This window comes from Lactuca virosa, chromosome 7 (assembly GCF_052849685.1).
Source record: "Lactuca virosa cultivar CGN04683 chromosome 7, Lactuca_virosa_CGN04683_v6, whole genome shotgun sequence".
Taxonomy (NCBI): Eukaryota; Viridiplantae; Streptophyta; class Magnoliopsida; order Asterales; family Asteraceae; genus Lactuca; species Lactuca virosa.
In genome coordinates, this window is record NC_136432.1 from 135,285,915 (window position 1) to 135,561,886 (window position 275,972).

Genomic DNA, 275,972 nt, shown 5'->3' on the forward strand with positions numbered 1-275,972 from the left:
ACATTATGTATTTTCATAACTTTCATATCCATATACACATTCCAACATCAATCAAATACTAACGATTACCAAAAAAAAACTAATAGAACAAACACCATTCACATTCAACTGTTTCTCAAAAACAAACAATTCTAGAACATAATAAAACACATCAACATTGTTCCCCAAGCAAAATACTTAGACCAAAACAAACCATGCTACCAAAAGTCTTACACCATAAACCATCCTACCATGATAAACTGTTACCCCAAAACACACAATACTAGACCAAAATAAAACAACATAACAAGTTCCCTAAATAAAAAACATAGACTTAAACCAAACATACTACCAAAAGTCTTTCAACACCAACCATCCTAACATCATAAAATGCCCATCTTAAAATCGACGCCTTCCACGTTTCTGCTTCTCCCTGATTTCCTTCACTTCATTCATCATAGCCAATATCTGCAACGGATCGAGCCTCTCATACGCTTCTGCATCTTTCTCCAACATACTTTTATGTTTGTTGTACTCCGATTTCATAAGCTTTGCCATGTATTTGATTCGTAGATTATTTAATGCAAGTAAATCACTATATTTTTTTCCTATAAAACCGCAATCCCAACGCCCTTCATTTTCCCCCATATATGACTCCATATGCCTCATAAGATATACTCCACAGTCTGATCCTTATTTCTCTACTTTCCATGTCATTTTCATTACACGAGCTTTAATCTTGTTGAAAGCTGTTGACTTTTGGTAATTCTCTGTTTTTAAATAGTTCCCAAGCAACTTTTTCTGCGATTCAATACAATCATTTTACAATTCAATACTAAACTCATGTTTTTTAAATCTTTCAAAAAATAAAGCTTCAACATACCACATGAACGGGTTTTATTCCATAGATTTCCTCAACATAACCATTTCGGGTCACATGGTCTATAATGTAGTATGTTGGAACCCTTAGATCAAAGCATATCAGATAATATTTGCTTTTATCAACTATTGGGAAGAAAACCTGTTACAAAACACATAGTAGTCCAATAAGCTAGTTTTGTATGTTAGGATAATAATTGATAAAAAACAATGTTTAATTAAATCACCAGTCCAATATCCTTCAGTTTTTCCTGTTTTGGTAACTTTTAAGGTGGAGTTTCAACATCGAATCAAATAATTTTTGAGTTCTTTCAGGTGACAATGATCCACCCAGTATCTCTTCTGCCTGTACAGATTAATAAACCAATCAATAAAACACATATTATTGGACTGGAACTAAATTTAATTTAAATACTTTCCAAAAAATTTGTGTCAAAGAAAACTCTAGAAACTGATCCTACATCCCTGAGTTCCTCCATTCTGTTGAGTAATGATGACCAACGATCAATGATTATCGCATGAATAAACGTGTTGCTTTTAAAAAGATATGCGAATCCTTGATGCAACACATGCCCGCTACCAATGTTCCATATTTCTTCCCTGCCCGACAATTATAAAATGATCAATTTTATAACACCACATTTTAAAAGCAAACCACTAAATTCTATTATTTAACTTACCCATAATCTCTTTTTGATGCAAAAACTGAATTGTATAACGACATTTCATCCTTGTTCACCTTGTCACTCATTCTAACAATCCTTTCAACAAAAGGTGATTTTCCATATACAGGTACCTTTTGATCTCTTTTTCCCATTTTTCCATTTTCATCATCTTCCTCACATACCTCAACTGTTTCCAAGATTTTCTTTCCTCTTTTTTTTTCTTTTTTATAACTTTCCAACACAGCCTCATCTGTCATTTTAATTGTTGTTGCCAACACTTCCGGATGCTCCAAGAATTGTGAACAGGTTAGATTATCTGTATTATCTACCTTATCCATATTAGGTGTACTGAAACCTCCACCATCATCCCTCTTTTCCCCATGAACTACCAATCCTCTAACTGGAGAGAATCCTGCTTCTTTACCAACATCTGCCTCTCCTTTGTTACTATGACCATCAACACTAGCTTCTTTATATTTCATTCCTCCAGTCTCTGCATTATTCACTTCTTTGAACAATTTTTCATTTTTTTCACACCACTCCTTCAAGATCAAGTTGTCTGGGTATTTCTCAATTCCATGTTTTAGAGCTTTTTCAATATTCTTCTTTTCGGACAATATTACTCCATAGCTATGCTCGATAACAACCACGTATGCCTGTAAGTTTTATATTAACATATCATTATTAATATTCTAAAACCATTAATGTTCCACTTTCCAAATAACTCAATAACTATAAATCAAATCATACAATTTAAATCAGCCACGTATGCATTTATGTTTCATATTAACTTATCATTTTTTACAATTCTGAAAGAAATAATGTTCCATATTCTTAGTGAATTTATAGCTTACCTCCTCGTCACCATAATCCCTCATCATCCCGTCCAACATCTCATCTTCATCAACCATTCCATCATCATCACCAATATCTTCAAAGTTTTCCGGTAACTGCCTACCAAACCCCCCAACACTAATCTCCAACTTCTCTATTTTTTCAAGTAAAGCACCCGTAACGTTTCTAACAAACAGTAACCTTTTCACTATCTTCAAACCTGTGAACTTCATACTATATACATACACCAGCTACATCAAAAAGATTAAAATTCATTAATTAATTCATTATACATATTCCTGTTGTAAAGTAAAGTAAATATTTAATATAGACAACAATATTACCGTTAAAACGAGTATAGGTCCACTGTAATAGCATGTCTTATCATCTCTTCTCCACAGTTGTTTTCTGCTTACCAAACAATCTAGAATATACTTGCACCAATCAATTTTAGAGAAGTCTTTTACCAAGACCAACTTATTCACAACATTAATTTGATTGGTACCACTCAAAGTTGATTCAACAAATGGGTTAATGAAAAGGGTAAGGAAATTCAGCCTAAACATAAGACTGTCTTGCTTTGTGTTTTTGATCCTTTTCATGTATTCTTCACCATTGAACCCTTTTTTATCATACTGGCATTTCCATTCTTGCAGAATTTCATTATCTGTATCACAACTACTGAAGCTCAGAAAGTCTTCCCACACATTTGGTAAACCCAATATGTCATGCACTGTGTCTTTCGTAATTGTTATGACCATATTTTCCAGAACTAGACGGCTACTATCTGGATCATAGTGATCTAACAGATAGTAGTTAAGTAAACCCGGAGTAGTGTCTATGTCAATATGATGAAGTGAACCAAATCCCATTGACACAATCCCATTTTTCTTTGCGGGTGACATTACTTTCACAGCTGAACTTATCCTTCCAGGAGTCATCCTAGTTGCAAGTCTTCTATAACCTTCTGGATGGTCCTTGCTTATTTTTCTAACCTTCCCCTCTATTGTTTTGATTTTATCATTTTCATGTTCTACTTTTCCTTTCTTTCTCATTGGACTTTTCTTTGAATGTCCATCTTGCGCTACCTTTTTCCTTTTTACAACTTTTTCCTTATCTTCCATATCCACACCAATTTTAGCCTTTTCATTGTCTTTCTTTGCCCCACTAATACTCTCCATAAAAATCTCATTTAAACCTCTTGGTTTTTTCCTTTCACCACTTGCCTCTGACGATTTCTTATTGTCCTTAACAAGTGTATTTCTAGCAGAACCTTTCCTTTTCAGCCTTCCTACACTTGTGCTGTCAATTTGTATTTTGTCTTTTTTATCTTTGTTAAAATCTGTTGTATCACACAAACACAATTACTAATCGTCTAATACAACTTCAATAGAATAATAAACTCTATATTAGCCATATCAGAATCATATAGTTGAACTCATTAATTACAAGCACTTATGATCTAACCTGACTTACCAGATTCTACATTGTTCTTTCCATGTTCTGATCTTGAAGTTGTTTTCCTTTGTTTCTTTGTTTTGCTTGATCCAACAATATTCATATCATTTGGTCCACTTCCGACAGCTTCTGCTTCATTAATTAATAAGAAATACATATTGGCTATCAACATTTTCTAAAATTTTTGTTATTTTCCTTCATCAACCAAAAAAAGTAAATCTACTTGTAGGTTGAGTACTGATATTCTCTTTAACGGGTGTTGATCTGGTACGGTAGTTCCTTCTCACATTTGTTTGGCTTGTAGTATCAACATTAATTGGGACTGGATCAGCTTCTGCAACAACTAATGAAATGAATGATTAAAGTCGATTAATAATAGTTTTCAAAGTAACCAGCCATACTTCATTACCTATAAAAACTAAAAGTATTATATAAGTTTTCATTCTGTAAGAATGAAACACAAATCCAAAACCTGTTTCTACAAGGATTAAAACCAAATAGTACATACAAATAAATTAAATCATCAAACATCACAGTAATAAAAACATATTCATTTACTTAATAGCAATCTCCAGATTAACCAGTCACAATCCAATCTATATGACCCCTATATACACTTACTTCTGTTACAATTCAGTAAGCATGTACACACATACCTTTACAATGATTCTATTAGAATTTTAATTCTTGGGATCAAATTCTACCAGAATGCTAATAAGTATAATGTACACGCATACACTTATGTTACAATGATTCTATTAGAATTTTACTTCTTTTCATTCTGTAAGAATGCAACACACATAAGTATAATGTTTATATTACAATTAAAGCCAAAGCTTTGCTACAAAAACACTAAATCATCAAAAATCACAGTAACAAACACAGAGAAACGAAAACATATACAAATACTCAATATTAACCCCCATATGAACATTAATTTTTAAAGATTGTGTGAGAATTAGATTTATTTAACCACTACATCCCCTTCTCATGTTCCACATTCTTTACGAATTTAACACATTTAATTAAACTAATTATGTTAGAATTACATACACACTCTACATACAACTAAACTGCAACATCAAAATAATAGGAATAAAACTACAAATTATAAAAACAAAAAAACCAAATACAATAAAACAATACAACAATACAACATTATATTACAAAATTCTATCATAACATAAAGACCTTGAAAGATTTATGCATTTTTTTTTAAAATATATCAAAATACTAAAAAAAATTTCAATAACAAACAAAACCTTCACACCCTAAATTACCACAACAGCAACTACATTGACTCCTTTTACATATTTAGTATTCTGGAAGAATGCATTTCACATAAAATCAACAAAGAACATTTTAATTCTTACAAAATATCCTCATGACTGACTTATATCACAAATACATCAACATATTTCTAAGAAAAAATCGACAGAAACAACATCGTTTTTGGCGGTTACAAGACACAACAAAATACACAATCAAAGACCCTGTTGTTGAAGAATGACATTACAATATATGTAAAGTAAAAATTTTTAATTAGTTTGTAAATCCCCAATTTCAGAAAACCCTAATGAAAAAAATACTCCATTTTTACAGACTTTTGTTTTGTGTTACTTAAACGAACTTAACAACCACATGCATCTACTTCATTGTTCAAAAATTCCAAAAGAATGTTCTGTAATGAAACGATTACCTTAGCAAAAACTAAAAAAAAAAAAATTACCTCTAGGCGAGTAACGAAATCATCATCGTCTTCATCTAGATTCAAAACCCTTGCTTGTGTGTTCTTAAATTTCGATTTGAAAGAAGTCGTCCTTGTATTCCTCATTGTACTGTAATTTCTTTTTTTCCGAACGATCATAGTGCAATTTCTTTGAACAATCTTCAATAATATAACACTTTATACTAAGAAAACAACAGAATCTACCGCTATTTTTGGTTGATTATAGAAGATATACATTGATTTCGTGTTACGATACAGAGGGTAGTGGAATCCGGATTTATGCGAAGTTGTAGGGATTATGCGGGAAGTTATGAAAATAGAGAGCAGTTTCCTATTTTAATGGAGAGGACAAATGTACACATATACCCTTCTTGATCCCTTTTCTTTAAATGCGAAGACTTTTTCATTTATTGGATATCCATTTAATGATAATCATTTTTATTTAAAAATTACATATTTCGTTGGTCCACAATTAGTAATACAATAACACAATAAATAGTGTTAACAAAATAACCTAAGCCTATATATATATATATATATATATATATATATATATATATATATAAGCAAGTGTGTATACTTTTATAAAGTATTGTTATATTTTTAAAATATATTATTATTCAGAGCACTTCGGCCCCATTGCATTTATAGTTCTATATCTTTTATAGGTTGATATACTTGGTTCACTATAAACAATGCTCTGATACCAATCTGTTAGACCCCCAAACCGGAACGGCGGAAACGTTCGGGGGCGGAGGATGTCATGTTTAGTATCACAACACATGCATCATAGTAATCAAAGTAACGAACAACCATTGCATTAATATGAAAGTGTTTACAAAGTATGTGAATCACAAATGATTAACTCCAAAAGTAAATAACAAAATAAGACATGAAGCTACTATGCTCCATCTTCTGAATCCCAGAGCGCGTACATGTCTACTATTCTCTTGAGAATACAAGTTATTTTGAAAGAGTAGATTAGCATTTAAGCTGGTGAGTTCATAAGTATTGTAGTGATGTAAAGTAAACTGAAAGATCTTTTTAGAAAAGTTCGCTTGTTCCTTCCGAAAATCCTATATCTTCTGATGTAATGAAAGATAAGTAAAAATGACTCTAAAATTCCTTCTATGAGTACTAAATGGATACAAGTTATATACAATTTAGAGTAAACAGACAATCGATTGTGTGAATCTGCCCTAGGCCCATTATTTGTTAGATCTTCATTGTATATAACCTTGACGTATTCATTTGGTACTCACGGAGTTAACTGTAATAATTCCTTTATATTTGATGAAAACATTCTTTAAGAAAAACCCTTATTTCCTTTAGTAAAAATGGTAACCACAATAGTTCCTTCTATAATCACTTAGTTTATACTAGCTATATATAATATAATATCGAACGGATAGTTAATTGTGTGAATCTGCCCTAAGCCCAAAACCAAACAAGGAACAAGAAGTAAGGCGGAAAGTGCACATCCAACTACCTATCGGATATTAATTATATATAACCCTGATGTATAAACTAAGGTATTATAGAATTAACCACTAAAGGTCCTTTAAGTTAAACTGGTTTAATAAAATAGATTAAACTCTTTTTCTGATAAGTTTCTAGTTTAGCCTACTAAATGTTCTATCTGAAAAGTATGTTTTTGTACTAGAAAATGCTATATTGAATTTGTATACTATGACCTGACCCATACTTGGTACAGCTTATGATTACTTGGTGTATACGGATTATATATATATATATATATATATATATATATATATATATATATATATATATATATATATAAGATTGAATAGATAGCAGACTGGGTGCATCTACTCTAAGCCCACAACCAAACAAGGAACATGAAGTAAAGCGGAAAGCACACATCCTACTATCTGCCGGACCCGATTAATATATATCCCTGATGTATCTACCGAGGAATCATAAAGTTAGCATTATAGGCCCCCTTATATCTAAGTGTACTAAGACTCGACTGTTTTGTTTGTCTTTTGTAATGATGTAAGTTTTCCCAAGTTTAAGACTATCTTTACTAGAAAATAGTTTGCATTTCCTTTTATGTGAGCAGATCACAATATGAATGTAATGGAAAAATGAAAGTATTTAATAATATTGTGTAAGTAATTACTGAAGCACTTACTACCTTAAAACCAGTTTGTTAATTAAGGTTAAAATGTGATGTGGTTATAACCATACTGATATGACACGTGTTTAACACAACGACGTTATGGCGCCGAAACTGATGTGACATTTGTCACCTGTAGACTTGCAAGTCCCACTGTAGCTAGCAGCAAGGTGTGGGGTGTCAATCCCGTGTAGATCTATACACAAACTCATGATCTCCCTCCAGGAGACTCTGGTTACAAAACCCGACCTAGCAAGTATATTGCTAAGCCGTGAAATATTGGCTCACATTAATGTTATAGTGTTCTTGTATTTGTATAGTATGTTCCTCCCTGTTTCTCTTAGTATGTTCCTCCCTGTTTCTCTTTATAGTATGTTTGAACTCCTAAACTATACCTATTATAGTTTACTAGTATGTTTGTTTGAACTGTCTCTTATTTGTAGAAAAGACTCGATTATCTACTGAGTTATGATTGTACTTTAAAAACAAAGTTTATAAACAACAAAGTAACATAACTTTGGAAGAGTTTTTGAAATGATTTGATCACTTATAAAAGCATAAGAAATCTTTTAATGTGATGGTTATCACAAATAACATTTACACAATTATCATTGGGTTCAACTTGTATCCCCCCTTAAAAGCATTTAAAACATTTAAAAGATTGATTATAGGAGTATGAACTCACCTTATGTCGGTGATTCAATTAAAAGGTTCGCGTAAGGATGAGAAGTTCCACGAATGAATTCTTGTGAATTTTCGGGAAATGGTAAGATCATCTTGTGAATTTTCCATTGATCTCACAATCAAGGTGCAACTGGGTAATGTTAAAGTAAAGCCTTTTAGCAATCAAACAAAAAATGTTACGTTGTTTTAAAAGCATCAAATTGTCTCGTTTCAAATAAATTAATTGATCCCTAGACTTAGACAAATCCGACTTAATCTTCTCAATCCACATTCGCCTCTCATCGCTTTTCGACGAAACCCTGCTGATTTGATCACTTAGGTTAGAGTTTGACAAACGAGTTCTTTTTAAACTGTCACTAATGTTTGAAAAAGTGAATTTTAGGTCGTTTAATTCAGTTTCGTATCTAGACACAAGTATATTGATAGATTCAAGAATTAGATTTACCTTCTTGATCAGCTGTTCACATTCGTTGATTTGTTCAGGAACTGGTCTTGCAGTGAAACAACTATCCTGTCTTCTTACACTCCTAGTAGCAAACTCCTGCATCTGTGACCCATCACTTTTTACCATCAAACACCTTCCTGCAAACTGCGAACTCTCCTCTTTCGCAACGAATGCCCTGCCATGTGTGGGCTTGCGAACCTTGTCATCTTCCGAGACAGTTGACCAAATTTCAACTCCTCCAAACTGGTTTTCTGCTATATTTTCCTAGACAATCAAAGCAGGCATAGAGTTATCACCAGTCTTCTTCTTCTTGATTTCCTCTAACTTTTGCATGTGGTAAGTATCATCATCCTCTCCATCTTTCTTCTCATTTAATCTTCTCAGCATGCACTCATTGGCTAAATGATTTTTGCCATGACAATAGTTGCAGTCATAGCCAGAGTCACCCATGAGTTTTTTCTCCTTCTTGTCTTCCTCCTTTTGAGAAGCACTTTTGTTCTCCTTTTTCACCTTTTCTGAACTGTAGCTCCCCTGCCAGTTTCGGTTTTTGTTTGATGGAAATTTCTTCCTTGCGAACCGCTTGGGATTAGATACCATTAAAGCATATTCCTCATTCGTAAGATCACATTCAGAAAGATCAGACTCAGATTCTTCCTCTACATCTGTCTTGCCCTTCGCAACAAGAGCTAAAGACTCCATACCTGAAACAACTTTAGCTTCTTTAGACACTTCACTTTCATGTGCCTTAAGAATCCCAACAAGCTTTGCTAAAGTGTAACTTTTGAATTGCTCGTGAGCTTTGATGGTAGAAACCACTGCCATCTACTCAGATCTAAGCCCATTCATGAGAGTAACCTTTTGTTCGATCACCTCATGTCCAATACCATGCTTCACCATCTTGCTAAGAAGATGATTGTAGCGATTGAATGTTTGGCTCATATTTTCTTCTGGCTTCTATGCAAAATCACCAAACTCTGAAAGCAGGAGTGTTTGGGTAGAGTGCTCTAGATCTGCATCAGTAGAGTAAAGTTCCTTGAGCCTATCCCAGATTGCTTTTGTAGTATCACATGAACTGACTAAACGAAAAGTATCGGACTGCAAAGCGAATCTAATTATCCTCATTAGTTTAACGTTGCTGATGAGTTTCTCTTTCTCGTCCTGAAGAACATCTTTCACATCAAGGAGCAGTTGGCTATATTCCTTCTGAGTTTTGATAGTTCTTTTGGTTTCAGTGTGAACAAAAGGACCTAGAGTAATAGCTTCCCAAATCAAATAACCATTATCATCTGATCTAAGAACATAATCTTCGAAATGAAGAGCCCAAACTTCATATTCATGAGGGAAGAGAATCAGGATCCTTGTTGTTGATCCTATACTGCTTGAAATATTAATGGAGTTGATGTGAGAATCGTCGTGTTGCATGATGATGTTTTCTTTGATACCTGTAGAGAATCAGACGTGTAAACTAAGATAGTTTATATGGTAATATCAAGATCACTTCGTGCCGCCAGAATGATAATGAAGACGACAAAACAAGATCCTATATTAACGAACACCCTAAAACCTTGTTAACAGAAGAGATACGTATAGATTATAAAGTCTCCTGCTCTGATACCAATTGTTAGGACTAAAATCCTTCAAGATTGATTTGATTCAGAACAATTAAAACAAGAACACACCAAAGATTCTAGAATGTCGAATGATTAAGTGTCACGCCTTAGAAGAACTCTATAAAGAATTGCTACTGTAGATGCGTGATTAGGGTTACAGAGAGATAATCAAAAGCGTACAAAATACGATGCATGGATGCATCTTAAATACTTTAACCCTAGAAATAAAGACGAGTGGACAGGCCCAACTCGTTAACAAAACAGACTATACAAAGAGCCCAATGACGCAACATATAATACCAAACATTATATAATCATAATAATACTAAGACTATTAATTAGTTACGATGAACATTAGACTAAAATCTAGTGGTAATGATATTAGGTTTTGTCAAAGGAAATTATTTTAAAGAAACGAAACGCTGTCTGAGTTCAGAATCACCACCTTAACAGGTAAGTGCATAGTTACTTTCATATATATATATATATATATATATATATATATATATATATATATATATATATATATATATATATATATGAAGTATTTTATATAAATTACGTGCTATGTGTACATATTATCTGTTTACTTGATATCTACGTTGGATGAACGTTTTTATACATGTTTTAAATGATTTAAACTGTATATGTATTTTATATCTACAAAAATGTTGGGGAAAAACAATCGTAGATGAAATAGACGATGTGTGATAAAATGATGAGAGACCTCGTTGTTGACGATGATCGAGTCATCTAGCGGAGTATAGATGACGACCACAGACTATTCTAGACAGTCTAGTGGAATGCTAGCAGGCTCGCAACCTGTAGGTGTTTGTGAATGTTGTGTTCACCGGTGTACTCCATCCCCCTCATGGTCGCCTTACAGACAATTATTGTTGAGGAACCTCCTTAGCAGTATTTTCCATCCTGATGAAAATCCTTAGCATAGGTCCCTTATGATAGATGTTTTAGGGACATAAAGTGAGGATAACGGGAAAGGGTAATCGGGTTGATTGATGTGATGAAAGTAATAAACTATTTATTGTGGGTTGAAAACCCTATGTGCTCACCAAGCTCCCAAGCCTGACCCACTCAGTTTCTTGTATTACAGGTAGTGGCACAAGAGCATAATTGGATGACTTGATGAGGGATTATGGGTTATAGGCCAATAGATATAAATAAATGTTGTAAGACCTATGTTGTTCTGTTTATGCTTTCGATCTGTATCGAACATGACATCCTGAGGTTTTAATATAATGAAATACATTTCTTCGGAAGTTCTTTGATAAATCTTTATCATATTTTTCTTTTGGGAACAAATTCCGCAACACATTTCTTTAAAAGGTTACTCTTATTTTCAAATAAAGCATAAATAAATCGGTCTTTTCTGGTCGTGAAAATTGGGATGTCATATACTGCAAAAAATTTAAGGTGTGTACAGGCCTGAATTTAAGCCAGTTTTGCAAGATTTATGGAAAAACATGGGTAAGGGGTTAATAAACAGAGGTTGGAGTTTATTTGTGGGATGAAATGTAAAAGAGGGTAGAGGATTTTTATGTTAAGTTGGATGAAACTAAATTCTCTATAGTTTCGTGTACTTTCTTAAGTTGCGAGACATGTTTTAGGAATGTCTATCTGTATCCCTGCATTAGATTCGACATTTAGTGTTGACAGAGGGTGATTAATGCAACTAGAATTGCAAGAAAAGTTGATAAGTACTTTTGCATCATTACAACTTTATAACTCAATACTAATCATGCATAATTACAACTTTATAACTCAATACTAATCATTTTTTGTTTGTAGATGAATTGAGAAATGTTGAAGCGATTGGAAGGATGAAGATTGAAGATTGGTGTTTTGACTTTTGATGTTGTTTTAATGTTTTGGACTTTTAGTTGCAATTAACTATTTCTATGTTACTTTGATTTTCACGTTTTCGTTATGAACTTCAAAACTTGATACTTTTAATATTTGTTTCAACTATGTAATTAACTTTGATGTTTTTAGTTATTTTAAATGGCTGTAAAAAATATGAATTAATTTGTTAGTTTATTTATATTTCCTAGAAAATACATTTAAACCCAAAACCCGTGAACCCATAGGTTGAACCCATAACCGATGAACCGATCTAAAACCGAAAAACCAAAATAAGTGGGTTGGGTTTGGACCATTAGGAGTGCTCAAGGCATCCTGGATGAAACCATCCATTGACTAAATTGATGAAACCATCCGTTGACTAAATTTTTGGATGAGACGGAAAAAATATGAACGTGATTAACTCGCCTAGAAATCCTCTAAACTCCTCAGTTCCTCATTCCTTCTCTCAACCGTTGACTAAATTAGGGATTGTTAAACACCAATTTAGAAGCACCGAGTGTTAGATTCAAAGATCAAGAAAGAATCAAGTACCAATTGAAGAATGTAAGAGAGAGACGTTCATGATTTTCTCTGTATTCATTACTGATAAAAAAGAACTAAACATATGCTTATGTACAGACACAAACCAGAGCAACTGATTAATTAAGCAGAAATTACTAAACTACCCTTCTAACAAACTACTAACAGAACCTCAACTAATTCTAACTGAAATGGTATGATTAACACCCCCCCGTCAAGCTGGTGAGCATTTATGTAAACCAAGCTTGGACAATGCTGTTGAATGTTGAGAACCATGAAGCTGCTTAGTAAGAATATCTGCTTTCTGATCACCAGTGACAATGTGAGACAATCGAATTAAGCCTTCTAGAACCTTTTCTCTCACAAAGTGACAATCGATTTCGATATGTTTCGTGTGTTCGTGAAAAACGGGATTGGAAGCTATGTAAATAGCAGCCATATTGTCACAATGGAGGGGTATCGGAGTGATTTCTTGGACATCTAATTCAGCAAACAATCGACTTAACCATGAAAGTTCAGCTGTCACCCTTCTCATTGAACGATATTCAGCTTGATCAGCTGAAGACAAAGAAATTGTTACTTGTTTTTTAGATTTCCAAGAAATAGGGGTTCCTCCAAACATAATGTAATAGCCACTGACTGATCTTCGAGTGATAGGGCAGGCTGCCCAATCTGAATCACAAAAAGCTTCTAGCTTGAAATCATCCTTATCATTGAAGTATAATGCCTGAGAAAGTGTCCCTTTAATGTATTTAAGGACATGTATAGCAGCTGTGTAATGAGCTTTAGAAGGCGTCTGATTGAACTGACTTAAGTATTGCACAGAAAAAGCAAGATCAGGCCTGGTGTGTAGCAAGAAATTTAGTTTCCAAATTAGTTGTCTGTATATAGTAGGATCTGGAAGAAGATCATCCATGATAGGAAGAAGTTTCAATTGGGAAGAAAGAGGAGTTGAGACAGATGGAGAATCATCCATATTATAATCATGAAGTAGTTCTTTGATAAACTTGCTTTAATGAACCACTATTCCACCTTGAACTTTGTCAAATTCAATGCCCAGAAAAAAAGAAAAAAATGCAACAGTCCCAAATCTTTTATTTTGAACTGATCATGCAAGAAGGATTTTAGACTTTGAATTTCATTAAGATCATCACCCGTAACTAAAATATCATCCACATAAATTGCCACAATTGTGATGGAAGATGCAGATTTTTTGAGAAACAAAGAGTAATCATTTGGAGAATGAGAGTAACCTTTAGATCTTAATGCAGTAAAAGCTTTGCATACCATTGCCTTGAAGCTTGTCTTAAGCCATATAGGGACTTTTTGAGGCGACATACTAAGGAAGGAGAAGTAACTTCATGTCCAGGTGGCAATCGCATATACACCTCCTCATGTAAATCGCCATGTAGGAAGGCGTTATTTACATCAAATTGATGAATATCCCACTTGCGTTTAACAGCAATAGCAACAATACTTCTGACAGTGGTAAATTTGACCACAGGAGAAAATGTTTCGTGAAAATCTATCCCCTCTTTTTGGGTAAACCCTTTAGCTACTAGGCGTGCCTTATAACGCTCAATAGAACCATCAGATCGATGTTTGATTTTGTAGACCCAACGACAAGCAATTGGCTTTTTTCCTTTAGGAAGCTTTACTATATCCCATGTTCCATTAGCATTTAAGGCATTGAGTTCATGTTGCATAGCTTCTTCCCATTCAGGGACTCCTTTTGCTTGGTGATGAAATGCAAGCTCAGTCTTAAAGCTTGCCACATTGTAAACATTAGACATGTGAAAGGCTAAATGACAAGTGGCTGGAATGGGAACAACTCCAATGCAAAAATTAGTAATAGTGTGACAACAATATGAATTGGGATCAGATGTGAATGCAGCGTTGCATACATAATCTTGTAAGTGTATTGGGGGAACATGTGAACGTGTAGATCTTCTTGGTTGAACTTGTGAAACAGATGGAATATCAGCTGTATTAGAATTGTCATTTGGAGATGCAGGTTGAGGTTCATGAAAATGCTCATTATCTGATGGAACTTTGGGAATATATGAAGGTAAAGAAGAAGATGAGGGAGCTGGATGAAGGGCATGTAAAGGAAAAAGATGTTCAAAAAAATTTAACATCTCTTGAAACATGAATCTTGTTAAGATTCAATACTTTGTAAGCCTTTTGACCGAAAGGGTATCCAATGATAGAGAGAGACGTTCATGATTTTCTCTGTATTCATTACTGATAAAAAAGAACTAAACATATACTTATGTACAGACACAAACCAGAGCAACTGATTAATTAAGCAGAAATTACTAAACTACCCTTCTAACAAACTACTAACAGAACCTCAACTAATTCTAACTGAAATGGTATGATTAACACCGAGTTATAAAACAAGGTTATTTAAACTGGTGGTTGGGATTGAAATTGGAATTGCTGCAAGTCTGGAACTCTGTTTTGGATAGAAGTGGTATCGTGAAGAATCAAAGGCTCCGTGCCTGATATCAACGATACCAACTCCTCACTTGTACTGGGAGAGCAGACATGTCAACGGTTTAATCTTGCCCAGATTCAATTATCAAGATATGAATAGATGGAGTCCTTCGTAATTTATGCTAGAATTCTATTAAAACTACTGAGCGCAATGCCGACACCCGGATGAATCCATCTGGTGACCAATTTTTGGACGGGGGAAACATATGAACAGAAAGTCAACAAGCGGCCTGGAATCATGAGGTATCGAGTTGGGTTTCCGTCGAGTTCAACCAGGTTTTGGAACATTTTTCACTCACCTCGTAATCCTCTCCTTTTTTTTTCTCCTAGTTGTCTCTACTCTCAACATGAACATTGCAAGAAGACAAACAACCTACCATTAATCCTTTCTTCGACCCTGTATATAGAACAACAAGTCATCAACAAAACCACTAGCTCTTTAATTAGGGTTCGTTAAAGACAATTTAGAAACACATGATTCTCAAAATTGGTAGTTGGGATTGGAATTTGAATTCTGTGTTTTCTGATTCTAGTACAAAAATTAGGCGTAACTAACCGCACAAGAACCACACAAAACTATCAGTTGTTCATCCGCAAATCTGGAGCTCAGTTTCAGATAGAAGTGGTATCGTGTAGAATCAAAGGCCCAGGCCCGGTGCCCGAGAATGTCAGATGTACCTATCACGAATACCAACTCCTCACTCCTACTGGGAGAGCAGACATGTCAATAGTTTACTCTTGCCGAAATTCAATTGGCAACCAACAACTTTGACGAGACTTTGGTCATAGGGCATGGAGAATTCGACAATGTGTATAAATGTCCCATCAATATGGGGTTAGTAAGTGAAGTTGCAGTTAAAAGGTTTCACTCCTTGTCCACCCAAGGGGCCCATGAATTTGAGGCGGAAGTTAAGGTTCTTTCTAAGCTGCGGCATGGTAATCTTTGTATCTCTGGTTGGTTATTGCAATGAAGGAAATGAGATGTGTTAAAGATCATCACTAGCCCAATAGAACAAATATTATCTAGAAGACTTTAGCTTGTTCTAGAACGCTCTAGAATATTCTAGAACATTATGGAAGACTATTGAAGACTCCGGAATATACCGGAAGAGTCTCGAATACTCTAGAACGACATGGAAGACCCTGGAAGGTTATGGATCATTCTAGAAGACACTGGAGCAACCTAGACCTCTCCAGAACATGGTAGAATATTCTAGAAACATATGGAAGCATATAGAGTATGTTAGATAGTTCTAGAGTTATCTAGTATGTAGTAAGTGTATACTAGTATCTAGAACCTTCGTAAGAGGCCTATAAATAGGTGTGGAGCTCATTTGCTCCAAACCATCCAAGAAAGTCTCAAAGAGAGCAAAGTGTGTAGTAGTCTCACAAAGTGTAAGGTCTTCTTAAGTGTCTTAATAAAATTCTTGTTGTCTCCCATACAAAGAGTCGTGTTCAACAATCTGGTATCAGAGCAAGGTTTCTTGATAGTGAGAACGAGTGATTCTCTTTGTATCGTGAGTAGTCTGTGACTCTGAAAGTTCGGTATCGAAACTAGCTTGTTTGGTATTACCGAGGTACTGCCAACACGATGGGTGATCTCCAAGTCGTCGGAGGAATCAAGAAACTCAACAACAACAACTACAAAACATGGGAAACATGTATGAAGTCCTACTTACAAGGACAAGATCTATGGGAGGTCATTGGTGGAATCGAAACTACGCCACCAGAGGAAGACGTTAATGGCGCCTTGCGCAAATGGAAAATCAAAGCAGGCAAAGCAATGTTTGCCTTGAAGACCACAATCGAAGAAGAGATGTTGGAGCATATTCGGGACGAGAACACACCGAAAGAAGCTTGGGACACGTTTGTGACACTTTTCTCAAAGAAGAATGATACGAGACTACAACTTTTGGAGAACGAGCTATTATCAATCTCGCAACGTGACATGACGATTGCTCAATATTTCCACAAGGTCAAGTCGATATGTCGGGAGATTACTGAACTAGATCCGCAATCCGTCATTGCAGAAGCTCGAATGAAGAGGATCATTATCCATGGACTGAGGCCGGAATATAGAAGCTTTGTTACTACTGTACAAGGATGGCCCGTTCAACCATCACTTGTAGAGTTTGAGAATTTGTTGGCCAGCCAAGAAGCTATAGCTAAGCAAATGGGAGGCATCACGCTGAAGAGTGAAGAAGAAGCACTCTGCACAAGTAAAAGTCGGAGGAATTTCAAGCCACCTTCTAAAGAAGGATACAAAAAAGCTGACAAAGGGAAGAGTCAGCCAGGAACCTCACAACCATGGAGATCTCAAAAGACCGACAATAAGAGTTCTCGGGGGAGGAGGTTCGAAGGCAACTGCAACAATTGTGGAAAGTGGGGCCACATGTCCAAGGATTGTTGGTCAAAGAAAAAGTTTGTGGAAAGCAATGTCGTAACTTCCAAAATGGAAATAGAGGATGAATGGGATGCTGAGGAATTATGTGCCATAGAAGAAAACGAGTTGGCACTCATGACAATGATGGGAGAGCGTATCAACTATGAGAATGACTGGATCATTGATTCAGGATGCTCCAATCACATGACTGGCGATCAGAACAAACTACGAGACGTGAAGGAGTACAAAGGGAGTCGCATGGTACTTACAGCCAACAATGCACGACTTCCAATTGCTCAGATTGGAAAAACGACGATCATGCCTGGTAATAAATCTGGCATGGTGTCACTACATAATGTCTATCACGTGCCAGGTATGAAGAAGAACTTGTTGTCGGTATCGCAACTAACATCGTCAGGCAACTATGTCTTGTTTGGCCCACAAGATGTGAAGGTCTATCGAGATCTTAAAATATCAGAAAAGCGAACAATGGAAGGACGGAGAGTGGAGTCCGTCTATGAGCTCTCCGCAGAGTCTGCCTATGTAGACAAGACTCGTAAGAACGAGACAGCAGATCTATGGCATGCACGGCTGGGACATGTTGGTTATCACAAGTTGAAGGTAATAATGGAGAAATCCATGCTCAGTGGCTTACCTCAACTTGAAGTTAAAACAGATGTTGTTTGTGCTGGATGTCAGTATGGTAAAGCTCATCAATTACCATACAAAGAGTCAAATTTTAGAGCAAAGAAGCCACTAGAGTTAATTCACACGGATGTGTTCGGTCCAGTCAAGCAGACATCAATTAGCGGGATGCGGTACATGGTGACGTTCATTGATGATTATTCGAGATATGTGTGGGTTTTCTTCATGAAAGAAAAATCTGAAACATTCTCAAAGTTTCTAGAATTCAAGACAACGGTCGAAGGAGAAGTGAGAAAGAAGATTCGGTGTCTACGCTCAGACAATGGACGAGAATACACCTCGGAAGAATTCAATCGCTATCTAAAAGAATGTGGTATACGTCATCAATTCACATGTGCCAACACACCTCAACAAAACGGTGTAGCTGAAAGAAAGAATCGACATCTTGCAAAAATTTGTCGAAGCATGCTACACGCGAAGAATGTCCTAGGAAGATTTTGGGCTGAAGCAATGCAAACTGCTGCCCATGTGATCAATAAACTTCCCCAACCAAGGTTAGGTTTCATCTCACCATTTGAGACACTATGGAACATGAAACCTACTGTTAGCTACTTCCGAGTATTTGGTTGCGTCTGCTACGTATTTGTACCTAGTCATCTACGTAGCAAGTTTGACAAGAAAGCAGTCAGGTGTATATTTGTTGGATATGACAATCAAAGAAAAGGATGGAGGTGTTGTGATCCAACAAGCGGAAGATGCTACACTTCAAGAGATGTAGTGTTCGATGAAGCATCTTCATGGTGGTCCTCAGAGAAGAAAGTATTACCAGACTCGGAAAATATTGAAGAAGTTTTAAAACAAAAGATGGGGGAGCAAACTGCACACATTTGGTCAAGTGTTGATACACCTGAAGATCCGAGCGACACCGATGTCATTGAGCAAGAAGTAACTCAAACAAGTGATGCCGGTGAAAGGGAGACGCCGCCACCACAACTTCGAAGGACGGAAAGAATCCGAAAGCCTAATCCCAAGTATGCTAATGCGGCCATTTTAGAAGACGGTGTTAAAGAGCCAGACATATATGAAGAAGCAATTAAGAATAAAGCTTGGCAGAAGGCAATGGAAGAACAAGTTACAGCCTTAAAGCAGAATCAAACGTGGGAACTGGTACCAAGACCAAGAGATATAAAACCCATTTCCTGCAAGTGGGTTTATAAATTAAAGCGACGCACAAATGGATCAATTGAAAGATACAAGGCTCGTTTGGTGGCTCGAGGGTTCTCACAACAATATGGACTGGACTATGATGAAACATTTAGTCCAGTGGCGAAGATAACTACTGTACGGGTGCTGCTAGCTCTTGCAGCTAGTAAAGACTGGAAATTATGGCAGATGGATGTGAAGAATGCTTTCTTGCATGGAGAATTAGATCGGGAGATCTACATGAACCAACCAAATGGATTTGAGGATGCAGTTAATCCCACTCATGTGTGCAAGCTGAGAAAAGCTCTTTACGGATTGAAGCAGGCACCAAGAGCCTGGTATGGTAAGATTGCTGAATTTCTTACCCGAAGTGGTTATTCAGTTGCACATGCAGACTCAAGCCTGTTCGTCAAAGAAAAAGAAGGGAAGTTGGCAATTGTGTTGGTTTATGTGGATGACTTGATCATCACCGGGGATGACGAAAGAGAAATCCATCAAACAAGATAAAATCTATCGGTGTGATTCCAAATGAAAGAGCTGGGGGAGCTTAAACACTTCTTGGGGTTAGAAGTTGATCGTACAAAGGAAGGGTTGTTCCTCTGCCAACAAAAGTATACAAGAGATATACTTCAAAAGTTTGGCATGTTGGAGTGCCAATATCAACACCAATAGAGCAAAATGCCAAGATATGTGCTCATGAAGGAAAAGAGTTGGACGACAGAACGATGTATCAACAACTAGTAGGTAGTCTTATCTACCTAACTTTATCTCGGCCTGACATTGCTTATGCAGTTGGAGTTATGAGTCAATACATGCAAAGTCCGAAGAAACCTCATTTGGATGCTGCCAGACGGATCTTAAGATATGTCAAAGGTACAATTGACTATGGTCTCTTGTATAAAAAAGGAGAAGACTGCAAGTTGGTTGGATATTGTGATGCTGACTATGCAGGACATCATGATACCCGAAGATCAACCACTGGGTATGTGTTCAAGCTTGGGTCGGGGCCAATATCATGGTGTAGTAAAAGACAACCAACCATATCATTGTCAACCACAGAAGCGGAGTACAAAGCAGCGGCCGTAGCAGCTCAAGAAAGTACATGGTTGGTACTCCTAATGAAGGACTTACATCAAAAAGTTTACTATGCGGTACCACTTCACTACGACAACCAATCTGCAATTCGGCTGGCAGAAAATCCAGTATTTCATGCTAGAACAAAGCATGTGGAAGTGCATTATCACTTTATCAGAGAGAAAGTCTTGATGGAAGAAATTGAGATGCGACAGATCAAGACCGATGACCAAATAGCAGACTTGTTCACCAAAGGACTGAGTATTGGAAAATGTGAAGGTTTTCGCTGTCAGCTTAACATGGTACGAAGAATGAGGGCTAGTGCTGAGGGGGAGTGTTAAAGATCATCACTAGCCCAATAGAACAAATATTATCTAGAAGACTTTAGCTTGTTCTAGAACGCTCTAGAATATTCTAGAACATTATGGAAGACTATGGAAGACTCCGGAATATACCGGAAGAGTCTAGAATACTCTAAAACGACATGGAAGACCCTGGAAGGTTATGGATCATTCTAGAAGACACTAGAGCAACCTAAACCTCTCCAGAACATGGTAGAATATTCTAGAAACATATGGAAGCATATAGAGTATGTTAGATAGTTCTAGAGTTATCTAGTATGTAGTAAGTGTATACTAGTATCTAGAACCTTCCTAAGAGGCCTATAAATAGGTGTGGAGCTCATTTGCTCCAAACCATCCAAGAAAGCCTCAAAGAAAGCAAAGTGTGTAGTAGTCTCACAAAGTGTAAGGTCTTCTTAAGTGTCTTAATAAAATTCTTGTTGTCTCCCATACAAAGATTCGTGTTCAACAAGATGTTCATAGCTTATGAGTTAATGCCCAATAGGACACTTAAAGATCATCTTTGCAAAGCTGATTCCACATTATCTTGGTTTCAACGACTCAAGATATGCGTAGGTGCAGCTCGGGGATTAGACTACCTTCACACAGGTACATCAACACAAAATGGAGTTATACATCACGATGTGAAGACGTCCAATATTTTGTTGGATGCAAACTTTGCAGCTAAAATTTCAGATTTTGATGCAAATCTGTGAAGCAGGATGGTAAATTCGTTAGCAAATCTGATTATAGTGCTCACCATATCCAGAAATCTACAACATGAAGTATCATAACATTCACATACGATGAGTTGGTAAGTATAACAAATGATTTCAAAGACATGGAGCGTTCTCCAACTTCTAATGGATCCATTTAGAAAGGTTGGGTTGATGAAAAGTCATATGGTCGTACAGAATCTGGTGTTGGTTTGGCAATATATGTTAGGAAGGAGGATATTCTAACCTGGAAGGTACTTTCAATATGTAAAATGATGACATGGGACTTATTTTGGATAGCAAAGTTAGTAGACCTTGTATTTTTCATGCTTTGTGATCTTTTGTAGCTTATATATTAAGGCACTGAAATACATTGGCAATTTGGATGTGCAGTTGGACTTGAAACTATTAGATTTTTGTCATCCCAATATTACCAGACTCTTGGGATATTGCTTGGCTAATGTAACTATGTTTTGGGTATACGAGCTTATAACAATTTTGAGGGCAATCATATATTGGTGGACAGGGTAATGTAGACTGCCTTTGACTTGCTTGCATTTTGCATGGAAGAAGTAAAACAATTTTTAGTTTTTCTTTTCTTGCTTATTTTTAAGATTTTAATGCTCGGCTTTCGGATTATGAAATAGACAATTTACTTGCCCCACCTGGCTGCTCTACTTTTGAAAAAGACAAATTGGATGGTATTTTTGGACCTGTGCCCGGAGATGGTATGTTCTTTTGTAAAAATAAAGTTTTCTGTACATTCTCAATATATATGGGAAAATGTTGAAACACTCCATTGAATTATTGGTCTAGTCTCAGTCTCATGTCAAACCTTTATTTTTTTTCCCCATTTTGAGTCATTGAAGTATTCTTTTTTGTCATTTGATAATCTGTATTTACCCGGAGATGATATGCTCTTTTTTGGACCCAACCTTCCTCCCTCCCCCCTCCTTTAAAGGTTAATCTAGACATATAACATTGCACTTATTATGACAGTTATATATAGCATATTTGGTGTTATTGAAGTTATGTACTTGATTGCTTACATTCAATTTTTCTTTTTAAATAAAATTTATAAGATTCTTCTAAAACAAACATTCCTTTAGTGTTCCCCATAGTTTCTCAAGTCCTTTTATAGTACAAGTACAAGCATCTTAGCTAATTCCCTTGTAAAAGTTGTAGACTTATAACACCATTTTATATGCATATGTATACATTCATTTTCTAAAAACAAGGGGTAGCTTTTATTTTTTTTATTTGTTTCTAAACCAAGGGCGTTACAATATATATATATATATATATATATATATATATATATACATATATATATAAACACATGCATTAAAACTTGAAGACATGAACGTTTCTAAGAACTCATTTATGAGTTATTTGTGGAAAGATTATCAACTGACCAATCAAACACCTCTCTGGCAGAAACTGGAGTGCATACTGAGATCTATGATTTCGGAGTAGTACTGCTGAAAATGCTAACAGGGATGAAGAAGTATGATGAAAGGATACCTCTTGAACAGAAAATTTTGATGGAATGGGCTACTCCATTGCTAACGAATAAGGTAAATTTGGGAACGATTATAGACCCACAACTTCAGCATAATAATCATCTTCCAAAGGGAGCATTCGAGTTGGCTCAACTTGTTTCAAAGTGTCTTCAACCAACTCGTGACAAAAACCTGTCAATTGAAGAAGTCTCGCAAGTCTTGTATCGGTGCTATCAAAATGAAATCACATCGGGTTGACTCTGAAATATCAAATACAATTGTTCTTATGTAATAAAAAAATACAATTATTCTTATGTAAATAAATATAAGAAAGTAAAGTGTACGATGCTGCAAATATTAAAAAGTGTGAAGACTTGACCTCTCACTCGTCTACTGTTGGCGATCAAGCAATGGAACAGTAAACAAGAACAAAATTCACAGGGGTAAAATTGGAAATAGGCAGCCGAATGATTCACTCTTATTGAATGAAGACTAGCAACCTAATGATTGAGTTGCTGTACAAGGAAACTTCGACTGATGATGACTTACTGAACTACAACTAATAAATAGAGCTAATTAACAGAAAAAGAGAAAAAATAGCAACGTCCTTATTCCAACGTTCCAGTCACCCACGTGTTCTTGCCAACCTGAAAACATGGTCAACCATTGACTAACATTTCTCCCCCTCAATGTTTACTTTCTTCAGCTTCAGGTCTTCCACACCGATGATTGCTCTCATCTCAGCAAACTTTACTCGAGGCATTGCCTTGGTCAACACATCAGCCTTTTGTTGATCACCACTTACATGTTCCACATGGATCTGCTCTCTTTCAACACACATACGGATGAAATGGTACTTGGTGTCTATATGCTTACTGCTCCCACGGAAGACTGGGTTTCTTATGAGGGCAATAGTGGATTGATTATTGATGAACAACTTCACCGTTTGTGCTTTCTTTCCAACCAGGTCACTGAACAAGTTTCTTAACCAGAGTCCTTGACAGGCAGCTGCGGTTGCAGCCATATATTCAGCTTCACACGAACTTAGAGCCACAATTTTCTGTTTTTGTGAGGTCCATGTGATTAAATTCCCTGAATAATAGTAAACCACTCCTGTGGTTCCTCTTCCATCCTCTCGATCATTGCTATAGCTGGTGTCACTATAGCCAATGAGCTTTCCATCACCGCCCTTGCGATACATCAGCCCATATTCGGTTGCCATCCACGTTATGCACATGCCAGTTCTCTTTCGTTGCAAACGCCAGGATCAGCCTTATGGTTTCCAAGCGGGCCACTGGTGCGAAAACTTTTTCGAAGTCGATCCCCTTTTCTTGAACGTAACCTTTAGCGACCAGTCACGCCTTGTGTTTGACTATGTTACCAGCAGCGTCCCTCTTTAGTTTGAACACCCATTTTAGCCTTATTGCCTTATGATTTGGGGCAATTTGGTCAAAGTCCAGGTGTTATTTCTTTCAATTGATTGCAATTCTGATTCCATGGCTTGCTTCCAATCCTTTTCAGCCGATGCTTCTTCGTACGACGTCGGTTCATCATCAACCAACAGTAGCTCCTGGTTTTCTTCATACAATTCTTGTATCTCTACTTCATTCAGCCTTCTTGTGTTCTCATAGACATCATTGAGGGACCGAAATCCCCTTGCTGGAGTGTCATCGAAAGAAACCACTGACTGATCTCCTTCTTGGTTTCTTGAGGATTGAGTCGTAGGAGTTGATTGCGAGCCGACTCCAGGTGTTCGTGATCGTGATGAATCTTCAGGTTGCGAGTTATCTGGTGCATAGTCACGGTAGGAGTTGTTTAACGGCGTCAAGGGTTCTTCAATTACTTCATCAGTTGACTCTTGGTCTTGGGCTGGTTGAGTTTGGGCTGTCACGTTGACCACATAATTGGTCCAGTAAGGTGTGGCAAAAGGCTCCCCCGTAAGTTCTTCCTTCCAGGCCCATCTCCTTCCCTCGTCGAATACCACATCCCTTACAATTACAATACGCCGATTAGTGGGGTCGTACATATGATACCCCTTCGTCCCTTCCTCCGTTCCAAGATACACCATGGCTTCATTTCGATCACTCAATTTGCTCAGACCTCGCAGCTTTTTCACGAATCCTACACATCCGAAAATCATCAAATGTGTAATTAAGGGCTTTGATTTCTTCCAGGCTTCGTATGGTGTTACATCCTTGAGCGCTTTTGTGCCCGTTCTGTTCAGCAAGTACACGGAGTGCCTCACCGCCTCACCCCAGAATTGATCTGGTACAACCATCGCCTTGAGTAGCGCTCTTGTCATCTCTAGGATCGTTCTATTGCGACGTTCCACAACCCCATTTTGTTGTGGGCTGGTCAATTGACGCCTGATACCTGTCTGCTCACAGAAAGCCTAGAATTGGTTCGAATTGAATTCACCTCCACGGTCAGTTCTCAACATCTTGATTTTATGGCTGCTTTCCTTCTCAACTTGTAATTTGAACTTCTGGAACATGCTAAACGCTTCATCTTTGTTCTTGATCAGGTACACCCACATATATCGTGAGTAATCATCCACGATTAAGAGGATGTATCGGTTCCCTCCCTTGGTCGCTGGTGTAATGGGTCCGCACAAATCCGCATGTAGCAACTGAAGTGGGTCCTTAGCTCCCCACTGGGCCTCTTGTGGAAAACTTTGTCTTGATTGCTTGGATATCATACATCCCTCACATACTTGGTATGGGTGAGCAATCCGAGGCATACCTGTCACCATTTCTTTACGTGCCATTTCTTCCAGTGTTCTGAAGTTCTTGTGGCCCATACGTGCATGCCACCGCCATGAGTCATCATCTATTCTCATGCATAAGCATACGACTCTTCCATGTGTCAGCTTTATCTTATATAGCCTGATTTTCGACCTCTGCACTTTCATAATCAGGCTCTCTTCTTCATCATACATGCGTAAGAATTCTCTCTTCATACCTATAGCATAACCTTCCTCTGTCATCTGACCCAGGCTTATTATGTTGTTGTGAAGGGCTGGAATGTAATAGACATCTGGAATGATGAATTGGTCACCATTTTTGCAGTCAAACAACAGAGTGCCCTTTCCTCTGATTGGGACCTTGGACCCATCTCCAAATCGTACTTGTCCCGTTATATTCTCATTGAGTTCTGCAAATAGAGCTTTGGAGCCAGTCATGTGATTACTAGCTCCATTATCTAGGTACCACACGTTCTCATCTTCACTATCTTTTAACTAACTTGGGTAGACTTTTTCTTCATTCAGGAGCACCATGCTTGATGTCACTTCCCCACATACAGTTAGTAAGAGGGCATGACCTTCTTCATCTGCAGCCAGGTTCACCTCCTGGTCGTGCTGCTTCTTTTCCTTGCATTCAGATGCAAAGTGGCCAAGTTCTTGGCACTCAAAGCACCTTATGTTACTCTTATCACGGGGCTTCTTGTTGGAGTTGTTAGCTTCCTGTCGTGAGTCACCACCCCAGCGCCCACCTCTGCCCCGAGACGACCCTCGCCCTCGTGAACTGCCTCTTCCTCCCCGGTTGTTATTTCCGCCCCTTCCTCGACCACCTGTAGAGTTTGGTTTGCTTGGACTCCGGTAGGTTGATGAGCCTTCTGCCTTGGCAAGTAGCAGAGCATATGTCTGTGTGCTTGCCTTCCGGAGCCGGAGCCTGTCCTCATAAGCCTTCAAATGCCCAATTGCTTCTTCAAATGACATTGATTCCATGTCACAACTTTGCTCAATCGATGCCACCAGGTTTATAAACCTTTCTGGGACTGTATCAAACAACTTTCTTACCAATTCTTCATCTCCCAATATTGCCCCTGCACTCCTAAATTTAGAGATCATAGTTGAGATCTTTCCTGCGTATTCATCTATGGTTTTTGTTTCCTTCATTTGGAGTGCTTCAAACTCACTTTTCAGTACCCGCAACCTTGCGTTTTGGGCCCTCTCTGCACCCACATACCATGACTTTAGAGAGTCCCAAACCTCCTTGGTTGTCTTTTTCTTGGCAGCCTGTGCAAGTATCTCCTCTGGTATAGATTGGAAGATGAAAGCTCGAGCCTACTTGCTCTTGTTCTCATCCACAACCACTCTGGTTGGTGGCTCAATGGCATCCCATAATCCATGGGCATCCATGATGGCTTCCATCTTAATTGACCAGGTGTTGTAGTTTAGTGAGGCCAGCATCGGGAATTGAAGAGTAAAGGGATTATCTTTGGGCTGATTGGATGGTGATGAGGCTGTCATATTGTTGAATCGAGGATACTTGGGCATACAATTGATTAGGATCTGTTTGCTTTGATCCCAAATGTTGGCGATCAAGCAATGGAACAATAAACAAGAACAAAATTCACAAGGGTAAAATTGGAAATAGGCAGCCGAATGATTCACTTTTATTGAATGAAGACTAGCAACCTAATGATCGAGTTGCTGTACAAGGAAATTTCAACTGATGATGACTTACTGAACTACAACTAATAAATAGAGCTAATTAACAGAAAAAGAGAAAAAATAGCAACGTCCCTGTTCCAACGTTCCAGTCACCCACGTGCTCTTGCCCTCCTGAAAACTTGGTCAACCATTGACTAACATCTACTATCTGCTTTCATGGGCCAGAGTGCCGTCTTCTGTTCTATTTTCTATTAACTTGCTAATGTGTGACATTACTTTGTAGGGATACAGTATTATTAACATCCGGACACTGTTTCTTACCAATTTAAAGTTGAAGCTTCATCTAATGAACGCACGCTCTAATGAGTTGCCCATTATCTTTATATTAGCTTAATTCACGATTCACCAAAATAAACCAGTTGTATAAATTACTTATGCTTCCATCTCTTGAAGTTGATTCTAATCCACATTTGTTACAAACCATTGGCATCGGGCAGAAAAGGTAGGAGTCGAAAACTAAAAATCATGCACATGGTTGTTAGATCTTCATTAGCCGTTTATCATTTCTAGGTCGACCCTAATTTCATGAAGCTGGAGATACGAAGTAGATAAGAAATTTCTTAATTGTATTTGATCATCGTTTTTCAAACTACAAATGTTAATGTGTGGCTAATGTTCTAGGAATGATGTAACACTTATGTTACACAGGAACTTGCAGACACAAAGTCAACCCTCTTCCCCTGAAATTACAAATGTTAAAGATTTTAGGTCTCGACAAGCTTCACGTGATGATGTTGTGGATGCATAGCGGCTGTGGTTTATGTTTTCAAATCTACAAAGGGATGGACAAGAAAAAACGGTACAGAAAAACAGTAGGGTATTGAAATTTAGGATATCCTTCTTTGTAGTGTTTATTTAAAATAGTGGTCGTATAAAGGTAAAGGAGATAGAATGTGTATCTATATATTTTTTACACATAAACAATTACAAGTATTGGATTAATATAGTCGATCAATACAATACGAAGGAATCAATCTAGGAGAGAAATTAGGGATACATATCAGTATAATTACAATGTGTATCTTTGGTCCTTAATACGCCCCCGCAAGATGGAGGATTTGTCGGATGCTCCAATCATGGAGCGAAGTCTGAGAAATTGTGCTCGATTAAGAGGCTTTGTTAAGGCATCTGCTAATGTGGAGTGCTTTGAGAGAGCTGTCTGCGACCTTTCCCTGACAAAGTGGTAGTCTAATGTAACATGTTTCATCTGAGAGTGATAAAGTGGGTTAGCACATAGGTACGTGATACCTATATTGTCACAAAAAAAAGTGTGGGCAAAGAGGTTTGAGTGATACCAAGATCATTGAGAGGATTTTCCACTCACGATACATCAGATGTTGCCTTGGCTAATTCTTTATACTAGCTTCAGTGGATCACCTTAAGACATATTTTTGTCGTGTCAATTTCCAAGAGATAATGTTTGAGCCAAGATAAAGTATGTAAGCAGTAGTTGAACGACCTCCATTCTAGACCCCTCCCCAATATGAGTCCAAAAATGATTTGAGATTAAGAGAGTTCCCCTTTTTGAGAAATAACCCATGATGAGTTGTACCCTTTAAGTAGCGGAGAACTCATTTCAAAGCTTGACAATGAATCCGAGTGGGAGCATGAGTGGGAGCATGCATAAATCGGGCAAATTGATTAATGGAAAACGATACGTCTGGCTGTGTGAAGGCCAAATACTATATTGAGCCCACTAGTTTCCGATAAGGTATAAGATCAACACTACGTGACCCGTTCATGGAGTTGAGAATGGTATAAGAGTTTAGTGGAGTCGATGTTGGGATGTTGGGACAGAAATAGGCCATGTTGGGACATGTTGGGACAGAAATAGGCCATGTTGGGACATGTTGGGACAGAAATAGGCCATGAGAAGTGGGAATAACTTCGATTCCAAAAAAATGGTGGAGAGAACCTAAATCTTTAATGGAGAAGAGATTTGCTGAGGTATGAATGAAGTTTGTAAGAAAGGCATTATTATTTTCTGTGAGTACAACGTCATCCACATAGACTATAAAGAAACAGATGATGTTGTTGTGATTATAAATTATTAGAGAGGCATATGCTTGGGATTTACGAAAACCACAAGTTTGGAGGAAGGACCTGAGTTCCATGTACCAAGCCCGTGCTGCCTACTTTAGACCATATAGAGACTTTATGAGCTTACAAACATGATTTGGGAACTCAGGATGAACAAAGCTTCGTGGTTAGGTCATATAAACCTCTTCATGTAGAGCACCATGAAGGAAAGCATAATTAAAATCAAGTTGGCCTAGTGGCCAATTTTGTGAAAGGGAAATAGATAGAATGATAAGTATGGTTATCGGTTTGGTGAATGGACTGAAGGTATCAAAGTTGTCTTGTCCATATTGTTGAAGGAATCCTTTAGCAACCAAACGATATTTGTATTTAGAGATGGTTCCATCTGGATTTCATTTGATCCAGAAGACCAATTTACAACCAATGTGGTTGTGATAAGCTTTAGGAACTTGTTCCCAAGTTCCATTTTGCATGAGGGCATTAAATTCCTGTTCATGGCTTGTCTCCAGTTTTGGTCTTTAAGAGTTTGCTTATAGGTATGGGGTTCAAGAGTGGGGGGAATAAGATGAATTGTGGTGGAGTTTATGAATGAGGGATTGAAATATTTTTTTATTTTGTTTTCTAGTTCTTGGCGGAAGTAGTGAGGGGTGGGTATGGAGGTGGTAGATACAGTAGGAGAGGTGGTGGGAGTGGGTGTAGTAAGAGTAGGAGAGGTTGGTGTGAGGTCCTCTAGTTGGATAGGAGGAGGTTGATATTTGTGAATGGTGACAAATGGGTTAATAGTGGGCTTATTAGTCTGAGTGGGGCGAGTGGGAGACGTTGGGGAAGGATGGACAAGGGGAGCATTGGATAAATGTTGAGTGGATACAGGAGAAGGTAAAGAAGTAGGATGCATATGAGATGTTTATGACTGTAAAGTGGATGAAGTATGAATTAGGAAAGAAGTGGTGGATGAATATGGGACATGAATAAAGGTATAATCAGTGGGTGATAGGAGATTTGGTGGCATGATAGGGGAAATTAGTTTCTATAAACTCAAGATGACGAGAGAGATAGAGACGTCTGGTGATTGGATCGAAGCATTTATAGGCAGACTTGGAAGTGGAATAGCCAAGAAAAATGCATGGGAGGGACCTTGGTTGAAGCATGGAGGTAGTGTATGGTCTAAGCCATAGAAAACAAAGGTAGCCAAATGATTTTAACTTATTGTAGTTTGGTGGTTGATGAAAATAAATTGAAAGGGGCTTTGCTTATTGATAATGGGTGTGGGAAGACGATTTATGAGATAGACTGCAGTTTGGAAAGCATGAGTCCAGTAGGTGAGACGAAGGTTGGCAAAATGGAATAGGGCAAGACCCATCTTGACAATATGGAGGTGACGGTGTTCAACTATATCATTATGCTCAGGGGTGTGAGGTGGGGTAGTGTAGTGAGATATGCCATTAGCTTGTAAAAAATGGTGAAGACCCTGATATTCCCCACCATTATCAGTGAAAATGGAGACTAGGGGAGTATTGAAGAATTTTTTAACGAGTAAATTAAATTGACGAAAGATGGTGGCAATATCAAACTTTTGTTTCATAGGGTAAAGCCACATGTATTTGGAAAAGTAGTCCAAAAAAATGACATAATATGTGAAATGATCTATTGAGGATTGCACATGACCCCACACATCAGAATATATGAATTGTAAAGTCTTGAGGTCGAAAGTAGTTGTGAGATGTCGAAGTTTGTCTGAGTCGTTGTTAGTGTCGAAGTGTGTTTGTATGTTTGTTTATTATAAGAACATTTTGTATCAAAGCTTTATAGTCTCAGTCCTTTATATTTTTTGTACGCTTTCTTTATCCCTATATATATCGGATGAATACTACAGTTAGAAAAGAGCTTTTGCATTCGAATTGTACTCTCTGATATTTCTTTGTATTTAGATCTTGTGTTCTTAGTTCTTTCTTAACTCTGATCTCGTATTACATACTCGATTAAATCACAATTGCATTTGGTGTCAGAGCAGGATTCATTCAGCTTTGATCTGATTTTCTTAAATTTTCAAAAGTTTTTGAGTCTCGTTCTGGATTCATAATTTTCCGCTCTTTTGATTCTAAAAATCGCAATAGATCATTTGTATTGATTCGATTCTGCGTTTTGTTTGTGTAAACTAGTGTTCGTTTTTCGATTTTTGAAAGATTTAAACATTAGATTTCAATTTTTGAAGCTTTTGTCAAAATCCTTCCGTACAACAATGGTGCATTTTAACATGAACACCATGACTTCATACTCTCATATTCTCGGTTCTTCCATAAAGATTCCTATTTTGATTCCAGAGTATTATGATCAATGGGTTGATCAGATGGAGGACTATTTGAATGGAATCGATGAGGAACTCTATAATTGCATTAGTGGTGGAACTCATTCTCCTACTGCGATGCAAAATGTTGGAACTGCTGCTAATAATCCAAATGTTGCTCAACAAGCTGAAAAACTGGTCAAAATGAGAAGAAATGTATGCGTGAACTCTGTGGTGCTCTTCCTCCTGTTGTGTACAATTATGTGCATAGCAACAAGTCTGAAAAGGATATTTGGGATACATTGAAGGAGAAATACGAAGGCAGTGAGAAGACGAAAATTAGCTAAATTAAACAATGTTTGTTGGAGTTGGGAGAGTTTAAGCAAAAGGAAGGAGAGTCCATTGAGCTCTATTATGACTGTCTGAATGAATTAATCTAGAAGTGCAACAAAAATGGAGTGACCAGGTCAACAATGGAGTTCAATCTGACTTTCATCATGGGACTTTGCAAGGAATGGCGAAACATAATCTTGTTGTTAAAAACTCAATAGAGCTTCGATTTCTTTTCTCTAAGTGATCTGTACAATGTGTTGAAGACACATGAAATTGAAGTTAATGAGATTGCTGAGGAATCAAGGATTAGTTTGGGAGGTCCTCTAGCGTTGATGTCGAAGGTTGCAAGCAAGGAGGTTGAGAAAAAGACAACTAAGAAAGAAGGTTCAAGTGATGAAGGATTAATCGTCAATTCTGATGACGAAGCAGTGGCTTTTTACTCGAACAATCGAGTGAAGAAATTCTTCAAAAAGCCATTTAATGCTAAGTCAAAAGCAAATGAGGTGAAAGGAAGTTTTGCTGGAAAGTCAGTGAGTGAGGAAAAGAAAGTGGAGAAGGAAGAAGTCAAATCTGAAGATGCGAAGGTGGAGAAAAAGCTCAAAGGTGACTCAGGATTCCACTGCCATTACTGTAATGGAGTGAATCACATGGCAAGTGATTGTATGCTTAAGAAGAGGGATGAGAAAATGAATAGAGTGAAGGACAAAATTTATTACGTAGAAAGGCTTAAAGAAGTGAGAGCAAAGGTGAAGGGAATGTCCTTGGTTGCGAAGGGGATGACAGATGAGGAAGGGACGTATCAAGTGTGGTCGTCAGGATCAGATGACGATGAGATGCGAAATCCCACTCACAGAGCGATGTTTGCAAGTTTCGAGGAAGAGGAAGAGGAGAAAGTTACAGGAAGTTGCTTTGTTTCGACTACTGCTCACAAGTCACCCATGACTTCACAGGTACGTTCTCTTTTAGAATCCTTTAATATTCCTTCTAGAGCATATATTTCAATGTTATCTGAGTTTGATGAAGTTATTACTTACGTTAATGATCTTCTTATTTCTGCTAGTAGTGATGCCAAAAAGTTCAATACTCAACTACTAGAAACTCAAAGGTGTTTGGAGTCGAAGAAGTCTAACATAGATCATTTAGACTTACAGTTAACGAATGTAATGTGTGATAGAGACAACCTTAGAACAGATAAAAGTATTTTGATTAAACAAAGAAACATCTATTGTAATATTGCTAAAAGGTTGTATGGAAAATTAACTACATTACATCATTCGTGTGACATTAGCAAAGAACAACATAGGAAGCTTTTGCCCTTTTTAGCTTTCGAAAGGGAGAAAATAGACTCAACTTCCTATGACTGTGAAAAGACAATATCTGAGTTCGATAAATTCCCAAATGATACATATGCATACTGAATAATGAAAATTGATGAATACTTAGATGCGAATGATCTTGTTGATATTGTGAATGATAGTTTGTCCAAAAACGAAAAAATCAAAATTTTGAAAACAACTAAGGCTTTGACATCCAACTCTCAAAACAATTTTGCTGATATCGAAGATGATTCGGATAATATCAGTGAAATTGAGGAGGAGGAGGTTGTTGAATGTTCAAAGTTATCTGTCATTAATGTCATTTCTACGACTAAGGGTAAATAAATCCGTAATGATTCTGCGGTTAAAATTGAAACTGACCAACCCGCTACTTCGAAAGTTAATAATCCTGACCATGTGACTGTTGAAGATAATCAGACAGATAATGATGATGATGATGATGATGAGCAAGTTGATGTTTCTATGAAAACACCAATACCCATATTTGTGGTAGATCAGGTTTATGGCGAATCTGAGAAGTTCGACAAAGTCATGAAAGAAAAAGGTTCTCACTATCTTGAGTAAAATTCGGTTGTGTATCCAAACTTCAAATGCACAGATGATGTTATCTTTCCAAATCAGGTGTTTGTTACCATAGGGAATGGTGATAAAGTTAAAGCTGAGTTCAACAAAATGGTTGAAGAGGATAACAAGAAAGCTTCGAAAGAAGGATTTTTCTCAAACAAAAGCACAGTCGAAAATAATCTCACCAAGAACTCATATACTTTTCAAAGACAATGACCACAACGAACTTGGGTAGTTAAAACTGAAAAATCAAATGTGGAAAAACAAGCAAATGATGTTGTTTCTCAAAAACTCAAATTAAATGATCAAATTTTCAAAACGCAAGTTGAAAAGATTTTAAAAGAAAATGGGATTTTAAAGTGACAAGCGAGAAAGAAGGTTTATTGGCAAAATATTGAGTCTCAAAAGAAACAAAATATTTCATTAACCAAATCGTCTGAAAAGAAAGAGTTGAAAAGATTTTAAAGGAAAGTTGAAAAGATTTTAAAAGAAAATGGGATTTTAAAGTGACAAGCGAGAAAGAAGGTTTATTGGCAAAATATTGAGTCTCAAAAGAAACAAAATATTTCATTAACCAAATCGTCTGAAAAGAAAGAGTCTAAACGAGTTCAGACATCTTCTCAAAACAACTCTCTTATTATGAAGTCACCCACTCAATAACAAAAAGTTTTATCAAACAATAAATCACAAAGAGATTTCTCAAAAAGTAAACGACGAGTTTTGAAATTTAATTCAAAACTAAATTTTCATAGGATAAACAATGAGAATTTTGTGAAATCTCATCCACCAAAAAGGTTTGTTTCAAATCATCAAAACAATATGTTTTCACAACAACATTTTTAAAGAAATGGTTTTCAATTCAATGACCAAAAGACTTTTAATCAAGTTCCAAGTCAAAAACCATTTTCGAATGCACCACAAGCTTTACGTCAACAAAATGTTGTATATAATAAAAGGTTTCAAAATCGTTTCCAATCACGAACAAAACCAATGTTCTTAAAAACACATTCTGCTAAAGTGAATGAAAATACAAAGACGAATGTGGAATTCAAACCCAAACAACCAAATTTTCCCAATCCTCCTTCGAAATATACTACAAAATCTTCGTTTGTCAAAGGTAAAACGAATGTGAAGAATATCAATCATTGGCTGGATGGTAAAGGGAAAGCTTATCAATCTGGAAAATTCTCACAAGACGAAATCAAGCATGCTTATGAGAGCTACTTAAATGCTTCGTCAAAAGGAAGTTTTTCTTCAATAGAATCAAATCCGCCAGTTCAACAGTGGAGAGTTGTGTCTAAAGTCAAAGTTGATGAAAAACGAATTGAGGAGAAAAAGGCGAAAGTCAGTGTTGATTCTAAACCAATGAATGATTTCATTTCAATACCCTTGTCTAACGAAGTTGACTTAATTGATATTTTGAAATCAAAAGTTCATAATTGGGTTTTAGGATCTTCGCTTCACAATTTAAGATGTGATTAATCCTAGCTCTAGCAATTTAATGATCATAAACTACTAGGTAATCACGTTCATGCAATTCAAATGGTCATTAAACTACACTTAACTTGAAGTAAAGCAACAAATACTAAAACTTTAACATGCTAGGTTATGATAATCAAACACAAGCTTTAACCAACTTCATAAAATCTATAGAAATCAAGAAGCTAACACATAGTATGAGGGTTCATCAACACTAAACGAAAGTCTAATGATTAGCTACTCATAGCAGAAAATAAGCACACAAAAACATAAGAATTTGACATAATTAAATCAATGCAAATCGAATGTGATGTGTAGTCTTCAAACTCTTAATCTCCAATTGATCTCCTATTCCAATAGTTGAATTTCACTCTTCTTTGGTCTCTAATTTCAACTATCCGTCCAAAAAATCCAATCCAACCCCCCCAAAATTGAATATATCATAGGATATTTATACATTCCATAAAGCTTATCTCACATCGTGAGCATTACTGTCTCGGTCGTGAGCACCGTATAATTCATGTCTGGAAAGGAAACTGCATTCTGCATAACTATCTTCTGGAAGAATCCTCCTCACGACGTGAGATTATAATTCTCACGTCATGAGCATCATTATTGTGCATATCGTAGAGATTTTTCCTTTCGCCACACCACGCTACTTTGACGCCATATCGTGGGACGTGTATTTTCATGGGTTTTCTTCCTTTTATGCTTTTTTAAGCTCCTCACTTCAACTCCAGTCCTTCCAGGTTCCAACTTTTGTCATTTTTTCCTTTTTATTCAAGAATATCTTTATATTTAACCAAATATTAGCTTACTAAGTACCAAATATGTTTGCAATGTAACATCCCAATTTTCAAGTCCAAAAATTTCTTTTTAATTAACCGACTTATAAAAACATTCATAAGAAAATATTGTGAAAACACATCATCTCATAAATAATGAATCATGTCTGAAAACCCAAGTCATAAAGTAATAACATTTCAGAGTACAATCCCAGAAAACTCCATGCGGAAATCATGCGTGTGTGTGATGCGATGCTACGCCGCCGGCTCCTTCCCCTTAGACGAAGAGGTACCTGAAACCAAAACCGAAACCGGAACCGTAAGCACAAAGCTTAGTGAGTTCCCCCATCATACCACATACCAAGCAATATCATCGGTATCTTTCAACCGGTAATCATCATCGGTATCTTTCAACTGGTAACCCTCGTCGGTATCTTTCAACCGGTAATCATCATCGGTATCTTTCAACCGGTAACCATCATCGGTATCTTTCAACCGGTAACCGTCGTCGGTATCTTTCAACCGGTAATCATCATCGGTATCTTTCAACCGGTAACCATCGTCGGTATCTTTCAACCAGTAACTGGGGACTATTCCACCCCCTACCACTAGCATACAACAGCAAGGTACAAACACGCAGTCAGGCATATCCGGGTACTGACCTACCCTACCGCCCTAAGGGCTGCTGTCAGGGAACCTAATCCCTACAATACACGTAACATATCATGCAGATAATACGCGTGACCAAAGCACATAACCAAACCAAGATAATTATCACAAAGACAATCATCTTTCGAATACTCCTCTTTGATGGGCCGGCATTGTGGCCTTAGACCCACCCCTACTGGAAGGTAACTCACCTCGTACAAGAAGCTGCTGATAATCTGTGCGGGAAACCTCCGTCCGCTGCTGCTCCGGAAATCCTCTGGCTACAATCCCCACAAACACTCAGTTAGAAACTGATAACTACTCTTAGGGTAAAATGACCATTTTACCCCCAACCAAGTCCAAGTCAAAGTCAACTTCCAGTTGACCCGACTCGCCGAGTTGGGCCGTCAACTCGTCGAGTCCCTTCCCTTTACTCGTCCTTATCCACGACTCGACTCGTCGAGTTTGGCAACGACTCGACGAGTTCCCCTTCCTTACGAACATCAATGAACCTTCATCCGACTCGCCGAGTCGGATGAACACTCGTCGAGTTCACCTTCAACTGATGAACAAGTCCTGACCTTGACTCGCTGAGTTGTATGAACAACTCGTCGAGTTCATCTTCAACCTTAAGAAGATTGCCTTGGACTCGCCGAGTCTGTTCTAGCACTCGTCGAGTCCCATGAACTCCAGGTCTAAAATTAAGTCCAATGTGTTGGGTCACTCTTTCTGTCTTGTTACAACCCTTCTAACACCCAACTGAGTCCTTTTGACCCTCAACAGATATGGGACTCAAAGCCTTGGACTCGTCGAGTCCCAAGAACGGACTCGCCGAGTCGATGACATCCACACACTAAATCCTCGATTTCTGAGGTACAACACTTGACCAAAAGGTAGATCTGGGCTCCTACAATCGTTCTAGCACGTAAAGTTACAAACTTTACGTGCATACATGGGACTTTGAGTCCAAAAGGTCCTACAACAAGCTCTTGGGTTGCATGGAGTCTTTCTTGGGCGTAAAAGCACCCACTTTCTGCCTTGTGAGCCCTTTAAGGACCTAGATCCGAAGCCTTGTCCCCAACCACACTTGCATTCATGCTTGGCTACCTAAAATGGCTAAAAAAAGCCTTAAATCTCCACAAAATGGGATCTAGCAAATGAACAAGCAAGTTAGCAACTTTATACGTTCTGATTGCTGAAGATGAAGCACAAACTCGAACCCTTCTGGTCTCCTCTTGTTTCCTCAAGCCTTTCTCCTTCCTTCTTAAGACCATCAACACCAAAATCCACCAAAATGGCTTAGATTGCTTCAACAACGGCTAGGGTTTTCTATAGAGGGTTTTTGGGAGCATAAAGGGGCGATGGAGGCTGTATAAGGTTGTTTAAATAGGGTGCAACCCTCATATTAGGGTTTTGTCCATACAGAGCCTACTCGTCGAGTCCGGGAGACGACTCGACGAGTCCATCACTTAAATCCCGCGTCCCATCCCGCTTCTACTCGGCGAGTTGGTCCTTCAACTCGCCGAGTCCAAGGCCAAAAATGCAAAAGTACTAAAATAAAATACATACCAGGAACTAGGTGCTACAAATCTCCCCCACTTATCTTAGACTTCGTCCTCGAAGTCTGCTGCTCGATCCTGGAATAGCTCTGGGTAATGCTCCATCATCTCATCCACCGGCTCCCAGGTCCATTCTGAGCCCTTCCGGTGCTGCCATTGCACCTTCACGAGCTCCACCTTTTTGTTCCTCAGATCCTTCGACTTCCGGTCGAGAATCGCTACAGGCCGCTCAATGTAATTCAGGCTGTCATCGACCTGAATATCCTCTAGGGGTACCACCGCCGAGTCGTCCACCAAACATTTCCGTAACTGGGAGACGTGAAAAGTGCTATGAATCTGACTAAGTTCGGCTGGGAGATCCAACCTATAGGCCACCCTGCCCACCCGGGCTATAACCCTGAAGGGTGTAATATACCTGCGACCCAACTTGCCCCGTTTCCTGAATCGGATGACGCCCTTCCATGGCGACACCTTCAGGAGAACCATGTCCCCGACCTGAAACTCCAGGTCCGATCGGCGCTTGTCAGCATAGCTTTTCTGCCGACTCTACGCAGTCTGAAGTCTGCTCCTGACCTGCTGAATCCGTTCGGTTGTCTTGAGCACTACATCGGTGCTCCCCATGACTCTCTGGCCAACCTCGCCCCAACATATCGGGGTCCTGCACTTCCTCCCGTACAACATCTCGAAGGGAGGTTGATCGATACTCGCATGATAGCTATTATTATACGAGAACTCCGCCAACGGAAGGTAGGTATCCCAGCTACCTCCGAAGTCTAAAACACATGCCCGCAGCATATCCTCTAGCGTCTGGATGGTCCGCTCGCTCTGACCATCCGTCTGCGGGTGAAAGGCGGTGCTAAAATGCAGACGAGTACCCAGCTCGTCATGAAACTTCTTCCAAAACCTGGAAGTAAACCGAACATCTCTGTCTGAAATCACCGACACTGGCACCCCGTGCCGCGCCACCACCTCTCTGATATAAATGTCGGCCAGCTTCTCGGCCGAGATGCTCTCCTGAATCGGAATAAAATGACCACTCTTGGTCAATTGATCGACGATGACCCAAATCGAATCCACCCCTCGCGCGGTCCTGGGAAGCTTTGTGATAAAATTCATCGTAATATCCTCCCATTTCCACAGCGGGATATCCAACGGCTGCATCTTGCTGTGTGGCCTTTGGTGCTCGGCCTTGACCTTCTTGCAGGTCAAGCACCACTCCACGTACCATGCTACGTCCCGCTTCATGCAGAGCCACCAATAATCAGGACGAAGATCTCTATACATCTTCGTCGCTCCGGGATGGATAGAAAATCTGGATTTGTGTGCCTCCTCCATCAGGATCTGGCGCACGCCTCCATGATAAGGGACCCACACCCTATGGTGAAGAGTCAATAACCCTCAGCTATCATAGTCGAAGGAGGAAACCCGCCCCACAATCCGCTCGCTCTTCCGATGTTCCTCCTTCATGGCCTCCTATTGGGCCACCCGAATCTGCTCCAACAGCGGAGTCACCACCGTCATCCTCAGACAGATATCCCTGATCGGCGCTGCCTTGCGGCTAAGCGCGTCGGCCACCACATTGGCCTTTCTCGGGTGGTAGAGGATCTCAAAATCATAATCCTTTACCACATCAAGCCACCGACGCTGCCTCATATTCAGATTTGGCTGGTCCATGAGATACCTCAGGCTCTTGTGGTCCGTGTAAATCGTACAACGAACCCCATAAAGGTAATGACGCCAAATCTTGAGGGCGAACACAACAGCCCCCAGCTCCAAATCATGCGTCGGGTAGTTCGCCTCGTGAGGCTTCAGTTGCCTCGAAGCATAACCAATAACATGCCCTCTCTGCATCAATACTACGCCCAAGCCCGAGATGGACGCATCACAGTACACGACGAGATCCTCCATGCCCTCTGGCAGGGCTAAGATTGGCGCCTCACACAATCTCTGTCTCAGTGTCTTGAATGCAGCCTGCTGCTCAGGCCCCCAACGAAAGACCACGACCTTCCTCGTTAGCCTGGTCAGGGGTAAGGCTATCTTGGAGAAATCCTGGATGAATCTCCGATAGTAGCCGGCTAATCCCAGGAAACTCCGAATCTCAGATCGAGACCTCAGAACCTCCCATCTCATCACGGACTCCACTTTGGCCGGATCTACCGAAATCCCGTTCTGGTTGACAAGGTGCCCAAGAAACTGCACCTCGCACAACCAGAACTCACACTTGGAGAACTTGGCATACAAGCTCTCCCTCCTCAAAGTCTCCAGAACCTCTCGCAGATGCTCCTCATGCTGCTCTCGCGTCTTGGAGTAAACCAAGATATCATCGATAAACACTATCACAGACCGGTCTAACATCGGTCTACACACGCGGTTCATGAGGTCCATGAATGCGGCAGGAGCGTTGGTGAGCCCGAAAGGCATCGCCATGAACTCATAGTGGCCATAACGCGTCCGAAACGCCGTCTTCTGTACATCCTCCTCTCTGACCCTCATCTGATGATACCCTGAACGCAAATCAATCTTGGAGAACCAAGATGCTCCCTGTAGCTGGTCAAAGAGGTCATCAATCCTCGGGAGTGGGTAACGGTTCTTCACCGTTACCTTATTCAGCTCCCTATAGTCTATACACATCCGATGCGACCCATCCTTTTTCTTCACGAACAGAATCGGGGCTCCCCAGGGAGAACTACTCGGTCTAATGAATCCCTTGTCTAACAGCTCCTGCAGCTGTGTAGACAACTCCTGCATCTCGGGAAGAGCCAACCGATACGGTGCCTTGGCTATCGGAGCCGCACCAGGGACTAGGTCGATCCTGAAATCCACCTGTCGCTCCGGAGGTATCCCAGGCAGCTCCTCGGGGAATACGTCCGCGAACACTCGCACCACGGGCACATCGCCCACCGTCGCCCTACCCGCCTCCTGGGTATCCATAACATATGCGACATAACCTGCGCAACCCTGCTGGAGGTAACGCCTAGCTCTTGCTGCTGAACATAAAGCTGGTCCTCGCTGTGGCCTCTCGCCCTGAATCACCAACTCTCCCCCACTTGGGGTCCTAATCCGCACCAACTGTTGTGCACAGTCAATCACTGCCCCATTGGGGCTTAGTGAATCCATACCGATAATAACCTTGTTCCCCCGCAAAGGTATTGGAACCAGATCTACCAGATAACGCTCCTCAAACAGTCGTAGGACGCAATCTCGGTAAACCTCCGATGCTCGTACCGACCGGTCGTTCACAATCTCGACCTCCAGAGGGCAATCCAGCATGTCCGAAGACTTGGGAAACTTCTTGCTAAGCAAAAGAGAGACAAACGATCGGGTGGCACCCGAATCAAACAATACCTGAACTGGGATACCGTTCACATGGAACGATCCTAAACCGTGCACATACATAACATATCAAGATCACATCGCCATAACATAAAAGCATAAGAAAGGAACCATACCCGTCACTACATCAGGTGCAGCGCGTGCCTCCTCGGCTGTCAACTGAAATGCTCGGCTCCGCACCACTGGAGCCTCTGTCTTGGCCTTCCGGCCATCTGCAACCCGCGCTGTCGCTGAGACCGGCGCCACTGCTGGCGCCGCTGCTGACGCTGCTGATAATCTCGGGCAGTTGGCCTTTTTATGGCCCCTCTGATTGCAATGGAAGCAAATCAGGTCTGTCATCTGTACCGCAGGAGTAGGGGCGGTGCAATCTCTGCCAAAATGCCCAATCTTGCCGCACTTATAGCAGCCTGAACCCGACCCAGTGCGGCAAGCTCCCTCGTGTGACCGACCGTATTTCCCACAACGGTCCCGCCCAGACTGGCCCTTCAGCCTACCATCGGATCCCTTGGGCTTCTTCCCCGAAGCTCCCGTCGTCAGCCTCTCCACTGCCTTCCTTTTCCGGATGTGCTCGAGATCAATCTCCCTCTCCCTAGCCCTGGCAATCATGGAATCCATGGTAGGGCAAGCTGAGAAACTGACATGCTCCCGGATGTCATCTCGTAACATATCATGGTAGCGGGTCCTCCTCATGTCCTCATCACCCGCATACTGGGGCACCAACAATGCCCTCTCCCGGAACTTGGCGGTGATCTCCTCCACAGTCTCCATAGTCTGTCTTATGTCCAAGAAATCCCTGGCCAGCTGCTGAAGCTCCACAGCTGGCGCAAACTCCGCCCTGAATCTGGTCACAAAGTCTGACCAGGTCATAGCCTCAACAGCCGAGGCTCCCAATGAGTCACCAACAGACTCCCACCAATCTCTAGCTCTGTCCCTCAAACACCCTGCTGCATATCTCACCTTCGACCCCTCGGGGCAGAAGCTGGTCAGCTGCGCAGACTCGGTGTCTGCGATCCATCTCCTAGCAGCAATGGGGTCTTTCACCCCATGGAAATCCGGCGCACCACTCCCACGGAAGTCCTTAAAGGACAGTGTGTGTGTACTCGTCTGGCTAGACGTCATATCACTCCTGAATGCTCGGAGGCGATCCTCCATCAGCTCAACAATCCCTTCCTTGATCGAACCGAAGATAGCCGGCGCCGCATCAAGGATACCCCTCGTGATCTCGGACACGTTGAACTCGTGTAACCCATCATCAACCTGCTCGGATCCTGCACCCGAGCCCGATCCTGATCCTGATCCGGAACCTCCTGCTCCATGTCGTGTGCTCACCATGCTGAAAATACACGCATAAATGTCAGGATGATACATACTTCCGAGAGGCCTAACACACTCTCCAAGGTTCCCGGTTCCATCTAGGCCCTCCTTGATTCGAGTACGGGTCCTCTGCTTTCGGTAGTACGGGCCCATACTACCTTCCACATCTACCCGTACTTTCCCCAAGGATTGCTTCGACTTCACCAAGTCCCTTTTACCGATACCCTTTCCACTGACCTCATCCTAGGCTTCCCTAGGGCACTCTCCGACCTACCCTCCGCCATCAGCTGCACTAGGAGTCCCCACCACTTCCCCTAACTAACTTGCGGATACTGTTACACATTCGTTCATTAGCTAGTTGAAAATGGCCAGAACCCTCATAGCACAAAGCAAGCAGCATTCGTGCATTGGGTAACCAATCAGGCATAACCTACACATGCCATCCTATTGCTGACTAAATAGTCCTAGCATACAGCTCATACAGCAGGCATATAAGGCATCCTCCTAGATCCTTAGCCCTAACTAGCATGCAATTCTCAGAATCATATATTAGGCACACAAGGCATCCTCCTAGATCCTTAGTCCTATTCTAGCATGCAGTTTTCTGAATCAAAACCATATAGCATAACATATCAAGTATGGGTATCTTGGGGAACACTTACTTGAGCCCGTTCGGTCGCATGCATCACACACTTCGTCTTTCTTAAAATCCTCTCATTTAGATTTTAGAAAACTATTTTCCTTGAAAAAACCTTTTAGCCCCTCAGTTTGAGTCCAGACACCCCGAGGGTGTGTCCGAATCCCTCAAACCAGGGCTCTGATACCAACTTGTAACATCCCAATTTTCAAGTCCAAAAATTTCTTTTTAATTAACCGACTTATAAAAACATTCATAAGAAAATACTGTGAAAACACATCATCTCATAAATAAGGAATCATATATGAAAACCCAAGTCATAAAGTAATAACATATTAGAGTACAATCCCAGAAAACTCCATGCGGAAATCATGTGTGTGTGTGTGATGCGATGCTACGCCGCCGGCTCCTTCCCCTTAGACGAAGAGGTACCTGAAACTAAATCTGAAACCGTAAGCACAAAGCTTAGTGAGTTCCCCCATCATACCACATACCAAGCAATATCATCGGTATCTTTCAACCGGCAATCATCATCGGTATCTTTCAACCGGTAACCCTCGTCGGTATCTTTCAACCGGTAATCATCATCAGTATCTTTCAACCGGTAACCGTCATCGGTATCTTTCAACCGGTAACCGTCGTTGGTATCTTTCAACCGGTAATCATCATCGGTATCTTTCAACCGGTAACCATCGTCGGTATCTTTCAACCGGTAATTGGGGACTATTCCACCCCCTACCACTAGCATACAACAGCAAGGTACAAACACGCAGTCAGGCATATCCGGGTAATGACCTACCCTACGGCCCTAAGGGCCGCTGTCAGGGAACCTAATCCCTACAATACACGTAACATATCATGCAGATAATACTCGTGACCAAAGCACATAACCAAACCAAGATAATTATCACAAAGACAATCATCTTTCGAATACTCCTCTTTGACGGGCCGACATTGTGGCCTTAGACCCACCCCTACTGGAAGGTAACTCACCTCGTACAAGAAGCTGCTGATAATCTGTGCGGGAAACCTCCGTCCGCTGCTGCTCCGGAAATCCTCCGGCTACAATCCCCACAAACACTCAGTTAGAAACTGATATCTACTCTTAGGGTAAAATGACCATTTTACCCCCAACCAAGTCCAAGTCAAAGTCAACTTCCAGTTGACCCGACTCGCCGAGTTGGGCCGTCAACTCGTCGAGTCCCTTCCCTTTACTCGTCCTTATCCACGACTCGACTCGTCGAGTTTGGCAACGACTCGACGAGTTCCCCTTCCTTACGAACATCAATGAACCTTCATCCGACTCGCCGAGTCGGATGAACACTCGTCGAGTTCACCTTCAACTGATGAACAAGTCCTGACCTTGACTCGCCGAGTTGTATGAACAACTCGTCGAGTTCATCTTCAACCTTAAGAAGATTGCCTTGGACTCGCCGAGTCTGTTCTAGCACTCGTCGAGTCCCATGAACTCCAGGTCTAAAATTAAGTCCAATGCGTTGGGTCACTCTTTCTGTCTTGTTACAACCCTTCTAACACCAAACTGAGTCCTTTTGACCCTCAACAGATATGGGACTCAAAGCCTTGGACTCGTCGAGTCCCAAGAACGTACTCGCCGAGTCGATGACATCCACGCACTAAATCCTCGATTTCTGAGGTACAACACTTGACCAAAAGGTAGATCTGGGCTCCTACAATCGTTCTAGCACGTAAAGTTACAAACTTTACGTGCATGCATGAGACTTTGAGTCCAAAAGGTCCTACAACAAGCTCTTGGGTTGCATGGAGTCTTTCTTGGGCGTAAAAGCACCCACTTTCTGCCTTGTGACCCCTTTAAGGACCTAGATCCGAAGCCTTATCCCCAACCACGCTTGCATTCATGGTTGGCTACCTAAAATGGATAAAAAAAGCCCTAAATCTCCACAAAATGGGATATAGGAAATGAACAAGCAAGTTAGCAACTTTATACCTTCTGATGGCTGAAGATGAAGCACAAACTCGAACCCTTCTGGTCTCCTCTTGTTTCCTCAAGCCTTTCTCCTTCCTTCTTAAGACTATCAACACCAAAATCCACCAAAATGGCTTAGATTTCTTCAACAACGGCTAGGGTTTTCTATAGAGGGTTTTTGGGAGCATAAAGGGGCGATGGAGGCTGTATAAGGTTGTTTAAATAGGGTGCAACCCTCATATTAGGGTTTTGTCCATACAGAGCCTACTCGTCGAGTCCGGGAGACGACTCGACGAGTCCATCACTTAAATCCCGCGTCCCATCCCGCTTCTACTCGGCGAGTTGGTCCTTCAACTCGCCGAGTCCAAGGCCAAAAATGCAAAAGTACTTAAATAAAATACATACCAGGAACTAGGTGCTACAAGCAATTAACCAAATATTAACTTAAAATGTATTTAAATATTGTCGAAACATATGTATAAATTTAGTAATATCAAAATACCCCACACTTGCCTTTTGCTTGCCCTCAAGCAAAACTTATATTTTAATACATCGAATAGAACCATACCCACCAATATCACACAAAACAATCTGAATTGAACCCACTAATTATGTCTTATTGCAATGCATGTATTTGTGTCTAAATCTTAGTTACCTCATAGCCCTAAATATTAATGATCCTAAAAAACTCTTCCCACTTATTTTGAACAACATTCATTTTATACATCCCTCCGAATCTATCCCCATAAAACTTTTTTAACCACAATGTATTTTTGGTTAAGCTCCCAAGCATACATATGGTAAAATAACCTAGAAAGAAAAATTAAAGTAATAATAACTTGGCAATTTGCCTTATTCTTGATTCTTCAATAATTTGGAAAATTTTGAACTTTTCTTCATAATAGTTCTTTGATCTTCATAAGTTTGTAGACTCTTATTCACTCAAACTTTTGCAACTTTTATTTCCTATTTTTTTCCTTTTTTTTCTCAACTTTTTCATTTTTTTTTTGCTTTTCTCACTAAAAACTAAAAATCATTTTTCGACCCTTTACCCCACACTTATTTCATACAATGCCCTCATTGTATGCATAAAATAAGTAAAGCATATAAAAAGCAGATATAAGGGAGAAAAAGGAACAGACTCCCTTGGGGTAGTGGTGGGAAAGCTTGAACATCTTGAATATGTTGCTAGAAGTGGACATTTGTAGCTACTCCTGAATGTGTCGATAAAAATGTAAACCAAAGACTTTCAACTTCAATAAGTGTGGTGCATAAAATCTTCAAAGTAATGCATCATAATGTGGGAAAGCATACACCACATTTTATGGTTGAAAGAAAGAACAGAAACATGATTGTTGATACTCACGTTGTGAGAATAGAGGGTCACAACATGAGTCTGTCATAAATTCTTAAATGTGATTAAAACCTTGCTCACGACATGAAGTAGAGAGCTCACATCGTGAGAATTAGGCCAAAACAGAATGGGTATCTTCTTCAAATTCTTCATGTGAAAAACCTCAGTTGTCTTCTTAAGTGATTAAGACACAATTTAAGACCCATGTCATTAAGTTTTCCCACCATGTCATCCACCAATGCATTCATAGCTTTTCGACTAGGCCATTATCGAGTCCAATGAGGCTAATAGTAGATGAAACAGGTTTTTCTTAGGGCCTTTAGGGTGTCTCGCATGAATAGATTCTCAAATCTTGGTTTTTCCGTCCTTCTATCCTCAAAATCTTTGGGGCGTTTCTGTCTCCACCACTATTGGCAACAGGCGGGTCAACTATCGAGATTGTATCATCCAAGGTCTAGACATTCGTTCTATTCAACTTAACTTTTTTCCAAATCACACAACCCTTCCTTGAAATAGAACAATGCATCCCTGTCAGAAAGTTCATCTTTTTCCAGTATTATAGTTGTGATCTCCTTTTTATAATCCGCAATCATACCCCCTTAGTGTAATTGCCTTAGTTTCTCCATGGCGTCCTCGGTTACATTGTGGGGGACAAAGTGTTTCCGTAGCTTAGCTTTGAACTGCTCATATGTATTAGTCGTGCATAGTCCTTTCTCCTGCTAAGTGTACTTTCTCCTCCACCACAACCGAGTTGATTCATGCAAGAATGCAAGGTAATTTCAGATTCTACTCATATTATAAAGCACTCCACTTGCTTTAAAGTACTCTTCCAGTCCAAAGAGAAAGTTTTCAATCATGGAAGCCTTGCGAGTACCATTGTATATATTTGGTTTGGAATATTGATGTTCAAGTTGGATGATCCATGTGTTCCATGGTTCCTAAAGAACGACGGTCACCTTTTGCCTTCCCGCTTCAAAAGTTCCATCTCTTCTAGGATCCAAGGATTTCGTCCTTCACAGTCTTCTTGTGAGTGAGAAGCTCCTCAGAAATAGTGTTGAATTGTTTCTTGAAACCGATGGTCAAATCCTCAATCATCGTTTTTGCTACACGCTGCATCTCGACATTTTCCTCGGTCAACATTCTAAGCATCTCATACATTTTACTCATCTGGATGTGCATTCCCTTAAATAGAAACTCAAGGTTAGCAAAACGAGAGTCCAAACTTTCACCAGAACTTTTAGGAGTAGTAGCGGCAATCGGAGGGCTCTTGACTTGCTTCGTGATTTGGTTCTCTTGGTCTTCTTTATCTTAGCTTCCCAACCACGACCATCATCACCAATCACAAAAGCAACAACTTGATCATATGCCATTGTGTTGCAATCATTGGTGAAGTACCTAAGATTGATCCTTTGCTCTAATACCACCTGAGTCGATTTTAGACCCGTGCGACCTTAGCAATATTGTTGTCCAAGATAATAAGTAAGCCAAAAATTATAAGAGAGGTTAATGCTTGAAACTCTTTGTATTGATATCGAAATTCGTGATGTACAAATACAAAGGGAGACGCCTTTATATAGAGCTCTGGAATACAAAGAGACATGGAATTCCAACAGACAAGTAAACCAACAGCCAAGGAAAATGAAAACACACAATCTAGAAGCGTTGTATCTGGTAGCTTGGATCAAACCCACGAACTACCAATGCATGAACTAGCTGGACTTGGGCTTGGGCTGTAACAATTCGTTTCAAATACATTTATAAATAGTTAGGGGTGTTAAATTGGACAATCATATTTTATTTTTATTTTAGACAATGCGACACAAAATGTTTTATATAACATGAATAGAGATGCACAAAACCCGAATCCGATCTGATCTGATCCGGATCCGAATCCGATCCGATTTCGCTTACGTCATCAAAAATACGATCCGGTCAAAATCAGATCCAGTTCCAACCAAAATCCGAATCCGATTATAATCCGATTTGAAACCGGTTTAAACCGATTTTAGTGGGTTTTAATCGGATTTTGGGGCGGATCCGATCTAGTTTACGATCCGGTATCAAATACGATTTGGAATATAGGATTACGATCCGATTGAAAATCCGGTTTTGAATCCGATCCGATCCGGTTTGGTCAAAACCGGTTTTGACCCAATCTGATTTCGGATTGGATCCGGTTTTGAATAGTGAAACTGGTTTTTGTGTGTATCTCTAAACATGAACACAAAACAATGTCGTGTTTTTTTCACTAACTCGAAAACGTATCAATTAAAACACAACAAACAAGACACGATACGACACAATAAAGATAACATAACATAACCATTAGTTTATTTAATGTTAGGATCGAGACACAAACACGAAACTCTCACTCTCAGCTCACGAATTATAGAAAAACAAGAACACAAGGATTTAAGGTGGTTCAGTCTATTTCTGACCTACGTCCACACGAGGGTAACTAGGAGTTTTTATTTCTTCTTCTTTTTGTGTGTTATGAAACTACAGATACAAATACAATCTTATATAGGATTGAATGGAGAAAAAAGGAAAGCCATAAAACATGGTCCGTAAGAACCGGATCACCATTCCTTTTTAATCAACCTTTTTTTACTAACTTTTCTGTGGACCACTTTGACGTGGATTCACACTCAACAATCTCCCACTTGAAGCCACGGAACAATCTTCACCGGTGCTTCAAATGTGCATCTGTATTTCTGTAAAACACTTTTGATCTTGACTCCATCCTAGTTACCCGGCCTTCTCTTCAATTATCCTGAAGGCCAGTTGAAGCTATGCAAAGCTTCAACTTCTCTAAGGTGACAACCTTAGTCAACATATCAGCTGGATTTTCAGTTCCTTTGATCTTATTCAACTTTAGAGTGCCATCATTAATTCTTTCTCTGATGAAGTGATATCTCAGCTGTATGTGCTTTGTCTTCGAATGGAAGACGGGATTCTTTGCAAGATGAATTGCACTTTGATTGTCACAGAATAGTTCACAATTATCTTTTTCTTTGCCAAGTTCGATGAGAAAATTCTTCAACCATATAAGTTCTTTGCTTGCTTCAGCAACTGCCATATACTCTGCTTCTGTGGTTGAAAGGGCAACACTTTTCTGTAATTTGGACATCCAACTTACCGCAATGCCTCCCACTGTAAAGACCACCAAGGTCTACATCCGCAGTGCTTCTGTGGTTGAAAGGGCAACCACCAAGGTCTACATCCGCAAAACCCTTCAGAATAACATCTTTCCCCTTAAAATATAATGCCACTTTTGAAGTCCCCTTCAAATATCTTAGCAGCCATTTAACTGCTTCCCAATGTTCTCTCCCCGGATTGGACATAAACCAACTAACAACTCCCACTGCATGAGCAATATCTGGTCTCGTGCATACCATTGCATACATGAGGCTACCAACTGCAGATGCATATGGAACTTTAGCCATTTCTGCTTTGTCTTCATCTGATTTGGGTGATTGATTTTTAGAAAGCTTAAAGTGACTTCCCAAGGGTGTGCTTCTGATCTTGGCTTCTTTAAGGCTGAATTTCTCTAACACTTTCTCAATGTACTTCTCTTGAGAGAGTGTCAAAGAGCCATCTTCTTTGTTTCTGGAAATACTCATCCCGAGTATTTGGTTTGCAGCTCCCAAGTCTTTCATCTCGAATTCTTCAGACATTTGTTTCTTTAACTTCTTGATCTCTGACATGTCTGAACCTGCAATCAACATATCATCTACATAGAGTAGTAGAATGATATAAGAACCCTTAAACTTCTTGATGTAACAACAATGATCATTGTCACATCTCTTGTAACCAACTCTTCTCATGAAGTTATCAAACTTCAAATACCATTGTCTGGGTGCTTGTTTCAGACCATACAAACTCTTCTTCAATTTACACACCAAGTTTCCTTTGCCTTTAACCTGAAAACCCTCTGGTTGTGTCATGTAAATGTCTTCATCTAGGTCACCGTGTAGAAAAGCTTTCTTGACATCTAGCTGCTCTAGATGCAAACCTTCTGCTGCTACAATACTGAGAACAAGTCTGATAGTGGTCATCTTCACTACTGGAGAGAATATTTCATTGAAATTGATTCCCTCTTTTTGTTGAAAGCCCTTGACTACTAATCTTGCTTTGTACCGTTTGGTACCATCATGTTCATCTTTGACCCTGAAAACCCATTTATTCTGAAGAGCCTTCTTCCCAACTGGAAGCTTTGTTAAGTGCCAGGTCTTGTTCTTCTCAAGCGACTTCATTTCATCTTTCATTGCTAGCTCCCACTGCAATGAATCTTTCAACCCTATAGCTTCAGAGTAACACTGGGGTTCACCGTTTTCTGTCAAAAGAATGTAGTTGACAGATGGTGAGTATTTGTTTGGTGGTCTGGTGACTCTGGAAGATCTTCTTAGTTGAACTTGAGGTGTGACTGGGGACTCTGGAGTTGGAGGACTGGTTTCTTCATCTTCAGAATCATTATTGGAATTATCCACTGAGCTCCCACTGTTAGTTGAATCATCCCTAGATTCAGGGATTTCGACTGGAGCTTCTTTCTTCTTTTCAACACCTTCAAACTCAACATACTCCTTCTGATCTTCTGGACTTTTGTTGTTTCTGTCTTTGTATAACTCGGCTTCGTTAAAGGTGACATTCTTGCTTCAGATTATCTTTCTGCTTTCACTATCCCAAAGCATGTGACCCATTTGATCTGACCCATAACCAATGAATGTGCACTTCTTGGTCTTTGAATCAAGTTTATCCCTGTCACCATCTTTTAACAAACTGTAAGCAGTACAACCAAAGACTTTCAGGTGTTTGAGACTTACTTCCTTCCCTTGCCACATTTCTTCTGGTAATTTAAAATCCAAGGGAACACACGGTGAACGGTTGATCAAGTAGGCTGCAGTATTAACTGCATCGGCCCAGAATGTCTTGGGTAGACCGGCATTCAACCTCATGCTTCTAGCCCTTTCATTCAGAGTTCTATTCATTCTTTCAGCAATACCATTCTGCTGAGGGGTTCCTGGGACCGTCTTGATCATCTTTATCCCTTGCTTGGCACAATAGTCAACAAACTCCTTGCTTATGTATTCACCACCATTATCCGACTTCAGGCATTTTACCTTCAAATCAGTTTCATTTTCAACAGCAGATTTCCATATCTTAAAAGTATCAAATACATCAGATTTATTTCTAAGAAAATAGACCCATACCTTGCGTGTTGAATCATCGATAAAGGTTACATAGTAGTTTTTGCCTCCTAGAGATGATACTGATGTTGGTCCAAATACATCCGAGTGAACAAGCTCCAACTTCTGAGATTTTGGTGTCTTCCCCGTCTTTACAAAAGTAACCCGCGTTTGTTTCCCGAGAACACAAGATTCACAAAATTCAGTTTCAACTTTCTTCAAGTCTGGAAACTTCCCTTTCTGAGCCAACATCTTCAATCCCTTATCGCTCATGTGTCCGAGTCGTTGGTGCCATAAATTAGATGGACTCGGATTGGTGGTTACGGCATGAACACCATCACCAGGTATTTCTACCATGTATAAAGTGCCTTTCTTCTTTCCTTTGGCAATTACCAAGTTGCCTTTGATCACTTTCCATTGTCCACCCCCAAAGTGAACATGAAACCCTTCATCATCCAATTTACCAACTGAAATCAACTTTCTCCTCAAGTTTGGGATAACCCTGACATCTTTCAATGTCCAGGTGGTTCCCATGGAGGTCTTCAAATCTACGTCTCCTATACCCGTAATATCAAGCACTTGATCATCGGCCAAACTAACTTTGCCAAAGTCACCTATTTGTAGGTTCTTGACCATATCTGGGCATGAGACAGCATGGAAAGAGGCACCCGAATCCATAATCCAGGATTCCATTGAATTCTCAACACAACATATGAGAAAATCTCCCGATTCTTCAGAGATACATTGTGTACTTCTTTCTTTTCAGCTTGTGGTTTTGGACATTGGTTTCTAAAGTGACCTTTTTCTTTGCAATTCCAACATTCAATATCTTTTCGGTTCTTGGACTGCCCCCTTTTTCTAGACTTTGATCTGCCTCGACTACGTCCTCTTTCGTTTCTTCTTCCTCTACTTTCTGTATGCAATAAAGAACTAGAACTAGAAGTCTCACCATTGTTTCTCCGTCTGATATCTTCATTTGCAATCAAGTCACGAATACTCTCGAAAGTGAGTTTAATAGTGCCGGATGCACTACTAACAGCTGTGACGGTGCCTGACCAACTATCGGGCAAAGATGATAAAAGGAGGAGCGTTTGTACTTCATCTTCAAACTTTATTGCAACTGAGGCTAAACGAGAGATAATCGAGTTAACCAATTGTTTGATGAGGAACACTTTGTTGGAAGCGGACGGCTTCTCGTACATGTTGGACAAAGCCTTAAATACTCCATAAGTAGTTGTTTCATTAACAATGTTATACGCAACACTCTTTGCCAATGAAAGCCTAACTACACCCAAGGCTTGTCGATCCAACAACTTCCATTCTTCATCATACATGTCATCCGGTTGTTCGCCCAACATAGGCAAATGCAAACTTTCTGATACAACATATCTTCAATTTGCATCTTCCAAAATCCATAATCGGTTCCATCAAACTTGTCAATTTTGATTTTACCATTTTCTGCCATTTTTGCAATTTTCTGAAAGAACAGGGACCTGTTTTGTAATTTTCTAGAACTTTAGGGACCAAATCTGAGTTTTTCAAATTCTGCTACAGTGACGCTACAGTGTCGGTACAGTGTCGTCTTCTCCGGCAGGTCTCCGGCGTACGGTGTCGTCTTCTCCGGCAAGGCTCCGGCGCTACAGTGTCGTCTTCTCCGGCGAACTGGTTTTCCCGGTCACTATTCCGGCGAACCTTTGACCGGCGATTTGGACGTCTTCCGGTGGTCGAAAAATTCAGAAAAAAATATTTTCGGAACGAGACCTTTCCAACGGTATACACCAAAATCGTTTTTTTTTACGAAAACAAATTTCGACCAAAAAACTGAAAATTACCTTCTGGAGCTAAACCAACGCTCTGATACCACTTGTTAGGATCGAGACACGAACACGAAATTCTCACTCTCAGCTCACGAATTATAGAAAAACAAGAACACAAGGATTTAAGGTGGTTCAGTCTATTTCTGACCTACGTCCACACGAGGGTAACTAGGAGTTTTTATTTCTTCTTCTTTTTGTGTGTTATGAAACTACAGATACAAATACAATCTTATATAGGATTGAATGGAGAAAAAAGGAAAGCCATAAAACATGGTCCGTAAGAACCGGATCACCATTCCTTTTTAATCAACCTTTTTTTACTAACTTTTCTGTGGACCACTTTGACGTGGATTCACACTCAACATTTAATTCCTAATTAATCTATATAACATGCCAAAAACGAAAAACACGAAAAAACAACAAAGGCATGCTAAATCAGGTCAATTTCGCGGTTGAATTGTGAACACAATTAACCCGACACGATACCATAACGTGTTTTTTAAACTTGACAGGAACACAAATTCAAATTGTGATTTCATCTCGATTTCGTTTTGTGACGTATATTTTTTTGTATGGTGGCATCTATTGATATCCCTTTGTATAATTTTTAAAAAATTTGCGTGCTAAAAATTTATCATGATTTGTCTTTTTCCGTCACAATTTACTTTAGAAATATGATATTAGAATTTGTGGTAGATCCATCGGTAATTTTCCAATAATTAGCGAACAATGCTGATAAATATCTATGTGGAACTCAGTTATGTTATAGTGTTTATTTGATAAAAATATAATAAAAACATAAAACAGAAGAAAATTAAAAAGATGTGACAACGTCGACGTATAGTTTTTCAAATTAATCATACTTTGGAATATGCTCCACTTGATACATTATTATATAATAAAAGGGCTGATTATGATTGAGTTGGTTTGATACTTCAATTAGAATGTCTCAAACCAAAGGGGTGCCAAAGTGGTGGAGAATCAAAGATAAAAATGTATTAGCATGTGTTTACACGTTCATATTTTATGAAAATTGCAAAAGTGTGGAGATCTTTTGTATGTTTAGTTTAAACAAAATTATTGATTTTTTTTTCTTGAAATATGATTAAATATTTACATAAAAAGTTGTAAGAAATTCTCACATTTTTAGATATATCTATGATTTACTTTTGATACAAAATACATGGTTAAAATTTGTGGGGAACAAGTTTAAAACCTGTTGAATCAATAAAATGACTAATGTTACAATTAACATCGGAAAATATTGTTTTTATAGTTAAAATTATTAATTTTTAAAATTAAATTGTATAAGTTTGATCCATCAACATTATACAAGTTAAAAAAACAGGATACATTTTGCTGATAATGTTCAGGGAGTCAACTATAGGACGGGTGGGTAGCCACCACCAATACATATCAGCATATAGAAACCATTAAATATTGTTGTTTCCATGCCTCCAGTTCTCTATAAATACCTCTACGATGTACTCATAATTCATTGCAACAAAATCATTCATCTTCTTACATATTCTCTATCTTACAAATTTATCGATAATGGCTGTTTTCACCACCGAGATTGAGGTGACTTCTTCCCTTTCCGCTACTAAACTTTTCAAGGTTTATGGAGACTTTGACACCCTCGCACCTAAGGTGGATCCTCAGACTTTCAAAGCCATTAGTATTATTGAAGGCAATGGTGGTGTTGGAAGCATCAAGAGCATTACCTTTGGAGATGGTAGTGTCATTACATAGATAACTGACATATTCATGCTGCTTAATAAGATATATATTACCTATACGAATCTTGTTAAACATATTGATAGTAGTGTCATTTATATATGGTTCCCTAATTTTTCGTCTAATGCATGTGAAGGTGTTCCATTCACAAATTCAAAGCAGAGATTCGATGCAATTGACGTAACCAATCTAAGCGTCAGCTACACAATCTTCGGAGGTGATGCCTTGTTGGATAATGTTGACTCAGCCACTCATCATGTTAAGTTTGTACCTTCTGCTGATGGTGGATCTGTATACAAGCACACGGCTTTGTTTAATTGCAAACCTAATACTCAGCTAGGAGAAGATATTCTTAACTTTACCAAAGAAGCATTCAAGAACACCTTCAAGGCAATGGAGGCCTATGCCATCGCTCATCCTGAAGCTTACTAGTTCTTCTTAAATCAACAAGCTTTTCAAAAATTGCTTTGATTATAGTGTGCTAAAAATGGAAATGATTTCGTTCTTTGTGTTTTCCACTTTTTTTTACTTAAATAAATTGATGTTTGCTTTGCTTTACTTTTTCATGTAATGATGAATGATTAATTAAGTTCATGTTCCATAATATATAATCGCTCTTATCAATAGACAAAAAAATTCTACTGTTTTTTAATATGGCACCACAAACAAAAAACAAAACTTGTATTCGTCACTCAATGCAACATGATGCGACAATTAGAATTTCCTTTCATGAAAAACAGAGAAGTAATCTCATGTGTAAGCTTTACACAACTTATACCAGTATTAGAAAAAACTGAAAATTATCTATGCATATTAAGAATGCAAAACAAACCGCTGGAAATACCTATGTGATTCGACAAAAACACTAAAAGAAATGCAGCCATTGCCGGCGACACTAATAGCGGCGACAGCACATTTAAAGATTAACTATCATTCGGAAATTGCCAACTGAATACTGATAAAAAAGTTGTTTTTTATTTTATCTCATTTTGTCGAGAGTCCATCGGTTTGTTTAAAAACTATGGAGAATATCCATAGAATCATATGTCCAAAATATGAAAACTTTCGTGGATTTTGTCTGAAACTCAAAATGACTATTATGTTTTTTTATTTTTTTTTAAACCTGCCCCTTGTTTTCAGAAAATGAATATATACATTCAACGGTGTTATAAGTCAAACTCTTATAAGGGGATTAGTATATATTCAACGGCTAAAAAGCCTGACTTAGATGAGAAGAGTGACCAATCAAACCCCATTTTGGCAGGTGCTGGAGTGAAGAATGAGATCTCTGCTTTTGGAGTGGTGCTACTCGAAATACTAACTGGGATGAAGTTGTATGATGAGAAGAGTCCCTTAGGAAAGCAAAATTTGGTGGAATGGGCTTATATATTTCTAGCAAATGAGTTTAAACTGGGATTGATTATGGACCCACAACTTCAACATAATGGTTATCCTCCAAAGGGAGTATTGAAGTTGGCTCAACTTGTTTTAAATTGTCTTCAATCAACACAAACTAGATGTCTTTCAATGGAAAAAATCGTGCAGGTCTTGTGCCAGTGCTATGAAGAAGAAATCAGATCAGTGTGTAGTCAAACATTATAGTGTTGTTTTTTTTTTGGCATAAAATCTTGGAAGTTGTACAAGTGTAAAGACTTGATCAGCTCTCACTATTTCAACAGCCTTAGGTCCCGTTTGATAGTTTCTGTCTGGGAAAGTGCTGTCTGGTAAAGTGCTATCTGAGAAAGTTTTCTGACTGGGAAAGAAACCATGCTGTTTTATTGTACATCTGATTGACTGTGCTGAATGATGAAAAAAAGTAATAATTCAATAAAAAATAAATTTAAAAAAAGTTATTGAAAAAATTAATAATCCAATAAAGAAAGAAAGAGGCGGGGTTTGGTGTATAATTGTCTTTCCAGCCCATTCAGCCAGAAAGATATGATTTTGGGGCTTTCTGGGAAAGACATATCTTACCGGGAAAGACCCCTTCTTTTGTGCAAATCAAACAGTCTTTCCGGTCCATTCAGCCAGAAAAATCTGTTTGGACCTGGAAAGATGCGTATCAAACAGGCTTCACCAAACGGACACAGTAATACTATTTGATTGGCCAATCATCTTAAGAGATTAGGTTGATTCCCTAAGATATAGGAGTCATAAATATCACATATACTTCATCTCTTTAACTCGACTCTCGTCCACAATTGTTACCAAAACCTTCAATACTTGACCAGCATAAGCCACACATCCAGTATTCGCAATCATGAGCATTATATCTGTCTTCATTAGCCATTTTTCATTTATAGATAGACTGTGCTTCTGTGAAACTCCATATAGGAAGTTTGGTAGGTTTAAGCCCTTCAAGTCTTCAACAAATGATAGAATATTTCACATTCGGTAATAATGCAAAACCAAAACAAAGACACAATCAATTTACGTATGTTGTTCACACCATCAAGATTACCGGTTATGTGCGTGGTGAACACTGGAGAAAGATTTTATTATTTTGTCGAATGACTTTCTAATAATACATTAGGTTACATGAATTCAATGGATATAAATAGGGTAGATGGCAGAAAAGTCATTAACTTTTCACTTTTTTCGATTTTGACAACACATTTTTTCTGTTACAATTAAGGCACTATGTTTTCAATTTTTGCAATTCTGACTAATATGATGAGGTGTCGGAAGCGAAAAAAAAAGTGGCGCAAAAGATACCATGTTTTCATTTTTTTTGCAATTTGACACTAAATTTTCATTATTTTCCAATTTTGACACTAAGGCCTCGTTTGTTTTTCTACAAAAGTACTTTTTGAGCACTTTTCCCTTCTGGCGGGTAGACGTTTCTCAAGTGCACGTCTTCTTCCGCAAACATGGAAAAAGACAAAAAAACATTTAACCACTTTCAAAACAAACAACACCTAAGTTTCCATTTTCTTCAATTTGCAACATAAATAAAATAAACATATGCAAAGTCATAATTGCTCCATTTACCCTATAATATAATAAAATATATGTACAATAGATTAAAAATGCATACTGAATTTAATTTCGATACACGGAACTCGATGAAATGACATTTAAAGTTTCGCGTCTAAACAGTTCTGATTCGACAGTTTCCGTGCATTTGATTTCACTTTATGTTAAAAAGATATTATAGAAAGGAAATTAAATATTAGGCCCATGCCTGAGTTAGGAATTGAGTAATCTACAAGTAATTATGGATAATACAACCTCAATTGCTTATAAAAATATAGATCAACATACAATATGTCCTATTACAGTAGGGTTCACAATGGTTTGACCAACCAAATTTGAACTATTTTTACACAGTATGACATCTAGTGTTTAGATGTGTCACTTAGGAAGGAAGTGTACTACTCATGAAGCTGGATGTACCACTATGGTGAGAGTATGTCACTTTGGTGTGTATATGTGCCATTTATGAAGGAGGTGTGCCAACTAGAAGGAATATGTGCCAACATGAAGGAAGGTGTGCCATTTGTGGAGAAGGATTGCCATCGTGTAGGAAGATGTCAGCCACCCTTGGAAAGGGTGTGACATTCCTCGCACAAGATGCTCCATCTTAGTGCATGGTGTGCCACATGTGTTTCTTGATGTGTCATGGTATCCCTGATGTCACACTTATGTTTTTATGTTCACTATGATACTGAAGATCGTCCAAGGATGCTAAAATGTTGAAGATGCTCAAGGATTATTGTATGATGTGCCACCATGATAATTGATATGCCATGGTGATCTTGATGTGCCACTTGTTGAAGCATGAAGTGACCCTCGACATCTAAAAGGATTCTTAAGAGGATGCAAAGAGTTAGTGCTTCACTGATGCAAAGAGTTGCTTTCGTTTTGTTATGCCGAATAGTTTATGAAGACCTGAGATGATGGAGACTCCGTAAAGACCTGCTGGAAATTTGTCATTTTGTGTTTCCGAGGAGATAGTACAAGGATCAGCTTTTACTGACATTAACTGTTTGATTGTATGTGTTAGTTTAGGCGTGGCAAGCATGGCTGCCTATCCTTATCTTACTTTTTGTTATGACGGGTTCAATACATGTACTTTTTGCTTCTATATATAGATGGTCATGGTGAATGATAGAAAGTGTGTCTGGATCTCACTTTCCTTGTAATATTTACAATATTGAAATACAAGTCTCCTTATCTCCAGATCAAAACTTTCCTGTTCTTGGGACTCAAATGGCACTGAGGGTGGCAACCCTAGGCCTAGAAACGAAGTTGAATCATAAAGATCCATTCTTGGACCAAAAAGGTCCCAAAATCTCACTACACTAGATCTAATCATACTTGAGGAAAGTTGTGAGCTTTATACCTCCAAAGAGTCCCAAATGATGATGCGATTTCGGATCTATGAGCTCAAGATACTCAAGTTCCTCTTCACTAGCTTCTCCTTTTCTTCCTTCAAGCTTCTAATCTCCTCCAAGAACTTTACAAAGCCAAAACACACAAGGATGAGGGATGAGAGGCTATGTAGGGTTTCTGAGGTTGAGAGGCTGGTAAGGAGGCCAGGGCTTGAGTCATATTGTTGTTTATATAGGTCTCAAACCCTAAAAATTAGGGTTTACATTCAACGTGGAAAGACAACGAGTTCCTCAGGGGAACGCCCCGCGTTTGGGCTCCGCCTCCAAAATCCAAAGTTGGTAGAAATGGTCCCTCCTTCCTCCAAATTCCATAATAACAAGGTCCAAAAGTGGTATGTTAATATATAAGGGACCGAAATGTAAATAATACATGATCTGGGTGTCACATTTCATCATCATACTGATCCAAGGATTAGGATACAATCACCGTTCCCCCTACCATACAACTATCCAGAATATAAATCCCATGACGATACATCCTTCCCTTCGTAACTACAAGAGCACCCTTGGATACTCTTAACCAGTCACTCTCTCCAGAATATTTCAATCCAACCTTCACTAAAGTGCCAAAAGAAATCAAACTCTTTCGAAGTTCCGGGACGAACCAACAATCCTGTTTCCTGACCATACCATTATGCATCTTGATCTGCACCATGCCACTGCCCTTGATACTGCTGACCCAGTCATCACACATCTTGATTGTGCCAACAATCCAGTTTCCTGACCATATATATATATATATATATATATATATATATATATATATATATATATATATATATATATATATATATATATATATATAAACACTTAACTATATGATAAAATTATAATTAAATACTTGCGTATTGTTGTTCTGCCTCGACACTAACAAATACACCATTCCTATCAACATGAGCCTTGCGAAACGTTTCGAGTCTGTTTAGGTTCAGTTTAACATTAAAAATTAGATTATATTTTTAAAAAATAATTAAAAATATCGTATGTTACCTTTTGACAACAAGTACTGCCATACGAGCTCGACCCCCCACGATTCGCAGTCGTTTGCATTTTACGGAATTTTTTGTTCCTTTCTGAAGCAGCTACGTGTTCAGCTTTTTGAAAATACTTAACTGTTTTCCTCCAATTATCAACCTCCATATCATATGGGGGGGTTGGCTATTGCTCTCAGGACATCCTCATACCCTCCGACTTGCAAAAAATATTCTTTTGCATTAGCTTTATGCTCTCGATAACCTTTTAACAAAGTCACTTCAAAACTCTTTAAAAACGTAGCAGCGTCTGGATCCTAGGACATCATATCCAAATCAAACTTTGTCTACAAAAACAAAAAAAAAGTTAGCCAAGCAAAAACAATCATAATTAACCAGATAAAATATTCTTATATAAATAATTTACCGTAAATGCTGTTTTATTGTATCCTTTATTATGGGGAAACTTTTTTCCAAGTCCATTTATCAAAAGGGAACATCCGCCATATTATTTCCCCAACTTCACGTGCAAACATGTCCTTCGGCTCTCCTACGGGATCATATGTCATATCCCTATAGTCCATGGCAGTCGGTTTGCCCTTATTCAGTAAGAGCGCTCTTTCAAGCTTAAGGTTTTTTGCTTTTCCTCAGACTCTCCTGCGTGGCATGGCTACAAATATAATTAAAATTTATTAGAAATGGTAGTTAATAATAACTTAATGAAACAAGTAAATAAAAATTGATAATAAGATTTACCATCTTGATCATGATGATCAACATCTCTACCGCCTAGGAAAGGTGTGTCCTCGGCTCCATCACCCCCTTGTCCACGGGCCATAAAAGCAGCCATGGTGTAAAAAAAACAAGAGTCATATCAACACCATTTCATGAAAAATTATAAGATATACAGATACAATTTCTATTACAAATATACATTAGACTTTAGATGACGAAATGAATTATAGCATCTTACTTTATTAATTTTTTAATTATAGTATTAAATGAGATTACGATTTATATCTTCGTACTTGTTTTTAATTATAGCATTGTAGTTTTGAGGCTTGCCTAATTAAATCTTAAAAAAATAAAACATCCTACATACATATATATAATATATGTATACATTATACAGACATAAATTTTTTATTACATACAAATACACATATACACAATACGCATACATCTATCATACGTATACAAACATACATGATTCTATACCAAGTACACATAAACATAAAAAAAATTGCTTAATACCAGCGACGCTATTAGCAGCAACAAAGTGCATACCAAATACCAAATACCATATTTTTGCATACCATCAAATAATCGTTAGATTTCTTATCATAACCTTGAATATGACCAAAATAATTCTATAATTATTTTAGCTTATAAAAGTTTGCATACAATCTGTTTTAGCTCAAATACCATTTGCTTGCATACCAAATACCATCTATTTGCATACCCAATAGAATCACTAACTTGGAATCGAAATTAGAAGCACATGTGGTGGTGTTTTCGCCGGAAAAAATTGCAATGGTGGTGGCCTCGCCGGAGCAGCAACAACAATGGTTGTTTCTGGATTTCTTGATCACAAAAAAAAATCTGAGAATGGACACTCTTCATAGTAGAAAAACCGACAGGAGGGACGACAAAATAAATTACCTTCAGCGGTTTGTGGTCGACGGGTCACCGGAACACAACTAATCACCAGTATAAACATCTCGGCGGTGTTCCTATCGGTTGGAGGTGGTAATTGGCCGGTAAAGGGCCTTAAGCTTTCCAAAGCAGAACATTAATAGGGGTTGAAATCGATGTAAGCTATTACCAACGACGGTAATAACGATGGCAGGGAGCAATAGCAGTGACACACAAAATTAAATGGAGGGTAGGTTTTGCGGTCAACATTTTTTAGGGTATTAGTGGCGACAGAGTAGCCGCTATTGTTGTCACCGGTAATAATCTTGTACGATGCATATCTTTAACTGTTGGATTCGAATTAAGATTGACGTGTAACACCCCGTTTATTAAGTAGATAAATAAATGAATTAATGGATGTATAGTAGCCCTAAAAGAAATAATTATATAGCAAGGTGTTGGTCTTGGGAAGCCAAAGGCCATAAGTTGGATATTTCGGGGGTTAAAGTATAAATTCGAGATTTATTTTGTAAAGGTTTTAGAAGACAGGAGGATATTTGGTAAGTATTAGACCTAATATGAAAGGATTTATGAAAGTGGGGCTAAAGAGTAAATAATGGACCTCATTTGTGAATAATTCTAGAGGGATGGGCTAGTTAGTAAAATATGGTACTTTATTTGTAAGAGATTTCAGAAGATGGGGTTAAAAAGGTAAAATGTGAACTTGTTTTGAAAGAGAAGGGGAAGGAGGGACCATTCATGTTATTATGGGATACATTCTTAAGGGCTCGGGGTATATATGACCCGTCACCCCATTCTAAACCCTAACCCTAAAAGAAGTTCCATCCGCCACCCTCCACCCTTATTCCTACCTTCCATTTCTGGCGCCACAAGTCATCGTCACATCAGCACCGGACGTCGTTATTATCCGAGAGAGAGAGAGAGAACCGCTGGAGTCGAAGCTTCAAAATCGGATGCATGGGTGGAGAGCAACAGGAGTGTTATGTCCACTGCTTCTGTCGCTCACGGTTCCACCATCATTTCCCCTTCGTCGGCGATTCACTTTAGCTAAAACCATCGAGACCAGTCGAGCCACCAAGGTTGTTGCTGCCTTGCGCAGTTGTTGTTGAAGACGAAGACACCGATAAACGTCGTTGCTACTCCAGTCGCCGACGAGGACGCGAGAAGGCGCCTCCTTCTCCTGCGGAGGCTGCTGTCGTCGTGGCTTACCATCGTCGTCGCCACCCTCTTCGTCTCTTCCTCGACCTCATCGTCAGCTACTACCTGCCGCTGCTGCCATCGTGAATCAGCCGCCTGCAACAGCTTCTACTCCCTACTGCCGTGTCTTGACACCACCGGCCATCGTGGAGGTGGCTGTGAGTTGTGTGGGTGTGTGATTTTGCTTTTTATGTGCATTGTGTTTCTTTTGTATAGCCGGAAAAACAAGAAAAGGCCACCGCCACCGCTGTGAGGTGGTGGCTGCCACCATCTACCACCGCCGACCATCACAAGGTGGCTGTGTGTGTGTGTTTATTTTTAATGTGTGTTTATTTTGGGTTTAAGCTTTGTAAAATGTATTAGAAAGTGGAATAATGAAAAAGAAAACCCTAACCACCACCGTGAGGTGGTGGCTGCTGCCTCCAACCGCCACCGGCCGCCATGTCGGATGGCGGTGTGCCTAGTTTGTATTGTGACTCATTTGCGATGTTTGGACAAAGGGACTAAACCCTAATGGGCCTATTAAACCCTAATGGGCCCAATGAAGCCCTAATGGACCCAAAAGCCCAAACATGTGACTAATGGGCCTGGTGAAACCCTAATGGGCCTAATGAACCTTATTTGATCAATTATTGGGCCTATTGGGCTAACATGGATTGGAAACCCTAATTAGGGTTTGGAAAACCCTAATGCCATGAAACCCTAATTTGGGATTTATCTGGACCGCATCGGAATTATTTAATGAACTTAAAATATTAACTGATAATCATTGCAAATTAACCTAAGGCCATGTGGGACTTAATGGATTAAGTCCTTAATGGGTTAAGTAGGAAACTTAACCCTAATCATCATTTTATGTGAAACCCTAATTTCACTTGGGCCTTAAGTTAGGCCTTTCTATGGGGCTTTGATGATTGGGATAATAATGGGCCATACAAGAACAAGCTAATGGGCTAAAATAATTTAATAGGCCTAGGGTAAGGCCCATGTAAGGGGTTTGGGCCCAATTTGGAAAGTTGGGCCATAGATGGGCCATAGTTTGGGCCTTAATGATTATAGAATATTGGGCCAGTAGAATTTCAAAGGTGGGACTAGAATAAATGGTTGGGCCTTAGCGTGAGACCATGTAGAGGTTTGGGCCCAATTTGGAAAATTGGGCCATATGTTGGGCTTTGATTCATAGTTTAACTTTTGGACCTTTGGATTGGGCCTTGAGTTGAATCAAGCTAAGGTAGGGGTAAAGTAGTCTTTTACCCCAAGTTTGGATTTATGATTTTTTTGTTGGAACCCAATTATTAATTGGGTGATGTTTTTATATTGACAGTTCGAGAATCTGTCATCCAGTAGCTGGGATTGGGTCTACGGGACTTCAGTAGTGTGAGGTGAGTTACCTTCCAGTAGTGGTGGGTCTACGGCCACAATGTCGGTCCACTAGTAGAAGTTGTATGTTAGATGATTGTCTTTGTGACATTCATCTAGGGTTGCTGCTACCTGTTATGTTTTATGTGCTAGCATGATATTATGTTATGTGATAGTGGTAGTAGTAAGGGGTGAAATAGTCCCCGGTTACCGGTCGTTAGGACCGAAGGGGTAGATTAGTACCCAGCTATGCTAGAAAGATTATGATATATGTGATATGATATTATGTGGTAGTAGTAGGGGTGAAATAGTCCCCAGTTACCGGTCGACATGACCGAAGGGGTAGGCCAGCACCCAGATATACTAAGGCAGTATGTGATTTATGTTTATATGCTAGGGTTTTATGTGGTAGTGGTAGGGGTGAAATAGTCCCCGGTTACCGGTTGAAAGATACTGAACGGGAGGCCAGCTCCCGGTTACCGGTTGAACGATACCGAAGTGGTAGGCCAGCACCCAGATATACTAGGCAGTTACCGGTTGAAACATACCGAAGGGGTAGGCCAGCACCCAGATATGCTAGGCGGTTACCGGTTGAAAGAGACCGAAGGGGTAGGTCGGGCACCCAGATATGCCTGACAGTATGTTATTTGTATGGTATGTGGTATGATGGGGGAACTCACTAAGCTTAGTGCTTACGGTTTTCAGTTTTGGTTTCAGGTACTTCATTTTCAAAGGAAAGGAGTCGGCTCGATCGCAGCGCATCACACTATGTTTTCCACACATGAGATATTTGGGATTACACTCTGATATTGTTTTATGATAACATGTTTTTATTATTTCTACTTTGGTCCTTGACATGAGGTGTTATTATGGATGTTTTATTACTTATGGGTTTATAATAACTTAATTAAAAACAAAATTTTTGGTCTTGAAATTTGGGATGTTACAAGTTGGTATGAGAGCCTTGGTTTGAGGAATTCGGGCACACTCTCGGGTGTGTCTAGACTCAAACTGAGGACTTGGTATGAAAATTTTCGAAAGAAAAATTATTTTATAAAAAGAATTTGAAAAGAGAAAGAACTTTGAAAAGAACAAGATGTGTGATGCATGCAATCAGCCGAGCTCGAGTAAGTTTTCCCCAAGATACCCATACACGTTATGTTAGGATATGATATGATTATGAGGACTGCATGCTACATTAAGGATGAGGATCTAGGAGGATGCCTTATATGCCTCTTGTATGTGCTTGTAGACTTGCATGCTAGTACTGATCAGTCAGTGATAGGATAGCCTGTTTAGGTTATGCCTGATTGTATGAGCCTTTGAATTGCATGTACATATTCTTGATTAGAGGATAGAATAATTTGATTTTGGATTATGATGGTTAGATTTTCCATTGTCTGAATGTTGTTTGCTTTGAGCTTTGTGGGACTCTTGGTAATGTGAGCTAGCTATTAAGTGAATATGCTAAGTCACATGTGGCACAGGCTGGATAATCTCAGAGTGATGGACTTGACCCTATTGCGCAACTTTTGTCTGAGTCCAACCGTTCTAGGGATGGGTCTCTTACTCAAAGGATTATCTAATCTCTGTTGCATGTGGCTATATTCATAAGGTAGCTAGTTGACATTACTGGGAGTCTTTCAGCAGCTGAGGACTGGGTGAGTTTGGGAACCTAGGAAAGCCTAGGATACGTATCAGTGGGTTAGTAGTGAGGCTCAGTGAGACTTGGGTGTGCCAGTTTGAGGAAGTGACTTGGAGGATTCAGGAGGATTGTTGAGGAAAGTATGGATAGGTGTGGAAGGTAGTATTGGGCCCATACTACTGAAAGCACAAGATCCATACTCGAATCAGTGAGAGTCTTGGAGAATCTGATAAGCTTCAGGGAGAAGTTTGTGAACCCGTTGGGGATAGAGGATGTTCCAGTTGTTGCAGCTTAGCCATTGGTAAGTGAGCTAGTGAGCGTGGCAGGGTGTCAGACCCTGAAGGATATGATTTCCAAGAGGTTGCAGATGCGAGATCGATTTCGACCACTTTTAGAAGAAAGGTTTGTGCTAGGTGCGTATAGTAGCGGGTCCCGGGAAGAGACCCATGACATCTGATCATTGGGTGAAAGGCCAGCAGGGTCGGAGTCAGTGCAGCACGTACAGGAAAGTACACAAGGGAGTTTGTCGCTCCAAGGGTTTAGGGTGCTACAGGTGTGGCAGGGTTGATCATTTCAGCTGAAGGTGATCAGTATTCCTCCAGATGTTGCAGGTATGTCATCTTCTTCTGCTGATAGATAAATGTTGGGGATACGTATCGCTTGGGATTGTGAATGAGTTTGGATAAGGCAGATCTCGGGTCGGTTTTCTGTTAGTGTTTGGGTTATCAAGGATCATATATGCCATCCTGCATGCCGAAAGGTCCTTGATGAACCCACAGAGGGACGCATCTTGCGGAGTGGGTTCCGCACGTACCATTATCATTCCGGATCTTTGACGGGATCTATGCAGGAGTACTATGTAGAGGATACTCGATCAGGGTTAGAGTGATAGTTCTCCAGTGAAGTCGGCGTTCAGGGGTTCTATCATAGTTCAGGTATGGTCGGCAATTGTCTATGAATGAACTTTAGAGTTCAAGGCACTATCGTTGCTAGGATAGGACTGGTAGCATGAAGAGGGTAGTGACAATTGCGGGTGTTAGATGTATAAGTGTTCGGACATTGGATGTTCAAGAGAAATGCACTTTCGCATGGGTTGTGTTCGGTCAGAGTTCAGTGGTGCTGCAAGATTTGAAGTAAGAATGAGGATTTGTTACTTAGGGTAAAGGCTAAGGTCTCTAGTTGCTACCATGGGAGATGGATTGAGGTGTCAGATTGGACCAGATTTCAAGACTACTCTTCAAGATTTCAGAGGATGGGCGATGTTAGGGTGTAACTGGTGATTGATCACCAGCATTGGTAAGCACAGGTTGTCATCAGTGGGATATTAGAAAGCGAGAAGGATTGGGAATCCTTCAATTCTCGCGTGCCGTGAAGACTTAGTTGGATCTAAGTGGGGGAGAGACATTTTATTAAGTTCTCCAAATGTGAGTTCTGGTTGCGCGAGGTGCAATCTCTTAGGCACCTTGTCAACCAGAAGGGCATTTCGGTCGATCCGGCCAAGATAGAGGTCGTGATGCAGTGGGAGATTCTGAGGTCTCCAACCGAGATTCGGAGTTTCCTGGGTCTAGCGGGTTATCACCGAAGAGTTATGCGGGACTTCTCTGAGATTGTTGTTCCTTTGACCCAACTAACCAAGAAGTTGGTGGCCTTTCACTAGGGGCCTGAGCAGCAGGCAGCCTTCGAGACTCTCAGGCATCAGGTTTCGGGAACCAGGTTAGAACTTCGGTTAGGACTCAAGTTCAGTTGAGGGTTAGGTCGAGTGCATGTTCGACCCGGTTGGGAAAGTGTTGTAAGACTGCGGGGGTAGCCATAGCATTCACTAGTGATCAGATAGTATGGAAAGTGTTGTAAGATTGCGGGGGTAGCCGTAGCATTCACTAGCGATTAGATAGTATGGAAAGTGTTGTAAGACTGTGGGGGTAGCCGTAGCATTCACTAGCAATCAGATATTATGGAAAGTGTTGTAAGTCTGCGGGTGTAGCCGTAGCATTCACAAGGGTTAGCAGATAGTGCTAGAGCGTTGTAAGTTTGCAGGTGTAGCCGTAGCATTCGCTAGGTTGGTAGATATCATGAGCGCGTTGTTAGGACACGGAAGGAACAAGAGTACCCACCAGTTCGAGTTAAGCAATGAAGATATGGACATCCACGGATTAGATTTCGGAATTACCTAGACTGATTGGATCTGGTTGAGCCAGTGATAAGACTGTAGGAATACCACTACAGTTAGGAGATCAAGGGAGAAAGGAATTGCTTAAGGTTGTTTGTGATATAAGTCTACCGTTGGTCATGCATCAATCACTTTTATCCTTGGATTTGGTGACGCCAGGATTTGATGCATGGACCCGATCATTTAGTCAGAAGATTGTTAGAGCCACCATGGCATGATAACTAGTGGCAACTAGTTCAGAGAAGGATTTCGTTCAAGAGTCGTATGAGGCGATTAAGTGGGAGTCCTTTGGCTCCGCAGCCAGGTCAGAACCCGATATTTCAAATGATTGGTGAACGAATTGAGACCAGGGAGGTCTTGTTAGATTTTGGAAAGCAGCCATATGGCAACATACTGCGTCAGGAAGTTCAATGTTCGAGCAGTTTTAGCGTTTGGGTAGTGTTAGTATTTGTGTTTTAGGTTGCAAATACGGACGGAATAGCTGGTTGATTGGGAAGTGACAAGTCACTTACAGCGGGATCAGCTGAGCCTTGACCAAGTATAAGCGATCTGCAGGGATAATTAGGTCTGTGATCCTGTTTTATAGTTGGAACCTGGAGCTATTAGAAGTTGGGTGGTCAATTGAGGGATAAACGGACCGGGCTCAACGATAATGATTCAGTATGAGTGGTCTGTTAGGGATTTAGACCATCTCGAGACAGGAGGTTTCGGACGGAGTACATGTGATCTTGTTGCGAGGAATTCGTTCACCGGCGGATTTTAGGGCTTTGCGAAGGTTGGTCACGGTTACCTTGGAAAGCTAGGGTGTGACCAGGATGGTAACCATGTTACTTGAGTAGTTGGGCGTGTAAGGAGTAGTAAGGAATGATTTCGAGGACGAAATCTAATTTAAGTGGGGGAGAGTTGTAACACCCCGTTTTTTAAGTAGATAAATAAATGAATTAATGGATGTATAGTAGCCCTAAAATAAATAATTATATAGCAAGGTGTTGGTCTTGGGAAGCCAAAGTCCATAAGTTGGATATTTCGGGGGTTAAAGTACAAATTCAAGATTTATTTTGTAAAGATTTTAGAAGACAGGGGGATATTTGGTAAGTATTAGACCTAATATGAAAGGATTTATGAAAGCGAGGGCTAAAGAGTAAATAATGGACCTTATTTGTCAATAATTCTAGAGGGAGGGGCTACTTAGTAAAATATGGGACTTTATTTGTAAGAGATTTCAAAAGATGGGGTTAAAAAGGTAAAATGTCGAGTCATTTTGAAAGAGAAGGGGAAGGAGGGACCAATCATGTTATTATGGGATACATTCTTAAGGGCTCGGGATATATAAGACCCGTCACCCCGTTCTAAACCCTAAACCTAAAAGAAATTCCATCCGCCACCCTCCACCCTTATTCCTACCTTCCATTTCTGGCGCCACAAGTCATCTTCACATCACCACCGAAAGTCGTTATTATCCGAGAGAGAGAGAACCGCTGGAGTCGAAGCTTCGAACTCGGATGAATGGGTGAAGAGCAACATGAGTGTTATGTCCACTGCTTCTGTCGCTCACGGTTCCACCATCATTTCCCCTTCGTCGGCGATTCACTTTAGCCAAAACCACCGAGACCAGTCGAGCCACCAAGGTTGTTGCTGCCTTGCGCAGTTGTTGTTCAACCCGGAGACACTGATAAGCGTCGTTGCTACTTTAGTCGCCGACGAGGACGCGAGAAGGCACCTCCTTCTCCTGTGGCGGCTGCTGTCGTCGTGGCTTACCATCGCCGTCGCCACCCTCTTCGTCTTTTCCTCGACCCCATCGTCAGCTACTACCTGTCGTCGCTGCCATCGTGAATCAGCCGCCTGCCGCAGCTTCTACTCCCTACTGCCGTGTCTTGACACCACCGGCCACTGTGGAGGTGGCTGTGAGTTGTGTGGGTGTGTGATTTTGCTTTTAATGTGCATTGTGTGTGTTTTGTATAGCCGGAAAAGCAAGAAAAGGCCACCGCCACCACCGTGAGGTGGTGGCTGCCACCATCTACCATCGCCGACCATCACAAGGTCGATGTGTGTGTGTTTATTTTGGGTTTAAGCTTTGTAAAATGTATTAGAAAGTGGAATAATGAAAAAGAAAACCCTAACCACCACCGTGAGGTGGTGGCTGCCGCCTCCTGCCGCCACTGGCCTCCGTGTCGGGTGGCGGTGTGCGTAGTTTGTATTGTGACTCATTTGGGATGTTTGGACAAAGGGACTAAACCCTAATGGGCCTATTAAACCCTGATGGGCCCAATGAAGCCCTAATGGACCCAAAAGCCCAAACATGTGACTAATGGGCCTCGTGAAACCCTAATGGGCCTAATGAACCTTATTTGATCAATTTTTGGGCCTATTGGGCTAAGATAGCTTGGAAACCCTAATTAGGGTTTAGAAAACCCTAATGCATGAAACCCTAATTTGGGATTTTTCGGGACCGCATCGGAATTATTTAATGAACTTAAAATATTAACTGATAATCATTGCAAATTAACCTAAGGCCATGTGGGACTTAATGGATTAAGTCCTTAATGGGTTAAGTAGGAAACTTAACCCTAATCATCATTTTATGTGAAACCCTAATTTCACTTGGGCCTTAAGTTGGGCGTTTCTATTGGGCCTTGATGATTGGGATAATAATGGGCCATCCAAGAACAAGCTAATGGGCTAAAATAATTTAATGGGCCTAGGGTAAGGCCCATGTAAGGGGTTTGGGCCTAATTTGGAAAGTTGGGCCATAGTTTGGCCCTTAATGATTATAGGATATTGGGCTAGTAGAATGTCAAAGGTTGGACTGGAATAAATGGTTGGGCCTTAGCATGAGACCATGTAGAGGTTTGGGCCCAATTTGGAAAATTGGGCCATATGTTGGGCTTTGATTCATAGTTTAAGTTTTGGGCCTTGAGTTGAATCAAGCTAAGGTAGGGGTAAAGTAGTCTTTTATCCCAAGTTTGGATTTATGATTTTTGTGTTGGAACCCAATTATTAATAGGGTGATGTTTTGATATTGACAGTTCGAGAATCTGTCATCCAGCAGCTGGGATTGGGTCTACGAGACTTCAGCAGTGTGAGGTGAGTTACCTTCCAGTAGCGATGGGTCTACGGACACAATGCCAGCCCACTAGTAGGAGTTGTATGTTAGATGATTATCTTTGTGATATTCATCTAGGGTTGCTGCTACCTGTTATGTTTTATGTGCTAGCATGATATGATGTTATGTGATAGTGGTAGTAGTAGGGGTGAAGTAGTCCCCGGTTACCGGTCGTCAGGACCGAAGGGGTAGATTAGTACCCAGCTATGCTAGACAGATTATGATATATGTGATATGATATTATATGGTAGTAGTAGGGGTGAAATAGTCCCCAGTTACCGGTCGACATGACCGAAGGGGTAGGCCAACACCCAGATATACTAAGGCAGTATGTGATTTATGTTTATATGCTAGGGTTTTATGTGGTAGTGGTAGGGGTGAAATAGTCCCCGGTTACCGGTTGAAAGATACCGAAGGGGAGGCCAGCTCCCGGTTACCGGTTGAACGATACCGAAGTGGTAGGCCAGCACCCAGATATGCTAGGCAGTTACCGGTTGAAAGATACCGTTGAAAGATACCGAAGGGGTAGGCCAGCACCCAGATATGCTAGGCGGTTACCGGTTGAAAGAGACCGAAGGGGTAGGTCGGGCACCCAGATATGCCTAAGAATATGTTATTTGTATGGTATGTGGTATGATGGGGGAACTCACTAAGCTTCGTGCTTACGGTTTTCGGTTGTGGTTTCAGGTACTTCGTTTTCAAAGGAAAGGAGCCGGCTCGATCGCAGTGCATCACACTATGTTTTCCGCACATGAGATCTTTGGGATTACACTCTGATATTGTTTTATGATAACATGTTTTTGATTATTTCTACTTTGGTTCTTGACATGAGGTGTTATTATGGATGTTTTATTACTTATGGTTTTATAATAACTTAATTAAAAACGAAATTTTTGGTCTTGAAATTTGGGATGTTACATGACGACTGGTGTGAAGCCTTGACATTTGACACGGATCGAGGTTTTCTATCAATATCGGAGAATGTATTAGCGGCGACATATCAAAAATATCGTCGGTAATACATTTGTTGCCGCTAATAGCGTCGCCGGTATTAAGCAAATTTCTTGTAGTGTAATGGTCTCATAAGAAAAAAAAATCCACAACATTAGGTTTACATGAAACCATTGTATTATATTAATATGTTTTTTTAAAGTTTAAGCTTTCAATCAAATATGTATAATTATATTTTAATATTATATATATATATATATATATATATATATATATATATATATATATATATATATATATATATATATATATATATATATATATATATATATATATAACTTCAAAAAGATGATAATTTTTTAAAAAAGAAAAAAAGAAAAGAAAGATAATTATGGTAGTTTATCATATTTTTAGATCGAAGATTTTTTATTACCAAATTTTCTAATATATGCCTAAGAGTACATATATGAAGTATTGGTTATTATAAATATTATCATAATTAATGTATTTTTCATTAGCAGCTTAGCCATAAAAAGAGATGAAAACACTGTGAATTTGATACGCCTTCTTCCACAATTGTCTGATCTTGTAACGACCCAATTTTCAAGTCCAAAAATTTCTTTTTAATAAATTGACTCATAAAACATTCATAATAAAATACTGTGAAAACACATCATCTCATAAAACAATGTAACATGTCTAAAAACCCAAGTCATAAAATAATAACATATCAGAGTACAATCCCAGAAAACTCCATCCGGAAATCATGTGTGTGTGTGATGCGATGCTACGCCGTTGGCTCCTTCCCCTTAGATGAAGAGGTACCTGAAACCAAAACCGAAACCGTAAGCATAAAGCTTAGTGAGTTCCCCCATCATACCACATACCATACAATATCCTCGGTATCTTTCAACCGGTAATCATCGTCGATATCTTTCAACCGGTAATCACGATCGGTATCTTTCAACCGGTAATCATCATCGGTATCTTTCAACCGGTAATCATCATCGATATCTTTCGACCGGTAATCATCAACGATATCTTTCAACCGGTAATCATCATCGGTATCTTTCAACCGGTAACTAGGGACTATTCCACCCCCTACCACTAGCATACAACAACAAGATATAAGCATACAGTCAGGTAAATCCGGGTACTGACCTACCCTTTGGTCCTAAGGACCGCTATCAGGGATACCAATCCCTATCATACACGTAACATATCACACAAATAAAGCTCATGACCAAACCATGTAACCAAACCAAGATAATTATCACAAAGACAATCATCCTCTAAATACTCCTCTTTGGTGGGCCGGCATTGTGGCTTTAGACCCACCCCTACCGGAAGGTAACTCACCTCGTACGAGAAACTGTTGATAAGCTGTGCGGGAAACTTCCGTCCGCTGCTGCTCCGGAAATCCTCCGGCTACAATCCCCACAAAACACTCAGTTAGAAATTGATATCTACTCTTAGGGTAAAATGACCATTTTACCCTTAACCAAGTCCAAGCCAAAGTCAACTTCCAGTTGACCCGACTCGCCGAGTTGGGCCGTCAACTCGTCCAGTCCCTTCCCTTTACTCGTCCTTATCCACGACTCGACTCGTCGAGTTTGGCAACGACTCGACGAGTTCCCCTTCCTTACGAACATCAATGAACCTTCATACGAATCGCCGAGTCGGATGAACACTCGCCGAGTTCACCTTCAACTGATGAACAAGTCCTGACCTTGACTCGCCGAGTTGTATGAACAACTCGTCGAGTTCATCTCCAAACATAAGGAGATTGCCTTGGACTCGCCGAGTCTGTTCTAGCACTCGTCGAGTCCCATGAACTCCAGGTCTAAAATTAAGTCCAATGCGTTGGGTCACTCTTTCTGTCCTGCTACAACCCTTCTAACACCCAACTGAGTCCTTCTGACCCTCAACAGATATGGGACTCAAAGCCTTGGACTCGTCGAGTCCCAAGAACGGACTCGTCGAGTCGATAACATCCACACCCTAAATCCTCGATTTCTGATGTACAACACTTGACCAAAAGATAGATCTAAGCTCCTTCAATCGTTCTAGCACGTAAAGTTAGAAACTTTACGTGCATGCATGTGACTTTGAGCTCAAAAGGACATAAAATAAGCTCTAGTGTTGCATGTGGCCTTCCTTGGGTGCAAAAGCAACCCAAATCTGCCTTGTGACCCCTATAAAGACCTGATTCCAAAGCCTCAACCACTAACCATGTTTGCAATCTTGGTTGGTTACCAAAAATGGCTTATAAAAGCTCTAAATCTACCCAAAGAGGGATCTATCAAATGAAAGAGCAAGGTACAGACTTTATACCTCTCAAAGACTGCAAATGATGAACCAAACTCGAATCCTTTAGTCTCCTCTTGATCCTTCTATGCTCTTCCTTCTTCCTTGAGGTCAAAACCCACAAAAATCACTCAAAAGCCTTAGATCTTGCAACAAAACACTTAGGGTTTGCTATGGAGGGTTTCTGGGAGCATAAAGGGGCGATGGAGGCTGCATAAGGTTGTTTAAATAGGGTACAAACCCTTAGATTAGGGTTTTGTCCAGTCAGAGCCTACTCGTCGAGTCCGGGACCCGACTCGACGAGTCCATCACTTAAATCCCGCGCCTCATCCCGCTTCTACTCGGCGAGTCGGTCCTTCTACTTGCCGAGTCTAAGGCCAAAAATGCAAAATACTTAAATAAAAATACATACCAAGAACCAGGTGCTACATATCTCCCCCACTTATTTTGGACTTCGTCCTCGAAGTCTGCTGCTCGATCCTGGAATAGCTCTGGGTAATGCTCCATCATCTCATCCACCGACTCCCAAGTCCATTCCGAGCCCTTCCGGTGCTGCCATTGCACCTTTACCAACTCAACCCTCTTGTTCCTCAGATCCTTCGACTTCCGGTCGAGAATCGTTACAGGCCGCTCGATGTAATTCAGGCTGTCATCGACCTGAATATCCTCTAATGGTACCACTGCCGAGTCGTCCACCAGGCACTTCCGCAACTGGGAGACGTGGAAAGTGATGTGGATCTGGCTGAGTTCTGCTGGCAGATCCAACCTATAAGCCACCTTGCCCACCCAGGCTATAACCCTGAAAGGTCCAATATACCTGGGACCCAACTTGCCCTATTTCCTGAATCGGATGACGCCCTTCCATGGCGACACCTTCATGAGAACCATATCCCCGACCTGAAACTCCAGGTCCGATCGGTGCTTGTCGGCATAACTTTTCTGCCGACTCTGAGCAGTCTGAAGTCTGCTCCGAACGTGCTGAATCCTCTCTGTCGTCTTGAGCACCACTTCGGTCCTCCCCATGACCCTCTGGCCAACCTCACCCCAAATTGGGGTTCTACACTTCCTCCCGTATAACATCTCGAAGGGAGGACGGTCAATACTCGCATGATAGCTATTATTATACGAGAACTCCGCCAACGGAAGGTAGGTATCCCAGCTACCTCCGAAGTCTAAAACACATGCTCGCAGCATATCCTCTAATGTCTAGATGGTCCGCTCGCTCTGACGATCCGTCTGCGGGTGAAAGGTGGTGCTAAAATGCAGACGAGTACCCAACTCGTCATGAAACTACTTCCAAAACCTGGAAGTGAACCGCACATCCCTGTCTGAAATCACCGATACTGGCACCCCGTGCCGCGCCACTACCTCTCTGATATAGATATCGGCCAACCTTTCGGCCGAAATACTTTCCTGAATCGGGATAAAATGGGCGCTCTTGGTCAATCGATCAACGATGACCCAAATCGAATCCACTCCCCGTGCGGTCCTGGGAAGCTTTGTGATAAAATCCATCGTAATGTCCACCCATTTCCACAGGGGAATATCCAACGGCTGCATCTTGTCGTGTGGCCTCTGGTGCTCGGCCTTGACCTTCCTACAGGTCAAACACCGCTCCACATACCATGCTACATCCCGCTTCATTCAGGGCCACCAATAGTCAGGACGAAGATCTCTATACATCTTCGTCGCTTCGGGATGGATAGAAAATCTGGATTTGTGTGCCTCCTCCATCAGGATCTGGAGCACGCCTCCATGATAAGGGACCCATACCCTACAGTGAAGAGTCAATAACCCTCGGCTATCATAGTCGAAGGAGGAAACCTGTCCCACAATCCGCTCGCTCTTCCGATGTTCCTCCTTCATGGCCTCCAGCTGGGCCTCCCAAACCTGCTCCAAAAGCGGAGTCACCACTGTCATCCTCAGACAGATATCCCTGATCGGCGCTGCCTTGCGGCTATGCGTGTCGGCCACCACATTGGCCTTCCCCGGGTGGTAGAGGATCTGACAGTCATAATCCTTTACCACATCAAGCCACCGACGCTGCCTCATATTCAGATTTGGCTGGTCCATGAGATACCTCAGGCTCTTGTGGTCCGTGTAAATTGTATAACGAACCCCATAGAGGTAATGATGCCAAATCTTGAGGGCGAACACAACAGCCCCCAGCTCCAAATCATGCGTCGGGTAGTTCGCCTCGTGAGGCTTCAGCTGCCTCGAAGCGTAAGCAATGACATGCCCTATCTGCATCAATACTGCGCCCAAACCCGAGATGGACGCATCACAGTACACGACGAAATCCTCCATGCCCTCTGGCAGGGCTAAGATTGGCGCCTCGCATAATCTCTGCCTCAATGTCTCGAATGCAGCTTGCTGCTCAGGCCCCCAACGAAAGACCACAACCTTCCTCGTTAGCCTGGTCAGGGGTACGACTATCTTGGAGAAATCCTGGATGAATCTCCGATAGTAGCCGGCTAATCCTAGGAAACTCTGAATCTCGGATGCAGACCTCAGAACCTCCCATCTCATCACGGCCTCCACTTTGGTCGGATCTACCGAAATCCCGTTCTGGTTGACAAGGTGCCCAAGAAACTGCACCTCGAGCAACCAGAACTCACACTTGGAGAACTTAGCATACAAGCTCTCCCTCCTCAAAGTCTCCAAAACCTCTCGCAGATGCTCCTCATGCTGCTCTCTCGTCTTGGAGTAAACCAAGATATCATCAATAAACACTATCACAGACCGGTCTAACATCGGTCTACACACGTGGTTCATGAGGTCCATGAACACGGCAGGAGCATTAGTGAGCCCTAAAGGCATCACCACAAACTCATAGTGGCCATAGCGCGTCCGAAACGCAGTCTTCTGCACATCCTCCTCTCTGACCCTCATCTAGTGATATCCTGAACACAGATCAATCTTGGAGAACCAAGATGCTCCCTGTAGCTGGTCAAAGAGGTCATCAATCCTTGGGAGTGGGTAACGGTTCTTCACCGTTACCTTATTCAGCTCCCGATAATCTATACACATCCGATGCGACCCGTCCTTCTTCTTCACAAACAGAATCGGGGCTCCCCAGGGAGAACTACTCGGTCTAATGAATCCCTTGTCTAACAGCTCCTGCAGCTGTGTAGACAACTTCTGCATCTCAGGAGGAGCCAACCGATACGGTGCCTTGGCTATCGGATCCGCACCAGGGACTAGGTCGATCCTGAACTCCACCTGTCGCTCCGGAGGTATCCCAGGCAACTCCTCGGGGAATACGTCCGCAAACTCTCGTACCACGGGCACATCGCCCACCGTCGCCCTACCCGCCTCTCGGGTATCCCTAACATAGGCGACAAAACCTGCGCAACCCTGCTGGAGGTAGCGCCTAGCCCTCGCTGCCGAACATATACCTGGTCCTCGCTGTGGCCCTTCGCCCTGAACCACCAGCTCTCCCCCACTAGGGGTCCTAATCCGTACTGACTGATGCGCGCAGTCAATCACTGCCCCATTGGGGCTCAGCCAATCCATACCAATAATAACCTTGTTCCCCCGCAAAGGTATGGGAACCAAGTCCACCAGGTAACATTCCTCGAACAGCCTCAAAACACAATCCCGGTAGACCTCTGACGCTCGTACCGACCGGTCGTCCGTAATCTCGACCTCTAGATGGCAATCCAACATGCCCGAAAACTACGGAAACTTCTTGCTAAGCGCAAGAGAGACAAATGATCGGGTAGCACCCGAATCAAACAATACCTGAACTGGAATACCGTTCACATGGAACGATCCTAACTAGAGCGCATACATAACATATGAACATCACAGCAGCATATCATAAAAGCATAAACAAGAAGTCATACCCGTCACCACATCGGGTGCAGCGCGTGCCTCATCAGCTGTCAGCTGAAATGCTCGGCTCCGAACCAATGGAGCCTCCAACTTGGCCTTCCGGCCATCCACAACCCGTGTTGTCGCTGGAGTTGGCGCCACTGCCGGCGCCGCTACTACTGTCAATCTGGGGCAACTGGCCTTTTTATGGCCCTTTTGATTGCAATGAAAGCAAATCAGGTCTGATATCTGAATCACAGGAGCAGGAGCAGTGCAATCTCTGCCAAAATGCCCAACCTTGCCACACTTATAGCAGCCTGAACCCGGCCCAGTGCGACAAGCTCCCTCATGTGACCGACCGCATGTCCCATAGCAGTCCCGCCCTGACTGGCCTTTCGGCCTACCATCGGATCCCTTGGACTTCTTCCCCGAAGCCCCCGTCGTCAGCCCCTCCGCTGCCTTCCTCTTCCGGATGTGCTCCAGATCAATCTCCATCTCCCTAGCCCTGGAAATCATGGAGTCCAGGGTAGGGCAAGCTGAGAAACTGACATGCTCCCTAATATCAGCTCGTAGCATGTCATGGTAGCGGGTCCTCCTCATATCCTCATCTCCCGCATACTGGGGCACCAATAATGCCCTCTCCCGGAACTTGGCGGTGATCTCCGCCACTGTCTCCGTAGTCTGTCTCATGTCCAAGAAATCCCTGGCCAGCTGCAGAAGCTCCACAGCTGGCGCAAACTCCACCGTGAATCTGGTCACAAAGTCTGACCAGGTCATAGCCTCAACAGTCGAGGCTCCCAATGAGTCACCAACAGACTCCCACCAATCTCTAGCTCTGTCTCTCAAACACCCTGCTGCATATCTCACCTTCGACCCTTCCGGGCAGAAGCTCGTCAGCTGCGCAGACTCGATGTCTGCGATCCATCTCCTAGCAGCAATGGGGTCTTTCACCCCGTGGAAATCCGGCGCACCACTCCCACGGAAGTCCTTAAAGGACAGTGTGCGCGTACTCGTCTGGCTAGACGCCATATCACTCCTGAATGCCTGGAGGTGATCCTCCATCAGCTCAACAATCCCTTCCTTAATCGACCCGAAAATGACCGGGGTCGACTCAAGAATGCCTCTCGTGATCTCAGACGCGATGAACTCGCACAGCCCGTCATCAACCTGCTCGGATCCTGCACCCGAGCCTGATCCTGATCCTGATCCGGAACCTCCTGCTCCATGACGCGTGGTCACCATGCTGAAAATACACGCATAAATGTCAGGATCATACATACTCTCGAGAGGTCTAACACACTCTCCAAGGTTCCCAGTTCTGTCTCAACCTTCCTTGATTTGAGCACGGATCCTCTGCTTCCAGTAGTACGGGCCCATACTACCTTCCACATCTATCCATGCTTTCCTCAAGGACTGCTTCGACTTCACCAAGTCCCTTTCACCGATACTCCTTTCCACTGACCTCATCCTAGGCTTTCCTAGGGCACTCTCCGACCTACCCTCCGCCATCAGATGCATTAGGAGTCCCCACCACTTCCCCTAACTATCTTGTGGATACTGTTACATATCCGTTCCTTAGCTAGTTGAAGGTGGCCAGAACCCCCATAGCACAAAGCAAGCAGCATTCGAGCATTGGGTGACCAAATCAGGCATAACCTACACATAACATCCTACTGCTGACTAAACAGTCCTAGCATACAGCTCATACATCAGGCATATAAGGCATCCTCCTAGATCCTTAGCCCTAACTAGCATGCAATTTTCTGAATCAAAACCATATAGCATAACATATCAAGTATGGGTATCTTGGGGAAAACTTACTTGAGCCTGGCCGGTCGCATGCATCACACACTTCGTCTTTCTTAAAATCCTTCCATTTAGATTTTAGAAAACCATTTTTCCTTGTAAAAACCTTTTAGCCCCTCAGTTTGAGTCCAGACACCCCCGAGGGTGCGTCCGAATCCCTCAAACCAGGGCTCTGATACCAACTTGTAACGACCTAATTTTCAAGTCCAAAAATTTCTTTTTAATAAATTGACTCATAAAACATTCATAAGAAAATACTGTGAAAACACATCATCTCATAAAACAATGTAACATGTCTAAAAACCCAAGTCATAAAATAATAACATATCAGAGTACAATCCCAGAAAACTCCATGCGGAAATCATGTGTGTGTATGATGCGATGCTACGCCGCCGGCTCCTTCCCCTTAGACGAAGAGGTACCTGAAACCATCATCGGTAATCACCATCGGTATCTTTCAACCGGTAATCATCATCGGTATCTTTCAACCGGTAATCATCATCAGTATCTTTCGACCGGTAATCATCAACGGTATCTTTCAACCGGTAATCATCATCGGTATCTTTCAACCGGTAACTGGGGACTATTCCACCCCTACCACTAGCATACAACAACAAGATATAAGCATACAGTCAGGCATATCCGGGTACTGACCTACCCTTTGGTCCTAAGGACCGCTATCAGGGATACCAATCCCTATCATACACGTAACATATCACACAAATAAAGCTCATGACCAAACCATGTAACCAAACCAAGATAATTATCACAAAGACAATCATCCTCTAAATACTCCTCTTTGGTGGGCCGGCATTGTGGCTTTAGACCCACCCCTACTGGAAGGTAACTCACCTCGTACGAGAAACTGTTGATAAGCTGTGCGGGAAACTTCCGTCCGCTGCTGCTCCGGAAATCCTCCGGCTATAATCCCCACAAAACACTCAGTTAGAAACTGATATCTACTTTTAGGGTAAAATGACCATTTTACCCTTAACCAAGTCCAAGCCAAAGTCAACTTCCAGTTGACCCGACTCGCCGAGTTGGGCCGTCAACTCGTCCAGTCCCTTCCCTTTACTCGTCCTTATCCACGACTCGACTCGTCGAGTTTGGCAACGACTCGACGAGTTCCCCTTCCTTACGAACATCAATGAACCTTCTCCGAATCGCCGAGTCGGATGAACACTCGCCGAGTTCACCTTCAACTGATGAACAAGTCCTGACCTTGACTCGCCGAGTTGTATGAACAACTCGTCGAGTTCATCTCCAAACATAAGGAGATTGCCTTGGACTCGCCGAGTCTGTTCTAGCACTCGTCGAGTCCCATGAACTCCAGGTCTAAAATTAAGTCCAATGCGTTGGGTCACTCTTTCTGTCCTGCTACAACCCTTCTAACACCCAACTGAGTCCTTCTGACCCTCAACAGATATGGGACTCAAAGCCTTGGACTCGTCGAGTCCCAAGAACGGACTCGCCGAGTCGATAACATCCACACCCTAAATCCTCGATTTCTGATGTACAACACTTGACCAAAAGATAGATCTAAGCTCCTTCAATCGTTCTAGCACGTAAAGTTACAAACTTTACGTGCATGCATGGGACTTTGAGCTCAAAAGGACATAAAATAAGCTCTAGTGTTGCATGGGGCCTTCCTTGCGTGCAAAAGCAATCCAAATCTGCCTTGTGACCCCTATAAAGACCTGATTCCAAAGCCTCAAGCCCCAACCATGTTTGCAATCATGGTTGGTTACCAAAAATGGTTTATAAAAGCCCTAAATCTCCCCAAAAAGGGATCTATCAAATGAAAGAGCAAGGTACAGACTTTATACCTCTCAAAGACTGCAAATGATGAACCAAACTCGAATCCTTTAGTCTCCTCTTGATCCTTCTATGCTCTTCCTTCTTCCTTGAGGTCAAAACCCACAAAAATCACTCAAAAGCCTTAGATCTCGCACCAAAACACTTAGGGTTTGCTATGGAGGGTTTCTGGGAGCATAAAGGGGTGATGGAGGCTGCATAAGGTTGTTTAAATAGGGTACAAACCCTCAGATTAGGGTTTTGTCCAGTCAGAGCCTACTCGTCGAGTCTGGGACCCGACTCGACGAGTCCATCACTTAAATCCCGCGCCTCATCCTGCTTCTACTCGGCGAGTCGGTCCTTCAACTCGCCGAGTCCAAGGCCAAAAATGCAAAATACTTAAATAAAAATACATACCAAGAACCAGGTGCTACAGATCCGCAGAGTGAGCTCCTTCTACTTCGGTCTTGTATGGGTATTGCTAAACTTTTCTTTGGGCTGAGGACGTATCAACCCGTTCACATGGAGGAGGCGTTGTTCTTCGATAATGGGTTGCGCGAAGCGATTGAGGACATTGTGGTTTGCGGTGGCCATTTCTTTGGCGACATACAGTGGCGACTTGCTTTCCTACCCATTCGGTTTTAGTGGTTTGGGTTTATACTCGGCAGTAGAGGCTACCTCATATGCTTTTGTTTCCTCAAGGGCCCAATATTGGGTATTGCAAGACCACATCGTACGGGATAGCGGAATTTATGGTATGGATTTTGATTATGCTTGTGACTTAGCTTCTCTTCGTAACAAGCTTTCGGACATTGACCTTAGCAGTTTTTCTACTAAGGACACCGCCCCCCCTAAATCCTAGAATACACTGGCGAATGTCCTTTTTAGTAAAATTGTCCACGATATGGAAGTGCATTTCCACATGACGTCTAGGCAAAAAGTAGTTTTCCAATGTTTACGTGCACCACATGCTCAAGATTTTCTTCTAGCTATCCCTATAGATAGGCTGGGCCAACATATGTCTCCTGTGGAGTATCGTACCATCCTTACATATCGACTCATGATTCCAATATTCCCAGCCGATGAGATATGTCCGGTGTGACAACCCGATATTTCGAGTCAATGTAATGTTCAAAAAGTCAAATATTATAAACTATTATATTGATGTAATAAAATAGCGTCGAAAATGAAGTGTTCTAAAGTCTAAATTGGGATACATAAAATGTTAGATATTGTTTCAAGGTTTTCAGAAACATAAAGAATACTCAAATCCGAGTTATAACGAATAAGTTATGACCAATCGAAAATCCGCGACACAACCAGTAAAACACTATTAAGTGTAAAAAGTAAAATTTCAATAAAATACTTTTTAGTCTTGGGTATCTAAAGCAAAGTCGTAGATTATGTTAAACCGTGAGCATACATAAAAAGAACGCCCAAATCTGACTTCGTATGAGGAAGTTATGATTTTTCAAAGTTTCGGAACAGCAGTAGACAGCTAAAAACTCGAAATAGAGATCGAGCGACTTTTAGCCAACACGACCTAAACGAGAATCGAAGATCTCGTCAATGGTAATACAATGGTAAAAAAACAGACAAAAACGGACGTCAGATGAAGAAGTTATGAATTTTTAACGGACTTTGCCAGTCTCGGCCTGTTAAAAATATATTATTAAAAATAAAGTCAAAGTTAGCCGATGAAGTTTAAACGAGAGTTGTAGAGTATATTCTCACCTTCGCGTGCATATAAATAACGTCGAAAATGGAGCTCGTACGCGAAAGTTACGGATTTTACAAGTTTTGGGCACACACTTCAAGGCGGGTCCGAAGGGAACGCCCTGCGTTCCGAGGGAACGCGCCACGTTCGTGCTTGCAGACCTGACTCTTCGCCGTCCCATTCGAGGTTCGTAAGCAATGACGTAATTCAGCTTCGGAACGCGCTGCGTTCAGGGGAACGCCCTGCGTAAGGGGAACGCCCTGCGTACCCAGCAGGAACGCCCTGCGTACCCAGCAGGAACGCCCCGCGTTCGCACCATGTCCAGCCCCTATATAAAGGGTGCGAGGGTGACAGATCTTGTTTGCAAGTTTACTACATTCTCTCCCAAATTTCTCACTTCTAACCTCTCGAGGCTATCCCGACATTCCGGTTTCATATCCAGGGCCTGAAGGAAGTTCTACGCTCCCCAGAGTCTCAAGAATTCCCGAGAGATCAGCTTTTCTAGTCGAAGTTCTGCTCGATTTTTAGTCTCAACTTCTTCAACCACCACTTCAACCAAGTGAGTTCATACCCCTATATTTTCACGTCTTTTTCATGTTTTAGGGGGGAAATACAAGCGAAACATGAGCAAAACTTAGGTTCAAATACGCACCGTTATATATGCTTTCGAATATTTTACTTACATCCTGCTGATAAATGTTAAACAACGTTAATACCCAAGTTACACCTTACATGCAAAGTTGGTATTACGTCAAGTTTTTATCACCAAATGGAACACACTTTTGAAAAACTATAATAGGTATGGTTTACGAAATATTCATGACAACTTTACATAAACACGATAAAAAGGAAATATTTTCATTCCGTAAATCTATTGATACTAAGTTTTGTGAGACATCCGGCTTCACCGTACTCTCGAGTACGCATTTCAAGTCCTGTATTATAAACCATAATCTCTTGTAGGGAGAGCGTGATACTTGTGTATAGATCTATACAGGATTCACAATCCCGCACCTAAACTGTTAGCTACAGTTAGACCGGCAGGTATGGGGTGACAAACGTCATAACACTACAACGCCTGAAGAACGTTGTTACAGGCAGTCTGGGTCAATAGCATGGTTATAAATATCACATGGAATATCGAAATATTTTGATTTACGAGACTCTTAAATGCATTCAGTGTTACATTATATATGTATAAATCCACTTTCACCATTTTAGCATGAAAGATACTATTGCATTCCAGCCTTTGGAACCTTTTCAAACTATCACACTTACATAGAAAATATTGGATTTTCTGGAAAACACGTTCAGTTATTTTACCCAAAGACATACAAATTTTATTACAAAAACACTTATGAACTCACAAACTCAATTGTTGACACTTTTTCAAAACTACTTGTATTTCTCAGGGAATCAGTAATACAGGTAACCATCAGCTTTTGGAGAAGGAACGCTAAGGCGTCTGTTATCAAAACATTCTAAATCATCATATTTGTAATATTCTTTTGAAACATGTATTACATGCAACGATGTAACTTTTATTATATTTATGATGGTTGGGTTACTTTCTTTACAAATATTCAATTGTTATGATACTACGTGAAGTCATCCACCCCCGAATGTTTCCGCCATTCTGGTTTGGAGGTGTGACAGATTGGTATCAGAGCATTGTTTATAGTGAACTAAGTATATCGAGCCACATAAGATATACAAACTATAAATGCAAAGGGACTAAAACCCTCTAACAAAACGTTTTCACAAACTATACTTTTGATGAATTAAAATGATATATATATATATATATATATATATATATATATATATATATATATATATATATATATATATATATATAAGTATAAGTACACGCATGCATCGGTCTCGTATCATAACTAAAATTTTACAAAAGTATTAAGGCAAGTTGCGACACTACGATTAGGCCTCGGGGTATGTAAGCAGATCGAGAATAAATATAGCCTGATCAACTATATTTATCCTGGATGTGACCAACGTATGTCGAGGAATGGTCGTGGTGAGCAACAAGTCGAAAACTTACCAAACGAAATACTAGAACTAAACTTACAAATTTGAAATACTATAGGAGTATTTTATAAAACCATAAGAACTATAATAATCGTGCGAACCTCGATATTTAGTTAAAATTAGGAATCGTCAAATAAATAAAAATTTTATTTGTCAAAAATTACCTTTTACTCCCAAATTTTTATATAATTCTCTTGCCTCTATTTCTCGACTAGACAAAATGGCAGGATTTCACATTCCTGGGGATCCCTACTACCCTAACCAGGTTAATGGAGGCTGGATTGAGGAGGACCCAGAGGAAGATTCCAAAGAGATCCCCGAGGAAGAGCCAGAAGAGGATTCCGAAGAGGATCCCGAGGAAGACCTAGATGAAGAGTCAGAAGAGAAAGGAGATGGTGGGAGCACTGACTCGGAACCCGAGATCTATAATCCTCCCCGAGGAGCAGCAAATCCCCAAAGGAACTTTCGGGGCCCGACGCCCCGCTGGGCTGTGGATCTGAAGCGATGGAGCAGGGAGCAAGGGCAACGCCCACCCTACGGCATGGAACGAGGCTTTTATAACCTCAATAACGGGGGTTCGGCTGACAGGGCACTCCCTATCATGGTTCGTCGCATTGCCAACCAAGGCGAGCAAGCAAGAGTGAATGCCAGCCAACTCTTGGCATTGGGGCCACCGCTGCTGTCACTGCGGTACATCTTCGTCGTCTGGACGAAGAACATGAGCGGACAATAGAGCACTCCTTTTCCCTTCAGAAGGACATTACTGCTACTAGAACTTCCACAACCACATACCATGGTCCGCAGCCCGAGCTCAGACTTCCACAACCACATACCATGGTCTGCAGCGTGCCACCCGCTTGGAGTAGAGCGCGTACTTCTGGCGCTATATATATATACTTATCGACTAAGTGTTGGTGTTACTCTTTCCTTTAAATGTAAACCCGACGGATTGTGAGTGCACAATTCGGGGGCCCGAATGCTGACAAATTTTCCTTTATCATTGATGTACCCTAGACCCATGTAAGGTCAAATTTTCCTGATCGTTGTATCAAATATTAATATCAATGAGAATGACACACATTTATTATTTCCCTGAGTATACCATTAAGTTCTTAAGATACTAAGGAAATCATACACTTATTATTGAAAGTTTCCATTTACTTACAAATTTCGGTAATGCTCGGAACGCAGAGCATATGATACTAAGACTTTCCATAATCATTTCTGAAGACTTATCAAGAATTCGTATCTTAACTTTGGCAGAATCATGCCACCAAGAAGAAATCCTCGATGCTTCAATACTACAGGAGCACCACCTCCACCTCCACCCCCGTCGATGGATGTTGCTACCTTTCAGGCTGCTGTAACAGCTGCCGTAACTGCAGCAATGGCTCAAATGAGTAACAACGGATCAGGGGGAGGAATAAATAGCTCTACTAATGGCCAAAAACAGGGACGTTCCGGGGAATGTACTTATAAGGAATTTTCCAACAGCAAACCCATCCCTTTTAATGGAACTGGGGGAGTAATGGCTCTATCCCAATGGATAGAGAAAACGGAAGCCGTGTTCGAGATATGCTCATGCCCCGAAGAGAGCAAAGTAAAATTTGCCGCCTGTACTTTCTCCGAACGAGCCCTAACGTGGTGGAATGGCCACGTCAAGTCACTAACTCTGGTAGTGGCAAACTCCATGGGTTGGGAGAACCTGAAGCAAATGCTACTGCGAGAGTACTTCCCAAGGGGCGAGATCCAGAAGCTTGAACAGGAGCTTTGGGGATTGACTATGGTGGGCTCGGACATCACAACCTATACGAATAGGTTCAGTGATTTGACAATACTTTGCCCAGGAATGATGGCCCCAGAAAGCAAGAAGGTGGAAAGGTATGTCTGGGGGCTTTCGCCCCAGCTTCGAGGAAGTGTGCTAGCTTCCAAACCCACAACGTTCGACAGTGCCAAACAACTGGCACAGTCCCTCGTCGATCATGGGGTCTGACAAGATGTCACGACCGTCGTCCCGGAACCAACCAAAGGAAGCAACAACAATAACAACAATGCCAACAACAACAACAAGAAGAAGTTTTGGAACAAGAGGAAAGGTCAAACTTCGCAAGAACCTTCAAAGAAGCAAATAGTGGCGGTCCATGCCGCTACTGCCCCCACTGTTGTCCCTGTTACCCCTACGCCGGTAAAACAATATGCTGGGAACCTACCAAAGTGCAACAAATGCAATTACCATCACAACGGGAATTGCCGGGAGATGCACTTTAAAAACTGCGACAGGAAAGGGCACACTGCCCGTTTTTGTAAGGCTCCGGCGCGACCAATCACCTAAGTTCCTGGTGCTGGATTGAGCCAGGCATGTTATGGGTGTGGGGAGACTGGGCACTACAAGAGAGATTGACCTAAGGCAAAGAATGCTGGCGGTGTAGGAAGAGTGCTGGCAATAGGGCAGAACGAGGGAATGGCCGATCCCACAGTGGTTACGGGTACGTTTCTCCTCAACAACATTTATGCATGCATACTCTTTGACTGTGGTGCGGAGAGAAGTTTCGTGAGTCATAAATTCAAACACTTACTTAATCAAAAACCCCCAAGCACTTAATAAGATATTTACAGTAGAAATGGTAAACGATAAAACAGAAAGCACAAACGATATGTACATAGGCTGCACGTTAGATTTAAATGAACACTCGTTCCAAATCGATCTAATGTCGATCACTATAAGAAGCTTTGATGTCATCATCGGTATGGATTGGTTAAGCCTTCACCATGCCGATATACTTTGTCACGAAAGGGTCGTTCGCCTTAATCTGCCAATCGGCAAAACTCTTATCATTTATGGGGACAAACCCGGTACCAATTTACAAATCATCTCTTGCGTCAAAACCCAAAAATACCTTCGCAAAGAATATCATGCCCTCCTAGACCACGTGGTAGACAAGAAACGAGAAGTGAAAGACGTTAAAGACATTCTGGAAGTCTGCAATTTCCCCGACATTTTCCCTGAAGATCTTCCAGGAGTCCCACCAGAACGTCAAGTCGAGTTCAGGATCGACTTGATTCCCGGAGCTACCCCAGTAGCAAAATCGTCGTACCGTCTAGCACCGGCAGAAATGCAAGAATTATCAAGCCAACTGAACGAGCTTCTAAGCAAAGGGTTCATCAGACCGAGCTTCTCACCTTGGGGAGCACCGGTTCTGTTCGTAAAGAAGAAGGACGGATCTTTTCGCATGTGCATCGATTACCGGGAACTGAACAAACTCACGATCAAGAACCGATACCCCTTACCGCGCATAGACGATCTGTTCGACCAACTACAAGGAGCGAGCTACTTCTCAAAGATCGATTTAAGATCTGGGTATCACCAGCTGCGAGTCCTGGGAGGAGACATTCCCAAAACGGCATTCCGAACTCGCTATGGTCACTACGAGTTTGTAGTGATGCCCTTCGGATTGACAAATGCAACGACGGTGTTCATGGACTTGATGAACCGAGTATGTCGTCCCTTCCTGGACAAATTTGTGATCGTGGTCAGCAAGGAGGGGATACACGTGGACCCTTCCAAAATCAAGGCAATCGAGAACTGGACAACTCCAAGGACTCCAACATAAATCCGACAATTCTTGGGCCTTGCCGGGTATTACCGAAGGTTCATACAAAACTTCTCGAAGATTGCTAAGCCACTTACCACCATGACTCAGAAGGGGGTAACCTTCAGCTGGGGAGAACAACAAGACGTTGCATTCCAAACACTAAAGCGAGCCCTATGCAGCGCACCTATATTATCTTTACCAGAAGGAACAGAAGACTTTGTGGTCTACTGTGATGCGTCAAACCAGGGACTTGGATGTGTCCTAATGCAACGAGGGAAGGTCATCGCATACACCTCGAGACAACTCAAGACGCACGAGGTCAACTATACCTTGCACGATCTCGAACTAGGAGCAGTCGTTTTCGCTCTAAAGATCTGGAGGCACTATCTCTACAGCACGAAATATACAATCTTCACCGATCATAAAAGCCTTCAACACATTCTCAATCAAAAGGAACTCAACATGAGACAAAGGCGGTGGGTAGAACTACTAAACGATTACGAATGCGAAATTCGTTATCATCCCGGGAAAGCTAATGTAGTAGCTGATGCCCTCAGCCGCAAGGAATACTCGGGCCGCCGAGTGAAATCTTTAACTATGACGATCCATTCACACATGTCCACGCAAATCAAGGAAGCTCAAATAGAAGCCTTGAAATCCGTAAATGCGGTGGATGAAGCCTTAAGAGGAATAGATAAGAATCTTGAAGTCAAGGATGACGGAGTTCGTTACTTCATGAATCGGATCTGGATGCCGAAGTTTGGCGGATTCAGAGATGTTGTCATGAATTAAGCCCATAAGACTCGATACTCCATACATCCTGGATCGGATAAGATGTATCTGGATCTTAAGAACCTGTATTTTGGGCTTGAGGAAGAGATTTTTATGCAACAACCTGTGAGTTTTGTAGCTCCTGGTAAGGAAGACTATGTGTGTAAATTGAATAAATTTCTTTGTGGCCTCAAGCAATCTGCTAGACAAAGGTATAAGTGGTTTAATTTGTTTATCACCACTCACGAATTCAAGGGGTGCGCTCGTGATAACTGCGTTTATTACAAAAACAATGACAATGGTTCGATGATCTACTTACTCTTATATGTGGATGATACGTTGATCACATCGAATGGTATGAAGAAGATTCAAAAAATTCAAAGACCAATTGAAAGATGACTTTTAAATGAAGGACTTACGAGCTTCCAAAATGATTTTAGGTTTGGAAGTTGCTCATGACAAGAAGTCTAGGGTCTTACTTGTTTCTCAGAAAAATTACAATAATTAGAAATTCCTTTTGTAGCTCATTTCAAATTATCATCTCGTTTGAGTCCTACTACAGACTGAGACTCTCAATCTGATATGGATTACATGACACGTGTTCTATAGTCTAGTGTTGTTGGATCCTTAATGTATTTTATGATTTTTAGGTGTCCTGATTTGGCTTATGCTATTAGCATGGTTAGTAGATGTATGGCGAACCCGGGGAAAGAACATTGGAGAGCAATGCATTCTATCTTCCATTATCTACGTCGTACGTCTTCTATGTGTCTACCCTTTGGTAAATCTAACAGTAGGATGCTTGGATATGTTGATTCAAATTACAACAAAGACTTAGATATATGAAGAGTGCTTATAGGGTATGTGTTTACTTTGAATGGTTGTGTCGTTAGTTGGAAATCCATGTTGCAGTTTATAGTTGCTTTTTTATCTACTAAGGTAGAGTATATGACGATTACAAAAGCAGATAAGGAAGATTCTGGTTGTGGGGTTTATTTAATGAACTCGATGATAGATTAAAGGTTAGAACAATATTATGTGACAATCAAAGTGCTATATGCTAGAGTAAAGATTAAATGTTTCGTGACAAAACAAAAGCTCATTGATATTCGTTTTCATTTTATGCGGGATATTATATAAAAAGGTGATTTTGTCGTGGAAAAGATTCATAGAGATTATAATCCCTCTAATTTCTTCACTAAGAGTCTTATTATAGCCATGTTTAAATTATGTGTGGACTTGGTGGGTGTTTCTGATCACAATTGAGCCTGATAGGCTCATAATGGAGGAAGTATTTTATCTTTTCGGAATCAATTTTTCTATATATGGTGATTGCAGGTTCTTACATTGTTCCGGATTTTAATAAACTGTTTGTTTTTAGCCTCATGGTTATGAAAGTTGTAGTTTTTATTTTTTCTCTTTTGAAGTCAAGGTGGAGATTGTGGAATGTATGCCTCCTAAAGTGACAAGTCTTTTAAAATTGAAGGGCCAAAGTTGTAACTTCAATTTTAAGTGTAAAGTTCGTATCATGAAGAATGCGAAGAATTAAAATAGGCACAAAGTTCAACATAAATTTCAGCGACACATGTGAACATTTGGACTTCATGTTAGTTCTTTTGTCAAGCTATGTGTGTTTATTACTTTATTTCAATGTAGCTATGCACATGACATTTTTTACATGCATGTGAAGAGTAGTGGGTAAAGATGCATTCTTTCTTATATATATATATATATATATATATATATATATATATATAGGTTCAGGTGTTTAAAGTATTTATTGTGTTATTGTATGCATAAAGGTGGTCCAATCAAAATTAAATAAAAAATTAAATAATTAAATAAATAAAGAAGGGTAATTTAGTAATATGATTAATAACTTCCAAAAATAATTCATATAATCATGGTATTATATTCTAGAGTCGTTCCCCTCTTTATCAAATTGACTTTTTCTAACCCTAAATTTATCCCCTCCATAAATCGCCTCACACCCTTACCATCGGCCTCACACCAAAGCGCCTGTCAATTATGAATTTGTGATCAGACATTATCGAGGTGATTTCAAGAGAGGCACAGAGCATCCAGTTAATGATTTATTAAAGCAGAGAAGCAATTATAATCATTAGGTATCGACCGAGAAAAGCATCAGCAATGAAAGCGCCAAGAAGAGGAAGAAGCCTCGTCGTTCCAGTCCACGTGCTGACATTCTCGGCGGCGGTGGCCGTCGATTACCCCAAGGGACCGGCCACATGATGTAAATCCACAAAACCAAAATGTTAATCTATCCAAACGAACTGTGTTTAATCGCATGCTACCTTCATTTGTGCACTTTCTATTCTTTTTTCTAATAATGTTTCAATTATTGTTCTTGGGTCCTTCGAAACCAGCCTAACTATTGAAGAACAATCTCTAAAAGTTCAAAGAAGAGATCTTTTGTTACACACTGTATTCGGCGCTTTGTCTGTACCTGCTATGGTTCCATTTGCATATGTAGAGGAAGGTAAACTTACATTCAATATCCAATACATTTATCATATCAAAATTCATGAATACATAATTTTAAAATCATTAATTTATCATGGGAAATCTTTATATATGCTTCTGCTAGTTGTGCCAGAGGGTTTCCAAATTTACTCCGATGATGTGAACAAATTCAAGATAACGATTCCTCAAGATGAACATTGATTCTATTCTATATTTGAAATGGAAGGAAAAATTAAGAGGGTAAATCTGTAAAAAAGGTCTGAAGTATTTTGAACTTGTAGATTGATTGGTGGTTGCAAAACATTAATTTCGGGTATTTTATTATATCTGAAAATCTTTGATATATATTCCAAAATTGGGCAGGAATGTATTACATAGAATACACACTTCAGAATCCAGGGGAAAGTGCAAGACATTTGATTTCTGTTCGTGGAATAGCGAATAATGGTTGGTATAATAGATTCATAGTATTCTATTAGAAAAGAATGTTTTTTATGATAATCATGAACATATTCTGTTAGAATGCACTTAATTAATATAATTATTGGTAAATGAATTCCAATTCTATCAGAATGGAATCACAAATTCCAATTATGTTGGAATGAAATATGGATATTTTCTCACTAATTTATTCATTGGATTTGTTTCCGCAGAAGCTGATGCTTGAAGAACGGACCACGAAATTTGAACGACGCCTCTTAGCAACATTATTCTCGTAAAATGTATTAGTGTCTTTGTTAGATTTTGATGTTTTTTTCCCGATTTGAAAGTTTTTAGTTTTATTCTTTAACAATAAATGTAATTCTTAGCAATTGTTACATGTATTCTATAAGAATTAATGTAATTTTTTTTTTAATTTTTTAATTGCTGGTTCGAGAATTTGTTATTCTACAAGAAATTTTTAAAGTCATGATCAAGAAATATGTTCAAGAATATTTTTATTATTTTATGGTTCTAGAATATTTTTATTTTTGAACATACTCAAACATATTCTGTCAGAATGTCCGAATTAAAAACCTTATAATTCGTAAAATCGGATTTTTAAAATTAATAGAATCTATGATTGCTTAAAATATGCAGATTTCCTTTAATAATTCTATATTAATTGACTAAAATACCCTTCTAGTTAAATTAGATGGTATTTTTCAATTATATTTAATTCAATAGTATGTATTAATCACTTTCTTAAAATAAGTAAAATGATTGGCCCACATTTATGCATACAATAACACAATAATTACTTGGAATATAATAACCTAAGCCTATATATATATATATATATATATATATATATATATATATATATATATATATATATATATATATAACCAACATGGTTTGAAGGTTAAAATAAGATATCACATCCAAAAACACATCATACGATAAATAGCACCACTCTAGCTCTCTATATTTATCTTTTTATCCAAACTTTGTAACACTGCAAAATTATAGTGTATTGTTTTCTCGGCTTCCTCCGACGTGGTTTTTTTATATTTAGGTTTTCCATGTACATCCTTGTGTCTCTTTTATTTATCGTTTTCATTGGTGGTCAATTACACTTGATATTTTAATTTCATTCCGGATCAAACTAATATTATTCTAAATTACTCGGATTCTTAGGGGTGTGTTTCACACAAGTAATTCTACAATTTTCATATATGATCTCTTACTTTTTCTTTTAACAGCAACCTGATATGTAGATAGCCTTTTCCCAAGTTAAAATTCCATAGATTTTCTTAAAAAGTCTTACTATATCATAACAGATAAATTATGAACCAAATTTTCATTGAAACTACAAGATACTAACAACAAAAAATTATACCTAATTCATACATAGAACAACTTAGGTAACCAAGTGTTTGCTTGATTATATTTCCAGATGCTTACATTCCCAGCACAAGGCTTTAAATAATACCACCACAGAGGGTTTTAAATAATAGCACCAGAGTCTAGACCTCCCAATCATAAATACAAGAAGATAAAGACTCAAAACTTTGAATAAATCAAATCCAAAAAACATCCCACTAAATTAGTGGTCCAAAAAGTAGAAAGACTAAATGATATAAAAGATAATGTAACAATACTCTCATCATCAACTTTTCCTTGACTTCAAGGATGATAGTGAGAGCAAATATTAAACTTCTGGAACCTCCTGTCTAACACTACATTTTCCTATGTGCTATCTTCTGGTTCGAAGTTGCTCCAGCGAACCAATACTTCCGAAACTGCCTTGTTTTTCTTCATCACCACTTGCTTGTCTAGTATCTTCAATGATAGCTTAATAAATTCCTCCTTTTTCGGTCACCGATGATAATGTGTTCGAGATAGGGTGAGTCCCTACCTTCTTTTTTAAAATAGAAACATGTAACACATTGTGGATCCTTGAATTAAAGGGAAGATCCAACTTATAAGTGACTTCACCCACCCGTTGTATTATCTCAAAAAACTCGTAATTTCTTGCAGCGAGCTTGTGGAAGGCCCTCATATTCACTAAATGTTTCATATAGGGCTATACTTTTAAGTAAACCTAATCGCCCACAACAAGTATCCTTTCACTTTGATGCTTGTCAGCTTGCACCTTCGTTCTCTGTTAAGCTTTGACTAGATTGGTTTTGAGGAGTTGAATAGTAGCTTACCTTCTCTTAAGATTGAATCCATAACTTGATTACGCGAGTCTTTAGGGTGATAATGAATATAATTAGGGGGCATTGACCAAAAACTACTTCATATGATACATACATATACTGGAATGGTGAGACATGTTTTACTAATATTGATCCAATGGAAGCCATTTAGCCTATGAAGTAGTACCCACCAAGGTAAAACATCTCAGATATTTTTCAAGGTATATACTTAAAAATTTAGTTTGGCAGCCCTTCAACGAAGTCCATAGAAATCACATTCCAAAACCATCCTGGAATTTCAGTAGGCCGTAATAAAATGGGAGAAACTATAGTTTCATACTTACATTGTTGGCATACATGTGAACTTTTCAATAAATCTATGACTTAAGCTTGCATTCCCTTCCAATAAACAGCCCTGGACAACCTCTGATTTGTAGCATGTATACCCGAGTAGCCCCCCATTGCACTTTCATTTAAGTATTTGATGAGATCAAGCTTAAGTTCATAATCATTTCCCATAACAATCCTTCTATTTCTCAATAACATTCCATCTTTTAGGTGGTACTTTTCAGAAATGGAAATAATTTGTTTTATAAAATCTACAAGAGCTTGAAGGTTCTCATCGTTAATAACACTAAGAGGGTATTTGGCTAAGCTTATTTAAGGATATTTTTAACTTATTTTCGGTTCCACACCGGTATAAGCCAAAACTAATGTTTGGATAGAGTTTTTTTAGAAAATAGCTTATAGTGGTTCAACACCAGAGGTAAGTCATTTTTTATAAGTCAATCCTCTATAACTTATCAAAAGTTTGCCAAACACTTTTTTTAGAAACTTCTTGTTGATACCGTTATAGGCTGTCCTAGACACCCTCTAAGAGCTATTCAGTGTTGATATTCGGAAAATATGATAGAAATTTCAAATCATGAAGTGATAGTAGCATCATTTTGCCTTTTATAACGTGCATCTACCACTTGGTTTTCACTGCCCTTATTATAAGCAAATGTATACTACAGCCCGAACAACTTAATTGATATATTTTTTAAGAGTGAGATTGTACTACTTCTGCTGCAGGACATGATTAAGAGCTTGATTGCCATTTTTAATGATGTAAGGACTTCGTAATAAGTACCATTTTCATCATTGAACGGTTATTAGAATGCATAATAATTCTCTCTCATAAGAAGCTAATTCTAAATGTTTAGGCCCTAATGACCTACTAAAACAGGTGTTGGGTGTTTTTCTAAAATGTGGACAACTCTAATGCCTACCCCTGATGTACCAGTTTCAATAATGAAGGTTTTCTCAAAATAAGAAACCCTAAGGTTTTCTCAAAATAAGAAACCCTAGGACTGAGTTTTTGTCATGGCCTCTTTTAGCTTTTCAAAAGCGACATCAACTTCATATTTCCAATGTAAGCCTCTTTTCTTGATTAAGTCGGCTAAAGGTTTTACAATTTTCCCATAATCCCTGATGAACCTCTGGTAATACCCCGTGAGACCTAAGAATCATCGAAGGTCCTTTTGGGTTTTTTGTCGAAGCCAATTAACCATATCTCCAATTTTTTTAGGGTCCACCATAACTCCTGCTCTACTGATCACATACCCAAGGTAATCTACTTGGTTGATTTCCGAACGTATATTTGGAAAACTTTACAAACGAAGATTTTATTCCAATTGTAGTTGTATACTAGTATGTCGTTAAAGAAAGTAAGAATGAATTTCCTCAAGTATGTCTTAAAGACCGAGTTCATCACATTCTGAAAAGTGGTAGGGGAATTTGATAGGCCAAAAGGCATAACAACAACTTCATACAAACCTTCATGAATCTTGAAAGCTATCTTTCTGATGTCCATTTCGTTCATTCTAATTTTTTGGTAACCACTTCTCAAATGGAGCTTAGAGAAGTAGTCGATAACATGAAAATGATCAATTAGTTTTTAGACTATAGGAATTGGAAATTGGTCACTAACTGTTAGTTGCTTAAGCTTCCTGTAATCTATACAAAATCTCTAGTTCCCATCTTTTTTCTTAACCAAAGGAAGTGCTAAAGCGAAGTTAGTACTGTCACACCCTCAAACCGGAATGACGAAAACGTTCGGGGGTGGAGGACGTCATGTATAGTATCACAACAATTGAATAATAGTAATCAAAGCAACAACGACCATTGTATTAATAGAATGAACTTTACATTGTTTTCGAAACATATATAACTGACTCCAAAAGTAAATAACAAGAAAAGACTCGAAGCTACTATGCTCCATCTTCTTGAACCCTGTGTGTGTACCTGTCTACTAGTGTCCTGAGAATACAAGTAGGTTTTGAAAGAGTATCAGCATTTAAGCTGATGAGTTCATAAGAGTTTTGTTTTAGAAAACAGGTTCTATGTTCTTGAAAAGTACGTTGTGTTTCTCCAGAAAAACCTTATAGTTTCTGATAATGAATGTTAAGTAAAAAGGATTTGTACCAGTTTCGTTCAGCGAGTATTTATTGTATACAAATCATATACAATCCAGATCGAACAAACAATCGATTGTGTGGTTCTGCCCCAAGCCCACAACCAAACAAGGAACAGGAAATGAGGCGGAAGCCACACATTCCACTGGTTGTCGGATCCTCATGTACGTAACCTTGAAGTATTCACTAGATACTTACAAAGCTGACTATATTGGTCCTTTGAAATCTTTTGAAACTGTTCCTCAAGAAAATCCAATATTTTCTTAGTAAAAGTAATATAATAACAATTCCTTCTATAACCACTTAGCTCACACTAGCTATGTATAAACCAATATCAAACAGACAGTCAATTGTATGGATCTGCCCTAAACCCACAACCAAACAAGGAACAGGGAATGAGGCGGAAACCACACATTCCACGGCCTATCGGATATTCTTCATACATAACGCGGATGCATAAATTAAGGAATTATAGAATTATTAATGAATATTCGTTAGTTGAATGATAAACCGATTGTTTGTAAAGTACTGATGTTTATCCAGGAAAATCCTATATTTTCCCTAAGTGTAAGTTATTGAATTAATTGTTCCAAAACTGAAGAGTACAATTATCTACCATAATTATGTTGTTTATGCGTTGTTCTGTTTGAAAACCCTGGCTACTGCCAGTAATGTATAGTAGTTTTATTGCTTAAAATAAGACTAGTCGAAAATGTATTGTTCTGTACACTGAAAGTGTTGTTAATACCCTCCCGTGATCACTTAGTACATACAGATTATAGAAATCTAAATCGAACAGACAGTCGATTGGGTGATTCTGCCCGAAGCCCACAACCAAACAAGGAACAGGGAATGAGGCGGAAGTCACACATCCCACTACATGTCGGATGTTAATTTCATATAACCCTGATGTATATACTAAGTAATCCCCTAGTTATTAACCCTGATGACTGATTGATAAGTATGTTATTATGTGAACGAGTCGTTGTTTCCCCAGTGAGTTCTTATAACCATGCTAATGGACGATAACCAATACGACGTACTTCGGACGTCGAAAACTGAAATGACGTTTGTCACCGTCGGTTAACTGTAGCTAATAGTCAGGGTGCGGGATTAACTTGTATTAACCCCCCCCCCCTTAAAACATTAAAAAGCTCGGAAAATATAGGGGTATGAACTCACCTGATTGTGAGTGACTTGGATGAATGACAAAGATAGGATGCTTGGTATGCTAAGTGAAATCCCGAGCACAATAAGGTCCTATTAAGCACATATTAACATGTATAGGCCTACAATTAGTGTCTATAACAACTAACAAGCATAGGAAACAACCTTAGAATGTAGGAAACACTTACAATGAAGTGTTAGAATCGAAAATGAGGGACATAAAGGAGTTCACGACCAACCACTATGGGTTTATGGCCTAAGATGTGTTAACGGCCCATTAACACATGAAGGGTTCACGGCCCTATGAAGGGTTCATGGCCGTGAACTCTTGAAGATCATGACGATGGTGATGAAAGTGATGAATCAGTGGATGAAATCTAAGCACTTCACGTGAATAAGATGAATAACAAATGAAAGGGATGGATCACTTACGTTTGTGGGGTGAAATGAGAGCTTTTGTTGGATGAGTCTTGAGAGAATCTTGAGAGGTTTTCGGCCAAGGAGGGAAGAAATGAGGAGTAAATAAAAGAAATATATATATATATATATATATATATATATATATATATATATATATATATATATATATATATATATATATATATATATATATGGAGAGGGGTTCACGGCCAAACATGGGTTCACGACCGTGAACCTAGTTTGCAGCTGTGAACACCCTTTGATGAGTTTTCTGGTTCGATTGCATTCCTCTAATCCCAAGCTAACACTTCTCAACATCCACTCTTTAAGTTTACTAGGCTTAGAGACTCTCAATCTGACCCTAATCACCGTAAAAATGATAGCAGAAACAAGTCTGACTTTTTATTGATCGAGTTGACTTACAGATAGAGATTTCGGGTTGTCACATCATCCCCCCAATAGAGCGAATTTTGTCCCCAAAATTCGGATTCCGAGTGGTTGGTTAAGGATAAGAAATAGAGATGGGTACTTCGGTTCTATTCAATCCTTGCGTTAATTTAGTGAATTCAGATCCTCGCTGGTTGTTTCAGCGGATCTTCACTGTTGGATCTGCTGTTCTGATCTGTGGAGAGTGTGTAGATTTGACTTGCTTGACTATGCTCATCCAATGGGTAGGATGTCCATTCGTAGTCTTGAACTACTTTTTTCCTGATGTTCATGGTAGGACTCATACCTGGTTCATTTATCATCGCCTTGTGTACACAGGTCGTATATAATTAAGACTGATTAGACGGTCGGATGGGTGGCTCTGCCCCAGGTCCACAACCAGACAAGGAACAGGAGATAGGGCGGAAACACACATTCTAAGTCTGTAGAATTCTTAATTATATACCACCCTCGCGTGTACACTTATCATTAATAGGCTAACCGTATCTGTCCCTAGCCTCTGTGCTTGAACTTGACTGGTTACGCGAGGGGTATTTACAAAAGGCCTGCTGGGAATACATAAGGAAGGTTACGGGAGGATACCATACTTCTAGCATAAGTACTTCGGAGGTTTGAAGTGAAAGATAATTCTGAGGTTCGTATCTAGTTTTCTGTTATGAGTGACGAGAGTTTGTTATTCGATTAGTTTAAGGCGAAGGCTCCTCTCGATGACACCTGGGTCTAGTATAGTGTGGGCTCAGCCAATCTAGGTGTGATGACGTAGTCGAAACACGTGCAAGGTTGGTTCGGAAGGAGTGTTTGTTAGAACATTAGTGCATCTGTGTGTGTACGTTTCTAGCGCTTTCTGTTTTGATCTCGATATTACTTATGCGAAAGTTTTGTATTGTATTAAGTGTGTACTAACGGGAGAATTGTTCTGATGAATGATACTTGATATTATGATCGCTATCCAGTCCCTCTATAATCACTTAGTGTCTACCAGTCATATATAATTACGACTGAGAAGACAGTCGACTGAGTGACTCCGCCCTAGATCCACAACCAGACAAGGAACAGGAATTAGGGCGGAATCATGCACTCTAAGTCTATAGGTTCTTAATTATATATGGCCCTAATGTTTACACCAAGTCATTATAGCATACCAGAAAAGGTATTGAGTTTTTATATAGACTATGTGCTTTGTTTGAACGAGGAAGAAATTTCTATAGTTAGGATCTAGTTGGAAAACATACCGCTGTCCTCAGGTGGTTCTGGGGTAGATTCTCCTGCAGTGATCATCAGTACTCTTCCCTCTTCACCGGGGTTTCTGGCCAACGGACAATCTTTCCTATAATGCCCCATTTCGCCACATTCGTAGCAGGTCTGACTTACTTCCTCAAATGGGACCTGAGAGATTGGTCGTGCCGGTGCCCTACAGAAACGGATGGTGTGTCCCCTTCTGAGACAGTTCTTGCAATACATCTTCCGACACCTTCCCGTATGATGAAAGTTGAACTTATTACATTTAGGGAGGGTTCCAGCATAGCGATTGTTGGGTGCTGGTGTGGCTGGGTCGTGGCAGCATAGGCTGCACCCCTCTGTATTCCATCGGAGGGCTCTTGTGTTGATTGTCTTTTCTTCCCGCTCTCGGACTTTTGTTTATCATTACCTCCTTTGGTTGACTCAGGAACGGGGTCCATTATGCCTTTGCGGATTCCATAGTCCACCAATGTTCGAGCCAGACGTTTGGCACTGTCAAACGTAAGAGGTTTCGCTGCAATCATGTTTCCCTGGATTGGAGAAGGTAGTCCCCAAATGTATCTCTCTACCTTGTTGCTCTCTGGGGTAACCATACCAGGGCATAGTGCAGCTAAATCGTTGTATTTATCGGTGTAGGTTACTATATCTAAGCCTGTCATGGTAAGGTTCCACAGCTCTTGCTCTAGTTTTTGTATTTCACCCCTCGGGCAATATTCTTCTAGCATCATCTCTTTTAGACTTTCCCAGCCCATTGCGTTTGCCACTGGCAGAGTCAATGACTTGACATGGCTATTCCACCATGCAAGGGCTCTGTCAGAGAAGGTGCAGGTAGCAAACTTCACTTTGCTCCCTTCTGGGCACGTACATAACTCAAACATCGACTCTGTCTTCTTGAACCATCGCATTAGGGCGATGACCCCCCCACTTCCATCAAAGGATTTGGGTCCACAAGTCAAGAAGTCTTTGTATGAGCACTCCTTTGTGTATCCGTGGTTGGAGCTGTTGGTGTGACTACTCGATCCATCGGTACCACTTGACTGTATTTGAGTCATGACAGCTGTCACTGCGGCTGTTACTGCCGCCTGAAAGACAATCGGGTCATACTGTGGAGGTGGTGGCGGTGCGTTGTTTTTGTTTTTGTTCGACTTCTTCGGTGGCATCTTTCTGCTGTAAGGTTTAAAAGACGAAATAAGGTTAAGTCCCTAGTGGTTACAATTCGAGTGTTATCTGAATCGAAGTTATCTTAATTCTGAGTGCATCATGTTCTGACTATTGAAGCAATTCATAACAGAGGTCTATGCAACATAGACTTATGAAATTTTAATGTTTTAAGGGGGGTAACCCTAAAGTATTCACTAGATACTTACAAATTTGACTATATTGGTCCTTTGAAATCTATTGAAAGTGTTCCTCAAGAAAATCCAATATTTTCTTAGTAAAAGTATGATAATAACAATTCCTTCTATAACCACTTAGCTCACACTAGCTATGTATAAACCAATATCTAACAAACAGTCAATTGTATGGATCTGCCCTAAACCCACAACCAAACAAGGAATAGGGAATGAGGCGGAAACCACACATTCCACGGCCTATCGGATATTCTTCATACATAACTCGAATGCATAAACTAAGGAATTATAGAATTATTAATGAATATTTGTTAGTTGAATGATAAACCGATTGTTTGTAAAGTACTGATGTTTATCCTGGAAAATCCTATATTTTTCCTAAGTGTAAGTTATTGAATTAAATGTTCCAAAACCAAAAACTACAAGTATCTACCATACTTATGTTGTTTATGCATTGGTCTGTAAGAAAACCCTGGCTATCGCCAGTAATGTATAGTAGTTTTATTGCTTAAAATAAGACTAGTCCAAAATGTATTGTTCTGTAAACTGAAAGTGTTGTTAATACCCTCCCGTGATCACTTAGTACATACGGATTATAGAAATCTAAATCGAACAGACAGTCGATTGGGTGATTGTGACCTAAGCCCACAACCAAACAAGGAACATGGAATGAGGCGGAAGTCACACATCCCACTACATGTCGGATGTTAATTTCATATAACCCTGATGTATATACTAAGTAATCCCCTAGTTATTAGCCATGATGACTGATTGATAAGTATGTTATTACGTGAACGAGTCGTTGTTTCCCCAGTGAGTTCTTATAACCATGATAATGGATGATAACCAATACGACGTACTTCGGACGTCGAAAACTGAAATGACGTTTGTCACCCTCGGTTAACTGTAGCTAATAGTCAGGGTGCGGGATTGTTAGTCCCGTATAGATCTATACACAAACTCACGCTCTCCCTAAAGGAGACTCTGGTTCCTAAGGAGTGGATTTCGTAGAAGTCGTCTCTCACAATGTAGTTCTCTCAACGAATTCACGAATAAAACTATGAAAACCCCTTTTTGTTATTAACATGTATCTTTATGAAAATGGTGCCTCTGTTAAAGGTTCATATTTAGCAAGTTCTGTGTTCAAAAGTGTGTTAACGATAAGGAAATATAATAACTACATTATATTTTTAAACGTCGATTTCTTGTGTTTAACTTGTATTACCCCCCCCCCCCCCCTTAAAACATTCAAAAGCTCGGAAAATATAGGGGTATGAACTCACCTGATTGTGAATGACTTGGATGAATGACAAAGATAGGATGCTTGGTATGCTAAGTGAAATCCCGAGCACAATAAGGTCCTATTAAGCACATATTAACATGTATAGGCCTACAATTAGTGTCTATAACAACTAACAAGCATAGGAAACAACCTTAGAATGTAGGAAACACTTACAATGAAGTGTTAGAATCGAAAATGAGGGACAGAAAGGAGTTCACGGCCAACCACTATGGGTTTACGGCCTAAGATGTGTTCACGACCCATGAACACATGAAGCGTTCACGGCCCACACATGAACATTGAAAGGGTTTACGGCCCACACATGAAGGGTTCACGGCCGTGAACTCTTGAAGATCATGAAGATGGTGATGAAAGTGATGAATTAGTGGATGAAATCAAAGCACTTCACATGAATAAGATGAATAACAAATGAAAGGGATGGATCACTTATGTTTGTGGGGTGAAATGAGAGCTTTTGTTGGATGAGTCTTAAGAGAATCGTGAGAGGTATTCGGCCAAGGAGGGAGGAAATGAGGAGTAAATGAAAGAAATGTATATATATATATATATATATATATATATATATATATATATATATATATATATATATATATATATATATATATATATATATATATATATATATATATATATATATGGAGAGGGGTTCACGGCCGTGAACCAAGTTTGCGGCCGTGAACACCCTTTGATGAGTTTTCTGGTTCGATTACATTCCTCTAATCCCAAGCTAACACTTCTCAACATCCACTCCTTAAGTGTACTAGGCTTGCAGACTCTCAAACAGACCCTAATCACCGAAAAAACGATAGCAGAAACAAATCTGACTTTTTATTGATCGAGTTGACTGATAGATAGAGATTTCGGGTTGTCACAACTACGATTGGGTATTACTACTCCATTGTTCAACATTCATGGACAAGTTATCCAATGATATTTATCTGGATTTTCCTATATTTGTAGGTTATAAGGTTAAATGGGCTACAACCTTTTTGTAGGGTGATACTGTGATATAAGGATCTATTAGGAGGGAGTTATGTAGGAGATGCAAACACATCTTTGAAACGACTGATAAGCGCTACTAATTCTGTTGTTTTTGTATTGCTTGTATTTTCTATATCGTTGAGTATTAACTTGATTGTCCATAATTCAACAAACTTCTCATCAAAGCTTATAATATAAGCTTCTGTCGGACCCTCATCGGCCGTTGGCGGAAAATGTCGAGTGGTGACAGTATAAATATTTCCCGAATCACAGAGCGCCAATCATTTACCTTTTCCAAACGAAATCTACAGGTCCTCATGCTGATAGTCTATCCTTGACTAAATCTCTTTCTCTTTTATAGGAACACATGCGATTTTTGGAAACGTCAACATAATGTTAGTGAGTGCACAGGTTTTCACAGTTTTTAGTTTTTATTAGGTAGTATCATTTTAAGAATCATTTTTCTGTTAGAAAAACATTTTACAAGCATAACTTACTATCTTTTAGGATATCTAACGAATCCTATCTATTTAGGATATATCTATTCATCCTAATTTACTATCTTTACGGGATATCTAACAATCCTTTCTTATTATCTCTAGGATATCCAATGGTCCTTCCTTCTACCTCTAGGATATCTAATGATCCTATCTTAGTATTCTATTAGGATTTTTATCTGACCCTAACATATTTTATCTACCATTCCAAGGCGTCCATATTGGTAGTCATACCTTTAAGGAGATGTAATGTATTACCACGAGCCCCCATAATCGGCGTCGTTTGACCAATTGTGCCCCGCCAAGACGCTTCATCAGACATTGAAGAGTGATTAATAAGAAAGTTATCCTGTCGGGATTGTAGCTACCAATCAGATGTAGGGTTGTCATACCCCGTATACATCTATCTATACATGTCACACCCCTGAACCAGACGGAGGAAACGTCCGGGGCCTTGGGTGACATCATCTTGTAATATCATCACAATGTATATAATTGAAACAAGACAACACCATCATCATACATATCAAAATACAACCATCATTGTTTACATCACGTATAGTATTATAAATTACATGCCAAAATATTCAATGTACAATGGTAACAAAATACGACAAATTCCACATGTTCTTGTTGACCTTTCCGCTTAACGATTCCCTGAGAATACAAGTTATTTTGAAAATGTCAACATATATAATGTTGGTGAGTTCATAAGCATGTTTGAATGAAAAGTTTTGTATTGTTCGTAAACCACCAGAAAATACAATATTTTCTGTAAAATGGTTTGAAAGTGATGTATCAAAATCAAGTATTAATGCATGTGTGTTTTCTGTTTTTGGAATGTATATAAAAATGTAATCCAGATAAAAATCTTGTATTTTCTGTCGTAAGTAGAAGGTATTGTTTAACTGTATGATTCCCCAGAAAATCCGATATTTTCTGTTTATAAAAGTGTCGTGGTCTCAAAACCCTAACACCGAATATCAGTGTATGTATGTTTCCGTATCGACAAGATTTTATATGTATTCCGTAAATTTATGATGGAGAGAATCTCTATGTGAGCCGTTATAACCATACTTGATAATGAAGAATTCGCCTGTTGTGGTGTTTTTAGGCGCCGACTTGTATAAGGTGAGGTTTGTCACCCTAGACTGGCCTGGTCTAACTGTAGCGAACAGCTCAGGTGTGGGGTGTCACCCCGTATAGATCTATACACAAACTCTCGCTCTCCCTCCAGGAGACTCTGGTTAAAACTACAGGCTACGATTGTACACTCGAGAGGTGTCAACCGACATGTCTCACTAGATTCTTAAATGAGTTTACGTGAATATTGTATTACGTTGTGTATAATGTTTTCGTGTACGTTTTATGTTTGAAAAGCCCAACGAGTACGTATGTGAATGTACGAGACCCAACAGACATGTAGAAGGACAACTAAGGCCCACTAAACATGTAAGTTATTTCCAGGCCCAATAAGCATATAAATGGACCACTAAGGCCCAATAAACATGAAATGTGAGTATTAGGCCCAATAAACATGTAATCGTTGTATTTAGTTTGTTTGTTATTACATTGTTTGTTTTAGCTCGATTGTTTTCCAAAATGACATAAAAAGCCCACTTTTTGTAATGATGACATTTTTGGGCCATTAAGTCGAAAATTTACAATTTAGGCACATTTTGATAAAATTGACACTTTAGGTCCCTTAAGACCAAAGGTTTACAATTATGGGCTTAATTCAAATCAAATGACATTTTTAGCCCACTTTGGTTAAAAATAACAGTTTCGGCCCAATATCATGAAAATTGACATCTTCGGCCCAATTATATAAAAATTGACATTTTTGGCCCAATTTAATAAAATTGGCAATTTCAGCCCCTTTTTAACCGAAAGGCAACATCTGTGGCTCAAGTTTGTTTAAAATGACAATTTAATCCACAAAAGTCATAATTTTTCCAAATTTGGCCCATAAAACCGTGAAGGCCCAATTTAAGCCCATTTTGTGAAAAATTTACTCTTTTGGCCCTTTTTAAAGCCATGAATATCATAAAGACCCATTTTTATATAAAATGACTCTTTGGTCCTTGAAAATCCGTAAGTATCACATAAGCTTCATCTTTTTGTTTATTTGTCAAAAATGGTCCCTTTACAAGATTTTGTTTAGTTTTTCAACATCCTTAACATGTTTAACACTTTCATCTTTATGGTAAGTTGCATAAGTGTTTTAGTTTAGAAATATTGTCAAGATTTGATACATTTTTCGAGATTTATGAAGTTTCTTCACATAATCACAACATATAACTTAGAAAACACACATAAACATGCACAAATACATAGATCTATCACATAAGCAACTTGTATTCTCCCCAAAAACATAGTAAAACCGAAAACAAAGGGGTATGAACTCACCTTTGTTTGAAGATTTCGTTTTTTGATGAAGAAATAAAGACATCTCGGCCCTAGATGTGTTCTTGAGATGATTTTCGAGCTCTAAGGTGTTCTAAGAGCATAGATCATATAATAATGTGGGTTAAGAAGAGATTTAAGGTGTAAACTTGAAGTTAAACCATGGAGTCTAACCAAAAACTTACCAAAAGTGATGGGCTTTGATGAAGAGATCTTGGTGTGTCCTTGAAATTCTCGAAAACTAGAAGGATGGAAGGGGAGAGTTTCTTGAGTTTGAAGATGAAAAGTAAGGGTGGTGATGAAGGCCCTATGGCCGAGAGTTAAAATGAAGTCAGAAGAAAGAGGGAAATATTGAAGTGATGTTGCATGGGTGCATATGATTTCCTTGTTATTTGGTGTGTTATAGCATGGAAGTCCACCATGCAAAGATTAGGTGGCACTTGCAAGTTTAATCTTCCTTTATTTTTTTTTTGTTTTAATTAGGCCGAGAATGGGCTAGGAGAAAAGGAAATCAGATAGTTTGGTCCCTCTCTTGTCTTATTTCGAGTTTATGAGGCCCAAAATAATTATTTTTCGGCCTTTTCGGCCTTTATGAGGGTTCACGGCCCAATGAAGCCCAAGGATGTAGTTTACAGCCCATTAGGGCTTATGAAACTAGTTATGGCCCATCATGGCCGATTAGAAATAAGATGGATCATTCTAGGCCCATATGACCCAAAATACCTTAATTTCATGGATGTAGGTCCAATTAGAGCCCAAATAGGGTTCCTAGGCCGAAAGTAGTCAAATTGAAATTTTATTGGCCCATTAGTCCCAATAAGAGGATCCTGGTCCATAATAAACTTGAAACTGGGATTTTTAGGGTTTTCAATCCATAGTTGACTACATGAGAGGTGTTGTATTAGGTTTTGAATTTCACTAAGGAGTTTTGTCTCAAATTGATGATTTCAATTTAGCATATGGTATGATATTCACTTAGAGTACAAGTCTTATAGTAGTTGATGTTTACATGCAGACATAATTTCCTAGCTGAAATGCTAGTTGTGACATCATCCCCCCGTTAGAGGGAATTTCGTCCTGAAATTCTTTTGAAAGATAGGATCATGAATGAGAGAATAGGTGAGGGTACTTCTACTTCATCTGGTCTTCGCGTTCCCATGTGAATTCCTGTCCACGCTTGGCGTTCCATCGAATCTTCACAATCGGAATGCAGATATGCTTCGTACGCTTCACTTCCCTATCCAGTATCTCGACTGGTTCTTCGACGAACAGGAGATTCTCGTTTATTTCGATCTCTTCTAAAGGAATGACAAGAGTTTCATCTGACAAGCACTTTTTCAAATTCGAGACGTGGAACGCGAGGTGTACATTGCTGAGCTCTGAAGGTAGCTGCAACTTATAAGCTACCAGACCAATTCGGGCAAGAATCTCGAACGGTCCGATGTATCGCGACTTTAGTTTTCCCCGTTTCCCAAAACGGATCATCCCTTTCCAGGGAGATACTTTTAATAGCACCCGATCTCTAACTTGGAATTCTAGAGATTTTCGTCGATTGTCAGCGTAACTCTTTTGCCGGTCACGCGATGCTTGGAGTCGTGATTTGATTTGGATTATCTTTTCTGTGGTTTCTCAAATGATTTCTGGCCCTGTGAGAGTGCTGTCTGGTGATTGTCCTTTTGCTAGTTGGGTGTCACCCACCTCAGCCCAGCATAGAGACGATCTGCATTTGCGACCATATAAAGCCTCAAAAGGAGCAACCTTGATGCTCGTGTGATAACTGTTGTTGTATGAAAATTCAACCAAAGTCAAGTGGGTATCCCATGACTTTCCGAAATCAATCACACAGGCTTGGAGCATGTTTTCGAGTGTTTGGATGGTTCGTTCGCTTTGGCCATCGGTTTGAGGGTGGTAAGCAGTGCTCATGTCTAGTTGTGTTCCCATTGCCTTCTGAAGCGACTACCAGAATCGTGAAGTAAATCTACTATCTCGATCCAAGATAATAGACACTGGCACCCCATGAAGTCTTACGATCTCTTTGATGTAGATTCGTGTCAATCTTTCCATCTTGTAAGATTCTTTTATTGGCGGGAAATGAGCGGATTTAGTTAACCTATCGACGATTACCCAAATAGCATCCAATCCGTCCGCCGTCCTAGGTAATTTTGTCACGAAGTCCATAGTAATCCTTTCCCATTTCCACTCGGGTATTACTGGGTGTTGTAATAGTCACGAGGGCTTTTGGTATTCCACTTTCACCTTGGCGCAAGTGAGACACTTGCCCATGTAAGTGGCGATCTCTGCCTTCGTATTTGGCCACCAATACTGTTGCTTAATGTACAGATACATCTTATCCGAACCCGGATGGACGGAATATCGCATCTTGTGGACTTCGGTCATGATCATTTCTCTGAATCCCCCAAGTTTAGGGACCCAGACTCTATTCACGAAGTAGTCAGTTCCGTCCTCCTTGGCTTCAAGGTTCCTATCCATCCCACGTAGTGTTTCATTCTCGACGTTCTCCCGCTTCAATGCATCTGTTTGGGCTTCCTTGATCTGTGAGGTTAGGTGGGATTGGATGGTTATTGATAGGGTTTTCACCCGGCGACCTGAGTATTTTTTTTCTGCTTAGGGCATCGCCTACCACGTTAGCCTTGCCTGGGCGGTACTTGATCTCGCACTCGTAATCATTTAGCAGCTCAACCCATCTTCGTTGCCTCATGTTTAACTCCTTTTGGTTTAGAATGTGCTGGAGGGTTTTGTGATCGGTGAAGATGGTGAATTTTGTACCGTAGAGGTAGTGCCTCCAAATCTTTAGGGCGAACACCACAACTCCCAGTTCGAGATCATGAGTGGTGTAATTTACTTGCTGCATAAGGACACAACCTAACCCTTGATTCGAAGCATCGCAGTCGACTACGAAGTCTTCGGTTCCCTCCGGTAAGGATAGCACCGGTGCACTGCAGAGGACTCATTTCAAGGTTTGGAAGGCAGTTTCTTGCTTTTTCGTCCAGTTGAAAGACATACCTTTTTGTGTCAATGTGGTAAGGGGTTTGGCTATCTTGGAAAAATTCTGGATAAACCTTCGGTAGTAGCCTGCGAGACCCAAGAATTGATGGATTTCTGTTGGTGTTTTCGGGATCGCCCAGCCTTCAATGGCTTTGATATTGGAAGGATCTACATGAATCCCTTCCTTGCTGACTACATGACCCAAAACGTTTACACTGCGGAGCCAGAACTCGCATTTGGAGAGCTTCACATATAATCTTTCAGCTCTTAGGGTTTCCAAGATTTGATGGAGGTGTTGACCATGCTCTTCTTTGCTTCGAGAGTAGATAAGAATATCGTCGATGAAGACAATCACAAATTTATCAAGGAATGGGCGGCAGACTCGATTCATGAGGTCCATAAATGCAGCGGGGGCATTTGTTAGACCGAAGGGCATCACGACAAATTCGTAATGACCGTATCGAGTTGGAAAGGCGGTTTTTGGAATGTCCTCTTCCCGAACTCGGAGTTGATGATAACCGGATCTCAAATCTATTTTTGAAAAATAACTAGCTCCTTGAAGCTGGTCAGATAGATCGTCAATCCGAGGAAGCGGGTATCGGTTTTTGACAGTGAGCTTGTTTAATTCTCTATAGTCGATGCACATTCTGAAGGATCCATCCTTTTTCTTGACAAACAAGACCGGAGCTCCCCAGGGTGAGAAGCTTGGTCGGATGAATCCTTTGCTCAACAACTCGCTTAGCTGGCTGGATAACTACCTGCATTTCGGCGGGAGCTAACCTGTATGCTGATTTGGCAATTGATGTGGCTCCTGGTATTAGGTCGATTCGGAATTCGACTTGCCTTTCTGAGGGTATTCCCGGAAGGTCTTCTAGGAATACATCCGGAAAGTCACATGCCATTGGAATGTCTAGAATGTTTACTTCTTCTTTGGTCTTATCCACAACATGAGTGAGGAATGCGTAGTTCTTCTTGTGTAGGGACTTTTGTGCCTTGATGCACGAGAAAAGGCGATGATTGGCGCCAGGTTTATCACCATAGATTATTAGGTTTCGTGATTGGGGAGATGAAGGCGAACGGCCTTCTCGCGACACATAATATCAGCATGATGGGGGCTTAACCAATCCATGCCAATTATCACATCAAAACTCCTAATATTTACTGGCATCAAATCTATTTGAAAAGAGTGATTGTTTAGTGTTAATGTGCACCCTACATAGACATCTTTGGTTGTTTCAGTTTTCCCATTACCCATTTCCATCGTGAAGGCTTCGTTGAGCTTCTGGGGTTGTTAATTTAGTAAGTGTTTGAACTTATTACTAACGAAACTTCGTTCCGCCCCACTATCGAATAAGATGCATGCGTATGTGTTGTTAAGTAGGAACATACCAGTAACAACTGTTGGGTCCTGAACTGCTTCACCTTGACCCAATGTCAATACCCTCCCTGATGTTCGTGCCCCCTTGTTGTTGGCTTTGGGGCAGTCGCGCTTGAAATGACCTATAGAAGGTGTGACTGGCCCCAACGTTATTGTTGTTGTTATTATTGTTGCGGTTTTGGTTGTGGTTGTTGTTGTTGTTGTTATTGTTGTTGTTGTTGTTTGGCTGCTGATTCTGTTGAGGCTGAGTTCTACAGTACCTTGCGGTATGACCCCTTCGATTGCAACTTGTGAAATACATCTCCCTGCATTCTCCATGATGGTGGAAATTGCATTTGCTACACTTGGGTAGGGTCCCTGAGTATTGTTTGGGAGCATTTGGTGTAGACGCTTCATCAAACGTTGAAGAGTGAATAATAAGAAAGTTATCTTGTCGGGATTGTAGCTAGCAATCACATGTGGGGTTGTCATACCCCGTATACATTTATCTATGCATGTCACACCCCGAACCAGACGGCGGAAACGTCCGGGGGCTTCGGTGACATCATCTTGTAATATCATCACAATGTATATAATTGAAACAAGACAACACCATCATCATACATATCAAAATACAACCATCATTGTTTATATCAAGTATAGTATTATAAATTACATGCCAAAATATTCAATGTATAATTGTAACAAAATACGACAAATTCCACATGTTCTTGTTGACCTTTCCGCTTAACGATTCCCTAAGAATACAAGTTATTTTGAAAATGTTAACATATATAATGTTGGTGAGTTCATAAGCATGTTTGAATGAAAAGTTTTGTATTGTTCGTAAAACACCATAAAATCCGATATTTTCTGTAAAATGGTTTGAAAGTGATGTATCAAAATCAAGTATTAATGTAGGTGTGTTTTCTGTTTTTGGAATGTATATAAAAATGCAATCCGGATAAAAATCATGTATTTTCTGTTGTAAGTAGAAGGTATTGTTTAGCTGTATGATTCCCCAGAAAATCCGATATTTTCTGTTTATAAAAGTGTCGTGGTCTCAAAACCCTAAGACTGAATATCAGTGTAAGTATGTTTTCGTATCGACAAGATTTTATATGTATTCTGTCAATTTATGATGGAGATAATCTCTATGTGAGCCGTTATAACCATACTTGATAATGAAGAATTCGCCTGTTGTTTCGTTTTCAGGCGCCGACTTGTATAAGGTGAGGTTTGTCACCCTAGACTGGCCTGGTCTAACTGTAGCGAACAGCTCAGGTGTGGGGTGTCACCCCGTATAGATCTATACACAAACTCTCGCTCTCCCTCCAGGAGACTCTGGTTAAAACTACAGGCTACGATTCTACACTCGAGAGGTGACAACCGACATGTCTCACTAGATCCTTAACTGAGTTTACGCGAATATTGTATTACGTTGTGTATAATGTTTCCGTGTATGTTTTATGTTTGAAAAGCCCAACGAGTACGTATGTGAATGTACGAGACCCAACAGACATGTAGAAGGACAACTAAGGCCCACTAAACATGTAAGTTATTTCCAGGCCCAATAAGCATGTAAATGGACCACTAAGGCCCAATAAACATGAAATGTGAGTATTAGGCCCAATAAACATGTAATCGTTGTATTTATTCGTTTGTTATTACATTATTTGTTTTAGCTCGATTGTTTTCCAAAATGACATAAAAAGCCCACTTTTGGTAATGATGACATTTTTGTCCCATTAAGCCGAAAATTTACAATTTAGGCACATTTTTGATAAAAGTGACACTTTAGGTCCCTTAAGACCAAAGGTTTACATTAATGGGCTTATTTCAAATCAAATGACATTTTTAGCCCACTTTGGTTAAAAATAACATTTTCGGCCCAATATCATGAAAATTGACATCTTCGGCCCAATTATATAAAAATTGATATTTTCGGCCCAATTTAATAAAATTGGCAATTTCAGCCCCTTTTTAACCGAAAGGCAACATCTGTGGCTCAAGTTTTTTGAAATGACAATTTAATCCACAAAAGTCATAATTTTTCCAAATTTGGCCCATAAAACCGTGAAGGCCCAATTTAAGCCCATTTTGTGACAAATTTACTCTTTTGGCCCTTGTTAAAGCCATGAATATCATAAAGACCCATTTTTATACAAAAATGACTCTTTGGTCCTTGAAAAACCGTATGTATCACATAAGCTTCATCTTTTTGTTTATTTGTCAATAATGGTCCCTTTACAAGATTTTGTTTAGTTTTTCAACATCCTTAACATGTTTAACACTTTCATCTTTAAGGTAAGTTGCATAAGTGTTTTAGTTTAGAAATATTGTCAAGATTTGATACAGTTTTCGAGATTTATGAAGTTTCTTCACATAATCACAACATATAACTTAGAAAACACACATAAACATGCACAAATACATAGATCTATCACATAAGCAACTTGTATTCTCCCCCAAAACATAGTAAAACCGAAAACAAAAGGGTATGAACTCACCTATGTTTGAAGATTTCGGTTTTTGATGAAGAAATAAAGACATCTCGGCCCTAGATGCGTTCTTGAGATGATTTTAGAGCTCTAAGGTGTTCTAAGAGCATAGATCATAAAATAATGTGGGTTAAGAAGAGATTTAAGGTGTAAACTTGAAGTTAAACTATGGAGTCTAACCAAAAACTTACCAAAAGTGATGGGCTTTGATGAAGAGATCTTAGTGTGCCCTTGAAATTCTCGAAAACTAGAAGGATGGAAGGGGAGAGTTTCTTAAGTTTGAAGATGAAAAGTGAGGGTGGTGATGAAGGCCCTATGGCCGAGAGTTAAAATGAAGAGAGAAGAGAGAGGGAAATGTTGAAGTGATGTTACATGGGTGCATTTGATTTCCTTGTTATTTGGTGTGTTATAGCATGGAAGTCCACCATGCAAAGATTAGGTGGCACTTGCAAGTTTAATCTTCCTTTTTTATATTGGGCCGAGAATTGGCTAGGAGAAAAGGAAATGAGATAGTTTGGGCCCTCTCTTGTCTTTTCGAGTTTATGAGGCCCAAAATAATTATTTTTCGGCCTTTTGGGCCTTTATGAGGATTCACGGCCCAATGAAGCCCAAGGATGTAGTTTACGGCCCATTAGGGCTTAAGAAACTAGTTATGGCCCATCATGGCCCATTAGAAATAAGATGGATCATTTTAGGTCCATATGACCCAAAATACTTTAATTTCATGGATGTTGGTTTAATTAGAGCCAAAATAGGGTTCCTAGGCCCAAAGTAGTCAAATTGAAAGTTTATTTGCCCATTAGGCCCAATAAGAGGATCGTGGTCCATAATAAACTTGAAACCGAGATTTTTAGGGTTTTCAATCCATAGTTGACTACATGAGAGGTGTTGTATTAGGTTTTGAATTTCACTCAGGAGTTTTTTCTCAAATGGATGATTTTAATTTAGCATATAGTATGATATTCACTTAGAGTACAACTCTTACAGTAGTTGATGTTTACATGGAGACAGAATTTCCTTGCTAAAATGCTAGTTGTGACAATACACATTTTTCTAGCTCTCGCAATATTAACGATAGTAAGTATCTAGGGAATGTTGAATTTAATCAAGGCATGTGGATGAATTAACAACTCACTAACGCATTGACCTTAGGTATTTATCTTTTATATTTTATTTCTTATCTTTTATCTAAATCCTCCCTATGGATTTCCTATAATTATTGTAACATAAGTACTTATATTTGATAGTTATAATCTTTTATCTTAATCTTACTTAGAGATTTCGTCTAACTATCATAATATAAATCTTTATCTTATATTTTCTAATTATAATATTTTATGTTTTCATATATATACCCTAATTATGGTTATATGAAAACCAGATATTTGGGCAGAGTAACAACTAAGTACATTGAATATCCATAAATTTGTTCAGCATAACTTCTAGGTACTATGTTATCCTAGGAAATTGACCATTATAACATCTACGTATTATCTCTTCATAGACTATTAGGCATCATATCTCTTATGTATAATATCAAAGCTTAACACTAGGCATAGTATTTACACCTATATTATCCTAAGGCTTTAAGCTTTATAAAATGATTTGATATTTATAACGATAAATATATTTTGATAAAACCATTTGATGTGTATGTATTCCCCCTCGTAAAATATTTAAAATAGTGAAAATAGGGACCGAGTACTTACTCTAGTAGCGTATTCTGAAGCATCTGAGCCATTGCATCCGAAGCTTCGCGCCATCGAGAGGATATTCGTAATAGCTTGAGATGTATAGATAGAGGGTTTAGAAGATTAATTGGGGTGAGAAAAAAAGAAGTGAGCACTTCTGTTTATAGTGGATGTGCACACGACACACTTCATGCGCGTCGTGCACGTGCTTCGTGGCTCCATCCAGAGCTTGTCACATGTCACACTTCTGATGGTCCACGTCTGTGACAACTATCAAAATTTGAGTAAGTTCTAAATATGGATAAATTTAGTTGCACGTACAGGCACGACACATGACATATTTGGTAGCTCGAGGCTAAGTAATAACCTACTAGAAACTTGGAAACAAATAGAATCAAAGGATAGTGTACTTCGATTTCACATTGATATATGAATTCTACAACTACTTTAACTGTAACAACTATCCAAATTTGGGTCATTCATTGACTCGAGCATCTTTGTGCATTCATGAAGACACATCATGCACTTGACCTAGAAGTAGAAATTAGGTCAAAGTCTCATAGGAACTTAAGTCAAAGTTCAATCTAGGACTACTATACTTGATTCCTCAATTTCACTTAAATCTCAAAGCAACTACATAGAATCCCAATAATCCGATTTCAATCGAACTAAGTAACTTGCTAAAGAAAATATAAATGTTTTAATATTGAGCAACTTGATTATTTCAAATACGAAGCTCAATTCATTATGGTGTTAACAATTTTATTGGGTTTAAAACAATCCAAGATATTCTTTATCCATTATGCTTTAAAACGTCAAAATTTATAACAATGTCAAAATTTTATAAAATGAAAGCAAGTTTTATAAAATTTAAATTTCTACCAAACTTTTATGCCATATATGTAATATCTTTAACTAAATATAAGTCATGGAACATAAATTAGATCAAGGAATAATAAATTGTAAATTTTAGCCTTATTTATGAACAAAAGTGTCAAATTTTTATAGAATTGACCATAAAAGCTTATATTTAATAAAAACTAGATTCCCAAATATTATATTTATAAAAAATACAAGTAAAATCTAAAATATGATCCCTCCCCCTCTTCCTAAAATTTTGGATCCCACTCTCTCCCCTCATTTCTCCTCCCAAAGTCAATCATTTTGATCACTTCCACACTCTTCTCCTTCCTCACTTCTCTTGCTAAAAACTTCTCTCTTCCTTCTCTCTAACAATGACAAACTTAGATGTAGAATAACTGGGAGAGATTTTTACATTCGATTACTCATGATTTTACACATATCTCCGCATTTTGGTGACTTATTATGGGGGAGAGAAACCCCAAAGAGATGACGAGAGAGATTGGGTATCCAGAGAGACAAAATCTCTCTTTTCTCTCTTTTCTTCTTTCTAAAACCCCCATTCTTTACCTCTATGATATAGTCCCAAAACCCTCAAATTTCTAGTTAAATATCCCTCATTTTACTAAAGAATCTTCATTATTTGAAGTTGATATTCAAGGTAAAATCAATTTCCTTATATTTTCATTATTTTTCTTTAAAAAATTTCAAGTTTTCTTGCATTTTCTCCCTCTTCTACACCATTCTTTATGAACATTCATGTGCATGTTCATGCATGTCGAATTTGATGATGATGGTGGTAGGATTTCACCCAATATCAACACACATGTTGTTAGAAGGTGAAATCCAATGACCAAAACCTAAATCAAATCCATCAACTTGAGTTTTTACAAGTTTTAAAGATCCAAAACCACATGCATTCATGTTTTTCATTTACAAACATCATTTGGAACAAAATAAGTTCATTCATGGTCTTCAAATCATAATGCATGTGATGAACATCATGTTTAAATGCTTAATGATCAAAGTACATTGTTAAGAATACTTATAAAGGATTTATTCACAAATAAACATCTAAAACTCCTTTTCTGCTCAAATCCGATTTTCCAAGAATCCAAACAAAAAAATAAGATGATCTGGAAATTTCAAAAAATAACTCATTTTCCTCGATTTATTGTAATTTTTGCAAGAAAATAGAGCACTAATTCATATAAAATACTTTTTGCAATCAATAAATTCTGAGAAAACTTTGGGATGACCCATATACTAAGAGAAGACATTTTATGAAGCTGCATGCATTTCATGAGTGTTTTCTATTTTTTTTCGATTTTATTTTTGATGAAAAGAAATAAAATAGTAAAATACTGTTATGAATGTCCAAAACCATATTTGATAAGTTTCGCACCTCTATACATCATAACGACTCCGTGAAAACGTTTGCAGATTTTTCCATGAATATTTTTTATTTTTCCCCAATTTAATGAAGGTTTAAGGGGTTAAACTGAGAATTAATAGTTACACTTGTCCAAAAATTATAAAACTGTATCAAAATATCTTATAATACATATTAATCTTAAATAAAAAGTTTAATGAATTTTACTTACTTTTTACTAAGTCTTCATGAATTAATGCTTTATTATGAGAATAAATCAAGGAAAAATAGTTAAACTATTCTTAAAATCACAAGAAATTAGCATAACATTGTATAATGTAGATTAACAACAAAACTAAAAGTTTGGGCAATTTTCTAAGCTGTTTAATATTTAGTTCCATTTTTTCTAGAATAAATACACAAAAATCATAAAAAAAGGTTAAACCATTTACAAACCAATTTCAATATTTTTCTCAGTTTTTATATATGAAATAACAATTGTACAAAATGTTTGAAGATTTAGTTCAACTAGTTGCTATTTATTTCGAATTTCTTAAGATTAAACACCCATAAATCCAAAAATGGTTTTCTACTATCTAAAAATGACTTTTGATATTTTTACATCTTATATACATTGTATAATAGTTGTAAAGAAAATATTGGTAATTCTCCTAAACATTTTATTATTTTTCACAATTTTATGATATTTTCAAGGATTTAAATAGTGGAAAAATAGTTAACCATATTTAAAAATCATGAAAAATTATGAGGTGGTTCTAAACTATAGTAAGAACTGAAATCTAAAGTATGGAAATTTTTAGAACCAAAATTGATTTAGTTATTGAATATGTAATCATTTGAACACCTCCTAAAATGTTAAATTTTAACATTTCAATAATAGGAATTTCCACTTGGATTTGGTATATAACAAATTGATTAATAGAAATCTAAATTTCATTGAAAAATATTTGTAACTTATCAATATCAAAATTTTTACATAATATTGGTATAATTCTATTGTAGTAGTAAGTATACTATTATTAGATTACAATTAGATACTCATTAGTGTGTAACATCGGTTTAGTAATCGTCAGTATTCAAAGCCCTTATTTTCGGTTTTTACGTTTTGGGGTGGAAATGCATGTCCTAAATTATTTATGTTCGTTGTATTTAATTTTACTTGTATGAAAATTGGATGATATATTATGCATGTATGTGTATGTTACTTTAGTTCATGAGGCATGTATCACGGTTAAGTCCCTGAAATCATTTGACACAACTCTTTAACTCTTTTGAGCCCATGGTCGTTATGGATAGCGTTATTAAGACATAGAAAACTCCTCACTCGCACGATTCGCAGAGTGTATTTTACCATTTTATTCACTATGTTAGCAATACACATAATAATCAACTTTGCATCTCATTTTGGCAACATACTTTATTTCTATGTACTTTTTAGTCATTTTAGCTATGTACTTTTATTTATGGAAACTTCTATCAAAACTTTGATTACGATTCATGAAACCAATATTTTTGTAAACCTGTAAACTCACCAACTATTTTTATAGTTGACTCTCGTTTGACATGCTTTTTCAGGAATGATCGAGAAAGTAGCATGTAGGGACATATCACTTGTAGGAGCATTCGCATGTGTGATTTTTTTATATGTTGTAATTACTTTTAAAAGTCATTCAACTTATTGTAAATTGTAAAGCTTTTAATACTATGGTTGGTGTTGTCTTTTAACTTTTGTTATTAGACCCTTTGTGCTGTCATGCCCCATGTTTCCGCTTTTATGGGGTGCGACATAAATGGTATCAGAGCCGAAGGTTACAGAGAATATCAGTTTTCCTTTGGATAACCCCAACTATAGCCAAAACATTTCGAAACAATTTTCAAAAATACTGAACGTAATACTGTTATCACTAAGTCAAGTACGCATTATTGGAATTTAATTAAGAATAGTCTGGCCACCTATTCTTAATTAAGGAAAATTAATGCGAGATTAGAAACGGTTATAGTAGAATTATGTTAAAAACAATTTTCAACTTAAACTTTTGAGAAACAAAATTTTTCGGTGTGCGTATGGGCATTTCATATTATAGGCATTCATCTAGCTACACTTAGAAACTAAGTGTACTTTTATCACAATCTTTATATTTAGAAATGTTGTTATCCCTTATCAAGTGCTAGGCTAACTAATTAGGTTATATCACTAGCCACTTTAGGAGCAATCCACTTAGTACAGAGAACGAGTATCCCTTAGTAACTATTAACTTTGGACGTAAGGTTAGCAGCTAGAGAACCAGTAGTGACAATCTTAAGTCGACACCAATACAAATTTTACCTCGATACCCCAATATCGTCTGCGTGCTAGATTCAAGACTAGGAAAAGTGTTCCGATACCGATACGGGTGACTATTGGAGCATCACGTTAGGTGGTAGATGAGTCGCCAAAAGTATTCACTTGGATACCATTGAATAGCATCCCTAATATGACTCCCAAGGAGACACGGAGGTTTAAATCATTGTTACTAATATGTTAGGCTCCTCTTCTATGCTACGGTTTTAGCTTTCAGTTGTTTCTACCTTGAGCTTAAAACTTAACCTAGGGTATCTCTTTGACCCAAAACCCTTTCTTTAGGTAGTTCATACCCTACCATCTTTACTTTGAATATTTGAATTCAAGCAGAAGCCCCCCTCCTCTTTTATGACAAAAAAAATTGTAAGTCTTAGTTCAAGGCCCCAGATGCACTAGTGATCTTCTCAAGTATACCATCATTTTACACTTTCCAATTTACTAACATGTTTCATGCCCAACCTTGACCCTTAAATTTTCATGCCCAAGCAAACATCGCACTACTTCATTGTACGGATCCTTCCTACGAATTTCGAATCCTCCTTTGAACCTTATTATTTTCACACATTCATGTGACATTCCCAATTTCACGGTCAGAATAGACCGATTTGTTTATGCTTTCTTTTAAAATCAAAAAAGTCAGAGTATCCTTTTTGAAAAATAGTATTGCAGAATTTTTTCCCAGAAAACATGACAATAATATTATCAAAACATTTCCGAAAAAATGTATTTTATTTATATTAAAACATTGGAATGTCATCGTTAATTCAGAAACATAAGCATAAACAGACCTTACACTAATTTATGCTAATGATCTACATCTCCTTGAATCCCTCAGCAGAATGCACCTTTAATATCACTACATGTGATACAATAAACTGAATGGGTCGGGTTGGGAAACCTGGTGAGTACATAGGCTTTTCAACCCACAATAATATACTTAATTTGCTTCTTCGCGCATTTCATGTCAAACAGTTAACCTGATTACCCATCCCCATTTTCTTTATTTATTCTTCCCTAAAGATTTACCCTAAGGGTCATCTCCTACATCATATTTACCTCTCATCGCCTTACATCGCATTTCCTTATATGTTTGTTCCTAGGGACTTTTCCTAAGGATCATCGCCTACATCGCATAGACAGTACCGATTCGGGGATTACTCCCCAAATACGTGTCCACTAAGGGTTAGAATATCATCGCATGAATATGTAGTCACTACATCGCCTGAACTCGTAAACCATCACCTACAGATTATGAGCTTGCCAGTGTTTCCACATGACTTGTTTAGATTAGTCAGTGGTTTCCCTCTATACTCTGATAAATGACTACATCGCAACATTGCAACATCGCAGGTCAAGGTTATGGCATCTCATAATCATCTCTTATGTCACATCACCTATTCATCATCGCATATACTATCATCACCTAGTTATCATCGCCTTTCTATCATCACGTATCTCTCATCACTCATCTACCCATCTCTACCCAATATATATATATATATATATATATATATATATATATATATATATATATATATATATATATATATATATATATATATATATAGGTATAAAAATACATATACAGTTTAAATCATGTAAAACATGTATAAATTGTTCATCTAGCATAGATATCAGGAACACAAATAATAAGAACATATAGCATGCATTAATATAAAATACTTCATATCTATGTGTAAGAGGAAAGTAACTATGCACTCACTTGTTAAAGTGACGACTTGAAATTTGGGCAGCGCTTCACTTCTAGCAACTGTCTTTTCTTTTGACGTAACCTAGCATTATTATCTCTAAGTTTTAGACTAATATTTATTGCGTGTAATTATTACTTTCATGATCTATTAAGTAAGGAACAACCAGGTAGGATCGTATTGGAGGTAGGGTTCGTTTGGTATACGAAGTATACTGTTTGGAAATCCCACTTTAAACACCTCACTAAATCACAGCCTAGACATCATCTCGGTAAGTAGATCAATCAATATAACGACATGGAATCACTGATATATACTGTTTATAGGTTCAAAATAATGATAATGAACTTAAACATAAGTTATACTTAAAGTATGCTAAGCATAACTTACTTACAAGGGGCTTTAGCGAGGAAACGGGCTCTGCGCGGACAAAACTTCTGAGCCGAAAGCTCTTCTTCTCTGGGCCTTCTAGCGCTCCGGGACTCACTAATAACACCTAGGAGGTGGTAGGGAAAGCCTTAGAGGTTTTTGGGGTGTTTGGGAGAGTGTTGGATAGAAAGGTGTGAGGAAATGAGGGAAACACGCCATCTATTTATAGGCTAGGAAATCTGCATACACGGGGCGTACATAATGGCTATGCTGGGTGTACTTCGAGCTACGTTGGGCGTAATCATGCCACGTATCATGATCTCGTGCAATGCTGTGGGGAAGAAGGTGTGGCCCAAATCTTGCCACATGTCTTGCCACGTGTCACTTCTGGAGCTTAATCCAAAAATTAGTTATCTTCTAAATTCCATAACATTCGCATACAAGCTCCATTTTTTACATTCTTTATATCCATGCGTAGGTAACGACGTGGTCTACAACTTTCATTAAACTCCGTCGGCTAATTTCGAATTTATTTTTAAAGTTATATTTTAACAGGCTTAGAAAGTTAAAGTTCGTTAAAAATTCATAACTTTGTCATCCAACATCCGTTTTCGACTTTCTTCATATTGTTGAGCTCCTATTAACGAGATATTCAATTCTCGTTTAGGTTGTGTCGGTTAAAAATCGATCGATCTAAAATTGGATTTCCAGGTTGTATACTGTTATGCAAAATCTTAGAAAAATCATAACTTCCTCAAACGAAGTCAGGTTTGGACGTTCTCTATATATACGTTCTCAGTTTAACGTCTACTACGACTTTCATTTAGATTGCTAAGGCTAAAAAGTATCTTATCAAAAATTCACTTTTTACAATACGTGGCGCTGTACCGGTTTAGTCGCAAAACTTCGATGCGTCATAACTTCTTGGTTATAAGTCAGATTTTAGCGTTCTTTATATGTACGGAATCCTTGTGACATATACTATAGATTTGGTTACGATTATTTATGCTAAATAATATTCTATCAAAAAGTCATTTTAACGCTTATTATCTCTAAATTGACTTGCCCGAATTTGCGGGCGTTACAGTTATCTCCCCCTTAGAATGATTACGTCCCGGAATCATGAACAAAACAAGGCTTGTATAATGACTCCACATGCTATCTTTTCATCCTAGGTAATAGCCGTAACTCTTATGTCCTTTCAGTTGAGTATCTAACTCTTGGATTTGTGGACTGCTGGCGGTGCTCAATCTTGCACCCGCTCTTCATGCTATGATAGACTTTCAATTGTAACCTTTGAGTTACAAAATCAATGTTTATTGGAGACTCCTACTCTTTCTTAACTTACTTAACTTAAGATAAGTTCTTTTCTTCGATTGTCGTAACAGACCGATGAGTCATGTTCTAATGACCTCTCATCGTATGATGCAACGCCTTAGACTTAGGTATTTTCGAGTCAGATTCCAGAATGGAATATACCTTCCTTCATGTTCTAATATGATATAATAACATTCTAGCATGTAGCACTTCTAGCTACAAGCTTCTTACCTTAAATGTGATTACGATTCTTCTATTGATCGCTTCAATTATCTTTCACTTCAATATTCTGGCTTAAGTCGGATGTTACATCCAACTTGGTTCTTCGAACCATGTAACATACTTATCTTAGTGAGGCTCACTTTGATATGACTAATAGGGTTGGAATATCAATCATCTACTTAGTCATTACCGAAACGATGGTAATGACAGACATGAACAAAACAAAACCAATTACTAGCACCTTGGTAACCTTGTGACTTTCCTTGATCCAAGTGTGATTCATGTGCTTCCGGTAGTATAGGCCTCTACTACCTTTCAAACCTACTCATACTCGTCCCAAGTATTGCCTCTCAGTTCTGTAAGTCACCACACTGGAAAAATCATACAACAACTTAACATATAAAATAACATAACTAAGGTTTTATAGTATTTCTTGAAACGATTACATAGATATTCAAGTTCACCCTACACTATGCCTCTTATATTAGGCTAAACCACATGATACGATCTATATGGTGTTGAAACAAGAAAAGTGAACCTCTAGCAATAACTCAAGTTCCGAAGTCAGCTGAGTTCGAGATAAGTAGTAGATCCGAGATGATGATCATTCTGAGATGAAGGGCAATTCCGAGATTGATAGTCCGTACAAGCATTTAATGCTTTTTGTTTTATTGGTGATGTAACAGTTCATAGGACTTACTTTTATGTATCCTTTGGATATTAGTTTTTCAAACACTAAGTATTATCCAGTCCTAGGAATGTTTCTCGGTCTGTACCATGTTCCTCCTTGCACTATAAAAGGAGTGAACGTTTTCACCATTAAGAACAAGTGATCTATTCAAATTTTACACTAAGAATTGCAAAGATTCTCTTCACGTATTTTTCACTTTTCCTTCAAGTCAAAGTTCATTCAAAACATTCTTCTTGTTCCTTAAATATCTCTGTGTTGATTATACTCAAAGTTTTTCTTTATTTAATATCTTGAATACTTTGTTGTATATCTTATTCAAGTATTAACTAGTATTACCAGATTCGACTGGAACTTTCATTAAAAACAAACGTTGACTTAAAGATTAACTCAAGGTTTGAGTTTTCAAACCTTGTACATCCGCATTGAGTTTTTGTTCTCACAATTGGTATCAAAGCTTGAGTGGATGTCCTTTGAATCCATAAGAACAGATTATAGTTGATTTGAAATTACATTGGTATTTCAGTCATTTCTGTGTTCATGATAAAAGTTCTCCTATATACCACTTCTGCTCTAATATCTTAACTTCAAAGGCTGCTCCTAAATCTCAACAAATGTATTCAATGCAAATAACAAATAGCGTGGGTTGCCCTTCTCGTGCCCCATTGCTAGTTGTTGAAGAGTGTGATAACTGAAAATTCAGAATGGAAAGGTTCTTACATGGTAAGGAAAAAGGTGAAGAAATATGGTGATCCGTGAAAGAAGGTCCACATGTTCCGGTCAGACAAACCGTAAAAGATGCTGCTGCAACTCTCCTGGTCAAGATGAACAACGTCAGGCACCTCTCACTACTGCCGATATAGAGAAATTGCATGCAGATCAAGTTGTATTTTCGGACATAGTGTTTGGCGTTCCCCCTTCTCTCTTTGAGCACATTAAGTTGTGAAAATCTGCTAAAGAGATTTGGGACACTCTCCAAGACCTGTTCGAGGGATCGGAAAACATGAGGGATAAGCCGTTGACCTCAGTCGTAAATGAGTTCCATATTTTCACCACCATTCCTGTTGAGTCTATTGCCTCAGCATCAAACCGATACCGAATTGTCGTCAACAACATGACAGCTCATGGGATTGTCCGAACTCCGCTAGAATACAATCTCAATTTCATAAATAGTCCTAGTAAAGGATGGGGAAATGTGAAATCATGTCTACAGAGAAATGGATCTCTGAAGAAACTGAAGCTTTACTAACTGTTTGATGAAATTCAAGGACATGAATCAAATGTTGCTCAAACATTGAGAGAACTCTCAGGAGGTCCTCTTGCTATTTAGTTCTTTTGATCCTCATGTCTCGAACCCATCTGTTTCGGACCCTTTCAAAAATGTTATCCCTCCTATTCCATCTGTTCAACCTTCTCTACAAGTTATACCTGTTCTTGCTAACTCCAACTATCAGTTTGATGGAGACCTCGACCCTGAAGCAATGGACTCCGAACTTCGCTTTCAAAAAGAATTTGCTTTATTGTCCATGAAATAGAAGCGACTTTATAACCTTACTCACAAACCATATCACAACCGTTTCCAAGATCCTCATCAAAGTAATCTCCAACCATTTCCTAAACCCTCAGAGAACTCACCTTCTTACAAACCAAACATCTCGACACCAAATCATCCCTCGGAATCTCGTAAGAATCCGAAGTCAAACAAACCAAAGATCGTCTGTCACAAGTATGGTGATGGAATTCACTTTTCCAAGGATTGTATGGTTGAAGCCACATAGAAACCAAAGATCATTGACTCTACTTACTATGTCCGCCGAGCCCAAGAAATGGCTACAAGTGATAAAGCTTTCGTCACCACTGTGTCAAGAGATGTGGAAGGATATTGGTCATCTGGAGATGAAGATGATGTGAGTTATGTAAGAAACATGTGTCTTATGCTAGACAGACAATCAAATGCGATGAAGGCTATCAGTCATCTGGATCAAAAAGAGATGATGAAGATTTTGAGCCAAATTACTGCTACACGGCTACCAACGATCCACCAGGTTGAAGCATTGTTCAACAGGTAAAATCTATGATTACTAATAATAATTTTTATTTATCTCTTTGTGAACCATATCTAACCACGATCCAATCAGATATGAACATCATTTATAAAGCCTATGAGTCTACCATAGAAGCAGTGAGAAGATGGAAAGTGAATTGAGTCGTCTTCAGTTACGTTTCGAGGATAGGAAGCTTAAAATAGAATCATTAGAGCATGAACTTGTGATTTCACAAGATGAATGTATCATTCTTAAAGACAAATGTAAAATCACTTATTCTGAAAGGAATGTTTTAATTATTGATAACAAACGTTTGAATTCCAAAATTGATGCTTTACATCATCCCATAGACATTCTTCAAGCCAGTGAACGAATGACTTATAATTTTCTTCATCCGTGGTCCAAAGCACCTAGTCTCGGAAGCGAGTTTCCGAAACCAATTGCTCGTCCCTTGAAGGAGTTACGAGATCTAACTTTTATGGGAGACATTCCGAACCACACATATTCAGATACCCCTGTCTGACCATTGTCACCCCTTCTTGAGACCTCAGTCCATTTTTCATCTTTGATTCCTGAGTTTCAAGTATCCTGATTCCACGCCTCTTCCACCATTGTCACCATTGTCTCACCATATTCGAATACCCATGTCTCACCATTGTCACCATTGTCTCACCACATTCGGATACCCCTGTCTCACCATTGTCACCCCTTCTTGTCAAGTACCCTGATTCCACGCCTCTTCCGCCTCTGACACCCCTGGACCTGAATCGGACCTTGGAATCTCTCCCTAGAAAAACCAATATTGTAGTTCATGTTCCGAATCATTGTCCTCCTAACAATTGTGTCATTAGGGCAATAATTCCGGAGACAATTGGACCTGACTCGGATAAATCGGATTTTGTCTGGGAATCTTTTGATAGTGATGTAGAAGAAGAAATCTTAGTAGATTACTCATCTGACTCTTGTGTTTCTAATTCTCAAGTGATTTAAAAAAAAAAACTTAGTACCAATCAAGCCTAAGTTCAACAACCCATCTGTAGGCCAATCTTCCAAGTCATCATTCGACTCCAGGAAGAAACCATCGTTAAATAGGAAAGATGTCGTCGATCCTAATAAAGAAGCCAAAAATTCCCTTAAAAAATAATTTAGGTCAAGACGTGACTCCAGATTCATTGAGAACTCTAAGAAGAAAGTATCTCGGACTGTAAGCCCATTTACTAGGAACCACAACACATTTGCGCCTGTTAAGATTCTTAATAGGCCTTCTAATCCTCCCACTTCGGTAGCTCAAAACAAGGTTGTCACTCCCATTTCAAAAAAATCTGTTGATATACATCCCACCAATACTAACTCTTCTCAGACAATTTCTACGGTGTTCGTTGCTAAATCTGATGGTAATATTTCAAACAACAACTTTCAAAACCAAATGTGTCATAAAAAGTAGCAAACAAAGAATGAGTTGCGAAAAACATTGTTACTCAAAAATTTTCAAAAGAATCAAACAAAAATTTTGATTGGAAAATCAAAAATGCCAAAAAAGAAACTGAAACTCCAAGTAACATTGTTATTCCTACAGTTTCGAAAACTGTTGGTCCGAGAAAAGTTGTTCCAAAACAACCCATTGTTGAATATGATTTCTGGATCAATGAAAAGACCATGGCTTTCTGTTTTTTCCGGAAGAATCTCGGAACAAACCTTCTGAAACATCAGTTTTTCAAAAGTCACAACATATGTCCACAGCTTGTGCCCGTGTCCCAAAACTTAACTCGGAGCGTAAAAACTCCAAAATTCACTAATTTTTGCAAGCACTCTGTGTGACAACCGTCAAAATTTGAGACAGTTGAAGATTTGAATAAGCATAGTTGCACATATAGGCACGAAACATACTAGACTTTGTAACTAGAAGCTAAGTTATAACCTACTAGAAACTTAGAAACAATTAGAAACGATGGATAGTGTACTTAGATTTCACATTGATACATGACTTCTATATTTACTTTAACTATAACACCTATTCAAATTCGGGTCATTCCTTGACTTGAACACATTTTCATGAATCATATACACACATCATGCACTTGAGCTAGTAGTAGATATTAGGTCCGAGTCTCGTAAGAAATTATGTCAAAGTGAAAACTAGGGCTAGTATACTTGATTCTTCAATTTAACTTGAATCTTGGAATCATTACATAGAGATGCCAATAAACCGACAAAAACGAATTACAAACATTATTTTTAACTAGAAAGAGTTATGAAACTCTCACATAATTTGAAGTCTCAAAAATTCAATTAATTCTGATATCCAAAGACTTACAAACTCCTTAAAACCCTAAAAGTCCTCAAAATTCTTAATTTATATAAATCTAATATCAAAATTTATAAAAGTGATTATGAAACTTAAAATAACATCATAGAATAATTAAAATTTGGAAATACAATCAAGGAAGATATAAGTTAAAATATTCAACATATATCTTTAATTATTAATCTAAAAATCAAGAGTTTTATGCATAAGAACTTCGTTAAGTTCCATCTTTTATAAATATTTCATATTTTTATAAAAGATATAAATTTTATAAAGATAAAAGAGAAAGAAAGGGATATTATACCTCATAAATTCGTCCTCTCTCCTCCACATACATCTTTTCCCAAAATCATAATCACATCCTTCATTTCCCACACTCCACCCTTCTCTTTCTCTTTCTAAAAACTTCTCTCCTCCTTCTCTCTAGTAAATACGAAGTCAGAAGCAGAATCTGAAGGAGAGATTTTTCCAGTCGATAATTCATGAGTCTACATGCATCTCGGTATTTTGGTGGACGATTTTGGTCGAGTATAACCCCAAAGAGATGACGAGGGAGATGAGCTATCCAGAGAGATAGAATCTCTCTTTTCTCTCTTTTCTTCTATCTAAAACCCCCATTCTTTCCCCCTCTCTCTAACCCATGAAAATAATCAGTCAAGAACATCATTTTACTAAAAAAATATTCATCATCTAGTGTTATGCATCAAGGTAAAATCGAATCCCTCACATTTCCATTACTTTACCTTCAAAGATTACAAGTTTACTTACATTTTCTTGTTCTTCTACACCATTATTTATGAACCTTCATGTTCTTAACCATGAATATCGGATTTGATGATGATGGTGGTAGGATTTCACCCAAAAACAACAAGCATGTTGTAAATGATGAAGTCCCATGAACAAAACCTAAGTCAAAATCAACATAATGCACTTTTTTACAAGTTTTGGTGGAAAATCACCACATGCACCCTAAGTTTTCTCTCAGAAATGGCTTTTGAATATTTCAAACTCATGAATGGTCTTCAAGCCAACATGCATGTAATGATCTTCAAGCTTAGATGATAGATGATCAAAGTTTGTTGCTAAAAGCTTTCAAAGATGTTCATAAAGGATTTATTCACAAATAAATATCGAAAACTTCTTTTCTATTCAAATCTGATTTCTCCCAGAATCCCACCAAGAAAATGAGAAGTTCTGAAATGTTTCAGAAGATATCTTAGTTTTCTCGAATTATTATAATTATTGTAAGAAAATATAACAATAATTCACATAAAATACTTTTTGTGGTCAATAAATTCTGGAAAAATTATGATATTACCCATACACTGATTAAAGACGTTTCATGAAGTTTCATGCATTTATGTGACTGTCTTCTGTTGATTTCAAATTTATTTTTATGGAAGAAAAATAAATAGTAAAGTTAAGTTATCATAGTTATTGCACCGACTTCTCTTGCGCAACATTGATATGGCACTCCCCCAACCAAATGGAGATTGGGCGGAGGTCCGACGGAAGAAAAATAACAACAGAACCCAGGTGAGCAAAAATGACATTACTGACTTCTACGTGGCGGGATTCCCTGATGGAACAAGAAAGGAGGAGTTACGGAAACCATTCGATAGATTTGGGAAGGTAGTGGATGTGTACTTTGGCCTGAAAAAAGATTACCACAAGAAGAATTTTGCATTCGTCAGGTATGTCAACATCGCAGATGCCAAGGAATTGGAGAACAAACTACAAGTTACCAGATGTAAGAATACGGTAATGGAAGTCAACATCTCAAAGCATCAACATAAAACCACACTACGTCGATCCCATGAATCTCGTCAACAGCCCACAAATAGGTAGAAAAGACCTCCGAGTACCTTTCATGTTGCCCCCACGCATATACAGGCGATGAAAGATAACATAACTTATGCTCAAGTAACATCTGATTCGAACAGGCGGGAGATATCGAACTAGGCTAGCATCCTTGGATGCGAAGCTGGCTCATTCCCTTTTAACTACCTTGGAGTTCCTATTGGTGCAAATATGAACCTCATAAAAAATTGGAAGCCAATAATAGACAAATTTCAATCTAGATTGTCTGTTTAGAAATATAAAACACTCTCATTCGGCGGGAGATTAACGCTACTCACTTCAGTATTAAGGAACCTCCCTACATATATGCTCTCTCTATTTAAGGCTCCGGTGGCAGTAACAGAAACTCTAGAAAAAATAAGGTTTCGATTCTTATGGGGGGGGAGATGAAACCAAAAGGAAAATTCATTGGGTTTCCTGGGACAAAGTTGTCACTCCAAAGTCAATTGGAGGACTCGGTGTGGGATCCATCAGCACATCAAACACTATTTTACTGGTAAAGTGGTGGTGAAGATGAGAAAGAATCGCTATGGGGAAAAACAATAAAAGGTATACACAATCTTCATAATAAACCTCATGATCACTTGGCAAACAGGAATATCAATGGAGTCTGGAAAAACATAGCTTCAGTTAGGAAAGAGTTGAAGAAAGTAGGGATAGACACCAAAGAGATGTTTATATTGAAGATCAAATCCGAAGTTAATTCTTTGTTTTGGTCCGACAAATGGCTTCGACAGGAAACATTAAAGGAGAAATACCCTTCCCTTTATGAACAAGAATCAAGGAAAAATCGCTCTGTGGCAGATAGAATTATTGGTGGCAGTTTCACAGGTCAATGGAAATCAAGAATGAGTGATTCAACAATATCTCACCACCTCACCAACCTGGAACATGATCTATCCAATGTGCACTTAGTGACCGGAGAAGACCAATTGTGTTTCTCCTTTGGAGAGAAAGGGTTATTCAAGGTTAGTATTCTCATATAAAAAATTGAACAACATCTTTATCCTACCCCTGTCCTCCCAAGTTTCACATGGAGCATGTTATCACCACAAAAAGTCAACAGTTTCATATGGCGAGCAATGCAACAAAAAATCCCTTCCGCGGTGGCTTTATGGTCACGGGGGGTTGACATCTCTTCTATTCACTGTAGTGCTTGTATTAATGGGATTGAACACACAAATCATATTTTGGTGTTGTGTCCATTCGCATGTGCTGTCAGGGAGGAAATATTTACATGGTGTTGTATACAACACAAGCCCATCAACTCTACCACCGATCTGATCATATTCGTAGAAAATTAGAGCAGATGTTCTATAAGGAGAAAGGAATTCAGCACTATTTGCTACGGATTACTATGGAACTTGTGGAAGTACAGGAATGATAGACTTTTCAATGAGAACTTCATCAACCCTACGCTAGGTGCTGAAAAAGTAAAATCTTTGGTGTTTTTTGGTTTAAATGTAGGGGAATTGGCGATTTTTGTAAATGGGAAGAGTGGAAGTCCTCCCCTTTCCATGCCCCATAGCATTGTATTTTCCTTTCATGTTGTTCTTCTTATTATGTACGCTCTTTCGTTGGTTTCCTCCTCCCATCGCGAGTTACTTGCTAGTCGTGGGTTGAGTTTTTCTATAATATTCGTCGTTTCAAAAAAACAGAAAGTTAAGTTATCAATGTCCAAAACCATATTAATTTTCAAATCTTTGGGACATCGTAAAGACACCATTAAAAAATTTACAAATTTTTCGACGAGTATTTATTATTTTTCCCGATTTAATGAAGGTTTAAGGGGTTAAAATGGTAATAAATAGCTACACTGGTCCAAAAATTATAAAACTTTACCATAATATCTTATAATACATATTAATCGTGAATAAAAAGTTTAATGAATTTCTCTTACGGTTACAGTTTAGCCTAAAATAAATAGTTTTGACAGTTTTCTAAACATTTTAGTATTTATTTTCATTTTTTATAGAATAAATACACAAAAATCATGAAAACAGGTTAAATTGTTCAAAAACACGTCTTGATATTTTTCCCAGTTTTTATACATCAAATAATAATTTTACAAAAATTTTGAAGAATCCTTGAATCCTTTTGCTATTTATGCTATATTTCTTAAATTAAATGTACATAAATCCAAAACTCGGACTCCAATATATGAAAATCAATTTTGGTAATTTTCCCAGCTTATGTACTTTGTATACGAAGTTTACAAAATGTTTGGTAATTTTCCTTAACTATTTAGTAATTATTCACAAATTAATGCTTATTTAAGTGAATAAAACAAATAAAATATATAAACTATTTGCAAACCAACCTTTATATTTTTCACGGCTTTTATATATGTAGTAACAGTAGAAATAAATTTTTGGTGAATTTTTGAAACTTTTTTCTATTTATCTCTATTTTGATAGAATAAATACACAAAAATAAGAAAATTCATGTTAAACTGTTTGAAAATACATTTTATGATTTTTCGCAGATTATATATGTTTCATGTCAGTGGTGCACAAAGTTTGGGGAATTTTCTTAACTGATTGTTATTTTTTATGAAATTATATCTATCTAGAGAATTAAATATTGGACAAATGATTATACATATCTAAAATCCGTTAAAACTTATCTGGAAAACTTTTAATACTTTTAGAACCAAAATCCGAAGTTTGGTAACTTTTATTAATTGTTTAGTATTTTTTCATGATTTTACGATTATTCAAGAAATTAAAATGGTGAAAAATAGTTAGACAAATCGAAAATTAAAGAAAATTTATATTGGGATCTTTGACTTCAGTTAGAATTAAAATACAAAGTTTTGGAAAATTTTGGAACTAAATTGATTTATATTTTGAATAATTAATCATTCAAACGCCACTTAAAATGTAAAATATTAACATTTCAATAATGAGAATTTTCTACTTAAATTGTTATATAACAATTGATTCATGGAAATTTAATTTTCACAGAAAAATGTTTATAACCTATCAATATCAAAATTTTGACACATTATTGACATAATTCTATTGTAAAAGTTAAGTATATTAGTATTAGATTTTGATTAAAGACTCACTAGTGTATACCATTATTGTAGGAATCAGTAGTGGTATAAGTGGAACATAGTTCAAGGCATCATTTGCATCATCTCAAAGCATTGTGAGTATTCACGCCTTGCCATATTTTTGGTTTTTATGTTTTGGGGTGGAAAAGCATGTCCGAAACACTATTTATTGGTCATTGTATTTAAACTGATTTGTATCAAACTTGATTGTTATATTTTGCTATGAGTGTCTATGCAACTTGAAACATGAGGCCTTATCGTCTTAAGTCCCTTCCCTCACACTTTACTCCAACCATTAACTCTTTGAGCCAATGGTCATTATGGATAGCGCTATTCGAAATTGACAACTCCTCACTGGCCCGATTACTTGAGTGCATGATACCATATTCATCTATGGAACGATAAGCATAGATCTTGATATGGTATCAGTCATAGGCTTTGTTGTGAACTCATTGTTTGCTCATATGCATACAAACTTGTTTACTTATTATAGCAACGAACTTTGTTTCTTATTATGGCAGCGAACTTTCGTTACTGGAAACATATTTACTTGCCTTAGCAATGAACTTGTTTGCTCCTTGTAGCAACAAACTTGTTTGCTCATTATAGCAATGAAACTTGTTCGCTCGTTTTAGCAACAAACTTTATTTCCCATGAGAATATGACAGTTGCATCTCATTTGGGCAACGTACTTTATTTCTCATGATGACAACGAACTTGTTTATGCAAACTTATTTACTTATTTTAGCAATATAATTTTATTTATGGAAACTTCTTTCAAAACTTTGATTACGATTCATGAAACCAATTTTATTTTTAACTTGTGAACACACCAACTATTTTTATAGTTTACGCTCATTTTACACGCTCTTTTCAGGAATCATCTAGTAAGAGGCACATAGAGACACAACACTTGTAGGAGCATTTGCATGTGTTGTCTTTCAAGTACATTGTAATTTATTTTAAAAAGTTGTTCAAAGTCACTGTACATTTTAATTCTTTTTAATACTATGGTTGGTATTGTCTTTTAACTTTTGCTATGAGACCATTTGTACTGTTGCGTCCCGTGTTTCCGCTTTAGCGGGGTATGAAACTCTGTGCTTCGGAACAAGAAACAATATGGTATATTGATAGCGCTTGTTCCATGCACATGACGGGCCAGAAAGATTTTTTGCGTGATCTCAAACTCTCACCTAATGCTAGCTATGTGATGAATGGCAACAACTCCAACTCTCAGATCTGAGGTTATGACATCATCACCAATGGAAATTTCTCTGTCTTAAATGTGGCATATTTAGCTTACCTGAAGCACAACAGTGTGGTTGAAAGAAGAAACAAAACTTTTATTGAAGCTGCTCAATCGATGCTCAACTTTGCAAATCTTCCACTTTATCTTTGAGCTGAAGCTATGTCCACTACCGTATGAAGCAATGGATGGTCGTAAGCTAAGTATCTCATTTTTATATGTCTTTGGTTGTCGGTGCTTTATCAAAAACAACCGTGATCAACTCACGAAATTTCAGCCTAAAACCGATGAAACAATTTTTCTTGGATACTCAGCAAAATCAAACATATCAGAATTATTTTTTGTTTCCTATGCGCATAATTGTGTGATTAAATGTAGAAAACCTATCACTCTCCATGTGCTAGTTGGTTCCCATATTCTTTTTCTCAAGGCTGAAGATTCTAGAGCGACTGCATTGGAATGATGTAATTGGTTGATATATGTTTGGCCTCTAAAATGTATGGTCTTCGCCCATTAGAGCTTTGGGTACGATCCATAATATGTATGTATGTATGTATATATATATATATATATATATATATATATATATATATATATATATATATTCACAACTCTTTGATCGTTATAGGTATTTAACTATGCTGTCTTTTTTAATTCTATCTTTTATGATCTTTTCCTTTTTATTATTGTGTATTTTTTATTTATATTAATTTTTTTCCTTAAAAGTTTGTTATGTTTTGTTTTATTTTATTTCACATTATCTAATTTAATCAAATTTTAAATAGTGATGTGGCAAGAGGGTTGAGTCAGTTGGAAAATGTAACATCTCGATGATAAGTAACATCTCGATGTGGCAAGAGGGTTGAGTCTTTTCCTATAATTTTATTATATTGAAATTTGGACCCTAATTAAAAGAATGAGTGCAATGAAGGCCCTAGTGGCATTTTCGTAATTTGGGAGTTTAGGGAGTACGCCATGCGTACGTGTGGACACTAAGCATACTACGGTGTGCCATAGTACACATATCGTACGTATCAGGCATGTAAACCCTAATTTTTAGGGCTTGGCTCATATTTAAACCCCATTATAGCCTCATTTCCCTTGACTTCGTTAGCCTCCATCCTCGTGAAACGTTTTTCAACCCTAATCCATCTTGTGAAGAATTTCTAAGCTTGAGTGTGTGTGTTTTGTACTTTTGAAGAAGAAGGAAGGAATGAGACACCACCTTGGAGGAGTGAAGCTCTTTAGATCTAGGATCACACCTCTTTTTGGCACCATTTTGAGGTATAAACTTCTGAACTTGGTAAAGTTTCATTTAGATCTTGTGTTGTAATGGTTTTTGGTCCTTTTTGTCATAAATATGGAGATTCTTGAGCATAGCATGTTCTTGACCCATTAAATTGTCCTTTCAGACCTTTGGATGGGTGTTGAGTCATAAAAATGGGTTCCAAATGGTTGTTTTTGCTCCATGCATGTTTAGAAGATCTTAAAGGATTAAGAAGTTGAGTTAAGCACTTAATGGACATGCAAAGTCATGAAGTTGGAAACTTTATGACTCTTGATGGTATTTTAACCATGGATCTGAAAGATGGACATGAGAGCGTAAGCCATTAGGCTCTTATTGAGAATTTAGGCTTCTAGGAGTACGCCCCGCATACCCAGAGTACGCATCGCGTACACGGTCAACTACCCCGATGGTGGTCATCGCTCAAGTACGCCCAACGTACGTTTGGAGTATGCCCCACGTACTCACTCTGTGTTCACTCGATTGAGTTGATTCGGTTAAGTTGACTCAATTGACTCAGTTGATTTTACTGGTTTGACTTTGACTTTGACCAAGTTTGACTTAAGGTTATTTTGGGTATTTTAGATTTTGATGAGGATCGTTCATTTGGTTGAATAGGTGACGGTTAGAGCTGAGATTCGGAGTCGGGACCTCATCAACTATTGTTCGGTCTGTAAGGTGAGTTTTTCCTCATTTGCAGTTATGGGTCGAAGGAACCAAGGTCAGCCCATTGGATTAAATATTATGTTATGTGATAGTATTTTATCATGTCATAGTGATCTGTTAGATCAGTATCCTGGTAGATAGGATGATGTTATGCTTAATGATCAGTAGATCTGCCTGATTGTCTGTTGACAGATTATATGTTTATCTGTTATATGTGCATATATTTGGTTGGTTGTTGAGGCTTTTTTGCATTATGCATGAGCCAACAGACCGGGGGCATTCCAACCCGATGGTTGATGGGGTCCGAGGGTATTCCATCCCGAGGATGATTGGACTCGTAGTATATTGGCATTCCAACATGGGGTATTCCATCCCGAGGATGACTGGACCCGGAGGTTGAATGGGCCTGGGGTATTCAAACCCGATGGTCAACTGGACCCATAGTATATTGGCATTCCAACCCTATGGTTGATTGGTCACGGGGTATTCCAACTCGATGGTTGATTGGACCCGATATGTTGTTGTATATGTTATATGTTTATGTGTTGGTATTTTGGGGGAAACTCACTAAGCTTTCGCTTACGGTTTTTAGTTGTGGTTTCAGGTACTTTTGATGATCACGGGAAGGCGAAGGCGTGACCATACACATCCCTTTGTTTTATGTACTTTTGATCTTTCAGATACTATGATATGGACCACTACTTTGAAAACAATGATTTTGTAAAAATTCGATGATATGGGGTTGTTTTAAAAAGATTAAATTTCTTGTGATTTTTATGGATGTTACAGAAAAAGATGAGTATCCATGTGTAGTGGGTTGGGAAGTATTGTCACACCCCTGGCCGACAGCGGAAACGTTGGGCGGGGAGAACGATGGGAGATTGGGCCAAGTCATACAGATGTATATAGAACATATAATAAATGGATATCACAAACATATTTTCATAAAACCATGAGCCCCCATAATCGATGTTGTTATATTAATAATTGTGCCCCGCCACGCCGCTTCATCGGACGTCGAAGTGTGAATAAAAAGATTTGATATTTTTAACGATAAATATATTTTCATAAAACCATTTGATAAGCATGTATTCTATCCCCCCCCCCCCCCGCCCCTCAGTAAAACAATTAAAATAGTGAAAATAGAGATCGTGTACTCACTTTAGTCGTGCGAAAGACTTCGGGGATCACTCTAGATGGAAGATACTTCAAGACATAGAGAGACAGAGAGAGAGAGAGAGAACTGAGGGTTGTGAGGACCGAGAATGGCACAACCCTCTATTTATAGTCTAGTTTTAGAGGTGTGCGCCAGGAAAATGTTTACTCGTGCTGAACATGACAGTTATGGCTTCATCTGGAAGCTATCACGTGTCAATCCCCCACTCGGCCACGTCTCGCAATCTACTTGAATGTAGTGTCAGGTGTCAGGTGTTCCTGGTGCGCATGAAATACTTTTGCAAAAATCATAACTTCTTAGTGCGAGCTCCGATCTAAGCCCTACCTATATTTATATGATGATCTCAATGGGTATTACAACTCTCCATTATGTTCTTTTGGCTAGTTTTGAGTTTTATTGTTGTGCCTAAGGGGGTTAAAAATAAATGATTTTATAAAAATCATATCTATCTCGTATGGATTCCATTGTCGGAAAACTTTTTCCTAAAGCTTATATCTCGAGGAGTACTACGAAACCCCTTTTTGCACTTGTAGTGAAAACTCAAACAATCTCTAAGTATCGTTTTGATGTAATTAATTTTAATTACGCGATGATTTCTACATTTTTAAAATCCATAATTCTCTCCTTTGGAGTCGGATTTTTACAAATCTTATATCCTTGAGATCACGTTAATGAGTAATATCCAAGTATGTTAACCAGCTTAGAAAATATTACAACTTTTCGGATGCTAATTTTTTAGCCTAATGAACATTTTTAACCAATAAATGTAATAGCACACTTGATTCTTATTATCTCAAAAATCAAATATTACAATAGTAGGCCATTACATCTATTTTCTTACTCATTCCTAATGGCAATCAGTGATGGTTGTCACAGTCTCCCCCTGTTTAGTAAATTTTTTCCTGAAATTTTATCTTGTCGTCGGGATTCCTTCGAAAAGGTGAGAGTACTTGTCCTTCATTTGGTCCTCTTGTTTCTGTGTGTACTCTGGTCCTCGCTTAGATTTCCATCGCACCTTGACAATGGGAATCCGACTTTGCTCGAGTCATTTGACCCATTTGTCCATTATTTCGACTGGATCTTCGATGAAATTCAATTTAGGTTAATCTGAATTTCATAAAGTGGAATGAAGAGCGTCTCATTGGAAAGACACTTCTTAAGATTTGACACATGGAAGATGTCGTTCACATTATTAAGCTCTTGGGGTAACCTAAGTTGCTATGCAATTGGATCTATCCTTTCGAGGATTTCGAATAGTCCTATTTACCTTGGATTTAGTTTACTCTGCTTTCCGAATCTTATAACTCCTTTCCAAGGATATACTTTTAGCATCACCCTGTCTCCAACTTGGAACTGTAAGGGTTTACGTCTTACGTCGGCGTAGGTTTTTTGACGGTTACATGCTGCTTTCATGCGTTCTGTTATCTGCACTATATTTTTAGTCGTCTCGTAGATAATCTCTGGGCCTGTTTGTAGGGTATCCCCTACGAATTTCTTGTCCAGTTGGGTATCGCCAACTTCTGTCCAAAAAATGAGAGATCTAGATTTTCGGCAGTATAGTGCTTCAAATGGTGCTGCTTTGATGCTCTTGTGATAGCTATTATTGTATGAGAAATCAACGAGAAGAAGGTGAGTATCTCATTTACTTCCAAAATCTATCACACATGCTCTGAGCATGTCTTCCAGTGTTTGGATGGCCCTTTCAATGTGGCCATCATTCTGTGAATGATAAGTTGTACTCGTATCCAGACGCGTACAAGAGGATTTTTGCTAACACCTCCAGAAGCGAGAGGTAAACCTACTATCTCTGTCTGAGGTAATGGAGAAGGTACCCAATGTAATTTGAATATCTCTCTAAGGTACGTTCTGGTCAACTTCTCCATCTTATCCGTCTCTTTTATCGGTATGAAGTGACCAGCCTTGGTTAATATATCGACGACAACCCATATAGGGTTATAACCAGAAGTAGTCTTTGGTAATCTAGTAACAAAGTCCATTGTGATATGCTCCTGCTTCCACTCGGGGATCTCTAGCTGCTGTAACAATCCCGAGGGTCGTTGATGTTCTGCCTTGATCTTAGAACATGTTAGACATTTATTTACGCAGTTTTCAATTTCGACCATCATGTTTGGCCAACAATAAAGGGCCTTTAGGTCTAGGTACATCTTTTCTAGTCGAGGATGAATGGAATATCTAGTCCTATGAGCCTTAGTTAGAACTAGTCCCTTGACATCTCCATATTTTGGAACCCATACCCGGTTCAAGAAATATCTCATTCCATCATCTTTAATTTCGAGTTGTCTTTCCATCCCTCTAAGGCCTTCTTCTTTAACGTTTCCTTCTGTTAAAGCCTTGAGTTGAGAACTCCTAATTTGTGAGCTTAGATTTGACTGGATAGTCATTGTAAGTGTTTTAACTCTACGAGGTTTAACTCTCTATTTACAGTTCAAAACGTCAGCTGCAACGTTAGCCTTTCCTGGGTGGTAATGAATCTCACAATCATAGTCGTTTAAAAGAATTGTAACAATATTTATACTTTATATTACGAAAATAATATATGACTATTATAATTATAATAAATTACATCCACAATCAAATAATAAAAAACAGATCAAACATGCACAGAGATCTAATAACCAAAATTATTTCTATACACAGCAGAAAAATCTAGACAAAATCCTTACAACGAAAAACAATAGGAAAACGAACAAAGTTTATATCATATATAACACCACATCACTATTTCTAATCTCCTCTAATGATTTCTCGGTGTCCTCCGTTTTTCTCAGATGTGCAAGATATAAAAGTGAAGACAAACTAATATTAACGCATATTACTCAGATTTATACATACAATAAGATTAAAAAAATCTAACTATTACTTTTAAAATGGTATAATTATTTCGTAACTCATGCCACATATAAGTTAATAATAGTAATGACAATTTTGATAGATGTATATGGAAGTATTATTTTTAATATCATATACTTTCATTTTATATTCATTTATCTAAAAATAAATGCAATTTATGAGTTTTTAGTTCCAACTTGTATTGGAAGTCCTATCTAAAAAAACAATACAGTATAAAAAAATATTAACAGTAACAGTATTCATGAGTTATAATCCATTATATTTGTTATTTTAGCAACAAAAGTGACGATATTTTTCCATAAATAATTGGTGTAGAAATACAATAAAGATATTATGTAGGATCAATTTGTAAATTTCATATGCATTACATAATCGCTATCATGTTTGAATATACATAACCAAAGACAATAAATTCATCATATTAATACACATCCACATACACTAAGATCTAAAGCATCAGATTTATAAATAGCCACCGATTTTTATACATACACAAAGATCTAAAGCATACACACACAAGCATATACACATATCTGAATAATCTTAGCATAACCTACAGTTACACCATCAACAAACAATCCATCAAAAGAACCAATGTTTACACAGGTGACCGCCGATCTCTTTACAACTTTTAAAGTTGCTAATTTTCCTGGTTTCATGTCTTGATTACGAGATCCATGAACAAGTTCATGAATAGAACCATCAAAAGAGGCGCGGGTGTAGGGCAGAGAGGTCATGACGACGAACAGTAAATGACAGAGAGGGGAAGCGATGATATCTATACAATAGCATGGTTTACTAAAGGTGAGTGGTGGTGCGGTGCCGGAGGATTATGTTGGGAACAATGGCGTAGGGTGGTAGTTCTAGGGTTTTAGAGAGACATTGAGACTTGTGACAGAGTGGGGGGTGAGGAGAGAAAGTAATGATCGATCTCTATACTATGTGAGATATAATGTTTGTATGCGGGCAAGGATGATACATTTATAGACTAAAGGTGTTGAATTTGATTGGTTGGTCTTTATTTTTTTGGATCACCATTTTATAAATCTATACCATTAAAATTAGATCAATGGCTCATATTGAATCTCCTTATTTTTAAGACTTTGGTCTTAAAACCTTTACACTTCCAATTATAAATGCATTATAAATTAGTATATATATATACATATAGAACATAACATAAAAGGATATCACAAACATTTATTTTATTGATTATAAATTATTATGGGATTACATTATTTTAAAATGACAAACACACTTCCTAAACAAGACTATAGATAATAAGCAGACGATACTAAACTCCAACAGCTTCCTTGCAGGCTTCCTCCATCTTGACACGACTATCCTCATCCTCCTTGTCACGGTTATCCTTCTCCTTGACACGACGACCCTCTACTAGAAAAACATTTCCTAAAGTATTTTATCAAACCTAGCTTACTATCTTTTAGGATATCTAATGATCATATCTTATTATTTTCTAGGATATCTGATGATCCTATCTTAGCATCTTTCAAAATATATTTATTAATCCTAATTTACTATCTTTATAGGATATCTAACTATCCTAACGTATTTTATCTACCATTCTAAGGCATCTCTAATGGTAGTCATACCCTAAAGTGATCTAATGTATTACCTGGAGCCCCCATAATCGACATTGTTTGGCTATTAATTGTTGAATGTGAAGCCACAGCTGGTCAAAAATGGCAGGAACAATGTGAAGTTGTGAAGCCACAATTGTTGAATGTGAAGCCACAATTGTTGAATGTGAAGTTTTTTCAAAGGTTGGCTGAAGACCCGGTTGTGTTTTTTGACTACTTCTGATTTCCATCTCTATATAAGAGATTCATCTGTATTTGTAAAACTTGTATCTAGTGTAACACAGAAAGAGTGCAGATTAGCACCAAGAAATGTAAATTCCTAGTTACCGGTGGACGTAGGTCAGAGAAGGACCGAACCACGTTAAATCCCTCATGTTCATCCTTGTGTTCTTGTTTTTCGTGAGCTGTGTGTGTGTGTTTAGAGTCGTGTGTTAAGTGTCTCGATCCTAACAAGTGGTATCAGAGCTTTGGTTTTAGCTCCAAAGGGTGATTTTCAGTTTTTTGGTCGAAATTTTTTTTCGTCAAAAACGATTTTGGTGTATACCGTTGGAAAGGTCTCGTTCCGAAGATTCCGAAAATATTTTTTTCTGAATTTTTTGACCACCGGAAGACGTCCAAATTCGCCGGTCAAAGGTTTGTCGAAATAGTGACCGGAAAACCAGTTGCCGGAGAAGACGACACTGTAGCGCCTGAACTCGCCGGAGAAGACGACACTGTAGCAGGCACTGTAGCACGACGTCAGCGGATTTGAAAATTTGCAATTTGGCCCCTGAATTTCCAAAAAATTGCAAGATAGGTCATTGTTCTTTCAGAAAATGGTAGAAAGCAGTAAGCTTCAGATTGAGAAGTTTGATGGAAAAAAGATTTTGGTTGGTGGAAGATGCAAATTGAAGATTTGCTCGTACAGAAAGACTTGGACGCAGTTTTAGGTGAAAAACCGAAGGCGATGACACAGGCAAACTGGGAGACTTTGGATAAGAAGGCCAAGGCATTTATTAGACTGACGTTGTCAAAGGATGTTGCCTTCAATATTTTGAAGGAGACCTCGGCAAAGGGAATCATGGAGGCATTGTCTAATATGTACGAGAAGCCGTAGGCAGCAAATAAAGTCTTCCTGATTCGGGAACTAGTCAACACGAGGATGAGGGAAGGAAGTTCAGTTACAGTACACATCAACAATTTGAACTCGATTTTATCCAGACTTGGGTCAGTGGGAATAAAATTTGAGGACGAAGTTCAAGCTTTACTACTGTTATCATCATTACCTGACAGTTGGTCTGGAACAGTTACAGCCGTTACTAGTTCCGCAGGATCGAAAGAGCTCACTTTTGAGGGAATTCGGGATTTAATTCTAGGCGAAGACGTCAGACGAAGAAATTCTGGGGAATCATCAAGTGAACAATTCAATGCGGTCAGAGGTAGAAGAAATAACAGAGGTAGTGGGAGCGGGAACAGGAGAAGGAGTCAGTCGAGGACTCGAAATGATGTGACTTGTTGGAACTGTAAAGAGGTTGGACATTTTAGGAATCAATGTCCAAAAGACAAGAAAGAAGTTAACTTTGCAGTAGACCATTCAGATGATGATGTTTTGATCTATAGTGTGGAGAGCAATGTGGATTCCTGGGTTATGGATTCGGGTGCTTCATTTCACGCTACCCACAACCGTGAAGCACTGCGGAATCTGAAAGAAGGGGATTTTGGTAAGGTAAGACTGGCGAACGATGAGGTTCTTGATGTGACGAGCATAGGTGACTTAGATATGAAGACTCCAGTCGGTCCATGAACTTTGAAGGATGTCCGGGTAATTCCAAGTCTGAAGAAACAGTTGATTTCTGTTGGGCAGTTGGATGAACAGGGACACGAGGTTAAGTTCAGGAATGGGCAGTGGAAGGTTGTCAAAGGAAATCTTGTGATAGCTTGTGGACATAAGAGGGGTTCATTATATATGGTCAGTTTACCGTCTGAGGGAGTAACCGTCCCAGTTCAGAAGAAAAACAAAATCCGGTTCATAGAGTCTCGTGGACAGAAGAAGGTTTGCTTTGCAGATGGCAAACCCATAGTCACAGGTCAGATTCAGGTTGAACGTGTTTGGAACGGTTCAGAAAAACCAGTCAAGGGCATTCATAGCAGTGGGAGCATGGGCTTTGTTTCAGCTAGAATACCCAGAACTCAGTGGGTTAAGAGAACCAGTATTCCATCTGTAAAAGTCTCTCCAGATTATCTGCTTCACATGGAGAGTGTCGTTTGTTCTCAGGATGTTCCAGGATCGGGCAGTTCATTTCAGTGGGAGCCGGTGGAGACAGAGAACAGGTCAGTGGCAGACTTAGCCATGACTGATGCGTTGGAGCTAACGAAAGCTTCAACTGGCCTTCAGGTTAATTGAAGAGAAGGCCAGGGTAACTAGGAAGGAGTTAAGATCAAATACAGATGCACAGTTGAAGCACAGGTGAAGATTGTTCCGTGGCTTCAAGTGGGAGATTGTTGAATGTGAAGCCACAGCTGGTCAAAAATGGCAGGAACAATGTGAAGTTGTGAAGCCACAATTGTTGAATGTGAAGCCACAATTGTTGAATGTGAAGTTTTTTCAAAGGTTGGCTGAAGACCCGGTTGTGTTTTTTGACTACTTCTGATTTCCATCTCTATATAAGAGATTCATCTGTATTTGTAAAACTTGTATCTAGTGTAACACAGAAAGAGTGCAGATTAGCACCAAGAAATGTAAATTCCTAGTTACCGGTGGACGTAGGTCAGAGAAGGACCGAACCACGTTAAATCCCTCATGTTCATCCTTGTGTTCTTGTTTTTCGTGAGCTGTGTGTGTGTGTTTAGAGTCATGTGTTAAGTGTCTCGATCCTAACAAGTGGTATCAGAGCTTTGGTTTTAGCTCCAAAGGGTGATTTTCAGTTTTTTGGTCGAAATTTTTTTTCGTCAAAAACGATTTTGGTGTATACCGTTGGAAAGGTCTCGTTCCGAAGATTCCGAAAATATTTTTTTCTGAATTTTTTGACCACCGGAAGATGTCCAAATTCGCCGGTCAAAGGTTTGCCGAAATAGTGACCGGAAAACCAGTTGCCGGAGAAGACGACACTGTAGCGCCTGAACTCGCCGGAGAAGACGACACTGTAGCAGGCACTGTAGCACGACGTCAGCGGATTTGAAAATTTGCAATTTGGCCCCTGAATTTCCAAAAAATTGCAAGATAGGTCATTGTTCTTTCAGAAAATGGTAGAAAGCAGTAAGCTTCAGATTGAGAAGTTTGATGGAAAAAAGATTTTGGTTGGTGGAAGATGCAAATTGAAGATTTGCTCGTACAGAAAGACTTGGACGCAGTTTTAGGTGAAAAACCGAAGGCGATGACACAGGCAAACTGGGAGACTTTGGATAAGAAGGCCAAGGCATTTATTAGACTGACGTTGTCAAAGGATGTTGCCTTCAATATTTTGAAGGAGACCTCGGCAAAGGGAATCATGGAGGCATTGTCTAATATGTACGAGAAGCCGTAGGCAGCAAATAAAGTCTTCCTGATTCGGGAACTAGTCAACACGAGGATGAGGGAAGGAAGTTCAGTTACAGTACACATCAACAATTTGAACTCGATTTTATCCAGACTTGGGTCAGTGGGAATAAAATTTGAGGACGAAGTTCAAGCTTTACTACTGTTATCATCATTACCTGACAGTTGGTCTGGAACAGTTACAGCCGTTACTAGTTCCGCAGGATCGAAAGAGCTCACTTTTGAGGGAATTCGGGATTTAATTCTAGGCGAAGACGTCAGACGAAGAAATTCTGGGGAATCATCAAGTGAACAATTCAATGCGGTCAGAGGTAGAAGAAATAACAGAGGTAGTGGGAGCGGGAACAGGAGAAGGAGTCAGTCGAGGACTCGAAATGATGTGACTTGTTGGAACTGTAAAGAGGTTGGACATTTTAGGAATCAATGTCCAAAAGACAAGAAAGAAGTTAACTTTGCAGTAGACCATTCAGATGATGATGTTTTGATCTATAGTGTGGAGAGCAATGTGGATTCCTGGGTTATGGATTCGGGTGCTTCATTTCACGCTACCCACAACCGTGAAGCACTGCGGAATCTGAAAGAAGGGGATTTTGGTAAGGTAAGACTGGCGAACGATGAGGTTCTTGATGTGACGAGCATAGGTGACTTAGATATGAAGACTCCAGTCGGTCCATGAACTTTGAAGGATGTCCGGGTAATTCCAAGTCTGAAGAAACAGTTGATTTCTGTTGGGCAGTTGGATGAACAGGGACACGAGGTTAAGTTCAGGAATGGGCAGTGGAAGGTTGTCAAAGGAAATCTTGTGATAGCTTGTGGACATAAGAGGGGTTCATTATATATGGTCAGTTTACCGTCTGAGGGAGTAACCGTCCCAGTTCAGAAGAAAAACAAAATCCGGTTCATAGAGTCTCGTGGACAGAAGAAGGTTTGCTTTGCAGATGGCAAACCCATAGTCACAGGTCAGATTCAGGTTGAACGTGTTTGGAACGGTTCAGAAAAACCAGTCAAGGGCATTCATAGCAGTGGGAGCATGGGCTTTGTTTCAGCTAGAATACCCAGAACTCAGTGGGTTAAGAGAACCAGTATTCCATCTGTAAAAGTCTCTCCAGATTATCTGCTTCACATGGAGAGTGTCGTTTGTTCTCAGGATGTTCCAGGATCGGGCAGTTCATTTCAGTGGGAGCCGGTGGAGACAGAGAACAGGTCAGTGGCAGACTTAGCCATGACTGATGCGTTGGAGCTAACGAAAGCTTCAACTGGCCTTTAGGTTAATTGAAGAGTAGGCCAGGGTAACTAGGAAGGAGTTAAGATCAAATACAGATGCACAGTTGAAGCACAGGTGAAGATTGTTCCGTGGCTTCAAGTGGGAGATTGTTGAATGTGAAGCCACAGCTGGTCAAAAATGGCAGGAACAATGTGAAGTTGTGAAGCCACAATTGTTGAAAGTGAAGTTTTTTCAAAGGTTGGCTGAAGACCCGGTTGTGTTTTTTGACTACTTCTGATTTCCATCTCTATATAAGAGATTTATCTGTATTTGTAAAAATTGTATCTAGTGTAACACAGAAAGAGTGCAGATTAGCACCAAGAAATGTAAATTCCTAGTTACCGGTGGCCGTAGGTCAGAGAAGGACCGAACCACGTTAAATCCCTCATGTTCATCCTTGTGTTCTTGTTTTTCGTGAGTTGTGTGTGTGTTTAGAGTCGTGTGTTAAGTGTCTCGATCCTAACATTAATTGTGCCCCGCCACGACGCTTCATCGGACGTCGAAGTGTGAATAATAAGAAAGTTATCCTACCAGGATTGTAGCTATCAATCACAGCTGGGGTTGTCAGACCTTGTATAGATCTATACATATCTTTCTATCACTCCTAAAATTAATGATTATAGGTATTTGGGGAATGCCTAATGTAATCAAGGCCTTTGACTAATTTAACAGCTCACTAACGCATTGACCTTAGGTATTTACATTTTATCTTTTATCTTTTATCTAAATCCTTCCTAGGGATTTCCTATAATTATCACAATATAAATATTTTATCTTATATTTGATAGTTATATTCTTTTATCTTAATCCTTCCTAGAGATTTCCTATAACTATCACAATATATATCTATTATCTTATAGTTGCTAATTATAATCTTTGATTGGGGGTAGTCCAGGTAGATCCCGGGATTAAGTCAATTTGGAATTCAACCTGCTTGACCGGGGGTAGTCCAGGTAGATCCTCTAGGAATACGACCGGGTAATCGCACACTTGTAGAAGATCTTTGATTTCTTTACGCTTGCCTTACTTATCCATCACGTGGGCCGAGAAGCGAAGCATCTTTTCTATAAGCGCTTTATTGCCTTCATGTAAGAAATAACTCTTACGTTCTTTCCTGATTTATCTCCGTAAATCACAAGGGCTTCATCGTTGGGTAGGGGTAGTCGGGCGACTTTCTCATAGCATAGAACTTCGGCTCGAAGAGGCGATAAACAATCGATTCCGATAATCTCATCGAAACTTCCAATGGTCATGGGTATTAGGTTGACATGAAGGACGTGGTTATTTAGGATGAGAAGGCAATTCGTAAGTATTTCTAAGGTGCCTTCTACTTGGCCGTTGCCATTTCTACCGTGTAAGTTTTATTAAGTGTGTAGAATTTAAATTTTATCATGTTTCTAAACCTAGGATCAATAAAGCTTCTATCGGCATTAAGATTAACTAATACAGAAGACATAAATATTTTTGATAGAAAACCTACCAGTAATCTCAGTTGGGTCCTAGCAAGCATCTTCTGCCCCAATCATAAGTGCTCTTCCTTTGCCACTCGATTCTTCAGTTTCGGGTAGTCCTTCTTAAATTGCCTTGTTTGGTTGCATCTGTAGCGATTTCGGCTTCCTCTTGCTACAGTGGTTGAGTATTTTCTACAGTGCCTTGAGATGTGACATTTCTTGTTACAGTTTTTGCAGATTACATCCCTACAATTCCCGACATGGTGGAAATTTCATTTAGTGCATTGGGGAAGTGTCTCAATGTAGGAATTGGATATGGTGGGAGTGTTTGTGCTTGAGGCGTTGATAGTCATAGGTTCTGATTTGGGCTTTAGGAGTCTGAAGTTTCCTTTGGACTTCTCAGGGTATTTCCTTTTCTTACTCTTCGTATGGTTCTGTCATGTTTGTTAAGTCGTAGTATTCAGGCGGAGATCTTATTCAGTTAAATGATAGGCCAACTGCTTACAAGGTTGTAGAACTCGTTACTCGGTACCTGTTCGGCCGACTACCGAGAAGCGAGTACTCGAGAGTACTCAGGAGTACTCGGGGAGTACTCGGATTTGGTAAGTCATGTAGAAATATTTTTAGGGAAATTATATATGTCAAAATCATAAGTTAAAATCATAAGTAGATTGAAATATATAATAAAATTAGATACCTGTGAATACACAAAAACTAAAAAAACATGTAATGGTCTTACTTCGTGAATAATTATTGAAAATTTAAGATATATATGTAGTAATAATCATATGTGTGCTTGTTAAACAATAAATCATTAAGTATATTTTACATATTAATCACCAAGTTGACCGAGTTTTACAACACGACTCAGTTCAGTAAGGGGCCAATCGGGGAGTACTCGGGATTCTGTAACTCGCCTCGGTAAGGGGCCGAGTAGCGAGTACTCGAAGGAGTAATCGGCCAACTTGAAGAGTTTTATAACACTGACTGCTTAGCACCGTCAAAGGTAGTCGCTCTGGATGCGACAACTAGACCTCGAATCGTGGGAGTTAGTCCCTAAATGTACCTTTCAATCTTTTTGTATTCCGAGTTTACTTTTGTCGGACAGAGGTTAGCGAGGTCGTTAAAACGGTATATGTAGGCAGTCACATCTAGATCTTTCATAGTAAGGTTCCATAATTCTTGTTCTAAGGCATGGATTTCTTGTTGAGAACAATATTCCTTTATCAGCATCTGCTTTAGGGCTTCCCAAGTAATGGCATAGGCCGCGTCGACCCCTATGGACTTAGTATGGTCATTCCACCAAGCCAGGGCAAAATTCATTAATGTACAAGTAGCATACTTAACTCGACATTCATCAACACATGAGCTGAGGCGGAACACTGCCTCCATCGACTCTATCCAGCTGGATAGACCAATGGCTCCTTCCGTACCATAGAAGGGTTGAGATTAGTAGGCCAAGAAATCCTTGTATGAACAAGGCCTTGGATTGTTTTGGTTAATCGCTGGTGTGCCGCCACCATTTCTATGGTTTCCGGAGCTTTCGCTCCAGGCATTCTCATATGCAAATAAAGTTGTGGTGATTCTTTGCGCAATCAGGGTCTGTACTAATGTTGAATCCATACGAAACGATGGTGGCGGGTGAACTCGTAGATTCCTCTGAGGGGCTTTATCCTAAACGTTTAGAAAATACATACTTAAAATACTAAGTCATAAACAAGTATTGTAAAATAGGGTATTAGTAAAATTTGTTTCCTAGAATCTCATACATTTGGAAATTATAGGGTAAGATTGATTCTTGAAATCCTATCGATTTTCCAAACGATAGTTTGATCGATTCGAAAATCCTCTAGATTTCCAAATGGTAGAGATGGGATCTTAACCGATATTGATTTTTTTATAGAGTAATGATAAGTTTATATATGAATAAGTGTTTTAAGGTTGGCATAGGGATTCTACAGCGAATCTTTAGAACATCCTTCAATCTCTAAAACTCTCAACCATTGTAGTCTGACAAACTCGTCGCTTAAAGTTGGTTGTTCACTAGCCCGACCATAAATAACATAGGTGCTCGTTCCAAGTTTATTTATGGTATGGCCTATGTACGATACTAACCTTAGTTGAGGATTTTGACCTAAAGGATTGAGTGGGTAGCTTTAGTTGAAGGCATGTCAGATTTTTTTTATTAAGTGTTCTCATCGCGGGTCAGAGTATATCTATAACTCTTATATATTATTGTTGGTGAGGTTTGTAGTATTATTAAATTTTGTTTTGTACTTCAAAGCTACCAATTACAAACGAGGGCAAGACATGAAACACCGGAGGGCATGACCATTTTAGCAATTTAGCCATTCTTAAATCCAGCAATTCTATGCGGTCCTTCAAACCAGATTCCCCGTAGCGTAAGCAGCCAAGAAGTAGTGGAATTATTAATAATACTTTTATTAGGAGCCTATAGCTATAGTTGTATTTCCTCTTTTGAGGATACGAGTTCTCTATAGACAATTTAGCTCTGATACCAATCTGTCACACCCCAGTCGAGGAGGCGAAATACGTCGGGTTGTGTGACATAGTTCATGGATCACAAAAAAATTGAATATACATTACAAGTTACAAAAATAACAACACAATAGTTAAAATCTACTTTAAGGTACGAACACATGGTTCATACAGATGATAGTAATAATAATTTCATAAATTTGCCTTAAAAGATAGGCTGATATAACAAAAGCTAGATAAAACTCGGTCGTCTGAAATCCATCACTAATCTTCTGACTTGAAGCTCGTTTGGTGATATCCTGAGAATACATGTAGTTTTGAGGGTCAACACAAGGTTGGTGAGAGTTTACAGGTTTTCTGCTAACTGCGGTAATGATACTATAAAAGACTAAAAAGTATTCCTTCTGTAGTTTAAACCATGTTTGATAAAGTGATAAATCATAGGTAAATCCGTACTTGAAATGTTTATTAAATTGAGAAATCATAAGTAAATTCATACTTAAAATGTTTAACAAACAGAGAAATGAAAAGTAAAACCACACTTAAAATGTTTGATAAACGGAGAAACCAAATTTGTGGTTTCAAGAGAAGTCATGAGTAAATCCATACTCAAGATGTTTGATAACCAGAAAAACCGAATTCGTGGTTTCTAGAGAAATCACAATAAAATCCATACTCAAAACATTTGATAAACAGAGAAACTGATTTGTGGTTTCTATATGAGATATAGTTAATGCTTATAGTGAGTCCTACCGAACTATGTGACTGAAGTACCCCCTACCACGCTTCATTGGACGTTGTAGAAATGAATAAGATATTTATCACACGCTTCGATTGATCGGTTGAGGTTGTAGCTAGCAACCACATGTGGGAGTGTCAACCCGTATAGATCTATACATACGTATCTCAACTCCGAAGATTAACAGCTATAGTGGTGTGGGTCTTCTAAGTAATTTTGCACTTAGGTAATGAATAATGTCTCACTTATAAGGCCCTTAACTAAAATTTATCATGAAAAGACGAGTATGCTCGATAAGAATATCCATAAAAATGTATAATACTCGCTCAAATAAATGGTAAATCTCATGGTAGTCTACACAAGTACATAAATGATTTCAAGATAAGAGTTTGATAACTCGTATATGTATAAATGATGTGAACTTCAAATACTAAAAAGGTGGTAAATTTTTACGACATAAGTTTTGTAATATCTGTTGTCATAAAATCGTAATATTTTTGTAGTAGAATAATATGCTTCTTTAGTAGTTGCATTATTTAAAAATAACTATAACATATATACATAGAACATATTTATTACTAGTTTATCTGTAAATGAAATATTATTTAACAAAATAATATTTATAAACTAGTTTTGAAATCGGTAAGTGTTTGTCACGATCAATAAATATATATAGCACATGTATTCTCCTCCAAAGCGTAAAAGTATTAAAAAGGGGGCCGTAAACACTCACTTTTGTAGTGTGAATTCGGTTCGTAGTGTGAAACTTGTCGTGAGAAACCGCTACGTGACATTTCTTGCGTTAAAAATGAACCACCGGGTCTATTTATGTTACCTAACAAAACCAAAGGGTAGTTTGGTATTAATTACTAAGTGTAGGAGGTGGTTTTGTGATTTACTTAATTATGGGGACTGATTTGTTAAAATAAATAAATTGTATGAGACTCACTTATTAAAAATAAATCAAAGGAGGGGCTAAAATGGTTTATTTAAATCAAAGTTTGGGGTTTTGGATTTATTTTCTAATCAAATTCCATGGGAGGGGTTTATGGTGGTTTGCGGTGGCTCTCTTTACCATTTTTTTCTGGTTAGCCCGTAATTAAGACTTTTTTTGTCAAAAAATAAATAAAATAAACGAATAAATAAAAGAGGCTACGGATTGTGTGTGTTAATAGGAAGAAAGGTGGGGTTTATGGTGGTTTGCGGTGGCTCTCTTCTCCGGAAAATGTAAGAACACCACATCCGGTGGAGGTGTTTTTTGTTGGAATTCGAAGCAAAAGAAGAAGGAAGGAAAATGAGATGCTATGAATGTTGTTGGCTGATGATTTCTTTATGGGTTGCAAGCTACATTTTTTTTATAGAAGTAAGAAGATAGAGTTTGAATGGGTTGGGTGTGGTGCTCGACCACCTCATTGGGTTTTTTTTCTTTTACGCATTTACAATGATGACCTTTATATGGAGGTAAAAGACCATAGCAATATCTATCTTGACTTAATGATGACCTTTGTTTGCTTATATTGAAGTTGACTTTAAGAGAGAGAGAGAGAGAGAGAGAGAGAGAGAGAGAGAGAGAGAGAGAGAGAGAGAGAGAGAGAGAGAGAGAGAGAGAGAGAGAGAGAGAGAGAGAGAGAGAGAGAGAGAGAGAGAGAGAGAGAGACGTAAATGGCTGTATTTTATATATTATTATTATTATTATTATTATTATTATTTTGACCAAAAGTATAATATTTCATTAAGTTTTGAAAATGGATTCCATTTTGTCTGTCCAATTCTCGATGTTGGGAAATTTTTTTGATAGTGTCGATCAATAGATTTTAATTCTAGAATTATAAAAACCCGAACGGATAAATTTTTCGAGTTGTAGAACTCTGGAAATTTGCGTTTAAAGTTTCGTGTGTAATTGGTCTGAAATGTCTGATTTTTCTGACTTTTAAAAATATTTTTACTAAAAATATTTTGAATATTAAATAAAATATTAGACCAAAGTATGAGTCCAAAAATGCTCTCAAAATTTCTATCTTGGGTATACAAGAGCCTGAATGGATCAATACAGTCTATGAAATTAGATAAAGTCAGTGTTATACTAGTTTGGTTTCTTAAAACAGTCATATATTTTGCATACGAACTCCCTTTTGGACGTTCTTTATATATCCGTGATCAGGAAATAGGTACTATGAGCCTATAATATTTTCTTTGTTCACATACGCTTAATACAAAATTTCATTTTTTCAGTCGTTAACTAGTATTACGGTTTGTGCTTTGAAATTCGTTCGACGTTTTCCATAATTCTAGATAAGATATCATTTCATATCTTATAGTATTTGAAATGACATTATATTTCTACCAAAATATGCATTAAAATTCAATCGGTCAAGATACAAAAAGGCATACGGTGAACTGACCCGTTTACAGATTCAGACTTAAATTTCGGGATGTCATAGTACCCTCCACCCTAAGATTTATAGGTTTATCCACCACAACATGCAGTGGAGCTGATATGAGGGTGTGATATGAAGGGAACACCAATTCCTCTAGTTGAGGGATAGTGTGGTAAACCCCTTGCACCAAACGACTATATCGCATTTATTTCCTTTTTTTAGTTATTATTAAATCCTATATATTAAGAATTTATAAAAATATATCAAAATTCATGGTTTTAAAGTCTCTACAAATAGAGCATAATATTTTATTATATTTATATGTAATTAAAATTAAAAAAAATTAAGGATTGGCGAGGTGTGGTGTGTTAAGAGCCTTTCGTACCGGTTTTGTGGGGTAAGAGGAAATGATTTGGTGCTGATCTGGCAGGCCAAAAGTACGGTAAGTTGAGGTACCACACCAACCGGTCTAAATGAGAATTGGATCAAAGGTTATAGCTAAGACTAGTGGGTGTCATACCACACTTTATCACCCTTTTGACTTGCCAAGTCAGAGCCACTTCATTTTTTCTATCACCCGACAACACCAGTGGGTCTGGTACTACACCTTACCATAATTTTATATTTTTTTTTCGATTTTTTAATAATATAAAATGTAATTTAATAAAATGTAATTATATAAAATTAATAAATGGAAAGTACTTCATTAGTTAACAAAATACATACTAAATTAAAACATAAATAAATAAAAAGATAATCGAAACATAGTAGAATATTAAGTAATGCCTAATCATCTTCGCTCACCACATCATCATAATCCTCACTTGAATCTTCTTCAAACATGTTGTACGTCATCTGTATTGTCGAACAAATCGTCTTCATAATTGGTGAAAGCAGGATTCACTTAAGCATGGAAGATGTGTTCCACTAAATTGTCACACCCCGCTAAAGCGGAAACACGATGCACAACAATACAAAGGGTCTCATAGCAAAAGTTGAAAGACAACACCAACCATAGTATTAAAAAGCATTACAATTTATAATGAGTTAGAACAAATGGTTTACTCATTATAGCAAAGAAATTATAATGTATTTTAAAAACAACACATGCAAATGCTCCTACAAGCGACGTATCCGTACATGCCATCTTACTAGATAATTCCTGAAAAAGCATGTAAAATGAGAAGTCAATTACCGAAATAGTTGGTAAGTTCACATGTTTATAACATAACATAGTTTTTAAATTATGAAAACCAGAATATTGATAAAAGTTTCCATTAATGAAAGTTCGTTGCTAAAATGAGTAATAAATTTCTAGTAATAGAAGTCCATTTCTATAATGAGTAAACCCGTTTGCATAAATAGTAGTTCGTTGCTAAAATGAGAAATAAAGTCTGTTACCATCATGAGAAACAAATATTGATGCAAACATGTGAATCAAGTGTATATATGTACAATAAACAAATAAGTTCGTTGCTATAATGAGTAAGTTAGTTTGTATGTGTATACTAAGTCAAACAATAAGTTAACAACGAAGTCTATGACTTCCGTCCTATCAAGATTTATTCTTATCGTTCCATAGATAGACGTGGTATTATGCACTCAAGCATTCAGGCAAGTGAGGATTCGTTAATTCCTAGCAGCGCTGTCTACAATGACAATTGGCTCAAAGATTTAATGGTTGGACATAGTGACGATAAGGCCTCATGTTTCAAGTTGCGTATACTTACATCGGAAAATATAACAACTAAATTTGATACAAGTCAATTTCAATACACCGAACAATAAATAGTTAGAAAATAGGGGTTGTGAATACTTACAACATATTTCGCGATGATACTAACGATGCATTGACCTAAGTTCCACTCTACAATGATGTCACACTAGTGAGTCTCTAATCAAAATCTAATACTAGTATACTTATCTTATACAATAGAATTATGCCAATAATGTGTCAAAAGTTTTGGTTTGAATGGGATACGGAAGTGATTTGTACACAACAGTTTTTTGCGATACAGAACAATTTATGCATTATAGAGTTGTACAATATAACATTTTAAAGCATCAATTGTTGTGTATGGAGAAAAATTATTGTGTATTTGCTAAATAACAATTTTTTGGAAAATTCAGAATTCTATGAGTCAATTTGCTAAATAACAATTTAAATGGAGAATCCCATTTTTGCAATGTAAATTCTGATGTTCATATAACATTTTGGATAGTATTTCAAATGATTAAATATTCAAAACTAAAACAATCAGTTATAAAAATTTTCAAACGCTATATTTCAGTTCTAATTAAAATAAAAGACCTCCAGACAAATTTTCATGAGTTTTTGATATGCCAAAGTATTTTCACCATTTGATTCCTTGAATAATCATAAAATCATAGAAAAATAGTAAATGATCATGAACAATTCTTGGAATTTTTGTGTAACTTTTTTACGGTGTGCATGAATTGGGAAAATATTAAATGACACTTTTGATCAATAAAATCCAGTTTTTATAATTTAAGTGTGTTTTATAACAAGAAGTCTAATTAAATAGTAAAATGCAAGTAAAAACCACCAAATTTTTTATTTGTGATCCAAATGTAGTCGAAGACTCTAGATAAGTTTTCATGAGTTTTAGATATGTATATCTATTTTTCCTATAATTAATCACTTGAATCAACACAAACTCATGGAAAAAGAGTAAACTATTATGATAAACCCTCAAACTTTATGGGAAATTTATTACAGTATCTTGAAGCTAGGGAAAATAGTCAATGGACTTTGTAAACTGTAAAACTTATTTTCATGAGTTGAAATTTGTTTAATGCCAAGAAATTTGAAATAAATAGGAAAAATATAATATAAATCTTCAAACTTTTAACTTTTTGTTAAACTATAATATACTTGTGATATTTAGAATAGTTTAACTATTTTTACTTGATTTAGCATTTTAAATAGTCATTTAATTTGTAAAAATTAGTAAACAGTAGATGAAACTTGTCAACCTTTTTATTTGGTATCCTACAACAATGGAAGATTAACTGGTAAATTTTAATGAATTATGGGTAAGTGTAACTATTTTTATCAATTTAACCACTTAAACATTCATTAAATCCAGGAAAAATTAAAAATTGTCATGCAAAAATCTATAATATTTTGTATGGTGGTTTTATAATGTCCAGAAAGTACATAAATTATCAAAAATGGTTTCAACATTCAGAACTGTATTTTACGATTTATTTGTCCTCAATAAAAAATCAAAATAATTAGAAAATAGCCACACGAATTCATGAAACTTCATAAAAATGTATATGCACAATGCGTAGGTCGTCTTAGAATGTTTTCAGAATTTATTGACCTCAAAAAATATTATATGTGAATTTATGCTCTATTTGCTTGCAAAAACTACTATAATTCGAGAAACCGAACTATTTTTTGAAAATTTCCAATTCTTCTTATTTAGTATTTGGAATGTTGGGAAAAATTGGATTTGGGCAGAAACGGATTTTTAGATATTTTTTTGTGAATAATTCCTTTGTGAACATATTGGAAAGCTTTTTAGGAATAAACTTTGAACATCTAGCATCTAAGCTTAAAGATTGTCACATGCATGTTGGTTTAAAGGCCATGCATGGAATTGAAAATTTCAAAATCGTTTTTGAAAGAAAATACATGTTGCATGTGGTGATTTTCCATCAAAACTAGTAGAAAAGTGCGTTATTTTGATTTTGACTTAGGTTTAGGTCATGAGATTTCACCATCTAACAACATACATGATGTTTTTGTGTGAAATACTACCACCATCATCATCAAACTCAAACTGCATGAGCATGCACACGGATTTTCAAAGAGAAAGGCGTAGAAGAAGAAGGAAATGCAAGAAAACTCATGAAAACTTGAAGGGAAATGAAGGAAATTTGTGCTTACCTAAATGAACCACTTTATATGATGAAGATTTTATGTAAAATGGATGTTCTTGCTGGAATAGAAGAGATAGAATGAAGTGGTTGTGGTGTTGGAAAAATGAGAGAGACTGAGGAAGGAGGTGGAGTGTGAGAGAGATGGAAATAATTAAGTGAGTTGGGAAGTGAGCTGTTGGGGAAGGGTTTATTGGTTGAAAATTGAAGGAGGAATGAAGAGATTTTTTTTTTTTTTTCTAATTCATTGCTCCATTTTTCTAAATTTTTTTCTAGTTTATGAAAAATATGCATTTTTATATAAAATTTGTTCATAAATCTTGGATTTTTGGCTTATAAAAATAAGGTTAAACGTTAATGGATTAAATTTATGTCCTTGATGATATTTTCCACATTTTAAATATTTTAAGATGATGTTATAAGCTTCATAATCAATTTTATTGAATTCTTGATGATAAACCTTATAAAATTTAGGTTTTTAGCGCTTTTAGGGTTTGGGATTTCATAATTCTTTGGATATCAAAATAATTTGACTTTTTGAGACTTCAAATTATTTTAGAGTCTTATAACTCTTTTCTAATTACAAAAATGCTTGACATTTGTTTTGTCGGTTTATTGGCATTTCTATGTAGTGATTTCGAAATTTGAAATTGAAGAATCAAGTATATTAGTCCAACATTCAACCTTAACTTAAGTTCCTACGAGACTCTAACCTAATTTCTACTACTAGGTCAAGTACATGATGTGTCTACATGATTCATGCAAAGATGTTCAAGTCAAGGAATGACCGAAATTTGGATAGTTGTTACAGTTAAAGTAGCTATAGATGTCACGTAACAATGTGAAATCTAAGTACACTATCCATCATTTCTACTAGTTTCCACGCTTCTAGTAGGATATAACTTAGTTTCTAGTCACTAAGTCTAGAATGTGTCATGCCTACACGTACAAATGAGTTTATTCAAATCTAGAACAGACTCAAATTTTGACGGTTGTTACAGTCTCCCCCAGTTGAAAGAATTTCTCCCCAAAATTTAGTTGGTCTTGTATTCGATTAGACCTTAGTCAGATAAAAATATGTGATTGGAGAGGTGGTGACTTGAAGAGCCTTTTTACCATATTGGAGTAATTACTCAAGGGAGGGTCAAATCCTTTAGCTATAATCGGGTTAGTGTTTCCCTAATTCGAGTTCTATAGTCTAGATTGTGGGAAATTAGGATCATGGGAATCATGATCCAACCATGGTGACCTAGTCGAAAAAGATTATCTATTTAGATATTCTCTAAATTAAGAGAGTGTTATAACTTCTATTGAAGCAGCAATTGCATTGAGTTCTAAGTCCGCATTGATCCTTCGCGTTCTAAATCAACACTAAGTGTAAATTTGTCACCTAATAAAGAAGAGCTTAGGGACAATTTGCTCATGTCTGGGTTGGCTACTAAACCTGGAAAATATGTATTCTGAAATGGGAAGAGGTAGAACGAATGAAAGAAAAGAAATCAACGGTAAGTTCCTAAGGATACGTACAAAGGGTGGGCAACAAAGTTTTGGTACATCTCAAATGTAAAGACTATTTAAGTTCCATCTATAAAATAAATTACGAAATGATCGAGGATTTCCGAAGCTATATTTACTACTCTAGTTACTCTTATTACAATAGAACCATATTTGAAGAATATATATTTAAAGAGTCATTGTTGCTAATTTAGTCGATGAATGTTTATGATAAGTTAAATCACATTATCTATATAGCATTTGGAGTGTTTAGTAATGATAAGTAATCTCATTGTTATCAAAATGTATAATAATTCCAATAGAATGAAGATACATATGTGGCGATCAAACGAAATAGTATAATAATAAAGGGATTAATTAAGGTTAAAGGTTTAAGTCGTCAATGAGGGAATTCATACAGAAATATTTAGAATACTCTTTTGAAAAACTGTCCAATTGTTTAAGTCAAGACAAATACAAGTTTGCGAGGAGTTAGAATATTTATGAAAACAAGTTTAGGAGTTTAGGAATTCACTAGAAATTATAAAGTACAATGCTATTTTAAAAAAGGTGTAAAAATATCGATCATTGAAAATGGTGCGTTCTTAATTTAGTGATTCTAAGACAACATTCTTTTGGAGGATAGGTAATTGTAAAATTCAAAATTTTTTATGTTTTTAAAGAAGAGAAGAAACATAAGAAAATATATTTTTCACATATATTTTTTGGATTTAGAAAAATGATATGCAGAAGAGTATTCATCTTGTGTATTAATTGTAAGGGAAATATAATGAAAATTGCATTTTTAATAAAATTTCTAAATTTAAAAGAAAAGAAATGAAAATTGCATTTTTAATAAAATTTCAAAATTTAAAACAAAAGAAAAATGAAAATAAGGATTACTCATTTATGGTAGATTTCATTATAAAAGAAAATGTATATGATAAGAGGTGTAGTTGAATATATCAAGGTTGACCAAGTCAAAACTATGCCTCATGACTATACACGTATTAACCGGTCAGAACAAAAATATAGACTTCTAATCTATATGTGTGTATGAATATGGTACCAAGGGGAGCAATATAGATAAAAACAAGCTTAGCCCATGTAATGTGTTATTATTATGGGTATACGAGATCTCAAATCAGATACAGTGCAAGAAACGAGGTGCAGAGGAAAGAAAAAGGAAGGTAGTAGCAGCAAAAATTGCTATTGTTAAAATTTCAAAGAGAATATTTGTAGGCATATTTTGTCAAATTGGGTTGGGATATAATTCGAACATAAAATCCTTAATGTATATTGATGATTAAATAGATATGTGTAAGTTTTAAGGTGTTTGCTAACGTTTGGTAAAAATTCATGAGTTATCTATTAAGTTAAACTTCATTTGTGAAAAAGAAGCAACATTAAAACTGGTAATTGAAAAACTGATAGTTTTGAATTCTTAGACTAGAGTCCAACAATGGTAAAAACGGATAATGTAAAAGACTCAATATATTTAGAATAACAATTATACAGTGTCGAGAGTTATTGGAAATTTAAAAGTGAACACTAAGTTTTCCGGTGCTTTAAATTTTAGAAACTTTACAGATTATAAAAACTAATTTGAAAGAAACTAAACAAATGAGGTATTTTTTGAAATGTAGGCGTTAAGTGATGTCTTATAAACATGCTTGAAGTAGAAAGTTGCATAAATATCATGTTGGTTGTCGAGAAAACACATTATAGTAAAGTACAATGTCTAAATTAGAAAGCGGTCAAATAAGTCAAAACAAAAGTGGTTTGAAATACCCAATGAAGCTTTTACACATAACATTAACATCAAAATCATATGTTTAAGTTTTATAGCATAGAGTTTAAAAAGTTTTATAAAAGAAAATGTTTTTAAATTTTTTTTAAAAAAAATTTAATTTTTTTTAAATGTGCCAAAATGGTAATAAGGTTTATAATGTTTTATGGGCCCTTAAAAACCACATCTAACTAATGAAATAGTTTTTAAACGACTTTGAAATGACAATGTTAAAATAAACATTGGTTAAATTCAGTTTGAAGTAAAGTGCTAAGTTAATGCAATTTAGCAAAAGTAAAGTCAGTTGTTTTAGCAAGAATTATGGCTTACATGGTTAGAAAGGTCTAGTAAACTATATGTAATGGTTATAAAATAACATACTGCTGCTAAATAAAATGGCTCAAACAAAATAGGTTCTTAATGGAAGAATAAGAAGTAATGAATAAGTGAATTGGTGTAGCTAATCGTACCTAATACTAAGGCGGGTACAAGGTGAGTACCAACGACTTTCTTCTAAGACAGAGAGCATGAAAATTGTTTTTATAACATTTTATAGTATAGATGCAGTTTTGCATCTTTTATAGAGGTCAAAGGTTAAGTCATAGGTTTGGTGTGTGGCATAAAACGATGTAATCCTTGATAACGATAGGAATGTCAATAATATCGATAAGGAGTCAAACAAATGTATGATAATGATAAGTGTCAAAGGAGGATTCAAAATTATAGGAAATATTCATACATCAAAGTAGTGTGACGTTTGATCGGGAATGAAAATTTTAAGTTTGAAGGTTAGGAGTGAAACATGATAGTAATTTGGGAGTGTAAGACGATGGTATACTTAAGATGATCACTAGTGCATCTGGGGGCCTCTGACACAACTCGAAATTTTTAGACCCAGCAAAGCTTAAAACCTAACCAAACACAAGTGAAAACCACATTACAATCCCTGTAGCATTTTACCATCTATAGCCTTAGGGCTTGTTTAAAGAGTTAACAAAGAAGTAGGGATTGAAACCTAAGCTAAGTTATGAAGGTATAATCCAACACTTGGCAAAAGATTAAGGTTTAAAACATAAATAACCTCCATATTGAAGTTTACGGCCAAGAACTCATGAAGAAAGGAGTTCACGGCCTAATGTGATTTATGGGAAAAGTAGTTCACGGTTTTGAGATTCAAACCAAATGTAGTTCATGGCTAGATAATCAATTCTTAATGTTGTTCACGGCCTAGAAAGCAAAGGACAATGTTTTAAGATACTTCATTGTGAACATTTCTATTTCAATGTTACAGTGAACAAAATCTCTATCAAAACTCTCTCAAAGTATCCAACCCATTTCCTCTATCCTCTCTAATTTAAGGTCTAGAAGATCGTTCTTCTTTCAAACAAGTTACAAGCTTAAGTAAGTATTCTTCAATTATTTAGTGTTTATAGAATACTTGTGTTACTAAGACATCTTATTCACACACAATCGTGTGTTAAACTACTCGTAGTATATGATCACTTTCCCGTATTCTAGTCCGAAGGTCACCGCTTTCATCTCGATATCTAGTAAAAACCGCACATAAGGTAAGTTCACACCCCCATATTTTTCAAGATTTTTCAATGTTTTTAGGGGGGGGGGGGAATACAAGTAAAACACAAGAAACTTTGTGTTTAAAAATATAATTTACTTATTATGTTTTTCTTAGCACTAATATGTATTTAAACGTGAAATTTGTTAAAACATGGAAATAAACTTATAAACTATAATAGGTATAGTTTATGGAACAAATGGATCCTTTTACAAAATTACCTGTTATTTATAAAAAGATTTTCACATTATTACTCGTAATTTCGTTGAAGCAATTTGTAAGACTCGTCTTCGCGTACTTACTTAAGTACCAGTGGAAATCCCGACTTATGAACCAGAGTCTCCTGGAGGGAGAGCGTGAGTTTGTGTAAGGATCTATACGGGACTGATAATATCACACCTCGATTGTTAGCTACAGTTGGACCAGCAGGTCTACGGGTGACAAACGTCATTAACAATATTGACGTCCGATTCACGTCGTATCAGGATATATGTCATATTCGTATGGTTATAAGAACTCACAAGGAGAACAGAACGACATATTTACATAGTAATATACTTTTTCATAAATAGTCTCAAGGGATATTAACTATGTGATTACTCAGTATATACAATAGGTTTATATAAAATTGAAGTCCAGTAGACAGTGGAATGTGTGATTTCCGCCTTACTTCCTGTTCCTTGTTTGGTTGTGGGTTTACGGCAGATTCACCCATTCAACTGTCTGTTCGATCTCGTTTATATACGACTCGTATGTACTAAGTGATCATATGAGGGTAATATCGTCGCATTGAGTTTTCAGGGAAAACACATCTTCAGCTAGTTTTACTTATAAATAAAACTAGGTATCATTAAACTAAGTACAATAATTATACTTGTGTTTTTCGGTCGTGGAAAGATTAAGACTACAAATCGGTTTTATAGAAAATATAGGATTTTATATGATAAGCATCGTTATTTTAAAGGTAAAAAGTTTCCGATTTAACTTTCTGAAAACAAATACAATTATTACTGAAGACAATGTTTTACAATAGAGTAAGTAGAACTAGGAACATATTTACAAAAGGTTCAACAGTTATTTACGAACTAGTATAATATAAAGGACCTGTAATGGTTAATTCTATAATTCCTTAGTTTATACATCAGAGTTATATATAAATAATATCCGATAGGCAGTGGAATGTGTGATTTCCGCCTTACTTCCTGTTCCTTGTTTGGTTGTGGGCTTAGGGCAGATTCATACATTCAACTGTCCGTTCGACATTAGATTATATATAGCTAGTATAAACTAAGTGATCGTAGAAGGAACTAATATGGTCACCATTTTACTAAGAAAATATAGGATTTTCTAAAGAAAACACATTCATCATATCTAAAAGAATCATTAGTGTTAATTCTGAGATTACTTGGTGAATACGATAGAGTTATATATAATGAAGATCCGATGGGCAGTGGAATGTGTGACTTCCGCCTTATTTCCTATTCCTTGTTTGGTTGTGGGCTTAGCGCAGATCCACGCATTCAACTGTCTATTCGATCTGTATTATATATAATTTGTATTCACTAAATGATCACAAAAGGAACGGGTACGGTCATGTTACTCATTAAGAAAATATAGGATTTTCTGGAGAAACAGGCGAACTTTCCAAATAACAAAGAATATACTTTTTATAACAAAAACGCTTATGAACTCACCAACTTTAATGTTGACATTTTTTCAAACCACTTGTATTCTCAGGAACGTTAGTAGACAGGTACCCTCTTAGGTGTTGTGAAGACGGAGCTTTACGTCTTATCTTTTGTTATAGTTTTAATGCAAATTATGAAATGTTTGAAACACAACGTAAACTTGATATTATTAATACGATGGTTGTTGTTTCTTTGATTACTATTATACAATTTTTGTGATATTGTACATGACGTACTCCGCCCCCAAACGTTTCCGTCGTTCCGGTTTGGGGGTGTGACAGCCTCAAACTAAGACATGTAAAATTTTGTCATAAAGGGGATGGTTTGTACTAGAATTCAGATATGTGAAGAAAATATGGTAGGGTAAGAACTACCTAAAGAAAAGGTTTTGGATCAAAGAGATATTGTAGGTTAAGTTTTATGCTCGAGATGGAAACAACCTAAAGCAAAAATTGTAGCATAGAAGAGAATCCTCACGCATCGATAACAATGGGTTAAAACTCCGTGTCTCATCATGAGTCAAATCGGGAATGCTCGCCTATGGTATCCGAGGGATTACTTGTGGCGACTCATGCACATCCTAACACGATGCTCCAATTCTCACCCGTGTCGGTATCGGAACGCTTTTCCTAGTCTAACACTAGTATGCAGGTGATATAGTGATATTGAGGTAATATTGATATTAGTGTCGACTTATGATTGTCACTAGTGGTTCTCTAGCTGCTAACCTGACGTCTAGAGTCAATAGCTACCGAGGAATACTCGTTATCAGTACTAATTGGATAGTTCCTAGAATGGCTAGTGATATAACCTAATTGGTTAGCCTAGCATTGTGATAAAGACATTATGATAAAGTACACTTAGTTTCTAAGTTTACCTATATGAATGCCTATAATATGCAATGCTTATACGCATACCAAAAATCTATCCTTTTCAAAAGTTTAATTTGAAAATCGTTTTTGAACATAATTCTACTATAACCATTTATAGTCTCACATTAATTTTCCTTAATTAAGCATAGTTGGCAAGGATATACTTAGTTAAAGTCCAATAATGCGTACTCAACTTAGTTATACTATTAGTATGTTTAGTAGTTTTGAAAGCTGTTTTGAAATTTTTTTGCTACAGTTTGGGTTCCACAAACAAAAACCGATATTGTTTATAACCTTCAGCTTTGATACCATTCTTTTTCACACCTCGCTAAATCGGAAACATGAGGCGCAACAGTACAAAGGGCCTCATAGCAAAAGTTAAAACACAACACCAACTATAGTATTAATAATAATTACAATTTACAATGAGTTTGAACAACTTTTAAAAGAAATTACAATGTATTTGAAAAACAACACATGCAAATGCTCCTACAAGTAATGTATCCCTACATGCCATCTTACTAGATGACTCCTGAAAAAGCTTGTAAAATGAGCGGTCAACTACTGAAATAGTTGGTGAGTTCACATTTTTATAACTTACATAGTTTTTAAATCATTAAAACTAGAATATTGAAAAAGTTTCCATAAATGAATGTGCGTTGCTAAAATGAGCAATAAAGTTTCCAGTAATAGAAGTCCCTTGCTATAATGAGTAAACAAGTTTTGTATAAACACTAGTTCATTGCTAAAATGAGTAATAAAGCCCGTTACCATCATGAGAAACAAAGTTCGATGCTAACACGAGAACTAAGTGTATATGTGTAAAATAAACAAACAAGTACGTTGCTATAATGAGTAAGCTAGGTTATATGTGTATAATAAGTCAAACAATGAGTTAACAACAAACCTACGACCGCCACACTATCAACTTCTATGATTATCGTTCCATAGTAGACATGGTATTATGCACTCAAGCATTCGAGCGAGTGAGGAGTTTTTCAATTCCTAATAGCTCTATCCACAATGACCATTGGCTCAAAGAGTTAATGGTTGGAGTAGAGTGTAAGCGACTTATTGACGATAAGGCCTCATGTTTCAAGTTGCATATACATACATAGCAAAATATAGCAATCAAGTTTGATACAATTCAATTTAGATACAACGAACAATAAATAGTTTTCGGACATGCTTTCTACCCCAAAACGTAAAAACCGAAAATAGGGGTTGTGAATACTCATAACATATTTCACGATGATGCTAACGATGCCTTGAACTATGTTCCACTTATATCACTACCAATTCCTACAATGATGTCACATACTAGTGAGGTTCTAATCAAAATCTAATACTAGTATACTTCTCTTATACAATAGAATTATGTCAATAATGTGTCAAAAGTTTGGGTTTGAATAGGTTATAATATTTTTTGGAGAATTTAGAATTCCATGAATCAATTTGTAAAATACCAATTTAAATGGAAAATCCGATTTTTTCAATGTTAATTGTGATGTACTTATACCATTTTGGAAGGTGTTTCAAATGATTAAATATTGAAAACTAAATCAAATCAGTTATAAAAATTTTCAAACTTTATATTTCAGTTCTAATTATAATAAAAGACATCCACATAACTTTTCATGAGTTTTTGAGATGCCAAAGTATTTTTCACCATTTAATTCCTTGAATAATAATAAAATCATGGAAAAATAGTACATGATCATAAAAAATTCTTGAAATTTTTGTGCAACTGTTTCACTATATCCCTAAAGTAGGAAAAATATGAAATAACACTTTTGATCAATAAAACCTAATTTTTATAATTTAAGTGTATTTTATAATAAGAAAATCTAATTAAATAGTAAACAGTAAGTAAAAACCACCAAACTTTTTATTTGTGGTCCAAATGTAGTAAAAGACTTTCAAATAAGTTTTGATGAGTTTTAGATACGTATATATATATTTCCAATAATTAATCACTTGAATCAACACAAATTCATGGAAAAATAATAAACAGTTAAGATAAATCCTCAAAATTTTTGAGTAATTCACATACTTTATTTTGAAGCTAGGGAAAATTGTTAATGAACTTTGTAAACTGTAAAACCCATTTTTATGATTAAAGATGTGTTTAATGCCAAGAAATTTGAAATAAAAAGTAAACAGTTAATATAAATCATCAAAGTTTTTACTTTTGGTTGAACTGCAATATAAGACTTTCTGGTAACTTTTTGTGATAATTAGAACAGTTTAACTTTTTTTCCTTGATTTATTATCTTAAATAGGCATTTAATTCGTGAAAATCTGTAAACAGTAGATGAAAATTGTCAACTTTTTTATTTGGCATCCTACTATAATAGAAGATGTCTAGGTAAACTTTTCTGAATTGTGGATAAGTGTACCTATTTTTGTTATTTATCAATTTAACCCCTTCAACATTCATTTAATCCAGGAAAAATAAGAAATTATCATGAAAAATTCTTTAAATGTTTGTATTGAGGTTTTATAGTGTCAAGAAGGTGCGAAAATTATCAAAAATCATTTTCAACATTCATAACTATATTTTACCATTTATTTTTCCTTAACAAAAATAAAATCGAAATAATTAGAAAAAAAAGCCATACAAATTCGTGAAACTTCATAATTTATATGTGCACAACTTGTAGGTCATCCCAGAATGTTTCCAGAACTTATTGACTTTAAAATATATTTTATGTGAATTATTGATCTATTTGTTTGCAAAAATTATAATAATTCGAGAAAAACGAATTATTTTCTAAAAATTTCCAGTTCTTCTTATTTAGTTGTTTGAATGTTGGGAAAAATTGAATTTGGGTAGAAATGGAGTTTTAGATATTTGTTTGTGAATAATTCCTTTGTGAACATATTGGAAATCTTTTTAGCAATAAACCTTAAGAGAGAGTGGAAAGAGAGAGAATGAAGTGGTTGTGGTGAAAAATGAGAGAGAGTGATGAAGGAGGTGGAGTGTGAGAGAAATGGAAATAATTAAGTGAGTTGGGAAGTGAGGTGTTGGGGAAGGGTATATTAGAGAGGAGATTTCATTATTAATATTATTATTATTATTATTATTATTATTATTATTATTATTATTATTATTATTTTATAATCCATTCTTCAATTTTCGTTAAATTTCTCACAATTTATATAAAATATGCATTTTTATATAAAATTTGTTCATAAGTCTTGAATTTTTTTCTTATAAAAATAAGTTGAAATGTTAATGAATTAAAATTATGTCCTTGATGATATTTCCACATTTTAAATATTTTAAAAGGATGTTATATGCTTCATAATCATTTTTATAGAATTCTTGATGTTAAACCTTATAAAATTTCGGTTTTTAGGGCTTTTAGGCTTTGGTATGTAATAATTCTTTGGATATCAAAATAATTTGACTTTTTGAGAATTCAAATTACTTTAGAGTCTTATAGCTCTTTTCCAATTACAAAAATGCTTGAGATTTGTTTTTGTTGGTTTATTAGCATTTCTATGTAGTTATTTCGAGATTCAAGTGAAATTGAAAACTCAAATATACTAGTCCTAGTTTCAACCTTAAGTTCCTACTAGACTCTAACCTAATTTCTACTACTAGGTCAAGTGCAAGATGTGTCTACATGATTCATGAAAAGATGTTCAAGTTAAGGAATGTCCCGAATTTGAATAGTTGTTATAGTTAAAGTAGTTATAGAAGTCACGTAACAATGTGAAATCTAAGTACACTATACCTCGTTTCTACTTGTTTCCAGGCTTCTAGTAGGTTATAACTTTGTTTCTAGTCACTAAGTCTAGAATATGTCGTGCCTACACATGTAACTGAGTTTATTCAAATCTAGAACAAACTTGAATTTTGACGGTTGTTAAACAAATCAGCACGAAGGTTGTGGTGTCCAACATGGTCCTATACTTCTCCTCTATTTGCGATGTACATCGGTATACCAATATTTACTCCTTCGTCTTCTATAATAATATTATGCAATATGATGCTTGTATACATCAAGCTACTTATTCTTTTGCTTGATATTGCGAGTATATGTCCACGTCTCTTTAGAACACCAAAGGCTCACTTGATATCCTTCCTAACATATATGAAAAAAATTGTGAAAATGTAGTTAACTCAAGTGTATCCCATCAATAAGGTAATACGCATGCTTGTATGATGTCCCATATGCTTGAAACGACACATCATACAATTTCCCAAGGTAGACATCGTTGATTGTCGGCGATTAGTCTAGAAAATTAATGTCGTTGTTGGCACCTGATGCACCAAAAAATGCATGCCATATCCAAAGAACATAAGATGTCAGTGCTTTTAAAATTATTGTCAAATGCTTCTGATCTCCTTGCTTAGTTGACTGCGCCACGCATTAGGGAACATTGATTGATGGAAGAAGTTAGAAAAGTTTCTCTACAATTCAAAAATATACATCTACAATTCATTAAACAGCATTCCGCACAAGTCCGTACTCATGAGATGAGTATTTGAAGATGTCAGAGTGAACGACACAGAATTTTTATACAAGTTTGCAAAAGTTGTGATCATCATCTATCGTGGTCAGTATTTATGCAAGCCTACAATTAGCAACGTCCGTAAATTGTATACGATACATGAAAATAAGCATAGGTTCCCTAAAATGCCTTGGTAGTACCGGGCATTTTAGGGAACTCATGCTTATTTTCATGTATTGTATACAATTTATGGACGTTGCTAATTGTAGGCATGCATAAATACTAACAACTATAGATGATGATCACAACTTTCGCAAACTTTTAAAAAAATTATGTGTCGTTCACTCTAACATCTTCAAATACTCATCTCATGAGTACGGTCTTGTGCGGAATGCTATTTATTGAATTGTAGATGTATATTTTTGAATTGTAGAGAAACCTTTCTGACTTATTCCATCAATTCTCTTTTTATAATATGAAAAAATATTTTTTATATCATCAGCAATGTGTAAAAATAATACATTCCTTGTCATTCACAAGTTGGTTTTGCCCGACTTGATGATTTCTCCATAACGGAGAATATCTCATTTTTGAATGCGAATTGTGGCTTCATTTTGTTGTAAATAAGAGAATGTTGTTCACATAACATCCCTGATAAATTCCTCTTACTACAAAGTTAATGCATTCGACGAATTAGATGACGATGAATACATTTTGAAATGGTGAATGTAAAGTATATAGAAGTGTTTGGTGATTTTTTTGTGTTTTAAAATGAGAAGTGGTAGTGTTTATTTATAGTAGAGGAAAAAAATCAAATCTTTTCTAATATATCCGTTTAAAAATGGTTAAAAAAAAACCAACTGTGTGGTGAGACTACCTTGTGTGGTGGTCTTACCGCAGTCTCGACCCGGTCAATGTCGTGTTCAGCGCACTGCAGGGTATGGTAGATGGTCATTCTGATCGGTCTAATGCATTGCCAAATCAACCACTTGTAAGCAACTTCAGTGTGTTAGATCTATGCAACTTTGAACGTGCAAAATGTGTTAATAATGAGACCTTTCATGTTTTTAGCCATAATTAAGGTAATTTTGGAGTGTGCTACTGGCTTGATAACATATTGTATCTATGCCATTAATATTCTTTGTTATTAAAAGCAAGTCATCTATTATCACCTAACAAAATCATCTATAATGATTTCTTTTAGTTCTAAGTAATAATATAAACTTCATATAACCTTACTAGGATGAGCACATTAAACTTTGCTGCCATTTCGAGTAAGTCAATATCGAATTTGGTTTATGTTGGTTAACATGTACATCTATAATAGAGACATAGACCCCGTAATGGGAGTCTAATAACTTAAAAGTGGAATTTCATATAGGAGGTATATGGTTCAAATCCTGACACACCCAAAATATTATTGATGTTCCATGATTAATCTCCCACGTAGGCCTTGGGACGGGTTGGCTTGGGCTACTAAGATGGTGCAGTTTACCATTTTTTTCAATAGAGATATAATGTTTAGAATGAAGAAAAGTTATATGGAGTAAACATAATAACCATTCATGTTCTTTTAGTATTCCACTAAAGAAACCAACGTCTAAGCATAACATTATATCTTTTATTGTTATTTGTTCACGGCATATATTTGTTCCAACCCCCGCAAAACTTCTTCACATGAAGGCCTATCTTTAGGATCCTCAGCTACACATCTTGCTGCAAGTTTAGCGCATTCGAAAGCTCCTTCTAGGGAGTAATTTTGTTCAAGGCGTGGATCCATTATTTTCTTTAGCTTGATTGTATCAGCGAAGAATGAACTTGCCCATTTTGTCAAATAGCGATCATGATTAAGCCGCTTCATGTCATATGCCCGTTGGCCTGTTAGGGTTTCCAGCATCACAACACCAAAACTATAGATGTCACTCCACGCAGTAAAGCAATCTGTAACAACAATGAAGGGTATTGTTTATAATCATAAAAGAGCGAGATTTACTTTACGAATCACCGCACTCACTCAAGCAATCTATAAATGTTCATATGGTTGTATATCACTCAGTTAGAATATAACCTACGTGTAAAAATATAAGTTGGGTCTAAATAACCAAAGGTGCCCGCAACATGGGGGTTCCCGATATCACGGCCAACTAGTGCCCTCCCAAAACCCCCGAGTTTTGCATTAAAATCCTGAAATAAGAAAGGGTCAACAACAAGTCGTTAACTTTAATGGCATAAAACCAAATGCATTGAAGTGGATCTATCAACACTAAAAATCTTAGGGGGCTTAATTAATAGTGCCAGTACCTTATCAAGAAAAATATTAGAGGACTTCACATCACAATGTATGACTTCATTTATTGATGAATGCATATAAGCGAGTCCTCGGACTACTCCTATTATTATCAAGAGTCGTCTTTCCCAAGAAAGTGGTCTGCCGACATCTTCTGCAATGTGAAATTATGCATGTTACATCAGCTACCTCATTGCAACAACTCAACCTGTGAGTAAAGATAAACTAATGATAGCTTTTTAGAGAGATTCAAGTATACCTCCGAATAAGAAGTGACCAAAATTTTGTTGCTGCATGTACTCATAAACAAGCAAGCATTGGGGTTGTTTATCGATGGAGTATCCCAAGAGACGAATAATATTTGGATGAGACAACCGTCCTAAGGCGTTTACCACTCTCTGATCTCACAAAAAAATTTTAGTTACCTTCAGCACAGGGATTTGTAAAACAAAATATTATAGCCTTGTTCCATGATAAACACTCCTCAATTGCATTCACAACATAAAACAGACATATAAAGCTAAACATCACATTTTCACATAATCTCATCTCTCACTTGTCAAAAGCCACAGTACACATAAGTACGAGTCATTTCCCATGGTTCAGATGCCATATCCATTTCCGTCTTTTATTAATAAGGTTGTGTTCTTGAGTAATTTTTTTATTTTTTAATAGAAAGATTTTAAAAGAACACTAGATCTTTCGTTTGAGCATCATTTACCCTTTGTGTGAGATTCTTACCACAAACAATAAGCATAAATAAAAAAAAGATACTTCCCCTCATAGTTATAGGAGTTGATCCGCAAAACAGGTTTTCTTCATACACAACAATATATTTTTTAGAATGTTGTACTGTAGAATCATATAAAGCATAAATTGTTGTGTAACGAGAAAAAATGTTGTGCACTAATCACTTCCCCATATTTAATCGTAAACTGACTATGAATTGAAGTGAGAGAATCAAAACTTGTGTACATTTATAGATACTTACCAGGCACTTTGGCTGAAGTTCACTATACCATTTAACTGCAACTTCAATTCCCATCCCCCAAAGTGAAGGTGTGAATGTGTTCTTGTCAACCCAACCTATGAATAAGTCTCGAGAACCATGACATAGGAAGGAGAAGTTTTGTGTAGCCACTTCTAAATCATCAAACTTATATACTTCAAATAATTTTGGAACAGTTCTTGTGGAATCTTTGTTGTCAACAGGTAGACTATCATCAGCATTTCTTCTACTGCTGTCTTTTATATTACTTGATAGCTTTGAATCTCCATGGGCTGTAACAGATGAACACAGTTTGATTAAAAAATCACAATTCACAATCCTAGCTATTCCAACAATTCAAAAGGGCATAGTGGCTAGAGGTATCAAGAGTTGTCTCGAAGGTTCATGTTGTGCTTGGGATGAGAGGTGTATATTTAGGAGTACATTAAGGAGAGGAGGTTGCCAATAAAAAATAATAGAGTGCTTCTTCCTATTTACTTCAGGTGATACCCAATTAGGTGTATTTTCCACTTTGTTTGATATGACTAATTATAGGAATTCTTTAGTTTGCCCATTCTTATTATGCATGACTTTGTAAGGAAAACGTCAGAAACTATATACTACAGGCAGTAAAGCATTGACAATATGCCACAGCATACAGAGAATAAATTATTAAAATTCAGCCACTGCAGTCAATAATTTTCTGAATGAGAAGAATGTGGTGAAGAAGATTAATACTACCATGATCGATCTCTAAAACATGTGTAACAGTGTAATTGAGCCTGCAGTAATGAGCAAGCACTCGTTAGTAAGAGCATAGAGACCATAAATACAGATCGATGAAGGAATGCTAGCAACCCATAAATGGTAATAAGGCTGTGAGCATAGAGAAGAGTAAACTACCCAACAGGGAACAAGAAGAGCTGTAGAAGAAAGTAGGAAGCACAAGCCAGGAAAATATACTGCATACAAGTTGGGTATTTATGTTTTCCTCTTAGACAATTCCAGCCTATCCCAACTAGTATGATATCAAGAACTTCTCTTGTGGTAAGATACATCAGAATATTTGTATTCAACTGTTTAGTACATGGTTTAAATCTTTATTTACCTGTTAGAGTAAATTACAGTTTTGGGCCCAGTGATTTACACCTTTCTACAGGTTTGGTCCTAGTTTTGGAAATTTGACACAATTGATACTCATGGTTGGCATATCCTTTGGTTTTGGTCTTATCTTAGTTACCGTCTATACCATTTCGTTAACTATGTATAAAGTGACAAAAATGCCCCTGTTTTTTTTTTCTTTTTCTGATTTCATATATGGATGGCATCTATGGTCCGAACGTTTGTGGACTAGTGTTATTCTGTGAAAATAACTGAGAAAATAAGTTATTTGATAATGTGAATAACTAATGTCACTATCATTCATTCTCACTAATTATTATCATTCATAGTTATCTCATGCATATTTGTTCACTCATTCTCATTCTTGCAGAATACAATTAACAAGAACACGTTATGACAGAATGAGAATCATAAAAAAAAAGGTTCATACTAACCTTATAGATGATAACGACACTAGTTATATGAAGTTAAACGTATTCACATTACCAAGCAACCTATTCTCTTAGTCATTTCACATAATAACATTGTGGACACACATCCGCACAATAGATGTCTATCTACATATAAACTCTCTCTCTCTCTTTCTCTCTCTCTCTCTCTCTCTCTCTCTATATATATATATATATATATATATATATATATATATATATATATATAGAGAGAGAGAGAGAGAGAGAGAGAGAAATGATCATTATAAAACCAAATAAAACTTATAAAACAATGCACCACACTTATAACCCTAGGTTTAGTATATTGAAAGATTAAATTGAAGGGGTGCACAATAAAATTATACACTTTTGTCTATACTCTATGTAATCACATAAAGACGAGGGTATAATGGGATTTTGCATGTAATGTTGAAGATCTGACATTACCATTGATGGCTTCCTTCAAGTCAAGTTACACTATCAGGTTGATTGCATATACTCTGGATCCGACCCCCCCCCCCCCTCTCACTCTTTCTATATATATATATATATATATATATATATATATATATATATATATATATATATATATATATATATATATATATATATATATATATATATATATATATATGTTGGGAATTGGAATTAGTGTTGGATTAATGTCTAAGTCCATAACTATATTTGGTATGTACTTGACCCGACCCGGCATGGTCCATTTGGGTTGCACTTCACCGGCACAATTTATATGGATAGTCTTTTGAGAATAGTATATTTATGATTTATATTAATATATTATAAGTTCTAATATATTAATATATAATCATATTATTTAATTAGTATTGATAAAGAATTAATTTATAATTAATTAAGTGATCAAAAGAAACTAATTAAATATGGACTCTTAGATATATATGTGTAGTGGGCCAAGTTCATTTAGGTTGGGCTAAGTCTTCATGGATGGTCCATGGAGCTTTAACCCGTGGATCCTAGGAAATGAAAGGTCATGGGTATTACGGTTTAACCCTAATCCTCCACACTATATAAAGGGTCTTATGGTTCATGAAATTAGGCTAGTGGCTAGTGTGGATACACTAAAGAGGGTAATAACCGATTTCATAGTGTGAGCCAAGTATCCATATTCTCTAAAGGTTTTCCAAGGTGTTTTGGTGATTTGTGATTCCACTTGAGGCTTCCACACTATTGGGGCTAAGCTCTTAAAGCTTGAAGACATCAAGCTACATCAAAAGGTATGTCATCTAACTAGAACTTTGTAGTATAGGTGCTTCATAATATGCTAGTTAGGATAAAACCTTGGAATATTTAATATTTGCATGTATAATAAAGAAAACATAGATCCAAGGTTTATAGGGTTGCATGTACACCATAGGAGTGTTAGAATGCTCAAAACCCAACAGTGGTATCAGAGCCATGAGTTGTTTTCTGTTATATTCATGCAAATGTTTGATTTTCAAAGTTGAAAAAAAAAAGAACAAAAAAACATGAAGTTTGTCAAATTTTAAGATAATTACTTGTTTTGTGAAAAACTAATTATTTGTAAAATTTGAATCATTTGCTATATGAGTTCAATTAGGTCAAATTTAGTAAAAGATAAAATGATATGATTATTTTATTAGTTTTAAAAGTTTGATCTAAATGTTTTAAGGAGTTACAAATTTTGTCATAAAATTTTGGAGCTCAAAAGTTTTTTTTAAAGTTGTGATCTTAAGTGTTTTGAAACCTCCATACGTTATGGATATGAAAAGGTTTTAAAAAAAAATTGATTCAAAGTTTTTATGGAGTTACAAAATTTGGTGTTAATGTTTTAAAGAATTCCATAACTTATTCTTAAGTTATGGAACATGAAAAGTTTCATCATAAAACAAGCATTTAACTCCATAAGTTATGGATTACCAAAAGTGTTTATGTTTCCTTGATTTATGAGTTAGTTTAGATTAATGGAAAAAAAATTGTGTTTTAGTTGTTTTCAGTCCTAATTAATCTAGAGGTAGTTCATAAAATGTGTTTTTGTAACTTGTCCTCAAGTTACATAAAAGGTCACATTTATGAATCTTAAAACTCATAAAAGTGCCATAGGTTACATAAAAAAATGAAGAGTCTTTTTCATTAAATAGTATTATGACTCCATAACTTGTCCTCAAGTTATGGATGTTTAAGAGTCACTTCTTTAAAAGTGTTATTAAAGAATAAGAGGTTACATAAAAAATGAAGAGTCTTTATTTTAATGAACCATTAAACTCATAAGTTATGAAATGAAAAGTTTTGAATAGTTTCAAAAACTTGCCCTCAAGTTTTGGAATTTGTAAAGTTTTCACTTATGAATCCTTTAATTCCAAGTTAAGCCCTTAGAATTTTAAAAGTTAAAATTCAACCCTTATACTTTATAATATTATAAGTTAATAATATATATATATATATATATATATATATATATATATATATATATATATATATATATATATATATATATATATATATATATATATATATATAAGAGTAAACTCATCTTACCATTAGTAGGCTTCATTCACGAAGCCGGTCTATAAGGTGGGTATAAGGTTACTGCCTATAAAATGGCAGTTTAATGGGTGTCCACTCTCACCCACCGCTTCCTTGACCGGTGGAGGGTCGTTAGCCGACCGGGTAGGACAAGGACTATAATTCTCCCTTCATTAAAGGTATTAATGATAAATACTAAGTAACTAAACTCTTAATAATACCCAATCTTAGTTACTTAGGAAAATGTGAATTTGGTGCTAACCCATGAAATTACACTTTGCACTTTGCTTAAGTCAGTTAGTGGAGCGTGTGCGGCACACTAGCTTGATTTAACAAGGTAGGCAAAGGGTAACTTAATGTTTATCATAGTATCGGTGGAGCGTGTGTGGTTAACCGACACATCGATTGAGGGGTAAATATTAACAGTACCAAGTATATTTGCATGGTTATTCACACCTTGTTTTGTGATCCTCGGCATCCCAGTCACAAAATCTTAAGGGCACACTCGAGATTGAAACATACCTTTGAAAAGTTCAATGAATCTCAAAAGAATCTAGGAGTTTCAAAATCAACTAAAACCTAATAATACATTTCGTTTATCTTGGTGGAAATTGGTGAATCGTCATTCACCTACCTTCAAATATTTTATAGCTTGGATTACGTCATCCCTCTTCCAAGTTATAAAATAGTTTGCTAGGTCCTAGCCTTAATATTTCATATTGGGTGTTATATTAAGGACTTTAGATCAACTATCTTGAATATCTCCTAAAAAGATGTATGTTTCCGACATCTATGATCCTCCCAAATCTCTTGGAACTTCACTTCCTCCGCCTCCTCCAATTATTCTACCTAACCCACAAGTTCAAGGTCACTCAAGCCCTATTGGCAAGCAAGGTCTATGTGTGATCGCATCTTGGAGATGAAGTCACATATTGACAAGCCGGGAGAGTTGGGTATCAAACTCTTGAGAAAGTTCGTGGTTCAATCACTTTCTAAGTCACATAGTGAATTCCTTTGGGACTACTATGAAACAGACTATGACATGACCCTTAATGATCTTATCTATTTGCTTGGTGCTGCTGAATCAGCAATAATTTGGAGCACTGGGAGAGCAAATTTGATTAGTAGATCAACTTCCCAAACTACCATGGACATTGACAATGGTAACATTGGATATCTAGAAAAACCTTCTCTTCCCAAGGAAAGGGATTGACCATAGTCAACTAGGTTGACCAAATGGTAAAGAGAAAGGCTAAGTCTGCGATAGTCCCATGTACCATTCCCAAAGAGTCCCTATGTTTCTCTTTCCAAAGGAAGGGGCGTTGATTGTGAAGCAGCCTATTTACCTGAAAGATCATAAGGTTGATCAAGTCAAGAAGATTGACTCTACTTCAGGTAAAGTCCACTATCTAACTCTGTTAAGTTTCTATTCTGAGATTCTTGTTACATGATGTGACTGGGTCACATGTTGATGTTTTAAGAATCAAAGAAAAGTGAAGAAAATTAAAGGAAGTATATGCTGATTCTGATCGCGAAGATGGATCTCGATCGCATGGTTCTGTGATCAGAATTTTGAGCCGTTGCTTAGGAGTTATGATATATTGCTTAGGAATAGATAACAACAAAGTTTTTCATGTGCTTTTGCACTGTAAGGATAGTTTTTCCGCAAAGTTTTAAAAAAAAAATAAAAAAAATGTTTTTATTTATTTTAAAATATCCTTACAATGGCATTTATGAAAAGGAAAAAAAAATTGTTGCTTATATGATTCCATTAATAGCAAGACTGGAAATATGAATTTGATTCTTTCATTTGTGGTAGTGTCTAAATTTTCCAAATAAGGAAAGATTCTTATCACCCAAGTTTCAGTTGGATAGAAACTTGGAATCATGCAAGTTGTATAGTATGATGAATGAGAAGTTTCAAGCATTGGAAAATTAAGACTAATTACTTGTTCACATGGATGTGTGAGTCAAGTAAAGGACTAAGGGATCGAGTACACATTCTTGTGCATTGATCAAGCCCACCACAAATGTAACTTGAGTGACACATCTTAAAGAAGGTTTATTAACACTAGTGAAATGTAAGAGTAAAAGGTTTTCTACTCTTGTACATTTGAATTTGGTAAGTTGTGATGTTTTGGATAAAACAGAGACCAATTTAGGCCAATTGTGTTAAGTGTTTGTCTTGATTAAAATCCACACTATCTCTTGAATATTTGGCAAGAAAGTCTTATAGGTCAAGGAGGACAGTGGGAGTCTAAAAGATCCTGAAAGGGTTTCAAGAAGTAATCAAGAATAAAACCTGTATTTCATCACTAGCACACAACTAGAGGTTTATAACCTATCGTGTTGACATTTCTGTGCCCATTCCAGTTAAGTTGGCTATATATATTTGAGTTCTACATGTTCTCAATTGTTTTCATAACTACTTGGAAGCAATGGCAAACCCTTGTGCTGTCAGGTGGCAAGAGGTTAAGATTGCACAAGTTCAATCCATATGAGTTAGGATTTGTCACTAACCTAGTCTTATGATTATGGTTTGACAAATTCACATGGATAAGAACACATACACCATAAAATCTAAGTGTCATAAGGTTTCTCTCCGATTCATGAAATTGATGGTGAGGAAATTCTTTCACTAAGTAGATTTTAAGTAGATATCAATTGTGATATTTGCAGTTCTCAAAGTCGTTAGTGGAGCGTGCGTGGTTAACCGACACACTAACATGGACTTATGAGAAATGGAAAAGGTCTAAACAATTGAGACTATGATTACGGCATCCCTTTTCATAGTTCTGAAATTGTTTAGACACACCTGTGAGCTATCTAAGATAAGGTGTATAATTTTGATAAAGCCTTATCAAAGTAATCTAGTATTAGAAATCTGAACTTTAGTAAGAATGTCAATAAAGTATTGACTTCTAGAGGTCCAGCTATTTTCGGGATACATGCCAAAGCTAGTGGGAGCATAAGTGTTATGCTAATAATCATCAGTTAGTGGGAGCATGATAATTATGATAAGTATTGCATATTAGCAATGTTAATTATAGAAAACAAAAGACTCAATTCGTGAGGTTACAGGGGTTGAAAAAGTTGTTTTGCTATAATTAAGGGAGAGTAAATTATACTTCATGTCAATTCTAAAAGGCTTAGAGTGGGCTTTAAAGCTTAGATTGAGATTTTAATCATCTTTAGTCAAGAATATATATATGAATTTCATGTTGAATTGGTTCAACATAAGGAAAAACTCTATATATTGTGTTCTCAAAATTCGATTATGATTACGACATCCCTCTTCGTAGTCAAATTTTGGAAACATGGCAAATAAAAATATTGTAGCAAAAGACTGGTCTAGAATCATGTCTTTATGTGAGACATCATGAATCGTGTCCCATTTGCTTTGGGTACAAGATCGATTACATGTGCTATAATATTTATCCTTTCTGAATTTTCCAAATGCCTTGGGTCATTAAGGAGGAAAATGTCTAGAATTGGATATGACTAAAGTGATTAAGCAATTGTCGAGGACAATCTAAGGTTTACCAAAGATTGGTTGCTCAAGGACAGTTGGAAGTATACTGTTAATATTGGAAGGACCATATTGACATAGTCTAAAAAGAGGCAACTCTTGTTCAGAAGTGGTAGTCAAAATGGGAATATAGAGTTGTCTTCATAGGTGGAAGCAATCTGTGTAAGGTTAAAGAAACTTAATGCAAGAAGCATGTTCAAAGCAATGCGCTTTGAATTTGGGACATCGTTTCCATGGAATTGCTCTCCATTGGAATACTATGTAATGATTGTTGCCAAGTCTTTGTGGCTTTTTGCATAATCATTACAAGAGGAACAGTGCATATAAGTTTAAAATCTAAACAGATTTCGATAAATGTTAGGAATTCTTACAATTACGACAAGGATTTGGAAGTCTGAAAAGAGAATCATTGAAATTATGTTCAATCGATCTAGTTCACAAAGTAAGGATCATAGATAAACATAGAGTGCATACTTGGTGTATGGCAAAGCTATTGTTTAGAATAACATAGTGTACATGCTTGGAGCATGGGACAACTAGTGTTTTTAATTCAGGTATAAAGTTGATAAAACCGAAACAATGAATAATGAGTAATCAGTATGGTGATAAATAAAAGTGGTCTATTTATATTCATAGGGTTTGATACCATATTTGATTCATTTATTCTTGTGTTTCACTTTGCATGTTTTGACTTCCATAATAACTAGTTTATTCTTCCGGAATGACTAAGTTATTCAAACCATCCAGAGTCGGTCATATGTTGGAAGTAGATATGAATCAAGACTGTCATGGGTTGGCTTGTAGAGGTCCAAGTTGGTGGACAAAGTTGTGCTACAACACTCATGAGTGCTCATAAGTTCTGAGTACTGGATTCAACCCGCGCTCATTTGAATCACTTCATGGATTTTATCACGAGTGATCATGAGACGATAATATCTTATATTCTTTAAACCTAGAGATATGAGTTGTTACTATGAGTTGGTTGTACATTGATTGCACGAAAACGCATTCGGTAACTCGATGTTATAAAACGTGCCTTTGTATATGATTCAACAAGTAGTAGAACAAGCCATATGAGTCGAAGTTTATCCATTCCTTTTACCTTCGGGATAAAAGCGATATATGTGGGCCCCTCGATGATTTAGTGATGACACATGTGAGTGCTTGGCCAAGCCAGGACTGATTTGATTTGTTCAATCAGTCAGTCATCATAAATCGGAAATCGGGAAACAACAAATGGACAGAGAGAATGATTGATAATCCATGTCTCAGTCTATATGATATCTAGAATGGAGGAATATATGATCCCTTATCTAATGGACAAGTCATTGACAAAGGTCAGAGTTCGTTGACAAGATCAGAGTTCGACAGCGGCTTTAAGAGCTACGATTGCCAGTTGGTTTTTGAAGTCATACTCAATAATAGTTTTAGACTTATCCAAGTGGGAGACTGTTGGATTAATGTCTAAGTCCATAAATATATTTGGTATGTACTTCACTCGACCCGGCATGGTCCATTTGGGTTGCACTTCACCGGCATAATTTATATGGATAGTCTTTTGAGAATAGTATATTTATGATTTATATTAATATATTATAAGTTCTAATATATTAATATATAATCATATTATTTAATTAGTATTGATCAAGAATTAATTTATAATTAATTAAGTGATCAAAAGGAACTAATTAAATATGGACACTTAGATATATATGTGTAGTGGGCCAAGTTCATTTAGGTTGGGCTAAGTGTTCATGGATAGTCCATGGAGCTTTAACCCATGGATCCTAGGAAATGAAAGGTAATGGGTATTAGGGTTTAACCCTAATCCTCCACACTATATAAAGGGTCTTATAGTTCATGAAATTAGGCTAGTGGCTAGTGTGGATACACTAAAGAGGGCAATAACCGATTTCATAGTGTGAGCCAAGTATCCATATTCTCTAAAGGTTTTCCAAGGTGTTTTGGTGATTTGTGATTCCATTTGAGGCTTCCACACTAATGGGGCTAAGCTCTTAAAGCTTGAAGACATCAAGCTACATCAAAAGGTATGTCATCTAACTAGAACTTTGTAGTATCGGTGCTTCATAATATGCTAGTTAGGATGAAACCTTGGAATATTTAATATTTGCATGTATAATAGAGAAAACATAGATCCAAGGTTTATAGGGTTGCATGTACACCATAGGAGTGTTAGAATGCTCAAAACCCAACATTGGTATCAGAGCCATGGGTTGTTTTCTGTTATATTCATGCAAATGTTTGATTTTCAAAGTTGAAAAAAAAAAGAAAAAAAAAACATGAAGTTTGTCAAATTTTAAGATAATTACTTGTTTTGTGAAAAACTAATTATTTGTAAAATTTCAATCATTTGCTATATGAGTTGAATTAGGTCAAATTTAGTAAAAGATAAAATGATATGATTATTTTATTAGTTTTAAAAGTTTGATCTAAATGTTTTAAGGAGTTACATATTTTTTCATAAAATTTTGGAGCTCAAAAGTTTTTTTTAAAGTTGTGATCTTAAGTGTTTTGAAACCTCCATAAGTTATGGATATGAAAAGGTTTTAAAAAAAATTGATTCAAAGTTTTTATGGAGTTACAAAATTTGGTATTAATGTTTTAAAGAATTCCATAATTTATTCTTAAGTTATGGAACATGAAAAGTTTCATCATAAAACAAGCATTTAACTCCATAAGTTATGGATTACCAAAAGTGTTTATGTTTCCTTGATTTATGAGTTAGTTTAGATTAATGGAAAAAAATTTGTGTTTTAGTTGTTTTCAATCCTAATTAATCTAGAGGTAGTTCATAAAATGTGTTTTTGTAACTTGTCCTCAAGTTACATAAAAGGTCACATTTATGAATCTTAAAACTCATAAAAGTGCCATAGGTTACATAAAAAAAATGAAGAGTCTTTTTCATTAAATAGTATTATGACTCCATAACTTGTCCTCAAGTTATGGATGTTTAAGAGTAACTTCTTTAAAAGTGTTATTAAAGAATAAGAGGTTACATAAAAAATGAAGAGTCTTTATTTTAATGAACCATTAAACTCATAAGTTATGAAATGAAAAGTTTTGAATAGTTTCAAAAACTTGCCCTCATGTTTTGGAATTTGTAAAGTTTTCACTTATGAATCCTTTAATTCCAAGTTAAGCCCTTAGAATTTTAAAAGTTAAAATTCAACCCTTATACTTTATAATATTATAAGTTAATAATATATATATATATATATATATATATATATATATATATATATATATATATATATATATATATATAAGAGTAAACTCGTCTTACCATTAGTAGGCCTTATTCACGAAGCCGGTCTATAAGGGGGGTATAAGGTTACTGCCTATAAAATGATAGTTTAATGGGTGTCCACTCTCACCCACCGCTTCCTTGACCGGTGGAGGGTCGTTAGCCGAACGAGTAGGACAAGGACTATAATTCTCCCTTCATTAAAAGTATTAATGATAAATACTAAGTAACTAAACTCTTAATAATACCCAATCTTAGTTACTTAGGAAAATGTGAATTTGGTGCTAACCCATGAAATTACACTTTGCACTTTGCTTAAGTCAGTTAGTGGAGCGTGTGCGGTTAAAATTGTTTCTATGCAACTTGAAGGCATTTAGAACTTTGAGGTTTACTATTCCTCCCGATACCTTTCGTTCGGTAAGTTCTTGTGAAACTGATCATGAAAGTTGGACTAGATTGGAAGAACCATACTCTAGTGATGATGATTTACTTCTTTCAACTCAACCTATTATTTTATCTGAATTTGGTTCATTTGATCAAAATCATGATGAATCTATTGATCAATTTGTTATTCGTTTTAACAATTTGCTTAGTAGAATGTTGAAGCATAGTTTGTGCAGGCAACTAATTGAACAGAAGGTTACTTTTATGAATGGGTTGATGTCTGAATGGAAACACATTGTGTCAACTGTCAAAGCTCACAAACAGTTTAACGATTATTCTCTAGCAAAACTGGTTGGGATTTTCAATCTCATGAGAATGAAGTTTTGAAAGAAGCAAAAACTGTTCCAAATGTTGGTCCATTAGATTTTATTGCTAAATCTTAAGGTTCCAAAGGCAAATCATCCAAGGTCATTCAAGAAGATTTCTACTCTGACAGTCTAGATGATGAATTCACAAGTAATGTCAAAGCACTCATGGTCTACAATCATAAAAAGTTCTTCAAGAAAAACTATTCAAATTTCAAAGGAAACAAGTTTAACAAAGGAAACAAGTTTAACAAAGGAAACAATGGTGATGGAATCTTCACAAATCAGAATTTTGTTTCTAAAAAAGAAAAAGGAGAAGGTTACAACAAGTTTCAGAAAAAAGAAGAGAAAGTTGAAAAGAAATTGCTTGGAGACTGTGGTTATGACTGTAACTACTGTCATGAAAAAAATCAAAAATCATTTTGCTGAGGAATGTATGCTGAGAAAGATGCATGAGATTGATGGAAAGACCAAAGACAAAGATTAATATGTTCATAAATTGAAGAATTGCAAAAAAAAAAATGTACTGGAAAAGCACTGATAGTCGAAGAAGATGATAGTGATGGAAGATTTGAGGTGTAGTAAACTGATTCCGAAGATGATGAAGTTTGAAGGCTAATTTGTGTAAAAGGATTTGTTGTGAAAGAAGATAGGAGCTATGTTGATGGAAAATGTCTGATGGTCGGAAGCACTGATTTCATCGATGAGAATGAAATGTCGAAAGTATGTTTCATAGTCATGCATGTCAAGGAAAATGAAGTAGAATGTGAGAAGTTGTTCAATAAATTACATTCTATTCTTAACTCTCCTAATATTCTTATTAATCATTATGATATCGAACTGACTGAATTGTGTGATATGGTTTCCAATTTTAGTGAATGTCTTAAGCGATCTTGTATTACGAATTATGATCTCAATGATAGTGAGCAGGGAAACTTTGAAAAGCGAGGAGATAAGGATGAAAATAGAAGCACTTAACATAGAAATGACTAGGCTTCAAGATGATATTATTATTTTGAAGAGAGACAATAGGCTAATGACTAATCAATGCAATATTTTTTGTTTAATAGCTAAATGTCTGTACAATAATATTACTAAGCTCCATCTTAATTGTGAAATCGGTGATAAACTAGGTAAAATGATTCTTCTATTTCTTGAATTTAAAGAAGATGAAATTGATATGGATTGTTATAATTGTGAATCTGTGATATCTTCTGATGAATCTTTGCATGATTCATATAGAATTGGTCTTGAAAAGCATGAGGAATTCATTGAATTAATAGAAAATAAATTGATGATAAACGATATTCTAATTAAAGAGGACAAACAACAAGTCAAACAAAATTCAACTGAGAAATATAACTTGTTGTGCCAAAAGTGGAAATCTGAAGAAAATCATTCTAATGAGAATAGTTCTAATTTTAATGACAGTGAAATGAGTGAAATTTCAGTTGAAGATGAAGTTGATTGTTCTTTTTTTGTGAAAAGTAATGATTGACAAAAAAGAAATTTGATTTTTGAAGATTCCATTGAGTTTGAAAATCATGTTGTGAATAAAGGATTTCAAAATTTAACTATAAAAGCAACTATTTTTCCAAAAGTTCAAATGACTCCTAATGAAGTTTTTGTGAAAAAGGGTCTTAACAAGAATGATACATCCGAATTGACATCAATTGTTGATAAGGATAATGCAAAGAGTTGCAAAGATCATTTTTTGTGGGCACCAATTGATAATGGTGATGAGAAAAAGGTCTTTCTAAAAAGACTTCATGGAATGTCAAAGTAAAATATGTATCATAACTTTTGAACAAGGTGAATGTGTCACATGAAATTGGTGAAACAAGTGGCAAAAAATATGTATCAATTTGTGTTACAAAGAAAGATGTTGTGAAAAATGATTCAAAAGGAAAAGCAAATAATCAAAAATCAATTGAAGAAATGAAAGCAAAGAAAATAGCAATGAATGTTAGATACAAGAACATTTTAATTGCAAGAAAATAGTTTTCGAAGAAAAAGGAAAATGTGGTCAATGGTAAAAATGTTGATTTAGTTTCTAAAAGTTTTTTAATTCATCAAGATCTTTTAACCAAAACTTTCATTCATCTCCTAATCCAAAATCAAAATCAAAATTTTCACTAAGCTCGCTTTGTCAAAAAAAAAAAAGAAGGAAAAATCAATGTTGAAAAATCATGATTTGTTGAGGTTCGTAAGAAAAATGATTTGGAACAAGATGCTATTCTAGAAGCATATGAAGCCAAACTGAAACATGAAGAAAATGAATTTTTTGAAAAGATGATACAACAAAGAAAAGCACATTTTAGTCAAAATTATGTGTTTGTTGAAATTAATCTATGTGACGATAAATCTTAAGTTTTTAATATGGAAAAAGGAGTGAATAATGTGGTGATTAAGAAATCATTTTGGAACGACAATACTAAGATTTTTCCTATCTTGTATTCGAAATCTAAAATCTCAAGAGGACCCAAGATGGTTTCTGTAATGCCCGTGTTTCTAAGCTAGGCATTAATATTGACATTATAGTCTAGGTTAGCCTTTGTAACTCATTTTGAAGAAATGAAAAGGAATTATGTGAATATTACGTGTTTTATGTGTTTTATGCTTAATTATTAGGGTTTAATTAATTAAGAATAAAAATGAGCGTCAAAAATAAATATTAGATAAATCCGATATCTATTAAGAAACTTGTAGTAGGCGTGACAAGGATTACAGATATATAAAGAATACCGAAATCAGAGTTATAACGAAGAAGTTATGACATGCCGAAGTTTCACGACAAAACCGGCATAGTGCTGAATGTCGTAAAAAATGAGTTTTTGATAAACTACTTTTTAGCCTTAGTTATCTAAACGAAACTCGTAGTGTTCGTTAAACCGAGGGTAGGTATAAAAAGAACACCCAAATCTGACTTCGTATGAGGAAGTTATGATTTTTCGAAGTTTCAGCTTAGTAGTAGACAGCTAAACACTCGAATTTTAGATCGAGTGATTTTTAGCCGATACGACCTAAACGAGAATCGAAGGTCTTATAAATAGTAGCACAACAGTAAAAAGTCTGACGAAAACGGACGTCGGATGAAGAAGTTATTAATTTTTAACGGATTTCCTGTCCCGGTCTGTTAAAAATAATAATATAAAAATTAAAGTCAAAATTAGCCGACGAAGTCTAAACGAAAGTTGTAGAACGTAATATTACCTACGCGTGCATATAAAGAACGTTAAAAACGGAGCTCGTATGCGAAAGTTATGGAATATAGAAGTTTTGGCGCGAAAATCGAGAAAAATCCCCAAAACCGAGAAATTTCGCATATGTGGACTTCGGCCACATGTCCTCGCTTCGCATCTGATGCGTGTCCGGAATGTTGTTGAGTTATCCGAACCGGAGAGCTGATCCGAAGCGTTCCAGTAGAAGTGCGACACGTACCCTCTTCCCTCGTGCGTCCGAACCTTCGCAGGAGCCACGAGCCTCCCTCCTCGGATCCGGACTTCGCTCCAATCAGAGGCTGCCAGCGAGCCCCTCGCATGCGCAGCCACGTGCGAGCCCACCTGCCTCCTTCGGATCTGCTGCCGTGTGGACTCCTCTCAACCGTCCGATCAGCAGCTTCGGACCCTATAAATAAGAGGGCATGCGAGCCTTCTCGGTTACTTTTGGAATTTTGCCACATTTAGCCCCTTTCTCCATATTTTCTTCATCTTAACATCCCCCAAAGCCCCGCTATCGATTATAACCCCCAGAATACGCCACGAAGTGCCCGAGAAGCCTGGAAAGTTATCTTTTTGGTTTCGAAGCCCGACCCTTGCAGAGCCCGGTTTCTGAATAAAACTCCCGGTTTTATTAGAAACGAACGCTTTAGGAAACGAATTGCTGCCCGATTATCATCAAAACAAGTGAGTGTATAGTCACCTTCATCTTACACATAGATATGAAGTATTTACCTTAAAATACGTGCTATGTGTAAATATATTAATTGTTTATTTGAGGTGACTGTTGAGTTGATGTTTTATACAAGTTTTAAACTGTATATGTATTTTTATCTACAAATATGGTGGGTAAAACATGGGTAGATAGTTCGTGTGTGATGAAATAAAGTGATGAGAGGCCTCGATGTGATTTGTGATCCAATCATCTAGCGGAGTTTGGATGACGACCACGGACTTTCTAGACAGTCCAGTGGAAACGCTAGCAGGCCCGCAACCTGTAGGTGTTAATGAACTTGGGCGTTCATTCGATGTACTCCAATCCCCCTCATGGTTGCCTTTAGGACATGTATGGCTGAGGAAACCCCTTAGCAGTAGTGTCCATCCCGATGATATTCTATAGGCTAGGTCCCTTGTGATAAGTGTTTAGGGACTTAAAGTGAGGATAACGGGAATGGGTAATCAGGGTTATTGTTGATTGATGAACTTAATAAGTTTATTATTATTGTGGGTTGAAAACCCTATATGCTCACCAGGCTCCCAAGCCTGACCCACTCAGCTTTTTATGTTACAGGTAGTGGACCCCGAGCATAGTCGGAGGACAATGAGAGATTTTTGGATTATAGGCCAGTAGTTGTAAATAACTGTTGAAAGTCTTATAATGTCTTGTTTATGCTTTTGATCTGTATCGGAACATGACATCCCGAGGTTTTGATATGAAATGAAATTATATATTTCTTAAAGGAAGGTTTTGACAAACTTTTATCATATTTTGTATTGGGGACCAATTCCGCAATATCTTTTAAAAAGATTTCTCTGATTTTATTTTAAAAAGCATAAATTAAATCGGTCTTTTCAGCCCGAGAAAATTAGGGAATGTCACAGTTGGTATCAAAGCATTAGTTTAAGAGAACTAAGAAATTGTAGGATTTATAGACTTAAACTTAGAATGCTAAGTGATGATTGTGAGATGAGTGTCTACCATATTTTAGACACAAGCACTAGTTTATTTTAGGAAAGATGCCTAAAATGCCCTTATGTACTAAATGTTATATGTTTACCATATGTGCCATTATTTGTTCGGATCTATGTTCTGTTGCCGATCGGATCTGGAAACCTTATGTGTGTAGGATTCTAAGCGTATGATTACGAGATTAGAACTAACATGTAAACGTTTCGGAGTAATAAGGGAATTTAAATACCTATCGAGGATAAAGACCTAAATTCGCCTTATTCGGTATATAGATTGTAATGGCAAGAACTCGTAGTGGAGTTGCAAATGCAAATGGAAACAAGGATCAACAACCTCAACCTCATGTAGTTGAGCAAGTACCTGTTGTAGGAGCTGCACCTGAGTCAATGACGATGACTGGGGTACACACAATGATGCAGATTATGTTAGATCGCTAGATGGAGGAGACAAGGCGGTTACTACAACAACATAGGGAAGAAACTATGATACCTGTTGAACAGCCCGAATTGAATGAAGGGCAATCAGTAGGAGGGAACTACAGTGGGACTCTTGGTCAAGCCAACCCACCGATAGTTAGACAAAACAACCAGGATGGAGGAGTTGATGGACGCGGGTGCAAATACAAAGATTTCATGGCATCTAAACTGCCTTGTCTATCTGGAAGTCCGACACCGGTGGAAGTCATGAATTGGATCTCCAAAATGAGACGATGTCTGAAAGCTGTGAGTGCAGCAACAAACAAAAGACCGCACTTGAAATTCCTCTGTTAAAATCTGGTGTACTGAGCTGGTGGAAATTACTAGCTGATTCCATGCCCAAGGGAGAAGCTAGTAAGATGTCTTGGGAAGACTTTGTGGTACAACTGAAATTACAATACTGCTCTGAGCAGGATCTTCTGGAAATTAATAATGAGTTCCAAAATTTGAAAAAGGGAAACATGAGCGTTACTGAATATGCTGCTAGTTTTACGGAAAATATGAAGCTTGTTCCTTACCTAGTTCCAACTGAACTCTCTAAGGTTAACAAGTTTGCCCTCGGATTACCAGCGGACTTTGGTCCGATGGTCAAGCAAGCAACCACTTTGAAAGCCGCCTTCTGGGCTGCTAAGAATGTTGAGGTTCAGATCAGAGAGAAGGGTCTGGAGAGGGTAGAAGTTGGTGAAAAGAGAAAATTGGAAGGAACTTCAGGTTCCAACAAGAAAAGAAAATTTTCTAAGTCTAAGAAGTTTGGAGGAGGAGGAGGTGAAGTGAAATGGTGTGAGAAATGCAAGAAAAAGCACTCTGGGAAATGTAGTGAGCTGGTGACTTGCTACAAATGTGGAAAGACTGGGCATTATGCCAACGTGTGTCCGTCCGACAAGAGGGTATGTTTTAAGTGCCATGAAGAAGGACATGTTTTTAAAAAAATGTCCAAAGAGGAAGGATACAGCAAAGCCCAATCTTCCACCAAAGCCGAAGGCGAGAGCCTTTCAGATGACACTTGAAGCTGCAAAAGAAGAAGTCGATGTCGCTTGAGGTACCTTTCTCGTAAACGAATTGCCTGCCCAAATTTTGTTTGATTCTGGAGCCAAGTACTCCTTTATTTCGCATGAATTTGGTAGAAAACTAGCTTTGCCTGTTGATAGACTAGTTAATGCTTTATTAGTCGAAATTGCTAGTGGCAAGTTTGTACTTGTTAGCCATCGTATGAAAAACATCCTCATTGACTTGAATGAGAATAAGTTCCACGAGGAATTATTGCCTATCGAGTTAAATGGTTTCGACATAGTTTTAGGAATGGATTGGCTTAGCGCCAATGATGCCGAAATATTGTGTAGGAATAAAATAGTAAAAGTAAACCCGCCAGGGAAAGAGTCGTTTATGGTGTATGGAGACAAACGCAGAGTAAACTCTGGAATCATTTCCCTAATGAAAGCCAGAAAGTGTTTGGCCAAGGGATGTACATCATATCTAGCGTTCGTGATCGATGCTCAGAAGGAAAATAAGGAGGTGCAGAATATTCCGGTGGTGTGTGAATATCCGGAAGTCTTTCCCGAAGATCTTCCTGGATTGCCCCCTGATCGGCAAGTGGAGTTTCATATCGACTTGTTACCAGGAACGACGCCGATAGCAAAAGCACCGTATCGATTAGCACCAACCGAGATGAAAGAACTTATAACACAACTTCAGGAGTTATTGGACAAAGGTTTCATTCGACCTAGTTCATCACCCTGGGGAGCCCCTGTGTTGTTTGTAAAGAAGAAAGACGGGAGCATGAGAATGTGCATCGATTACAGAGAGCTGAATAAAGCGACATTAAAGAACAAGTATCCGTTGCCGAGGATCGATGACCTGTTCGACCAGTTGCAAGGTTCGAGCTATTTCTCGAAGATCGATCTTAGGTCAGGATACCATCAACTAAAGGTGAGGGAGCATGATATCGAAAAGACTGCGTTCAGAACAAGATATGGACACTATGAATTTTTGGTTATGTCGTTCGGATTAACCAATGCCCCAGCAGCTTTCATGGATTTAATGAATAGGGTTTGTAAACCATACCTTGATAAATCTGTGATAGTATTCATAGACGATATCTTGATCTATTCGAAAAGCAAGCAGGAGCATGACAAGCATCTGCGTGAAGTGCTAGAAGTTTTGAAAAAGGAGAAACTGTATGCAAAGTTCTCCAAATGTGAATTTTGGATTCAAGAAGTCCAATTTTTAGGTCATGTGGTTAACCAAGAAGGAATAATGGTTGAACCAGCAAAGATTGAAGTTGTGATGAAGTGGGAACAACCGAAAAGTCCTACGGAGCTTCGAAGCTTTTTAGGATTAGCCGGATATTATCGCCGATTTATCCAAGGCTTTTCTTCGATCGCTACTCCACTAACAGCTTTGACCCACAAAGGAGCTACTTATGCTTGGAATGAAAAGCATAAGGAAGCCTTTGAAAAGTTAAAGAAAAGATTGTGTGAAGCACCGATTCTTTCGTTACCTGAAGGAGTTGATGACTTTGCAGTTTATAGTGATGCCTCTGGAGTTGGGTTAGGATGTGTTCTGACCCAAACGGATAAAGTGATAGCGTATGCATCGAGGCAATTGAAAGATCATGAAAAGAACTACCCCACTCATGATCTGGAGTTGGCAGAGGTAGTATTCGTCTTAAAAATATGGAGGCACTATCTTTATGGTACTAACTGTAAACTTTTCACTGATCATAAGAGTCTTCAATATCTCTTTAATCAGAAGGAATGGAACATGAGAGAACGGCGTTGGCTAGAACTACTCAAGGACTACGACTGTGAGATACTTTACCACCCTGGTAAAGCAAATGTAGTTGCTGATGCTCTCAGTCGGAAGGTAAATCTGGAAAAGAGAAGGCCAAGAGCGTTGAGAATTGAAGTTATCACGACAATTGTGGAAAGTATAAAGAAAGCTTAGGAGGAAGCTTTAGAGAAAAATGACCGAAAGAATGAACGTTTGGGAAAAACGTCGGTGTTTGATACAAACAGTCAAGGACTGAAGGTATTCAAAGATAGGATTTGGGTACCTAAGACGGGAGGAGTAAGAGGTCTTCTGATGGAAGAAGCTCACAAAACCATGTACTCGATTCATCCCGGCAGTATGAAAATGTATAGGGATCTAAAACCCTATTACTGTTAGCCGACGATGAAGCTCGATGTTGCTAAGTATGTGGCCTAGTGTGTAACTTGTGCTAGGGTTAAGGCACAACATCAGAAACCGTATGGGAGTTTAGAATCTTTACCTGTACCCATGGGTAAATGGGAGGACATTACCATGGATTTTGTGACTAAACTGCCCAGAACAAGGAACGGTCACGACATGATTTGGGTGGTCGTTGATCGCTTCACTAAGAGTGCGCATTTCATAGCCGCTAACGAGAAATGGTCAATGGATAAACTTGCGAATTCTTATGTGAAGGAAATTGTGAGGCTTCACGGTGTTCCGTTAACGATTGTATCCGATCGTGACATCCGTTTTACCTCAATGTTTAGGAGAAGTCTACCAGAGGAATTGGGTACCAAGTTGTGTTTGAGTACAGCTTACCATCCGCAAACTGATGGTCAAAGCGAACGAACGATTCAAACATTGGAGGATATGCTGAGACCATGTACCCTAGAATTCCAAGGTAATTGGGATGAACACTTACCTCTAGTAGAATTTTCCTATAATAATAGTTTCCACACAAGCATCAAGATGGCACCTTATCACGCTTTGTATGGGGAAAAGTGTCGAACGCCATCATGTGGGCTGGAAGCTGGGGAAAAGTAGTTTATGGGACCTAAAATAGTCCATCAGACTGCTGAAAAGTTGAAAGTGACAAGGGAAAGGATGTTAGCTACTCAAGATCGACAAAAGAGTTATGCTGACAAGAAAAGACAACTGATATCCTTCGAAGTTGGAGATTGGGTTTTACTTAAAGTCTCGCCGTGGAAGGGACTTATAAGATTTGGTAAAAGGGGAAAGTTGAGTCCAAGGTTTATTGGACCATTTAAAGTTCTTCAGAGGATCGGGAATCAAGCTTACAAGCTAGAATTACCGGAAGAACTGGAGGGTATTCATAATACCTTTCATGTGTGCTATTTGAGAAAGTTCACGGGAGATGTGCCCGACATAATTCCGATATCTGAGTTAAGGTTGGATGAAAACAAGAGGTTGATCGAAGAACCTGAGGCAATCGTTGACCGTAAGACTAAGAAGTTGCGATGCAAGATGGTCGATTTAGTGCTTGTGCATTGGAAACATACGAATGGGCCAAATCTCACCTGGAAAACGGAGAGTGATATGATGAGTCGCTACCCGTATTTGTTTGCTGATGTGTGATTCCGGGGATGGAATCGTCCTAAGGGGGAGAGAATTGTAATGCCCGTGTTTCTAGGCTAGGCATTAATATTGACATTATAGTCTAGGTTAGCCTTTGTAACTCATTTTGAAGAAATGAAAAGGAATTATGTGAATATTATGTGTTTTATGTGTTTTATGCTTAATTATTAGGGTTTATATAATTAAGAATAAAAATGAGAGTCAAAAATAAATATTAGATAAAGCCGATATCTATTAATAAACTTGTAGTGGGCGTGACAAGGATTACGGATATATAAAGAATACTGAAATCCGAGTTATAACGAAGAAGTTATGACCTGTCGAAGTTTCACAACAAAACCGTCACGGTGCTGAATGTCGTAAAAAGTGAGTTTTTGATAAACTACTTTTTAGCCTTAGTGATCTAAACGAAACTCGTAGTGTTCGTTAAACCGAGAGTAGGTATAAAAAGAACACCCAAATTTGACTTCGTATGAGGAAGTTATGATTTTTCGAAGTTTCAGCTTAGCAGTAGACAGCTAAAAACTCGAATTTTAGATCGAGTGATTTTTATCCGAAACGACCTAAATGAGAATCGAAGGTCTCGTAAATAGTAGCACAACGGTAAAAAGTCTGACGAAAACGGACGTCGGATGAAGAAGTTATGAATTTTTAACGGATTTCCTGTCCTAGTCTGTTAAAAATAATAATATAAAAATTAAAGTCAAAATTAGCCAACGAAGTCTAAACGAAAGTTGTAGAGCGTAATATTACCTACGCGTGCATATAAATAACGTTAAAAACGGAGCTCGTATGCGAAAGTTATAGATTTTAGATGTTTTGGCGCGAAAATCGAGAAAAATCCCCAAAACCGAGAAATTTCGCATACGTGGACTTCGGCCACGTGTCCTCGCTTCACATCTAACGCGTGTCCGGAATGTTGCTGAGTCATCCGAACCAGAGAGCTGATCCGAAACGGTCCAGTAGAAGTGCGACACGTACCCCCTTCCATCGTGCGTCCGAACCTTCGCAGGAGCCACGAGCCTCCCTCCTCGGATCCGAACTTCGGTCCAATCAGAGGCTGCCAGCGAGCCCCTCCCATGCGTAGCCACGTGCGAGCCCACCTGCCTCCTTCGGATCTGCTTCCGCGTGGACTCCTCTCAACCGTCCGATCAGCAGCTTCGGACCCTATAAATAAGAGGGCATGCGAGCCTTCTCGGTTACTTTTGGAATTTTGCCACATTTAGCCCCTTTCTCCATATTTTCTTCATCTTAACATCCCCCAAAGCCCCGATATCGATTATAACCCCCGAAATACGCCACGAAGTGCTCGAGAAGCCCGTAAAATTTATCTTTTCGGTTTCGAAGCCCGACCCTTGCAGAGCCCGGTTTCTGAATAAAACTCCCGGTTTTATTAGAAACGAACGCTTTAGGAAACGAATTGCTGCCCGATTATCATCAAAACAAGTGAGTGTATAGTCACCTTCATCTTACACATAGATATGAAGTATTTACCTTAAAATACGTGCTATGTGTAAATATATTAATTGTTTATTTGAGGTGACTGTTGAGTTGATGTATTATACAAGTTTTAAATTGTATATGTATTTTTATCTACAAATATGTTGGGTAAAACATGGGTAGATAGTTGGTGTGTGATGAAATAAAGTGATGAGAGGCCTCGATGTGATTTGTGATCCAGTCATCTAGCGGAGTTTGGATGACGACCACAGACTTTCTAGACAGTCCAGTGGAAACGCTAGCAGACCCGCAACCTGTAGGTGTTAATGAACTTAGGCGTTCATTCGTTGTACTCCAATCCCCCTCATGGTTGCCTTTAGGACATGTATGGATGAGGAAAGCCCTTAGCAGTAGCGTCCATCCCGATGATATTCTTTAGGCTAGGTCCCTTGTGATAAGTGTTTAGGGACTTAAAGTGAGGATAACGGGAATGGGTAATCAGGGTTATTGTTGATTGATGAACTTAATAAGTTTATTATTATTGTGGGTTGAAAACCCTATATGCTCACCAGGCTCCCAAGCCTGACCCACTCAGCTTTTTATGTTACAGGTAGTGGACCCCGAGCATAGTCGGAGGACAATGAGAGATTTTTGGATTATAGACCAGTAGTTGTAAATAATTGTTGAAAGGCTTATAATGTCTTGTTTATGCTTTTGATCTGTATCGGAACATGACATCTCGAGGTTTTGATATGAAATGAAATTATATATTTCTTAAAGAAAGGTTTTGACAAACTTTTATCATATTTTGTATTGGGGACCAATTCCGCAATATCTTTTAAAAAGATTTCTCTGATTTTATTTTAAAAATCATAAATTAAATCGGTGTTTTCTGGCCGAGAAACTAGGGGATGTCACAGTTGGTATCAAAGCATTAGTTTAAGCGAACTAAGAAATTGTAGGATTTATAGACTTAAACTTAGAATGCTAAGTGATGATTGTGAGATGAGTGTCTACCATATTTTAGACACGAGCACTAGTTTATTTTAGGAAAGATGCCTAAAATGCCCTTATGTGCTAAATGTTATATGTTTACCATATGTGCCATTATTTGTTCGAATCTATGGTCTGTTGCCGACCGGATGTGGAAACCTTATGTGTGTAGGATTCTAAGCGTATGATTACGAGATTAGAACTAACATGTAAACGTTTCGGAGTAATAAGGGAATTTAAATACCTATCGAGGATAAAGACCTAAATTCGCCTTATTCGGTATATAGATTGTAATGGCAAGAACTCGTAGTGGAGTTGCAAATGCAAATGGAAACAGGGATCAACAACCTCAACCTCAAGTAGTTGAGCAAGTACCTGTTGTAGGAGCTGGACCCGAGTCAATGACGATGACTGGGGTACAAGCAATGATGTAGATGATGTTAGATCGCCAGATGGAGGAGACAAGGCGATTACTACAACAACATAGGGAAGAAACTACGATACCTGTTGAACAGCCCAAATTGAATGAAGGCCAATCAGTAGGAGGGAACTACAGTGGGACTCTTGGTGAAGCCAACCCACCGATAGTTAGACAAAACAACCAGGATGGAGGAGTTGATGGACGCGGGTGCAAATACAAAGATTTCATGGCATCTAAACCGTTGTGTCTATCTGGAAGTCTGACACCGGTGGATGTCATGAATTAGATCTCCGAAATGGAGACGATGTTTGAAAGCTGTGAGTGCAGCAACAAACAATAGACCGCACTTGCAATTCCTCTATTAAAATCTGGTGTACTGAGCTGGTGGAAATTACTAGCTGATTCCATGCCCAAGGGAGAAGCTAGTAAGATGTCTTGGGAAGACTTTGTGGTACAACTGAAATTGCAATACTGCTCTGAGCAGGATCTTCTGGAAATTAATAATGAGTTCCAGAATTTGAAAAAGGGAAAGATGAGCGTTACTGAATACGCTACTAGTTTAATAATTCTCGATTTTTCATACAGGATATTCAGATGCTGATCTCGAAGGTTGTGGACTTGATCAGAAGAGTACTATAGGTGGATGTTAGTTTCTAGATGGAAAACTTATAAGTTGGCAATCAAAGAAGCAGACTTGGGTCTCACTTTCAACAGTTGAAGCTGAATACATTGTTGCTGCCTAATACAGATCAGAAATTATTTCAATACAAAGTCAATTAAGAGACTATGGAATTAGTATGAAGAAGATTCTACTTTATTGTGACTCAGAAAGTGTAATTCGAATTTGTCATAATCTAATTCAGCACTCTAAGACAAACACACATCGCCTTAAGATATCATTTATAAAGGATCAGTTGGGGGATATTCACAAAAGCTCTACTGGAAGTTACTTTCAATGGAATTCTTCATGGGCTCAAAATGATTGAGGTTGAATGAGTTTCAGAATCATTTGTGTAATTTCAAATTGTTCCAAACGTTGGAAGGCATCAAAATTCACTATTCATCTGATATTCAATTTGTGTAATTTCGACTTATTCCGAGCATCTAAAGCATTGGATTTTACTGTTCATTTTGGTTTTTAATCTTTAATTCCGATTTGATCCGATCATTGCAAGCTATTAAAATTTACTATTCATTTCTGAATTTCTTTTCTTTCTTGAAGTTACTTCTTTTTTGCGAGAGGGTACAATCTCTTTTAGGCCTGTGAACTAAGGTAACATTCCTTTCTTTATATTTAAAAAAAATTAAAAAATCCAAAAATATTTTCTTTAATTTTTGTTTATAAATTTCAAAATTTTCAAAAAGATTTTCTTTATTTTTGTTTTTAAATTTCAAAAATCCAAAAAGATTTTCTTTATTTTTGTTTTTAAATTTCAAAATTTTCAAAAATCCAAAAAGATTTTCTTTAGTTTTTGTTTTTAGGTTTCAAAATTTTTCAAAAATACAAAAAGATTTTCTTTATTTTTATTTTTAAATTTCAAAAGTTTCAAAAATCCAAAAATATTTTGTTTAATTTTTTTTTTAAATTTAGAAAATCTTCAAAAGTAGAAAAAGATTTTGCTCTATTTTTGTAATTAACACTTGCTGCATTGACATGACACATCTATTCGCTTAAGGATCATCTATTCTTCTTTCTCAAATTATATTAGTTAGGAGTCCCTAAAAGCATAATGCACCATGTTGTCCGAAGTCTCAACAATTCTTTGTTTTTGAAAAGCCTTAATGAAATGTCTTGTTCTAAGAATTTCTTCAATAGCTTGTATTAACAAAAATTCAAGAGCTACCTATCTCTACTCATTTCGAGGTATAGAGATTTCTGCTTGGTCAATCTAAGAATTTCTTGGTTATATATATATATATATATATATATATATATATATATATATATATATATATATATATATATATATATATATATATATATATATATAGGGCTAGGTTAATTTGTTTCTTACATTTATTGTGTGCCAGAATGCACCAATGAGAATTTAGTAAAATTAAATAATTATTTAATTAAATAAAGATAGATATTAAATGATTTCCATAATTGTATGTATATTAAATGATATCCATAATTATAATTCTCTTTTTATGGAAACTAATTAAATTCGTCAATAACGTCAACAATAACATTCTTTCAGAATGAATTCGCATCTAGGTTTTTATGTGTGAGTTCGGTTTTTGTTTCACTACTCATTCACTTAAAATACAATAAAGTTGCATAGATTATGAAAAACAAGAGTGTATTCTACTAGAATACACTCTTATTCTAGTAGAATACGCTCTCATTCTTCTAGATACGAATTCATTCTGAAAGACAACCATGATAGTTGGCTCGTTGATTCTATTATTATGAATCACATGATAAGTAATCATAACATATTGTTTTACTTTCACACTAATACATCTACATCGCATTTTACCATTGTTGATGAGTTTAATTACCTCTTAAGTTATAGGATATAGCACCGTTGATCTTCCCCTATCTATTACATTATCTTTCATGTTAAGCCTCCTTACTTTCTCGTTTAACTAATCTGCTATCAATCAATAAATTACTCTTGGATTGAATTATAGTGTCATTATAACCCAGATGGGTCATTGGTTCCCCTTATATTATTATAATTGGTTGTTTTCTTCTGCCACCACCAGATGGGTCTCTGATTTCCCCTTATTATTGTGTTTTTCAAAAACTTTCAACGATAGTTATTAGGTTTGCAAATTGACAAAACTAGTCATTCAACTTATAGATTCGAACTAAAAGTCTATTATAACTTTATATTTTAGTTACTCATAATTAACATCTCTCTCTCTCTCTCTCTCTCTCTCTCTCTCTCTCTCTCTCTCTCTCTCTCTCTCTCTCTCTCTCTGTGTGTGTGTGTGTGTTTGTGTAACTATAAAATCCAATTTCTTTTGTTTTTTTTAGTAACTGCTTACTGGTCCATAGTTGTTACAATGAAGGATATTTTGCATCAAATCTTGAGTATTTACGTTGAAGCTTACAATTTTAGAGTGATGTAAACCTTTAAGGACATGATCTTCCTCCACACAGTTTTTTACCTATCGAATATCAACGACTCGAGGTTGGTTTTAATTTACTATTCTGTTATTTTAATTCGTCCGAAAATGGGATGGTCTTTCTTCTACATTCTTATAATCGGATCAGATTGCGAAAGAGTGATTTGGTTTCTGGACGAAACTTGCTAACTATAAATAGTAATTGTATTATTTTTCGCAATTAATCGACATATGGTTCTCAATATTATTTGTGGGTGTCCTTGCGTGACTATTTGATTTTCAACACTAGACACAAGGCTTCAAATCCTTAATTGAATCCCAAAGTATTTCCCCAGTCATACCTTCCATACTTGTTTTGTATCAAATTCTAAATTGGGATCGACATTCCATCGCCATGAATTCCATAAATTAGCAATACAGGAATGCAAAGACCCATATAGTCATAACATCTGAATGTAATGTTATAAGATGTAAATTTGGTAATATCCATGTCAATAAAATGATAAAACATGTAGAAGTCCACCACATAGTAGACAAAATGTATATGTACCTAACACAAGATTACGAAGAAGTTGGGTTGAGCACATGAAATAGCAAGAGAAGCCTTGGTCAGCGTATCATTAACTATGCAGATATCACTGTCATTAACTATGCAGATATCACGGCCAGCATATCATTAACTATGTAGATATCACGGTCGTTTACCAAAGGGGGGTCATTAGGAAATTGGATAAAGGGAACAGCGGAAAATTTTATGATACATTAAATTAGGTTTCTCTTAATGAAAACACAACATTGGGCTTACTTTGGTCCATATAGTGAAAGAAATAACAAAGATGGAAAGTAAACAGAAATAACAAAGAAACAATGTCCAGAAAATAGCAGTGCTACAACTAATATAGTGTTATTCAAAAAGGGAGTTGATATTTCCACTTAATAAATCGATTCATCCACATGAAGTACAACACCTTTGCAACTAACATACAAGTTAGTAAAACATACATTTTAAGTTGATGAATCAATTTCTTAAGTGGTAATATCACTTTCCATTCAGAAAGCAGTGAAATGGTCGCCAATATCAGCGATTTCACCAAAAGCGAAACCATAATTTTACACCGCTAAATTGAAATTACGTTTAGCTTAGGTCCACATACTATAGCGCGCTATTAACTGTTTAAGATCATTAATGCAATTAAAAATTATTTTGGTGTATGAGAAAGGGGCAAAAATTATGCTTCTCAAACACAATAAGGTTTTTGTATTGGTTGACAATACCAGAAGGTGGAAGGCATGAGGTGGTTGCTAAATTATTGTCACTAATGTAATGTTAAATAGTTGTCCTTAAAATTGGGGAATGGATATGAAAGCAGGTAAACAATTATTCAACATGGTTAGGCTATCTTAAACTATAAACTATAACCTCCGTAGACAAATCAACTTCATTACTTTTGTATATGGCCTTCTTATATTGTCTGAATTTTGTGCTAATATATGCTAATATGGATAAACAAAAGCATAGAGAATTAGTATGCACAATTCATATATGAAATTGAAATACCAGAGTTCTCTCCGTTGGAAGCGAAGGGAAACATATCAAGCAATTTTCCAAATATTGTTTTGTCTGTAGCCTGCAAGGAAATGTTGATTTTCTCCTGTAAGGTCAGTACATAATTGAGACGTACGACAACCTCAGCCATCATAGGGCGCTGCTTTGGATTGCTGAGCAAACATCTCTCTGCAATTCGAACAAACTCTTTTAAACATTTCGGAGATATTTCACCCCTTATGCCGTTGTCAATTATATGCTTTAAATTGCCTTCTTTGATAGATTCTTGCGCCCATCTTGCTAAATTCCATTGCTCTTCACCAAGACTTTCATCCACTGCACGCTTACGACAAAGCACTTCCAACAATACCACCCCAAAGGCATAGACATCAGACTTCCTTGTCAACCTTCCTGTCAAGGAATAATCTGGATCTAGATACCCAAAAGTTCCTCTAACAAGTGTATGGACATGAGTCGATGGCTGATTTGTTGGACCTATTTTTGACAACCCAAAATCTGAAATTTTAGCTGCCCAACTTTCATGCAACAAAATATTGGAGCTCTTGACATCACGATGTATAACCCCAACATCAATCCCTGTACCAGTGTGGAGATAGTCTAACCCACGAGCTGCACTTACGCAGATCTTGAGTCGTTGAAGCCAAGTAAGAGGGGTACCAAGTTTATGGAGGTGATCTTCTAGTGTTCCATTGGGCATATATTCATATACGAGGATCATTTCATTTTCATGATTACAATAACCAAACAAGGATAAAAGGTGACAGTGACGCAAATTTGAAAGCATCTCAACTTCTGCCCAGAACTCTGTTGCACCTTGACTGGACATAGAATCCAACCGTTTAAAGGCAGCAACAGAAACAATTGATCCATTAATAATGTTACCTTTATAAACTTTTCCAAACCCTCCATGCCCAATTACTAATGATTCGTCAAAGTTATTGGTTGCTAAGAGAATCTCCGGAAACTCAAAGTGACGGCATGATTTTGATGATTCTGTGGAGGAAAAGGAGGTGGAGAGTTGAGTTTCGTTGAGATCACCGGTAGCAGAAGACATAGTTTTTGATGCAGAACAAGTGGAGGTTGAAGCAGATTTTAAAAATTGTCGTTCAGTATATGGTAATTTCTTCCTGGAAAGAGAGATGGAGCCATCGTGTGTCACCAGGCATTTGTATTTAAATTGTTTTTAAATCAACTAAACGCTGAAGTGGCTCCAAAACAGCAACATAAGTTTTATCACCTAAATGGACAATGCCACAATGGGACAACGGAGATATAAGTGATAAAGAAATTATGTTTTATCCATCATATATTTATACTTGTGAAATTTTATTTTCCACGATGCAGCCTGCAAAAACCGGGTCTTCCTCCATTGATTGCTACTCCACCCTAGAGCTGTTGACTATTTGGATAAAACCGAATTGTTTAATTGGACAATTTGGATTGGACTATTTGGTTCGGATATTTGGATTTTTGGATTGGTTTTCAACAAAACCGAATTATTATTTTGGATTTAGGATTGGTTTTGATTTATAATATAAAAACAGAATAGTCCAAAAAAACCGATTACACATTTATGTCTTATTTATTTTGAATATATATCTATAGTCATTTATTAATTTTGATTTATAAAAAAAAAAACCGAATAGTGCACCCATAAGGCCTACTACGCCGACTCACATGAAACCCACGATCCATGCTGTCAACTGATTTGTAGGGTTTATTGAAATAAGATATTGAAGTGGATTGGATCAGAAAATCAAATATGCCCAAACCAGAAGAGTAGGAATCAAAAGGAGCCGATGTTAAGGTTTATACAAGATTTAAAACCATACATATACAGATTTGTGAACTTGTGTGTTGTTCAAAAATGTGATATATCCAAAATCATAACAAGAGTCGGTGTCTGTCGTCATTTTTTGTGGATATTGATATTTGTAGCTGTCCGTTCCCCATTTCTTCTGCTTTTTTTAGTATTGATTTTTTATTTTATGTTTTTAACTGATGTTATCAGTCAAATGATGATTACTTTATTTTATTAATATACTAGGTTATTTGACAATAAAAAATTTATACAATAATAAACATAATTTTATTTAATCATACAATTGCAAACAAATATTTATATATAATAATTGGTGTATGCTGACCAGTTTATGATCCATATGTATAATTAATATTTAAAATGGTTATAAAATTTAAATAATATTAATTAAATAATTATTAATGAGAAAAGCAATAATAATATAACAAGATTATGACTCGCGTTAAACGCGGGGAACATAAATTAAATACATATCACATTAATAGGTGGTTTTGTCTTAGGTTGATTTTTAATAAAAAAAAATGTTAGATAGATTCATTCTTAGAGTTTTTAAACCAAACTTATTAGATAAAAATATTTAATATTTATATTAGAGCAATTTGGTTTTTTAATACAATAATTTTTAACATAAATGATATATGTGATCTTTGTTTTATCACAACATAATGCGATTTCTTGATTAAAACATGTTGTGTAGTAGCTTTATGAATTGACTTTGTTCGGTGTACCAACCCCCATGAAGGCTCATATGGCTCTTTTCATATTAGCTCTGTAAAACCAAAAGCAACAATAAGTTGTTAATGTACCAGCAACATTAAATTTTGCAAAGAAATTCGATAAACATTACAAATAAAGTGAATTGTCATAACCATAAACATTGAATTCAGACATTGTAATTTGGTCGATTTCAAAGTATTTTTTCCTTATAAAAAGTAGAATATAATTTTTCAGGCTACGCCCAATCACATATACATTTTTTCCAATCAAATAAATTATTACAAAAAAAAATATGTTATGAACAAAAATATAATATTAGTTTCATAATTTGCTAAAGGTTAACACTAATAAATAATAATGAACTTTCACAAATCTTGCATTTTGGTCACTACATCCAACTAACAAATGAAATTCGGTTTAGAGGATTGATTCAAGAAGTGCATCCATGACTTCTTGTAGCTGAATTTTGGGAAATGTTAAGACCTAGTAAGATATGAGGGAATGGTCTGTGAGGCTACGGTTGGTTTCTATAGGGCAATACAAATTCAAAATCGATAGCACATATCTTTCCTACCTGCTTCAATTATCAAATTTAGATCAAACTTGTCAAAATAAAATTATAAAAAAATAATAAAAAAAAAATAACCAGATATGTAACCTAACAATCGAACAACATATTTTTCATTGAAATAAATATCATAAATCTACAATTTACACTTTATATATTATTCTTAAATTATATATTACCTTTTCATCTTTAATGGTCACTACCACCTCTTTCTGTCTTATTGTTGTGACACGCATCTATATCAAAAATAAGAGAAATAACTATAGAGAAGAATGTTGATAGAGTGATACTTCATTGAAAACGCAGCAAAATTCTTCATAAAGCCGCTAGGATTCTTCTATAGACCGCTAGAAGGTCTATATAGTGACAACCGGTGTGGCATCCATGAGAACGCACCACTTAAAATAATAGTTTTGATTAATGTACGTGAAAAAATCATTTAGAATGCTTACCGGTTGTGATTGTTTCCACTTGGATGTGAACATTAACATTCTTATAGAGAAATGGAACTTCAAATGAACCTTACATAGTCAAATCAGCAAACATGACAACACAAAAAGAAGCCTAACTTAGCATATAACAAAATTTCCAAAAAATTTCAAAATTTTAAGGTTTAGCTGAACAATTTTTTCAATTTATCATAATTTTATTTCATTACAACCTTATATGAGTAAGCATGAATCTAAATCAAGTGAAAGAAGTAATTGTCATTTAAATCCAATAAAAAAAATTACAATATTGTGAAATTGCATATAATTTACATGTTTGCTTATTGTCTTGGAGGTACCCAACCACTTGGATATGTACTATTATTTGATTAATTAGTGCATAAATTACATTATAGAATATGAAATTTAACGATTGCTCAAATTCATTTACACTTGATTTAACAATAGAAAATGGACAAATTTAACGATTGCTCAAGTTCAATGGTAAATGTTTACTAATAAATTTATCAATAAATTCACAAGGAACTATAAATAATTTTTTTAGAACGGTTAAAAGATTTATAAAAGTTTATAATTTCATAAAAGTTGTAGTTTGATAATATTTATATTGAAGTTGTAATGAATAACATTGTAACAATGCTGACAAATTCACATTCAAACGGAATAATAGAGTAAAAAATGATTAAAATTGTAAATTCATATGAGTTTAAACCCAAAAGACAAATAGATGAATAATTCAACATTTCATAAAACCCAAAATGTATTTAAATGATCAAAATTCTAATCCAAAAAACGAATAGTATGAAACAAAGTAATCAAAAACCAAACCCAAAACCAAATAGTATGTAAACATAATATGAAATCAACCGTACTCAAATCACCCAACTACTCATATAAAATCATGAAAATCATATTTTTTTTTTTTGGAATTAACAGTTTTGGCTTGCCTTCTCCAGAAGTACGATTTGTTATTGATGTTAATGATCGTTTGGTTAAGGACATTGTTTCCAGATTATCAACATCGTAAATATCTTCCAAGTTGTGTTTTAATTCTTCATGTCTAGACACTTTTTTAAAGGATGTCTACTTAGTTAGTGGACTTGTTGCAATACTTTTATTAAGATTCGAAGCGAGTGTGACGTTTTCACCGGTAAACGAAACTGCATCCTAAATATAAAAAATAAATTCATATGTCAATCTAAAAGTTAATAATATTTTAAAGTATTTAAAATATTATATTTAGTTATATTGTATTTAAAACCTTTAAATTTAATGTGTCTTAACTTCCGAATTTCGCCGATAAAACGTTAAACGAATCAGAGTACGACGCCTATATTTGTAGTACATAAAAATATGTTAGTTGATCAACTAAAATATAAAAAACGAATCTAATAAGCGTAGTGTTTGTAGTATGTTTCGTAAAAGAATGTTACATGTTCGATGTTAATTTTTTTTTCCAATTTAATAGTGATTTTATTATCAACATTGAAGTTTGAGATTCATAACCATTAACATTGTTCTTCAAATTATAATGAGAAATTTGAATTTTTAACGATATTTGATAACCATCGATGTTAATTAGCTTTCCCAATATTTGATAATACACAATAGAATTTAATTTACCAATTCTCGCACAACCAAACATTTTAGAAAACAAATTACAAAATCTTAATTTTTTACATCAACGAAAAGATAAACAAATTGATATGTTGTTGACATTTTTAAATTTCAAAACAACTACTCAAGTCACTTATCCAAATTTGGTAAGAATTAATGGTAATTTCAAGATTCCATAAAATATTACTTGTTTGCTTATGCTTTACTTGTTTGTACATCAAGCTTTATATTGTTTACCTCTTAAATTTCAAGATTTGTCAGATATGCTTTATAATATAGTTAAGAAATGAATTAACGTTAAAAATGGAAATATTATGTGTTTCATACGGATACACTATAGATATTTTAGGATGTTTCAGTTTAGGTAATAATTTCTCCGGTTCGGTTATAAACCGAAAAAACCGAATAACATTTACAATATGATTAAAGACCGAATAGAACTGAAAAAAAAAAACTTAATAAACTGGATTGTTTGGTGCTTTCTTATTATAAACTTAGGAGGTTATTTTTGTAATAGTCTCTGTTTACGAGCATGTATCTCATAGAATATACAACACAAAATTTCATGTAAACTGTGTCAATAGTAGGTTAAATTGTTAACTATAAACAATTCAATGGAATGGAATATAAAATTATCTTTAACATCAAACTTGCTAAAAACCTTCCAACTCTATTGCAATCTTCAATAAGATGGGAACATGTGTCATGTGTGTTTGATCGATGAAGGAGGGAAATCATGGATTAAAGAAATGACTTTGAATTTCCAGTTTCAGTTCGTTTAGAACCAACTAAGTACTTATCTGGGTAACCCGGACTGAAATATCTGAGAACCAACTAAGCCTAGAATACATAAAGAATCGAGAAAGATAGCTTATTCGGTCTTAATTCGGTTCAATTTCGATTCGGATCTGGTTTCGTTTCCGGTATTCGGTCCAAACGCCCATCCCTACTCTATATAGTGGTCCATCAAACATATAAGTTATGAACAATGAACTACATGTAGTTACATAATTTGTTTAAACTTTAGGGCCTTTGTCGTAACAGATTTTATGGGTGTGTGTTAGCCATTTAAAAAAAATCTATTATTTAAATTTTGTTATCTCTATTACCTAAAGAGTACTCTTGGGTTATTGGGTATGAACTAGGTAAAAACGTTGAGCGGACGACCTGGCCAACCTAAAAAGCGTGGAGACTATTGAAACATCAACCCATACCAATCCCCCGTTGTTTCTTATGGCGTTCTCGACACAACTCAACGATAGGAAAAAAAGAACGATCATAAGATCGTTGGTTAAATGATCATATTTAAAAAAAAATACATATAAATATATATGATCTCAGTCAATTTTATTTACATCATTCTTTTCTTTCTCTCTATTTTATACAATTTAAAACCTCTTCAATCAAAAAATGATGCAACACTTAAAAACTTCTCCACCACACCCACACCCACACCCACAACCATAACCATAACCGAAGATACCTCTCATATGGTATTTTGTTAATATGAGGGTTATAGCATCTTATTAAACACCAAAGGTTTGCCACAAATAACATACCAACAAACTTTTTTCAATCCCATCTCATCTCCAATGCAATTTTCTTCACCAACATACTTCTAATGACAAAACTGCAGAAAAGGTCCCTGTAGGTTGTCGTTTTCTTTGGGTAAGGTCAAAAAAAATAGTTGAATAGCAATAAAGATCACTATTTAGTGGTTTAGGTGTGATTTTTGTACATATCTCGTTAACTTGAATAGCTAGCATGTTGATTTTTTGAAAATGACAATTTTAACCTCAAAGCATCAAGTCAATTTCTGTAGTTTTATATTTTTACCAAACTACAAGTACCCTTACTGTATCCCTTCTTTTTAATTTTAGTGAATTATTGTATATTGATAAATCTTATTTTTAATATATAATGATTATATATTAAAACATATTACTTTATATGATTATTAATTTCTTCTAATTAAATTTTTTTGTTGGATTATTTCTTTTTTATTAGATCAATGTATATTAACAAAGATTATTTTTAATGTATAATATTTATATATTAATACATATTACTATATTGGATCATTAATTTCTTTTAGTTAATTATTTTTTAAAATTAATTCTTTTTATTGGATTACTATCTTAATTTATTATTTTGTAATAATAAATATTATTTTATTGGATTATTAAGTTTTTTAATGTATAATATTAATTATTTTTAATTTTATTGGTTCCACAACAAAGTTGTTGGACTACGCAAAAGTTTTGTCTCCCATCGTTGAAAATCATTGGGACCACTACCGATCACCTTCATCGGAGGTCAAACGGAAACCCCACAAACCTGTTCTACTTGACGTTGCCGGTAGCCACCTGTGACGGCCTCTTCACAATCTGCATGAATCCTGCAAATATACCACTAAGCCGGTCGTTTTTAGCTACAACCACCAACATTTGTAACCTCCTAGACGTCTGATCTAAACACTCATGGCCAGTTCCTGCATTCGTTTCCTTTTATCACCGCCACATCATCTCCCCAAAAACGACCGACCACCGCCTATAGTCAGTCACTCTCGATGTAAACTACATTGGTCGACTACCTACATATTGCACAAAAAACCCCTAAAAATAAACAACCTACAAGTGATCATTGATTACCAACGCCTCTGTCGATGAGGATAATATTAGATCTAGGTTTTTCAAACCACCATAGCCGCCACCAGATCTTTTCCGGTAGTGCAGGTTTAAAGCTTTGATGGTATAAGGCTGTGCATGGGCTATAACAAAGGATGACAAAGGTGGTGGTTTCCGATCTCTAACAGAACATGTAATAGAGAAAGATATAATGCAATGTTGATTAGTGGTGTTGTTCTTAACTGAAACATTATAAGAAGAATGCGATCTGACGGTGGTGTAGATGACGAGTGTGGAAGCGGTTCAACAGTGGTGGTGGTGGTGACCATGTGATTGTGGTGGTGTTGTCGAAAATATGTTCTCTTCCGAATATTTTAAATGAATTTAGAGAGCTTGGGTGGGTGAGATTTATTTTTATATATTTTTTTGGATTTATTATTTAAAATAATCAGAAAACAATTAAGAGAAATTAAAAACTATTAAAAATAATTAATTAAAAGAAATTAATAATCCAATATAATATTATTTATTAATATATAAATATTATATTTTAAAAATAATATTTATTAATATTTAAATATTATATATTATAAAAAAATTATAAAAAACTGTAAAAATGGTTATTGTAGTATGCATTATTTTCGGGATTTGGTCCGAACAACAAAAGTTTTGGATTAGTGGTCGTGTCGGGCTAGTTTGTTTGTGGTTTTGGTCCCTCGGAAAATTGAAAGGACTAAAATGCCCTTCTGATATAACTTTTTAATGTTTTTTTCTTTCTATTTAATTTGAAGTTTTATTAATAAAAAATATAGGGCCCACCTCACACACACACATCCACCTTTATCTTTCTCCCTCATCTCCAAAAACATTGAACCCCCTCTCCATTAGAACCATATTTTGTAAGATAGCAGGAAAACGACACCCCGAAAACATTTTGGGGTTTGTTTTTGATCAATAACTCCACGCTATTAAAACATTTTGGCACTTGTTTAAAAAAAAACAAATATAAAATCCAACCTAAGATAGAATAACTGGGGATGGATAGCTCCCCTTCTTCCCTTCGAATCCATAACTTTTTAAGGATATTTTTTCTTTCAAGCATTTTATCAAACAATTTGTAGACATTAAAATCATTAATATTTCTCAATAAAATAAATAAATAAAGAAGATGAAGGAAGCAAGATTGTTTCCTATGCAATTAACCAAACTACATTCACAAGCATGATTGTAGAAGATTCGTTCTAACCTTATTCTTCATACAAAATTATCAGTCGCAATAGATAAAGAAAAAGCCAACAATATGTGAATAGAGATGGTGCGGTGCAAACTAAAACAAGTGGTTAGTGGCAGTGGTTATAGGGATTTTGGCACTGCAATGGGCGGTAATAAATGATTTATTATTATATTATGAGAATAATATATTAATTAGAAATATTATTATTTAATTAAGAATTAATCAGAAATTAACTAGAATGATTTTGTAGCTTAATTGGATTAATTAAAAATGCAAGGACCAAAGTTGTAGTTGTTCAATAGTTGAACAAAAGTGTTCCGGAACCTTCCCTATGAGAGGTGGATGGTCTTGGGGAATATTCTAGGGTTTCTAGAATATCCCTTGAAGATAATTAGGAAACCAGATAGTTATATGATTTGAAATATTATTATTTTAATCGGGTAAAGGTTATCTATGGTTTTCCTATCGGTTATAAATAGGCCTTCACCGCTTCATATTTTCGGCCATTACTTACCTCTAAAGGATAGCCAAAATTATACATCCCATCTCCTTTTTCTTCAAGTTTCCTAGTTTCTAGGGTTTGGGTGCGAACCATCATAGGCACAAGATTTCTGGTGCTTGCTTCCAAGAGTTTTGAAGAAGGATTGGTTTGGTTTGTTTGCTATAACAAATCAAAAGGTATGTAACCTTATCTTATGAATTTCAATTTCATTAGGGTTATAGTAACTTTGTTAATTCAAAGTATGTTGCCTTTATGTGAAAGACATAGATCCTTTAGGTTGCATGTGCCTAAATTCTTAGTGGTTAAGTATTTTCCGCTTTGTGTGTTTTTGTTGTAGCAAATAAAACCGATCAGTGGTATCAGAGTTATTGGTGTGTCTTGTATTAGTCACGCATTTGTTGAATGAACAAGATTTTTTCGAAAATTCGGTGCTCACGACGTGAGTTGCTTCTGTCACGACGTGACCATAGCTCAGATCCATATTTTCAGATTTACTTGCCTAATATGATTTATGTGGTTGTTAATTGGTAATTATCTATTTCCATATCTACCAAAATCCGATTTTTGCCTATATTAGATACTTAATTGAAACCTTAAATGTTAGGAAATATCATTAGACATGATAAATATTAATTATAAGATTAATTAACATGGATCTTATTATTAATTTGATTAAATGCTTTAATTAAAAGAAAATTTATAAAATCCATATCTGGTTACAATTTAATTAAATTAAAAGGTTTAATTTAGATAATTAAAGGATTAAACCTTGTTTTTTTAATGTTTTAAAATAAACCTTATAATTAAAAGTTTAATATATTAATTGTATAAGACAAAGTCAGTCAAATCAATAGTATGCCTTATTCACGAAGCTATACTATAAGGGGAGGTTAAGGAAGAGAACTATAAAATGACCGCTATTAGGTATCCACTGTTACCCACCGCTCTCTTGTATGGTAGAGGGTCATTAGCCGAACGGATTTGATAGGACACAATCTCATTAATAAGTATAATTATATAATGTAACTAAACCATTTTTTAAAACCCCACTCTTAGTTACTTCAAGAAAAATGTGAAAAGTATGTTAATCCATAGAATTGCACATTATGATTTATATGTAGTCAGTGGAGCGTGTATGGTTAAATGACACACTAATAGTGACTATAAAGAGTAATAATGGGCATCTCGAAATTATCATTGTTAATGGAGTGGTGTGGATAATCGGCACATTAATTGGAGATAATAAACTGTTGGGTCACTCATTTGTATAGATTTGATGATGCAAAATATATACTTCATACTTATAGTTTATATGCTCATTGTAGACAGTCAGTCTTGTCTAAGTAAGTGTAAATAGTATAATTTAGAGAAGTTGATATGTCAGAGCTTGTTTAGTTAGTTAATCTGAAGATATGCTGATATGTCGAACACCGAAGAACATCTTATGATGACTGAAAGACCCTGAAGACTCTATCAACACAAAAGGTATGAAGACACCATCTATTGATGACTGTTCAGTGTGTCTAGATGTTGATGCTTATACACTAATGGCACACTGATTAAGTGATCTATTGAAGCTGAAGTTGATCAGCTTGGCCCTAATGATGATGATTGAAGCTGAAGTTGATCTCTAGACGTTGATGTTGATGCCCTGATCAGCTTCTGAAGTGTTGGTGCTGATATCTGAATCTGGAGAAGATATGATTTGATACATTCCTTTTATACATGATTTGTTTATATGAAGAATAGATACAATCCCTTGATTGAAAGTATCCTCTAGATTAAATTAGTATATATATACCACATTAGGGTGAAACCCTAACGTGTGGCTTGGTGCCGTCATTGGATTTATGTCATTCGTCTTTGTGACAACTGTTTTCTTGGTGAAAGCAAAACCTCATTCTTAGTGAAAGGAAAATTTGGTGATCTACGAATCTACAAAGGGTTTGGGACCAACAAGTGGTATCAAAGCAGGCTAGAACATTCGTTCTAGGATCTGTTGAATATTCAGAAGTTCATTCTTTATTCATTAACTCGAAAATAAGAAGGAGAAGAAGAAGAAGATAAACTATACAATCATCCAAATATGAAGAATATGTTAGACATTCAAAAGAGAGAGTATGGTATATTTTCTTATCTTTCGTATTATCTAAATACTTCATGTATATGTGGTTCTTATAATGTTCCTCAGATGAGAGAACTATTCTTAAGTAGAAGGATCAATAACGAAAAAAATGTTGTTGATGATGAAGAACAAAAGAATTTTTTGAAAAACAAAAGGAAAATTGATGCAAGTCCTTTGTCATGTTTTCCTGAATTAAAAGGCACCATTATCTGTTTTCTTCATGGCTGAACTTGATCTGAAAGACAAAATCATCGATCAGAATCAAGAATATATAGATGTGTTGAAGAAGAAACTGATAGAAAAGGAGAAAAAGATTTCAGATCTAAAGGAGAAGATTAAAGAAAATGGAGTTCAGAAGAAAAGATTTTCATCTGTAAGTGTTCAAACGGAAGATGTACCGGTGGAATGTTCAACATCAAGAAAATCCAGTTTTCACCCTGATGAACATCACATCAGCTCTTGCACCAACAAGCCTCACACTGACAAGCTTCAAGCTGAGAAAGTTCACACTGTCACTTTAACTTGTAATGCAAAGACATCAAACGATGAAAAATCAATTCACCCTGATAAGGTTGTTCACGTTGGAAATTTGGTTCATGTTGGCAAGTCGGTTCACGTTGACGAGTCAGTTCATGTTGACAAGTCGAGTTACACTGCCACTCCAGTTTAAGCTGTGATGACTCCATCTTACCTTGTCAAGACTGATGCTCCAGCTCCATCTTCAAACCTCAAAAGATCTCTTGCTGGTAAGTTTTCTAATGTTTGTTCTTGGTTTAATAATTATTTTTACAGGGAAAAACAAACAATGAAAAAGAAGCAGTGGTCACAAGTAAAGAAGACTTGGGTTCCAAAGAATCATTTTCTAAACCCACAAAGATGAAGCAAATTTGGGTTCCCAAGAGTAAATCTCCTGAACTTGAAACAACACCGGTAAATGGAATTAGAAAGAAGCATGGAAATCAAAAGTCTCCAAGAAAGAAGAAGAGTGTTCTGAAACCTCAAGCTGTTTGTTCTCTATTTGATCAAATACATTTTAAATAAAAAAATGTATGTTTCTAAACCCAATCTCAAATGGGTTCCTAAATTTGTTTGTTAATTTCTAAAAATGTGAGTCGAACTTTTGAAAGTCCATTAGTTGTCTCTCTCACCGAAGAAAGGTCTGATGTAAACTATTGTTGTAAATCTTTTTAAGTTTTTCATAGTTTTAATTCGTTTTTAGATAAACCAAAAAAAAAACTAAAGAGAAGAAAAAGAAAAAAGAAATATGGTTTAGCCTAGGTACAGTTATCTTAGATAGAGGAAGTCTCACGCGTACTAAAAATGAAAAAGCAATAATAAAATTGTTGTGTTGACAAGTCGTTAAGTAAACACATCGTATGTCAGTTGTTTTTCTTAGAACAAAAGAAAAAGGCTAGTGTTGCAGTTTTATTCATGTAGGTAATGTTTATTAAAATTTTAGAAGAAGAAAACGTGACTTTATAGATGATTTCCAATTGTCAACCAATGCCAACAGATCAACTAAATGGTTTTGGTCACATGATTCATCAGGTATATTCAGTTGTATCTCTCTTGCATCTCTCAGAAACCACATTGATAATGCAATCCTTCCTGTAAGTGACAGTCGATGGTCTTGGAATTCTCTAATCCCTGGAAAACTGAATATTCTAGCTTGGCGAATCTGTCATCGCAAACTTTCATCCAGAGCCAACCTCTTTAAATTCGGTATTAGCTTATCAAACTTGTGCATGATCTGTAATGGAGGAAACAGAGGAGCATGTGTTTGTGGATTGCCCAATATTGTATGAAGTCTGGCACGAGGTCTGTAAATGGTGGCGTTTGTTGGATTATCTTCTAAATTCGATTCGAGATCTATTAGACTGCAAAGCAAGGCTCGGGGTTCACCATAGGCTGTCAAACTTTCATGAAGCTATAATGTTGGTATTTATTTGGGTGATTTGGAGATATAGGAACCTTAAAGCCCATTCTCCAAATTCGAACCCAAAACCACATATGGCGCTGGTTTACGAGGTACAATCGTTTTCTCTTCTTTGGATCAATGCAAGGAAATGGAAATGGCATAATCTAAGATGGTTTGAATGAAGCTGTGATCCGATTTTAAAATGCTATTGTAGGCTATAGTTTTGGCTGTTTTCTATGATTTGGTGTTCTCTCTCTTTTTCTGTCTTATACTTTTGTACCTCCTAGCCTCTCCGACTATTTCTTTTTTCATTTTATTTATTCTAGCTTGCCCTTGAAAAAAAAAAGATACTGTTTATTAGAAAAAAGGACCTACTATTGTCTACAAAAGCAAGGGCTAACTTAGCTATTTTTTTGTCAAATGGGAAGATACATATCACGTGGAAGATGGGAAATGGAAATGATCTCTGATAGTTTTCCTAAGAGCATTGGGTGTGGGCAACAAGGTGCAACACCAAGTTATGCCACCTCACATGCCACATAAGCAAGTGGTGTTATAATACCAAGTGGGGAAATGGGCAACAAGATGCAACACCAACTTTTTTAAAATAAATATGTTTTCTTTTTTATTTTTTTTTTCCGAAATTGGGTTTTTTTTTTTACTTTTTCGTTTTTTTACTTTTTTTTTCTTTTTCGTTTTTTTTCCTTTTTGCATTTTTTTAATCACTAACATGAATATGATTTTTATAAAAAATAAAATTTTAAAAACAAAATAAGAAGACATAATATTTAAAATCTAAAATTATGATTACAATTAAAAAAAACATAATTTTAAACCTAATATTATAACTAAAATATCATTCAGATTACCACTAAAACCACATAACAATCATAATTAACCCAAATATTTCTTCCTAATTTGTTCCTTCATCGCTTGTAGCACCGCTAGATCAGCAGGCGTCAAACCCTCGTCGCTCGTCCGAAGAATTGACAACTGATGTGTCATTAGTTTCCTTTCTTTTTACTCCTGCTTCTCCCGTGCCTGCCTTTCCAGGACTCCAAATGACGACGTTTCAACTCATTTTTTTCTTTAATTAATATATTATGCTCATCGAATTTCGCTCTCATTTCCGCCGCCTCTTTTGCTCTCGTCTCCACCTCCTCCGCATGTCTTGCAGCGCGCCTCGCTTTGTCGCGTCCGGGCGGTCGTCGTGGTGGGGATATCTCTTGGATATCATCCGAGATCTCATCATCGTCGGCGTTAAGGTCGATGTTAGTCCGTGCGTCCGACACGTCGACAGAGCTAGAATTGCGGGACCTTTTGGATTGAACCTCCGACGATGTAGGCGTTTTATTCCACTTTGGATCCGCTCGCAACAATTCCCATGATTTTTCAAACTCGAAAACATGACCCATTACAACCCGGTATTGTTCCTTAGCAGATTTGAACAAATCAAAGTCGTTGGTTCCATTTTGGTGTTGCGCCTCAAGCCGGTTGTAAATACCGTTGAATTTGCTGCACCGCTTAGTTATTTGACCACATTTGCTGCTCAACATGTCATTGTTGCGATACAGATTTTTCTTTAAAATAGCGTGAAACTTGTCGAGCACCGCCCCCCAATAAGCTCCTTTTTTCATTCCATTTCCGCGAAGTTCGTTTTTTGAAGTAGCACACCAAGCCGCCGTCAAAGCGTATTCCTCCTCCTGTGTCCACCATTGTGGAACGTCTGCATTTTCTGTTTCTACCGCTATCGATTTCCCTTTCGATTTTCCTTTCCCTTTCCCTCTCCTACTACCTCCCGCTTCCACTTCAACCGATTGTTGTGTCATAGGCGATGGTTGGTTGCTTGTTTGTTGCATCGAAGCAAAAGTAGGGAAAAGATTTTGCTGTAAATTTGGGTTTTGACCAAATTGATTTTGTTGAAGGTAAGGTGAGTTGGGAAATTGCAGTGGCGGTGAAGCGGGATTGAAAGCGGCGCATTGGTATGAGATTTATGGTGAGCCTTGAGACGATAAAAGGTTGAAATAATTTTCATAACCCGCGAATCCGAGAGGCGAAGTTGTGTTTGGGTTTGATGATGGAGGGGTGGTGTTTGAGTTTTGCTCCATTTTTTTATTAACAAAGTGTAGAAAATATAGAGAGAATTTAAAAAAAAAAAATATGTAAACTTTAAATTAAAATGAGTATATATATATATATATATATATATATATATATATATATATATATATATATATATATATATATATATATATATATAGGTAAAAAGGTAAAAAAGTTTTTTTTTTAAATTGAATATCGACCGTTTGCAAACGGTCATAAAAGCAACGGGTAAAAATTTAGCCGTTTCACTTCGTCGTAACGCCCACGAGAATTGCTGGACGAGATGCAATGAGATGGGGGGGGGGGGCGGTGTTCCTCCCGTCACGACGGCGTTTTCGTGTGCCACATCACCCGGTTGCTTCTCGTTGTTGGCCCATACCGCATCGTCTAAGTTTTATTAAAAGGTTTTAATTTTTTTTAAATTTAATAAAAATCATTATTTATTTATTCTCCTTTTAGATTAATAATTTTTTTTTAAAATATGTTTTTTTAGTTTTCTTTTTAGTTTAATAAAAAATATATAAAGTTATTAGCTTTCTATTGCTTAAGATCTATAGCTGTCAAATAGAAAGCTATACAGATAATTTTTTTTAATCAAATTTAAAATCAATGTTATACTTTAATTGTCATCGTACAATGAGTGAGATGGCAAACGGGCAACAAGCTGTGCCGCTAAGCCTTTTTGAATGGTAAAGCTAATTCTTTTAAAGACTACATCCGAAGATCTAGGGGATATAACATTACTATGCATGATTCGTTGTACTCTTTTAAGAAGCTCTACCGCATCCGGTGCGAGGAAACCAAACGTATCAAATGCAAATGGTATGAACACGTGTTGATTTTCCATCCACGATTTCTCATGTTTGGTGATTTTCCATCCGCCGTGAAACCCCCAGCCCTCAGGCCCACGAGAGGGGATACCCTTCTAAGATCCACACATGCGTGCTTCCCTCCGACCCATCCAAAAATCAAAATTTCAGTCGGTCTGAGGGTTGACCTTCCTTCTGTCGGGTCAGTCAAGAAATTAACAGGTGCTTCTTTCTTAGCGGAAACCCCGGCACGCTTAAATATGTCAAACAAAACATCCCTAATCATATCGTGCCTGTATTTGAACTCTGGGAGTTCTTTACAGTGAACCGCATGCTCTACAAAAGAGTCCAAACATGCCTTGCGACACACATGACATATCTCGTCAGCTGGGAATATGGGAATCATGAGTCGATATTTGAGAATAGTACGATACTCCACGGGAGACATGTGTTGGCCAAGCCCATCTATAGGGTTAGCCAGAAGAATATCTTGACCATGTGGCGCACGTAAGCACTGGAAAACCGCTTTCTGCCGAGCCGTCATGTCGATATGCACTTCCATATCGTGGACAATTTTACGAAAAAAGGCACTCGCCAGTGTATTCTGGGATGCTTTAATGTATGTATTGTCACTTTCATTGTGAACATAGACAAAGTAATGAAAAACTGACCAAAGGCTCTAGAAATTGTTCGACGTTGGCCATTAATAGGAAGAAACATTAAATTTATATTTTTGGTCCCTTTTGTTTAAGCTAATAACAGTTCTGATCCAATATCATAAACACTTACAAACTTCAAGGGATCATTTCGTTTTTTTTATTAAAAAAAATAACTAAATAAATAAATAAATTTGTTTTTCATTAAAAAAATTAAACTAATAACTTCTACTTTCTAAAGTTTCTAATTAATTTTCTTTAAATTTTCGTCTTTTTATTTTTGTTTCTTTTTGTTAAATTTATTTATTTTGTTTCGTTTTATTTAATTAGTTTTCTATTTTCAAATTAATTTTATTTAGTTCATTTGAACTTTATCTTTTATATTTTTTTGTGTCTTTAGTTATGTTTAAAAAAATCATTTTTCTAGTTTTAATTAACTTGTGTTTTATTTAAACTCTCTTTAGTTGATTTTATTAGTTTTTTTAAATTTTGTCTTTTATGTCTATTTTTATAAGTTCTATTTTCTAAAAGTTTTAATTAATTTTCTTTTAATATTTTTAATGTATTCTTGCTCATAGTCGTTTATATTTATTTCATTTTGGTTTGTTATTCTTTTTATAATCTAAAAATTTTAAAAAATCATGTGTAGGTGTTCCAAGAAAAGTGTCTGCAAAATATTTTCTACCTCTTGATAGAAATATAAGGGGAAATGGGGGGGGGGGGGGGGAGGGGGGTGGAATGTCTGCAACAACGAAAGGGAAAACGAAACGAAGGAAAATCAGTAGTGTCGGGGGACAAATTTAATGTTGTGTCTAATGTTCAAATTATCTATGAACATTAGAACTTATTTACCTTTGTGTATGATGTTCAAATTATCTATGAACATTAGAACTTATTTACCCCCTAAAGTGTCTAACATTCATATCTTTATTGTATGTTCAAAGTTCTTTTATTTCGGGCATTGATCTGTAGTTGAACAAGTGATAACATGGATGCTAGATCACATGATGGTTCTTTTTGCTTAGAATTGATAGGTTCTAATGGGTCTTGGTGACGATCTACCTAATCTGTCGATACACATGTGGTTCAAGATTTTCAATTTCATTGCACCATGTTAGAATTATTTGACGGTGATCTATGTGTTCTAAGATGTCATGTTTTATGAGCTGAAACTGATGTTGTTGATGAATCACAAGCTTAGGGGGAGCAATCAAGCCAAATTAACAAGCAAGTAGAAATGGTTTTTGAAGTTGAGACCTATGCTTCGTCTAATTTGGTCTCTTGTGATGATATCATTGTACTCTTCATGACTTAACAGTGGCATGTCTTGAGCCAAGTATGTAACTTTTGACTAGATAGTGTCCCTAGAAGCATGATGTTGTATGTTCACAAATCTCTTTAAGTATCTCATCAGCGAGACCATCTACTGAGATGACATTGAGTCACCCACTCACGCTGATTGTATAGGATTGTCTAAACTTTTAAAGTGAGATTGCCTAGTCCACATCAAAAAAGTATTGCAAGGCTTGGGTGTTTATTTTCCTTGGTTAATCATCTCTTACCTGACTCTGTCCCTAGAAGCATGCTTGTCGTATGCATCAAGTCTCATGTTCTGCTGAAACATCGAGCACAACTCAATGGCTTACCTTGATTTCATAGTCATCAACGTCAGTGATACTTGTCATGTCCTTAAACGAGAAAGGCGTATTCATGTCCCTGACCTCCTAGATTGAGGTATCACATGGTACCATTATGAATTGACGATGAATTTTTGATTCTAGAATACAACTAACTCTATGATGCAAGGATTGAACCACTTGTTGCTGATGGGTTATCAATGTTAATGATTCAAGCTGATTTCACCTCAGCATGATTGATACATCCTACTTCTTTCCCACAAGTCTTCTTTATAGAACTTGATGATTCACTGTACAATACCACACACTGATAAAAGTTTGAAATTATGTGCCAATGGTTGGTCTATGCACCGTAGGCTATCACACACACCAACCCATTCTTTCCCTAAAATTCTTCTTAAGAGATTTATGATTCAGTGTCAAATGTCAGACATTGATGAGAACTCGAAAAATCTGTGCTGATAGGTATATCATGTACCGTGATATATTACACGCACCTACCCATTCTCCCCCTTTATTCTTCTAATAAAATAAGTGAATGATCCAGCGTATAACACCATACACTTTTGAGACTTCACAATTATATGTAAATGATCTACTATTGAAATAACACAATAGTGTGATACACCTATCTTTGTTTGATGTTTTATTTCAGGTTGTTTACTATCTTCTAAAAAAACTAAAAATAAAAATTAGAAATAAGTCAATACATATTGATGCTATCAAAAAGGGGGGGGGGAGTCTAGTTCTCCTAGATTGTTACTTAATGATTCATTGAAAAGCAGACACTCTTTAAAGAAGAAGATTGTACATTTCAGGGGGAACAGGAATCAGCATATTAATTCAGTTGAAATCATTCATTATTTCATTCTTTATTAGTTTGGTTTTGAAATTATCAAATAGGGGGAGATTGTTGGGTCCCTCATTTGTATAGATTCGATGATGCAAAATATATACTTCATTGTTATAGTTTATATACTCATTGTAGGCAGTTAGTCTTGTCTAAGTAATTATAAATAGTATAACTTAGACAAGCTGATATGTAAGAGCTTGTTGAGTTAGATAATCCAAAGATATGTTGATATGTCGAAGACTGAAGAACATCCTTTGATGACTGAAAGACCCTGAAGACTCTATCAGCACCAAAGGCATGAAGACACCATCTACTAAAGACTAATTACTGTGTCTAGACACTGATGCTTATATACTGATGACACACTGATCAGGTGATACGCTAATGACACTCACTGATGGTCATTCATTATCTATTGAAGCTGAAGATGATCAGATTGACCCTGACGTTGATGATTAAAGCTATTGATGATATCCAGACGCTGATGCTAATGCCCTGATCAATGTGACTCTATGAAGTTGATGCTCTGATCAGCTTATGATGTGTTGGTGCTGATATCAAAATCTGGAGAATATCTGATTTCATACAATCCTTTTATACCAGATTTGTTTATATGTAGATTAGATACAATCCCTTGATTGAAGGCATCCTCTAGATTAGTTTAGTATATATATATACTACGTTAGGGTGAAACCCTAACATGTGGCTTGGTGCCGTCATTGTCTTTGTGTCAATCGTCATTGTGACAACCGTTGTCTTGATGAAAATAAAATCTCTTTCTTAGTGAAAGGACAATTTGGTGATACTTCTGTGTTCTTCATTGTTATTTATTGTTCTTTCTTGTTTGTATTCGATCTACGAATCTACAAAGGGTATGGGACCAACATAAATGACAGCGAGAGTGCCAAGCATATTTATATGGTTATTCACATCTTGTTTGTGATCCTCGGCATCCCAGTGACAAACAGAAGAGCATAATAAGAGATTAAACATGCCATTGATAGATTCAATGAATCTCAAAAGATCTAGGAGTTTTATAGTCCAAAATTACTGAATTGCTTTTACCTACCTTCATAAATTCATGATAACATTACAACATCCCTCTTCTTAGTTGTGAATTGTTATTTTGGATCCTAGCCATAAATATTAATTATAAGTTAAAACATTAAGGATTATTGTCATCTAACTAAAACTACTCCTTGTGATGCTTCTTCTTCTCAAAGCTCTTCCCATAACTTTTCACTCCTCTCGATCGTGTCCAAGATGATATTGGATGGCACCAACTACAATGATTGGATTTGCAACATCAAGATAGCTCTTCGATACGAGGGCAAAGAGTATGTCCTTGAGAAACAACTTATCGAGATCAATGAAGCCACTGCTACTCCTGAAGAAATAGCCTCATATAAGAAACATTATGGCGTTGTGACTAAGGTTTCTTGCATCATGGTTGCCAACATGATTCCTGAGTTGCAAAAGTTCTACGAGGACTACTGGCCATACAAGATGAACCTGGATCTTGTGGAAAATTTTCACAAGAGATCTCATCAAGAAAAGTATGAAGTCGTCAAAGCCCTAATATCTTGCAAATTGAAGGAAGGAGAGTCTATCTGCAACCATGTGTAGAGAATGCAAAGATACGTGGAGCGCCTTGAAAGGCTAAATGTGAATTTCGAAGAGGAGTTGGCTATTGACATGGTCCTTATCTCCTTGCCACCTTGTTATGATCAGTTCATTATAACTTATCATTTAAATAATACAGAAATCACATTGGCTGAACTCCACAACCTTTTGAGGACAACTGAGTAAGGAATGAAGAAGAATCAAACTCATACCTCTACAAATGCTCATGTCCTTTCCATTTGGAAAAACAAAGGAAAGAAAAGGAAAGGTGCTCCTAAGCAAATTTAGAATGGAAAGGACCATGTTGGGTCGTATAGGAATGACCCAAAAGGAAACCCCAGTTCTGATATTCCTTCTGTTAGTGATCCCAAAGAGCCATTTGCTTCTATTTCAATGATAAGCACCATTGGAAACGAATCCATCATCGGTAGGTATTCACACTATTCAAACTAATAACTCATAACCTACTTATTCTTGGTTCCTTGATACAGGATGTGGTTTTCATATTTGTTATGATTTGCACGAGCTAAGAGAAAGTGAAGAGGTGGAGCGTGGAAGGATGAATCTGATCATGGACAATATGCGATCTTCTCATGTTACCAAGATTAGAATTTATAGTCTTATTCTTAGTGGTGATGTTAGATTACATTTAGTTAATTGTTTCTATTCGTCAGAAATTATGCGAAACATTATCTCTTTTTATGTGCTTTTTAGACAGGGTTTTCGATATTCGTTTAATGATAGGAATGGATCGATTTTAATTTTTAAGAATGACATTTTTATGTTTGAATCTTTACCTTTAACGGTGTGTATGAAAATGTGATTTGTGTTGATAACTTAAGTAATAGTGTATTCGTTATTGATTCGTCAAATGGTTTAGACAATGAATGCTTGTGGCATTGTTGTCTTTGGCACATTAACAGGAAAAGCATTGCCCAACTCCAAAAGGATGGAGTGTTGGAATCATTTGACTTAAGGCCAGATGATGAATGCAAATCTTCTCTTTTGGGCAAGATGACAAAATCACCTTTCACCAGCTCTTGTAAAAGAGGTGAAGGTTCGTTGGATCTCATACAGACATATGTGTGTGGACCCTTCAGATCCACCACAAGGGATGCTAATCGATTTTATGTGACATTTACAAATGATTATAGTAGATATGGTTATATCTACTTAATCAAGCATAAATCAGAAACCTTTGAAAATTTCAAAGAGTTTTAACATGAAGTCGAGAATCAATTGGGTAGGAAGATAAAGATGATCTGATCTGATAGAGGCGGAGAGTATCTTAGTATCGAGTTGCATGACTATCTTAAGGAATGTGGAATGGTTTCATAATTGACTCCTCCTAGGACACCACTACTCAATGTTGTAGCTAAGAGACGTAATCGGACCTTGTTAGACATGGTTCGTTCCATGATGACTCGAGCTTCTATTCTCATTTCTTTCTAGGGGTATGCCTTAGAGACAACCGCTCATATTCTCAATCTTGTCCCTACCAAGAAGGTTGCCAAAACACCTCACGAGATGTGGATAGGGAAAGTTCCCTCATTAGCACATATCAAGTTCTAGGGTTATTAAGCTTTTGTTAGATGATAGACTCATTACAAGCTAGAACCTAGAAGTGAGAGATGTATTTTCATTAGCTACCCATAAAAGTCTTTTGGATATTTGTTCTACAGACCCAGTGAGAATATGGTCTTTGTAACACGGAAAGGAGTCTTTCAAGAGAGAGAGAGAGAGAGAGATCTCATATGTAAAGAGGATAGCGGGAGTACAATTGACCTTGAAGAGATTCAAGAGTAAACCAGTGAAGGAACCTTAGAAGATACTAGATCTCAACCATAGGATGAGACTCATATTGAACCCATTAATAATTCCTTACCTCTTTTACGTTCTAGTAGAGTTAGCATGCCATTTGAGTTTTATGGTTTCCATATAACTACATATAGTGACACGTTTGTCAGTGATCGTACACTGGTAAATTTGGATGAGCCAGCTAACTACAAGGAAGCGATGGTAGGCCCTGAGGCTGCCAAGGTTGTGAAGGGCTTTACCTAAACCCCAAGGATTAACTATGATGAGAAATTCTCACCAGTAGCCAAGATAAATGCTATTAGGATAATTCTCGCCATAGCTTCCATTCATGATTATGAAATATGGTTGATGGATTTCAAAACCACTTTCCTTAATGGGAAGTTGGATGAGGATGTTTACATGAGTCATCCAGAGGGTTTTGTAGATGTAAAGTTTCCTAATCGAGTTTGTAAGCTTATGAAATCCACTTATGGGTTAAAACAAGTGTCTCGTAGTTGGAATCATTGATTCCATGGGAAAGTCAAAGAATTTGGTGTCTCTAGGAGTGAGGATGAATCATATGTGTATGTCAAGGCTACTGGGACTAAAGTAATTTTTCTAGTATTGTATGTTAATGACATACTTCTTATGTAACACCCGGATCTTGAGGTACTTTATTTGTAATTAAAATTATCATTTTAAGGATTGCCACAACATGGTGGAGGCACCACCATGAGGTGGCGAGGAGATAAGGATTTTCATGTTTCATTTAAACCACCACGGCGTGGTAGTATTGGCCATGACGTGGTGGACGGCTGACGTGAAAACCCAATCCTTAAAGAAAACCCTAATCACTTAAAGAAAACCCTAATCACTTTCCTCTATTATTGAGCTAGTTTTGGTGTTCCGTGAAGCTAAAGAAGGAAGAAGGAGGAAGCAGGAGGCAAAGATTAAGCAAGCAAATCTCCACTCTTTACCTTAGCCATCTTCTGGACCATTGTAAGTGTCCAAGACTTGATTTTTATCCTTCTAGGTTGCTAGATCTTGATTTTTTCCCATAAACTTATTTTTCTTGTTTGTTGGGATGGTGAGATCTCTTAAAGTTTGTAACTTTATGAATCTATGGGGCATTTGGTGTAGTTTGTGCCTTGGATCTGAAGTTTGGTTGGGTTTTCAATCCATGCATGTGATTTAGGTCATAAACCCTCTTTTTGACCTAATATGGGTTCAAGACATGCATTGGACATGCATTTTTATAAAGAACCAACTTTTAGGTTAGTTTTGGTGCTAGAATCACTTCTGGAAAGGATAGATTTCAGAACTTATGGAATAAGTGCTTATTGGTTAAGTTCATGCATTGTTAAGCCTTTTAGGACTTAGAGATTTGGGTCTTAGACCTTTTAGATTGTCCTAATGGATAAAGTTAGAAACTTTATCCTTCTAGATCATATTTTGGACCAGATATGAGCTTTTGAAGCTCTTGGAATCAAAGAAAACAACTTAATGCATTACGCTGTTGGAACCTCGACTACCACGACGTGGTCCTAGGTTACCACGGCGTGGCGGCTAGGATTTTCCCAACGGGTTGGTAGTATGTGGGCCAGGGCGTCGCCAAGGAAGACCACATCATGGCTATCGGCTGGAGTCAACATTGACTATTGACTTTTACCGTTGGCTTTTGACTTGTGGACTTTTGTTCAATTGTTAATAGGTATATTAATGTATTGCATTGTGTGATTATCTATGCGGCGTCTAGCACCTGTTGTGGGATTTTGAGGGAGTGTTGACTTTTGAGTTGCTTTGCATGGTGAGTCTCCTCATAGTACTTACGGGTCGGAGGCACCAAAGTCGGCCCATTAGATTATGATATAGTATGCTAGTTGTCTTTGTGACTCTTTCATGGATTGTATTTGTTTGTATGAATATCGGTCGAGGCCTGATGAGTGTGTTGGGCGGGACCCATTGCACATTTCTGACAGATTTGTGTCGGGCGGGGCCCGATGGTTCTCGGGAAAGGCCCATTGTATGTACGGTATGAGGTGTTCTGGGGAACTCACTAAGATTTGTGCTTATGGTTTTAAGTTTATGTTTCAAGTACTTCCGGTTCGAAGGGGATGAGCTCGGGATGATCGCATTGCACAAACCATGATTTTCCGCTTTATCGACTCTAATGTACTTTTGGAATGTTTATTGATATACACTAAATAGTTTATGGTTTTGACAAATATGTTTGGTTGATAGAATATTGAATATAAAAACAAAATTTTTGGTTTGGGGTTTTGGGACATTACAAGTTGATATCAGAGCCTTGGTTTAAGGGATTTGGGCATACACTTCGGCATGCATGAACTCAAACTGAGGATTTGGTAGCTTTTTCATCAGAAGAAATGTTTTTATAAAAGAGTTTTCTAATAAAAGAAAGGGGTGTGGTGCATGCAATCGACCGAGATCCAGTAATTTTTCCCAAAATACCCATACATGTTCTTGTGATTTGCTTTGAATTGTTAATTTGTGAATCACATGCTAGACTAGGGCTAAGGATCTGCTCAGGATATGCATGATAGAATGCTAGGAAAGATTCCTTTATATGACTATTGTATGAGCTTGCAGAATTTCATTCTAGTATTGGATCAGTCAATGATAGGATGGTCTATTAGGTTATGCTTTGATTTACTCGTTGCTCGAATGTTGCTTGCTTTATGCTTTTAGGGTTCCCATTATCATCAACTGACTAGTAAGCGAATACGCTAAGTTACGTATTTCTGATATTAGATAATTTCATAAGGTTAGGTTCAACCCTAATATGCAACTCATGTTTGAGTCTAACCGTTGTAGTGTGAGACCTTTCCTTCAAGGAATTATCTAGTGTCAGGGATATGTAATTGTGTTTGTAAGCTAGTTAGAGGGTGTTAGAGGGAGTACCTTCTGCAGCTGATGGTGGAGAGTGGTCTGGTGGTAGCCCTAGGAAAACCTTGGAGGTGATTTGGTGCCGAGGGCTTTACTTTGATAGGGGTTGTTTGGATCGATAAGGAAGTAACTTGGGGGAATTCGAGGCGATCCTTAAGGAAATTACAGACAGATGTGGCATGTAGTATGGGCCCATACTATTAGAAGCAGAGGATCCGTACTTAAGTCAAGGAAAATCACAATGATACCAGGACGCTTATAAAATGTTGGATTCTTCAAGTATATATATTCTGATGGTTTGAACGGATTATTTTTAGTATGGTGGCCACACGAGGAGGTTCTAGAAGTGGTTTGCGTTTTCGCTTTGGGGCCGGAAATATGGATGATCAGATGCGTGAGTTTACTTCATTAGAGATTACCCGTAATATTCTTGAATAGACTTATGTGATCTTCGGTACAATCAAGGAGGGTATCATGGAGATTCTACATGAGTGATTGGGCACTTTTTGTTCTAAGTTTGTGGCGATGGTGGGAGCATGCACTTTAACTTTCTAAGAGTTTCGGGCATGTGGAGCCCCAGAGTTCTTTGGGAAGAAAAATCCGATTACGTGCAGGCGTTGGTTAGCGGATGTCACGAACGCCTTCTTCACTAGCTGTTTTACCGAGGGGGGAAATGTCAGACTTGTATCATGTCTTCTGAAAGATAGAGCTTGGGACTGGTAGGAGGAGGTCGGTCACACCTTGGGAGGTGAGGCCATTGAGTCGAGGACTTGGGAGGATTTTATGATAATGTTTCAGGCTGAGTTTTCACCTGTGATTGAGGTCTAGTAGTTGCAGAGGGAGTTTGAGGACCTTCACTATACTATCAAGATGATGGCGGAGATCACCACTATGTTTCGTGAGAGGTCGTTGCTAATTCAGTAGTATGTGGCGGACGAGGAGATGAAGAATGCGAGATATCACGAGATGTTGAGGAGCGGTATCACACAGTTTATGAGTAGATCCAGTTGCAAGACACTGGATGATATGGTGGCGCGAGCTCGAGATGGAGAATAAGAGGAGTTCGGATCAAGTTTAGAGTTCTAAGGGTTCAGGAAAGAGGCCAAAGGTGTTTGGTTCGAGATCGAGGGGCCAGCACGGATGCGGCCGATGCGGCAAGAGCGGTGAGACGCACGATGGAACTTGTAGGGTGGGTAGTTCTAGATGTTTCAAGTGCGGAAGGATGGAACATATCAGCAGGGATGACACTACCACCACCACCACCCAGGTATCTAATCTGATTTGCTTTTATTGCAGTTAGAGGGGCCATAAGAAGGCCAACTGCCTGAGCCTAGTAACAATAGGACCAGTTGCAACACCCGCTCCAGCAACCCTGAGGATTACAGATGGGCATTAAGGCAAGGTAGAGGCGCCTATTGTAAGGAGCATATCATTTTTATCTGATAGCCGAGGAGGCTCGTGCAACACCAGATGTGGTGATGGGTATGTATCTTCTCCTTATCTCTTTATTTATGTTGATTTTTTTGCTTATATATGTATTTTGTTTTTAGGGTCGTTCTTTGTAAACGGTATCTCTGCTTTGGTTTTGTTTGATTCGGGGGCTACCCGATCCTTTGTATCTCTGGCGCTCAGCAAGAGGTTTTTCGATGCTCTGGGACTTGGAGTATCCCTTAGACTTTGAGATTGCTGATGATCAACCTGTGTAGTATCGAGGGTTCATCGGGGCTGTATATTAGAGTTGTTTAGTGAGCGTTAACCGATTGATTTTGTTCTTATTCATGTACGTGAGAGCAAGGTTATTGTGGGGATGTATTGGTTAAGACCCACTATGTAATGATTGATTGTGAGCATCAAAGGGTACGTATTCGGACCCCAAGTGGGGGAGAGTTAGTGATTCAAGGGAGGGTGTTCAGCGTGGACCGGTTCTATGTTCAGCAGTTAGGTTCAGACGCTATCTTCAGCAAGTTTGTTCTGTCTTTGTGGCTTATGTGATGGATACCCGGGAGAAGGGTAAGACGACTGTGAGCGAAGTACAGATTATTCGGCAGTACTCGGATGTTTTCTCGGAAGATTTTCCTGGAGTACCTCCGGAGAGGCAAGTGGAGTTTCGAATTAGATGAGGGACGAAGAGGAGAGGAGGATGTACAAAAGACTACCTTCCGGACTTGTTATGGCCAATACGAGTTCGTGGTGATGCTCTTCGGGCTCACCAATGCTCTGTCTGGATTCATGGATCTCATGAATCGTGTATGCAGGTTCATGTTGGATCGGTTTGTGATTGTGTTTATTGATAACATCCTGGTCTATTCCAAGACCCGAGAGAAACATGAGGAGCATCTGAGGGAGGTATTGGAGACTTTGAGGATGGAGAGGTTTTATGCGATGTTCTCCAAGTGTGAGTTCTGGTTGTGTGAGGTGAAATTTATGGGACACCTTGTCAACCAGAATGGTATTTTGGTTGATCTGGCCAAGGTTGAGGCGGTGATGAGGTGGGAAGTTCCGAGGTCTGCATCCGAGATTTGGAGTTTCCTTGGATTGTCAATTTACTATCAAAGATTCATTCAAGATTTCTCCAAGATAGCGGTTCCTTTGACCAGGTTGACGAAGAAGAGTATCACTTTTTGTGGGGGACCTGAGCAGCAGACAACTTTTGAGACTCTGAGGCAGCGATTGTGTGAGGCATCGATTCTGACCCTGCCAGAGGGTGTTGAGGATTTTATAGTGTACTATAATGCATCAATCATAGGTTTGGGTACAGTTCTGATGCAGTAGGGTCATGTGATCGCTTACGCCTTGAGGAAGCTGAAGCCTCATGAGGCGAATTATCCTACGCATGATTTGCAGTTTGGAGCAGTGATGTTCGCCCTCAAGAATTGGCAACATTGACTCTATGGGGTCCGTTGTAATATCTACATAGATCACAAGAGTCGGAGGTATCTGATGGATGAACCAAATATGAATATGAGGCAGCGTAGATGGTTGGATGTGGTGAAATATTGTGATTGTGAGATCCTTTAACACCCGGGGAAGGCCAATGTGGTGGTAGATGCTCTTAACCGCAAGGCGGTTACTGCCCTGATCAAGGAAGTGTGTTTGAGGATGACAGTGATTACCCCACTCTTAGAGCAGATTAGAGAGGCTCAGGTTAAGGCTATGAAGGAAGTGCGCCGGAAGAGTAAGCGTGTAGTGGTTCAGGTGGCTTCCTTTGATTATCATAGCCGGGGATAATTGACCCTTCATCGGAGGGTGTAGGTTCCCTATTGGGGTGGTGCGCGTCAGGTTCTAATGAAGGAGGCGCACAAGTCGAGATTCTCTAATCATCCCGGGCTACTAAGATGTATAGAGATCTCTGTCTTGACTATTGGTGGCCATGTATGAACCGAGATGTGGCATGGTATGTTGAGAGGCGCTTGACATGCAGGAAGGTGAAGGCCGGAAATCAGCGACCTCACGACAAAATGGAGCCGTTGGAAGTCCCCGTTTGGAAATGAGAAGAGATTACAATGGATTTTATCACCAAATTACCTTGGACAACGTGTAGAGTGGATTCGATATGGCTCATCGTGGACCGATTGACCAAGAGCGCACATTTTATTCTGATCCAGGAGAGCATTTCAACAGAGAAGTTGGCCGATATCTACCTTCCGCAAGTGGTGGTATGACATGGGGTGCCGGATTCTGTGGTCTCTAATAGGGATGTTCGGTTTAGTTCCAGGTTCTTGAAGAGATTCCACGAGGATTTGGGTACTCGTTTGCACTTCAACACGGCTTTCCACCCGCATACGGATGCTCGTAGTGAGCGGACTATCCAAATATTGGAGGACATGTTGCAGGCATGTGTTCTGGATTTTTGCGGTAGTTGGGATACGTATCTTCTTTTGGCGGAATTTTCGTATAACAACAGTTATCATGCCAGCATTGGCCGGCCTCCTTTTGAGATGCTCTACGAAAGGAAGTGTAGGACCCCGATATATTGGGGTGAGGTCGGTCAGCGGGTCATGGGGCGTACGGAGATGGTACCTAAAACAACGAAATTGATTTAGCCAGTTCGCGATGCACTTCAGACAGCATAGAGCCAATAGAAGAGTTACACAGACAAACATCGGTCAGACTTGGACTTTTAGGTTGGGGACATGGTACTCCTGAAGGTTTCACCTTTGAAAGGTGTCATCCGATTCAAGAAGCGGGGCAAGCTAGGCCCCATGTACTTTGGTCATTTCAGGGTTTTAGCCCGGGTGGTTAGGGTTGCGTTTCGCTTGGATATGCTCAAGGAGCTCGGTCTAATTCATAGCACTTTTCATGTCTCTCAACTACGGAAGTGTTTTGTTGATGACTCTGTAGTGGTTCCATTGGAGGACATTTAGGTGGATGATCGCCTGAATTATATAGAGAGACCGGTGGTGATCCTTGATAGGAGAACGAAGAGACAGCAAAACTAGGTTGTGGATCTCGTGAAGGTTCATTGGCAGCACCGACGGGGTTCAAAATGGACGTTGGATCTGTAGGACGAGATGAAAGAGCATTACCCCGAGTTGTTTGAGGTGGCAGACTTCGAGGACAAAATCTAATTCAAGTGGGGAAGAGTTGTAACCCCCAGATCTTGAGGTACTTTATTTGTAATTAAAATTATCAATTTAAGGATTGCCATGACATGGTGGAGGCACCACCACAACATGGCGAGGTAAGAGGATTCGCGTGTTTCATTTAAGCCACCTCGGCGTGCCAATATTAGCCACGTCGTGGTGGACAGCTCACGTTAAAGCCTTATTGTTTCGGGTTTGCTCCCTATTTAAAGGAATGAGGAGGCTAGGGTTTTCTCATCCTCAGCCTCCTCAAGCCCTAAAGAAAATCCTAATCACTTTCTTCCATTATTGAGCTAATTTTGGTGTTCCTTGAATCTAAAGAAGGAAGAAGGAGGAAGAAGAAAGCAAAGATCAAGCAAGCAAGTCTCCATTCCTCACCTTACCCATCTTTTAGACCTTTGTAAGTGTGCATGACTCAATTTTTATCATGCTAGGTTGCTAGATCTTGAGTTTTGTCCAATAAATTACTTGTTCTTGTTTGTTGGGATGGTGAGATCTCTTAAAGTTTGCAGCTTTATGAATCTCTGGGGCATTTGGTGTAGTTTGTGCCTTGGGTCTGAAGTTTGGTTGGGTTTTCAACCCATGCATGTGATTTAGGTAATAAACCCTCATTTTCACCTAATATGGGTTCAAGACATGCATGTCTATAAAGCACCAACTTTTCGGTTAGTTTTGTTGCTAGAATCATTTCTGGAAAGGATGGATTTCGGACCTTATGGAACAAGTGGTTATTTGTTTAGTTCTTGCATTGTTAAGCCATTTAGGACTTAGAGATTTGGGTTTTGGACCTTTTAGGTGGTCCTAATGGATAAAGTTAAAAACTTTATCCTTCTAGATCACATTTTGGACCAGATCTGAGCTTTTGATGCTCTTGGAATCGAAGAAAACAACTTATTACATTAAGTTGTTCGAACCTCCGCTACCACGGTGTAGTCCTAGGTCACCATGGCATGGCGGCTGGGATTTTCCTAACTGTTTGGTAGTATGCGGGCCACAATGTGGCCAAGGAAGACCACGTCGTAACCGTCGGCTGGAGTCAACATTGACTATTGACTTTGACCATTGACCTTGAGGGTTGACTTTTTGATGAACCAATGAATCGAGTAATGAATTAATCAGAGTATGAATTCAAGTAAGAATATGAGATTTCAACACACTATGTAAATATGATCTTGTTATGCTCTATTATGCTTTCGAATTCTTTACAGAGAATAGTAGACAACTCTGTAAAAGTTCTTTTTTAACTCTAGTAAATAACCCTATTTATAGGGAACTGAAAGCATACAAAAAATATACTAAGGCATTGACTCTAAAGCTTCGAATAAAAGCGCCCTAGTAAAATACATTACAAAATATTCGAAGATTCCAAAACATACTTCGACTAATTACAACAATTCGACCCTTACAATCTCCCCCTTTGTAATCCTAGTCGAAGTCTTCAATTTGTAAGAAGTGTGATGGAATACAGTAATACTTTTCGAATCTCCGTGTACCTGGAGATAATCTTCTTCAGCTCTTTCTTGTCGCCTTCATTGTTCTTCTTGCAATGATTCATATGAACAATTAAGTTCGTATATTGAGATGTTGAATATCTCTCGACTTCACTTGCTTGGAATAAGAACCGTTTAGACTTTCCAGCTTTGTCTTTTCCTGCGAAGACAACTCCAAAAGGCTTCAGGCAAATTTCACCATCAAAATACTTCTTCAATTCAACCTGAGTCTTCGTAGGAGCCATCGGAGCTTTAATTTCCATTCCTTTGGCAGTAGCTAATTCAACATCTGTTAGTGCCAAACACTCATAATAGTTTTCGATAAAAATCTTGATGTGAGCTACTCCAAGCCTGAATTCATCTGGTTCTGTGTTTTGAAGGTATGAGAATGATTTGTCTTTCAAAAGTAATGAAACTTGTATAAGATCATACAAGTTCATTAATGGAAAATCTGCAACAGTGAATTCGCAAATATTTCTATTTGCCCTGGCAACCACATACTTAACATTTTGGACTGTGTTTTCGAAAACCACATCCTTTTTCATACTTATGACCTTCTTGATTTTTATTGAAGACCAAACTTCCTCAGGGGCTTTTCCAAGAACAGCATGAAAACGAATTTTCATGTATGTACCTTCATCTTTATTTTTAAAATTCCCAGAGGCATGATAAACATCATTTCGTTTATGGGAAAATCCAACTGGCCTGCATCAGTATTTGTGACCAAATAACTCTGCTTTGGTTTCTTCTCAAATGAATACATGTGATTGAATGCAACCTTGGCCTCGATTGTTTCGTAGTTATAGTGTTTAGTTGGATACCCTTTATCCATTCCCTTCGGATCATTTTCTCGCTGAGCCATAATGCTTTGAACTATTCTGAGCTTTTCGATTTCAACATCAACTTCAGCCTTCTTTTCTTCTTTTGATTTTTCCACCACAATCGATTTCCCTTTATCTTTCAATGCTTGATTGTCAGTTGTCTCTTTTGGTTTTGAACCACTCCCACCAGTCTCCGAAGATTTACCAATCACAATTCCTTTCGAAATTGGTCTTGCAATTGGCATTGTTGTTACGACTGTTGAAGTCACCTGTTCAGCAGAAACAATTATTGGTTTTGTTGTAGGGATTTTCGAAAAAAAGACTTTTCCCACAACTTTCGCATCTTCTCCACTAGTCTTCGACTCACTAGTTTTTCTTTCTCCCCCTTGCACCCCTATGAAAACAGGTGGGGCATTTGTGGTTGGAAGAAGACTTGATATGCGAAAGAGAGGAGCAAGTTTCTTGTTGAGAATGGCTTCGAATTGGATAAACTTCTGAGATAAAAATTGAGTAATTGAGATAAAAATTCAGAAGTAATCAATGGAGAAGAAACTGGCCTATCATAGATCTCTTTTAACTCCTTAAGCAACTTAAGCACTTCGTCAAAGCTTGCACTTTCGGATGTTGAAAGTTGAGTAATTTGAGGACTCAAATTTTCATACAACTTAACAAATCGAGTGACTGTGTCACAAATGATATCAACCTTTTGATGCAATGATGCATAGTCATGTTGAACAGTTGCTATTTCTCTTTTCATATCTTCACGAAGTTCGTGAATTTTCTAGTTGACATCCTCTCGAACTTTCTTCACATCTTGAATAAAAAGAACATGTCGTTCCTTTGCAACATTCTTCAATTCTTTCAGATTACCAGCAAACTTCGAACTCTGAGAATTGATCCGAATTTCATTGTTTTGATCATTATGATCAATCTTCTCTAAGACTCGAGATTCAGAATCTTTAAGCATCCCCGATACTTTACTTATGATTCTAGATTCAAACACCTTCAGCAGTGAATCAACTTCAACACTTGAAACAGACGAACCAACCCCTAGATCTGCTTGAGATTGAATGACTGAATTCAACTTTTGATTTAAAATCTTAAACTGCTTCATCGTCATCAGCATGTGATCTGGAAACTGCTCTTCTTCTTCATGAAACTCCAAGTCGTCAAACATACCGCCAAACCCCTCATTATCAGGCTCTGTCTCTATACAAACAGTTTCTTGAATAGGTGAAGTTGTTTTGGGTGGCTCAGTAGATTGAAAAGAAAAAATAGACGTAAAGCGTTAATCAAGAATGTGTTCGAATGTTGGGGAATCTGTTCTTGAAGTAAGTGGAGTAGAAGATAACGGTAAAGAAACAGTACTTGCAAAAGGAGCAGAAGTAGATGGACCTGTAGCTTCATTCTTCGAACCTCCTTCACCCATATTGACATTTGCATCCGTATCAGATACGTGTGCAAGGATGCCTGAAGTTCGAACCTCCTCAGGAACTTATTTGGCAATCAAATCTTCGGGTGGTATGACAACCGTCTTCTCAGGAGTGAAACTTTCGGTGATAAGAGTAAACTCTGGAGTTTCAGGAACTCTTTCACTATCATCATCTGTTGACTCAGTAGAGATTACAAGTTTTCGAGTCTTCTTCTTCTTTTTCTTTGACAAATGATTTGCCATGTCTTCAGCCCTTCATTTCTTGGACACCGGTGAAACAGGTGCAGGCACTTCTCTAATTAGAATCCCTTGATGAGTTATTTGAGGTTTTCGAACCACTTTCTGCGTTGGAGACTTGGACTTCATTTTAATTCTTCGAAACATGCCAGTCTTCGAAGGAAGGACTACATGATCTCGTGTTTCTTCAATAATGGGCTCAATTACTTGAGTCTCAGCAACAGTCACTTCAACTGTTTCAGGCTTCTTCTTTGGAGATGTCGAAGATCTGGACTCAGTTTCATGCTTTCTCGACTTCTTGGTTTTCTTATCATCTCCTCCTAGTAAAACACCAGTTTTAATTGAAGAATCAATTGTCGTCAAATAGGCTACCAATACAGGGTTCGGAGAATCAACTCTTTTAAGCATCGCATCTGGAATACGAGCAACTGTAGGAAAAACATCAGCATTATCTGTAACCTCCTTCGGATAGTGGTAAGATTGAAAAACTGCTTTGTCTTCATCAGTGGGTACCAAAATCGCTTCCTTATTGTAAAAGTGTTGCAGAATCAAACTCCAGTATCTTGCACACGAAATACCATGAATATCATTCGTGTGTTCTACACCCTTTTGAAATTCCTTCCACAACTATGTAGAATAATCTACTTGAAGATCATAGTAGATTCCAACAACCATGGCATAAACCTCCATTCTTCCTTTATCAAGGCCAGCTGATCTCCCAGTCAAACAGCGTAGAAAAATACCAAATAAGAAATTCCAGATTCGTGGAAGACCAGATTTCTTAAAATCACTAATCTTGGACAATGGTGGTTGATATCCCATCTCATTAAACATGTGAACGATTTGTGGAAAAGTAAATGAAACATATGGAGGCAAATTTGGAATATCAAGAATTTGGCAAAATAGTTTCTTGGTTAGCCTGACCTTTTTGTCGTTCACCAGATGAAAAGTAATCGTATCAGTTTCTTTGTTATATGTCGCAGTTGATCCTGCTTGAGAAAGCCAGGACAATGGAACAGAGAAAGAGTTGAACATCGCTTTGGCCAAAACCGAGTTCTTCAAAGCAACTATGAGCATCTTTAATTCTTCCGGGTACTGAGAAACGTCACCCTCCAAGTAGTAGTTTGTTGCTTGAATCTTCATTATTGGTAATGAAGAAGCATCTTCAGTGGTATGAGAATCAACATGAGCAGAATTCGCCATTGTTAGGGTTTGAAGATGATGATGAACAGAGAATTTTGGGAAATTTGGTTTTTGATCGCGTAAACTGACAATGAACCCCTGGAATTCCCTTTTATATGTAACCCTTAAATTTGAATTTGAAGCGGGATATGTATTTAATGATATCCAACGTCGCACCTTGAAAACCGGACCATTACTGCGTAAAAGTAGCCATGCGTCAAAAAGTAGTTGTCACATCGCCTTGAGAAACGGACAGAATACCATACGTCATTTATAAACAGCCTGTCTTGTAATCCCCAAGAAAATTGTAACCGTCAGAACCCTTCGAATGGAAGCAAGGCTCTTTCACTTTTGGGATGAAAAGCGAAGTCATACGCCAGAAGTTCGAAATCATCAGCCTGATTTGGTATTACTCAGAACCTCAAGGATTTCGTGAGTGCTGTGTTCCAAAGAATAGAGACGAGAAACAAATATAATAAAAATATGGGATATTGTGATGTCAAACCATTGACACAAAAGCAGATGAAATCTCGGGCAAAGATTACTTCATTAATCATTAAGAGAAATGATCAATAGCTTGTATGGGTTCCCATGAATTACAATCGAATACTTGTTGATAAGTATCAAAGGGCTTCTTTTATAATGCTTCGAGGATGGTTTAAAATTTCGTTACATGTCATCCTAAACATAAGGTGAGAAATTGTAACAGAAATTACTTGTTTGACTACTGTAGTCAGTGATAAGTTGGCTTTGAAAAATTTTGAAATGACTAGGACATTCGAATGAAACTCACACGGAAATCATATTCAAGAAAAAAATTTATATGCTGGATCTTATTGGATAACAAACATCGTGGGTTTCGAATGTTTGATCAAGACCACTCATTCGAAATGAATATGATTTGGAGTTTCGAATTTTGGTACAGAAACAAAAGTTTCGTGAAAATCTGGAACTTAGTTCCCCGTCAATTCCTTAAAAGTTAATGAAAATTGGGTTTCACTATCATCACGGTCTCATGATGTCAGATCATAAACACAGAGTTTTGATATATCTAAGTCTCGATGGGTTTGATCAGAGACCTCACGGACATATGTCTTCGTGTGTGATCGTGAAAGAATTTTATGGATGAAAAAGATTGATGTAAGACACGAAAAGTACCTCTGTTGTGTTTGGACCAAACAGTAAACTCTTAACTCATTTTGAGAAGAGTAAGGTAGCTCAAAGACTAATGTGAATATAAGCCTGATTGGGAAGAAATCTTCGTATGAATAATTTCATTAAGGCTTTCTTACACACACATTGATTCATGGTGGCTTTGGTCAACATACAGCAGCATGCTTCTAGGGACATCCTAACTAGTTCGAATGATGAAAAATTTATCGATTCATACGAAAAATGTACCGTACCCGAGTACTGCAAGCATAATATCCGCTCTATCTTCATGAGAATCTACAACAAAATACTAAAAAGAAATAGGAATCAAAATATTTTTGATGTTTTGATTTTTCGAAAATAAAGACAGAACATTACGAAAATCGTTTTGATTTTTTTTTTAAAAATTTTTCGAAAATTAAATGACAAAATAAACGAAAATCTTTTTGGATTTTGGAATTTTCTGAAAATTAAATGACAAAACAAACAAAAATCTTTTTGAAATTTTAAATTTTTCAAAAATTAAATGACAAAATAAACGAAAATCTTTTTGGATTTTGGAATTTTCTGAAAATTAAATGACAAAACAAACGAAAATCTTTTTGGATTTTTGAATTTTCGAAAATTGAAATAGTACTTGATGCACAAATTTTATCATCCCCTTATAAGTAACAAATGTACGAATGCGAAGAGGTCGAAGCGTTGACTATGAACAGTAACAGCTAAATCAACCCTTAAAATAAGTAACAAATGTGCGAATTCGAAGGGGTCGAAGCGTTGACTATGAACAGTAACCTCTGAATGCTGAATGATTTTGCATTATCTTTTAGTCAGCGCCTCTGAATCATTCCTTATCATGCATCATTCTTCTTTTTCGCATGGAACACAATTTCCATCGATCATTCCAAGTCCTTCTATAATCTTCACAAGGGATTTTTCATCCAAAGCTTTCGTGAAAATGTCAGCTAACTGATCAGTTGTTTTCACGAAATGTACTTCAATATTTCCATCTTCCACGTGATCTTTGATGAAATGATAACGAAGAGCTATATGTTTAGTCTTCGAATGCTGCACAGGGTTATGACAAATTCTTATCGCACTTTGAGAATCACAATATAATGGAATCTTTTTCATATTGATTGCATAATCACGCAATTGACTTTGGATCCATATTATTTGTGAAGTGCAAGCAGCAGCAGCCACATATTCTGCTTCAGCTGTTGAAATTGATACGCATGTTTGCCATCAAGAAATTGACATCCACCACTTGTGCTTTTTCGATCAAGATTACAACCACCCAGGTCTGCATCCGAATATGCTTGTACAAAGAACCCGGTGTTCGAAGGATACCACAATCCTAACGAAATTGTTCCTTTAAGATAACGAAAGATATTCTTCACAGCAGTGAGATGTGGTTCTCGTGGATTAGACTGATACCTAGCACAATTACACACAGAAAACATGATATCAGGTCTACTAGCTGTAAGATAAAGTAATGAACCAATCATGCTCCTATATAAAGTTATGTCAACGGCAGGTTTATCTAACGAAGATGTAAGCTTTATGCCCGTTGCCATTGGAACTCGTAACTTCGTGCTATTCGTCAATCCAAACTTTTCCAACAGATTCTTCGTATATTTTTCTTGATTGATAAAAATTCCTTTTCTGTTTTGACGAATATTCAAACCAAGAAAATTATTGATTTTTCCCATCATGCTTATTTAGAACTTACTTTTCATCAAATCTTCGAATTCTCTAGACAAAGCAGGGTCAGTCGAGCCAAAAATAATATCATCAACATAAATTTGAACAAGCATTAGATGATTCCCCACTTTCTTTTGAAATAATGTGGGATCAACTGATCCTTGTTTAAATTTAGATTGTTTCAAAAATGAGGTAAGAGTTGCATACCATGCTCGTGGTGCTTGTTTCAAACCATAAACTGCCTTATCTAAAATATAAACATGATTTGGAAATTCTTCGTTAATAAAACCTGGGGGTTGTTCCACATAAACAGTTTCTTCAAGCTCTCCATTTAGAAATGCACATTTCACGTCCATTTGATAAACATCAAAATCTTTGTGAGCTGCATAAGCCAGAAATATACGAACCGCCTCGAGTCTTGCGACAGGGGCAAAAGTTTCTTCATAGTCGATTCCTTCTTGTTGTGAATATTCTTTAACAACAATTCTGGCTTTGTTTCGAACAATATTTCCATCTTTGTCGGTTTTATTTTTGAAAATCCATTTTAACCCGAAAATCAAAACATTTTCAGGTTTAGGAATTAACCTCCAAACCTTGTTTCGTTCAAATTCAGACAATTCAGATTGCATTACAACAACCCAATCTGAGTGTTCCATTGCAATATTGACTGTTTTTGGTTCAATCTTAGAAATGAAAACATTGAACATGCAAAATTCTTGATGAGTATTCAATACCTCATTCTTTGCACGAATTTGAGCTCTTGTTAAAACTCCCTCTTGTGGATTCCCAATTACTTGATCCTTCGGATGATCTTTTGTCCACTTTTCCATTGGCGGATATGCTGGATCAAATTCCAAAGGTGCATCTTCGTATATATCATCGTTTTCTGAGCCTACAATCGAACAAGCATCATCAAAATCATTATTATCTTCAATATTTTCTGAATGTTCCCCCTCAACATTATGCTCCCCCTCAACATCATCATTCATCCTTTCTTTTTCCCCCTCGAAAGAATGTTGTTCGTCATCTAAAGTATTCGAATCCAAGTGCTCCCCCTCCACTGGATTGTTTTGCATACTTTCTCCATTTTCTGGAGAATTTGATGTTGAAGTATAATTAAGCTTTGTTAGTTCAGAGATATGATTATCACTTGCATTGATTTCAGCATCAACAGCATGATCTGAAATTCCAAAAATTAAATCATAATCAATATCTAATGTTTGTGAGGATTCAGATTCATCTTGTATGTTTTTCAGAATTGAATGATTTTCAAACTGAGTTGTTGTTTGTTTAATGTAGTAATCATCAAATGTAAGATTAAAAGTTTCTTCAACTTTTCGTGTTCTTTTATTCAACACACGATATGCAACTGAATTATGCGAATATCCCAAGAAAATCCCTTCATCTGCTTTTGCTTGAAATTTCGTAAGATTATCCTTGAAATTCATAATGAAGCACCTGCATCCGAAAACATGAAAAAATTTTACATTAGGTTTTCGATTGTTGAGAATTTCATATGGAGTAATGTTGAAACGACGATGAATAAACGATCTGTTTTGAGTGAAACATGCGGTTGATACTGCTTCAGTCCAAATATATTGTGGAAGATTCGCATATGCCAACATAGTCCTTGCCGCTTCGCATAGAGACCTATTTCTTCGTTCAACAACACCGTTTTGTTGTGGTGTGTATGGAGATGAAAAATTATGCGAAATCCCTCTGTCCACCAAAAATGAATCAAGAACCTTGTTCTTAAATTCAGTTTCATCATCACTCTTAATTTTTCGAACAATCTTCTTCAATGTTGTTTCCATCTTTTTGATAAAGTCAATCATGATTTGTGCAACTTCAGATTTAAGCCTGAGAAAATAAACCCACGTAAATCTGGAAAAATCATCAACAATCACTAAAATATACCTTTTCTTGTTGAGAGTTGAAACAGTCGAAGGACCACACAAATCAATATGTAAGAGCTCCAGAGGTGCAACTATTTTCGAATCAATCGTAATTGGATGACCTTGTTTATGTTGCTTGCCAACTTCACAAGCTGTACATAAAGAATCATTGTCAAATTTAAGTACAGGTAAACCTCTTACCAGATCTTGTACCACAAGTTTATTGATGTTTCGAAAATTGAGATGAGAAAGTCTTCGATGCCAAAGCCAACTTAAGTCTGATGTTGCCTTCGAAAGAAGACATATAGCAGGTTTCCCTACTATCGGATTGATGTCCAAAGTGAACATGTCACCTTTCCTTTTGGATTTCAGTAACACCTCTTTTGTTGTAACATTCGAAATAATACTTCCTTCTTCGTTAAAAAGAACTTGATTGCCAGTGCCCACAACAAGTTAAGAAACAATTATCAAGTTATGTTGAAGACCTTCAACATATGCCACCCGATTCACTGTGAATTGACCATTCGTGATCTTCCCATATCCTTTGACTTGACATTTTTTATTGTTCCCAAACTTCACTACTCCAGCATTTTTGAGACTTCGAAAATCTCGTAAATTCTCCTTCTTCCCAGTCATGTGACGAGAGCAACCACTATCGATGTACCACTTGTTATCATATTGCTCATCACATAGTACCTACATTCAATGGAAAATTTTAGGTATCCAAGGCTTTTTGGGTCCTTGGAAATTAGATTTCAATTTCGAATGTAATGAAGAACTTTTAACCCAATCACAAACTTTTGTTTTGAGACTATCAATTAAGTTCACTTCTTCATTTAAAGGAACCGAAACATAAGTTTTTGATGGTTTCGAATGTTCACTGACATTACCCTTCGAATTCTGGGTTTGTGAATGAACATTCTTTGCTTTTATAATTGGTTTCCATGCTTTGATTGATATGTTCGAATCCTTAGACGATGAACTGCCATTTGATGAATTATTCACATACTTTTCATATGCTTCGTGAATTTGCTCCTTTGAAAATGTATTTGACTGATACATCTTTCCTTTTCCTTCAAGCCAATGATCAATGTTCTTCCTTGACGTTATTCCTTTTTCTCGTGAAGTTTTCATAGTTTCTTTCTTCGTTTGATTTGGAAAATTTGGTTTTATAGGAACAAAATCAACTTTTGGTTTTGTTATAAAAGATTTAGCATATGATGTATCAACTATTGATTTAAAATGTTGACGTTGAAATAATTTTTGATTTGATTTTGAGTTATTTGAAAATTTTCTTCGAATATTAGTTTCTGAAACTTTCGAAAACCTTGGTTGTTTATTCACTTCAGACTTTGTATGATTTGATTGAGATGAATGTTGAGGTTTTGTTGAAAAATATGAATTTTTAACTTTGAAAACATTTTTGGGTGATTGTGATTCAGACATCTTTTGAGACTCAACATTTTGCCAAAATATTTTCTTTCTTGCTTGTCTTTTTGAAATGTTGTTTTCCTTCGAAAATTTGTCAATTTGATCTTTGAATTCCTTGGAGTTTAATTTGACAACTTTTTCACATTCCTTTTCAACTTGTTTTGAATTCTCTTTTTCAATTTTTGATTTTTCAACCCATTTTCTTTGTGGTTTTTGACGTTGGAAAACATACGAATTCTTTGTTAAATTGTTTTCAACTGTGCTTTCATTTGCGAAAAAACCTTCATCAGTTGTTTTTGAATTATCCTCTTCAACTAACTTCTGTAATTCTGGTTTGATTTTCTCAACATTTCCAGTAGTTACGAAAACTTGATTTGGAAAAATGACATTATCTGTACATTTGAAATTTGGATAAACCACTGAATTCGTTTCAAGATAGTGTTCACCTTTTTCATTCATCACTTTTTCGAACTTTTGTGTATCACCATACACCTGATCAACCACAATTTGAGGACTTTCTTCTTCCTTTGAAGATTTCTTTTCCTTCGAAATGTTCACTTCATCTTCATCATCACTATCATCAGTTTGGCTGTCTTTGAGATCCACGAAGTTCATATCATAAACTTTCGAAGTTGAGGGTATATCAGTTTCATTTTCAACCATCAAATCCTTAACTTTTTCTTTTCCTTTAGATGTTAAAGCAACATTAACAACAGACAACTGAGAACAATCAACATCTTCAAGTTCATTAATTTCACTAATATTGTCAGAATTATCTTCAATATCAGCAAAATTAGATTGAGAATCAGATGTTGAATTCTCAGTCTTTTTCAAAATTTGAATTTGTTCAGATTTAGTCAAAGTATCATTTACTATGTTAACTAATTCATTCGCATCAAGACATTCATCAATTTTGACAATTCAATATTTATATCTATCATCAGGGACTCTGTCAAAATAAGCTATTATTTGCTCACAATCATACGAAATATTATCTACCTTGGCTCTTTCGAATGCTAGGAAAGGTAGTAATTTTCTATGTTGCTCTTTACTTATATCACATGAATGATGTAAATCAGTTAATTTGCTATAAAGTCGTTTAGCAGAATTACAATAGATGTTTCTTTGTGCTAGCAAAAGTTTAACATCACTCGATAACCTATCCCTATCACACATTATATTTATAATTTGTAATTCCAAACATTCAATTTTGCTTATTTTCATGTCTAATCTCTTTTTGACCTCTAACAACTCCATTGACAACTTGTTGGCCTCATTGCTAGCAGACACAACAATTGAATCAAAATAAGTAACCGTCTCATCAAAAGAAATTAGTTCAGAATCATAAGCATGTGTAGGAATATTAAAAGATTCGAGAATTTTACGTACCTTTGTTGTCATTGGAGATTTGTCAGCTGCTTTGGATACGAAGCATCGTCCCCTCACTTCGAATTCCTCATCATCTGAGTCCTTCTCCATTTTTGCATACAACGCCCCATGCGTTGGATTCCTCATTTCCTCATCGTCTGACCCGGATGACCAGATTTGATAAGTTCCATCTTCATCCTCATGCTCACCCTTTGCAACCAATGACAAATTCTTTGCTTTAGCACGAACCACCTCAAGCTTTTCTGCATAATATGCCTCATCTTTGACTTTATTCTTCCTCTCATCCTTCTTTCGAATCATACAGTCATTTGCAAGATGATTCGCACCATTGCAATAATGACAATCTATTCCTGCATCACCTTTCAGCTTCTTCTCACCCTTTCCATAAGCTATCTTCGAATCTTGCTTCTCAACTTTCTTTTTCTCCTCAACAACATTTTTACTCACAGAATTTCCTTTCACCTCAGCAAGCTTAGTCTTCGAATTGAACGGCTTTTTGAAAAATTTCTTGACACGATTATTCTAGTAAAATGCTATTGCTTCATCATCCGAATTCATGATGAATCCTTCGTCTTCCTCAGAATCACCATTTTCAGCTTCTTTCTCAGAAATCTTTGATACAAGAGCTAATGGACCTCCCAAATTCAACTTCGATTCCTCAGCAATTTCATTTACCTCAATTTCGTGTGTTTTCAATTGATTATACAAATCATTGAGAGTTGATGTATCAAAACTTTGCTGATTATTCACCATCATACTTACACTTCTCCATTCTTTTCGAAGCCCCGTTACAAAGATGAGATTGAATTCCATTGAAGTTCTGGTAATTCCATAGCGATTGCACCGATAGATTAACTCGTTCAGACGATCATAGTAAACTTCAATTGTTTCTCCTTCTTTTTGTTTGAAATCTTTCAACTCAACCAAACACAGTTTAACTGAATTGATTTTTGTCTTCTCACTTCCTTGAAATTTATCTTTCAGATTGTTCCAGACTTCCTTTGCAGTTGTACAACTCCTAACATAATTGTACACAACTGAGGTAATGCACCTCGCAGTTCCCTCATACACCTCTTCTCCAGTTTCTTCAGACGATCAGTTTGATTATCAACTCCAGAATTTGTAGAAGATGATCCAATTGGTTGAACATTCACTGGAACATTGACATTTCCAGTGATACATGACCATAATTCTTCATCCAGACCATTCAGATAATCCTGCATACGATCAGCCCACTGATCATAGTATTCAGGGATTAGCATTGGAATTTTGGTTGATGAACCTAGCAGATGAGAAAACGAGGTCATCGAATTGAGATTGAAACTCGCCATTGTTGTACGGAAGAAGATTTTGAGAAGTTTGAAAAGATTTGAGAATTTGAAAACAAACTAGATGAATCAAATCGAATTGATGAGAATAACGCTCAATTCAACAATTCAAATGCAGAATCGAATCACAGACTAAGATCTAGACAATTTTTCACTTTCAAAAAGTGCGGAAACTTTTGAATCAAAAAATGGATTCAAAAACTTTTTGAACAGTGTGAAAATCAGATCAGAGATATGATTCCTGCTCTGATACCAATTGATGAACCAATGAATCGAGTAATGAATTAATCACAGTATGAATTCAAGTAAGAATATGAGATTTGAACACACGATGTAAATATGATCTTGTTATGCTCTATTATGCTTTCGAATTCTTTATAGAGAATAGTAGACAAGTCTGTAAAAGTTCTTTTTTAACTCTAGTAAATAACCCTATTTATAGGGAACTGAAAGCATACAAAAAATATACTAAGGCAGTGACTCTAAAGCTTCGAATAAAAGCGCCATAGTAAAATACATTACAAAATATTCGAAGAGTCCAAAACATACTTCGACTAATTACAACAATTCGACCCTTACACTTTTGACTTGTGGAATTTTGTTCAGCTGTTAATAGGTTGATGAAGGTCTTTCCTTGTGTGATTATCTAGGTGGCATCTAGCACCTGTTGTAGGATTTTGAGGGCATGTTGACTTTTGAGCTGCTTTACGAGGTGAGTCCCCTCATAGTACTTGCGGGTCGAAGGCACCAAGGCTGGCCCATGAGATTATGATATATATGCTAGCTGTCTTTGTGAATCTTGCATAGATTGAGTGTGTTGGGTGGGACCCATTGCATGTTACTGACAGATCTGTTCTGAGCGGGGCCCGATGGGTGTCGGGCATGGCCTAATGTATGTATGGTATGGGGTGTTTTGGGGAACTCACTAAGCTTTGTGCTTACAATTTTCAGTTTATGTTTCGGGTACTTCCGGTTTGTAGTGGAAGAGCTCGGGATGATCGCATTGCATACACCATGATTTTCCGCTTTATCGACTCTGATGTTCTTTTGGAATGTTCATTGATATACACTGAGTACTTTATGTTTTTGACAAATATGTTTGGTTGATGGATTATTCAATATAAAAACTAAATTTTTGGTTCTGGGTTTTAGGACGTTACACCTTATAGGAAACGACATTCCAACTTTGCAAGAAGTAAAGTCTTGGCTTGGAAAGTGTTTTGCTATTAAGGTTCTAGGAGAGGCAGCCTATATTCTTGACATAAGAATTTTAAGGATAGAAATAAAAGACTAATTGGTCTTAGCCAAAGTACATACTTGGATAAGGTACTAAAACGTTTTAGTATGGAAAATTCCAAGAAAGGAGTGCTACCTATTCAAAGCAATGCCAAGATGAGTAAGACTCAAAGCCCTAATACAAATGAAGAGATAGCGGAAATGAGTCAAGTCCCACATGCTTCAGCTCTAGGACCAATTACGTACATAATGAGATGTAATCGTCGTGATGTGTCTTTTTCTTTAAGCATGGTTAGTCACTTTCAGGGAAATCCTAACAGAGCTCATTGGACAGAAATGAAAAACATTCTCAAGTATCTAGAAGGACAAAGGGTCTGATTCTAGTCCTTGTTAGCAGTGATACTGTAGCACCCGTTTTTCCAAGACGAATCGAATTTGGGTTTCAAGGAATCAAAAGGTTGGACTTTGGAGAAAAAAGATCCTCATGACGTGAGACATAGAGGTTCACGAAGTGAGATGGGTTGCATGAATATTTGGTTCGGGACTGAGCTCACGACCTAAGTAATAAGAGCTCACGACATGGGGAGCGATGTAGCCCAAGCCCATGATTTTTTAGGGTTTCCATCGTATCTAAGCATCTCTAACCTCATTTTAGGATTTTTATCAGCCCTCAAACCTATTTCACCTGAGAAAAACCCTAGTGCCCATTCTTGCATGATCCTTGGTGATTTTGGAGCTTTTCTTGGATTGGAAGAAGGATGAAAGAAGAAGAAGAAGAAGGTGGTCTTGTCTTGTAGCTTGCAATGAATCATCATCAACATCACCTTACATTGCTTCTAGACCATTGTAACTGATAAAACTCCTACCTTTATAGTCATATAAGGCTAGATCTAAGTTTTGTCCCACTTTATTCTTGATTGAGCATGTTGAATGAATGGAAACCATAAAGTTGGCAACTTTATAGGTTAAGAGGGCCTTAGGAGAGTCTTGGAGTTCAGATTTAGAAAATGGTTGAGTTTTCAAGCATTTCATGAAAGTTAGATGTCTTTTCTTCAAGTGTGGACCTAAATGAGATCTAGACATGTATTGGACATATATGTCTTAAAAGCATCAACTTTCTAGTGTATAAATAGCTTAAAAGACCTTGTGGAAAGTTAGAGTTCAACGCTTAATAAATTAAGGACTTAAAAGTTGGATTTTAGCCTCATACAGTTCTCATGACGTGAGACACAAGGTTTCACAATGTGAGGAGAGGTTGATTCAGTGTCTGATAAGCTTATTAGCTCTCATGACGTGAGGAAAGGCTGCCCACGTCGTGAGGTCAGCGCAAGTGTCATTCCTTGACTGAGTTGGCTAGCTTGAGTCGTGATGAGTTGGGATCAGATTGAGTGAGCTCTCACAACGTGACTAAGGACTGGTCATGACGTGAGATGTGATTTTGGGCTTTTGGGCCTTGTTGGGCCCTAGTTTTCTATCTTTGGGACTTCTTGTGCTTGGGCCCATTTGGTTCTTTGGGTGCCTTTTAGGAATTCGGGCCTTCTTGGATTAGGCCCGTCATGGTTTTTGGGCCCAATTAGAAAGTTGGGCCATATTGGACTTTTGATGCTGTTGGTTTGGGCCTTGGATTTTGGGCGAAGTAAGGAAAGGGTAAAATGGACTTTTACCGTGAGTGTTGGACAATCGGACTAGGATTCCAGCTATGGCTTGTGGTCTAATTATTATTGAGATATTATTTGATGGTGTTACCACGAAGATTTTTCTGGAACATCAGTTCGATATTTTATCTGAGGGATTCAACAGTTCGAGGTGAGTTTTATCAATGTGCTTGATGGGTCAAAGGCACCAATGTTGGCCCATGATTTGTTATGGATAGGATGCTAGTTGTCTGTGTGAGTCTTGCATGTGTTATATGTGATATGTATACCGGGCAGGGCCCGATGCCAGACTGGGCATGTTAACTATATTGTATGTTAGTTATCTTGGTGATTCTTGCATGTGTTTATATGTTTGTATGTATATTGGGCGGGGCCTGATGAATGTGATGTGGCGATGCCCATCTCATATTACTGACATATCTGTTCTAAGCGGGGCTCGATGTCGGGCGGGGCCCATGATATGTTTTATATGTATGGTATGTGGTATTTTAGGGAACACACTAAGCTTCGTGCTTACGGTTTTTAGTTTATGTTTCAGGTACTTTCGGATCCAAGAGGAAGACCTCGGGGTGATCGCATCTCACACACCACTTTGCTCCACATTTTATTTGACTCTGATGTATCTGGATGTTTTGGTTACAATTTGATTCTATTATGGTTTTATAAACAAGTTTGAGTTGATGGTTTAATTATAATTAAAATGAAAATTTTTTGTCAAAATTTTGGTATGTTACAAGTTGGTATCAGAGCTTTGGTTTGAGGGATTTAGGCATACTATCGGGTGTGTCTGAACTCAAACGGAGGGTTTCATAGTTTTTCATAAAATAAATGTTTTATTAAAGGATTTTATAATCAAATAAAGGGGTGTAGCTTAAGTAAGCTTTCCCAAAATACCCATACATGTTTGTAATGATTATATGCTATTAGAATTTCATGCTAGTTTAAGGCTAAGGATCTACTCAAAATTTCATGCTAGGAGAGATGACCTTATATGCCCGATTGTTTGAGCTTTTAGAATCACATGCTAGTATGGAGTTTAGATGACTGGATGGATTGGCCTGATATGTGATGCCTTGTAGCCTAAGAGGAATTGGATGTTATACTAGATTTGGAATATTATTGGTAGGGATTGAGAGTGAGATGTCCTATGTTTGGATGTGACTTGGAGTGTTACTGCATGAATGCTGCTTGCTTTGTGCTTTGTGGGACTCATGACGATGTGAGTTAACTATTAAGTGAATATTTCAAGTCACATGTTGTATAGGTTAAATAATCTCAGAGTGACGGATTTGACCCTACCGGACAACTCTCGTTTGAGCCTAACCGTTGTAGGGATGAGTCTTTTACTCGAAGGATTATCTAAGATTTGTTTCATGTGATTGTATTCATGAAGTAGTTAACTGGCATTATTGGGAGTTCTTCAGCAATTGATGGTAAGGTGAGGTCGGGAACCTAGGGGAGCATGGGGAGTGTTTGTTTAGCAGGTTCAGATGCGCCGCTTAGCGAGTACTTGGTGTACCAGTTTGAGAAGGTGACTTAGAGGATTCAGGATGACTCTTGAGGAAAGTATGGATAGGTGTGGATGGTAGTATTGGGTCGATACTACTGAAAGCATAGGATCCATACTCGACTCAAGGAGAGTCATGGAGAATCTAGGGAGCCGGTGGGATGAGGGTTATTTGGGTATGTTTTGAGCACGTGTATGATTGCTTTTCAGAATGGTGATGAACACGCAAGGAGGAGGTTCAGGTTCTGGTTCAGGCTCAGGCGTAGGTGTTGAGCCAATCAATGAGCGGATGCGGGAGTTCATCTCGTCGGAGAGTACTAGTGGTATTTTGGAGCAGAATCTTATGATATTTGGAACCATCAAGGAAGGGATCATGGAACTCTTGGACGATCGTCTCGGGTTTTTTAGGCTGATTTTGCAGCAAGGCAGTTGGAGGGGGCCCATCGGGGGCTCAAGGCTTGTGGAGCCCTAGACTTCTTCAGGTAGGAGGATCCTATTTCTAGCTCTTGTTATGAAGAATCGTAGGTGGATTATGCATCATGCCTTCCTGGGGATCGATTCCATGATTAGATTGCCAATGAGGTTTCACGTGCTTTACATGAGGAGTGATCCAACATTATTGGTCGTGTCAATGGCAGACTGGTCGCCAGATTCGAGGATCAGATATCGTCCATTCAGGCAGTTGATGGGTTGGTTGAGGTGACTCGGGAGTAGGAGCTTTGTTTGGAGAGGCAACTGGGGAAGAGGAAGCGGACTCATTGTTCGACTTTTGCTAGCAACATCTAAGCAATCTGATGTTTCCATGTCTAGTGCTAGAGGCTCGAGGGGATACAATACTTATGCGAAGGGTAAATGAACACACAAGCATGTGCGCGACAAGTCTAAATGTGGCAGCTGTGGATGAAAGGGCCACTTTTGCCAAGAATCCACCCTGGAAGTAGAATCGTGTCGTCATTGTCATCAACCTGGTCATATCCAGGCAAATTTCCCACATTTAGTGGTTCGGCTGGCTCAGGTTCCATTGCAAGTGCTTTTGCAGGAAGGGAGAGCAGAACCCTGAGACACTGCCAGTATGTATCGTATTCTTCTCTTTCACGCTTTAATCACTATGCTAATAATTTTGTATTGGTATGTGTGAAATGATATTCCCTGATTATCTAAGAATGGAAGCACATGTATGAGTAATATCATTATGTAATCTGGAAAGTTGTCATATGCCATTTTGCATACCGTGGACCGGCTTTAGAAGTGGCGTGCGTATTCCGCATGGGAGACCAGAAGCTGATCAAATATTTAGTGGTATCAGTTAGAATTCATGGAATTCGCAAGGTAGGCATATCAGGTTTGAATGCAGGATGTGTAAGGTTGTTCATGGTTTCAAGGTAGTTAGGAATTGATTCAGCCATGGGTGTAAGATCGGTAGATTTCAAGTCCACACCTTCGAAGCGATGTCAGTTTCAGGTTGCATGAGGATTGCTCTAGGTGCAAGTAAGTTGTTAAACGGGTTGGGTACATGTTTGATATAGAGATGTTGTTCCTCATTAACCGATCAGTCACCAAGGACTTGTAGTGGATTCAGCGGAAGGTGCTTAAGGATTTTGAGATTCATTGACGTATTAGGAATGATCACCCGGTCTTGGAATGTATAAGCGATAGGCTTGGCTGGTCAAAGAAGACTAGTTGTTGTAATGGATTCAGCGGAAGGTGCTTAAGGATTTTGAGATTCAGGATGTTAACTTCTGCCAACAATAGGGATTGAGTAGTGGTGTCGCATTACTCTTGAGTAATGGGAAAGTATTGTTCGCATGAGTTATTTTAGTCATTGGGATTGTTAACAGAAATCGAATTGTATCCTTTGACGAAATTTGAATACTTCAATCCTTTGGTAGGTGAGTTGTTGAATTTATAGTCCCTTGGTTCTGGTTAAGGCTCATAGTTCTATGCCACGAGTTGAAAAGACTTAAATATTGGAGTTGTATCATAGTAAGTGCTTGGGATTATTGAACTTGCGGAGATTTTGGGAAATATTCATTTGGATTTGGATTGTGTCCACGATCGTTAATATAGGCTAGTAATGGAATGCTTGTTCTTGTTAGCTCAAGTTGTCGATAGTCGGATTGTAAGGATGTGGGATGGATTGGAAAACCATCAATTGTTGCGGATTGGAAGAGCGCAGTCGAATCCAAGTGGGGGAGAACCGTTTGAATTTTTGGGGACAGTATCAGGTGCGAACCAGGAAAAGTTTCGCATCCTAGTCGAGAGGGAAGCCAGTTCAAGGGGCAGTCTGGATAGAGGTTGCTCAAGGGTGAGGGTTGTGTTGGAGCCTTTCTGCCTGTTTTTGTCTGATTAAGGCTTTGGGGTTCGAAACATAGCCTAAACACCTGAATGGGGCATAGTCGGATGCAGGTTCGATTTATGGTAGTTATTGTTGGTATGGTTGATGAATGTTCCGGGCGGGGCCTGATGAATGTACCGGGTGGGACCCGATGTATATATATATATATATATATATATATATATATATATATATATATATATGATTCGTATGGTATGAGGATCAGTGGATCCAAGATGAGGCTACGTATGCATAGCAATGGACTAGGTAAGACCCCTAGGGGAGGCTAGTATGATTATGATAGTGTGGGTGAGACCCGGTGGAATAGGTTGGAGTGTGGTTTTGGATCACGTTAAAGTGGGTTGACCCTATGGTCACAGGTGGGATCAGGTGTGAGACTGCCAATCTCGGCGGTCGATTGAGGAGTATATGCATCCGTTCAGTGGGAAGTCACCATGGATGCAGGAGATATTTGATAGATCGGAATTGTAAATTTTGGTTATCAGGATGTGAGTTTTTATACTGGTTTGGTACTTAGGAGTGAGACTTGCATTAGGAGTCACCATTGATCTGATGGGTTTTGAGCACTACAACATTCCTATGGTGTACATGCAAACCCTAAAGCTTTGGATCTAGTTTGTCTAATGAACATGCAATAATCATCCAAAGCCATAAACCCTAGATCTAGCATGTGATAATCAATATAAACATAAGAATAGGGTTTAGATCTTACCTTGATTGTTATGAAGCAATAACAATCTATTCCTTGTTGTAATTGGCTTCTGAAAAGCTTAGAGTCACAAATGTCACTCCTCTAATGGCTCACAAACACCAATAGCAAGAGGATGAAGAAGAAGAAGAGGAGAGGCACTCAAAAACATCTAGAAACCCTAAGGAATAAGATGGCCACGTTTTTGGTGCCCTAGGGGTGCTTAAATAGTGAGGCTATTAGGGTTATCTAACAAGGAAACCCAAATTTGACTGCTTAGGCCCTAAGCAACCCATGGACTCCTCCTTTAGAAGCCTTGGACGATTTCTAATGGGTTTCCCCATAGAATTCGTCCACTCCTCTAATAAGGAGTCCAACAGCCCAATATTCAACTATCACACAATTGATAGTTCTAGTCCCTTAAGTTTAATTAATCTCTTTTAGCCACAAAATTAATTCTTAATTAATTATTGACCAATATTACTTAAACAATATGATTTCTCCTTTAATATATTATTCATATAATATATTAATAAATCATAATTAATCCTCTCTCTCCATAATTCATCCTATCAAGTTGCTTTGGTGAAGGCAACCCAAAAGGACCATGCACCATCGGGTCAAGTACAAACCAAAATAGTTATGGACTTAGACACTAATCCAACAGTCTCCCACTTGGATAAGTCTAATAACTATTTTGCGTATGACTTCAGATCCTGATCCGCAATCATAGCTTTCAAAAGCCGTTGTCAACTCTGATCTTATCAGATACGCGTCCTTTAGATAAGGGATCATATATTCTTCTATTCTAGATATCGTATAGACGTGAGACATGGATTGAAATCCTTCTCTCAGTCTATGTGTCGTTTCCCGATTTCTGATTTATGACAACTGACTAATTAACAAATCAAATCAGTCCTGGCCCGGCCAAGCACTTTCCTTTGTCATCACTAAATCATCGAGGGGCCCACATATATCGCTTTTATCCCACTTTGGGTAAAAGGAACGGATAAACTTCGATTCAATGCTCGCTTGTACTCACTCACCGAATCACACACAACAATATGTTTTATAACACCAAGTTACTGGTGCGTTTACATATTATCAATGTGTAACCGACTCGCAAGATACAACTCACACATCTCGGTTTCAAGAATATAAGATCTTATCGTCTCACCAATCACTCGTGATAAAATCCATGAAGCGATCCAAGTGAGCATGGGTTTAATCCAATGCTCAAATCATATTTGTAAGCACTCATGAACGTTGTAGCAAACTTTTGCTATGTCTAATACACTTTAGACAAATTACATACCAATTCATGACGATCTTCTTTCATACTTACTCCCAAAGTATGAGCGACTGTGGAACGTTCAAATAATTCGATTATTCTCATATAACTCAATTATTTAGGAATTCAAAACATGCAAATTGAAACACAAGAATAATACTAATCTTATATGGCCCGAAACTTTTGAGTATAAATAAAACACTTTTATTTAATCACCATATTGATTACTCATTATTTGTTGTTTCGGGTAATCAACTTATTACTTGAATTATAACGACAATTGTCCCATGCTCTTAGCATGCACACTATGTTTACTTATGGTCCTTGCTCTGTGAAATAGTATAATTAAATAACATTTTCAATCACACTCATTTTACAATTCCCAATCCTTGACAGTTGTTTAACTAATTCAGTCAAATCCGATTCTAGTCCTCTTTCCCTCTTAATGCCCTAGGCATTCGGAAAATTTTAGAACGGTCGAATATTACAATGACATGATACTTTACCAGTCTTTTGCTATAATATTTCTATTTGCCATGTTCTCACGATTCGAACTATGAAAATGGATGCCGTAATCATAATTGAGTGTGAGAACGCAACAAATATTTCAATATATATAATTCTCTTATGTTGAATCCTTTCAACATAACATCCATATATCTTTTTGACTAAATTTGAGTAAAATTTCTCGATCTAAACCTTTAGATTTGAAACGAAGTATAACATTCTCTCCCTTAATTATAGCAAAACAACTTTTCAACCTATGCAACTTTGCAAAGTGAAACTTTTGTTTTCTATAATTAATATTGCTAACTTGCAATAATAATCATGCTCCCACTAACATGATGATTATATCCATACTAGCATAACATTTATGCTCCCACTAGCTTTGACACGTATTCAGAAACCAGCTAAACTTATAGAAAACAATACTTATTGACTTCGAAAGTTCATTGTTTCTAATACGATATGCTTTGATAAGCTTTTATCTAAGCATCTCAAACTCATACACCCTACTTTAGACAGCTCACATGTGTGTCTAAACAATTCCAGAACTTATAGCAATAAGTCTCGATTGTTCAAACTAATTGCCAAATCTCACAATTCAAACTATGAAAAGGGGTGCCGTAATCATAATCGAATTTGAGAATGCAATTTACATAATCGCTATCTCCTTAAAATCTCTATTAGTGAAAGCGTTTCCTCACAATCATTTTCATGAAGGAGAGAAACCTTATGACACTTAGATTTTATGTTGCATGTGTTCATATCCATGCAAATTTCTCATAAGCATAATCGTAAGATAATGTTTGTGACAAATTCAACCTCTTATGGACAAACTTGTTCATTCTTAATTTCTTGCTATCAAGGGTCCCACCATTGCTTCCAAGTTATTTAGCAGCTCACCTATGCCAGTCAATGTACTTTCATTGATCAAGGTGTTTGCCCTTATGCATTCAATTGAGAACTCGTAGAACTCATATGCATAATCACTCAACTGGATTGGCACAGAAATAAAATTTTGTCAACACGATAGGTTACAATCCTCAAGTCGTGTGCTAGTGTTTAAGAGGTTTACTTCTTGATTTGTTCTTGAAACTTTCCAAGATCTTTAGACTCCCACTCACCTCTTGACATATAAGATTCTCTTGTCGAGAAACATTTCTTGACAAAACAAATATTCAAGAGTCAGTGTATGTCTTTATCAAGACAAACCTACACACAATTTGGTATTAGTTGGTCTTTGTCTTATCCAAGACATCACAACTTACCAAAATGTGTAAATATAGAACATTCCTACTTAAGATTATGTCACTCAATTCCCAGTCTTGGAGTATGACTCTAAGACTTGATATTGGAACAAAGTACGATACATCTTATTGACTTAACCATTTCTACAATTCACCATTCCTCTTCTTAGCCAAACTAGTGCACTAAGGTATCATTAGAGGATGAATTGTAATATGGTTCCTACAATAACCAAGACGATCATAAAACACGATACAAAAGTACTCTCCCTTCTTCTTAGATTGGAGAAACTTTTATCTTTCTGCCTAATTGATTCTTCTTATTCGTTCTGCTATTCATTGAAACTTTTCAATGATTCAGAATTACACTTAATCTTGTAAGCATAATCACGTTTACTAGACTTTTAGTAAATCATGACGAATAAACTTATCGTTCTTTGTGGTGGACTTGACCAGTGCACAACATTGTGTACCAGATCTCCTAGTCCTTCACTTGACTCACATACTTATGTGAACAAAGAATTAGTTTCAATTTCCCAAATATGAAGGTTTTCATTCATCACACAATACCAGTTGCATGATTCCAAGTTTCTGTCCAATTGAAACTTGGGCGATGAGAATCTTTCCTCATTTGGTAAATTTCTGACATTACCACAAATAACGTAACTAAGAATCAAATCCATTCACAATATTGCTAACAATAGAACCATTCAAACACCAATTTTCATAAAATCCATCGCAAGGAAACATAAATAAGATAAATCAAAATTTATTTTATTGCGGAAAAATATTGTCCTTACAATACGATTGCAAATGAGAACTATGTAAATATTACTTAGCAATTTATTCTAACTCTAAAGTAGTAGCTTAAATATCTGATCCTTGAATCATGCGATCAAAATCCATTTCTTCGCGATCAGACTCAGCTTGCTCCTTCCTTTAAGCTTCCTTTCCTTTCTTTGATCCTTCAAAACATCGAAATGTAATCTTATCACATCATGTATTAAGAATCTCCAAATAGGAACTTAATAGAGTTAGATAGTGGATTTTAACTGATGCAGAGTCATACATCTTGGCTCTCCCATCTCTTAGATCTCTCAGGTAGTCAGGGCAGCTTCGTAATCAATGCCCCTTCTTTTGGCAGTAGAAACACATAGATTCTTATGGAATGGTACACAGGACTATCTCAGACTCCGCCTTTCTCTTGCGTAGAGAAAACTTTTCTGGACTTCCAATGTTACCATTGCCCATAGAGGGTTGGGATATTGATTTACCAGACAAATTTGCTGACCAGTGCACCAAATCATTTTTGATTCAGCAGCAATAAGAAAATAAGTCAAATCAATAAGGGTCATGTCGTGGTCCATCATATAGTACTCTCTAACGAACTTACCATATGATTCGGGAAGTGACTGAAGAACCAAGTCAACAGCCAACTTACTTTAAACATCGACACCTAACAATCCCAATCTATCAATATGTAATCTTTTATCTAAGACATGAGCACATATAGACTTTCCATTTTCATGTCTTTTGCCAATAGGGCTTGAATGACCTTGAACTTTTCAAGTCTTCAAACACGTGGGTCAGGGAGAATTATTGGAGGAGGTGGAGGAAATGAAGCATGATTTCCATTTCCACAATACAATCGTGGAACATCATCTTCACATGGGAAACTTTTTTCCAACGGATTTAGGAAGACCATAGTTGTCAGACTTTGACATCTATGAAACAGGAGAAAATTCAAGTTTAGTTGATTGAGTCCTTAATAAAACACCCAAATGAGATATTAAGGCTAGGACCCAACACAATATCCTACAAATTGGAAGAGGGATGCCGTAATCCAACTTGCATAACATTTGAAGGTAGGTAAATGACGATTTACCAATTTCCACCATGAAAAACGAAAAGAAGGTTAAGTTTTAAATGAATTGAAACTCCTAGATCTTTTGAGATTCATTGAACTTTTCAATGTCATGTTTAATCTCGATTATGCCCTTCATTTGTGACTGGGATGCCGAGGATCACAAATAAGGTCTGAATAACCATGTGAATGTACGTGGTGCCCTCAATGTTACAATCACCTAATCGACGTGCCGGTTAACCACACACGCTCCATCGGTCTATGACAAATATCGAGTCATCCTTCGCTACCAATGCCAAACCCAACTTAGTGTGCCGGTTAACCACACACGCTCCACTAATTGTCTCGACAAGGGTACAAAGTGTAATTCCATGGAATTACATCGATTTCATTTTTTCCTAAAGTAACTAAGATTTGGGAATTTAGTAAAAACATTTAGTTACTTTATTCGTTATACTTTTAATGAGGAGAGGGGTTTGCCCTATCCTACCCGTTCGGCTAACGACCCTCCACTAGTCAAGAGTGCAGTGGGTAAGAGTGGATACCCATTCAATCGCCATTTTATAGGTAATTTCCTTAAACACCCCTTATACACAAGCTTCGTGAATGAAGCCTACTTACGGTAAGACTAGCAGTTTAAGTTATACATATATAATATTAGACTTTTAATGTTATATATAGTATAGGGTGTATTTTACACTTTTAAAATACTAGGTGGTTTAATTTTATAAATTACACTTTTAATTTAAATTAAATATAAACCATATCAAAATGGATTTATTAACTTTCTTTTAATTATACCTTTAATTATCTTAATAAAACCATAAGGGTGTAATTTGAACGTTTTCAAAACTAGGGTTTTAGAATTTAAAATTTCAAAAATTAAACTTTTAATCAAAAAATTTTAATTCCAAAACTTGCGGGCAAGTTTTGAAACATTTCAAAATATTAGGGTTTAACTATTTAAATTTCAAAACTAAAACTTTTAAGGTTCAAATTTAAACTATAAAACCTAAAGGGAGAAAATTGAAACTTTTCCAAACTTTATCAAGAACATTCTAGATCAACAATTCAAATAAGGCAATTAACAATTAATTTGTGGTTATCTAATTTTGACCTAGTCCAATTACTTGCATTACAATTCACCAAATAACTTAAATAATTAAACATTATCTTATAAGGCAACAATTATTTGATTAAATGACAATTATCTACAATTTTGGCAATTCACCCAAAATCAATAAAAATCGGATTTTACTAATTAAAAACGTTTATGGTAAGTATCCCAAGCCAAAACAGCAAGTAAATCGTGAGAAAACGCTGCCAGACCCTTTGACTCGTCGAGTCCAGGCCTGGACTCGTCGAGTACAGCCGACTCGGTGAGTTCACCAAGTGACTCGGCGAGTCAAGCAGTCAGAACCTCAAAAATTCAATTTTCAGGCAATATCCGATCAAATAAGCATCAAATTCATTAACAAACAGCCCTAGGCTCTGATACCACCGATGGGTTTTGAGCACTACAACATTCCTATGGTGTACGTGCAAACTCTAAAGCTTTGGATCTAGTTTGTCTAATGAACATGCAATAATCATCCAAAGCCATAAACCCTAGATCTAGCATGTGATAATCAATATAAACATAAAAAATAGGGTTTAGATCTTACCTTGATTGTTATGTAGCAATAAAAATCTATTCCTTGTTGTAATTGGCTTCTGAAAAGCTTAGAGTCACAAATGTTACTCCTCTAATGGCTCACAAACACCAAGAGCAAGAGGATGAATAAGGAGAAGAGGAGAGGCACTCAAAAACATCTAGAAACCCTAAGGAATAAGATGGCCACGTTTTTGGTGCCCTAGGGGTGGTTAAATAGTGAGGCTATTAGGGTTATCTAACAAGGAAACCCTAATTTGACTGCTTAGGCCCTAAGCAGCCCATTGACTCCTCCTTTAGAAGCCTTGGACAATTTCTAATGGGCTTCCCCATAGAATTCGCCCACTCCTCTAATAAGGAGTCCAATAGCCCAATATTCAACTATCACACAATTGATAGTTCTAGTCCCTTAAGTTTAATTAATCTCTTTTAGCCACAAAATTAATTCTTAATTAATTATTGACCAATATTAATTAAACAATATGATTTCTCCTTTAATATATTATTCATATAATATATTAATAAATCATAATTAATCATCTCTCTCCATAATTCATCCTATCAAGTTGCTTTGGTGAAGGCAACCCAAAAGGACCATGCACCATCGGGTCAAGTACATACCAAAATAGTTATCGACTTAGACACTAATGGTTTGGTACTTAGGAGTGAGACTTGCATTAGGAGTCACCATTGATCTCATATGAATGAGTCAACAGTGATGAATGGTTGGTTATGTTATCCTTGGTTGGATGAGGAGGGATGTTGGAGCCATTAAGGCAAGAAAGCTTGGAAATCTCTTGCCAGATACACCTTCGTTCAGGAGTCGCATGGTGTAATTGTGTGAGCCTATCAATCTCATAAACCAGTTCGAAATTTGGTATATCAGTTAATTGGTAGGTAAGTACGAGACCAGGGAAGTCTCGGTTGCATCAGAAATGTAATTACGGGGCAATAAGATGAATCGGATGTGGCTAGTGTTTGGGACTTGTGTTAGGAGTTGCCTCACTATTAATTGAGTATGTTAAGTCATGTTGCATAGGTTAAATAATCTCAGAGTAATTAAGTTGACCCTACTGCGCAACTCTCATTTGAGTCTAACCATTGTAAGGATGAGTCTTTTACTCGAAGGATTATCTAAACCTTTTGCCAAGTGAAAAGCGTTAAAAAGCAATAACTGTTCACGGATTCTGTTTCCCAGTGGAAACAATAAGGTAATCAATATTTAGAAGGGTTATGATTGGTTTGGATTACAAAGTGGAGTTCAATTGATAGTGATTCAAAGTGGGCTGTTTGTCGGGAAGTCAGACAGGGTTTTAGGATTTCAGATATCGGGCAGATTAGTAATGGTTATTCTCTAGAGGTTAGCGCTAGTGGGGTAAAGATTCGTTCGTCGTAAGGATTTGGTGGCCCTGCTAAGGCTAGTTCTGGTTATAGATTTGGAAGGCCGTCCTATATATGAGTCAACTTCTAATTTCGTATTGGGGTTATAGGAGTATCGTCTTGTGTGTCTGGCGTTTCTGGAAGGTAATAAGGAGTGATTTCGAGGACAAAATCTAATTTAAGTGGGGGAGATTTGTCACACCCGTTTTTCCTAGACGAATCGAATTAGGGTTTCAAGGAGGATTTCGGAGAAAAATAATCCTCACGACGTGAGATATAGAGGCCCATGATGTGAGATGGGTTGCATGAAGATTTGGTCTGGGGGTGAGCTCATGACGTGAGGAGCGATGCAGCCCAATCCCATGATCTTTTTGGGTTTCCTTCATATTTAAGCATCACTAACCTCATTTTAGGGTTTCTTATCAGCCCCAAACCCTCTTTCACCTTAGAAAAACCCTAGTGCCCATCCTTGCATGATCTTTGGTTGTTTTGGAGCTTTTCTTGGATTGGAAGAATGAGGAAAGAAGAAGAAGAAGAATGTGGTCTTGTGTTGTGGCTTGCACGGAATCATCATCAACATTACCTTACATTGTTTATGGACCATTGTAAGTGATAAAGCTCCTACCTTTATGGTCATATAAGGATATATCTAAGTTTTGTCCCACTTTTGTTCTTGATTGAGCATGTTGAATGAATGGAAACCATATAGTTGGCAACTTTATGGGTTAATAGGGCCTGAGGAGAGTCTTAGAGTTCAGATCTAGAAAATGGTTGAGTTTTGGAGCATTTCATGAAAGTTGGATGTCTTTTCTTCAACTTTGGACCTAAATGAGATCTAGACATGTATTGGACATATATGTCTTAAAAACATCGACTTTCTAGTGTATTAGGAGGTTATAAGACCTTCTGGAAAGGTAGAGTTGAAGGCTTAATAGATTAAGGACTTAAAAGTTGGATTTTTGGCCTCAGACTGTTCTCACGACGTGAGGAGTGGTTGATCCCGTTTCTGATGAGCTTATTGGTTCTCACGACGTGAGGAAAGGCTGCCCACATCGTGAGGTCAGCTCAAGTGTTATTCCTTGACTGAGTTGGCTAGGTCGAGTCGTGATGAGTTGGGATCAGATCGAGTGAGCCCTCACGACGTGACCAAGGACTGGTCACGACGTGGGATGTGATTTTAGGCTTTTAGGCCTTGATGGGCCCTAATTTTCTATCTTTCGGCCTTCTTGTTCTTGGGCCCATTTAGAGATTTGGGTGTCTTTTAGGAATTTGGGCCTTCTTCGATTAGGCCCATTATGGGTTTGGGGCCCAATTAGAAAGTTGGGCCAGACTGGGATTTTGATGTTATTAGTTTGGGCCTCAGGTTTTGGGCCAAGTAAGGAAATGGTAAAATGGACTTTTACTATAAGTGTTGGACAATCGGACTAGGATTCAAGCTATGGGTTGTGGATTATTAATTGGATATTATTTGATGGTGTTAGCGCAAGGATTTTCCCGGTCAGTCCAAGATTTTATCTGAGGGATTCAGCAGTTCGATGTGAGTTTCCTCTCTGTGCTTAGCAGTTTGAGGTGAGTTTCCTCACTGTGCTTGACAGGTCGAAGGCACTAATGTCATCCTATGATTTGTTATGGATAGGATGCTAGTTGTTTGTGTGACTCTTGCATGCGTTATATGTGATATGTATACCGGGCGGGGCCTGATAACTATATTGTATGTTAGTTATCTTTGTGATTCTTGCATGTGTTTATATGTTTGTATGTATACCGGGCAGGGACCGATTCCAGGTGGGGCCTGATGAATGTGTTGTGGCAAGGCGCATCTCATATTACTAACATATCTCTTCCGAGCGGGGTCCGATGGACAGCGGGGCCCATTATATGTTTGATATGTATGGTATGTGATATTTTGCGGAACTCACTAAGCTTCATGCTTAAGATTTTCAGTTTATGTTTCAGGTACTTCCGGGTCCAAGGGGAACAGCTCGGGGTGATCGCATCCCACACATCACTTTGTTTTGCATTTTATTTAACTCTGATGTATATGGATGTTTTGGTTACATTTGATTCTATTATGGTTTATAAAACATGTTTGAGTTGATGGTTTTATTATAATTAAAATGAATTTTTTCGTCTAATTTTTTGGTACGTTACAGATACGTTCAGAGTAAGTGGGTATAGTGACACCAGCTTTCAAACAGACAGAGACGACCTATGTTCTCAATCTGGTTGGGTGTTTCTATTAAATGGATGAGCAGTCACTTGGAAAATTTCCAAGCAAGACACGGTCATTGATTCTACTTGTGAGTCATATTACATAGCAGCACGTGAAGCATCAAAGGAAGCGGCTTGGATGAAGAATTTCATCGGTGATCGCAGAGTAGTTCTGAGTATTAAGGATAGCCAATGGAACTTTTTTGCGATAACGAAGCAGAAGTTTTGATCAATGAACCGAGAGATCATGGTAAATCAAGACATATCGACAGAAAGTACCATTATGTCAGACATAGAGTTGAAGAAGGTCATCTCATAGTAAAGAGAGTTTTGTCAGAAGACAATCCTACACATCCTCTCACAAAGACTCTGAGTAGGGTTAAACATAGTCAACATTCTAGGAGCATTGGTTTGAGAGATGACATTAGTTTTAGTAGTCAGGTGATTAGCTTGAAAGTTTTAACAAAATAAATATAATTGATTTTGGTGATTGAATAATATAGACTATTTATGAGTTTGTTTACTGCCTTTATCAATAATATATTCTTGTGTTTCGTTTTGCATGTTTTACTTCCTAAATAATTTGATTGTTCGAAGCTCCACAGTGGTTCATACTTTAGGAAGTAAGTAGTGAATGAAGACAGCCATGAATTGGATTGTAGATTGTCTAAGGAGTTTAGACATAGCAATTGTGTTGCTACAACGTTCATGAGTACTTAGAAAATTAAGATTTGAGTATTGGATAAACCCACAATCAGAGAATTACTTCATGGATTATGTCACGAGTAATTCTGAGACGATAATATCTTATATTCTTGAAACTGAGATATATGAGTTGTAATTTACAATTCGGTTGTACGTTGGTATTACGAAAACTCATCAGTAACTTGATGTTATAAAATGTAGTGTCATGTATGATTTGGTGAGTAAATGATACAAGCATAAAAGTCAAAGTTTATTCGTTCCTTTTTCCCTATCAGGAAAAGCTATATCTTTGGGCCCCTCACTGATTTGGTGTTGACTTATAGTGCTGGGTCAGCTAAGACTAAATTGATGTTTCAATTAGAAGTCTTGTGACATCATCAAAAATCGGGATTTTGGACAATAAGATTGATTCTAATCCATGTCTCGTGTCCATGCGATATCTTGTAGAACGAAGAAATATTTGATCACTTATCTTAGGACTAATGACTGATCAAATTAGAGACTGGAGTTGCTCTGGGAAGCACCCTTTGCTGACAATTTAGAAGTTATACTGGAAATTGTAGTTATAGACTTATCCAAGTGGGAGACTGTTTGATTAGGTGTCTAAGTCAATAACTAAATTGGCATATACTTCAATTATTATCAAAGTCCTTTTGGGTTGCCCTCAAACCTGGTAATTGAATAGGATGACTTTTGGAGAGAGATACTAATTTATTTATTTATTATGTGATGAATAAATAGTAATAAATTATTTATTAATATATTATGAGAATAATATATTAGTTATAAATAGTATTATTTAATTAAGAATTAATAAGAAATTAATTAGAATTAATTTCGAGATTAATTGGACTAATTAAAAGTGCAAGAGCCTAAGCTGTAATTATTTAATAGTTGAACAAAAGGGTTCCAGAACCTTCCCTATGAAAGGTGGATGGTTTTATGGAATATTCTAGGGTTTATAGAATATCCATTGAACATAATTAGGAAACCAGATAATTACCTGATTTGAAATATTATTATTTTAATTAGGTAAGAGTTATCTAGGGTTTTCCTATCAGCTTTAAATAGGCCTTCACCCTTCATATTTTCAGCCATCACTTACCTCTAAAGGATATCCGAAATTATAACTCCCCTCTCCTCTCTCTCTCTTCAAGTTTCCTAGTTGCTAGGGTTTGGGTGTGAACCATCAGAGGTACGGGATTTCTGGTGCTTGCTTCAAAGAGTTTTGAAGAAGGATTGGTTTGATCTGTTTGCTATAACAAACCAAAGGTATGTAACCTTATCCTATGAGTTTCAATTTCATTAGGGTTATAGTAACTTTGTTAATTCAAAGTATGTTGCCTTTATGTGAAAGACGTAGATCATTTAGGTTGCATGTGCTCAAATTCTTAATGGTTAAGTATTTTCCGCTTTGTGCATTTTTGTTATAACTTATAAAACCTATCAAATCATTTGATCTTTATCCACAGAATTTGCTATGTCCGATCATGGAAGGCTTCACCATTTTCTCGACATTAATGTCAAAAAACCATAATATTGGATTATTTCTTTCTCAAGCCACTTATGCCACAGACATACATTCTCGCGCTCACATGTCCGACTACAAACCTTCCGCTACTCCCGTGGACATCGGTTCCAAACTCAGTGCAACGAGTGGAAACCTTTTACCTGACGACTATCTTTACCACAACTTGGTCGGGGCACTACAATATCTCATAATTTCCCAGTCGGATCTTACATGCACGATGCAACAAATCTGTCTTTTCATGCATGCACCACGAGAACCTCATCTACATTTATTGAAACGGGTCTTGTGTTATCTTAAGGGAACTCTTCATTACAGCCTCACCATCTCTCCCTCCAAGTCGAAAAACCTTGTTGCCTATTCTGATGCCGGTTGGGGTTGTCCAGACTCTCGCCTTTCAACGTCCGGGTATTGTGTTTTTTAGGAGACAACCTTGTTTCATGGTCATCAAAGCGATAATCCACAATTTCACGTTCTAGCGCCGAGGCTGAGTACCGGGGTGTTGCTAACGTTGTTGCAGAAACCAGTTGGTTGCGCAATCTACTATTGGAATTATTCGTTCCTACTCGTAAAGCCACATTAATGTGTTGTGATAATATTTATTCAGTATACTTATCAAATAATCCAGTTCAGCATCAACGGACCAAGCACGTGGAGCTTGACATTCATTTTGTATGCAAAAAGGTTCGCATTGGTGTTGTTCATGTACCCCACATACCAGCGGACTACCAATACGCCGACATCTTCACCAAAGGCCTGCCACGACAACTTTTCACGTGTTTTCGATCCAGTCTATGCCTGCCTCCTTCTCCGGCCCATATTGAGGGGGTGTATTAGCCGTATATATTCTTTGAATAATGATATTTTGTTGTATCTTTACACAAGAATAGTTTGTTTCCTTATTTATAGATTTCCTTTGTATATATAGGGTATTCCTATCAATAAAAGTCTTTGACCTTTTCTAAAGTATTTACACTAAGTTCATGCACTAAAGTACAAGAAAGAAGAGAGAGAGAATGAGGGCTTCAAAAACCACGAAATTGGCACCTCTTTTTGAGAGGAAAAAGTGATGAAAAACTAGTTAGTTTTGGTCTATTGTCAAAAATATATAAATAAAAATAAATAAAAATAGAGATTTTTCAGGGGAAAGTATGGTTCAAATTAAACCTCTGATGTTAAAATTTTAACATGTATCCCAAACACAATAACTCAATTCAGAAAAAATAATGCAAGTCTTACAAATAGCATAATTCCTTCCCAGTACCCCAGCCAAACGAGTCTACGTGTAAAATCATACCTTTTACCCATTATTTGTTTACAACATATATTTGTTCCAAGCCCCACAAAACTTCTTCACTTGTAGGTCTATCCTTAGGATCCTTAGCTAAACATCTTAAAGCCAGTGCAGCACATTCAAAAGCACGTTCCAGGGGGAAGTTTTGTTCAAGACGTGGATCTATTATTTTCTTCAGCTCGCTTCTGTCTGCTAAGAATGGAGTTATCCATTTTACCAAATCAAACTGATAAGGTGGGCGTTTCGAATCCAGTGCTCGTTGGCCTGTTAAGATTTCCAACAAAATCACTCCAAAACTATAAATGTCAGTCTTCATGCTCAATTCACCTGCAACATTAAAGTGTATACTTTATAATCACAACATAGATAGATATACTTTTGGAACCACCATACTTGGGCATATTTACTGAAAACAAACCATCATAAATTCATAATTATAAAAATAGGTGTTTAGACTATATTTACATGTACGATTTTATTCTTCTCATTATGTTTCGGAATTTATCTGAGAGGGCTCATTTTTATGGTTTTGTAAGAAGGATTTGTTTTGTAAATAATATCACTTTGTTACATGGTATCCTACCATCTATATTCCCTATATCATTGCAAAATCTTGCCATCTCAAAACTCCCCAGTTTTGCATTAAAATCCTGTAATAAGAACGTGTAAAAATTTATGCTATAAAACCAAAAGCGTTGAAGTAGTTCTCCAACCAACAAAAATCTTAAGTAGCTTAGGACTACCTGATCGATTAATATACTACGACTTTTAAGAAAACCATGTATGAGTTGATGTTTTGACATATGCATATAAGCGAGTCCATTTGCTACTCCTATCATTATCATAAGCCGTGTTCCCCATGAAAGTTGTTGCATAACATCTGGTGCATTGAAAAATCATTACACATCACATGAGTTACTTCACTACAACAATCCAAAGTTTGGGTAAAAAATAAATCCAACAAGAGTTTTTAAGAGAGATTCAAGTATATTACCTCGGAATAAAAAGTTACCTAATTTCTGGTTCTGCACGTACTCATAAACAAGAAAGTATCTGTGTTCTTTATCATTGCAGTATCCCAAGAGACTAACAATATTTGAATGAGCCAACAATCCTAAAACTGTCACCACTGTCTGATCACACAAAATTTTGAGTTACATTCAGCAAAACTGAATAAAGAAAATTGTAGCATCGTACACATGATGAAAATTTTCAGCTATCTTTTGCTTTCTCTCCAACGCAAGAAAATGATAAAAAGCAAAAGGAGCTACCTAGACCATGCAAAAAATTGTTACTCTTTCTTTTCTCTTCTTTCTTTTTCATATATTATCGCTTATTTTTAATAAGAGAGTTGCTTCACCAGGTTAGAATGACATGACCTTTTTTTTTTGCCACTTGTCACACTCTCATTCAATTTTTTGGAAAGGGAACTTCCCTAACGAGGGTTTCCGGGCCAGCTTTCGCGCACCGACTAATCCCCCGATGCAAACATGAGGTTTTGCCTCATGCCTTAGAATCACTGCAGGCGAACCTCCATGGCCACAAGGGCTGAGTAGTGTCAGGATTTGAACATGGGTCAATAGGTTATCCACCATATTTTCCACATGTCTTACCAAGTCACCACAACCCAAGTGGTTCACTCTCATTAATTTGCCAAATATCATTTTGTGGTTATTTTAATAATTTTTTTTCATATGTCATTTTATTAGTTTTTCTTTTTTATTAAATTCTACATAATATTTTAATATAATAATTTCAATAAATGTAGTAATAAATGGATATTAATTTCACTAATAAACTTACCTTTTAATTTTAAAATTCCCAAAATTAAAGTTTCTTTTTAATAAATTTAGAGAAGTAAAAACGTGTTTTCATTATTTTCAATCAATTTACACAGGAGAATATATAACCAGGATCTGAACACTAAACTGAAATCCTAGAATTCAGTAAACATTTAAACATGATAACTATTGAATAAATAAAGATAACTATAGGCTAGATAAAGATAATAACTATCCTTAATCGTAATACTCCCTCTCAAGTTGGAGTGTGTAAGTCACGAACACCCAACTTGCCACATAGAAATTTGAATCGATCTGCACCAAGAGCCTTAGTGAAAATATCTGCAACCTGAAAATTAGAACGTATAGAAAAAGTTTTGATCTCTCCACTGTTTACCCTTTCTCGCACAAAATAACAGTCCATCTCAACGTGTTTTGTTCGTTCGTGATAAACTGGATTAGCTGCAATGTGTCTAGCTGCTTCATTGTCACACATAAGAGGAGTTGAGCCACTTTGCACAACATCCAAATCTTGAAGAAGCCACCTGAGCCATAAAATTTCACATATAGTACTTGCCATCGACCTATATTCTGCTTCCACTGAAGATCTAGACACTACTGTTTGCTTTTTCGTCCTCTAGGAAACTGGTGATCCTCCAAGAGTAATGAAATATCCCGTGCATGACCTTCTAGTGGTTGGACAGCTTAACCAACTAGCATCACAATAGGCCACAAGATCTAAAGAACCTGCTGAAGGAAGATATAAACCTTGACCTGGTGTACCTTTCAAATACCGGAGAACTCTGTGAGCAGCATCCATATGTGACTTTCTAGGATTGCTCAAGAATTGACTTAGTTGGTTCACTGCAAATGTTATATCAGGTCAAGTAACTGTGAGGTAAAGTAGACGTCCCACCAATCTTCTATAACGTGAAGCATCAACTTCTGGGATTTCATCATCTTTTCTTAGCTTAACATTTTGTTCCATTGGAAAATTGCTAGGCTTGCTTGCAAAAACACCACAATCTTCTAGAATGTCAAGAGTGTATTTTCTTTGACTTATTACGAAACCTTCCTTTAACCGAGCAACTTCAATACCAAGAAAATATTTGAGAGGACCCAAATCTTTAATGCTAAACCTGTTCTGCAAATGATTTTTCACTTCATTGATTTTATTGATGTCATTTCCCATTAACAGTACATCATCAACATATATGAGAGCAACAATATGAACAGAACACATCCTAAATATGAACATAGAATGGTCTGCCTTGCTTTGTAGAAAGCCTATCTCCATAAGAGCTTTTGTAAACTTTTGGTACCAATTCCTTGAAGCTTGACGTAGACCATAGATAGACTTGTGTAATTTACATACCTGATTTTCAACATTTTCACGAAAACCTTGAGGCACCTTCGTATAAACGTCTTCTTCTAAATCACCATGCAAGAAGGCGTTATTTACGTCGATCTGGTGTACTTCCCATTCTTTCTTTGCAGCAACAGCCAAGGCACATCTAACAGTCACGAGCTTAGCTACTGGGGAAAAAGTTTCATGAAAATCAATACCTTCTATTTGAATGTAACCTTTTGCTACCAACCGAGCTTTGAACCTTTCTATTTCTCCATTAGGTTTATATTTAATCTTATAAACCCATTTTGAGTCAATGGCTTTCTTTCCCTCTGGAAGTTCCATTAAGGACCAAGTGTCATTTTCTTCAAGCGCGGTAATCTCTCTTTTCATTGCCTCTATCCATCTTGGATCTTTCATGGCTTGGGAGAAATCTCTTGGTTCATTGTTTGAAGTTATTACTGCTAAGAACGCTCGATGTATTTTTGAAAATTTTTCATAAGAAACAAATTGAGAGAGAGGATATACCAGATTGTTAGCAGATGCAGAAGAACCTGAAGAGGGGATGGGCGTAGAGCTATCAAGTGATGGTGGTAACTCGATCACGAAGTCTTCCAAGTGTTTGGGCTTTGACCGTATGCGAGTGTCACGTCTAATTCCCGTTTCTTGGTCTGTTTGCACCTGTGTGTTATTATTGCTAGTGGTGGTAGGTGCAGTGGAATTTAATGGTTGTGGTTCAACGATTTGAGGGTTATCACTATCACTTGTCTCATCATTCCCATCTAATTCTTAAGCTGGGACTTCAACATCTTCTTGTATATTATCCAACGCATCAACCAGGTGATCATTTGCTATCACCTTATGTCCTTCATAGTCTTCTCCAAAATGAAACTTACTTTCAATGAAAGTAACACTACAAGTAACATGTATTCTTTGATCTTTCAAGTCATAAATTTTGTACCCTTTTTGACCCATTGGATACCCTATGAAAATGCAAGGTCTCCCTCTCTCACCAAATTTATCGTGTTTTCCCAATGTGTTATGTGCGTAAGCTAGGCAACCAAAAACCCATAGGTGTTCATACATGGGCGATTTCCCAAGAAGAATTTCATGTGGAGTTTTATTTTCTAGGACTGGAGTCGGCAACTTGTTTATTATATATGCTGCGGTTAGTATACAATCACTCCAAAATTCTATTGGAAGTGAGGCTTGGAATCGCAATGCTCTTCCCATTTCTAATAAATGTCTGTGTTTTCTCTCTACAACGCCATTTTGTTGTCGCGTGTATGGACATGAGGTTTCTAGTAGTATGCCTTTGTCCTTGTAAAACTCAAGCATGAAACTGGACTTAAATTATGATTATCTGTTCTTATTCTTTTGATGTTCTTGTTAAATTGTGTTACTATCAACTTATAAAACGTTACTAGTAGCTGAGCAGCATCAGACTTATTTTTCATCAAATACACCCACACTCTACGGCTATAATCATCGACTATTGATAAAAAATAATGAGCGCCATCAGGAGAAGCATATTTATATCTACCCCATATATCAACATGTATTAAATCAAAACATTCTTTTGTTTTCGAGAAACTTATTGGAAAAGGAAGTCTAGTTTGCTTTGCTCGTATACAAGAATCACAAAATTGACTGCAAGTACCTACATCTCCTATTTGTTGTATCTTACGAAGTACTCCTCTAAAGTATGACCAAGTCTTCTATGCCAAACATCATATTTTCTCAGAACCACCATTGCAGCTTTCTTTCTTTCCATCGGCTCTAAGTAGTAAAGCCCATCACGCTCCTTACTCATCCCAATCAGGTTCTTCGAATGTAAGTCATGTATGTAACATAGGTCGGGTAAAAACGTTAATGAGCAACCTAAATCACAAGTTATTTTGCTAACTGAAAGTAAATTACAGTTAAAATATGGTACATTCAACACATTTTTCAATTTCAAGTCTAGTGATATTTGTATATCACCAATTCCTTTGACTGTTACTAGCTTTCCATTAGGTATAGAAACAGAAGTGTTGTTTCTCTTATTATTCATGGTTTTTGGCCACTTTGTAAGATGAGTTACGTGGTCGCTGGCACCCGAATCAATGATCCAATTGTCTAGTCTTTCGACCTTACCAGTCATGTTGGCTGTGGGATTAATCTTTTGCTCACTTAGTTTTGCTGTTTTTAGAAGTTGAAAAAGCTTTTCATAGTCTTCTTTAGCAAGAACCGGCGATTGTTGTGAGGTTTCTCCGGTAACAGTAGCAGCCCGTGGTTGTTGTTGTCGAGTCTTACCTGATTAATTCTTGCTTGTTGTATACTTCACAGACCACCAATCAGGATAACCTATTAATTCGAAACACCCTTCAAGTGTGTGTCCAGTTTTATGACAATGTGAACACCATCTATCGTCATTCTTTCCATTCTTGCTTCTTTCTTCCTTCTTGTTCAAGTTACTTGAAGAGTTTCCTTTGACCCTAATTTTTGGAGCTATTTTGCTGTTGGTGTAGATAGCAGCAGCTTCTCCCATTACACTTCGAGAAGCACCAATATTTTTCTGCTGTTCATCTTGACGTAGTAGATGATATGCATTGTTTAGTGTTGGTAGAGGATCGGTACTCAGAATTTGTGTCCTTAGGGCACCATATTCTTCATTGAGTCCCATTAAAAAGTCATACCAGCGCTCCTTTTCCCTCGATCTTGCAATCTCTTTTGTGATTTCACACTTGCAACCTTGGCAGGTGCATGTTGGTAACGGGGTAATTGATTGTACTTCATCCCAAATTCCTCTCAGCTTTGTGTAATAACCTGATATCGTCATATTTTCTTGGCGGATTATGGTTATTGTTCTTCTTAGTTCATATGCTCTTGGAGCATTCTCTCTTCCAAATCTTTCTTCAAGGTCCAGCCAAATATCACGAGCAGTAGCAGCGTGTTTTACACTGCTCTTAATCTCCTTTTCCATAGCGCTAACAAGCCAACCTCTTACTATGGCATTACATCTTTTCCAGTTCATCAAATCAGCAGATCCTTCTTCTGGCATGGGAAGGGAATTGTCAATGAATCCAACCTTGTTCTTGGCAAACAAGGCATTCATCATCTCATTCTTCCAATCACTATAGTTACCATCATGGAGA

At 37.3% G+C, this 275,972-nt stretch overlaps 3 protein-coding genes and 2 pseudogenes across 4 annotated transcripts; 3 read left to right on the top strand and 2 right to left on the bottom strand.

Moving 5' to 3' along the window:
- The first annotated feature begins 20,278 nt into the window (after positions 1-20,278).
- Positions 20,279-20,968, top strand: LOC145127173 (secreted RxLR effector protein 161 pseudogene; annotated as a pseudogene).
- A 756-nt stretch (positions 20,969-21,724) lies between these two features.
- Positions 21,725-205,038, bottom strand: LOC145127174 (receptor-like protein kinase FERONIA pseudogene; annotated as a pseudogene).
- LOC145126106 (uncharacterized) lies at positions 31,814-33,640 on the top strand. Of its 2 annotated transcripts, none has more exons than XM_079061522.1 (2): positions 31,814-33,249; positions 33,360-33,640. In XM_079061522.1, the coding sequence occupies exons 1-2, from the start codon at positions 32,632-32,634 to the stop codon at positions 33,360-33,362; spliced, it is 621 nt and encodes a 206-aa protein (XP_078917648.1). In that variant the 5' UTR covers positions 31,814-32,631; the 3' UTR covers positions 33,363-33,640. The 2 variants fall into 2 exon arrangements, with proteins under 2 accessions (XP_078917648.1, XP_078917649.1); XM_079061523.1 differs by having other exon boundaries at positions 33,363-33,640.
- Positions 55,743-56,552, top strand: LOC145126107 (root allergen protein-like). Its single transcript, XM_079061524.1, has 2 exons — positions 55,743-55,992; positions 56,131-56,552. Exons 1-2 carry the CDS (start codon positions 55,812-55,814, stop codon positions 56,424-56,426), a joined length of 477 nt encoding a protein of 158 aa, XP_078917650.1. The 5' UTR covers positions 55,743-55,811; the 3' UTR covers positions 56,427-56,552.
- A 64,647-nt stretch (positions 205,039-269,685) lies between the features above and the next one.
- Positions 269,686-272,307, bottom strand: LOC145127175 (putative serine/threonine-protein kinase PIX13). The gene is made up of 6 exons (XM_079062417.1): positions 272,174-272,307; positions 271,885-272,032; positions 270,701-270,839; positions 270,450-270,586; positions 270,290-270,356; positions 269,686-270,033 (listed from the first exon to the last, which is right to left on the bottom strand). Exons 1-6 carry the CDS (start codon positions 272,305-272,307, stop codon positions 269,720-269,722), a joined length of 939 nt encoding a protein of 312 aa, XP_078918543.1. The 3' UTR covers positions 269,686-269,719.
- Positions 272,308-275,972: the final 3,665 nt, after the last annotated feature.

What these genes read in the sequence shown, in the direction of transcription:
- LOC145126106 (XM_079061522.1), top strand. Translation starts at nt 32,632, where the DNA reads ATGTCGAAGGTTGCAAGCAAGGAGGTTGAGAAAAAGACAACTAAGAAA.
- LOC145126107 (XM_079061524.1), top strand. Translation starts at nt 55,812, where the DNA reads ATGGCTGTTTTCACCACCGAGATTGAGGTGACTTCTTCCCTTTCCGCT. An exon ending in GAGCATTACCTTTGGAGATG is followed by an intron (nt 55,993 to 56,130) that starts GTAGTGTCATTA and finishes ATGCATGTGAAG; the next exon opens with GTGTTCCATTCACAAATTCA.
- LOC145127175 (XM_079062417.1), bottom strand. Translation starts at nt 272,307, where the DNA reads ATGGATGCTGCTCACAGAGTTCTCCGGTATTTGAAAGGTACACCAGGT. An exon ending in AGCTGTCCAACCACTAGAAG is followed by an intron (nt 272,033 to 272,173) that starts GTCATGCACGGG and finishes TTTATGGCTCAG; the next exon opens with GTGGCTTCTTCAAGATTTGG. An exon ending in AGGTAACTTTTTATTCCGAG is followed by an intron (nt 270,587 to 270,700) that starts GTAATATACTTG and finishes TCAATGCACCAG; the next exon opens with ATGTTATGCAACAACTTTCA.